The sequence below is a fragment of the Canis lupus genome, chromosome 15, assembly GCF_011100685.1.
Source record: "Canis lupus familiaris isolate Mischka breed German Shepherd chromosome 15, alternate assembly UU_Cfam_GSD_1.0, whole genome shotgun sequence".
NCBI classification, from domain to species: Eukaryota; Metazoa; Chordata; class Mammalia; order Carnivora; family Canidae; genus Canis; species Canis lupus.
In genome coordinates this window covers 34,125,867-34,388,322 of record NC_049236.1, presented here as the reverse complement: position 1 = coordinate 34,388,322, position 262,456 = coordinate 34,125,867, and the positions used below count along the sequence as shown (strand labels likewise).

Sequence of the window (262,456 nt, the reverse complement as noted above, 5' to 3'; positions counted from 1 at the left end):
CGCAATCTATCAACCATTTCAGGCCCTTCAGAAACATTCCCGGTTTTCTCTCTCAACACTTCCTATTTCTGTTTCACTTAGATCTTTTTCTCCCTCCCACTGTATATCTCCCTTTTCCCCCTGACCTTTCTCTCTCCTTCCTTCTTCTTTACTACCCTCCTCCTTCCCTTCCTGGTCTCTCAACCAGTATGGTTTTTCACACATGCCGAATGTTCCCTGTTATTAACCTAAGTATGTCAATGTATCCCCCAAACAGAATGGTCACGTTTAATAAATAAAAATACATGATGCCCAGGTAAATCTGAATTTCAGATAAACAGCAAATAATATTTGGGGCATATTTACACCAAAAAAAAAAATTGTTGTCTTCCTGTAAGTTAAATTTAACTAGGCATCTGATATCCTGTCTGGCAGCCCTATCCCCAACTAGCTGAAGCCCGGTGTGATCCTAAAATAACATGTGTCCTGTGAGCCAGTGGTTCTTGGAAATAGAAAGATGTTCCCTACCTGCTCCATGATAAGCTTTTTAAGTCTCTTGTAATTGAAAGAAAAAAAAAAGTGAGTAACCAGTACTGTCTGGACACCCCAGGCAGCAGAGAGGTTCTGTCTGGTGCTCACATCTCGGAGCTGCTTTCCTCGCAGGGCAGCTGCCCTTCCTGGGCCACCCAAGGGTTGGGGAAGGCTGGAGCGCAGAGGGCAGGGGAGGGGGCGGACTTCAGCAGGAAGGTCTGGTCTCTGCAAGGGAAAAGGTCAGGTCTGCGGTGGGGGAGGAGGAGGAGGAGGAGGAGGAGGCTGAGTTGCCAGGTTTTCCTTCCCATCTCCTAGATCTCCTATTGCCGTATCTTGAGGATGGCCGGGGCGCAGCGCCCGCTTCCCGCCGCTCCTTTGGCTCGGCGCGGGGTGAGGCTGCGCCCCCTCGCGGCCGCCTCCCCCGTCCCGGCCGCCTCCCGCCCGCGGCCGGCCGCCGTCCGGGCAGCAGGGCGGGCGTGCGAGGGCGTGCGAAGGGCGTGCAAAGGCCGCGGGGTCCCGCGGGGTCCCGCGGGCGGGCGACAGCGTGACCTCGGCCCCGGCTGCGCGCGCGGGCGGCTCGGGGCCCAGGGGCGGCGTCGGCCCCGCTGCGGGCCGGTCCCCGGCGCTCCGGGCCGGGCTTTCCGCGCCGCCGGCTGGAGGCCCGCCATCCTCCCCGAGTGAATTTCCAAGAAAGCAGTTGACGGGCTTGGCAGCGCCGTTCCTGGAAATGTTCAATCGGCCGTCCTCGGCGGGGCGGCCGGGTCGCGGGGCGCGCTCCGCGGCGTCTCCGGGCCGCGAGCCCCAGGCCCCGGGAGGGCGGGCGGGCGGGCGGGCGGGGGGGCCTCCGCGGAGCTGGGGCCGGGGCTCCGGGCCGGGGCGCCGCCCGCGGGCTCGCTGCTCACTGGAGACCGACGCCGGTGACTCGAAGTCAGAAACCCCATCAGCCCGGCGGGCGCCCCGCGGGCCCGAGCAGCCGGCGGGGACACTCGCAGCCGCGGCGCCCCCAGGCCGCCGGCAGGGCCCGCGCTCGGCCGCGATGCCCGGCCCGGCTTCACCGGAGCCTTGTGTTCTAGCCCCTTTGGCAACATGCTTGGCCTCCATCCACCGGACGCCAGTAGCGCCTGACCCGTGGCCGCCTCCCCCAGTTGTGACAACCCAAACTACCTGCGACCGGGTCACCCTGTGCGCACAGGAAAGGATATGCGGGCGCTCTGGGGTGATGCCAGTGAAGACAGAGACAGTCTCAGAATCTGGCCTCCAGCTGAGCTGTGTGATGCCTGGCCAGTCACAGAACCCTTGGGCCTCAGTTTCCTTGCCTCTAAAACGGGAAGAAAGAGAAGTGCAAATGCAGGGAGTGTGGAGAGGAGTCGAGTAATGCACCATCCCGCAGTCCGAGAGGTAGAAGGTGCCACGTAAAACAGCGTAGCAGCAGGATAGCTAATGCTTGAGCCCTTCCCTACCGCAAAGGGACTGGCTCCCTTCAAAAGGAGAAAAGGGTTGAATATTTATAAAATCCCCAAGACTCTTAAATTAAAACCAAGTGCTTTAGAAAGCTTTCCTCTTTATTTTTTTTTCCTTCTGAATTCAAATAAGATTAAGAATGCTATGGCTGCCTGAGGTTAATGAATGTAGATTTCCTTTTGCCTTCCTTGAAGGAAGATTTCTACTGTTTGTTTTAATCAACACCCTAGCATTTACATCCTCCTGTGACAGAGTAGAGTAAGGAAGTGGGAGTGTGTGATAGGGTCCCCTTCTATTTTTTTTTTCACAAAATTAGTACCTTTCTCTTAGTAACTAGTGAAAAATTTGAGAAATGAGATGCTACAGCCCTATAGAAAGACACTGTTGCTTTAAATGAGCTTTACTGTTATATAATTCTCTGGCTGACTTCATCCCACCAGCTTTCAAGGAACTATAAAGAAATCTTTAAAAGCTAATATTTCTCCTGTTCGCACTGGCAGAAAAACACGAAGGAAAAGGGTAACCTGACCTTCCTCAAAGAGCCAAGTCCTTGAGGACAGGGCCACACATGTACCCCCCTACCCTCCCTCCCCGGCTCCCCCAGTCTTGGGGTCCTTGTCAAACTCCAGGGAGCCACAGCCCTTCCTTTGTGGCTGTGTATATTGGAAGACCCAAGGCCACATTTGCTTTCAGAGACAAGACAATGAGATTAATCAAAGAAAACAGAAACAGCTCCGTTTTCCATAATGGGGCTATCAAAAGGCTTTTCTAGGAAAAACCCTGATGAGGCTGTTCCTTCTATTTCCCTAAAGGCTAACAGTTGCGAGTAGGAGTAGCAGGCACAGGAGGAGGTACCCACGGAAGTTTATTCCCAAATAGTCCCTTCCCAGAAAAAGACTTCATTATTCCATCTAGCTCAAAGCACTGGGCAACCACTGACATCAAGGGCCCTGTGCACGAAAGCAGGCCTTCTCTTTCTGGGGCCTTGCTGTCCCTGCAGCAAGGATGAAGGTACCCACTGGCTTCTACGGAATCACTCTGATCAGCCAGGATTCCCAGAAGGGAACTTGGGGAAGTGAGACTCTGAACCAAACTAATGGAGAAGGGTCAGAAAAGGTGGTCAGGTGGCACTGTTATAAAACCAACTGGCACATGCTGACCTCATTAAAACCAGACACAGTGCAGTTTGGGAACGAGGTAAAGACAGGGCTGGGGTGGGGGGGTGCGCAGAGGGAGGTATCACCTCTGGTGGAAAATTTAAGCGCAACGAACAACCCCAGCCATCACATAAATAATATAAATAATATCTTGATGCCCTATTTCAAAAAACTCAAAATTAATGCCCCCCCCCCCCCCCCCCGCAAATCCATGATGAACAAAATATCAGAATTTAAGGACAGGGTTTGGTTTCAGAAACATAGTGTGTCTCCAATAACCAGCACTTGACTTCAAGTGGTCTTGTGGCTTTAGAGGGTCTCAGCGCAGCAGGGTAACCAAAGGGACCCAGACTCAGAGTCAGGGACAGAACAGCAGCCACAGCTACATGGCCTTGATCATGGCCCCAGCCTCTGAGGTCTGGTTCTGGCTTATAAAGTGGTCTTCATATTGGTCACACCTTCCTCACAGGGGTGGGCGTGGGGGTTAGGACTAAGTAAAACCTTGTTCACAAGCACATTTGATAGACCCTAACCTAAGGTGTTCTTGAAATGACAACAGAAAGTAGAGCAATGATACTGGTGATTGCAGTGGTGGGCAATGGGGAACATTTTGGGTGAGGAAAGGAGAGAAAATGATGGATTCACCATAAAGTAATCTGTATGTGTGTACACACACACACACACACACATATCCCTGCATTCTCACACCCCTACCCCAGGCTTCTCCCATTAAGAGAAAAGGAAAGGAAAGGAAAGGAGAGAAATGGGAGAGGCAGGAAGACTATAACTCAAGATTGGAGGAGGCAAGAGAAGAGAATTGAGGGGGGTGGTAGAATATAGGAAAGGAAGGAGAAAGAAAAGGAAGAGAAGAAAGTGGGGACACTCAGGTCCTGTCCTGAGCTGAGAGCTCTCAGGGCAAGTCAGTTCCAGTTTCCCAGGAAACAACCATGGTAAGAATCAAGGGCAACAATATATTTAAGATTTGTCTGTGATGACACACATAGCTCTGATTCATTTGATTTACCTGCTGTGGACTATTCTAGAACATGCCTGTACATCCATTCTATCGAGGGTAGACATTTAAATTGTTTAAGGGGACTTTGATTCATATCGGTAATGTCTGATTTCTCAAGTTGGGTGGAAGGTACAAAGTTCAATCTCTTGGTCTCTTTTTCTCTGTTTCTGAAACAGTTGAACTCATCTAGAACTCCTACTGATTCCATCAAACTTCCAGGCCTTGTCCTTCAGGTAGGTCAAAGTCAGGTGGGATTTCCGAGAGTGGATGGAGGGTCCCTGCAGCTCCCCCGCCCCCCACAGAGGGGACAGTGTCCCTAGTGGCTCTGCCTGCCCCGAGCAAGCAGAGGTCCACTTGCACTACCACATGGTTCACGGGCCTGTGGCTTCCCAGACTGACCCGGCTCCCTGAGATCTTGTTCTGACCTAGAAGCCCCAAGGGCTGGGCTCCACAGGCAGTTCCAGACTCAGGGCTGGGATTTCATGGAAGCCTCAGAGGAGAGATGCTTCAGGGGAAATAGTTTTCTCCTTGAACAGCTGAACTCCTCTGAATGGAATCTCTGTACCTTTCATAATGGAACAAAGGGGAGGGCTGTTTGCAAGCTTGGGGAGGTGCAAGTCACAGTTGATCCCCTGGAAATCAGTCCATGCGTTTCCTTACTAAAGAATGGGAGAAAGAAGAAATGCCAAGAATCCAAAAGAATAAATCTTCTGGAAATAGTTCCTGTTTGCCTGTGGAATGTGTTGCTCCTCCCCTCCTCTTCTCCGGTAGCTTTGTTTCTTAGAGACTGTTTGCTTTGGCTACAATCAGAACCAGTCTGCATTCCCGAGAGTCCACCTGCTCCAAGCACTTGCCTCGGACAGACAGCCTGACACGGACAAACCCCTACACCACAGCTGGGCTGGGATTTAGGGTGGGGACTTAGGGTGAGGAGAGTGAGGTGCTAGCCTTGGGCACAAAGTTTGAGGGGACACCCAAAAACTCAGTAACTGGCATAAGTATATTTTAATGTAATAACTTTAAAAATTTAAAGTTAATGCAAAAAAAAATCCATGATAAACAAAACATCAATATTTCAAGTTAAGGCTGGGTCCGCATAAAAACTCCTCTGTGTGCAGTGCAACCAGGAAGAGCTGGGATCAGCCTTTCTTTTGTGAATCTTTGTACCACCATGGCAGGCCAGGGGAGAGAATGTTCCCGCCATACCCAGAAACATCCATCCACCCCACAGCCAGAGGACTGGGGCTAATCTGTACTAGCCACCACAACCTACAACCCCCTGCCCACAGATCCACGCACAGCTATGGGCCTCTCTCGCCCCCCAGGCCACTCAGCCTCAGCCTCCTGCTGGAGGACAATAAGGCCTCATCTATCTGAGGCCTCGTACACACCTAATCACACATAGAACCCACCATGTACAGCGGCGTATTGACTAGTCACTCCAGTGGCCCCAAACTGACTGCTGGACGACATCTTATTTAGCTCAGACCAATTTTTAAAAAATCAATTACTTGCCAACATTAAAAAAAGTTGGGAGAGTCTCACAAAAAAGCCCCACAAATTGCTAGCCTGTCTTTAAAAATCTAATTTCGTGGCACCTGGGTGGCCCAGTCGGTTAAGCTTTTGCCTTCAGCTCAGGGTTCCAGGATGGAGCCCCACCACAGGCTCCCTGCTCAGCAGGGAGACTGCTTCTGCGTCTCTCTCTGTTCCCTCTCCCCCTGCTTGTGCTCTCACTCACTCTCTCTCAAATAAACGAATTAAAAATATTTTTTAAAAAATCCAAATTTCCAGCTCGTCTTGAAAAATCCAAATGTTTGACAACTAACAATAACAATAATACCTGTTTGTTGAGAATATGCTAAATGCTGAGCACAGTACTCAGGGCTTGAGATGTTTTTTCTGTTTCAACCCTCACAGCCATTCTATACTTACTATCCCCCATTTTACAGATGATGAACAGGAGGCTTGGAAAATTGAAATAACTTATCCCAAATCACACAACTAATAGGCAGCGTGGCCAGACTCAGACCAGGGTAGTTTGACTAGAAAACCCAGGCTCTCATTCTTCTGTATCTTCCAGCATCCTGAGGGCGTGGACTGAATGACTTTTTCAAAAGTGTTCCAAGAAGCCTCAGAGCCACTGGGCGAAGGGCCTGGCTGAGTGCGTGTGGGGTGAGATGGCTGGCTTAGCCCCCAGGGTTCCTGCTTCTATTAGAGCAGCTCCTTTTTTTTTTTTTTTTTTTCTTTAAACCATTTTATAAATTGGGCTCCCATTCAAACATTCTTTGGGAAAAAGAATTCCACTGTTGAGAAACAAAAACAAAGCAAAGCCCCAAGCCCAAATGATTTCTTTTTTATCTCTTCTCCACTTACCATGTTCTCCTAGACCAGCAGGAAAGCTTTCTCTTCCCACCTTTGAGCGTGTGGGTGCTGGTCGGGCTGCCTCTTATAACCAGTGAATGGTCGGCCATGTGTCTAGAAACCAGGAGCCACGGAGCCAAGACCTGCTGAGGGTAGAGAGGGGCAGTCTGAAACTGCTGAAGCCAAACGCAGGATAGGGAGTGCTACAGTGAGGATAAGGGGGGTGGGGTAAGGACACAGGAGCCTGGGAGAGGCTGTCCCCGTGTTTCTCTTAGGGGAAGCCCTTCATGGGTTGTCATGAATTTCAGGCCATCATGGCTGTCTGGGAATTGAGTGTATTCTTTAGAGAGTTTCGGGAAGGGTGACCTGAAAGCAGTTGGGTGTAGTGGGAAGAGCACAGAGAGGAACCAGAGCTGAGCTCTGCCACAGTTTGGAGCTTCAGGACCTTGGACACATATAAAGTGTGCGTTGCATCTCTCTACATAACTTACCCAGTAGTCCTAGGGACACAGGGAGACTACTGTAAACACATAAAGTGACTTGAGAATGGACGTCTGTCTGAATTGCATGTATATGCTCTGATAAGGGCAAACCAAGAGAAGGTGGGAGTTTCTCGACCTTCTCTGAAGACAGGACTGCTGAAGCTGGACTTAACAATGTGATTGTAGCCTTGGCTTCGACTACCATTCATTTGCCAATGACTCAAAGAAATCCAGAAACTGTTCAGATTTCTCTCCTGAGATTCCAACCCATAGTTCTTACTCTATATAGAACAGCTCCACTTAGGCATCCCATACAGGCTTCCGGCAACTCCCCAAAGGAAGCTCCTCCACATCTCTCTGAAACCTGCTCCTTCAGCAGCATTCTAGCTCAGGAGCTGGCATCCCCATCCATACTTCCCAGAAATTTGGGAACCATCCTTGACTGCTTCCTACCTCATTCCTCATGGTCAATCAATGTAAGGAGCTCTTCAATCTACTTCTCTCTAGCTCTAATGGTGTGACCCTGAACTAGACCCTCCCATCTCTGACCTGGATGACTACAATTACCACCTATTGGTTACCCTGCTTCTGGTCTTGTCCCCCATCCTGTGTCTCATATTCCAAATCACCAAATAGATCTTTCCAAAATACATGCACACAGAATGATTATTATCCTAGAACATAGTATGATCATCTTATGTCATGCTTAAATCCCTTTGATGGTTTCCCATTTTTCTTAGGATAAAGTGCTAACTCTTGACCATGGTATGCAAGGTTAGCACCCGCTCATATCTCCAGCCACCTCTGGTCTCAGCACTACAGCCAAACTACATCTCTTTCAGTTCCCCAAACACAATCCACACTCCACCTCCACCCCTTTGCACATAGTTTCTCCATCTGCTAAATATATACCCCCCGTGATGGTCAATTTTATGTGTCACCTTTAAACATCCCTTCCGGCTAAGGGATGCCCAGATAACTGGTAAAACAGTACTTCTGGGTATACTTGTGAGAGTGTTTCTGGAAGAAATGATCTATTGAATCAGCAGAGTGAGTAAAGATCTCCCTTCTCCAATTCATTGAGTGTCCGAATAGAACAAAAAAGTGAAGGAAGGATGAATTTGCTGTCTGCTTGAGTTGGGACTATACCTTTGGCTCCCCTGGTTCTCAAGCCTTTGGACTCAGAATGAATTATACCACCAGCTTTCCTGGTTCTCCATAACTTTATTCTTGGCCTCCATAATTATGTGAGCCAATTCTTATTTTATATATAAATTATATATTTAAAAAATATATAATTCTTATAACAAATATACATATATTCTGTTTCTCTTGTGAGCCCTGACTAATCTATTCCCACTAACTCCTATTCATCCTTTGGACCTCAGCTTAGATGGCACTTTATCCAGGAAGGTTTCACTGACTTTCCAAGACTGAGTTAGATACCTCCCTATTCTCCCTATTGCATTTCCACAGCACCTTGTCCCACTTTCATATTAACTCCTATTCTAATGCACATGTTACAGTTCCTTGTTGTTGACTTAGCTGCTTTTCCCATCAGGCTGCAAACTTCATGAAAGTTAGCATGTATTCTATTCTGTTTACATTTTTATCCCTTGAACCTAGATCATAACCAGCCAGGCACACAGTATGTGCTCAATAAATTCTTATTTTTCTGACTGAAGTGAACAGACTACCAAAAGCATGAGTCACCTTTTAGCACAAACATTAAGAATACTACCACGAGGGAACCCTGGGTGGTGCAGCGGTTTAGCGCCTGCCTTTGGCCCAGGGCGCGATCCTGGAGACCCGGGATCGAATCCCACGTCGGGCTCCCGGTGCGTGGAGCCTGCTTCTCCCTCTGCCTGAGTCTCTGCCTCTCTCTCTCTCTCTCTCTCTGTGACTATCATAAATAAATAAAAATTAAAAAAAAAAAAGAATACTACCACGAAAGACTATGCTTGCTAAGGAAAATATTTCAGTCAGACATACAAGTCAGACTGTGCTCTCACAGTACCAAGAACTGACTATTAATGCCTTGGCAATTTGCTAACTTCCCTGCTTCCTAGAAGTCCACATAATTTGGATTTTTTTTTTTTAAAAGCTGTGAACCAAAATAAATCCCTGTATTTGAGAACTTCCTGAGTGGCTTCAAACCCTTGTTTTAAGTCCTCTGTGTTTTGTTGTTTCCATACCCTCCACTCATCAATGGCCCTGAAGTTGAAATCTCCCCCTGGTGACAATGTCAGAAAAAGAGCTGTCATTAGAAGTGTATCTGTGTTTGGTGTCAAGGGGCAGGAGAAGCGTGAAGCTTTTACTTTTAATTTTTAATCAGTGTTTTGACCTCCCTTTTACCTGACGTTTCCAAACTCTGGGCAATTGGTTAAGCTATCTCAGTTATTGTGTTCCTCCACTCATATCTTATTTCAAACATAGGTAAATAATAGATTCAAAATGCTTTGCATCCTCCCTGGTGTGAGACTATAGGAAGTGCAAAGACCTGGATTCAAGTCTTAACTCCACATTTATAAGCTTGTGACCTTGGACCAACTATCTAACCTCTCTGAACTTTATCTTTCTCCTCTGGAAAACAAGAATGATGCCAGTCTCGCTCCTTACTCTCTGCCTTGAGTGTGGGAAGCACTGCATAAACGCTAATGTCCTTCCCAAACAGTTCTGCTATTAATTATAACCATGACCATACACTGGTCCCTATGGAATCTCTGTGGACTGAAATAATTTTCTATGATAATAAATCTCTACTGTTAGCAGGAGCACTTGCCAGTCTGTCTCAATATCCATACTCACCCAAGAAGCTAAAGCTTTTAAGCCCCCTATTAAGTGATAAGATTTTTTGCTTTTTTCCTTCCGAAGTAGTACTCACATGCTCTACTCCTTCTTGTGGTTGTGGAGAGGGGAAAACCTCATCCCACATAGCAAACCGAATCACTGACTTCTCTCAGTATTTAAACACTGGGTCCAGAATTCAGCTGGACCACCATCAGTGGAGACAAAATCATGCAAGAAAGAGCGGATGCAACGCCTCAGGATGGAGAGTCAAAAAAAATTCTAGGGGCAGTGAAATGTAAGAAGCCTGGGGCATGGCCATTTTAGCTTAGCAGTTGGACACCTTATAGATTTAGATTCCCAAATACTGATTCCTAACCTTTGCCTAGCATCTATATGCTACAGAGATCTCTCATAAATCATATCTCCTTTCATCCCTACAACCATCCTAACAGGTTGGCAAATATTGCTCTACCTGTTTTTCAGAAGAAGAAACTAAGGAGAGTGTGCTTAGATCATGCATACTTAAAATGCAGCTGGTACTTAACCTGAGGATTCTGATTCCAAGATCAGAACTCTTTCTACCATACTCTGCTCCCCTCTTGCACAGCTGGAGATGAGGGACCAGTCTCAGAGGAAGCATATATTCAGGAACCTCTTCATAGTGCCATAGAGGAAAAGGCACCAGACTGGGAATGAAAAAGACCTAAGCCACATTCCCAACTATTAACTCTTGAGATGTCAATTTCCTTCCTTCTACAAAAAACAGGTAGCAATAAATGACATTCCAGGTTCCCTCCTATGTTTCTATTTCTTGAATGTGTATCTTTGGTTACTTTAAGGTATAACCCAAATACCTATGATACAGAAGAAATGCTTTTTAAAAAAATGGAGTACATCACAAGTTCAATATGGTATCTTGGACCCAATATGACCACTATGGCTGAATTTAAAAGTTGGGATCTTCTTTCACAACTTCTTGGAAATAGGCTGCATGAAATTTCAGTTAATCTTTCCACATTTCAATTTCCGCATATGAATGAGAGAACAACATTACCTTCAGTATAGGAAAAGGGAATTTTCAATTCCTTCCTTCTTGTCATCTTACCTCTTCTTAGCCTCCTGACCCCAACCCAAGGGAAGAGGACTTGCTAATTTGAGTGGTTGGAGTCTGGAACCAGGGCAGGGTTGTTCTCTTTCTTTGTTATTTTATGCAGCTGGGTAGGCATGTGGACTCAGCCCTCTTTCTTCCTCTTTGCCTCCTCTCTGTAAATGCCCAGAGAGATTAGTCAAATTACTAGTCATATTATTTTTCTCTGTCATTTTGTATCTTTACCCCAGACATCCTTCTAGAGGGTACTAAGATCCCAAAATTTAGATTCAGGAAGGAGTAAGAGGTTCTGTTAGGCTTCAAGGTCTAAGCCATGTGCTTCTATTCATTTTAAATCAATACCTGTAATGGGCATTATTGGTTGATGGCTTGATTAATAAAAAGCAATACTTTCTTATTTGATTCATGTTCTCTGCCTATCTCTTTCTAGAGAACTGTGGTAGCCAGTCTCCATGACAGTCCTCAGTGAGCTCCTACTTCTTTTATAGTTCCCTCTCACCTTGTACCAAGGTTGATCTATGTGACCAATAGAATATGGCATAAGTGATGGTATGTAACTTTTGAACTAGTTATAAAGAACCCCCTGGCTTCTGTCTTGGTTGCTCTCTCTCTCTCTCTCGGATCATTTGCTCTGTGGAAAGCCGCTACCATGTCTTGAGAAGCCCTATGAAGAGGCCTCTGTGATTCCTTCTTAGGACTTACTCCTCTTCTTTTTCTGCCCCCATGACCCATGGCAAGTAGCATCCATTATATTTCATTAGCTTTATTTGAATGCTTATCTGAATTTCCCTGGCTCCTTGAAGCCAGGGATGGACATTTCTTCCTTGTATCTGAATCCTTAGTGCCTAACACAGTACCGGGCATATGGTAGGCTCTCAATAAATGTTTTTTGAATAAAGAATGGAAGGAAATTTAGTTTATAGCAATACCTAATATTTTATTTATTTTTCCTTTTGTTCAAGTGTCCATTTTTTTAAAAAGATTTATTTATTTTCTTTAGAGAGAGAGAGAGAGCATGAGCAGGGGGTGGAGCAGAGGGAGAGGGAGAGAATCTCAAGCAGAATCCCCACTGAGTGCAGACCCTGACCCAGAGTCCTTGATTCCAGGACCGCAAGATCATGACCTGAGCTGAAACCAAGAGTCAGACACTAAACCAACTGAACCATCTAGAATGCCCCAAGTATCAATTTTTTTTAACAATTTTATTGATATATAATTTCTATATAAAGAAGTGCACATATTTAAGGTGTGCATTTTGGTGAGTTTGGACCTATGTAAACACACATGATACCATCATCACAGTCAAGGTCCTAGACACATCCAACACACCTCCCAAAGCCTTCTTCTGTCCCTTTGTGGTTGTTGTTGTTTTGTTTGTTTTTATGATAAGAACACTTATCATGATATCTACCCTCCTAACAGATTTTGAAGTGCATAATGCCATAAATACAGTAGATCCCTAGAATTGATTCATCTAGTATAACTGAGACTTTATACCCATTGAAAAACAACTCATTTCCCCCTCCCTCTGGCCCCTGCAAACCACTATTATATTCTCTGCTTCTATGAATTTGACTACTTTAGAGACATTATATAAGTGGAATCACACAGTATTTGTCCTTCTGTGATTGGCTTATTTTGCTTAGCATCAGGTCCTCCAGGTCCAACCATGTTGTCACAAAGGCCAGAATTTCCTTCTCCATTAGGCTGAATAACATTTTTATTTATCTCATCATATCACATTTTATTTTATTATTATTGTTTTTTGAGAGGGGAGGGCAGAGGTATCGGGAGAGTGAGAATCTCAAACAGGCTCCATGCTCAGCACAGAGCCCAACACGGGGCTCGATCTCACAACCCTGAGATCATAACCTGAACCAAAATCAAGAGTCAGACATTTAACCAACTAAGCCACCCAGATTCCCCTAACATTCATATTTTAATTCAAAAGTGTAAAGTTTGAATGTTTTTCAGTAAAAGTCAAATGTAGCAATCCATACTGGATTTTGTAGACATTAAAGATCACTGAAGAAGTCTGTGGGTGCAAGTAAAAGACAAGAAATCTCCTGAACTTAAATAAGGGTTTCCACTCTGTCTCCAAATTTGGCCTCATGCTTTTAGTTCTAGTCTGTATCCTAGAGTTAATCCCTTCTTCACAATAGAGAACTTTATTGTTTCCCTTCTTTATCCATAAGCCTAATTAAATTATATCCAATGTTAATCAAATTATACTTACTAAGCTAAATATTTTGGCTGCCAAGATGTATTAATTCCAAGTCCCTTGCTGTTGCCACTTGGGTCTGTTTTTACTTAATTATATAGTCTCCTGAGATTGACAGATGTTAATTCTAAAGACTGAGTAGACCTCTAAGAAGTGAGAAGATGGAGGGGAAACCACAGGGGCCAGTCCAACATTTTGTTTGTCTCCTAAATCTAGATTCTCAGAATTGAGCTAACATTGAGCCAAAGGCCCAAGAAATCTCCTCCTATATTTCTGTGTACTCCTTCCCCTTCCCCCAAAGACAAAGCAGTCTTCTCAAGTCAATCAGTTGATTTACATGTGGATACCATAAAGTTAAAAATCTTTAATTCAGAAAAGTGCCAAATTTATTTTAGAGATGGATTAAGAATAAAAACAGGAAGGAAGAGATATAAATAAACATTATATTCATGATGAATCTAAGAAAATTCTGAAAACAGTGAAACCTCTATATGAAAATTTAGGTATGTATGTGTACATATAATATACTATTTCTTTGGTATATGGTAAAGTGTTCTCTTATCTTCCTGGGAGATCTCCTAGAGAGCCATTTTGTCAGAGCATTTCCAGAGCACAGTTCCATTTATCCAGTTTTTGAGGATTAGTGTCAGGGGTAACTTTATGTAATACATATTGGCTACAATACAAGGCTTCTCTACATAAGTCAAATATCTAAATTATGATCCAGTAAGACAAATAGTACCTTCTGTTCCTTACATGCCAGCATCTGTATATGTGGAGTGCCATATTACTTTAGTAATGAGAGATTCAATCCTTTTCAAAGTCTTCACCTTCTTCCTCTTCCTAGATGATTCTGGGATTTAGATGTGCAACAAACAAAAAGAGGAGAAGAAAAACACTCCTTTTTGGGAGCCACAAAAGACCAGCTTCCCTTTTTTTGAGCACTGCAGAACACACATAAGATGGGACACTGTCTCTAAAGAGCTCTGACATATTTATCAGCCATGATGTTTTCTCTGTTTTTTTTTTTTTAAATTTATTTTTTTTTTAATTTTTATTTATTTATGATAGTCACAGAGAGAGAGAGAGGCAGAGACATAGGCAGAGGGAGAAGCAGGCTCCATGCAGGGAGCCCGACGTGGGATTCGATCCCGGGTCTCCAGGATCGCGCCCTGGGCCAAAGGCAGGCGCCAAACCGCTGCGCCACCCAGGGATCCCGATGTTTTCTCTGTTAAAAGAGAACAGCCACAGAGCCATTGTTGCTGCCAAAAAAGTGCTGTTTGAATCCTTTTTCACTTCCTCTTTGCAAGGATGACTTGGGCTTCCTTAAATCATCACCAGAAGACAAGATCTCTGTTGCTTTGGGGCAGACAGGCCAATGGATTGACTTTGTCACCTCCATGTGGTAAGAGGTATCTGATGTTGACCATGCAGCAATTGGTTAAAATGATAATCATCTAAGATAAAGTGCATGAATAATGTTTATACTTTCTTGGAACTGGGAGTTAGCTTCCTTGGGCCCTTTCCCCCTCCCCCCAGCTTCAAAACAGAAATTGCTAAATATTCAATTTGGTGTTTGCCTAAGAGTGGCTAAACAAGTCACCTAGTAAGGTTCTTGTCCTTATTTCCGGGAAAGTAGCCTATTATTCAGTTTGGTTCTAACAAAAACAAATCTACTGAAACCAGTAAGAGAGAGGGGACTTATCAACAGAGGTCAACTAGAATCAATACTGACTCTGAAAATAGAGTTTTCTATAAAAGCTACAGAGTAATTGAAAGGCATAAAGAGATCTGGGTCCCAAAGGAGACCTAAAGACTCCACATGCCTGGCTGGTCTCCAGATATCAGAGAATAAAACAAAATTTGTAGAGTATTGGGAAAAGCTTCTTCTTTCGAAGCATAGCTTGGGAGAAAGGTGGTCAGGGATATATAAGGGATCTTAGGGGGATCAGATGCTTTTCTGTTCTTGTGCTCTAAAAGTGGTGCATTCTCAACCATATTTTTAAAGTCACAGTTGTTAAGGTGATCATGAAGGATGTTAGACATCAAGTTGCACAGTTTCACCCCTAGGCTTGCTTCCTAACATTAGAATCTGATGAGAACTCTGTAACTTCTTCCTCCAATCTCCAGAGGCCCCAATGCCAGAGCCAGACACAGTGAAAAAATAACTCTATTCAAAGCCTTTCTATGGAACGTGGAAACTATCTACTTTGCTCCTTGGTCACAGAGTATCTCAACTCTACTAGCCATCCCTCCTCCACTTGTAGAAAGGTGACTAGTTTAGGATGGTGGACTGAGCCAAAATGACTACTTCTCCTTCCTCCCAAATCCCAGCAAACTAAGACACATAAAATAAGACTAAGTCCTAGGCATTCCCTAGAAAATGCTGGCTGAGTAGAAATGGAAGAGTTTCTGGGTGGTAGCAGACTAACAAAAATACCAGATTGCTCAGAAACATAACTGAAGAAGGGGGCTGCTGGATGGGAAATAGCCTATAAGCTTCCTCAGGACAAATGATCATCAGCCTTAGTCATGACTGTGTTGTCTCTCCTTTGTATAGCTCCTGGCACAGAGCAGGTATTCAACAGTGACTTAAATACGACTATATGGTTTTAAGATAATAGTAAGTTCAAGGTCAGCAGGCGAGGATAGAAGTCTATTGTGGGATGCTTAGCTGGAACTTGCCCCCCACCCCAAGGTGCACAGAGAAGAGCTAGTTATGGTGCATGCCCCAGGCCCTTGAGTAAAGGACCAGCCATAGGGACTCATAAGGGACTCCTTAGTTAAGGAAAGGCAACTTGGACCAGATGTGAAATCTCCTGATGTGTTCCAAGTGAGATGGGGGGGTAACTTTCCCTACTTGCTTATTTGAGAAGTGCCATCAACGTGCTGGCCTATCCCCCCTTCCCATTAACCTTAGAGCACAGCACATTGGCCACCATCAGTCGTCACATTTGGAGGGCAGGCCTAGCAAGGGATATTGGAAGGTAACCTCGACAATTGCCCAGAAAATGAAACTAGTTATCAATACTGATCAATTTGTATATGAAAATGAAAAACCCAGAATCACCAGATTTTTGGACCAAACCTGAGGCCTAAAAACTGAATCAGTGACAAACTAACCTCTGAGGAAAGAGCAAATGCAGGAAGCCTAAGACAACTGTGAAAATATTTTATTAAGTATCTGAGATACAATGGATACTGCAACGTAAAATAAGAGTAAGCTACCATAGGAAAAGTAGCCATCAGAGAAAAATAGAGACATCTAAACAATTAAAAATTTGATTAATAAATCATAAAACTGAATGCCAGGGATTAATTACAGAATGGTTACTGAAAAGAGAACTCATGATTTGGAAGATCAAATCAAGATATTTCCCCCAGAATATAAAGCAAAAAGTCAGAGAAAGAAATTATGAGGAAAACAAAATACAGAAAATCCCAAAGGGGGGGGAAATAAAACCTGTTTAATAGGAATTTAAGACATCATAGACAGGATGATAGGAAGCCATTAATAGAAAAATATTCACCCAGGCTAAATAAATACTCAAGTTCTTAAGGTTAAATTAAAAAAAAAAAAAAAAACACAACAACAACAATTCTGGTCCTGCTGTGTCAGCAAGAATACTGAAAGGAGAGGCACACAGCTATACTCCACCAATATTTCTGAATGCAAACATAAAAGAGAAAATCCTTAGCATTCAATGGTGGGAAAGGGTGGAAATACTTTCCTATAAGGACACAGGGTTAGATTGGTAATAAACATTCCATTTTTACTATTGAATACTGGACAACAATGGAATGCCTACACACTTTAAAGAAATAGGATTTTGAATCTACCAGCTATGTTGGCTTTTAAGTGAGTAGGCAAAGTAAAGACATTTCACATGTGCAAGGATTCAGAATACATACCAGAATGGAAGTAAAAAGCTTTCTGGAGCTTTTCAGTTACAACTAAATTAAAGTCATTTCTCCAGTTGAAACACCATTAGCTGCTAGATATATAGAATTACTTTCCCTCCACTCAGAAGGCTTTACAGTATATACATGATTGAAAGAACAAGAAAGGCTATAAGTGGTGTGATTTAAACTTAAATGAACTTTAACGGGCATATATTTCATGAACAAAAATGACTTCTAGATAGATAGATAGATGGATAAATGAATAAATAACTATTTCATATAAGAAGGCTTAAAAATAAATAGGAAGATTTGTATCAAGTTTGCTTGTATATAATAGGAAAACTCAAAGCAACAGTGGCTTGAACAAAAGGAGTTGTTTCTTACATAAAATAAGCCTAATAGATAGTTCAGGACTGGTATAAGAGGAACAGTGTTCTTCTGTTCTGTTGTCTCCTAACTTTCTGTTCTGTCATCTTGAGGCCTGAATGACCTTCTTCAAGTCATCAGATAGTGCAAAAGAGCTGCTAGAATTCCACCCATCATTTCCATATTCCAGAGAGTAGCAAGGGCAAGTGGACACTCACAACTGAGGTAACATCTTTTAAGGAGAACCCTCAGATCCCATTCAATACTTCACTTACATCTCATTAGCCAGATCTTTGTCCCATGCTCATACTTAGAGCAAGAGAAGCTGGAAATTTAGCCTTTTATTCTTTATGGCAATGTAGGTTGAGCTGAAAATCAGAGTTCTGTTTCAAAGGAGGAAGGAGAGAGAGGATGGATAATGGGAGGCCACTAGCAATACCTGCGTAGAATACCACTTTCTTGGCTAGGAAGATTCAGTACTGTAAAATGCAAATATCTTCAGGTAAATCAACAAATTCAGTGCGATACTAATGACTTTTTTTCCCTTCTAATTTAAAAAACTGATACAGCAATGCACAGATCTTAATTGTTACAGTTCAATGAATTCTGACAAATGCCTATGACAGTAAAAACAACAGGCCTGGGCTACTGGGTGGCTCAGTCGGTTAAGCACTATCAGTGGGGGTCTAGATGGAGGAAGCAAGACTTGGTTTTCTCTGCCATACCTGTCTGGAATAGAACTCTAGCAACATGGGGCTGAGGAGGATTTTTGAAAAGCTGGCAGTCTGCCGCCTTCCAAGGGTGAAGCCAGAGCCCCAGACTGGAAGCTCACGGAAGGGGGCCTCCCATCTTAGTGGCACATGTCCACCGTAAAGCTTCCATGAGCAGGTCTGGGGAGAGATGGGGTAATGAAGCTGTGGTGGCTCAAGTGCCACAGACTCTTGCTGTTCTTGCCAAGATTTAGTAGATTTTCTTGAATAAATATTTCTCTATTTGCTGTATGCTTTTTGCCCTTGGGACAATTCCCAGAGACTTGGAATGATGTATTTAAAAAGGTATTTTCTTAAGTTAAATTGTTTTCCTGGAGAGAAGGTCTAGGAATTCCTGCCTCCACCCCCACCCCATTCATCATTGCTGGTGAACAACCTTCCGTTATTCTTTCTACAGTCTCATACATATGATGGCTCTTTTGAAGATATTTTGCTTTATCCTCAGTTTTTAGCCATTTAACAATAATGTGCCTTGATAATGGATTTCTTTCTGTTTTTTTCTGCTTGGGGTTTACTGGGCTTCTTAGAAAAATTTCAGCCAAAATTTCCTTAAATATTCTTTGCCCCATTAATTCTCTCCTCTCTTTCTAAGGTTAGTGGGGTTTTTTATTCAATTTTTTCTCCTTCTGTTTGGTGATTTTTGTTGACTTTTCTCCAAGTTCCCTGATCTTTTCTTCTGTGATATTCACACTATTAATCCCATCCAATAATTTTTCAGTATTGTATTTTATTATTTCAGATATTGTACTTTTCAGTTTTATGATTTCCATACGGTTCCTCCCTTTTTAGCATTTCATATCTTTCTTAAATCTCCATGTGTTCACAAATTATATCCATTTTTTTTCCTGTAAATTCTTTAACATATTTATAATAGTAACTTTAAAATCTTTTTATGCTAATTCCAACAATTCTGTTGTCTGTGGGTCTCCTTTTGTTTTCTGGGGGTTTTGGAAATCTATTTATTATGGGGCATATTTTTCTGCTTCTTTGTATGTCTGGTAGTTTTTATTGTATACTGGACATTGTAAATGATACATTGTGGGAACTCTAAATTCTGTTATCTTCCTCTGGTGAATATTGGGTTTTGTTCCAGGAAGCAGCTAAATGTCCTGTGGGTAATCTTAATCCTTTGCAGGTTTGTTTCTAGGTTTTATTAAATGAATTATACTTTATTTTTTGCCCTTAGTCCTAGGATATAGCTCATAGTTCTAGGATGCGGTCTCGAAGCATGATGCTTCTGGCATATTCTAGGAATGCAAGAGACATTTCTCTAGCCCCTCTAATTTGGTAGGCTTTAACTTCAAACTTAGTCTCCCCAGCACCAGGCAGCTGATGATATCTCTGCTCAGTTCTTTCAACAGTCCAGCTCTTCTTTTCTACTATGCTCCTCGGAGTCTTGCCCTGAGGATTTGCAGTTGAAGAGTCAGCCAAGGTTCTGAGAAGATTTTGTACATAGATCTGGGGGCTCCCCCACTATTATTCCTAACCTTCTGGGATTTCCCTTCCCCCTTTAATTTACTATTGCTCTGGCATCCTTGTACTCAGTCCTCTAACTCTTTAGTCCAGTAAGTCTGTGTCCTACAGACTGCTCCATGTCTGTGGGGCAGGGAGGGGGGGAAGCCAGTTAAATGTGGACTGTATCTCCTCTACTTTATGTCTGTTTGCAGTCCTTCTCTAGTGCCTTGAAGTAGATTGATAAGCAGAGTTTATAATTATTATCAGTGAGAGGTTTGGTCTGATCCAAACCACTGTGCCAATACTTGAAACTGGAAACCTTTATAATCTTTCAAACATAAAATAGATCATGCCATATATTCTATAAGACTTTTAAAATAGAATAACATATTTCAGATATTGTTAGGTGCCAATATATATTAACTGACCTTATTTTGCGTGACATATGGTGCTCTAAGTATTCAACTATAAGGCCATATAACAAGAATAAACTTAAATGAAACTATGAGTTATGAGTTAGACCTCTTTCAATGTTCTTTGAAAGACACTAAATTACTTTCTTTTGAATGCTACTCTTTATGAAGAATGAACCACAAGAGCTCAATGCAGGTCTTCAACATTATGAATTTAAACAATCCTCTACTGATGTGCATTTTGGTCATTTTCTAGCTTTCTCTATTACAAGCAATGATGTAATAAACATCTTTATACATTAATTTTTTGGTCTTTCCTACAGAGTCACTATCTTAGGAGTGGAATTGATAAATCAAAGTAAATTCACATTTAAAATTTTAACATATAATTACCAATTGTTCTCTAATAAAGGCTATATCAATATATACTCTCCAACAGTATATGAGAATGCTTGTTTCTTTATGACTTTTTAAAAACATTGGACATTATTAATCTTTTAAATCTCTCCCATAATATTAACTATGCATATGGCACTTCACAAAAGGGGAAGTATCTAGCCCTCTTTTTCTGTTCTCAATCTTGATTCTGAGCTATTGCCTCATCCAATTTTCCAACATCAGTTCTCAGTCTTGCCTTTCCTTTGAATAGGACAATCAGTGCTAGCTTCTGGGCTACCCTCAAAAACAAATTGGATCTTCCAGACGTGCTTCCTCTGAATGCCTGTAAAACATCATTCCCAGTCCAACCTGGTCCAGAGCTTTATTCCCCAATGCTGCTCCACCATGAATATTCACAATTGACCTCATTCCCTTCACAGTCCCTCATTTACTTTCACAATTTACTTCATGCCTCAAAATTTAAAATAGCTTTGTCTTTGTGAACTAAGGTCACTGCGATTTCATTTTAACCCGCAACAGTTTTGCCAACTTTGTCAGTAAGAAATGCTTTAATATGCCTTCAAAATTACTGCTGTAGCTTCCTTGTCCTCCTTACCTTTAAAAATTAATCATTAAGAGAGCAAATTACATACTGGGGCATTTTCTCAGTAAAATACATGTAAAGGAAGAGTACAAAGCCCTTTAAAATTAGAAAACTAAACAATCACATTTTCCTGTACTTTCTCTGGATTCCCACTAACTGACATAAAGGTACATCTTAAAAAGATATAAACTCAAGAGAAACAGAGAATTGGAGGGGAAATGATAGCTAGAAAACATAAGTTAAAAAAACAGGAGGAAAGATAACCTACCTAACAGACCCAGGAAAGCTAATTCCTAAGTAAGCAAGCTAAAAAGTAGCCCATTTTCCTATATAGAAGCCAAAAGTATCAAGAATTACAAGCAATAGGAGTTTGTAATTTGCGGATAAAGGGGAGGACAGAAATTTAAGGGCTAGACACACCCCTCTCCCAAGCAAAAATTCTTTTCATTACTTTGTGCAGCCAGGTGACTCCCTCTCTTTCTACCTCAGCAAAAAATGGGGTTTATACCCTGGAGAGAGTAAAATAGGTCTCTGAGATGGGGGACACATGGCACAGTTGAGGAATGTAACAATTTTGAAAATAGAAGTGTTAAAAATACTAAATATTAAGACCCTCCCCTATAGCTCCTAGCCCTCTTCCATCACTTGGTTCCCATAATACTGTGCAGGATATAAGACAGTTCTCCAAAAAGCCATCTGACAAGCCAAAGGAAAGATCTAAAGATACTGACACTAGGGTTATCCATTTAAGCAGCCCAGTCTGATCTCTCAACATGTGATCTGTGGTCCGCTCACAATGTCATTAAGCTTTTTAGTGCCCCAATTTTAAATGTAAATGAATACCCAAGGATCACCACACATTTGAAGGAAGCCTCAAATGTGAAAAACAGAGATTTAAAACAAAAATACCAAATAAATTTGAAGAAAACAAATTAAATAATAAGATGGAAACTTATCAGAGAACTAAAAAGATATATTTAAAATATGAAGTAGTAGAATGATGTTTTAAAAGGTACACTCATAAAACAAAAGAAGTCTTAGAAATGTAAAAATATAGCATAAACTAAAAATCCAATTAAAAAGTTGTAAAAAAAATTTGAGTACCTGTGGCTCAGTTGGTTGAGCATCAGACTCTCGATTTCGGGTTTAGGTCATGATCTCAGGGCTGCAAGACAGAGTCCTGCCTCGAGATTCTCCCGCTCTTCCTTTACCCTCCCCCCAGCACTCTTTCACTCTCTCTCTAAAAAGTAAAAAAAAAAAAAAATTTAATTTAAAAAATAAAATAAAAATTTTGGAAGAAAAATTTGACAAAAATTTCTAAAGGATAACAAAATGACAGAAAATAGGAGGGAAGAAATCAGAACATTTAAGAACAAAATCAGGAAGTTCAATATCCAAATAATGTACATCATAGAAAGAGGAAAAAATACTAAGAAAATGGAGGAAATCAAATCACTAAAGAAATAGTTCAAGAAAAATTCTTAGAACTGAATGCTACTGTCAAATAAAAAGAGCCCATCAAGTGTCCAGCAAAATGAATAAGGTTTATTAGTCAAAATACATCATTTCCTTAAATTGAAGAATACTGGGTCAAAGAGAAAATTCTAAAAGCTTTTAGAGAGTAAAATACTGGTTAGATTCTGACAAAATAATCAGAATGGCTTTGATCATTCAATAGCAAACATGGAAACTAGAAAAGTTCTGCAGAAAAAAAGTGAATGTTATAGAATTATATCAATTGAAAGTAGCAAAAATTAAAATAAAAAAAATAGCAATAATTAAATAATATAAGGCCTTTTCAGATAGGCAAGTTCTGAAACAATATACTCACTATGTAATGTTCTCAGGATGCAACTGGAGGACCTATTCCACAAAAATACGGGAGTGAAACAAGAAAGAAAACGATAAACGATCTATGACAAAAGGAACCTAACACAAGAGAGACATGAAAGAAATCCCCTACATATTATTAAAGGGAAATGTCAGGATAACAGCCATGCTACAGGTCTAAAGAACAACTAATCTAGATTAGAGCAAGTCAGAAGACTCAGAGAAAGCTGGGATGATGAAATTGATAGAATGCCTAATGCATATGAATATCTGAGAAGAGCTGAAGCTCCTGAGGGTGAGTTTAAGGATGAATTGGTGATAAATACATAGAAAATAAGACAAATAACTCCAGGTAAAACCAAAAGTTCCCTAAGGAAAATGAAACATATTTTAACATTTATATTATCATGTTAATACTAATCCAATCAAAATTATGCTATAAACATTGGGAGACTGAAAGATAGGAAGTGTGTATATGGGAGAGAGGTAGTATTGGAAGGTAAGATGTCTTCACAGTGACTCCACAGTGAGAAGCCAGTAGATAATGCCCAAAGCTTGAAAAATCAGTGGCTGGCAATTCCACTCTTAGGTATGAACCTAACAGAAATAAAAACATGTCCACACAAAAACCTGTATACAGATGTTTGTAACAGCTTTTTTCACAATTGCCAAAAAATAGAAATAACCCAAACATCCATCAAATATTGAATGGATAAATAAAAAATGATATATCCTTACAATGGAATATCACTCAACTACAAAAAGGAATAAATATGCTACAACATGAATGACCTCTGAAAACATTACTCTAAGTGAAAGAAGCCAGACACAAAGACCACATATTGCATGATTCCATTATATGAAATGTGCACAATAGGCAAATCCATAGAGAAATGGATTAGTGGTTTTTGAGACTAGGGGCAGAGGGAATAGGGAGTGACTGTTAATGTGTTCAGTGCTTCTTTTCAGGTATTGAAAATGTTCTAAAATTACATAGTGATGATGGTGGCATAACTCTGTGAATATACTAAAAAATCAATGAATTGCATAATTATTTAAAAGGGTGAATTTCATGGTACATGAATTATATCTCAATATAATTGCCATAAAAAAAATCAAGGGGTAGCAGCTATTAGGAGATATGGTAAATCTATAATGAAATGCTAAATAAATTGAAGTAGTTATCCTGGTGGACTTTTAAATGAGGGAAGTGGATGGTCAAGAGATGTTCTTTGTACTCAGTTGCATAAGATTATTTGACTATTTATAGAATCACATTACTTCAATGAAAGTAAAAATGAAATAACAAGTGACTGAAAAGCAGGTGGAAAGTTCTGGAGTTCCTGCCAACACCCTATGCTGGCAGCATTGATTGTGGCTTTTGTAAAGTTTGGGCCATTGAATTGGCCTCAATATGACACCCCTTCAGTGTAGCAGCTCCTCCACTGATGTCCTGATATGTTCATTTAATTTGGTGACAATGGTGATGAGCTGCATTGAACAAGGTGCTATTCATGTCTTGTCACCATAACCCCCTCCAATGCACTTGCATAGCACCTGACACATTGGCTTAAATATTTATTTTGAATTAGTGAAAAAATAAAACAACACTCTTAGGCTAAGTCCTATACAAACTAAAGGCAAATGAAATAATATTATATGATATCACCTCTTAGAATATTGGGGACCTGGATGTAGAGCCTGGCACAGTATATCCTACCTGAGTATGGTGAAGGGCCAGGGCAGAGGAAATGGCACCTCATTACCAGTGCTGTAGAACTAGCACTTTGAATTTATAGTAATGTTTCCAGGCCACAAGCTGTTGTGTCTCATGTCAACTTCTTTCTCCTCATTTCTATAGTCACTGACCAGCATTTGTAAAAAAATCTTTGATAGCCTTTACCCTGTCATCTTTGGCTATTGTTCATAGAATAAAGGGGCATTACTGAGAGGTGGCATCTTGGAGAGAAAAACTTGAAAGCAAAATAAATGGTCCAACTGAGCCATCAAAATGGAAGGCTAACTTATGAGGGAACTCCAGGACCAGGCCTGAGGTAAGTGAGGCAGAGAGTAGGCAATCAGAGCATCCTCACAGGAACCTTCTGCCCTCCAGGTGAGAGTGGGCCTCCTTCCAGTATGCTCCCATAGCTCACTGATCTTTTCCTTCTTATCATTTGTTGTAACTTTTCACTAGATTGTAAGCTCCATGAGGAGAGGATGTATGCTTGTTTAGTTCACTATCCTATCCCTCCCCAGTGCTTGGCATGTCATAGGTACTACAAAACAGAGCTTGTTGAATGAATGAATGAGTGAATGAATGAAAGAACCAAGTAAGAGCAGGAAAGTTTGAGGTGGCATGTGAGATGTAGAGCCTGAAGAAGAGGAAACTGTGGTGCCTTGATGTGGGACGCCAACAGCCTGGACATGGGAGGGAAGAGGTTCTTAGAGATGCCAACTATGCCTGGAGACTGGAGAGGTAAAGACGCATACACATGGGTTTGTGCCTGAAGCACTCACCATGAGTCTTGAATACTGGGGCCATTACTGCCTGAGCAAGCCCTGCACTGCAAGGGAGGCCACCGTGCTTGGAGATCTGTTTAGTTCACGGTGAATGGGACCAGGAAGGGAATGCCTCAGATGGTTACATGGAGCCCAAACTTTAGATTGACCAATATCAAACTTCACATAACCTTTGCTGGAATTAACAAATTTAGATGATAGGTCATTTCTCAATCCTGTGGGGATTCAAGCAAATAAGCTGTTTGGAAGGCCCGATGCAGTCACAGCTATAAGGGTCAAGAGGATTAGTCCTCAGAAGGTAGAGTAGATGAATGACATTTCACTTTGGATGGAGTTTTGGAGTCTACCTCCTAGAGGCAGAAGGAAGGCTTTGGGGTGAGAACAGAGAGCAAAGAGGTTCTTTAGTGAAGTCAAGGAGGAACTCAGATTTCATTCAGCTAGATCAAGTCAGAATACTCCCCAGTACACTCAGTTACTAAGACAACTCCTTAGTACTGTCCCCATAATTGTGGGAGAAAGAAAATTTAAACCATTTATCTAAAAGCAGGGTTGCCAGGAATGTAATGTGGAATCCCCATGCTCAGAGAACGGGAACAGGCCCCTTCTTGCTGAGAAGCTGGCTTTTCCTACATTTTTTCATGCAAAAGGCTATCAGGAGAAGGTTATGAATAGAGTACTTTTCCTTCAGCCAATGACACAAATGCTCTATTCACACTCAAGCCGTGCCCTGCCTGCAGACTGTCTCAGCTAGGATTATCTTGGCTTTTGATGAAATCCCATGAGTGGTAACTGCAACCTCACTTTGCTGCTACATCACGTGATTTGATGGCTGTCGCAGCGGGAGCTGTTAAAGCACACCTATTTCATGAACATTGCTCACTTAATCTCTGTAATAAGGAGGGGAGAAGGGTGCTGACACTAAAGATTCAGCAGGTGGGCTGGAAACATTTTAGTATGAGGCTGACCTGGCCATTCTGAAGCCTCAGCTGTACCCCAGGGGTTTATTAAAAAAAATAACTCAGATGGGCCTGAGTTCAAAGTTTTGGTACTGCTATCTATTTTAGTGAATGACCTTGGCCGGGTTAGGTAATTGCTTGGAGCACCAGGTTTCTGACCTGTAAAATAAGGGAAGTAAGGCTAAAATCCTGGCTCTCAAGGTTGTCAGAGGATGAAGTGACACACAACACTTGGGACCACCTTCCCTGTGTCTAGTTCATCATAGAAGCTCTGTCAGCACACTGCTTCCTCTCCTTTGTCTCCCCTTCCACACTCTGGGCTCAATGTATGTGAATGTGGTGTTCCTGCAGAATGTGTCCATTGAGCCAGAGCAAGAATTTAGTTAATTGGATATGTTCTAGCATTGCCTTAAGCAAAGACCAGGACACAGCTTCTGTGCAACCTGTAATGAGGTAGGGATAAGGGGCACATCACCCTGGTCACCTGTTCCAGAGAGTTCTTTCTGTGCTCAGGACTGCAGCAGGACCCCTCACCAGGGCCTGGGATGCTCTGCTTCAGTATCTGTACTGCCCTTGGGAACTGCTCAGCATCCAGGATGTGAAGTGTAGAAACGTTGTGACCCCGCATTTGTTGATTTTATTTTTTAAGATTATTTATTCATGAGAGAGAGAGAGAGAGAGAGAGAGGCACAGGCACAGGCAGAGGGAGAAGCAGGCTCCATGCAGGGAGCCTGACATGGGACTCGATCCCGGATCGTCAGGATCACGCCCTGGGCTGAAGACGGCGCTAAACCACTGAGCCACCCAGGCCACCCTGATTCTTTATTTCCACAAATACTGGAAACCTAAGTAAGTACAAGATAGATACCATTTGTTGGCCATCGAATATTTCTATAACATTTATTCTATGCCTGACACTGCTCTAAGCACTTCACAAATCCGTTCTCAGTGACTCCTCATGTCAGTGCTGTGAGGTTGGTACTATATTATCCCTATTTCAGGGGTGATGAAACTAAAGCAGAGAAATCACAGAACTTGCCCAAGGAACATGTACACGGGACTTTTTTACTCAGTGACGGTAACATTTTCAGTGCCTCATTGTTTGTCTAGTGGTGACAGGTAAGCATACATTCATTTGTTCACATTTTCATTCATTCACTAAGACTCATGAATCATGAAGTTTGTGCCAGACTTTGCATTAGGATAGGTGGAGTCACAAGATGCAGGTCTGCCCTCAGGGAGCTGACAATCCAAGGAGGCAAATGCCAAGTAAGCCTCACTTTTATCCTAGGACTTTTCATCCAGCAAAGAGATAGCAGACGTAGGTCAAGAATGCTTGGGTTTATCTTGCCAGTGGAACAGACTTCTTCCTTATATAAAAGAAATGATCTATATGGAATGCTAAGCATGGGATGTGGCCCTTGCCCTTATAAGGTCCATACTAAGGAGTCCATCACTTGCACTTGTTTAAACCTTCATAGTTCAGAGGAGAGTAGGGCGTCCGGATAATGCTCCCGTCAAAAACCCAACAGGTGTAAAAAGGACCCAGTATTTCCCAAACTTCATATGCGTATCACCGACGAAGAATCTTTTGTATGAGGTGTTGGGTATTTATTTCTATGTGTACTGTAAAACATATAAACATCGACCCATTATTTCAAACATACTATTGCTGAAAGATTTTTTTTTTTAAGTAAGTTAAGTCAAAGAAAAAATATTAAACCAATAATGACGGGATGCCTGGGTGGCTCAGCCGTTGAGCATCTGCCTTCGACCCAGGGTGAGATCCTGGAGTCCCGGGATCAAGTCTCACATCTGGCTCCCTGCATGGAGCCTGCTTCTCCCTCTGTCTATGTCTCTGCCTCTCTATCTGGGTCTCTTGTGAATAAATAAATGAAATATTTTAAAAATAAAAAAATAAACTAATAATGGCACAGGTGGTAATTTGATACTAAAAATTATCAAAGTGGCCTCAAATGACCACAGTTTGGGAAACATACAGGGATTCTCATTGGGGACATCACTGGCAATTGGGGCAAGGCAGCTGTTCATTGTGTAGGGTGACCTCCCACACTGCTGAATGCTTACTATGTGCAGCCCCCACTCACAAAAAGGCAAGAGTACCCCCCAAACATGGGACGAGCCCCTCAAAATGCCCCCAAACACTTCCAAATGCCACATGGTAAAGGGCTGGTGTGTGTGTGTGTGTGTGTGTGTGTGTGTGTGGTACCACCCCCCAGTGGGAACTACTTCTAAAGACTTGCTGGAGGCTCCATTAGAAACAAAACAAGAGAGGGAAAAAAACAGCTATTTTCAGATATTTCTAAAATATAAGAGGAGGAGAAGAAAAAGTCAAGTTCAATTTCCAAGTGGCTTACAGTGAGAGGCACCAGAGTAAGCAAATGAGAACCTGAGCGGGAAGACAGCAAACACATGGGAAGCCCTGGCAAGAGTGGGGACAGACAATGAAGGCCTGGGGCTGTCGACAGAGCCTTCTGGCTTGGGGCTGCTGTTATGGGGCAAGGGCAGTTCCTTCCTGCTTGTCTGACAGGTACCACCTGGCATCTGACAATGACCAGAGAAAGTGCCCACTGCCTGCTGGAGAACAGGCAGTACAACCTATCGAGGAGGCAGCAAGCCAGGAAGGCATCTTGCAAGAACACTGGGATCATCCGATTACAAAATGTGACAGGCTTATCAATCAGCAAGGCAGGAAAAGAAGGTCCCAGAGAACCACAAATCTCTTTCCAAGTGACCATAAAGTGCTGTGAACAGTGAGGATGAATAGTAAGAGGGTGAGAATAAATTATTGTTGTTTGTACACCACCCAAGATACTGTCCCTGCCCTTTACAAATCTTGGTTATTTTTACTCTTGGCAGCTTTGAGCCAACGGTTTTCTCAGCACACTCCATGTTTGGGTGTTGTCTGCCTCAATGTACCTGGAGAATAAATCTTCCCAAAGATGGTAACAGGTGGTATTGTGGAAAAAAAGCTTCCAATGTCAAATAAGTTTGGGAAATACTGCCCATTTCCATCTTGGAGATTCACAATGTGTGTTGGCACCTTAACAGACGTTTTAAGAAAATTTCTTCCATTCCCTTGGTGACCAAAAAGGAGAAATCCAAACTCTTTGCCTGGTTTTAATAGTTCGCTGACTTGCCCCGCTTTACCCAATTGATGAAATCTTCCTGGGAGGCAGCCTTATCACAACTGCTCCTAGTCTCTGTCTTATCTAGCCTCACCTCTGGGCCTTCTCTCACATTCCTCCTTCCTCTAGAAAAACCCCTCCCTAGCCTTTCCAGCTCCTCCAGACTCTGTCAAGCCCTAGTTCAAGATTCATGTTCCATCTACTGTGCCCTACAGAAGACTTTCTTTTTACTAGAATTGTCCGAGAGTTGTATCTGTACAAGGTGGTGTCATGTCATTGTGATTACTACCATGTTGCTTTGGGATTATTGTCTGGGTGTGTGATATATACAGTGTGTAAGCAGTTTTACTTCTTTCCAACTTCTCATGGGAAGCCTGTTACTGTTTTATGAATTATAAGGGCCTTATAGAAAAAAAAAAAACAAGTCTTGATACATATCCTGGTGGATGTGCCAATAGCTGGCTTTGTTCCCTTCTAAAACTACTTAGACTTTCTCTGTCTCCATGAATTAGCAACCATTGTGTAATGGTTGAAAATATGTATTCACACTTTCTATATTTAATTGCTCTCACATTCCCCAAATTAAATGAAATGTCTACTACAGTAGAGGCTATCTAAAACTGTCTAATGTTGGGAGTATTCAAAGTCAGAGTTAAGAATGTCCTCCTGGAAATGGAATTTGACCGTTTACCTACATGAATCTTTTTATTTATTTATATTTCTATTATATTCCCTACCTTCCTCACCAGCCCCCCAAGCCCCTGTCTTTCCCATAGTCTTTCTCATATCAGTTAATAGTGATTATCACATATCTCATATCAGTTAATAGTGATTCCATCCTATTTTTTTTCTTTTAACATCACATCCAGTCCATCAGCAAATCCACTTGGCTCTACCTTCAAAATATACTCAGAACCTGACCACCACTACCCTTCTGCATGTCACAGGTTGTGTCCCTCTGGAGGCTGATTCTGAGATGGAGCTAAGTGGGCCGGAAGGTTACTAGGGAGTGTCCCTGGGATCAACAATGCCTGACGAAGGGAAGCAAACAGGCTTGGGTGGAAGGAAAAGTTAGGCTGTGACCTGGTCACAGCGAAGGCCTTCACTGATTCCACATGGAGTTCTGAGCTGGAACAACCCTTGGGGATTGTCTTGAACTGAGGTGAGGGGCCAGGCATTTCTACCCCTTACTGACAGGCCACTGGATGCAGGCTGCCCTGGGAAGGGGGAATGCCATTGGGCACCATGGCTGTCTTCAGAGCAGGCAATTCTAAGAGGGCTGACAGCCATAGGCCATGAGCTGGAGACCTCCCAGCTGCTGGAGGAATAGATCTTTCATTCCTGAAGGGGAGCCCAGCAGCATATCACACATTCACTACACTTCACCATGACCATCTTGATCTGAGCTCCCATCTTCTCAAGAATGCAGTTGTCAGTAACCCTGCAGTAACCCTCAGCCCTCTTAAAATGTTACCTAGAGTGATCCTTTGAAAAATAGACAATATTATGCCTCTACCAAAAGCCAACCGGTGGCTTCCCATGTCAACCTACGTGAAAGCCAATGTGATTACAATGGCCTATCAGACTGTCTATTCTCGGCTTCCCACGACTCTCTGGCCTCCGCCCCTACTATATGCCCTCTTGCCCACTGCACTCAAGCCACTCTGACCTCCTTGCTATTTCTTGAAAACATCTGGCAAGTGCCCATCTCAGGCCTTCACATTATGCTTTTCTCTCCACCTAAAAGGTTCCCTCAGGCCTCAGCATGGCTCCCTCCCTCACTTCCTCAGGCTTTTACTCCTGCCATCTTCTTATGGAAACCTCTGACCAACCTTTTTAAAAACCGTACTGCTCCTTCCTCTGGCTCTCACTGTACCTTTGTGCATTCTTTTTCTCCATAGTAAGGAGTTCCATGAGGGGGAAGTTTTGGACTGGTACATTAACTGCTGTATGCTCAGCATCTCTATACATGCCTGGCATATAGCAGGTGCTAAAAAAAATATATGTTGAATGAATTTTTGTTAAGTCACAGAGTTGCCATGATTGGTGCAATTGAAAATTGCTCCATGGGTTCTGTGTGTCTCTAGCAAAATCATAATAGCTTTGTTTCCTTTTTTTTTTTTTTTTTTGTTAAAAATTTTTTTTTGCTTTGGTCATGTAGGCCATTCATTTTCCTTTACCCAAATTAAATAAGGAGATAGCTTAAGTGTCTTTTATAGAACAGGCAGTCAAGATGCCAGAATTTTGATTTTACCTCATCCCCAAACCTTACAAAAACAATTTTTTCTTCCAAATTTGCTTTAGGCTCTTAAAAAGATATGACTTCTGACAACTTTGAACTTTGTCTGAACTTTGTGCTCTCTGAAAGCAGTGATGGTTGAGAAATCCCCCCACCCTTTTGGGTTCCAAAAAATAGCTAACCACCACAAAGGACAACTCAGCCTTCCCAAATTCTGAGATAAGATCCACCTCTACCCTTCCTCATGATTCCCATAAGACTTGTGGATGACCCCCTATTTACTTGCCTCTATAAAACTCAGGCCTCCTTCTTTTTCTTTGAGATATTTCTCCTTAATAAATGTTCACTCTATTGCAATAGCCAGAATAAAATTATACCCACAACTGACCGTCCTATTTTGCTTTCACACTATCATAAAGAGAGGACTTGTGTTGGGAGGGTTTATTTTTAGCTTCAAAGATAGTGTTTGTTGGAAAATCAGCAGCTGACAATAGTAAGTGACAAAAGAACTCTTGACAATAGAAAACAGACAACCAAAGGGTCCACTCCCTCAGCAGAAAGCCAGCATGGAGTTCAGTTTCAGAGCAGGGATAATTACTTCTTCCAGAGGCTGGCAGAAACTTGATTCAAGCAGATGGCTGGACAAAAAGATACTGTCGGAAATAATTTCCCAGTATATAAAGTAGATGAGACTCTATATAATTTCACACTGATATCAATTATTCCCAATATACTGGACACAAAAGTCTCAGTCCTCTTCTGTCTAGGATCCCTGGTTCTAAAGAGATGGGGTGGAGACAGAAAGCTCTTAGAACCTAGAGATTGTCATACATTGCATGTCTGCAAGCTCTCACCTTCCCAAGAGGTGGGTCCATGATAACCACCTGCCTGCCTTCCCATAGGGCAGAAGATCTGTGACCTGCTATATAAAGATCAGGGTTTAGACAAATGGTTTCACCTTTCTTCCAATAACATGGTTAGCCCTTCATACCAGGAATTACATGCTAGTGAAATCCACAGAAACATTTAGCTTCATTCTGTTAAACACAAGTCTTCTAAATACTCTACAAAACCAAAATGTGACTAATTAGGCCTAGATGCTGATGAAGTCTGATGCCAGGGACCCTACAGACTTCAGGTTCTTGGGGTGAGTGAACTCGATTCAGATGTAGTGGGACTCTCCTAAAAATTAAATGCCAAGTGTTGTGTGCGTGGGTGTATACATGTGCATTTTTTAAAAGAATGATGCCACAAAGAAGCCTTCATTCTTCCTGCAGATTCCACAGCCTTCTCACATTCTTAAAGGGATCTATACCCCCTAAATGAGTAAGAACCACCACCTATCACAGATACTCTGAGCCTTCAAAGAACTATTCCCTAGACAGCTGCCCCTCATTCTTGGCCATGACAGCCAGAGGCACTAAGTTCACAATGAGTCTATGAATGGACTTACTTACTTCATTTGTAGGCACTCAGTCTTTTCCTGGGATCAGCAATGAGCTGGTAAGTCATGCCAAAGACTGTGGTATCAGCAAAGTCCTGATGAAATAATCTCCTAGAAACTGACAAGGAGTCGGTCATGTGGCACCAAAAGAAAGAATAATTATTTGATCTAATCCATTTGATATTGTCTCAGTTTGTGCTGCTATAACAAAAAAGCACAGACTGGGTAGCTTATAAACAACAAAACCTTACTGCTCACAATTCTGGAAGCTGGGAAGTTCAAGAGCAAGGCACCAGCATGGTCATGTTCTAGAATCTCTTCTGATTCAAAGTTGGGGTATCCTCGCTTAGAGGAAAGAGCTGGGAATCTCTGTGGGGTCTCTTCATGAAGGCTCCACCTCGGCGACCCAAGCACCTCCGAAAGCTCCACCTCCTGAGACAATCAACTTTGGGTGTTAAAATTTCAATGTACAAATGGGGGCAAATATTTTCCACAAATATTCTCCATTAGGAATGTAACCTGACACTAAAAACAGCACTGGCCAGAGACAGAATGTGAAAATGAAATGAAGACATATAAATATTATCAAGACGTTGGGTCTATTTTTTTCTTCTTAAGTGCTCAAACCTGGATTTCATGGCCTATGTTTTGAATTAATACTAGCTTTCAGAATTATTGCCATATATTTTGCATAATTTTAACAAACAAGGCTTAACTGGCTCAATGAACTGTGTCTTTGTGATACTTTAATTTTCCTACAAAAACAGTAAATGCCAACAAGATAGACATCCCTGTTCTTCTAAGCTCTGTTTATGATTCTTAGAAGTAAACAGGCAGTTATTATATTAAAAACATTCCCTGTATGCCAGCAACATCTAATTTTAATCTGTGGGCCTTTCAGAGGAAGAACTAAGGGGTAGGAATGGTACAAAGAACCCCCAAATACACCTTCAGATCTCTAAAATCTGAAGCCCGATCCAATTCCACTGTGGATAAACCATATTTCTCAATGTCTTGTTGTCTCAATGTACAGAATTGGTTAATACTGGCCACTTAGTCTATAAATAAGATTCCCTTTGCTTCTAAATTGCTTTGAGACAGCACCATGGAAGCATCTTGTAGACTCATGGCAAGAAGTGCTATTTGTCAAACTGGATATCAAATAAAGTGGAATTCTGGTGTCCATAAGCATTAGTGTCCCACAAAGGGACCAACTTACTAAAACTTGGGAAGAAAAAATAAATAAATAAAAGTTGGGCAGAATGCACAAAAGCCCAGTTGAAGTGCCACCTCCTCTGTGGCCAACTTAATTGCTCCCTCTTCTGTGCTGGCCAAATGGTGTCATAATTGCTGGCTGTGATGTTGGTCTCCCCAACAGGCTGAGATCCTACAGGACATGATTTGGGTCTCATTTATCTTTAAAGCTCTGGTTAGCTTACACAAATTGGTAGCTCAATGTATGCAGGGATTCATTTAATGACAGTCATGTGTTAGATCAGAATCCCATCCCAATTCTGAATATCCTCTGAAGTGTGCCTACCAGTTCATAATCCTAATTTTTAGAGTCCTGGTAAAAGTACTGAAGGACTGTGCACTTTCTAATTCTATACTGTAAATCACAGCAGGAAAAGGTGATTTTGACCCTCACACTTCTTAGGGCCCTGGAAGGGTGAGGAGTATAAGAAAAACCCTGGTAGCTAAAATAATTCAGCTCAATTATTTAGCAAAATGTTTTTCCATACCTGACACTGTTAGAAGCTTTTATCTCATGGGATCCTTGCTGTAACTGTAGGTGGGTATGGTTATCTTACCTATTTTATATATGAGGAAAATGGCACAGAAATGTGTCCAAGTGAGGGAGCCTCATGCAAATATTCCCCATACCTCCCACCTCTGAATCAAGGCAGAATGAATTCTTTCTCCTCTGTGTTCCCATAGACTGGGCACATAGGCACTCTGGCACAGACCTTATCATGTCTTATTGTTATTGGAGATCCAATCCACGTTAGTCTCATCGGCCAAACAGTAAGTTCCTGGAGAACTGTGTATTTATCAGTCATCTTTTTGCAGTGACTGGCTTATAGTAGCTTCTCAATAAGTGTCTGCTGAAGAGCTGAATGAGAGGAGTCTGTTTCCAAAACTACCACTTCTGGGGAATTCTCCAGAGAAAGGGATGAAGAGAGACTCTTTTTACTGCCTCAGTTGTTTGTGTGTGTGTGGTGGTGGTGTGTGTGTTCATGTGTATGTACGTGTGCCCCAGCAAGAACTTCCCCAGGGACCACTGAAGTTTGGGGGAATTAACTGGCATTTAAAACCAACCCATTAAAAAATAAATAAATAAAACCAACCCATTGTGTTTTGCTCAAGCAAAAATTGTTTTCAAAATTTTTTAAAGTTTTAGAAAGTCATTGTAGTTTTTCAAAATATGCACAACTTTAAACTGGACAATACCTCTAGGAGCGTATCTTAAGAGTCTTCCTTGCTATATCCCTAGAGGCCATAAATATAAGTATCTGTGGGGGCTGAGTAGGTAAAGCAACAGGGAGAGGAGCTGGATGAGAAGGTAAGGATGGTGGACTCTGCAATGTGTCTGCCCATTATTGCCATGTGACAAGGGGGATCCAGAATAGCCAAACTTTGTTTTTCAATAGGACCCAGAAATCTCAATTTTAAAATATTGGCTGTAGTAGATGGCAAAAAAATGTACCTAAATTATTCCACTTCCTCTCCAATGCCCTTTGGTAGTGCCCTCCCACATTGACTCTGGGTGGGCTGGCTTTAGGACTCGCTTCAGCCAACCAAATATCAAGAAAAGGGATGCAAACAGAGGCCTGAAAAGTGCTTGCACACTGAGGTTTGCTCTTGCTGCCCATGGGACCGTGGCCACCACTGTCAAGTGAAGAAGGCAAGGCAAACTTTATGAGTAGAGATGTATAACTGAGACACCTCTGTTGCTGCAGGCAGCAACACGCCACTTACCAGGCATGTAGTGAGGCTCTCCTGATCATCTGGCCTCAGCCAGCCCACTAGCTGACCCCAGATGCATGGATGTCCAGCAGAGATTAGCTGAGTTGACCCAGATCGGGACAGTCCAGCTGGCTCCCAGAATTGTGAAGTAGGTTTTAAGCCAACACATGTTGGGGTGGTTTGTTATTTAATAAAACTAATTGATAATAAAATTTAAATATGTCTGGAGCTAAACAAAAGAGGGATCCATCTCATTGTAACTTCTGGTGAATGTAAATATTTAACAAGGAACTCCCCTGATCATATCACTGTTTGTAAAAGTGACAAAGCAATAAACCACTTAAAGATCCATCTCATGTAATAGGAAAGTGGTTAACAAATGATGACACGTGCGTACACTGGCACAGAATGCCACTGCTAAACATGATGGTGTAGGGCAATAGCCACACACACCAATTCCAGAGCAGCACAATATTGCTGCCCACCAGAACACACACGCTGGTAGAACTGGAACACTGAGCTGAGTGGGTCACACAGAACAGTGGAGGGCTTCCGGCTGTGAGGAATAAATATAAAGCTCAGATTAAGCCCAGAATGTTTATGGGAAAGTGCTCAACTTTGCTTTTTCGGGATATGAGTGTACAGTAGCAGGAGCAGCAAACAGCTCTACTCAAGCAATGACATGGTTCTAAAGGGGGGGGAGGCGTCAAGCAAATAGCAGGATAACGGCCAATGTTTTGACAGCAAAAGACATTCTTACAAATTCAGTAGCTAGAGTCTCTTAATTTCTTTAAACATGCTGCTGAAAATTACAGGACTTGAAAGTGTGCTCCAAACACAAAGGACAATGAAAATCACTGGTATGGAAAAAGCTTTAATGATATGGAAAGACAGCTATATGTTAAATAAAAGAAGCAAACTGTAAAACAGCACATATAATACAATCCCATATTTTTATTGAAGTATAATTGACATACAATATCCTATTAGTTTCAGGTGCACATCATAGTGATTTGATATTTTTACACATTATGAAGTCATCCCTATGATAAATCTAGTTTACATATGTCATCATACAAAGTTTTTACAATATTATTATGTTCCCTATGCTGTACATTGCATCCTCATGAGTTATGTATTTTATAACTAGAAATTGGCACTTCTTAATCCCTCTCATCTATTTCACTGGCCCTTCCAACCCATCCTGTCCCCACACTCCATAACCAACATTTTCTTTTCTGTATGTATCAGTCTGTTATTATTTTATTTTGTTTATTGTCTTATTTTTTAGATTCCACATATAAGTGAAATCATATGGTGCTTGTCTTTTTCTGTCGGATTTCTTTCACTTGGCATAATACCCTCAAATTTCATCTATGTTGTCACAAATGGCAAGATTTCATTCTTTTTTTTTTTTTTATTTTATTTACTTATGATAGTCACAGAGAGAGAGAGAGAGAGGCAGAGACACAGGTAGAGGGAGAAGCAGGCTCCATACACCGGGAGCCCGATGTGGGATTCGATCCCGGGTCTCCAGGATCATGCCCTGGGCCAAAGGCAGGCGCCAAACCGCTGCGCCACCCAGGGATCCCTCATTCTTTTTTAATAGCTGAGGAATATTCCATTGAGTACGTATGCCACCTCTTCTTTATCCATTCATCTATCGATGGACACTTAGGTTGCTTCCATATCTTGGCTACTGTAAATAATGCTGCAATAAACAGAGGGGTGCAGATAGCTTTTCAAATTAGGGTTTTCATTTTCTCTGGGTAAATTTCTGGAAGTGGAATTACTAGATTGTATGATACTTTTTTTTTTTTTTTTTTAGGAATCTCCATACTGTTTTCCACAGTGGCTGCACCAATTTTCATTCCCACCAACAGTGTACAAGGGTTTCCTTTTCTCCACAATCTCACCAGTACTTGTTATTTCTGGTCTTTTTTATACTAGCTAGTCTGACAGGTGTGAGGTGATAGCTCATTGTGGTTTGGATTTGCATTTCCCTGATGATGAGTGATGTTGAGCATCTTTTCATGTGTCTGTTGGCCATCTGGATGTCTTCTTTGGAAAAATGTCTGTTAAGGTCTTCTGTCCACTTTTAAATTGGATTATTTTTCTGGTGTTGAGTTATATGAGTTCTTTATATATTTAGGATATTAACCTCTTAGCAGATATATCTTTTGCAAATTTTTTCTCCCATTCAGTACGTTGCCTTTTTGTCTTGTTAATGGCTTCTTTTGCTGTGCAGAAGCTTTTTAGTTTGGTGTAGTCTCAATAGTTTATTTTTGCTTGTGCTTCCCTTGCCTGAGGAAACATATCCATAAATACATTGCTAAGATTAATGTCTAAGATATTACTGCCTGTGTCTTTTAGGAGTTTTATGGTTTTAGGTCTCATATTTAGGTCTTTAATCCATTTTGAGATTATTTTTGTGAATGGTGTGAGAGAATGTTCCATTTTAATTCTTTTGTATGTAACTATCCAGTTTTTCCCAGGATCATTTGTTGAAGAGACTGTCTTTTCCCCATTACATATTCTTGCCTCCTCTATTGCGGCTTGATTGACCATGTATGTTTAGGTTTGTTTCTGGGCTCTTGATTCTGTTCCATTGACCCATGTGTCTGTTTTTGTGTCAGAACCATACTTTTGATTACTACAGCTTTACAGTATGTTTTGTAAACTAGGATTGTGATACCTACATCTGTTGTGTATCCTTTAACTCTTATTATAGTTATAGTTGATTTGATACAATCCTATTTTCATCATAAAAAGAATATGTAGCCCTAGGAAAGTAACTAAGGGTAAAGATTAAAAGTGGGATGTCACAGTGGTTATCTTTGGAAAACAGAAGTAGGAGTAATTTTTAATTTTTTATTCTTGCTCATTAGTATTTTTTAAACTGCTATAATGAGCATGCACTATTTTTGTACTAAAAATCTCATAAAAGTTATAGTTTTTAAAAAGTAAGAGGGCATACTCATGAATGCATGTGCATGTGCATCCCAAACCAAAGTGGATTTTATATTTTCTTGGTCAGTGCTGGCAAGTGCTCTGCCATTGCACTGTACTCATCCAGAATTCTGTTGGGGGTAGGGAGCCTCTGGAACTGTAGAATCTTCTCCCATGCAAAAACACATAGACTCCTTCCTTGTAGGCACATCACCTACCTGATTCTCCTGGGAGGTGGGCAGATGCCATTCAGCATCACTTTCCACACCCAGAGGCAGAAACAAGGTAGTGACTAAGATGCTCTGTTCTTGCATTCTGCAAGTTTTCTGCCAGAATGTGAGCAGGCCCAGCAGGTGCAGCTGCCGTTTGATGGTGGAGACACGCTGCTCATTAAGGGCAGCAAGTCAGAGCTCTCTAATGACCCTGGCAGCCCCGGATGGGCCAGTCCATCACAAATTGTCCTTCGCTGCTCACAAAGCACTGAAGTGTCTTTGTACATGATAGATTCTGATTCCAAGCAAATGGTGGGAAATTGAACTAGCTAATCATCGGATCCACTTCTAAAATGCCATTTAGTCAGATGCAGCAAAGCCCAGCCTTACTCACGTGGCTATAAAAGTGGTGAGAACAAAAGTCCAAGCAACTCTCTATTAGCAAACTCAGGGGGGCAAATAGCAATGTACAAGTCCAAGGTTCAGAATGACAGGCAATTGGCTGAAGATGCCAGAGAAGTACAGGCTATCACTAGCTCAGTGATGGGGCCAGAAGTCTATACATTTTACAAGACAATGAATTAATGGCTGGGCTACAAAATGGAAAATTAGAACTTATGAGGCCAGAAGACCATCATTTTGAACTGTTTGTTGAACTGTAAAAAGTAATTGATCTTTTTTCAGTAAAGGGAATATGGTTGCCAGACATCTGAGAGAATGCAATCGACATGCCACTGTCACCTTTTTGAGCACCCACTTCATATTCAACTCTACCATTCTATATGCTTGTCCTGGAATAGAGAGAGGTAAAAAGTATAGTTTTTTTCCCTTTGAAAAGACCTGAGTTTGGTTAGGATTAGGAAAGAGACTCCCCAGTTATTCAGAAGAACAGATCACAGAGTGGGAATGTTTACTCTCCCTCTCTGTTGATTGGACCCATGGGAGAGTCAGTAAATTATATCACATGTTAAAGCTTAGCAGGAAACATGGTAACAGCACTTCCTCCTGCAGTCTCTTCAGCTTTAGCCACTATTCAGCTTTGCCTCTGAACTTTAGCCACATGAAGCCACAGCAGCAAATTAGCAGCTACCATTTCCTGGGAGCTAAAGACCAGGCACTAGATGAACCCTTGGCAGACATTCTTTTAATTATCACAAAAACCTTGGAGGAGGGGACGCTCATGTCCTCATTTGTAGAGGGTTAGAGAAGAGGAGCAACTTGTCCAAGGCAATGCTGCTAGCAGGAGGAGAGCAGGACTCAAGCTTCTTCAAGGAGCATGTGAGACAGAGGAGGAGAATCAGCATGGAGCAGTTGGAAAGGAGAAGTGCTCCAAAGACATTGGACATTCTAGACAATTCACCCCCAGAAAAATCACTTGATCTCACTACAGAAGGAGGCTCACCTCTCTTGCTCAACCACTTCACAGGAATTTTGTGAGGCTCAAATGAGACCACATATATGAAAAGCCTTGAAAACAGTAAAGCATTTGACAAATAGCAAGTGTCATTAATAAAAAGAAGACTAAATCATACTCCTTAGGAACATAACACTTCAATCATGACTACCCCAATGGAAAGACCACATCCTCCTTTGTTCCCCAAATAAATTCTTTAAATAAACGGCACAGGATTTTCTTAAGCAATCTTTTAAAGATGAAGGGCTCAGGTATGCATGCTGGTACTTGAACTGGTCTTGCAGGGAGCCTCACTGTCTTGAATTTAATGTAGACACCCTGCCTGAGCAATTTATCTTAACTAGAGAAAATAACCATTTTGTTATTACTAGTAATTCTGTTTCAAAAAAATAACTACGTTATTTGACACTACCATTTTGTTATTACTAGTAATTCTGTTTCAAAAAAATAACTACGTTATTTGACACTCTTAATCTATGCACTACAGGAATGAGAAAAAACAAACAATCCTATGTGACGAAAGGGCCATATTATATGTAGCAAATTAACTTTTTATGATCATCCCCATTAATAGCAAAATCCATAGGTCAGTTCCCAAGCAATATAGAAGTGCATGCTTTATATACAGGACACCTACATGTAATGTGATAACACAGTAATTTTTTTTGAGCCATTATGATTTACCAGTTTATTAAAAGGCACCCACACAATTAAAAACCTGCACAATTAAAACAATGCAATCTTTAAGCAGTTAAAAACAATGAATTGTCAAGTCAATGTGGGAGAGCTACTGAGTAATCTGACCTTTCAAGTAATGTATACCAGAAATCCTATTTTCTCCTTTCATCTAAAGTTCATTAAAAAGAAAAGACCCCCAAAACCCCCCCAAACCACCTGCCCTTGGAGAAAGTTAAGATTCTGCACACACAACTTGGGGACACACTCCCCCAACCACAGGATGACGTGGAGCATGCAGGGGTCATTCCAACATGTCCTGGAGCACCGAGGGGTCTACCTCCACAGCCTGGAGGCCTCTGTATAAGCTCCAGAAGGTGGCCTGCTTCCCATAGCGCTGCCTCCAGCGGATGAAGGCCTCCACCATCTGCGACTGCACGTTGTGGGGGTGGTTGGCCTTACAGCGGTAGATATCTGTCTGGGACAGTCCCAGAGCCAGCACCACAGGCTCCCACTCAGGGCCCAGCCTCTGGGCCAGCTGGTTAATCTGCCGGTCCGATGGTGAGCTGTTGAGGATGTGCGGGGGGAAACCAGTCATCCAGTCATCTGGGAAAAAGAAAGATACGAGGGTGAAAAGAGCAAACAAACACATCAGATGGGGGCAGAAATGGAAATTGTGGGGAGAAGAGCACAAAGCTTCATATGGTAGGGCCAACTTTTCCTAGTCTTCTTGGGGGCTGCTCAGTAAAAGGTCACATACAGGAGCTTACAAAATACCATTTAGCATCTTTGGAAATGTTTATTACAGAAAATGTGAAAACAAGAAAATAAAAATAACTGGGAACCCCACAAGAGAAACTTAGTGATAACAATTTGATTTTGTCTTTTATGTATAAAACATATGTTTGGCATTATATGGCACAGCTTTATAACATGCTTTTCTCACTATCATCTCTTTCAACAGAGAGGCCAGGCAGGGGGTTCCAAGAGAATGAAGAATGACAGCCTGGGCCCCAGTTCCCTCTGGCACTGGGGTGGCGCTCTCTCCTGCAGGAATGGCTAGTGCTGGAAGATAATGGGCTAACCAGGACAGCTACTCTCTGCTGATAAACTCGAACATTACCAAGAAATGCTGCAGTCTCTAACAGAAGCAGAACCAAAGAGGCCTGATGAGAAAAAATGAAACTCAGAGGCCATGAGGTAGCAGGATGAGAGTTACCACCCTGGGCCCAGCAAAGGGAGAGACAGCACATGCTGTAGAAGGGCAATGAGGGAACCTGACCTTGCACTTTCTAGATCCCAGTCTCCCCGAGGCCAGTCTGCTGAGGAACCATGACACTGAGTGACTGCCTACAGATGTGCCAGGCATATCCAGTAAGAAGTACCATCAGTTACAATGCAGACAGCCTTCTAGAGGAAGGAGGTTAAAGCTAAACCCTGAATGTGAGAAAGAATCCAATGAATGGAAAGGTAAGGAAGCATGCCCTCAGCAAAGGAAATTGCCTGTGCAAAGGCCTGGAAGCAGAAGATCACAGCAAATTCAAGAAAAGAAAGAAGTTCAGGGATCCCTGGGTGGCTCTGCAGTTTAGCGCCTGCCTTCAGCCCAGGGCGTGATCCTGGAGTCCCCGGATCGAGATCCACATCGGGCTCCCTGCACGGAGCCTGCTTCTCCCTCTGCCTGTGTCTCCGCCTCTCTCTCTCTGTCTGTCTCTCTCTCTCTCTCTTTCTCTCTCTCTCGTGAATAAATAAAATCTTTTTTTTTTTTTTTTTAAAGAAGTTCAGTGTAGCAAAAGTGCAGAGATTGAGAAGGACGCTAAACATTCAAAATTCTGGTGCTGCTTATTGGTTAGGCCAGAACTAGAAGTGAGGTTTTCATACTCCTGGTACAGTCATGTGTACAACAGCACTACACTTGTGCTACATTCTCTGTCACCAGCATCATGGGAATCCGCGTCAATCCCACTTCACACTCAGCAGCTCATTGTTTAGACTTATGAATTCAATAAGAAGGCAAAAAGCACCCGATCGGAATAGCTGTTTTCACTGTACGTGCCTTTTATCCCAAAGCAGTTGCAAATATCTTAGGCACAAGTTTAAAAAATACTGACAAGGGTTCTTTCTGGTGTTTGTCAAGACTGTAATTTTTAAAAAATGATTAGGAAACAACTGAAATAATGATGCTACTACTGACCAATATTTTATATTGACAGTAATGATTTTATGGCTTGTATAAAAATATGGGCACTTTTATGCAGGTTCATTAAAAAATTCAAGCAACATAAAAAAGTACAAAAGAAAAAACAAGTTATCCAATATGTACTTAGAGTCGGTGAATATCATTCTGGACATCTCTTCATGCACGTATTCTGTATTAATTGCTTTTTTTCTCATAAGGGTTATTTAATTTTGTTTGAATATAACAGGAAAAAAAAAAAAGAAACAGATGGGGTACTAAATGGCTTTCTGACCTATAGTTAAATATTCAAACACCACCACCAAAACACACGCACACACACACACGATTTAATGCCAATAAAAAATATATGAAAATTTAAGACATAAACCATGTATTTTCACATTAACACTCTATAATTAACACTTGACATTTCCTCTTCCTTTCCTCGTATCTCATGATTTTTCTTGCCTATATCATTTTTGTTTGTCTGTTTTTTTAGCAAGAAGAGAATGCATGCATGCGAGCAGGGGGCAGGAGGCAGAGAAGGGGAGAGAGAAAGCTTTAGATCAGGATAGGTCTTGGTCATTCTCTATCTGTTTTCAAGATGATCTTCTGACCAAAGACTTAGCTCTTCCTCTCTTTCAGAAAAATTTTCCTGGGTTGTATTTCTGCATTCTTTTTCTGTTCCAGATGCTGGATGCCTTTCCCCATCACCATGACTATCATTTTCTGCTTTATTACTTTACTCCTTTCCTGTGATCATCTCATGCCTTTTTCTATTCATTTGATGGTTATGCTTATGCTGTTTTTTTTTTTTTTTCCTGGTCAAATCTCATATTATAAGGGTTTTGTTTCCCTCAAATTCTTTTCTTGGCTCTTCAATCTTTTTTTTTAAGATTTATTCATTTATTTTTTTAGAGAGAGCAGGAGGGGCAGCGGGAGACGGAGAGAATCCCAAGCTGACTCCCTCTGAGCACAGAGCCCAATGTGGCTTGATCTCACAACCTTGAGATCATGACCTGAACCAAAATCAATAGTCAGATGCTTACCAACTGGGCCACGCTGGCACCCCTCTTCAGTCTATCTTTTAAAACTCCCATTCCAACTCAGATCTATTAGGATGGCTACTGTCAAAAAACTCCAGAAAATAACAGGTGTTGGTGAGGATATAAAATGGCATGGCTGCTACAGAAGAGTATGGTGACTCCTCAAACAACTAAAAATGGAATTATCATATGACCTAGCAATTCTACTTCTGGGCCATATACCCAAAAGGATTGAAGCAGTGATTCAAAGAGATATTTCTATACCCATCTTCATAGCAGCACTATTTCCAGTAGCCAAAAAGTGGAAGCAACCCAGGTGTCTATCAAGGGATGGAAGAGAAACAAAATGTGGTATACTATACATTAGAATATTATTCAGTCTTATACAAACCTGTGATCATAAAGACAGTATGGTACTGGCACAAAAAGAGACACATAGATCAATGGAACAGAATAGAGAACCCAGAAACGGACCCTCAACTCTATGGTCAACTAATATTCAACAAAGCAGGAAAGAATATCCTACTGGAAAAAGGACAGTCTTTTCAATAAATGGTGTTGGGAAAATTGGACAGCCACGTGCAGAAGAATGAAACTGGACCATCCTCTTACACCACACACAAAGATAAACTCAAAAATGGTCAAAAGATCTAAGTGTGAGACAAGAATCCATCAAAACCCTAGAGGAGAACACAGGCAACAACCTTTTTGAATTTGGCCACAGCAACTTCTTGCAAGATACATCTATGAAGGCAAGTGAAACAAAAGCAAAAATGAACTACTGGGACTTCACCAAGATAAATAGCTTCCACTCTTCAAAGTACACTGGCACAAAACTAAAAGGCAACCTAGAGGATGGGAGAAGATATTTACAAATGACATATCAGATAAAGGGCTAGTATCCAAAATCTATAAAGAACTTATCAAACTCAACACCCAAGAAACAAACAATTCAGTTATGAAATAGGCAGAAGACATGAACAAACATTTCTCCAAAGAAGACATACACATGGCAATAAGCACATGAGAAAAATGCTCCACATCACTTGCCATCAGGAAAATGCAAATCAAAACCACAATGAGATACCACCTCACACCAGTGAGTATGGCTAAAAATTAACAAGACAGGAAACAACAAATGTTGGAGAGGATGTGGAGAAGGGGGAACCTTCGTGCACTGTTGGTGGGAATGCAAACTGGTACAACCACTCTGGAAAACTGTGTGGAGGTTCTTCAAGAAGTTAAAAATAGAGCTACTCTAATGGCCCAGCAATTGCACTACTGGGTATTTACCCCAAAGATACTGTAGTGGAATGCCACTACAAGCAGTGTTCATAGCAGCAATGTCCACAATAATCAAACTGTCGAAAGAGTCATGATGTCCCTGGACAGATGAATGGATAAAGAAGATATGGCCTAAACGTACAATGGAATATTACTCAGCCATCAGAAAGGACGAATACCCACCACTTGCTTCGAAGTGGATGGAACTGGAGGGTATTATACTGAGTGAAATAAGTCAATTGGAGAAGGACAATCATCATATGGTTTCACTCATATGTGGAATATAAGAAATAGTGAAAGGTAAAGGAAGGGATCTGAGTGGGGAAAATTAGAGAGGGAGACAAATCATTTGAGACTCCTAACTCTGGGAAACAGACAAAAGGTTGCAGAAGGGGAGATGGGTGGGGGGATTGTGTGACTGGGTGACAGGCACTGAGGAGGGCACTTGATGGGATGAGCACTGGGTGTTATACTATATGTTGGTAAACTGAATTTAAATAAATAAGTTTAAAAACAGAATATTATTCAGTCTTAAAAAGGAAAACATTCTGACTCATGCTACAACACAGGTGAGACTTGAAGACATTATGCTAAGTGAAATAAGCCAGTTACAAAAAGACAAGACTTCTATGATCCTGCTCTTAAGAGGCACCTGTAGTAGTCAAATTCATTGAGATGGAAAGAATGGTGGTTACCAGGAGAGAGGATGGAGGGAATGGGGAATTGTTTTAATGGGTAGTCAGTTTTGCAAGATGAAAAAAGTTCTGGAGGTTGGCTGCGCAATGTGAATGTACTTAATACTCCTGAACTGTATACCTAAAAATGGAAAAGATGGTAAATTCTATATGTATTTTACCACAATTAAAAATAAAAAATAATTTAAAAAATTTAAAAAATTAAAATTAAAAGTCTCACTGTTGTTTTATCATAAACTACATTGAGTTTTTATTTCCACTGAATTGATCCTGAGGTCTCCTATAGCACGAAATACTTGTGAGGCTGAGTTTTCTTGCACTGGGTTTCTGTTCAGGCCCAATAGGTTGCATGTTTACTTTTTGCAAGCTATGTTCATTTTTTCTGCTATAGCATTTTCGCATAGTTGTCATGACACATCCTCATACTGCGCACATTTAACACGAGCATCTCTATTCAGGACTGTTTGCTGTCTTATAGTAAGCCAATGTATACTTGACACTTTCTTCCTCTGAGCTACAATTTGTGGTTGGTTGATGCTTGCTATGCGTTTTGCCACAGAAGAGAGCTAGAACACACCAGGCCTGCCCTTGCTGGGGGTCCAGGGTACAGCTCTCTTTTGGAAGCCAATGAAATGTCTTATACCAGAGCCTCCTCTCCCTAGCCAGGACACACTCACTCCTGTGGTCTAGTTTTTGTAGCTCAGCACAAAATGGCCTGCCCTGAGTTGCCTTTCTGCCTCTACTGAGGATGTCTCCTGACATTTACTGAGGCCATCTACTCATCTCCTCCACCAGCTTCTTTTCATACTGATTTGAATTAGCAGGGGTCCTTAGGATTTTGTATCCTTCTCTTCTTTTCCCAGGATTGCTTCTGCAGGGTCAGGGTGGGGTGTTTCCTTTTTTTGAAAAGTGCCTGCCACTTTTCAAAGCACATTGGCATAAAAGTTGTGACTGGCTTTGTTTTGTTTTGTTTTGTTTGGTTGCAGCTGGCATATGTTTTTGTTTTTAACTGCTTTTTGGTTCAGTTCATTGGGTGTTGGGGAGGGAGCCTCCGTGATTCTGCTACTCCGTCATCTTTCTGATTCCTGGCCAACTATTAATTCAACATAGGCTTTGGGCCAATTATTTGGGAGTGAGGGCAGTATTTGCTCTCATTGCTCCACACTTTCAGGGTCATATATCCCTTGGGAATACTGCCACATAACTGGGAGATGGCCAGCAGTCTGTGGACACAGGCTGGAGCAAAGATAACTGGCACAGAAGTGCTATTCAGCCAAGAGCACATCAAGCCCTTCCATGGAGACATTACACACATGAAGAGATAATAACAGCTGTTTGTGCTGTCTGACCTCTAGCAGGAAAAGTATCCTCATGAGGCCCTTCCAACTCATGAATTCTACTGAATATGACGTTACTTAAAAAATGAGAGTCCTAAGGCTTTAGTGTCAACATCTAAGGATATATACCACATAACATCAGGTCAGGCTATAAATTAATCCACTGTGACCATCTGGCCACTATTTCTCAGAGCTTGATGTGTATACCACTAGCAGTGTACAATATGAAATCAGGTGATATATGGGTGAACATTCTGTATTAGAATAGTCATGTATCTATTTTAATACAATTAAAAAGCATAAATAACATTTCAAACTTACGACTCCGAGAATTAAGATAAGTAAATAAATGTTAAAAAGCAGATATAGAATGACAAAGTAATAAAAAAGTAAATTTTTAAATAAAAAGTAAATTTAAATAAGAGCAATAAATTAGCAGTACAGGTGGTACAAAGATATAGCAAAAGCTATACAAATAGAACCCAAATGAAGTGTGGGAAGTCTGGTATTTCTCAACAAGGGCATCACAGGCATTTAGGGCAGAGCTGTCCAGTGTATGGCAGGGTCTTTAGCATCTGTGGCCTGCACTTCCTACGTGCTAGTAACACCCCAGCCTGAGCACGCAAGTCCACATACCCTGGGGTGAGGCACAATTGTGCCTGCTTAAGAACCACCAGATACTACGACATAAGTATCCACTAGTTTTAAATAGCTCCCTCTATACTTACAGAATTTCTCTCTTATACAGATCCTAAATTTTTTATGCAACTCTTTAATCCCATTCTAAGTTAAAACTCCCATGTTTCAAACAAAACAGCATTCTCTAACAAATCCATCTACCATAATGAAGCCATTCATTTGAAGGAATAAATGCCCCACTCCCCATTTCCCTTTGTACCCTCCCATCTCTGTGGTCATTACATCTCTAACCATCTCCTCCTCTCTCATTCATACTTAATTAATCTCCTTTTCCAATTCCTATTGCATATACGGTCAGGTTTAAGATTCATACTTAACTTTTTGTTTCTTGAAGGATGTTTCTGTCTCCCAAGCTCCTTATGAACAGAGATCATGTCTTCTACTTCTTGCCCTCTTTCTCCAATCTTTACCCCCTTGGTGAGCACAATATGGAACTCAATGTACAGTAACAATCATATCTTTCTTTAAATTTTTATTTTATTTAAATTCAATTGTCATATAGTATATTATTAGTTTTAGAGGTAGAGTTCAGTGATTATCAGTTGCATATAACACCCAGTGCTCATTACATCACATGCCCTCCTTCATGCCCATCACTCAGTTACTCCTGCCCTCCAGCAACCCTCAGTTTGTTTCCTAGATTTAAGAAAAGACAATTATCATATGATTTCACTCATATGTGGAATTTAAAAAACAAAACAGAGGATCATGGGGGAAGGGTGGGGAAAAAAACAGAATCATATTCTTAACACAAGAAGTTCCTCCAAGTCAAGTTTCCAGTTCACAATCTCCACTAGCTATATGCTTCTGACTTTATTTGTTCTAGAAAAAGAAGTCATTTCTTCCAACAAATCTTCATGCAGACAGCACTCTCTGGTCTATTTTGGCTGAGTGTACAATCTCCAAGTGAAGGAAAGTCCGCAAGTCCAGCTTCCTGTCTGGTCGACCGCCCCCTTTTGATCTATATTCTATAATATGTGGGAACCTTAATACTGACCTAAAAAAGAGAAACTATACAGGATTCAAAAGCACAATTCATAGACTGAAGATTATGGAGTAAAGGAAAGGCACAGCTGACCCATAAGCAGTTGCTAGGAGATTCAACTAAATCTATGCTCAGGAATCTACAATAACAGAAAGGATTTTAATTATAAAATTCTTTTAAAAAATATTTTACTTACTTACTTGAGAGAGAGAGAGAGAGAGAGAACATGAGTGAGAATACAAGTGGGGGAGAGGGGCAAAGGGAGAAGCAGGCTCCCCACTGAGCAGAGAGTCCTGCACAGGGATCAATCCCAGGACCCCAGGATCATGACCTGAGCTGAAGGCAGATGTTTAACCAACTGAGCCACCCAGTTACTGAGATGTAAGTACATATGTAAGTATAAGTACATATGTTACATATGTAAGTAACAGTGACTTGGTTGGACATGGGGTTGCACTTTTAAAAACTATATATGTTCCTTTGCAGAATTTGGTAATATAGCACCTTTCCCAACTCTCTACTGCTATTAACCACTATCACTGATAGAAGTATCATATGCTTTAGGTCTGCTGGACCAGAAAAAACTTGAGCTAAGAGACTGTCCCTTTCTAGTGTAGCCATGTTTTAGGAGCAAAAGGCTAACAACCCCTGCCTCAAGGACATGTAAGGCCTCTTACATGTAAGGCCTCTGCAGGTTGAGTTTTGGCCAAGCCCAAAACCAATAGGACAGGGTATTAAATCTTCTCACAGGGCCGCAGGAGTGAAAATTTGCTGAACAATAATCTATAAACATTCACAAGTATACTAATACATTTTTAAAATCTAGATGAATTGACACTGGGAGATAGATAGATATATCTATCTATCTCCGGAAGAAATCCGCAAATGTGGAATGAAAAACTTCCGTAACATCCAGGTTGATGAAGCTAATTTATTGACTTGGCAAGGGCTTATTGTTCCTGACAACCCTCCATATGATAAGGGGGCCTTCAGAATCAAAATCAACTTTCCAGCAAAGTACCCATTCAAACCACCGAAGATCACATTTAAAACAAAGATCTATCACCTAAACATCGATGAAAAGGGGCAGGTCTGTCTGCCAGCAATTAGTGCTGAAAACTGGAAGCCAACAACCAAAACCAACCAAGTAATCCCTCATAGCACTGGTGAAGGACCCTCAGCCCAAGCACCCACTTCGGGCTGACCTAGCTGAAAAATACTCTAAGGACCGTAAAAAATTCTGTAAGAACGCTGAAGAGTTTACAAAGAAATATGGGGAGAAGTGACCTGTGGACTAAACTCTGCCACCACTGATTCCAGCGAGCATGAGCGGAGACCCCGAGCAGCGTATTCAGACACCCCGCAAAGCAGGAAAATTGACACGTGCCACCGCCTGGTGTTTGCCTGTGGTAGCTACTAACTTTCTACACGGTTTTCTTAATCAAAAGTGGTCTAGGTAACCTGTAAAGAAAGGATTAAAAATTTAAGATGTTTAAAAAAATATATATATATATATAAAATGCCAAAATTAGTGCAGGAAAAAATAGAAAACTAAAATAGACCTAAGTATTAAATACATTAAAATGGCAATCAAAGCCTTCCCCGGCTAAAGAGCCCTAAGCCCAGACAGTTTTATAGGTGAGCTCTATCAAATGTTTATGAAACATTTAATTTCCTATCTTCTATAAACTGTTCTAGGAAATAGAAAAATAACAAAAGCTCTATAGCCTATTTTATTAGGCTGCTTTATTTTTTGTTCCAAACGGGATAAGGAGAATACAAGAAAAGAAAAATTACAGGTTCTTTTCAATTATTATTTTAGATGTAAAAATCCTAAATATTAACTGAGTAAAAAAAAATCTATTTAAAATAGATATTGTGAATGAGTAGAATTTATCCCAGGATTAAATAATTTTAATATCACAAGATCAATTTATTCAACATATCAATAGTCCAAAAGAGGTAAGTCACTATCATCTTAATAGATGCAAAAAAGTAGTTCATAAAATTTGACATGTATTCATGATTTCTTAAAAAGATTTCTTTAAAAATTAGGAATATGGGGAACCCACTTAACATGGTAAAGATTGTAAAAGCCTTCAATAGCATATGATTTAATAGGTAGCTTGTAAACATTTTCCTTTTAAGGACAGAAACAAAACAAGGATGCCCAATGTCACCATTACATTTAACCAGAGCTATAAAGAAAAAAAAGAAGTTAGGTATAAGCATTTGAAGGGAAGAGACAGAACTATCACTATTTTCAGATTATTCAATCTAATATGTAAAGAAAAGTCCAGGATCAATAGATCATCCATTAGAGGGGGCACCTGGGTAGTATATTTGGTTAAGCATCCAACTAGGTTTTGGCCTGAGTCATGGTCTCAGGGTTGTGAGATGGAGCCCCATGGTGGACTCCACACTGAGTAAGGAGTCTACTTGAGACTCTCTCTTGTTCTCCTTCTGCCCCTGCCCTCCCCTCCTCAAATAAACAGATAAATCTTTTTCAAAAAAGGTTAATCCATTAGAACAATTAAGAGGGTTGAGTAAAATTGCCAGATAACTTAAAACAAAAACCAACCAAACACAAAATATGATAAAAAATAAAAGAAACAATAAAAACTATAAAGTATCTAGAAATTAAATTAGCAAAGATCACACAAGACCTCAGTGGGAAAAATTTTAAGCATTAATTAAAAGACACAGCAAGATCTGTATAAATGGAGAGTCATTTGTGCTCTGGGTAGGATAACATTATTATAATACAAACATGACAATTCTTGTAATAACAATTAAAATTTTATAATAGGGAAAGGAGAGGCTTTTTCCAAACTGGGGAAAACTAGCTATACAAAGAAAAGTAAAACTGTACTTTTACATCATACCATAAAATGTGATGGAGTCTGTGTGGATAAAGGTACAAACATAAAAGGTAAAACTACGAAGTAAATAAAAATAGTGAAGAGTACCTTCATGACCTGTAGTGGGAAGTGTCTTTTTAAACGAATCCCCAAAAGATGAAATTTTTTTACCTCAAAATCAAAGATTTCTGCTCAGTGAAGATCATCATTCAAGATGACAGAGCAGAATGGACAAAGATACTTGTTAATATATAAGACCAGGAGGCAAGACTATCTGGACTTATATGGTACTCCTGAAACCAAGAGGAGAAAGATAACCTCCTCCACAGAAAAAATGGATGAAGGTATGACAAGGTAACTCAAATTAGAGGAAACTAAAAGAGAGAGAGAGAGAGAGAGAGAGAGATGCTCAAACACAGAAATTTAAGAAATAACAATGGAAATAATAATAATAATAAATCCCTTTATGTACCTAGAAATCTAGACCATACCGTTTTGGCAGAGTTGTGGAGATGTAGGAACTATGTTCAGGGCTGGTGGGAATGAAGACTGGCCAGCCATTCTATAAGCCAGTGGGCATGTGGGTCCATTGGAATGTGGTGTATGTATAATCTTGCTCCTATGTCCATGTATCTAAGAAAAACTCTGAAAAAAGTCCCATAAGGGACATGTAGAGGGTTGTTTATACAAAGTTGCATTATTTGTGCTAGGAAGTATACATATGCTTTATAACCCAGTTCTCCTGTTTGGGGGTTTCTAGATCCCAGAAAAATCCTCACACAGATTCGTGAACTGGAATCTCTAGGCTGTCTACATCAGGTAATGCTGTGGGAAGAAAGGAGCTAGAAGCAGTCTTGGAGCTCATTACTAGGGGAAGAGACAAACAAGAAGGAGTACAGAGGAAATGCTGGACAGTTAGGATAAAGCAAAAACATAAGAAAAAGGAGACTTATACCAATGCAAAATTAAAAATATGTATTTCAAGACAACACCAGGAGTGAAAACACCACAAATGACAGAATGTATTTGAGAGAGAAAGAACGGTTTGTTATGGGAGGGACAGGAACGGAGGGGTTGGGGATGCTGCAGACAGAAAGCCAACCTGACCGGCCACCTCCCAGGGACCCTAGTCCCGGAGTGCAGCGGCTCAGAAGAGAAATCCCTTTGGCTGAGGGACTGGCTGCCTGGAAATGAAAGAAAAGCACCTTGAAAAGAAAACTAATTAGAACTACTTGTTGTGAGTAGAACAATGTGGTCCTCACAGAAAGGTGGAGAACTAAGTCTTTCTAAAACCTGATTCCAGGATGATGAAGTGATTACCCACTCCAAATAACAAGGCTGTGTTGCAAAATACAAGTAAATCATACTTATTGTAATGGAAAACTTGATTTGACTATCAAGTCCATGGAAGGTCAACAACAAAACTATTAGCAATAATTGAGTTTTCACTGAAATAAAAGGCAGGATGTAGGGTGGCCACAGCTCTGGGCTAAGAATTAGCAGGCGTGGTTCTTATCTAAATTTGAATCTGCCATCAACTAGCCATATAACTTGGGGTAAGGCATTTAAATTTCCTCAGATCGTTTTCTCATTTGTAAAAAGTAAAACCAGATGATTGCCAAAGCCTCATTTAGATATAACATGTTATCATGTTATATTATCTTTTTTTTTTTTAACAAAGCAATTGTATTTTCTACAGATCTTTTTTGACTTCTCATTAGGGAACAATTATTCATTTATTGTTGCATTGCTTTTCCCTATATGTCTTCTAGACAGAACAAAGACTTCTGAGGTTTTAATCATAGTTTTTGCTAATCTGTTCTGCTAAAAAACGATCACTGATGGAAACTTATCCTCCCTACAGTAAACAAAAACAAAAACATCAAAACCTCAGTGAATATTGGTAAAATCAATTTTTTTCAAAATAGTACAAAAACTTCAAAAGTTTGTTACAATTTTCTGTACCATTAATTTTTCTCACATACTTGCACAGATCTGAGTCAACTCCATCCACCTGTCATTCATCCTGCTCCTTGAAACCACCAGCCAGCTTGGAACCTTAGGGTCTTGCACTAGCCGGTCCCTCAGTGGAACATTCTTCCACTGTCTTTCTCCATCAAATATGACTCCTATCAAACAGAGCCCCCCAATTGACCACCCTGTTCTTAATCACAACACCCATTCCACTCTGTGATCTCCCTTATTTACGTACTACTTTCTGATACATATATTTCACAGATGCACTGTATTTTTTGTTGCCATCCTCCTCACCCTACACACTCATCCCATCTCTTCTAGAATGTAAGCTTCTCACAGGCAGGAAAGCTTTGTTGCTTTTGTTCAATGATGTATCCCAGGCACCTAAAATTATACCTACCAGATAGTAAGCAGTCACTACATATAAATGAATGTTGTTGGACAAATAAAGCAATTAAAATCAATGATCCATTACAATTACGATATATTCACTTAGCTCTGCTTCCTACTCTATGGCTAGGGTGTTACCAAATGCTCCCACCTTTAGGTTCTTAGCACTCAAACCAAAGAAATTACGCTGCATAATCTGGGACTGAATAGAAAATGAAAAAGGAGTATGACTCCCTAATAGTAAAATATTGTCAAGGTTAAGTGTAGGCAGCTACCCACTCTCCATACTGAACTGGACCACACCCATGTTTAATTTGAAGAGAGTTAGACAGATTCCAAGATGTTTTCTGGATAAATACAGCAAACTGAGGCTGATTCCAGTCTTCATCCTCTCTAATACTTAAGGAAATGAACAAAAAAAAATAATAAAAAATAGGTCGACAAAAAAAAAGATGGCAGAACCACACTCTAATTCCTGATTCCCTGAGTCTGTACAGATTATCCAACAAACTTAACTGAGAGGTTCACTCTAATATTCCCAAATCTGGAGGGGAATGAATTAAGTGTTATTTTTTTCTCTTCTGACTTCAGTAGACTGAGGATGGTAACTCAGAAATGTGAACAAGACCTGGCTACCCTGAACAGAAGTCACAAGGCATTTCATGAGGGCCCACAAAGGACCGCTGGACACAGGTGTTAAACATTGCAACAAACAACTCAGCTGTGCTCACCCCTGCCCTGAGTCTTTTGCCCACATGTGTCCTTAAGTTCAAGGGAAGGAAACAGCCAGTCCACAAGGGGTCACAGAGGAGAAATCACCCCAGTAATATCAGAGCACCAAAGGCAGAACCCAGCTGCTCCATAATGAGCAAGATGGAATGATATGATGGCAAATGGGTAACACACTAGAGTGACAAGAGATTTACAAAGGGAACATTATGTAAAAAACAAACAAACAAAAAACCTGACATAAAAACCCAAAAATCCATAGTTCCCCAAAGTAAGAGAAAGTCTTCTGTCATAAAACAACTTAATAAGAGTATAATAGGAACATGAATACAGTAAAACAATAATAATAATAATAATCAGATAGTCCAATAACAAAATAAGATTTTAAAAGGAGCTTCTCGGGGATCCCTGGGTGGCTCAGTGGTTTCGTGTGTGCCTTTGGCCCAGGACGTGATCATGGGGTCCTGAGATCAAGTCCCACATTGGGCTTCGTGCATGGAGCCTGCTTCTCCCTCTGCCTGTGTCTCTGCCTCTCTCTCTCTCTGTGTCTCTCATGAGTAAATAAATAAAATATTTTTAAAAATAATAAAAGCAGCTTGTCACTCATGGGTGGAATTTAAGAGACAAAACAGAGGATCACAGGGGAAGAGAAGAAAAAATAAGACAAAATCAGAGAGGGAGACAAACCATAAGAGACTCTTAATCCTAGGAAACCAACTGAAGGTCCCTGACAAAAGGGGCAGGCAGGGCGAGGCTGAGAGATAGGGAGGAGGCCACAGAATCAGGCTCACAAAAATCCCCAAAGTCCTGAGATATAAGGACACCAGAGATTTCCTTAAACCAAAGCGAGGTGCAGTATAATACAGCAGTGAGAAGCTTCCGTGCTCAGGGCCCTGCCGTCCCCATGCTGGGCACAGACTGACCCGAGCACTGCCATGACACTCTGCAGGGCGCTAGCCCTTGGCCACCCCCCTCCTGCACTTGGAAGGGCCCGAGCCTGGCTTAGTGCTCTGCTGCCGTCACCTTGCAATTCTTCATCCTGCTCCAACAGGCTCTGCACCTGCATTTTGTGCAGGGCCCCACAAATGATGTAGCTAGTCCTGCTTAGAGAACTGGAGGGGTTGTGCCAAAAACATGTTCTGTCCCCAGAGCCTAACACGTCGTGTGCTCGTAAATATTTTCGAAATGAATGAACTTCACTTCCACAGTCATGTGGGTGACAAATGCTCATACTTCTGCTTTTACCTAAACTTCTACACTTGAAACTTACAGAGTTAGGATGTGCCTTAGACTTTGAATTTTTGAAATAGGACATATACAATTTTCTACAAAATCTCCACACAGAAGAAGCAAAGAGAGAAGCCAGCAGCTAGGCGACTTTTCTACCTCAGTTTCTAATACCTTGGCTCCATCTATACACATGGTTATGACCTCGATCCCCTCACACTCACTCACTCACACACACACGCGCGCACATATACACCTTTTCCTGAGGAGGTTTGGGATTTATTGGCACTCTGAAGAAAACAAATTTATAGCACATACGAAAAAAGCAATTCAAGGGTGTCTGGGTGGCTTGGTCAGTTAGCATCTGCCTTTGGCTCAGGTCACGATCCAGGGGTCCTGGGATCGAGTCCCGTGTCAGGCTCCCTCCTCGACAGGGAGCCTGCTTCTCCCTCTCTCTCTGGTGTTCCCCCCACTTGTGCTCTCTGCCTGTCAAATAAATACATAAAGTCATTTTTTTAAATAAAAAAAAGCAATTCGAGTACAATTCCTGAAATCTGTTGGAGTAACAGTAGACAAGTAAGAGACACATTTGAAAAAACATTCTGACATACATTTTTTTGTTGTGGTAAAATATACATAGTATAAACTTTACCATCTTAGCCACTTTAGACCTACAGCCTAGTAGCATGAGGTACATGCACGCTGTTATGCTGAACACATCATCCGTCTCCAGGCCTTGTCATCACCCCCGACTCAATACCCAACAATCGGCTCCCAGTCCCTGCTGACCCCCAGCCCCTGGTAACCACTGTCTACTCTCTGCTTCTATGAACTTGACCATTCTGAGCACCTCACATAAGGAGAATTATCAAATATGTTTTCTTTTGTATTGGTTTTGTTTTGCCTCATGTAATGTCTTCAAAGTTCACCCCTGTCATAGCCTGTGTCAAAACTTCGTTCTTCTAAGAGGCCAAGTAACATTTCACTAGGAGTACAAGCCACATCGTGTTTATCTATTACCTGTCAATGGCCATTTCGGTTATTTCAGATATATTTTTAAAACAAATATATAGGGTGTCTGGGTAGCTCAGTTGGTTAAGCGTCTGCCTCTGCTCAGGTGATGATCCCTGGGATCCTGGGATCGAGTCCCACACTGGGATCCCTCCCCCACAGGGAGCCTGCTCTTCCCTCTCCCTCTGCCTACTGCTGCTCCCTGCTTGTGCTGTCAAGTAAATACATAAAATCCTTTTAAAAAGTAAATTACACATATATATATATGTATATATATACATTATATATATATACACACACATAATTTTTTATACTTCCTTGAAAGCTTTTCCATTTTACAACATGCAGCCGAAACCTTGATGATGATGGGGCTGATTTCTCTCAGCACTCGTGAGCTAGCCAGCACTTCCTGCTCATATAGCCTAGGAGATCTTCTGTGATCGTGAAGAGAAAGGCACAAGAAAGAAGAAAGGTAACCTCTCTGGAGGTAAGCCTTTGGTCACACCTGGGTTTATCAGCAGTGTATCAGAAATGTCCACTGCACACCCACACAGCCAGCAGGAACGTGAACCTTAAAAAAGGTTGCATGGATGCACAGATGCATTCATCAAGAGTTTTACAGCCCTGGAGAAAACCCAAATCACAGTATTATTTTGCCTTGAAGCTGACTCAGGCAAGTGAGATACGGAGCCTCTCTCAAGGAAAGTTATTTTTTCACTCCCAGAGCTTGTGGTGTATGCGGGATGAGGTGTGGGGTGAAAGAGTTGATGTGAATGCTCGCATCTGTGGCCTATCTATTATGGAACATGCCAACCTTGTTACCATATTATATTTACTCAAGTCGGTAAAGGCCTCAATAAACCAAACAACAATCCAAATATTGAACAACAGTGTCTGGTGGGGTCTGGTGATAGTTTTCCTTCCTTCCTATTTCTGTTCATCTATCACATATTTGTAGAGCACCTACTACACATGTGGCAGCCATCCTTTTAGTCACGACAAAAGTGAGCAAGCCTGGGAAGGAGGCCATACACTTGCAAACAATAAACAGGCACATAAACAAGATGACTTCAGAGCGTGCCGGTCCTACCAGGGACATAATGGAGGAGATATGAGGGTGAAGGTGCACCACTTCCTTGTTTGGACTTCCTCCTCCCTATCTCACGTGTTTAGTAGTAGCTAGATATTCACATCCAACGCTCCGAAGAGAAATCTAATCTGGAAATAGAGATTTAGAACTCTGCGTGGCACGTGAAGTCATAAAGGGGGATGAAGAATCTTGGGGAATTATGTGTTATAACAAGACCAAACACTGATCTCTAGAGACATCAACATTCCAGGGTGAGCACGGTAGGAAGAAACAGAAAGGGAGAGCCAGGCATGTCCAAGGAGAGGGAGAGTCTTTGGAGAAAGGGTGTGGCCAACAGGGCCAACCAGAGATCCGCTACCAGAAGTCCCACTGCAGATGTGGCTGGTGATTCAACCACTGGCTGGCACTGGTTGTTACCCAGGCAACGGCATCCTGTTCTTTGAATAGGTCTGGCTTTGCTGTGTGGAGGTAAGGGGAGGGAGGGGGAACGAGGAGATGGCAGGGGTGTAGGACACAGAATCGGCAAAGGTTTCCCGATGAAGATTAGCCTCAGCAAAATTCTACAGAAGTTGGCCAGTTGCCAAGATTGGAGGAGAAAATATTCTAGACAGAGGAGTAGCAAGGGAACATCCTGGCAACTGCCTGCCCTCTACTGTGCCCGGACTGTGGGGGAAAGTCATGAGCACACAGAAGACTCCAGTGTGACGGACTTTCCGTCTTATTCCAGAGTTGATGTTTTCTTTCAAGGCAATAGGGATCCACCAGGACATTTCAAGCAGAGGGCTGATCTGCTTAAATTTGCATCTTGGGCTGATCACCCTGGCAACAGAGAGAGGCTGTTGCATTAATTCAAGGTGAGAAATTACTAAAGCCTGTGGCAGTGAGGGGGAATTTGTGATATACCGAGGAAAAACTTTCAGGGCGTTTTACATTTACCGGCAAAATTAGATGTTGACGCCCGAAGTCAGGCTCTACGGCCAGGACTGCTAGTAACAGAATTTCCGGTCATTAGCTGGGCACATGGCTCCCCAACATAAGAGCTGCGTGTCCCACCTTCCTTGCAAGGGCCACTAAGTTGTGTCCAATGACTTGGAGGTGCATGAGTCACAATCTGGGAGCCTTCTTTGTAAATCACCTACTCCCTACCCTTTGCCCCTCTTCGTTACCTTTTCCTCCTTCCTCATGGAACTGGGGCAACCATCTTGGACCCTGAGAGGACCATGACCTTAAGAATAGAGGTCAAACATAGCAGAGAAACAAGACAGAAGGAGTTTGGGTCCCTGAAGGCTTCTTGGAGCAGAGCATCCGTGTTGAGTAAGGGACAGGCAGGGCTGGGGAGGGAGGGTTAGGTAGGGGGCCATGGAATCAAGCTCACAAAAAATCGCAAAAATGTGGAGATGAAAGGAAATCAGAGATAAACAAACCAGACCATCTTGTCCCAGGTGTCAGAGGTGGGGTCTGGTTATAACAGCTACTCTACTCAGGACCAACAGAGAAATACTAGACCCTAAAAGGGAAATGGGCCATTAAAGATGTTATCTCTAGTTCTTACTCAATGGTGCTATCAATAAAGATGATAAAAGGATTTAGGTTCCTTGGTTAGCTTTCAATAAAAGATCCACCCTACAAGCCCCCAGTGGCAGCCCTGTGGGGACCCCTCTCACTCCTGAGAGCTTTCTCTGTTTCCTAGCTTAATAAAACTCTACAGCTTTACTCACTCCTTTGTCCATGAGATTCATTCTTTGACTTCATGAGACAAGAACCTGGCTCTCCTGCTTCAGCTGGAGAGGATGAGGGTGGGGGGATGAGGTAACTGGGTGATGGACATGAAGGAGGGCACATGACATAATGGGTGTTATATAAGTCTGCTGAATCACTGACCTCTACCTAGGAAATAAAAAATACATTGTATATTAATTGAATTTAAGTAAAATTTTTTAAAAATAAGCTTATATAAAAATGATAAACTGAGGACCAAAACAGCATCATGAAATTCATAAATAAATTGGAAACACCAAAGCATAGAATTAACATGATTTAAATTTATCTATATTCAGGAAAGACTTAAGGTAAACAGAGATAAAAGGCAGAATTTAAAGTATTTGGAGAGAAATGAGGACTATGAAGGACCTCATCTATCACAGTAGAGAGGAAATCAACACTTCTCTAAAATGGAGATGGCAGCAGTCAGGACAGACTGTTCTCTATGGTAGGAAAGAAGCCCTAAATCGCAGTGACTTAAGAGAACAAGATTTCATTTCTCTCTCACACGCCCACCACTGTAGGCCCGCCTAGCTCTTCAGGACAGTACATCCAGGAGCTGGTTCTGCATTCTCTGCTGCATTGATACCATACTTCTCCCATTCACTTGGGCATCCATGCTCAATAAGATGCAAAGAAAAGAGATAAGAGATCGGGCAATCAAACACAGCAATCCAAAAGTGACCTTCTGCTCACTTCCATTCCCATTTTGTGACTAAAGCAAGTCAGTCACAAGGTCCTACCTAACTTGAAGAGAGTGAGGAAATAGGATTCTCCTCCATCTCAGGATGCGGAGAGACCTGGGTGAAGAGCACTAATGTCTACCAAGAAACATTAATGGGGGAAAAGAAAAACAAAACAAGTTCTTTATCATCTCTTAACCACAGAAGAAAAAAACATTTCTAACCATGAAAAAAATCTCTTTATTCAATTTACAGTAATTTATTTGTATTCACTTACTTTCTTTTACTTTAGTTAAATTTAAATAAAATTAAATGTAAAAATCAGCATGTATCATATATTCCTACTTTTCTAAAAGCATTTTTTTCTTTTCTTTCTTCCTTTCTTCCTTTCATCCACCTATCCATACATTTTCCCATCCATGCTTAAAGAGATGTCCAACAGGATGCACACTTTTTTTTGAGGCTTATTTCTAAGTGATAGGATTTGTGATCTTTATACTTTTCTGCACTCCTTGGATTCTTTATAATGAACATGTATCATTTTTATAAACATAGCAGAATCATTATTAGAATATGAATGAATGATAAATAACACTTTACCTTCTATTGTTAAGTCTTAAAATCACTAGACAGTAAAAAAAGAGATAAACGAAGCTTTACATTGCTATAGGAAAGGAAGGGGAATTAAAGGAATAGAAAATGTGGTATTTCATGATCATTATATCCTGTTTGAAATTATAAAATGGGTAAATGCTGATAGCTTCAGGCCATGTAGCTGGTTTGATCGGTTAACATGTAAAGGACATACATTTCTGTCTTGCCAATTTCTTTAAAAGTCTTCTGTATCTCATTCAGGATAGCTGTTGATAAATGTCAGGGCTGATACAGGTCATTCCCACCAAATATACAGCTGTTTGTTGAGTTTAAAAGAGATGCTCTACAGAAATGAAGGTTTTTTTTTCCTATTTAAAAATATGGACACTAAACACAAAAAAGAACAATTAATAAACTGAAAAGGAAAAATGATAACTTCTAATCATCAGAGCCCATTTATCCATTAGGCACAGTGGGGACAGGGATGAGAGAGCCCATGAGAGCCCACAATACTTTTTGAAGCCCATGAAAATGTTTTATTTTAAAATGAGAAGAAAACATGAGCTTTAGGTCAAAGACAATGTTTGAATACATAATAATATATTCATCTTTATAGCAACAGTCATAAAACATCATTTTTAATATTTTCTTATGGAGGAAGGGGTCACAAAGGCAAGAGTGCCTCCAGCCCATGCAAGTCATAATGCAGCCCTGTTTCTAGTATTTCTAAGTTACAAATTTACTGGCAGGTGGCAAAAATTACTTGGCTTATCGAAACATGCTTAAAAACTACCTTTTGAAATTAAAAAGAGTGTTGTTGTTGAGAGACAAAATTCCAAAGTGCCTTGTAGAGTATCCAGAGTGCGTAAGTCACGAAGGCAAAGTCTCAACATTAATGACAGCGCTGCTTTTTCACAGGCGATAAGCAAATGACTTTAAAGATTCCTTTATATGAACGTTCCATTATACAGATATGAATTCTGAGTTTTCCCCTTTTCTAAATAGCCAAAATGCACCCATTAATCACATTATTTCCCACATATGACTGTTCTTAAAAATTTTCAAAATTGTTTAGAAATATCTGTAACTCAATTTTAGTCTTCAAGATCAAAACATCAACATTTAAACTGATACCCAACAAGCTGCCCCTAGGGTCCCTTGATATTATCTTTGCGGCTAGTGCCTGGCAGTAAAGAGTAAAGAGAGTTAATTTAAGAAGCTTTGATTGTATATTATAAATTATAAAATAACACCTCTGATAGATATGCTTTCCTTATCAGCACTAAACCTGCCTAGAAGAAGGATAAGATCACTAATGAGTGCTTACAGACAGCTGGCTCCAGACATCAAAAGTACATTTATTTGATGGAGTTCCACTGGGTTGAACCGCTTAGTGATAAGACCAAAGAAATAAAAGGAGGTGAAGATCATGTCAATTTGCCAAGCAAAATCTTTCAAAGCTATGACACAACAATAATCTTAAAAGTGAAACTTTCAGTCCTCTTACCAGCAACGGAGGCAGAGGGAGAGAAGGTAGGTTTTTTAAACTGCTGTCTTCCCACAGTCGGAAGAGACTATGAATGTGGTGATTAACATAATCAAGAATTAAAATAGTTTGGATTGATGGAATGATACTAACAAGATTTCTTTTGTGTTGGGATAAATGTGACATCCCCTCAAGCTCAGAAAATCAAGTATAAAGGTACAGAATGTTTTCAGCTTGTCTTAAAATGCAGTTCAGGAGGAGAGATTCAGATGTCTTAATTGCCTGCAAATGCAGTAGGAACCTAGCACACGCACAACACACACATACAAACAAACCAAAAAAATCACGTGAGTTTAGAGTCAGAAACAAGAAAGATGACAGTCTCACAGAACTAGCATTAGACCACTTCCCAATGAATGATCTAAGCACATTATATGGACAGAGATGCGGACCTCTGAGTCTCAGACATTATAGGGACCCTGATGCAGGGTCTACCCGAAGACATTCACGTGCAAGCACACATGACATCAGTGGAGGGCATCTGGCATCTGCCACAGTGAACTATGAGTTTTACTAAGACAGAAACTGTGTGTGTGTCTTATTCACTGTGAGGACCTAGTATGTGTCTCGTACTAACAGCTCCTAAGAAATATCCTTTAAGACCTTAGCTTTTAAAAATGTATGGAGGAGTTGTACATTATACAGGGGACACATTCCAAACAGCTCGCATAATGCCAGACTACCCTGGCAAAGCACAGGAGCACTGCCATGTACCAAGAGCTATGCACAAAGATCATTCCGCTTGGCTTCAGAACTTTGTGGTTTTTGACAAAATTCTAATTTTCTAGGAATTGCATGACTTCAAAGTTTGTGCCTAAAGTGAAACTTACTGTGAAATTTTTATCGATTAACTCAAAGATGCCTAACTTCACATAAAATGGAATGGTAGTCTGAAAACAGATATGTTGATTCAGCAAATATTAATTGAGGCCTACTATGCTGGTGGGTGCTTTTTAGTGCCTAATGATACAGCAGGGTGCAAATTTAGCTATTTATGCAAATTGTTTGCAGTATGCCAAAAGCACTTCCATGGAACTTTGGGCATGAAAACTACCCATCTAGACTATTTCATTTATTTCACCAGGAAAATAACTCAGGAAATAAAATCAGAGGAATTCAGGTCACTTGCTCATTCTCACAATTCCCTGGTGAAGAAGCACCAAAGAGTGATCTTTAGATGCCTATCCTAGTAGGTATTCAGTGTCTACTTATACTTGGAAGTCAGCAGCTGAAGTTAACAATTTATGAAAAGATCTCAGAAATAACATGGGGTCATCATTAAAGATTCTTTTAATCTCCTTGTTACTCTCAAAAACTGGAAAATCTTCCAGACTACATTTCTGTTTTTTAACCAAAAATTTATTTTACAAAAAATACATGTATCAGAAGCAGGTATGTGTGTGCAATACTGAATGAAAAGTTTAACAAAACAAAAAATACTTACCTTTAGTATATGATATCCTATTTTATTTTAATCCTGATTCAACCATTAAATTGATCTCACGTTCCACAAATAGGTAGCAAACAGAAATCTGATGAACATTGTTCTAGTGTACATTCAGCTGGCTAATTTCTAGTCTCTATTCAATAATTAACTCATATGTCACCTCCTCAGAGAAGCCTTTCAGAACTCTTCCAAGTATCATCAACCATGCCCTTCCAGGAAGCCTGAAATGAGGGACAGTGAGAATACAGCAGAGGAGCAGATGCAGGAGAGAATGGGAGGTGGCACTAGAATGTCTATGCTGCATCTAAGCCCCACACTAGATAGAGCAGGAGCCCCTTGACCACAGGGGCAGAAAGGATCCTTCCCACCACCAATCAATTTCCTGGGCACTGAGCACTTCCTAGCACAACATGAGTACTCAATAAGCAATTGTTGAAATAAATCCTTTAGGGACCTGATGATAGAGGTGACCCTGAAAGCAAATAAAAATGTCCATCCATCAGAAGCTGCGCACTGGTAGCCAATGGACTTAATTTGGCCCACAGATGTGTTCCATTTGGCCTACACTGTTCAAAAAACTACACAGACAGCATTTGAAAATTGGGAGCTTTCACAAAATTCCAGATTTGTGGCTTTGCTTGTCAGTTGAGCAGAGTCATCCTCATGCTGGTTACCCCCCAACATAAACTCTCTCCCACAATGCATGTGAAAGCCCAGTGGCTAGGCTGCTCTCCTTTGTCTGGGATGGCTCAGGCCCTACAGGTGTTTGATTTGTGACTCCAGTACCAAGCAACAGGCTACAATTGGTGAATGAGCCTGTAGCCATTGTGGGAAAGAAGAGAGCATAGCAAAAGGGAGCTTTCTCTCTCCAGAAAGCACAGATCCTCCCAATTATCTGTGATCTTTTCCCAGGGGTGAAAAACTGCCTGAGATAATTGTCTTATTCTCTGCCTCTGGGAGGAGATTTTTTTTTAAAGGGTAAATTTATAGGAAATAAAGACCAGAATTAGAACATTTTCTTTTTCTTTGTATCCTTTGGCACTGAATAACACCATTTTGCACAGGTGGGTTTTCAATAAACTTGGAAGTGAGACTGTGGAAAATTTTTTAAATTCTGTACTGGTCTCAACATTCAAGTTGTTCAGATATAAAAGTGATGTTTGAATACCTTCCTTCCATGGACACAGCCCCATGAGAGCCCAACAACTCTCAATCGAAATCACTTTCAATCAAAATCCCAGCATATTTTTAAATAGGAATTGACAAGCTAATTCTAAAACTTATACAGAGATGTGAAGGAACTACAATAGCTAAAATAATTTCAAAAAAGAACAAAGTTGGAGAATTACACTACTTGATTTCAAGACTCATTCTTAAAGAAATGAAGAAAGTGTGAAATTTGTGAAAAGACAGAGAAATAGATCAATGTGATGGCCTAAAGTCCAGAAACAGATCTACACCTATATGAACGATAAATTTTCAACACAGGTGCATAGGTAATCCAGCAGAGAAAGGAGAGTCTTTTCCACAAATGATGGGGAAACAATCAGCTATATAGATGCACAAGTGAAAAGGAAAAGAACTTCAATCTACACTTCGTGCCATATACTAATTTTAACTCAAAATGGGTCAGAGTCCCCAATGAAAAACCTGTAACTATATTATAACTTCCTGAAGAAAACATTAGCTGGAGAACATGTGCAACAATAGCTTAGGTAAAGATTTCTTAGAAATGACACCAAAAGCAAGACCCATAAGAAAACAAGATGTCATCAAAATGTAAAACTTCTGTTCTTTGGAAGGTACTACTAAGAAAATGAAATGACAAACTACAGATCGGAAGAAAACATTTGCAAGTTATACATCTTGCAAAGGACTTACATACAGTACAAAGAATTCTCTAAACTTAATAAGAAAACAACCCAATTTAAAAATGCCGAAGATCTGAGCAGACACTTTAGCTAAAAAGATATAGAGATGGCAAATAAATACATGAAAAGTGCCCGACATCGTTAGTCAATGACATGCAAATGAAAACCACAGTGAGATACCACTATATGCCTATTAAAATGCTGAAAATTAAGACATATACAATGTTGGAAAGGATGTGAAAGAATTCAAACTTTCAGGCCCTGCTGGTGGGAACATATAATGGGATAACCACTCCGGAAACCAGTATGGCAGTCTCTTAAAAAGTTAAATATACCTACCACAAAACCCAGCAATTCCACTCCTAGGTGTTTATCAAAGAGAAAGCAAAGCCTGTGTCCATACAAAGACCTGTACGTGAATGTTCACAGCAGACTTATTTGTAAGAGCTAACAATACAAGTGTCTATCAACAGTGGAAAAACACCAACAAGTGAAAAAACAAACTCTGGTATATCTGCACAATGAAATACTATTCTGTAACAAAAAGAGAGGAAATATTGATATACACTCAACATGAACGAATCTAAAAATAACTGTGCTGAGTGAAAGAAGCCAGGCAAGAAAGAGTATTGTATATGTTCATTTTTAGAACATTCTATAAAATGAAACTAATAACAGAGAGCGTGTTTGCCTGGGGATGGGGCAGAGGAAAATGAGGATATTTTGGGGGGTGATATGTTATTTGGTTGTAGTGATGATTTCGTGGGTATATATATGTGTCAGAACTCATCAAATTATACACTAAGAATATGTGCAGTTTACTGTACGCCAATTATACCTCAATAAAATGATTTGTCTAAAAAAACAAAACAAAACCGAAACAATGGAACAACACTCAGATATGCTGTCTCCTTCTTGTCCCCTAACCCCACATCACTGTATTAGGTCCTCTTTCCTAGACTTTCCCATAGCACTGCCCACTGACCCCACTGCAGCCTTTGTCACTGTGTATAGTTATCATCTAGCCATTAAGTTGAGCCATGTGAAACTGCCAATGTTCTACCATTTCTGACCTAAAAATGGCAATCTCACATGGCTCAACCTAAATGCTTTCTTATCAACCATTCCTGATGGCGAATTCTCTGAGGTTCAAGGACAGTCTGGCCCAAGGATGTTTCCTAAGTGAATGTGCTGCCACTCTGGAAATCCTTTTCTCTCCAGCTAGCCCCTCTCTCTATTGGGTCATCACAAGTAGCCAAGAAAAAAGGCTCTGGGGACCCTACCTTTACATACTCATCCCTTTTATCCACTTAAAATCACTCAAACACTCTGTACTGTAAAACCTCCTTTTTGCATAATTTGAAAACTTCCCATTTGAAAATGATCTTTCAAAGCAACAGAAATATACCCCTAGGTGCTGGAAGCAGAGGATGTAGCTTTGAAAATGTAAAAAGTGTTAAACATTTAAAGCAACCATAAATCAAAGGAAAACTCTGATTCCAGACATCTCTCTGAGGAAAAATTCCAGAGGCTGCAGCACTTTAAAATAATATCATGTGCTCTGGCCCCAGCCTTGGCTGCTTCTCCCTTGGAACAACAAAGAGAACGGTGCCAGCTATTACAGGCGGTCTTGTTATATAATGCAGTTAATCGCACATCCTCTTCCCTATGGGGTTTAACCCAAGTTTCACAGTGGTCCATTTTATTTAGCATTGATAGTTTTATTCATTTCATATTAAAGAGATCTTTCCACAAAATTGGCTGCTCTCTCAGCCTTGGCTTGAGAAGGAAAAATAGATCTGAATTAAAAATCTGTGCAACAGATGGACCTCAGTTACAAAAAATATCTCTGGCTTCAGAAGTTCCTCACAGAGGCAGGTGTGAAGCCTGTTAGTAAGTTCTTGGCTTTCAGATTTTCCTGAAGACAATGAACCCTTCCATTTATGCATTTAAGGCAGAACAGAACATAAAAACACAGAGCTCCATAAATACGTGTCAGATGCTGGGGATGCATTCGCCTCACTAATTTGGTCATTTCAAAGGAACTCTGCTTTTATCAATGGGAAAAACAATACCACGGGGCAGGATGGAGGAGGAGGGAGGCCACGGCTGGCTGCTGTCCTATGTGGCTGGGGCCCTGGGCAGGGAAGGGTCTGAGAGGTGGGGAGAAATGTACCTGACAACGTGCTTACTCTTCCTTGCTGTAACGGCTCTCTCTCTTCCAGGAAGGGGCTGAGAAAAAGCTGCACCAAAGAGGTTCTCCTGGCCTCCCTATTTCCCCTCCTAGCTACTGGGTGGATAACAGAGAAGCAAGATAAGTCATTTCACTTTCCACTATGACTACTGTGACAAATGCCCCACTCCAAGCTTATCAGTGGTTTCAAATACAGCCCTGGGTGGTTTCAGAAAGTTCTCATGTCAGTGCATTCCCTCCCTGGATCACTTTAAAACAGAAGAGGAAAGGTAATGAAAATACTATTAAAGCCATCATCATGGGACAGGTGTTATCATGGTTTTCTTTCTATAAAGAAGGTTAATATTAGGAGAAGCTGAATGACTTTCTCCTAATCACCCAGCCTAAGAAGCGACAGCCTAGTTTCAAACCCTGGTCTGTCTGGCTCTGGGATCTGCTCTCCCAATGAGTCTCTGTGCTCTGCTGTCTCATCTGATGAGAAGATGAGTGTCGACAAATCCTTTGAGAAAGAAAGACTGCTGGGCAGTAATTTTGTACTGGTTCAAATATAGTTCCCAAACTGTCCAGATACCCAGAGACACCTATTAAATGGTTGAGCCCAGAGCCAATGTGGAGATTGTTAGCAGAGAAGAAATTACTCATTTTATGGCCTTAGTGTCAGGGGAAGGTGTATTTTAATAAATAATGTAAATAATAGATATTTATTTAATATATAATACATGGTTGATGTAAAACAAGCCCCTGGTAATGTTTATCTGACTGAAAAGACAATGTGAGCATTTACGTGACAACAAGATGAGTGGGTCCAAAGGAACACTTCCTGTCAAGTGTCCCCACCAACATGTTCTATTTGTCTTAGTGGCAGCTGTCACCTCCTGCCAGTAAGTCACATTTCTTAGACAGAACGGCCTCCCCTCACCAACGCAGGAGATACAGACACCACAACCAGCATCTAAAATTTTGGCAAAGGAATACCGAGACTTCCCAAAGTGAGCACCTTCAGTAGAAGGCGAGGTTTTAACCTCAACTATGATATGACATTCTAAAGTATTCTTCAGTGTTGACACAATAGTTCCATAAGTAATCTGAGCTCTGGCAAACACACTCCAAGTAATTTTTTTGAATTTCTTTCTCCAGCAGCAAGGTACAGAAAGAAAGGAAGAAAGAAAGAAAGAAAGAAAGAAAGAAAGAAAGAAAGAAAGAAAGATAAAGAAGAAAAATAAAGAAAGAAAGAAAGAAAGAAAGAAAGAAAGAAAGAAAGAAAGAAAGAAGAAAGAAAGAAAGAAAGAAAGAAAGAAAGAAAGAAAGAAAGAAAGAAAGAAAGGAAGAGAAAAGAAAAAACTCAAACAACAACAGAAAACCGCATGTAATATTCTTTTAGCTTACTTACTGGCAGCATTTTGTGTGTGTGTGTTCCAAAGAGCATAGAAACAGCTTTTATGGTTAGAAAATTGAAGTGCTATCAAACCTAGGAGATTATAGGGATGAAAAACAAAACAGCTTATCTACATATGTCCCATCTGCTTTTGGTTTTGTGTTTTGCACAATCAATTACTGGAAGCATTGGAAAGTATGCTGAGACACTGAAAATGAGACCCAGGGTGTGTCACAACAGTGACCTGGAGGTAGGGTGATGCTGCCTGAGAACCTGCACCAGAAGTCAGAGACTCACATGAGAGTTTCCAGGAACCATCAGTGCAGGATAGCACAAACAAAAACACAACACTCACCCAACTGGAGCCAGTGTTTTGGAACATGGTAAAAAGCAAATTGCCAACCACTGGGGAATCGCCATCCATTTCATTATTTTTGTCAGTGTGGGTCACTGTGTTCTCCGCAACTCAGTATTTATACTGCACAAAGCAGTTGCTCCGAAGCTGCTTGGACAGCAGGCTCTCTGCTATTTGATAATTTCCCAGACTTGTGCAGCTGGGGTTTTGTGATGGCAGCCCTTTATAGCAGGGTCTCTTCGGGCCACTCCTTTCCAACAGCCCTGCTTCTTTCTCCTGGGGCAATCCACCCTTCCCAACCGCTCTCTCTCTCATTACCTACTTCTACGCCCCGCCCCCCCCCCCCCCCCCAGTCGCACTTTTAATGCAATCCTTCACCACCACTCCTGCCAGAAACCCCATGCAAAGAAAAAGGCCTCACTTCTAAAGAGACAAGTTAAGACAGAGGAGAATAGCAACAGATTCACACTTCAAATGAATAAAGCAAATGCCTGAACTGAGGAGGTATTGTAAAGAAGGAACATTCTTAAGCCGAAAAGAACTTGGTGGCAGAGGAATTCTTCATAGAAAAAGAAATGTATTTTTACTCTTGTTGATCCAACCAATGGAAATACGTCATTAGTGGAAGTAATTTAGACTGAATTTTGAAAACTACTTTTGCCTAAGAGAAGGGAGGGGACGGAGATGGTATTAGTTATTTTTTATTTTAATTCCAGCATAGTTTACAGTGATATATTAGTTTCAGGTGTACAATATAGTGATTTAGCAATTCTACGCATCACCCAGTCCTCATCAGGATACATACGTGTACTCTTAATATCTATCACTTTAATATCTATTCACTCATCTTCCCCACCTACCTCACCTGGTGTTAGTTATTGATCCATTACTCACTTTTTTAGTATAGTGTTTATGGAAACAGATAAAAGCCCCAGGGATTCCAGAAATGAAATCAACAATGTGAGCCTAGTCTTCAATGAGCACATTTCATTTGCATCAAAAGGAGATGACTATGAAATCATAAATCTGATTTCCTCGTTGAGCAATGGCTCAGAGATTTGAAAGAGAGGATTTGATTTCTACATCTATGTCTAGAGGATAATATTTCTCGTACTGATAAAATATTCTAATTGCCTTGGCTTAATCATAAGAGAGTGTTAATGTATGCAAAAATTCCCAGATACACTTGAATAAAGATAAAAGTATAATTAAGTACCATTAAACATTTTTAGACTTCAATGGGAAACAAAAAAGAGAATAATACAAGCGAGACAAAGCCCAGAAGGTGAAAGCATGTTACACCAACACTCCCCCACCAGCCCCTCTGTCCCAGCTTGCCTTTGGAGATACGTCCTGTCATTCCATTTACCTCCTTGTGCACAGCCTGCCTCTTTGTAGCTTAGGAAAAAGCAGCCCAGAGTTGCCATGAGGATGATGTGTTATGTCACTCGGGACTCAGAATAGCTTCATGGCAGCTTTATGGCAATAATTCACTGTGGGACAAAGAGTATCCAGCAGGATCTGCTGGCTGTCATGGCTAATTTCCCTATGTATGATGTGATCTCTTTCCCTAAAGAACACAAGAAGACTTTATCGGACTCAAGGCTCTGAGGCTAGGTTTCATCCAAGTTCCTCTTGATTGGCCAAAGCCATCATTTGCCAAGGTAAACTGCCAATTTCCCTTTTTGCAGCAATTGATCTGTCCGTGGTAATTTTCAGGGTGCGACAGCATGGTATGGGACACGGAGCCCAAAGATTTGCTCTCTGGTCCTTTTCCTGCCACTGACTGACTCATTGCTGTCTACATCTCGATTTCCACATTCTGGGAAAGGTGGCAACCCAGCTGGCTTTCTGCAACCCCACAAGGAAGAGGCTGTTCCCTTCTCAAAAACTCTCCAGATTTTATTTTCCCTGTTCTTTCCAATCCTCCCTATTTCTCTACTTTGCTTATTTGGGCTACAGTCTCATGCAGCGTAGGTGATATTCATAGAACACCATCCTGGTCCTCCAGACTGTCTGTGCTAATTTTCATGTTACTACAGATATAAGCAAAACAACTAAAGGACACATTGGCTAGCAAGCACAGCAGAAAGAATAATTAACCAAGTGGCATAGTATGTTTCTTTTCAGTCTTCAACTGAGAGGCAGTTGTGATTTAGTAGCGACAGCAGAAGCCACAAGATGGTTCAAGATCCAGTATAAGACTTGGGAGACTGGCACACGACCCTTCTAGCCTCAGCTTCCTTCCTGTCAAATGCAGGCACTGAATGAATTTAGGGGCTGTAAAGGCAAGTATCTGCCAGGGCCTCTAGGGGTCACAAATCAGTACAAAATATGGAGCAGTGGGAGCTACGTGTGGAGGCCGAGAAAATTAAGGCCATTCCACCTTAAGTTCAGCGTTAGCACAAGTACAGCCATCTCAGGCCCCTGTGAATAAGCGCTGAACTTTACCTTACTTCAGTTACAGGAAAAAAACAGCTTAACGCCCTAGAAAGCCCCATATTAGAATGAAAACAGAGCTCAAGCCCCATGGCAGAAAGTCCCCTATCAGAATGAGAACAGAGCTCAATGCCCTTGAAAGCCCCATATCAGAATGTAAACAGAACTTGAGAAATTCCTCCACTCCTTCTGGAGGTCCCCTAGACCAGCCCATAAAACTAAGCTGGAACCCACCTCAGCGTCCAAGTCCCTGCTCCGCTGTATCGGGTATACTTGGACCCAAGCTCGAGCTTGCTAATAAACCCTCGTGCGTTTGTATGTTTGCGTGTCGGCTCCTTGGTGGTTTCTTGGATTCGCAATCTTGGGCACAACACTAGGGTGCTCAGCATCATCTATCACCCTGGGACGGGGAGGACCCAATGTCTCCACATCTTCTAAACTTTAAGGAGAAGCCAAGAATCCCTATTTCAGATGAAATCTCAATTTTCAATTAGGGTCAACTAAATATTGTTTTTAAACAGCCTGTCTACAGGCTGGCTCCAGCCCTTACATGTTCAGTCTATGGCCTCTGTAGTAGGCAGAGGGCCTCTCATTTCTCTCTTAGAGCTAATAGTCCCTGATCTACCCCAGAGCTAGTTTTCACAGTAAAATCTCTTATCTGGTTAATGGCTATTAATACCAATTAAATATATTCAAATGATGGACATTACTATATCATTGCAGATGGAACCCAGATTTGATTTAGGGCAACACAAAGCCATGAAAGACTGGGGGTAGGGGTGATATTGGAAAGAAGTGTGGTGTGATCCAATTTACATTTTAAAAAATCACTCTGTTTGGAAGAAGGAACTGGAAAGAAGAGCCAGTGCACATGGTTGAGCAGGTGTTGAGGCACAAGGGCACCAGCCCAGGGAGCAAATGAGGGGTGAAATCCAGCCTCGGTCTGCTTATAAAGGCCTGGCCCCAGCTGCATCATGTTAGGTGGACAGTATGCTTTTTTCTACACCAAGCTGCTCTGTGGGCTCTCTGGCCTGGGGACAGAGGTAAAATCAGTAGGCCAGTGGGAGTGTTACTGCAGGGGAGAGAGAATGAATCGTTGAAGTAGAAACCAGTCACTAGGCAGTGACTATGGAGAAAAGTAGAGGGACTCTATTTTTTCTCCAAAGAGGTGGAATGGACATCTGTTGTTGACTGATTAAACATAAGGACCAAGACAGAGGCATCAAGGATAAGTGACTGTCCAGTTTCTATGTGGAAAGGCTGGGTAGCTGGTATTTGCCACAGCTGGTACTGAAATGGAGAAGAGCTGAAGGAGAAGCAGGTAAAAGCAGGATCCAGAGATGAAGTCTGAACATGTTAAAAAGAAGATGCCTGGGAGATATCTCAGTGGAAATGTGAAGCAGGTAACTAGACAGATACACAGACCTCAAATGAGCTTGGGTTAGAGAATAAACCCATTCAAACGCTAGAGTTTTCTTTGTTATTTCCCAAGGTCCCATGTGGGGTAACTCTAATTTAAAAGAAGGTAATGGGGGATCCCTGGGTGGCTCAGCGGTTTGGTGCCTGCCTTCGGCCCAGGGCATGATCCTGGAGACCCGGGATCGAGTCCCGCATTGGGCTCCCAGCATGGGGCCTGCTTCTCCCTCTGCCTGTGTCTTTGCCTCTCTCTCTCTCTCTCTCTCTGTGTGTGTGTGTGTCTTATGAATAAATAGATAAAATCTTTAAAAAAAAATAAAAGAAGGTAATGTATATATTCAGGCCGATTTTCCACCACTGATTCTGCTTTGGTTACCTGGTGCAATGCACCATCTGTTCCCTGCCTTCTTAGATGCAGCCTCAAACCCTTACAGACTGCTAACTATATAGCAACCTGCTCAGTTCTTGAATCAGCCAGATGAGGTAGGTACCATGACGTCCCCTCTTTCTTAAATGGAGAAAGAGAAGCACAGAGACGTGAAAACTTGCCCAAAGTCATGCAGGTGGTAAGTGCCTTCGTCAGAATTTGAGATTCAGGCAATTTGGCTTTCACCTACCACATGTTAAGTCTTACTGCCTCTCAAACCTCTGAGATAGTGTCCATGGCTTCTTTTATTCCACACTAAATACTCCTGGTTCCTCACTTGAACTGGTGCCTGGATCCCTTATTCACTTTATTTTTGTCACATGAACTGGTTTCTAGACACCCCCCATTAGTTTTATTTTCCTGCTCTTGAACCACTGAAGTTTGCTGGCATGGACCATGTATATGAATGAGTCTTCTCTTCTAGACGAAGGGCAGGAAGCAGGCCCTGTGTTTATTCTTTCCGAGTCCTTTACAAAGCTGCCAAGTGTGCGCACACAAGGTAAGCCCTCAAATAAGGACAGGGCCAAACCGAGTCAGGATAATAGGTCTGCCCCTGTGGATAAGAAGAGTTGGCTGGGAATATATTTCTATCTGTCACAGCCCTAATTAAGGGGAAAGACCTTATCGTGTGGCTAGAGATGTCAACATCATGAATTGGCTAATTGTTCCCTCTTGCTGCAGACCTTCTCCAGTGTTGTCTCCAGGTCAGGGCATGGAAGCTGGAGGGCACCTTGGCTGCACCACGGGACATGACTATGTGTACCGCACAGCTGTTCTGGGGCCGGACCACCTCTCACAAGGTGTTTGGTCCTGCCCTGTCCTCGTGGGGTGTTTTCCTGGGACAGGGTTGCTGCCCCCTTCAAGACAGTGGGGCAGAGCCCCCCCCTTCGCCTCTCTCACTCTATGGTTTCCTTTTCTGCCCTGTTCCCCAGACATGCGGACAGCGAGAGAATACCCACCGTCTGTCTGCTCCCTGCCAGGGGCCTGGGAATGCTCCTTTGTGCTGTCGCTAGGCAGCTCCTGGCTCACCCTTGCCCCCCAACCCCATCCCCCCTGAGAGTGCAGGTCTTGCTACTCAGCAAACCCTGTGTGTCCCTCCCCTCAAGGGGCCTCTAACATTTCTACTGCTTCTCACCTCCCACGCTCTGATAGGTCAAGAAAAAATTGATCCAGGAAGGGAGACTACCCAGAAGACAACACAGTGGCCCAGTGTCTATATCCAGACCCAGTGGCTTTGGTTATAGAAGTGAAGTGGACCAAATACGGGTCCTTACTGAACCTAAAGGCTAAAATTGTAAACGTAACTGCAAGTCTCATTTCATCCCCCTTTCCTGAGACTGACTCAGGAAATGAGAGGACGGTTCTTATTTCCACTGCGGTTACTTTTGTGGATGTGTCTGCACCTGCGAAGGCAGGCTTCAGAGCTCTGCCAACCATCAATGCCAGGCTGCCGTTTAATTTCTTCTTTCCATTTGTTTGACAATGCTCACATGAAAGGATGCACTGGTTCCTCATACATGCAAAATGTGGGAAGTACGTCTGATGAGATTTAATTTTATATACAACTAGAAAAAAAAATGCCTGGCCTGTGCATCAGGCATATCTCTATTTGGGAAATACAGGCCTCAGATGATCTAACCTATGAAAGAAACTGGGAATATGTGCTGCCTCTGAGGAAGTGGCTGAGGACAAGGGGCCAGGCCTAGGAAGAGAGGCTGACCTTTTTCACTAAATGCCATTTTGCATCACCTCCTCTTTAATAATAAATACTGAAACTTTTCAACAATAATCTAACTCTCCTAGTTCTGATTCCAAGTGTGTGAAACAACCTTCTGATAAAACCCTGGCTGCTCACACAAGGCTTTCTGTGGAAATAAAAATATGCTGACCTGCAAACATAAATATGAGTCCTTTTAGGAGAAATTTTTCTTCCAGCACACTAATGAACAGGTACTTTGATTTACACATTAGTCTCTCCTAAGACCGGGTGTTATGAGTCAGTTTCTCCCACACCCTCTCCTAGCCTGTTCCATTCCAACAAGGGTCCCACCCTTGATTTGCAAAGCTGAAGAACAGATCTGAAGAGGGGGGGATCCTGGCAAAGCTTTGCCATCTACAAGGCCCTACCTGAGTGGCCAGACAGCCCTCTCTTGGCCTTGGGGAGCAGCTTTTCTTCCTATAAACCCCTCAGGCTTTATAGTAACCGCAGCAGCTGTTCCTTGGTCTGGATTCCCAGGAGATGACAGGCAAATAGGCTGAACAATGTCCTGACAAAAGTTCAATGTCACACATTCCCAGCTTGAGCTTCTTAAAAAAGGAACCTGAGCCATCAAATGGAAAACCAGTTTAGAAGTCTGAGGGTCACATATGGTGAATTAGAAGCCCCTAACTTGTTTTATGAGGGGTTCCTCGCCTGAAGCACGTTTGGGGATAGCGGAGGGAATATGTCACGGAAAAGAAAGATGAGTAGGAAGGGGCAGGCAGCTTAATGCCAAGAAAAAAATTCTGGGGAGACAGAACATAAAGACTCCTAACTCTGGGAAACAAACTAGGGGTGGTGGAAGGGGAGGAGGGCGGGGGGTGGGGGTGAATAGGTGACGGGCACTGAGGGGAGCACTTGACGGGATGAGCACTGGGTGTTATTCTGTATGTTGGTAAATTGAACACCAATAAAAAATAAATTTATTATAAAAAAAAGAAAAAGAAAAAAAAAGAAAAAATTCTGCCTGGCAGCTTAAAAAATGTAATGAGGACAGTTCCTGCGTCCTGGGGCAAGTTAGTTAACCTCTTTTGCCCATACTTCCTTTTGTGAAAAATGAGGATAACTATAGCATGTACCTCAAACCGCTGTCCTACTGATTCAGTAGGCCAACATAAGTAAAGCACTTTGCCCAGCCAGGCTCCACATTCTCTGCCCCCCATACCTTCCACACCACCCTCTACACATACATCCCTGAACACAGCTCTTAGGCATTATGGAAACACATTTCAAATACCAGAGGGCCAGGAAGACCTGGTTGGGAGTTGGCAGTCCTTGGAGGGACCAGGTCAGAAGCTCTGATGGACCCCCTTCCAAATTAGGGGGCAGTACCATGGACAGGGAAGGGCCTCAGAAAATCACCTGGTCCGATTCCCTTTGTATGTGCATTCTGTAAGTGAGCCGAATGAGCAGATGAAGATGAAAAGAAAAGAAGAAATTACTCAAAAAATAATAAATCTGTGAAATTCTGTAGTAAAGTTCTATAGTTCTGAGCCCTTCAGTTCTTGCCACTCAACCACTTCTCTAAATCCAGACCTCTGCTTCCAGATCATTAGTCCTCCCTTCTGGGGCTGGTACCCTAGCACACTGAACAGTGTGAGCAAGACTCGGAGAAACCGTCCGTACATTCAGGGCCTTTGGCTCTAGCATAGAACGGGTGGAGGCTGGTAAATGCTGCGGCAGTGCCCCTGTGCCCCACCAAGGTCACGTCACAGGAGGGCATGGTCTAGGCGGAAATCATGGCATGGAATAATGCGAAGTCATGGATGGGAACACCTGGAAAGCTGAACTGCACAGAGGCTGGAAGAGCACTGAAAGCCATGTCACTAGACCTGCCTTGTCCAACACAGAAGCCACTAGCCATGTGTGGAAGGAGCCTCAAACAAACTGAAGTGTGCTATGTGAAGTACACATTGGATCTGGAAGTCCTAGTATGAAATAAAGAGTAAAATATGTCATTAGTAATTGCTTCTGGGCACCTGGGTGGCTCAGTGGTCATGCCTGCCTTTGACTCAGGTCATGATCCCGGGGTCCTGGGATCAAGTTCCACATTGGGCTCCCCATGGGGAGCCTGCTTCTCCCCCTACTTATGTCTCTGCCTCTGTTTCTCATGAATAAATGAAATCTTAAAAAAAAATTGTTTGCTATTCCTTTCACATTGAAATGATAATACTTTGGGCATATTTGGTAAACAAAGTATTGGACTATTTATACGTTCTCTTTACTTTTTTAAATGTAGCTATTAGAAAATCTAGAATTACATTTGTGGCTTACATTGTGGCTCGTAGTGCTGTATTTATCAATCTGATATAAAATAACCCACCAATACACATGTTTTTAAAAATAATATAGTTTGTAAATTATAATACAAAGGAGCAATGAAAAGGAAATAACTTCTATAAATAATAAGTATTTCAATATATAAATACCTTGCATGACTGCTCTAAAAAAGCAGTGAAGCCTCAGATACATCCACCTGTTAGAGTCACCATAATGTGACCTTTACAATACAGACTATTCCATTACATGCAATACAGTATGCTGTTCTGGTACTCAAAGATCATTAGTGTCTGTTACTGGTGACCTGATTTTTCTGAAACAAGTGATTCTTGGTTAAGTTTTGAAGACAACAAAGTACAATCTTACTTCTATTTATACATATTCCTAGAAAATTCAGTGTATATTTTCAAACATGAAAAATATTATATATCTGTGTGTAAAACAAAGTTACGTTCTCTTATTATCTGGCAGAATAGATGAGAGCATTGCAGGTTGTGGGATCATTCTTGACTTTGCAGGACTGTCCAGAGTATAATAATAATTCAATGGCTCTATTGCTGCCCATCAAATATCACAAGCACCTCACCCCCAATCACTGTGACCTCTAAGAGACAGACTGCTAAAAGCACCCAAGGGGGTGGTGATTCTAGTCTCTGTAGAGAAACACTGAGAGGCCAAACTTTTTAATCACTGGCATAATTTGAATAAAATGTGGTGGGGGGAGGCACAGAGAGTAGATGCAGTAATGGGAAATTCATTTTCTATCTTGAAGAAACTGTTGCACCAACACACTATCACAGAATGAACAGAACCACGAACTTAGGTTTCACAATTCATGCGGCTAAGTTCATGAATCCCTGTTGGTTGTGTCAGGCTACAAGACAGAAAAATGACTTGTCCCCTGAGATGCTTTGCCCCGTGTCCTCATTTGACAGAAGAGACCCAGAGGTTCAGACTAAGTTGGAGAGCCCAGGCCTCCTGGCTGCCAGTTCCATGGTTTTAGGCTTATTTCCTCTGGCGTACTCAAAAGTTTCTAGGACGTCACAGCAGTTGTACTAGTTGCAACATTTCTGACTCCAGTTGCAGTGTTTGCTTTCGGAGCCTTGGTCATTAGCACTTACACATGACTCTAGGATTCATGATGAGGGTAGGTTAAATATTTAGATCCATTAGACAAGTCAAGTGACAGTCAGACTAGATTTCTACTGGGTAAACCCACTTGAACTTTGTTTACTGTGGGAGAAGTGTGGGCTCAACTCACTTCATCCAAAACCTGCATAAACAGAAGGTGAAGTCAGCCCCTCTCCATCTCCCTCCTTATCTCAGAGTGAGAAATCCTTTTGGTTCCTCCGAGGATTTGCCTTGCCTTGCTCACAGCAGAGTGTGTGTACTCAGTGGGAACAATTTGCTCATGCCAGGAAACTAGATCCTGTTTGAATGACAGGAGTTAGGAGGAAACAGTATGTGTACAGCCAGCACCAAAGTATGGCTTGTACTGTGTGGCTGGCACTGACTCAGCAGAGAGTCAGCAGGCAGCTGAGAAACCAACAAGCCACCTGACTATTGCCCTTGCTTCCCCTACCTTTCCCACCCTCGACCTGCACATTTGGTCTGCAGGCCGTATTCTCTGGCTCCAAGCCCACTCCTTTTCTGTGACACCCTCAGGTGGGGTAGAGGGTGCTGCTAGTCTGCCCTGAACTACAATCTGCTCTCACAGTCCCCAGAAATACCTTTTGTTCAAGCATATATTCTTTCTCTTTCATGGGTAGTTCTGAACTTATCCTGCTTCCCGCCCTGGTTCAGCTCTATACCCTTCCATAGGCCAGTGGATCCCCAATATCCACATATCCCAAAGCAAGCCCAAATCATGCCAGCAAGTACCCTTGTTGCTGACACTTGGACCACCGAAGTCCCTTTGACTTTGGGATAATCTGTCATACAGACTCCAGTACATGAGCCAGAGACCTCACCTAAAATAAGTACAGAGGTAGGACAAAAGAAACCAACTAGACTGGTCATTAAGATTTTTCCAACAGGCATGGATAATGTATATGTGAGAGAAGGTATAAAGGCACACATGTGTAAAGGAGAAAGAAAAGGAAAGAAAAGAGACAAAGTGTCTGTCCCATCTTCCCCTGATTGCTTGCAATTCCATGTCTCTGAAATGAGCCAAGAAAAGCTGCCAAGAAAGAAAGAGGTAGAGGATAAGGACATAAATGTAACATTTAGTTTTAGCACTTTGTAAAAGCCCAAAGACTATTTATTGCATGTTCTTGACGACTTCTCTGCACTGTTGTGTTGGATTTAAGTTCTGTGATATTTGGCTACTTCAGACCTTTTTTGCATGGCTAGATTCTTAGCATCTAACGAAAAAAGGAAAGAGACTCTGACACACTCGAGTTCCAGTTACAGAACAGGCATTAGTTCTTATTTAATTATACAATCCCTTCTATTCTATCAGATGTTGGCAAAATTAAAATTAAAATTTTAATGCTTTGTCATATAGTTCTTTTATGATTAACATGTGTCACTTAAATTTATATTTCCTGTCTATTCTTCCCACACTAATTTGAACCATACAAAAAAAACTTATAAAGAGGAGAAACTTCATGCAAGACAAATAAGGATATTGTATCAGGGCAGTTCTTGATTAACGTTAGTATTTTACATAACAACACAGGATATGGTAAAATCAACTCAAGGCTCCTTCTACTGCAATTGCATTATAACTAAGTAAATCCAGACTCAAATTTTACACCAACTGTAATTCATGGACTGAAATAAAACTCAATGAAACTCATGCCTGAGCCACAGTTTGCTTTCCTTGGATTCGGCAACAAATCATTAACTTTGCATAGGATGAGTGACAGGGGAGAAAACATGACATTTCTTTGAACCAATTCATAATTATAAAACACAACTAATTCTCGTTTGGTAACCACCTAGATTTTTAAATATCACTTTTAGCTAAAATTGATACATCTAACCCAAACAGAAACTATGACTCAATGACATTATTAGAATTTAAAATAAGAATAAAAATAGCATCTACCATTAGAGCCTAGCATGTACTAGTTAGTAGTTGACATATATCCTCTTGTTTGATCTTTTTAGAGAAACTTTATTTGCTTATCGAAGTCCACAATTTATATTAGGGTTCAGTCTTTGCATTGTGCATTCTATGAGTTTTGATAAGAGCATAATGCCATTGATCCACCATTACAGTATCATACAAAATAGTTTTACTGCCCTAAAAATCCCCTGTCCTTCATCTACTCATCCCTCAGCCCTTTACCTCAAACCCTTACCACTGATCTTTTTATGCTGTCTCTATAGTTTTGCCTTTTCCAGTATGCCATACAGTTCGAATCATACACAGTATGTAGCCTTTTCAGACTGGCTTCCTTCACTCAGCTGCATGCATATATTTCTACCATGTCTTCTCATGACTTGATAGCTCATTTGTTTTTTATTGCTGAAAAATATTCCATCACATGCATATACCACAGTTTATCCATTCAATTATTGAAAGGCATCTTGGTCGCTTCCAGTTTTTTTTTTTTTTTTAAGATTTTATTTATTTATTCATGAGAGATACAGAGAGAGAGAGAGAGGCAGAGACACAGGCAGAGGGAGAAGCAGGCTCCATGCAGGAAGACTGATGTGGGACTCCATCCCAGGTCTCCAGGATCATGCCCTGGACTGAAGGCGGTGCTAAACCGTTGAGCCACCGGGGCTGCCTCGCTTCCAGTTCTTTGGTAAATTACAAATAAAGCTGCTATAAACACTAGTGTGCAAGGTTTTTGTGTGGACTTAAGTTTTCAACTCACTTGGGTAGATATCTAGGAGCAGGGCTTCTAGATCATGTGGTAAGACTATGTTTAGCTGCTTAGGAAACTGCCAAACTGTCTCCCAAAGTAGCTATAACTATTTTGTTTTCTTATTATTTAATCTTTTAGCAGTCCTTCAATGTATGTATTTTATGCTTGTTACTCAGAAGGGAAAACTGAGATTCCAAGAGGTTAAATAATTTGCCCAAAGTCAAACAGCAGAGTAAGGGCTAATGTTGGGGTTCAAATTTGAGTGGTTTGGCTTTAAAGCTGGTGATCTTTCTACTATACCATGCTACATCTCTGAGCAAACCAAACATTCAGCCAAAGCAGGGGTCCTTCAATGGTACATGTATGAGTATGTAGCCAGTTCCTACTACAAGTATTCACATCCCTGTCCTGAGTCGAAAGCCAAACATCAAGGAAATGTCTGATGACGCAAGTCTAATTTGCCTCCTCACAGCTCTAGGGATGGGCTTCAAGGCCTGTGAGCAGGGAGGAGGGCAGGGGGTCAGCGGCACCATACCTTAGTACACCTCCAGCTGTAGATAGAGTTTGCCATCATTAACCTTTGCATTATCACTCCATAAAAGCACTTTCAGTAATGCAAATACTAACCAAAAGCCCCAGCATCCAGTTTCTGAATTTAAAGTATTTTTCAAAGATCTAGAACACCAGCAGCTGGCTATTCTAGGATGCAAGATGGGGAGAAAATGTCACTGGCTGCCATTTGTAAGTTGTTTTGACAGAAAAAAACTTAAGACCCATAAGCTAAGGGATTTAGTAACTGTATTTTTAGCTCAAGACAAGGGAGTTTTACATTGCTTTTTTTTTTTTTTTTTTGGAAAGAGAGAGAGAAAGAATCCCAAGCAGATTCCATGCTCAGCATGGAGCCCAACACAGTGCTCAATCCCAAGACCCTGAATCATGACCTGAGCTGAGATCAAAATGCCATCCAGGTGTCCCTTACATTGCATGTTTGAACTGTGATATGAGATATTCCTAATTCTCAAGCAGAAATCCAGATACACCTGTATATTAGCTAATTGATCACCACAATATACAGTGTAGGTGTTAGGGAAGAGTGACAGGCAGGGATGGTTGGGCAAAGCAGGGGCTATGGCCAGCCTTAGGTTTGAGGCCTAGCTCTGTCACTTACTTAGTATGACTTTGAGGCAGAGCCCATGCCACTACATATAAGGTGGGGGATAATATTTCCACATTATCACCCATACTGTATTCTGCAAAGAGCCTAACGAAATTCCCTATTCTTAAAGCATTTCAGTTCCTTCTCTTTTTCTTTTTAGGAATTCCGGCTACATTAGTCACACCAGCTCTCAAATGGGCACAGTATGTCCCACTTTAAAAGGAAGCACAATTTGGTACAGCCTAGAGAAACAGCTAAGAAGCTTAAGAAGAAGAGTGAAGCTTGTTCTCATGGATAATATGATCTGGTTAATTTAGAGAGTGTGCTTTACACAGCAATTTGGACAATCCTAGAAGCACTGCCCTTTGCTGGCAATCATTTCTTTAAAAAGTTTATATAACTTTTGGACTTTTGGTAGAGGTTACAGGAGAATATTTCTTTGGCTGACAGTTAGATAGAAGTTAGACTTCTGTCAGGGAGGATACAGGTTGAAGGGAAGGGATGAAACTTGAATATGAAAGCATACTAAATTCATGAAAACTTTATGCTCATTTTAGTTGTCAAGGGAGGGCTATGGACTTAATTCATATTTCCAACCAGGTAGGAAAGGGAAAGATGAATGTATAAACTAACTATCCCAAGATGCCCACTCATTCGTTAAGCATTTGAGAATCAAAAGCCTTTCTTTTTTTTAAAGATTTATTTATTTATGATAGACATAGAGAGAGAGAGAGAGAGAGAGAGAGGCAGAGACAGGCTCCATGCCAGGAGCCCGATGTGGGACTCGATCCCGGGACTCCAGGATTGCGCCCCGGGCCAAAGGCAGGCGCCAAACCGCTGAGCCACCCAGGGATCCCCGAGAATCAAAAGTCTTTACTGTAGTCAGGAAGTAGTAAAGAGGAGAGGGGCAGCAAGTTACACAAACTGGATCTCATGGTTGATGATGTGTAACCGCTTAGGTCCTATGGGGATGGGTCTGTCATTCCAGATTCTTTGTTGTTACCGAATGACAGGAGGAAGGAACTTTGATTACACAATCTGATGGCTTACCTCTCCTTGTTAATATAGAGGAAAATGGAAACCCATAGCTTTAAATGATTTTCCCAAGGTCACACAGCTATTTTATGGGAAACACAGGGCTGCCCAAATACTTCCATCCCCAACCCAATGTTCTTTCAAGTACATCCAGTTCCTCAAACTGAGGCAGAACCACCCCCTAGAGTAAAACTAAAACCAGTGTGCAAGCAACAAGATAAATATGGTGCATTTTACTGGAGGATTGATTTTATTAAATGATAAACATTTTTATGTTAAAACAAATATGAATATATTTTGGAATAGAAGTGGGAAAAAAAGTATACTAAAAAAAGCACAGAGATTCTGTGCTTGAGATAAGCTACTACAGTCTACCTTCCCAGATCTTCCTGGGAACATGGTTAGTCTGAGGTAGGAGTTCTTCAGAGAAAACTTCGGAGAAGCATTAAGTATGGATTCATGGTGTTCAGCTCTTTAATAACATTAGTTCACTTACAGATGAGGGACTGGGAATGTCTTTAGTCTTTGGGACTAAAGTCACAAAGAGCTGAACTGAAAGGATACAATGGAGAGCAATCCAAAACACTGTCACTTGCCAGTACCTCCTAGTCTCACTGCCCTCCTTGAGAAACTGGGTAGGAACAGTGTTGGAAAGAAGGGGAGGTGAATAATTTCAAGATACAATAAAATCAAACAAATCTACAATGGCATATCATTTCCCCAAGGAACTGAATACTTAATTAAGGGCCAGGCAAAATGCCTTCCCCCTTCCCTTTGTGACTAAACTTGAATCATTTGTCTAAATCAGCTAGTCCCACCTTAACCATGGTTTTGCTTTCCATGGTTTCAGTTACCTATGGTTAACTGTGGTCTGGAAGCAGACGATCCTTCTCACATACTGTCAATAGTAGCCTAACACTAGGTCACAATGTCTGTGTCATTTATCTCCCTGCATCCCTCCTGTAGGCATTCCATCCTCTCACATCATCTCAAGAAGAAGGGTAGGGGTGCCTGGGTGGCTCACTCAGTTAAGTGTCTGCCTTTGGCTCAGGCCATGACCTTGGGGTCCTGGGATCAAGCCCCACATCAAGCCCCATATCGGGCTCCCTGCTCAGCAGAGAGCCTGCTTCTCCCTCTGCCCCTCCCCCTGCTCATGCTCTGTCTCTCTCAAATAAATAAATATAATCTTAAAAAAAAAGGAACTGAAATAAGGAATTTTGAGAGACAGACTACATTCACATAATTTTTATTACAGTATGTTGTTCTGTTCTATTAGTTGTTCTTAATCTCTGACTGTGCCAAATTTATAAATTTAACTTTATAGTATGTATAGGAAAAAACAGCATAGACAGGGTTCAAGACTATCTGTAGCCTCAGGCATCCGTTGGGGCCTGGGAATATATTCTCCATGGATAAGGAGGGACTGCTGTATTTCCTAGTTTTCCCACTCCTCCCCCAAAAACTTGTCACAGGAATGAATGAATGATTGATAAAAAATAGCAACTTTAATTAATAAATGTATAAATAAAATAACTTGTATTAGCTATAATATTAGATATATTCTTTTCTGAGTTTGGTGATCTACTTCCACGATGGAACTTGGAAACGAGCCAACTGTCATTGTTAACACTGAGCTTTTAAAAGTTTTTTAAAAACTTAGTTGCCAAATTATGGGGCTATGACATATTTAGAACTTAGATAATGAAGAGATGACATGTTCAGCCCTAGAGACTGTGCACTGCATTGTATCAAATTCAGAAAACATTTTTAGATAGCAAATATATACTTTCTTATTTCATCTTCATTTTCTTGAAAGACCACACGAGACTACAAAAGTTTCTGGGTCCTATTCTGTTATTAAAACTGATATTATCTAGGGGGACTGTTCTATTTACATAGAACAGAAGTAAACAGTTATATGTCTTAATTCTTCAGTTTTTACACAGCATACCTGTACTATTAAGCCCAGATAACTAACTCACACATCTGTGCCTGGAAATCACTAAAAGCAAAGGTCAGTCCGATTTTCACAGTCCTTTCTTTCCTTGGATCTGGATTTGTCTATTCCCATTCCAGTTTTATCCAGGTCCATGCTCTGTGTTTCTGCTTTCTATGCTTTTAAATGATCCCCATCTTGATGCCTGTGCCATCTAAAAGACTATGGCTGTGTTCAACCCTGTGCCCTGTGGCTCTCTGGGCTGCTTTGGGTGGGTTATCTAAGACCCAGCCAACTCTACTTGTATTCTAGCTTCTCTCAAAGTAGAATACAGGCCTCAGAAATCATATTTCTTCTATACCGACACAAATCAAAGAGCCTCATTAAATAATCTTATTGTCTTAATCAACAGCTAGCAATTATATTCTTTAAGATGATAGGAAGCATCAAGTTAATACCAAAAGGTCTAACAGTAAAAACCGAACAGTAAAAACCAAAGTTGTAAAACCCAACTTTAATGACCCCAACACAAATATTTCAGAGAAACATTAAAGTTTCCAAAATTCTAAACATTTAAGTCACTAAAATAAGTGGGCAAACAATGCTACTGTATTTAATTACTGGCTTCCTGGAATATATCAAGCGTGGGAAAAACAAGTTTGACCACTATAAGTTAGTTTAAATACCTACTTTCCCAAAAGCAAAAAACTTTTTCTAGGTCAGCCCACTTGTTATACCATGCCTTAATCTCACAGTTTCCTGTGTTTGTCAGGATTCTTTAGTATAGCTTGAGATTAAATTTTATTCTCGCTGACAGCGCTAAGAAAACAGAATTTTGCTGTATTTAATCTAATCTGGGAAATAAAGAGATACATCTCTTACCACTTCTTTCTGAGTTCTATAAACAAAATTACTATAAAATCTGAATCAAATTCTAAAATAGTATTTCTGCCACCTGCCTTTATATTTGGTCACTACAATGCAGTCTCCACACTTTACAAATGTATTGCTAAATAGCCTTGAAAGCAAACAAAAACCCTAAAAGATTTAATGTTCAGTATACCTGGTATCTCTCAGTTAAAACAAATATATAATATCAAAGAGACTCAAGAATATATCAGATTCATAAAAAAAAAAGATGAACTGACTATAAAACTTGAGAATAAAAAAATGTTTATTGAAATAAAACCAAGAGCAGAATAGACATAGTGGAAGCAAAAAATTTGAGAGCTGAAAGACTGACAAACGAGTCTTCTTCCACTCTGGAAGAATGTAGCTCAAAATGACAAAGATGGATGGTATGAAAGAAAAGTTGAGAGATATGGAGAAAAGATTTAGAAGTTCTAATATCCACCTAACAGAAGTTAGAAGAGGACAGCTAGAATGGAGGACAGGAAATAGCCAAAAGAATACTATTTTTAAAATTCTTGACTTGGAAGAAAGTTACAAATCTTCAGACTAAAGAGTCCCACCAAGTTCTGAGCCTTCTATTCCTGAATGTCTCAACACTTAGGGGATAAACAGGATGCCTTGAGATCTTTAATCATCACGAACCCCAGCCCCTACCCCCTTCTTCCCAAGAGCAAGACCAGCAGTATCAAGTTATCAAATTGCCAGGATTCCCAGTGCTGCAATACTTCCATCAGCATAGGAGATCTACTTCTCCAAAATTTTTATTCTTAAGTACTCCACAAATGGTAGCAGCCATCATCACCATCATTACCATCATCATCATCATCATTGCCCGTGGATGGATGGATGGACTCATTCATTTGCTAATGACTCTTAGATATAAACCTCTGGTGAAGATCTCTTATCTAAGTTTCAGACATGTATTTAAGTATTTGATGTGACTGGGATGTCAAATAGGAATCTTAAATTTAACATGACCAAATCAGATTTCTCTCTCTCTCTACACCAAATCAAGTTCTTAACACAAACTCCCCTGCCCAGCCTTCCTCATGTCAGTAAATGGTATTACCCCCTACCCATTTCTCAGACTGACTTCTTTGACTCATTGCATTCAGTTTTTACATACCATATTTTGTCATTTCTTTCTTTTTCCTTCCTGACTTTTAGTGAAATAATTTATCACTTTTCTCACCCCTTTTCTTAAAAGTATATATTCTATTTTTATCCTGATAAATTTTAAAAACACATTTAACTTAGAACTTTTAATACATAGCTAAGAGTATATTTATTTATTAAAGATTTATTTATTTATTTGAGAGGGAGAGAGAGAGTGCATGTGTGTGCATGTGCAGGAAGGAGGGACAGATGGAGAGGGAAGGAGGGAGAGAGAGAACCTCAAACAGACTCCCTGCTGAGCATGGAGCTCAATGCAGGGCTTTATCTCATGACCCTGGTATCATAACCTGAATTGAAATCAAGAGTTGGATGCTCAACTGTTTCAGGCACCTCGTTAGAGTATATTTATATACTAACCTAAGCAAAACAGTATCTGTATAATGCCTTTTCTCCCTTCTATTTCCTTTGCCTCTCTACCCCCATTTTTGCCACTTCTCCATTTTTAAAATCATAAACTACTTAAGCCCCAGATGAATTTTTCGATGTATAAAATTCAGGAACACTTTTTAACATATAAATAACAGAATAAAAAAATTTCCTTGTGCCTCTATGCTTACCCCTAATCTTCAATTCAAAACCTGCTCCACAACAGCCTTCCTATCTCCACTGATATGATTCCATTTTCCACTTACTGATGCCAAAACCTTGGAATTATACTTGTGTCTTCTCTTTATCCCACATCCTAGTCTAATGTGATGGGAGATCATACTGCCTCTACCTTCAATATACATCCAGAATCCAATCACATCTACCATTTCCACTCCAACATGCCTACTCCAAACCATCTTTACCTCCCACCTGGATTATTTGGCTTGCTAAATTTGGTCCTCTTCACTCTTAATCCTAAATATTTGTTCTTCACACAGCAGCCACAGTAACCCTGCTGAAATCAAAGTTGGCTCAAAATCCTGAAATGGATCTCCAATTTGCTCAGAGTGAAAACACAGACTCCTCCCAGGGACCTATAAGGCTTAGATGGCCTGCCTCTGGTGACATCTCTGATCCCCTAATACTAAGCCCCCCTTATTCACTCTGCTATAGCCATACTCTTGCTGTTTTTCACACATGTCAGCCATGATTGCGACCTAGGGCCTTTGCTCTAGCTCTCCTCTATATAGTCCCTTATATATACAGCTAATTCCTTCACCTCTTTCAGGTCTGCACTCACAGGTAACTGCTCAGTGATGCCTATCCCAAGCACTCAAATTACCCTTACATTCTGTTCCCATGTTACCTGTTTTCCCTAGACTGTTTTATATCTTTTGTTTGTGTATCTCACCACCTTCTGATATACCATATAATGTACTTATTTATAATACTTGTTATTTATTGTGTGTCCCCCTCCTACCTAGGGTAGAATATAAGATACCCAGGCAAAGATCTTTGCCTGTTTTTCAGTATAAACTGAGCACCTAATAAGGGTGTGGCATATACCAAGCACCCAATAAATATTTCTTGATTTTGGATGTACTGATTTTGATCTTTTTGTGGATGACTTTGGTTTTCTTTAAATATTTTATTTATTTATTCATGAGAGACACACAGAGAGAGGCAGAAACATAGGCAGAGGGAGAAGCAGGCTCCTCACAGGGAGCCTGATGTGGGACTTGATCCCGGACCCTGGGATCACACCCTGAGCCAAAGTCAGATGCTCAACCACAGAGCCACCCAGGTGCCCCTGTGGATGACTTCAGGTCTTAACTTAAACACCATTTCCTCTGAGAAGCTATTTTGGACCAACCAAGCTAAAGTCACTATTCCAGTCATATCACACAGGTGATTATTTTCATGGCATTATCTCTATCTCACACATTCTCATAGATGTATTTCTCGGTCTCTACATCTCACTCTCCTCACCTTCACAAATGTATAAAACATTATCTGCTTTCATCACCAGAGTATCTCTGGTACCTAAGACAATGCTTGGCATGCAGTAGACATGCAATAAATGCCTCAGATCATAAGCTGGAGGACTATTTACATCTAGCAGACTGAACAAACTTACAGGGCTGAGTCTGCTACTTTGGGGACTCTCCTCCACGTCTTCTGTCACCTTGTGTTGGAGGTAACTGCCTGCACCCAAAATGAGTTTAGCACACCTTCAAACAGACCTGACCCACAGCATCAAAACTGATCTAAAGGGAGCATCCCTATTCTTCCCCTCAGTCTGCCTTACTGCCCCTTCCATATCCCTCTTAGCACACATGGACTACATCAGGTACATGATGAATTCCAGCAGCCTCTATGCCAGTACTCTTCAAATGGACTTTCCAAAGGGATAGTTTTATGGAAATGAGTTCTTATATCATCTGCTTCCATATGTACTCTTTTCTAAAATCGTCTGACAGCTTCTCAGCACTGACAATATTTTTTTCTCCCACTTGACAAAAGAAAGTAATACTATTCATGGATCTCAAATCTCACTATGGTGAACCACCCTCTACGATTCCAAATATTGGTTTGGGGGAACTTTAGGTTTTTCTGTTTCACTCTGTCCTCTAAACAGGTCTGCAGGGGTGAACTTGGTCAGTGTTGGGAAGTTCTGAATCCAGAATAAAGTAATCACAGTAGTGATGTGGATTATTTTAAAGTAATTGAAATGTTTAAAAAAAAAATCTGGAACCACCAGATGTGCTGGGTATAGTCTACATATCTTTTTTACTGATTCCTTTCAGATTTAATATATTATTCAGTGAGGACATTAAAACCTATTTTATCAGATCATGTCATGAAATAATTTATTCCATGCATGGTCAATCTTCACCTTTGTCCAACTTAAACCACGTAATTGTTTTCTACCTTCTATTTTTAAAAAATGATGAATACGTTTAGATGTCAAGCTAAAAACCAAAGTACACCTTATAAAAATCCTTAAAGGGGCTATCCAGCAAAGAAGTTAGAAGATCAGTGACTTCTCTCAAGGCAATGCTTCTGTTTTGTGAAGTTGAGCTGGAAATGAATTCTCAGGAACCAGCTGCCCTACATCTATCAGAAACTCCTTCATGTTTCTGACACATGGACAGCATCCTTCTCGAACTTCCAGCACTCAACAAAATATTTCTTATTTTACATATCATTTAGGATAGGAAGGAGTCTCAGATGACTATCTTCAGGCACTAACCACTATTTAAAAATAATCTGGCCTGTATGGTGAAACTGTCAGCAATCCAAAAGTCTGACCTTGATCTTTTATAAACATTTATGTCATACCCCGGGATAAAGCAACTACTGTGCTTTGCATTCACAGCATTTCTCAGCAAAAACATGCAAGGGGTGGAGTGGGGGAGCAGAAGAGAAGCAGAAGTGCTCACCTAATGGATAGAAGGCACTTCGTTAGTGTTCAAACCACCAGAGGACAAAGAATGACAGTGTGTCAGTCCGCAGCTTTTGTTTCTTAAAATGGTCAGCTACACCTGTCTGATGGTAACTGACATTTTTGGCAGCTGAAAGAAAACAGAGGTGGACCTGGAAAATTTCCCAAGGCAAGAAAATATGTTGAAATAGCTAATCAGTTCATTACCAGGCATGCTGCCATTGCCAATGTCTAAGGAGACAGCAACTCACACACACAGTGTTCTTTCCTCTATCAGGCCAGAGAAACCACAGCATCCTTCAGGGGCTTACTGTACTTTGTCCGGCCAAGCAATTCTGGGTAATTTCAGAAGGAACTGAGTACTTCGCAGTGTTAATATGATCCATGTTCTCCTCTTTCCCTCTGGCAGACATATTATCATAAAGGCACTTGCTATACACTGTTCCTTGGCCAAGCAGCAGCCTGCTGCCCGGGGTACAAGGTATGGGCAGTGTGCAGGTAGATATGGTTTTAATGTCCTAATTTCACATAACAAATTAATACAGATTTCTAGGAGTCTTGCTAATATATCTTTCTTCAGGGAATTTGTGAGGCATCTTCCTACATTATTTAGCTTATATATATATATGACATATATATCATACACTGTGTTGTTCCTCTCCACTGAGTAACTCAATGTATTGGAGAGGAGAAGAGTGTGTTCTGCAAACAGGATCTGAAGACTAGCTCAAAAAAGCAAAAGGGGAAACGGACTATAAAGTAATGTAAAATCTTTTTAATAAATATAATTTATTAAAATTTTTATTTTATTATTATTTATTTATTTATTTATTTATTTATGATAATCACACACACAGAGAGAGAGAGAGGCAGAGACATAGGCAGAGGGAGAAGCAGGCTCCATGCACCGGGAGCCCGATGTGGGATTCGATCCCCGGTCTCCAGGATCGCACCCTGGGCCAAAGGCAGGCGTTAAACCGCTGCGCCACCCAGGGATCCCTATTAACATTTTTAATAAAAATAAAACAATGATTTAGAATATATATATATATACATATACATATATATATGCCCCTTTCAAAGCAATTTCTTTAGGGCAGCCCAGGTGGCTCAGCGGTTTAGTGCCACCTTCAGCCCAGGGCATGATCCTGGAGACCCCAGATCGAGTCCCACATCGGGCTCCCTACATGGAGCCTGCTTCTCCCTCTACCCGCGTCTCTGCCTCTCTCTCTTTCTCTCTCATGAGTAAATAAATAAAATCTTTTTTTAAAAAAAAGTAATTTCTTTAATAATTTCCCATTTCTTGTTACTTCAGTTACATCTCATATTTGTTAAGAAAAAAAACGACTTAGATCTTTTGGACCTCAAGTAACTTCAGTGTAAGGCTGATACCCATATCACAGGATTCCATGTAGGGTAAGGGAGACAAACCTCAAATTCCTATGCACAACGACGACACGATTTGATCTTCAGAACTGCTTTACAGCTCTGGCAAAGAAATTCCTGCAGCTTTAAGAATCTTTAGCACAAAAAGATAACTGGTACCCATGTCAGAGATGACTTATTGAACTCATCACAGTCCTTAAAACAAAAGCAACTTGAATATATTCTAAGAAATCTTAAAAGCAGTAGCTGTTATATGTGGCTTACTCATCATCCTTAACTACCATTTATTAGTTCTCCCCACCTCTGTGTGGCTGGTACTATTAATCACCTTTTAGAGTCTGGGAAATTAAGGATCAAGGAGGTTAAAGCAAGGTCGAAACTGAATCCCTGGCCGAAAGAAGACAAGATCCAAAACCTATGAGACTTTCATTCATTTCTTGGTTCCTAGCTGTGTGCTTGCTCCCTCTCCTCTCGTTCCCCCCTCCCCTCAGCCCAGCCATGAGGTTTTATTTTCCTACTGTTTGCCTGGTGTGACTTAGAAGGGTGACACCCTAATTGAGAGATGAACCAGGTAGCCACATTTCAACAATAAAGGAGGGTGGTGATTTAGAAGGAAAGAAAATCTCAATGGCATTAGTTGCCCAAGGGCCTGACCACAACATTCAGGGTTCATCCAGATAAAAGCCCCATGAGTTTAGCAGACATCCAGGGCCACATTTCATTGTTCTTCTGCCACAGGGGAACTCCATTAGTTCCAGCCAGATCTCACATAGTCTGGATGTGTCAGTGCTGGCCAGGTATCCAGATGAAAACTAAAAAGCTCCCCTCAGCTGTAGCTGGTCTACACCTAGCTATACAATCTCAACATCCAGATATCTGAGTCATACACAGGTCTGACTAAATGTTTGCATTTCCCCTTGAATGTCTGGCATCATTTTACCAGCCTGAATATATTTCAGCTGCTAAGGAATATCCTCATTGATGTCACTCTTGTCAAAATGCATTCATTAAGCACCCAAGTTTCTAGAGATAAATACTAGGCCTTAAGGATCATTAAGTGTATCTATTGTACAGAGATAGAGAGATGGATAGATTGATGGGTGGATGGATGGACAGAGGGACATACAAATAGATATGTTATAGATAGGGAGAAAAGCTCAAGTGCTTTTTGGTATGAGTTTTCTATTGCTCCCATAGTAAATGGCCACAGACTTCATGATTTAGAACAACATTTCTTTATCTTATGGTTTATTATCTTACAGTTATGTAGATCATAAGTCTCACTGAGCTAAAAAAAAAACAAGGCATCAGCTAGGCTGTGTTCTTCTTTGGAATCTCTGGGAGAAATTCCATTCCCTTGCCTCTTCCAGCTCCTAGAGACTGCCCACATTCCTGGGCTCATGGCCCCTTTCTCCACCTCCAAAGACTGCAATAGTAGATCAAATCCTCCCAGTCACATCTTTCCAAACCACTCTTCTGCCTCCCTTTGCCTTTTTTTTTTTCATGTGATTAGATTGGGTCCAACTAGATAATCCAGGATAATCCAGGATAATCCCTTCATCTCAAAATCAGTGCCCTTAATCAAAGTCCCTTTTGCCATATAAGGTACATAATCCCAGGTCCTCAGGTTAAGATGTGTACATTGGGGGGCCAGGGAGGGGGGGAACCTTATTCTGCCAACCACAGATGAGTTTTTGTTTTGTTTATCTTCCATTTCAGCTGGAAGTAATCTGAGACTTCTGCTTCTCAGAATGCCAGGGGAGACAGATCTCCTGAGTTAAGACTTGTTAACAGTCTATTGGCAAGGCAAGGCACTTACAATTCTTTCGATGGTTTTAGATACTTCGTGCCAAAAGGTGGATGTGAAAATGGCTTTAAGAGAGAAACTATATTTATTAAATTGGTTCAAATACAGTACATATTTCTTTTCTTTCTCACAAACAGTAGTGGGTGAGCAAACACGATGGAGAGGTGGCTTCCATACATTACAAATGGGACTGCCAACCTTTCAGCACCTCTTGATGTGATACACTTGAAAGCATACAGTATCACTTGAATATTTAGCCTAAATTTAATCAAGCCTCTAGATCCAACTACTCAGCTTATAGGAAATAGAAGGGAAGGAAAAACATACTAAACACCACCACAAGAATAAAATCACCCAAATCTAGAAGGTGTGAAATGGTACAAGTTAAATGATATACCCACTTTAACAGTGGTCCCAAAATAAATAAAACAAAGATTTTAAGTTTAATGAAAAAATAACTACTTGTTATATTTCCTGCTAATAAATTGTAAACTGCTAGATTCAAAGACAGGCTCATAAACAGGGCCCCAGATGCTGTGGTACAGGCTGTCTTGTAGCCGCTTATAGGCCGGTGGCACAACCTCTGTCCCTACAGCAGAGACTCTGATTTGGCCTTTTCTTGGGGTGTAATTCTGATCCACGATTAAATCACCTGTGTATTTTTCTCAGTAATCCAGAACAAAACAGTCATTATTTCATACCTTTGTTTTGTTTCCACGATCTCAAGTGAAAGACTCAATTTATTAATTAACTGAAAACACTGAAGATTTATACTGTAAAATGTCTCAGTGGAAACTTTCTACTGCAAAAGAACATAGCAGCCTAGATATGCTCACTGCTCAACACTGTGACCCCTCTAACTGAAGTCATGGTCATGACTAGCCGGGACGGTGGAGGAACAACAGGGTACTTCCTGGGTAGAAAGGGTATATGACATTTCAGGAAGCATTTGGCTGCTGTATATCACATGGCTGTGTGTGCCAAGCTATAACATGTATTTCAAAAAGGCTGATGCTATAGGTGACCGATACTTGCTCCTATCATAGGCACGGTGACCAACACAACTTCAGAAACCGAAATCAAGAGACAGGGGGTCCATTAGAAATGACCCTGAATAAGGCAGTATTAATTTTTTGGTTAATGTTCACATTAAAAATACCTACTTCTCATAGGACTGTTAGATCCCCTTGGTCTTTAGGCCCTGATTTGAGAAAGAATACTGTAGTTCAAGTCCCTCATATTAAGATAAGGATGCCAAACACAAACAGGTCAGAATACATGGCCCCTCTCCCTGACCCTCACTCTATTTGCTCAGAACTCTGTGTCTGGAATTCCTTTCTCTTCCACAGGCTGTAGGGGGGATGGGCCCCATGCCTAGAGAGCCAGGTTACCAGACAGGATGATCTGGAGGCTGACATGGACAAATTTTCCCAGGACCACAGAGAAAAATTCCTCAGTCTTCCTTGCCCTGCCTTTTGTAACTCACCTGTCCCAGCTGAGAGTCCAGCAGTCGTACATCTGTAGGGGATGGGTGGAGAAGGGACGCAGCCACATGGTCAGTGTAACTCTTTAGTAATATTATAGCAATAGTAAAATTACCATTATAGTCATAGTAATTACCTTAACACAGCAATAGTACAATAATAATACAGTACATCTGCGACTCGGCAGATTTCACATGTCTTGGATCTGGGCTCTCAGTGTCTCCCAACCTTAGAAAGGAAGAATAACCATTAAAAGCCCAGCCTGTGGAGTTCAGATCCCAACTGCCACCTACTCGCTGTGTGACTTTGGGCAAGTCACTTGAGCTCTCTGTGTCTCAGTTTCTTCCCCTATAGAATGAAGGGAGGGGCTGGTGATAACAATTGCTATCTTATAGGGTCATTACAAGGATTAAATGAGTTAATCCATGGAATGCTTAGAACAGTGACTGACAGATTTGTTAATATTAGCACCACTGCTCTTAATTTCTCGCTCTGCCTCTTCACTCACTCTCCATACCTGGGAAAAAATAAAAACACTTCTGCTTCTAGTATAAGTCTACTCATGTCCCCAACAACATTCACTAAGCAAATATTTGTGGGGAGCCACCACACACAGACAAGACACAGTTTCCTGCCTTCACATTTTTTTTTTTGGTATTAGAAATTGTTTACTGAGTTATAATATGATCTTATATTGTGCTAAAAATTAAGTACAGGTAAGTCAGCCCCAGGGTCTGATTTTAATACTACATATCTTGTAAAACATATGAAATAGCAAGATGAAAGAGGAGCAGTTAAAGCAGTATAAAGCTATAAATGTCGCATTTAGGGATCCAAAGCTCAATATGATAAATTTATTTAGCAAGCTAAAATATGCCTTCAATGAAGGCTGAAGGACTCATCTACAAATCACGTATAGTTTTTAGCCTATCAACTACCTATTCCACAATATAGGGTCAATGCCCTGTTTATAGAAATTTCTGCCTTTTTAAATTTCTTACATTTTTCCATAGTTTTCTGCTGTAATTGATGAAGATAGTTTGCAAATGATACCTTACCCTAAAGTATTTCAGCAATGTATCTTAACATGTATATTTGCATAGAAAGAAAGAAGCTAATCTTTAACGATTTTTTAAAAAATTTTAAGAATCTTTAGTAGCCAATTACCAGACAGGCAGAATATCAGGGAACCATATTCTTCCCAGGTATTTGGACACTTCCGTGTGAATTTTATCAAGGCTATCCTCATCATCAGGGATCAAAACCTCTTCCATTACAGAGAGCTGCATTAGTCTTTTCCCACAGTCTTACAAATTCAATGAATGCACTGCAGCTGACTTCACACTCACTGAGGCCCAAGGCTGTTAAATTTTTACAGTGTTCAGCAATACAAGTAAGTTCAGTATCAAGAGTCTGAAGACCATTATTAGCACGTACCACTAACTCAATTAGTCGTGGACAGTTAAGACCAATCCGTCCTAGAATCACTTTGCTCACTGAACGATCAAAATAAAAGTGAGTAACAAGGTGAGTAACTGCCTTCAGGGAAGTTATCATCTCCCGGGAAACAAAGAAAATACATATGACCAATTACAAATCATATGCCAGGTGTAAAAACTGAGGAATGCACAAAGTGCCGTAGGACCAGGGAGGAGAGAGTAAGTGCATGTACCAGGGAAGGGTGGGGGCGCTCGATGAAGCTTGGCGAGGGAGCTGAGGGAGTGATACTTTAACTGAGGCCTTATGGATGTGTTTCTGGTCTTGAGCAAAACTTTATTGGTTCCCCTTAATCAATTACCCAAAGCCTGAAAGATGCTACTGGACTGGAAAAACAAAACCAGCTGATTCACAGGGTGCAGAAACTGTGAGCTCAATTGTAAAAGCTGCTTAAAAACAGTGGTTGACTAGGGGATCCCTGGGTGGCTCAGGGGTTTAGTGCCTGCCTCTGGCCCAGGGTGTGATCTTAGAGTCCCGGGATCAAGTCCCACATCAGGCTCCCTGCATGGAGCCTGCTTCTCCCTCTGCCTGTGTCTCTCATAAATAAATAAAATCTCTTAAAAAAAAAAAACAGTGGTTGACTCCTACTGGACTTTTACTCACACAGCCCCATCCTGACCGCCTGTCTGCCACATATTCCATGCACATTTGGCTGACTGTGTTCCTTTGTCTTGGTTTTTTTTTTTTTTTTCTTTATTTATGATAGTCACACAGAGAGAGAGAGAGAGAGAGGCAGAGACACAGGCAGAGGGAGAAGCAGGCTCCATGCACCGGGAGCCCGACGTGGGATTCGATCCCGGGTCTACAGGATCGCGCCTGGGCCAAAGGCAGGCGCCAAACCGCTGCACCACTCAGGGATCCCTGTCTTGGTTTTTAATGTCGTTCTGGGTACACAGTTATACATTATAATATCCTTTGTGCAATGAAAAAATTTTTAACAGAATTACATATAAGGAAACATGTCGAGCACACATAAAATACAACATTAGCAGCTGAGCTACCTATTGCAGTGGTGTTAAAATTCTTCGGACAGATGGATGCCAGGTACCTTCCAGATGGAACTCAGGTGTTAGCTGGGGCTCTCGCTGCCCTTCAAGATGTAGGGAAAATTGGTTCAAACCTCCATCAATGCTAGCCTCTGGAAACCAAAGGCCTTTCTCAACATTTTGGTGAGATTATGTTCTCAGGGCCTCCCTTATTTCCTGTGCTCCCAACTGCATGGATGTGTCTCCTTACTGCCCTGCACCTAGATGTGGATGTCTGCATCTCCAGGTTCACCTCCTGAAAGACACCTCCATGCGGGACACATACAAACCCAGCAGACTTCACAGAGAAGTTGGGGGATCCCATGGAATGGTGCCATTAAGGTCCTCTCCACAATCTTCTGCACTTAGCTGGTACCCTGACCCTCCACCCTACCCTCTCTTCTCTTTTGTTCTTACACATAACCTTCTTGCTCTATAAACAATCAATAAATGCTTCCCCTTGACCTCATGCAGAGTAGTTCTGCCAACATCCAGTCCTTTGGGGCCTCATGTTCTTCCTCAAGCATTCATCAAGGTGTTTTCCCCAAGATTATTTCCTTCATAAGCAAATTCTGCTGCCAGCTGTTCAGGTAATAGTATTTCCCTTTTCCCCAGCTCCTAACATCTGTATGTAAGAGGAGGGGCTGATCTTAGCAGAAGCAGCAAGAGTGTCAAGCAGATCCAGCAGTGGCCAGTGCAAACCACAGAGGTGGTACCAGGACATGTCACACAACCTTAGGCCTAAGCTGCTTGTGAGCATGTGAGACATGCCAAAGGTGAGGGAGAGATTTGCAAGGGGCAAGAACCAGCAAAATGAAAATTATTAATGTCAAAGAGCCAGCCCTATTAACCCTAAGATCTTAGGAAACAGGGACTGTGAGTAAAAACCCCTTAGAAAAGTTATAAGCTTGACAAGGAAAGGTCCAGTCCCAGAAATGTTTTCACAGATCCACAAGTAAATACTTAATATTTAGAAGATATTATAAGTATTATTCAGATGTCTTACATGGTAGTTCATAAAGAATGATCTTGGCAAAAGAACAGACTTCTATTTACATGCAAAAGAATATCAGTAACAAAACTGTTAGCTATGGCAGAAAAGAAAATCCCAATAGCCTGGTTTTTCTCTCAAGCTTATCCTTAAGACAAAAATTCTTTGAGAAAGAACCCAAAAGTCCTTGAAAACAAGCTTACCCAAGCTCTCTATCAAGTAAACACACATAGCTATGATTATACCCATTAGATAAATAGATAAAATCTGTTGATTCCAATTTATCACCTGTGTAGATGATTCTCAAAGTACTAACCTATTCTGAGACATGACCAAGGATTTCACTGTGGTCAGAGATTTCCTTATGCTTTCCTCAGAGAAGATTCATACTTGTTCAAATCCCTGTGTCAGCCCTAGCCTATCCCAGTCTAACAGCCAAATTGATAACAATGCACTTGCCCTAATCATGTTCTAGAAGGTTGTTCAATTATCACATTAAAATTAAGACTTAAACAGAGTTTTTAATTATATAAATAAAACTGGGAAAGGGCCTTTCTAGCAGTTGATCTTACTAAACTAGAAATTATTAAGTTGTTTGCTACATGAAAGGAAAAATGGGGGAGAAGGAAAGAACAAACTGACAACTAAAGACAAGCAAAGAAAGATAAGAAGAAACAAGACTGTCACAGATCAAAGAGCAAATGGAGCTGGTGGACCTCAGTTGTTTGCTCAAACTGGGAAGGGTTCCAGCTCTGCAGATGAATGGTGAGAAGTTCAACTACTACTGGAGAAGAGGACATGTGAACAACTATGAAATATTACTGTCTTTCCAAGAAATTGGGACATTAGACAAGACCCTTGTGGATGGGGCCCCTAACAGAATCTGACTAATGGAGATGACAAAACCCCCACACAGTATGTCTTTAACTTGCTTAAAAATGTTGAAAAAGCATTTACACAGTACATAAGCACAGAGTCCAAATGAGCAGGGGACAGAGGATGGAGGAAGAAGTATGGGATAAGACTGTATAGATTAGTCCTTGGGAGCAAAGTTCTTTGATCCTGAATCAGAAACAAAAATCATTCATTTGTTCCTTCATGCAGTTAGGTATTAACCTCCTATGTGTTCCAGATATTGTTCTAGGTACTGGGGAGACTGTACACACAAGACAGATAAGGAATCTGCTCTTCTGGAGTTTACAGACCAGGGGCCAAAAAAAAAAAGCACAAGCACAAGCATGCTTTTCTAGGAATTCAAAGAAAACAGGCTATGGGCAGGAATATAAACCAGGACTCTGTGGGCACTTTGGTTAGGGTAGTTAGGGAAAATCCCTCTCAGCTCTTATTGAGCTGAGGCCTAACTAATGAGAAAAAGCCAGTTTTATAAAGTGATCTATATGCCAGCAAGAGAGAAGAGAACTGAAAAGACCTTGAGGTTCAACACCCACTTGGTATATCTGAAGAACAAAATAGGGACCAGTGTGACTGCAGTAGTGAACCATGGGAGAATGCAGGAGATAAGGGATAGATATAGGCAGGAGCTGTGTCATGGAGTTTGGGTTTTCTTCTAAGTGCAGTGGGAAGCCAATGGAGGATTTTAAGTAGGAGAATGACATTTAGGTTTTAAATAACTTCTCTGGCTGCTACCTCTGGCAGACTGCAGGGGTGAGCGTGGAAGCAGAGAGACGGGTCAGGAGGCAATATGGCAGTCCAGTGGAAGATGTTAGACCTTTGGACTAGAGTGGGAACAGAGAGATGAGACAAATAGATGGACTGCCACACAATTCCTACTACTGTTGCAGAACATATACATACGATTGGGATTTCTATAAATTGAAGGAATTATACTCTAATCACCCATGCATGTCTTGAGTTGTTTATGGTTTGCAATTCTTCTATTCTTGCTTTCTGATGACAAATTACTTACCTTCATCAGCAACACTTCAGTCTCTTGTGGGTTGTTTGGGTAAATCCTCAGTATATAGTGATGCATACTTGTATTATTGATATTAACTTGCCATTTGTTCTTTCACTGTGGTATCCAGTACAAAGATTTGAGACACAAAATTTAAAATCTAGAAAATTCTATATAGTGTTAACTTCCATGAACTGAAGGGGACTTTATAATTTTATTCCAGTTGTGGAAAACCTCAATCCTGTTGAAACAGCATAGCAGTTAAGATCACAAACTGGATCTCAATACTCAAGGTTCAAATCAAGACTTTGCTACTTCGTAGCTGTGTGACCTTGGGAAGCTCAGTTATACAACTTTTCTGTTCCTTAGTTTCATCATCTGTAAAATGGGGATAATAATAGTACAACACTTATAATGCTCAAACTGTGCAACTCACAAAAACAGTGACAACTTGTATCTTTAAATGAGGGAGCATCCATAACTGGGATAATACTTGGCACATACTAAGTTCTATTTTTAACACAGAAAATATTACTACTATTCCTGCTACAACAACTACTATCAGTGTTACTGTTTATGACACAGTAAACAGTAAAACATACCGGGTTCTATGAAGATCAGTAAAACATACCGCAAAATCTATATAAGTGACAGATATAATAGCATAAATGGTGGCAAGCTTTATTACCAAATCTATCTGAATTCCAGGTCTTGGAACTCTTTGATGTACAACGCAGAGAAAAGAGAAGGGTCCTTTCATAAAATCTGGGCCAGCCTTAGAGCACATTATAAAACAGGTAGGTGGACAAGGGCCTGCGTGTCCTCTCACTCATTCCTACAAGCCTCTCCTACTTCCTACCTATATGTTCTCCAAGCCCCCAAGTACCTTTGTTTTGTCCTAAGACCTTTACTGTAATATTCGCCAGGCCAATTCTTCAAAAGTGAATTCTTTCTCTAGGACCTTCTACCCCCAGCTAGGTGTAAGGAGAAAAAAGTGCTTTTAAAAAATTTACAATGACTTGTAAATATAGCTATTAACATCTTAAGAGTCTCAGAAGTATTTCTATTCTTAAAAGAAAGTTTTTATCAGAAGTTCTAATTACTGGAAATTTAGGCAGAGTAAGAAAGCTAAGTAAAAAAAATCAAGCAGTCTAGAACACCATCAAGCTTATTTTGGAAGCTGGTCTTGAAATTAAAAAAAAAAATCTATCAGCACAATTTTCGCAGTTGGTTCTATTTTGAAACATAGTTGTTTCATTTAACCTAAATTTTTTCTACAACAGCTCCTGTGGGTAGCAGAGACCCCAATGTTTGAGCAAAGAAAGGGAAGAAGAGGAGAAGGAGGGATTCACTTTGTGTGACCAGAAAGAGAGAGTGTGTGTGTAACATTTTACATCTTGGAGGAGATGCTAATACTCAATAATCACTGTTAATTAAATGATTTCTTTTTCTTGCTAGGGAGCTATAAAATATGATTATTATTCATAATGAATTCAAACCTAGTCAAAATTTGAGACCTAGGGAGGCCATTCCTAAGGTCAAGGGCAAACCTGAATGCCGAGCATGCTTAAACTTGAAGAACCATGTTAGTTTTTCAAAGTTACCATCATCTTTGGTTTTTCTAGCACAAATGTCCCTTGCCAAAGAAAAGTTAGTGGATTAAGCCACAGATTGCATTCCCTGAGTCACTACAAAAAGGATTTTGGGGGACTTCCATCAAGAACGTAAAGTTACCAATATTCAAAAACTATAGTCCAAGCCAGGAAAATGTAAATAAAATAGAGATTCAAGACCAATGAAAATATAAATACACTTATACAGACCACAGTTGTTATAGCTAAGCTTCAGGTTTACCTCTGAGTTTCTTGGGGGCCAATGAGAAGAAAGAAATAGCATCCATTACAGTCATCAGAAAGGATAATACCTACTATTTTCATCCAGAGAGGCAAAGCTCTTCCTGCAGCTGAGCTCCACAAGAAATTTTTCAAGTGGACTTTGTGACCTTGAGTAACAGAGCAGACAACATCCTTGACTCCAGGACCTCAGGCCAGGGCTCACATTGTTTAGGAGTTCCTGCAAAATTCCATTAGGTGACAAGGTCCCAAGGGCGAGGAGAGGGGCTGGTATTCAATTCACAAAAGCAACATATGCACACAATTTTCTAAAACCAGGTCTGCTACCTAGATCACAAATTCAAATGAACTTTAAAGAGTTCAGACTACTTTTCCAGTTGTGAGATATCCAATTAAAGCCTCCAAACCGAGAATTTATCAAAGAAGAAAAAAGAAAAACCGCACAAAGAATTTGAACTGTGTTTGTTTTTTCTTTCTAAAATGCTATTTTCTGTAACAAACACCTCTTTTCACATTATCCTCCTTCCAGATGATGAAGCTATACAGTTTTTAACAACTTTATTAATGTGTACTTGACATACAATAAACCACATATTAAGTGTGGAATTTGATAGGATCTGACATATGTATACATCTGTGAAACAATCACCACAACCAAGATAATACCTATCTATATCCACCATTGCCTAAAGTCTTTGCCTGCCCTCGTCATCCCTTCCTCCCACCATACCCATAGCCCTCATCCCTAGTAGCCACTGACCTGCTTTCAATTTTTAAACCTCCATGATTTTAAAAGAACTTTCTTTAACCAAAACCTAAAATGTGTACTTAACACTATTACTTTGCATGTGTTCCTTAGTCATCCCCTGGATCTCCTAAACCAATCTATCATCTTATGCCCTATCTCTAAAATCATAAATGACTGAAAGCCAAATACTATGACTTCTGGTTCATTCGTGTTCTCGCAGAGGTGACTATATCAAGGGGACATATGGCACTCCCTCAAGAAAGATGGAATGACTGCTCTGGAGGCTTCAGCTTCCCAAGTAATTTTCTGGAGATAAAGTAACCATACTCTGAAAAAAAGATGACTACACCAAATACTTCTGGGACTCTGCTTGGAGGACTCAGATTCTCAGACAAAAAGTGTGGCCACTCTGAGAAGTAAGATGTTTCTGTCAGCCTGCGAAGCAGGTCAGGGGTCGTGGGGGGAGGCATCCACCACCATAGTCTCCGACTTTGAAAACTTGGTTACTGAGGACAGAATACACAAGTGACCCATAGGAGGAAGAAGACAGAAGAGCTAAGAGCTGTGAGACAAAGCGTCGGGGACTCCAAGGGACAGAGCTGCTTCTCAGTGCAGCCGAGGCTTCATTATCCAGACAATGACAGTCAAAAGGACTAACATCCCACAATGCTTGCCCACACCCAGCCTCCTGCCCCACAACAATGCTGGGAATAAACAGGGTTACTGACCTCCTCTGGAAGGTTAGAAATTGAGGCTTAGGTAGATCAACTGACTGCTGAGGAGAGCAGAGCTGGGACTGGAAAGCATCGCCTTCTGATTCCAGCACCATTGCTACTTCTCCTTCCCCAGACAGCATTCTCAAGAGGTAACAGAACATGACAAACTCAGAGCCTCATAGGCTCCCCTAATAACCAACGACATCATTCTAAGAAGGGCTCTATGACACATTTGGCTAAGGGGTGCTCTGAGATCAGTCCTTGGGCCTGAGGGACCACACACATGGTGACCAGGTGCCACGGCAGCGGTGTATTTCCTCAAGAGTATATGCATATTCCAATGGTCCTAAGAGGAGCAATATTTCAAATGTACCAGAGAGGCTCAGCACTTCATGAAACACCAAATTATCCTTTAAGGAAAAAGTAGGATAATTGATAACACTATTAAGTTAGTTTTTTTTTTTTTATTAAGTTAGTTTTTGAAAAATTTTGTATTCTTGCATATCAGGCTTCCTTGAGGTAAAACGTATCTATCATCACCATCATCACTGTAAGTGCCTAATAATGCCTGGCATATATTCAGCCTCAAAAGATATCCATGGAATGAATGAATCAGGTCAACAGGCCACAACACAGAATTCTTTAATTCTACTGTTAAAACACTCTGACAGGAAATTTATTCATCCCCAAATCATGGCAGAATAATTATGGTCAACAATGAGGCAATCCTTTCTAGTTCAGAGAGTTTTAAAGAACTTAGTATAAGCATGTATTTCTGTTCACTAAAGTCTTCTGAGAAAGGATATAATTTGTTCATATTCTTAGGGGAAATCTATCCCGGAGCTTCACAGAATGCTATACTATTTTACAGGAAAAAAAACAAAACAAAACTCAGTTTGCTAAGAGGTAAGTAAGTACAAGGCTCTTTAAGCAGACATCCTATAACACATGGACAATGAGCACCATTCCTTTCCAAGCAATTCTGTTGGGAAGCTACAAATATATTCCAGTGATACTGCTTTTTGAGCCAAAAACCTGCAGAATGCCTCTCTTTCAACTGTCTTTACCTTTATGATCAGTTTATGTGACATACATTAACACTTACATTACTTTATGGTCCTGACTCATTTCTAACCAAAAATTACTCTAGCCAGTCTGACCACCACCTACGTAGCAGACTTAGTCATGAAGAGTTCTTGGCCCGCCTCCCAAATCAAATCTACCTTCTCTAAGAATGAATACCATCAGTGTAAAAATTTGTCAGCAAAATGCACCAAGGGCTGTAAAGGCAAATTCTAAAGGAAGACTTCAAGGATACCTTGAACAACAGCACATCACTGGAGGATCTGTGTAGCCTCTCAAGGTGAACACAGTTCTGTACACACTGTAATCTGCCACGATAGTCTTGTATATGACAAGTCCATTAGGTCTTGGTTATCTTTATATTATTCCCTTGGAATAGTGCCCTGCACATAGTAGGGCATGTAGCAGATTCTTTTCAAAATAGATTTTCCTTGGGAATAATCAAACTATGAAATTATCAGTCACAGCAGGATCTCCACGCTACTAGACTTTTTTCCTGAGGAGGAAATGCCATATTGTTTCCTCACTGTCAAAAGTGGTTTTTCAGAGTAACCATCTATTTGATTTTACTGCCTCCTATGTCCACTGACAAATAGAAAACATATCCTTCTAAATTAGGTCTTTTAAAGATGAAATCTCTATTTTTAAACAACTGAAATGTAGGTTGAAGAGATTTCAGAATCTATGAAAAAGCACTGGCATCTATCATTCCTTTCTAAATGTTGAACAACTGGCCATGAATGAGAAATGAGAAAATTATAGAAGATCTACCACCAGGGCAGTGGTAATGGAATTAACATTTAGAATGTGCCTACTATGTGTTAAGTATTGTGCTACATGTAATCTTTAGGAAATCCAACAAAAAAGGTACTGCCATTCTCATCTCTATAGATAAAGAAACCTGAAACTTTAAGAAGTTAAATACAGACATATGTACAAGTTAACATATTTATTAGAGGGCAGAGCCAAGGTTCAAACTCAGGTTTGTCAGAACCCAAAACCCTCCTTTACCTCTTAAATATGGAGTCTATCCCAGAAGTCTAAAAAGCAAAAGGCCCATTGTCCAGCCAGCTGTTGTTGTAACCAACAACAGTGATTTGATAAAAATGAGACTTGTCAGTGTTTGGGTGTGAGGATGGGTGAAATAGGTGATGGGGATTAAGGATGGCACTTGTTGTGATGAGTACCAGGTGCTGAATATAAGTGTTCAATCACTAAATTGTACACCTGAAACTAATACTGTGCTGTATGTTAAATGGAATTGAAATAAAAACTGACAAATTGACTAAATATATATATACATACATACATAAAATAGAACCACATGATCCAGCAATTCAACTTTTGGGTATTAAAAAAATAAGACTTGTCAATGTTTAAAAACATGGAGTCTTATATAAAATATGGATATGTACTTCCCCTATATCACATTCACTTCACTCATTTGCCTGCACAGCCTCTGAGTCTGTGACCCCTATTTCCTGTTGCCTTGCCAACATTTCCTTTTAAGGCAAAACCCAAAGCTAACATTCCACTGTCTCATTTTACCTGGATTCCCCGCAGGAACTTAAAATCACACCATTTGGATGAAACAGAATATAATCAGTGAGATCAAATATAAGCCTTTTATACAGAATCTAAGGCCAAAGAGTTAAGTGACTGGTTCATGGTCACAAGCAATAGGACTAGATCTCTAATGTTCTTAATCTTGTCTGCCCAGCTACCCAGCTTCTCTTTGGTAGCCAAGCATATATCTGAGTTAATGACCTGTGAAGTGGGGTTTCACTATTCTTCCAAAATTGTTTGATATTATCATGAGCTTGCATTTTTAATGCTGGTACTGCCAAGACTTCAAATCTATTTTCTTTCATTCACCAAAGGGCTCCTATGAACAAATCACTGCTTTTATAGATCCACTCCTTGGCATTCTTTCCTGTTCTGCCAGGAGCTGCCAACAGCAGTTGTGGCTGAATACTGAAGGGTAAAAGAAGGTATAAAGGAAGCTCCAGAGAAGCATCCTTGCCTTCTAACTCATAGGTCAAGGACTAGAAGATGAGGAAGAGGATACCAGTCAGTGACTCAAGCGTACTACCCTCTGGAGGAGACACAATTTTAATTTTTAAATTTTTTACTTCTGATGTTAGCCAGAGAAAATCAGTTTGAGTCATTCTCAATTATTACATAAATACTAAAGCATATTCCAATCATATAAGCTGGCAAAGTTTCTTTTCCTTACTCTCAAAGGTACTAAGTTGATCAAATTTGAATTTTTAAAGCTTCCTCTTCTGGGCCAGGAAAAAAATACTAAAGAAACAGCTTGCCAACTGCAAATTATTTTTAGAAGTGTTTGTAGCATATGCATTATCAAATACAGTTTCTATTTTTTTTAAAAAAAGCAAAACACCATATTGGACTCATTCCAATGTTTCTATATGTGACTGAAGCCAGAAATAGCAGTTGTAAAAATATCACTCTTTTGAGGAAAGTATACCACATTAATAATGAGTTGGGCCTAAAGAGATTTTAGGATTTCAAAGTAAGCTGGTTCCATGCTTCTCTAATGAATCAGGAAAGAATAGGCACACTCCTTTTACTAAGCAGGAGAAATTGTTTTATTTATACCAAAATGATATTTCTTTGCCATTTGTTTTCATTTCATTTCTGACCTAATTTCTTTCTAATAATCATGAATGAATATCCATTCTTATGTTCCTTAACTGCCTTGGCAAAGTAGCCAGGCCAATTGGCTTTCCCGCTGGACAGTAAATCACTCTGGAACCCTGTTTTCTAATATCAACTATCAACTTTGTCTATCTAATATCAAATACCAAAGATTTGCCACATGTGCTTTATCAATTTCTTCATCTCTTTTCTGCTTAGCTTCAGATATCTGTAAAACCATAAAGTGAAGCTCTGGCGCATAACCCAAGTTTTTAATGTGCCCTAATGTCTGTAAAGGGGCAAGTCATGGCAGTGGGGATCTGGGTGGGATTACTTTCTGCCAGTGCCCTGAGACTGCACAGTAGTTAGACAGCAAAGGCTGAGGACTCAGAATGACTGAGTTGAGAGCACAGCTCTGCCATTTACTAGGTGTGCAACCTTGGGCAAATCATTTAACCTCTCTGTGCTTCAGCTATTCACCTCAGCTTTAAAACAGGATCACTGAGAGGGTTAAACATTAATAGGTATTTAAAGGACCTTGTGCAGCTTCTGGCATACAGTGAGAGTCAATATTTATTATTTATTATTTATGCATTTTTGATGTGTTCACTGGCATGCCCCAGGTAGGAGTAAAATGTTGTCATTTAGCTTGACTGTATTTATGCTTTGATTACTGAAGGAAACAACAATGTCAAACTCATTAACACAATTTCCTAAGATTCCAGTCAGACATCTCTAAGGGCATAAATAATGTGGGACTGGCCATGAAGTACCACACTGCAGGTGTTTGGAAAAGTCACACTAAATCTTATAGAGCAGGAGGTATGATTCATGCATGCCCTGCAGCAGGAGTTCAGTGATGTGGCTTTGCTATCATTCCCTGACTGATGACTGCTACTTCTTACATCTACAGTATCACACATGACAGATGACAATGACATGGCTGCACATGCCCGTGGGCACACCTGGGTCTTACAAAGGCCAAAATAATTTTGCAAGAGAGTAAAGTAAATCATGGCTCAGGGGGAAGTTCAGGATTTATTTGTTTGCTTTAGAGAGTTTCTTTATTGGGATAATCCTAAAAGTATTTTTGCAAACACAAGAGAAATGAAATCAGCCATTTTTCTCTGGCCTCCATTTCTAGTAAAAAGATATCAAATATTGCTGTTGAAGAACAGAAGAACAAGCATTAAAATACCTTATTTTGTGGCTTTAAGTTACAATTTATAGAGGTTTATTTCTTTACAGGTATGAAGAAAGTTGCTACATATTACAATCCCATCACTGCTTTGCCTTTAATTAGGTCTTTGTAATTATTACAATCAGAAAGATACCTTGCATCTTTCTCATACACAAGGAATACACAGATGCTACTGTATTTGATTTATCCTTACTTACTCAGTGTTTAAAATTTATCCATAAACAAAATTAAAAATAGAAATAGAAAGACTATAAAATCAAAGGACTATTTCTGGGAAGCAACTTGAAATAATGCATAAAAACTAAGATTTGGGTGACAGACATATGTGGGTTTGTGGACAAGAAATGTCAGCTCCCCACATTTCAGTTTCCTCATCTGAATAGTTAGAAGGCTTGGTAGCACCACAGTGGTGCCTGGGACAAAATGTGGCTGAGTAAACAACAGTCGAAGCAGAAGGAATGAAAGAAATGCTAAAAGGCAGGGAGACAGGAGAAAAGGGAGTGAGTAGCCATGATCCTGCTTGGGTTATACAAATAGTAGCTATAATCCAGCCCATTTGCCAGGATTTGGCCTCTAAAAAATAGTACAACTTGATCTTCCTTATTATGCAGATTTTCCATATACAACAAAGTAGAGAGAAAATTGTAAAGAACCACCATGACACATCAACAAACCATTACACCCACCATTCTGATTTCACCTACTTCCCTAAACACTTCTTTTTCTTTTGCTGGAGTATATTTAAAGAAAATCTTGGGGATCCCTGGGTGGCTCAGCAGTACAGCACCTGCCTTTAGCCCAGGGTGTGATCCTGGAGTCCCAGGATCGAGTCCCCACATCAGGCTCCCTGCGTGGAGCCTGCTTCTCCCTCTGCCTGTGTCTCTGCCCCCCCCATCTCTGTTTGTCATGAACAAATAAATAAAATCTTAAAAAAAGAAAGAAAGAAAGAAAATCTTAGGCATCATATCAATTCAATAGTAAGTGCTTCTGTAGGTAAAGACTTAATCACAATACCATTAGATCAATAAAGTTATCAATAACTTCTTAATAACACTTAAGAGCTGTGTTTCATTCTCTCCTATCGTTTAAAAAAATAGAAAGGGGGACGCCTGGGTGGCTCAGCGATTGAGCATCTGCCTTTGGTTCAGGGTGTGATCCCGGGGTCCTGGGATCAAGTCCCACATCAGGCTCCCTGCATGGAGACTGCTTCTCCCTCTGTGTCTCTGCCTCTCTCTCTGTGTCTTTTGTGAATAAATAAAATTTTTAAAAAAGGGTACTTTTATATTATTTTTGTTCAAATTAAGTTCCAAACAAGATCTAATACATGGAATAAAGTTATCAGTAATTTCTTAATAACATATAATAGGCTTGTGTTTCATTTTCTCCTATTGTTTAAAACAAGAAAGGTAATTTGACATTATTTTTGTTCAAATCAAGTTCCAAACAAGATTTATACATGGCATTTGGTTTACAGGTCTCTTAAGTTTTTTAACTTAAAACTATTCCCCCTCCCTACTTTTTTCCATATATGTATTTGCTTGAAGAAATCGGGTCATTTGTTTTGTAGAACTCCCCACACTCAGGACTTGGCTGATTGGTACCCTAGTAGTGGTATTTAGCATGTTCCTCCAACCCTTGTATTTCCTGTAAACTAGTAGGTAGATACTGAACCTTGATGAGATTCTGGTTCAAACTCATGCAGAAGGGACGTGGGCAGAATACTGCATAAGTGGTGCTGTTCTCTTCAGTCAGATCACATCAGGAGTAATATGTCTGACTATTCTACTTTTAGTGACCAGTGGGTTCAAATGTTGTCAAGCTGATTCTCAATTACAAAGCTCCAATTTCACTTCAGATTTCACCATCCATTAACGATTGTTGCCTGGCTCCATTATTTCATTAAACATTGCAAAATAGTAGTTATCTATTTCTAGCACCCTTCTGCACTTATTAGCTGGAATCTCTATAAAGAACCTATTTTGGCACTTCCTTTCGGGTGGCAGCAAGAGCGAGAGAACAAGGTGGAGAACAAGGTGGGGCGCTGCCTGCCCACCCCCAAATGCCACACTCTGTCCATGCACCACCCACGCATCCTTGCTCCTTATCATGTTATTGCTAAGTTCCACTTCTGGTACTTTGTGTCTCAGCTGAAGAAGATGAAGCCTTCAGGGGAAATTGTCTACTATACACAGGTGTTGGAGAAAGTCCCCTCCATAGGTGAAGAATGTGGGTACCCGGCTGCAGCAGCACCCACGGCATGCACAAGGAGTATGGGGACCTGACCACTGCAGGCGCTGTCACCCAGCGCCACCAAGCCATGGGCACCCGGCACCATGCCTGGGCCCAATCAATCCAGATAATGAAGGTAGAGGAGACTGCAGGCAGCAAGTGCCACCATCTGGCAGTCAAGCAGTTCCATGACTGGGAGATGGAGTTCCTGCTGCCCCTATCACGTCTTACCTCCCAGCAAAAACCCCACTTCCCCACCATGAGGCCCAATGTTTTCTTTCAGATGTGGAGCCTCCTTGTCATCAAGTATGCTCAAATACCCTCCATGGGAAAATTAAAAAAAAAAAAAATTTACCCTAAAGTACAGGCTGTGCATGTGTGTGTTTATAGATGTATATACATAAATATTATTTTACTATATTAATATTTCTATATTATTATTTATTATAAATATGTTTTACTTCCCTTTCTTCTTGCGCTGCAAGTAGCATACTCCACAAATATTTTTTCCATTTTATTTGTATCACTTAACGGTAGATCCTAAAGATTACTTCATGGCAAGATGTAGAGGTTTTCCTTGTTCCTTCTTATAATGGACATTATTCCTCTTTATGAACATACCATTTGGCTATTCAACCATTTCCCTATCGATAGATAGTTGGAAGGTTTCTAGTCTTCAGCTATTACGAACAATCTGTGTCTGTATCACTGTGGATTTCTGACACAACATTTAAATGAACTTTTCAAACCTAAGTTAAACATGCCATCTTAAAAATGGTATTTTCAATGCAATTACACTTACCAAGATACAATATGGCATAGAGTAGAGTTCTTTAAAGTGTGGTCCACCACACACCTGCATCACCTTGTCTCCTGGGGTATGTGGCAAAAAATACGAATTTCTCAGCCTAACCCCAGTCCTTCTGAATAATCAAGTGTGAGACTCCCTGATCTAGTGGGGAAACCACTGTACTTAGAATGGAAAGACTGTCATCTGGGTTCAGTCAGGAGATCAGAGCTGACATGATCAGCCCTGGTTTCTTTGGGAATGATTCCTTGTATGTTAGAGATAATAAATACCTTCGCTACCAACTTCACAGGATTGCTAGGTAGTTCAAATACAATTACGTTTGAGAGATCAGTTTGAAAACTAAGGTAAAATTAAAATGTTAACATCCAGTAAGAGGAAGGGCATCTGCTCAAGCAATGTTCCCATCTTCTCCATTAGCAAACATCCTTACTTACAAAATTAATCTTAAAGACACACAATTTTCCCTAAATGCCCGCATTCCTTCATTGATTCATTCATCAAGGTTCATGTAAAAGAAGTTGGCCAGTTGAATGCAGCCAAAATGCATTCTTTATAGAATACACACTGCTCTTCAGGAATACCCACCTCACCTCTGTCCAGGACACCATAAGGCAGTCACGACAAGGATCTGATCCAACAGACAGAAAAAAATAATTCAAGGCCACTAAGAGTCTGCCTTTGATTAATTTTATACAAAGGTGGAAAATGCTTGATGCCTCAGAAATCATTGCCAGTATTGAGACACACAAAGAAGGAAAGAAAAGCCCAACTACCATAATGCCCTACAGAAGAATTCGTTCTGCCATAATTTAGTGCATGGTGTACTTTCAGTCTGGTTCTATAAAGCCAATAATTACAGACAGGTTCAGAGTCTGTTTATTTTTTAATAACAGGCAGAACCACTACAATTTTCATCATCTTTCCAAAGGAGAAGACTATGACCTATTCAGTAGCAGTTTTTTTCTTAAGGATCCAGAACAGTTCCTACCATGTGACTATGAAAGTCATTCCTGCAATACAGGGCTTGAAGTGCAAGGTATGGTCAAACAATACACAGGGGCATATATGAAAGCTTTCAAAGGAAGAGAGGGATGACTGGGAAGAAGCACTGGGTATTTTCTATATCTACCCTGAGGGAAAAAAATCTTTAGTTAACACCTACTGATGATTCAAAGAAACTTAAATATCCCTGATGCAAGATGAGAAAGCTTTAGATGACCTTTCAACTGCTGAATCTGAGTAAAGCATTAAACATCCATTTTCAGAATGCATGTTAGGAGTTAGGTTCTTGGTGGATAATTGATTTTAAATGGCCTCTTCTCCAAATCAGGAATTTATTCTTCATAGACGGAGATGCCACTGAGCAGCCTATGAAGTCAGAGCCCCTATTTCTCTGTGAGCTGTGGGCTCAGAACAGACACAAACAGAAACAAGTACCTCTTCCTAAATGAATGCTGATCTTCCAAGCACACACTCAGGTACAGAGCAAAGAGTGAAATAAAATGATTTGAATTTCACAAACACACTTCACAGTGGTACTGTGTTTTGGTGAGGTGAGGTGGTATGTTCAGAAAAGGTACAAGCAAGGGGATTATTTACTTTTCTCCCTCTTAGTAAGAAAGGTTTCACAAAGGGAAAGGGACTTTTGAAGGCTCTTAAAGCTCTGTAAGGGAGGCCAGCTGACAGAAGTAGACAAGGAAGATGAACCCAGACCAGACAGTGGGTGCTGGTGGAAGTGAGGTGCAGGCTTAGGAGTGGACAAAGACAATGTCACAGACTGACACAGACTGGAGGAACAGGCAGGGCACAGGAGGGCAGAGGGAAAGGAGGAATAAACAGAAATCGAAAGTTCAGGGGGAGCTGGGTGGTTCAGTTGGTTAAGTATGTGACTTTAGCTGGAGTCATGACCTCAGGGTGCTGGGATTGGGCCTCATGGAACTCCTCTCTCAGCAGGAAGTCTGCTTGACCTTCTCCTTCGGACCCACCCCTTGCTCATATGCTCTCTTTCTTTTGCAAATAAATAAAATCTTTTTTAAAAAGAAAAAAGAAAAATCAAAAGATCAGGAAAACCCAAGCACTTTGGGAATGAGCCTTAAAGTATGAGTGAGGCTCTTGGCCTTTCTTCAAAATATCACTTGACATGTATTGAGTATTTGACTATGGGTTTTTTACTTTAAGGATTTTTTGTGGATTAAATCCACAATCAACAATTCTGTGATGGTGGTACTTTTTCATATTCCCTTTCCAAGTGAGAAAGCTGAGACACTGGGGTAATTTATCCAATTTATCATATAGCCAGGGAGAAGCAAAAGTCAGCATCTGAACCCTGGCATTCTGACTCTAGAGCCCATGATCTCAACCACCACTTAATGCTGCCTCTCTGGCAGAAAACAGGGAGAGTTACCCTGTTTTCAAGTTATATTGAAGGAGAACAGCACAGTTGGCCTGGTAGAAAGAATTCTTCCATAGTGCTCAGACCTGTTCTAAAGTAACAGGAGACACAAAGACTAAGTAGGTCTGATAAGCGAAATGGGAAATGGTCTGATGTTGACCAAAGAGTTAAACAGGAGTGAACACTGGGGATATCATATAGGATGAGCACAGTTTCAGTATCCTTTGAAAAGTGGTATGCCAAGGAGCCACCTCGTCTGTGTTTTGGGTGAGGGAATAGCAGGTGAGGGAGACAGGGATGTCAGAGAGAAATAAAAGAGCAAAGATGGGGCACAATCAAGGGATGCTGCATAGTGTAACAGAAGGAATGTGAGATTTAGAACCGGGGATGACTGGGTTGAAACCTGGCACTTTCTCTTCATTTCCATGTGAACATGTGTAACATAGTTCTCTGTGTCTTTGTTTCTATACCAGTACAGTGGTTTTTTTTTTTTTTTTAACTGAGAGCATTATACATGATTAGATATATACTATATATATTATATGCTTGGCATGTGTGAGATATTCCAAAAATACTGACAATACTCATACTATGAAGTACTTAGGAACATGGTGGCAACGGTGACGAAAATCCTATAAAAGATTTTGTAACGATCAATACCTATCATAATCAGTGTCGCATAAGTTTGTCAAGCAAGACCATATAATGGTTACCCCAACATTATTCGTTGTGCATGTTATTCAACAGGCAAAATTTAGCAGTCCCTTGTTCATTTCATATTGTTAAGCCCCAAGCATGCACTAAACATCATAAAACTATTCCCTGTCACATTCTTTTCGGGGTTGGGGATAGAAAATATTTTATATGCACTTGATTAAGAAAACAAGGGTTTTTCTGTTTGCTTGTTTGTCTGGGGGGCAATCTGTTAAACATTCTTAAAAGGCTGATATTGCCACTAAATTCACTCCATCTGGTCCTGAATACCAGCTAGCTATAACTTCTGACAATGCTTTATTTCAACAATAAAATACAATCCTGTTAATCCCGTTACTAATTTATTCATTATTGTGCAAAATGAACTATCTGCAAAGAACCACTGCTTGTTTTGAAAAAGTGAACACCGCAGCTCTTTGTCCTGGCAAAAATTTCACAAGCATTGCTTCTAATCTACCGATAGGGCAAGATTAATTTCATTTTATTTCAAGCTTCTGCAGAGTTTTAATACAGCACAATCGGGTTACATGCAATTTCCTAACCAAAATCTGACTACTCTTCTTTGAAGATTAATTTAAAAACACTTAAAATAGTGCTATTCAAAGAGCAGGCAGTGGTGATAACCAATCATTTTACTGGAATAAACTGGAAGGCCTGTAAAATAGATCCACTGTCCAATCATCCATCCCCTTTGAATAACCAAGGCAGTAATTTCTCTTCAAAAAAGGAAACTGCACATGCTTTCCTTGGATAATAATGGTACAACAAAATAGTCTGATTTCCAAGATTTTGACAGTACCCAAGAGCTATCCTATTTTTGACTACGTATAAAACACGTGTCTGTAATCGTAGAATCTTAGAGTCAGAAGGTCATCTTCTCTAACATCCATCCAGTGTATGAATCTCCTTTTTATATCTCTAACAAATATAATATAATATCTGCTTGAACCTTCCAAATTATTAGACTGCACTTCCTTATATTGATGTGAAATCTCTCTATATGTAACTTCAAATTACTGCCCCTACCTCAAGCTATTGGACACTATACATACTATGTCTAATTCCTCCTCAAATCTCAAAAAGTAAAGTATAAATAGAGATTAAAGCCCAAAACAAGAAAGAATATGCCTAACTCCTTTAAAGAAGTTCAAGTTACTAAGCCAAGATAAATCCTATTTGGGATGCTAAATTTACTGTCAGATATGTGTAAAGATGTGGAATACTCTGAAAAATTAAAGAGAGAGCAAACAATCCATATTTTGAAAAGAATGGATGAGTCTGATTCCCTAAATCATAGCTCAATGAACTTAATGCCTACCCCTAGCAAAATTTAACAACAAATTATTACACAGATCAGCATTTCCCAAACTGTGCTCTCAGGAGATGACACCTATTAACTTTTCCAGCATCTTTAGAGTTCTTCAGATAACAGCTTGAGGAATTCTGACATAGATAATTCATAATCACTTAGAAGGCAATAAATACCAGGAACTACCAGGGGTTTACCATGAACAAGTCAGGCCAAAAAATTCCATTTCCTTTTCCGGTATAGCTATATGGATATCCAGAGGGAATGCCATTAACATGGTATTTTGATTCCAATAAAGCCTATCTAAATTCAATAATCTGCATAAAGTAGTTCAATGAAATATGAATCTACCCAACTGAGCCTAGATTAATTCAACTTGCTTATAAGCTATATGGAATCCTCTTTCAGATGATAGGGTTATCAGTTAAATAACAAGGAAGAGGGGCACCTCAGTGGCTCAGCTGGGCATCCCACTCTTCATTTCAGCTCAGGTCATGATCTCAAAGCTGTAAGATCGAGCCCCAAGTGGGGCTTTGTGCTCAGCAGGTAGTCAGCTTGAGATTCTCTCTCCCTCTCCCTCTACCCCTTCCTCACTATCTCTCTCGCTCTCTCAAATAAGTAAAAAAAAAAAAAATCTTAAAGAAAAAATAACAAGGAACAAAGGAAGGGAAGAAGAGAAGAGTCTAATTTGGCCTGCTTTGTGAACCTATGCCACCTCCTGAGGATCCTTACTTTTATTTACAACTATTTGCTTACATAGCACAATCTCAAGGATCAATAACAAGCAATTGGTTAGAGATTGCCCAAAATAAATCTTTAAAAAAGAAATCAAGACAGTCTTTTTCTGTTTTTTATCATTTTGATATTCCATTTTCCTTGTTTCCCTGCAATTATACATTATGGCTTTAACTAACATCTACCGGGTATTCTTTGTTTATGTGTCTTATGATACTACGAAGCTGAAGACACAATTCTTATGTTTAAGACAGTTTGGTGCTGATAGGCACAGGAGTTAAAGACTCCAATCAAAAGAGCCAGACTTTAAAAAAAAAAAAAAAAAAAAAAGAGCCAGACTTTGAAGCTAGTCAGGTGTGGGACTGAATCTAAGCTAGTGGCTATGGCGCTTCAGGCTTGTTATTAAAATCTGCCTGAGCCTCAGCGTTCTTGCCTATAAAATAGGGTTGACAACAATACCTACCGTGCACAGCTGCTATAAGTACTAGGGGGAAAAGTAACTAAGTTCTCCTTCCTAGTACTCAGTCATGAATAGAAACTCAACAAACTATAGTCATAACTGTCATTATCATCCCCAATCTTGTGTGCTTCAATTTATTCTGAACTATGTTTATATTACACATTCCAGCTTGAAGATCACTCTTTGATAGAGAAAGAGAAGCCAAATAGTTGAGTAGGTCTGCTTTTCGTCATGTTAACATTATTCCATCTGCCTCGAGCAACGAGCTTAGCCTTTACTTGTTCTTCTTGTTTTGAACACAGCTTTTTTAAAGAGCCCTTTTCTGTTGTATTTGGCATTCTCTCCAGCCTCAACTGTCTGAATTTGAGCACTGCAGATAGTTTCTTACTAGTTTTATGCCACTCTTCTGAATTTGTACTTGAGCATGTGCTTGTCTTTGGGTACATGTTCTCTTAGAATCCAAGCTCACTAAAAACTTCCTTGTTCTTAGAGTGGGCCCCTCCCTTTTTCTTCTTCATCCAAAAAAAAAAAAAAAAAAAGTGTGATTCTACCCTCAATGATGTTCCTTTCTTTCTATGTCTCTTTCTTTCTCCCTTTTTCTCTTTTTGTAGTGCCCTCTTTTCAAGGCTCTGGACATTGAAAAATACCTACCCTTTCTCAATATTTTCCTGAAATCACCATTAACTATTTGGCTATAACCAACTCTCCTTTCTTTTGCAGTTACAAAACAATACAATCATGGTCACTCCCTCCCGAGGTTTTAATCAATTCTACTCCAGTCACAGTTGGTTAGAACGAAGTTCACAGTAATATTTCTATACCCTCACTTCCTCCATCTGTGGTTTAAAAAAAGAAAATGACAGAAAGACCCCGAGAAAGTTTAAGCCCTCATCAATGACTGTATCTTGGCTTGTGGCAATTTTGACATTTCATTAAATCTAAGTTTGTGCAGTATCACCAACTAGAAAAGTTAGGCTCTTATTCGCTTGTCTATACTCAACTATGATGGCTGTTCAGGCAGAATGAAAATGTTTTGGTGCCACTGCCAAGACAGCAAGCTGTGCTTTGAAGTTAAGTCATGACAGTTCACACTCACAATTTTTAGGGGACTAGCAACAGATGAAAGTTTATATCCCCAACTCAGTAAATGGTAGAAACCTTGCTTTTATATTCTTTTTGTTTTGTGTTTTTTTGTTATTTTTTAAAATTGAGTTATAATTGACATCTAATTTCTTACATTCTTGAATTTTCCTGTAAATCCACTGCAACTCCCAGAATCCTACCACAAGCATACAAGGAAGAATTCTAATATGTGCCATAACTGATTACCTTTAAAATGTATTTAAGAGAAACAACCCAAAAAGTAAAACACACCAAAACCAAGCAAAAACTCTGTGTGGCTATGTGTAGTAGCTAAGATTTAGCTAACAGAAATAAAGAGCAATTTTAATTATCTCGCAGTTTAATCTGTCAAAATTTTATTCTTTGTTTACTGAATGAGCAGGAATTCCCTAAGAAGAGGGTTTGCTTTTCAATAATCAGCTAAACATACTTAGGTTCCTCCAGAGGTCTGGATATTGATATATTAAGATCTCCAAGTCTGATAAGTATCACTGAGGTTAGTTACTCCCTAGTTAACTACAGGCCACAGACTAAGAATAGAAATACATATAAAAATATCTACCAGTTATTCAACTAGGGTGCATGTGCCAAAATCACTCTCTTCCTTTCCCTTATGCTCTGAACCACCAAGCAAAGTTTCTCTCAATGCTAAGGGTTCTTTAGCAAGTCAACATAAAATCGAAGAAAAGTGATTTCTTGTAAAGGCGGAAAAGTGGGTAAGATTCCTGTTTATCCTAATCAAGCACAAAGGCTAATAGTTTCACGTTTATGGTATCTTCTCAAATGAAGTTTTGGAGAATAAAGCATGCTCCAAATAGTGAAGGGCCTTCTTGCAGAGGCTCTTTTAAGCAACCAGCTTGAACAACAGAAGTTGTTCCTGAGTACTGAAGAAGGGCCCACAGTGACCCAACCCCGTGGGGCTAAATACAGGTGACCTACCTCCAAAATCCATAAGCCCTAACTGACCAGTGGGTTATGTACACCTGGACACAGGTACCAAAAAAGGGGAATTCCATATGTTCCCACACCTCCTCACCTTCCTCCTTTAAATACAAGTTCCCCACCACTGTATCAGGGCAGTCTCTGTTTTGCTGTCCTGCCCACAGCTCCCTTGTGGGATATTCAAGAAATTTCCATCTCCTTTGTTCTGCCTTGAGTGAATTCTTTCACCACCAGCACCACCTGCCTTCCCCAGATGGGGAGGCTCCACACTTCTGCCTGTTAAAAAATAATTTTGCCACTAAGTCAATCCTGATGGCATGTGCTGTCCTGGGCTTCTAAAGCAAACTGTTGGTAAAACAGTAGCAGCCACCCAAAAAGATTAACCTCCAAAATGGAACCATCAGTTCTTTCTGATGCTAACTTTAGACTTGAAACTAAAATGGTTCTGGATGTTACAGTTTAATCTAGTCTGTACTACAGAGCCACAATGATGGGGAACTAGGAGAAGTAAAGAGCAGATTAAAAAAAAAAAAAAAAAAAAGCCCCGATGACAAGGAAAACTGGGCTTTCACAGAAAAGTATGTTGATTTGCCTTTAACTTTCAGTGTTTACTGTACGTTTAACCCTCTTTCCCTTAAGCTTAAATTTTATCAATCAGTACAACTCAGAGGCCACTTAAAATCACAATTTCCTTTTAAACATTCTTATGATATTTGCTAGCGAACACATTCCAAAAGAACAGTTACTTCTACTATGTAGAAAAGGCTTAACTGCTGAATTTAAAATGGACTAGTTGCTCTTACTCACAAAGGAAGGCCTCATAGTCCTTTGTGACCCTGGGCCTTCCTCCCCTTCTCCTTGACTCAGCAGATGAGCTCAGCTTCCTCTCTCTGACCTTCCTTTTCCAAATGCTGGAGCACAGCAGGCATTTCTAGGTCAGCAAAGGAAACTATTACTACCTTCCAGGAGAACAGTATCTTCTGTGTATTCGAAGGAGTGAATAAGGACAAGGAGTCAGTAATTCACTGTACTACTCCCCATTCTCACCCTGACGAGGGCATGGCATTCATTGCCCCTTGTCTCCATTCTGCTCGTGGAGAAACCCCACCTCTACCTCTGTTAGGCTATCATCAGCCACCTGAACACAACTCAGGATGGTCCAGAGAAATTGCTTCCCCATGCCAACTCCCTGCCACATGGCTACAGCACTGTCTTCCTGCCTGTCCCATAAGCCCATGATAAAGCCACATCATCATCCTTTCCAGCCCTTTCCACAAATTCTGCCACCACTCATTTTTTCAACAGCTTTACTGATAAATAATTCACATACCATAAAATGCACCCATTTAAAATATGCGAGTCAGTGGTTTCTGGTATACTCACAGAGTTGTGCAGCCATCAGTAAAATCTACTTGTAGACTATTTCATCACCCCAAAAAGAGACCTTGTACTTCCCAAATCTTCCCTGCCCCCACCTCCCCACCCTAAGTACCAGTAATATACCCTCTGCCTCTATCGATTTGCCTATTCAGGACATTTTATATAAATATGTATGGTGTTTGTGACTGGCTTCCTTCACTTAGCAAAATGCTTTCAAGGTTCACCTACATTATAGAATATATTAGTACCGGGATCCCTGGGTGGCGCAGCGGTTTGGCGCCTGCCTTTGGCCTAGGGCATGATCCTGGAGACCCAGGATCGATTCCCACGTCGGGCTCCCGGTACATGGAGCCTGCTTCTCTCTGCCTGTGTCTCTGCCTCTCTTTCTCTCTCTGTGACTATCATAAATAAATAAAAATTAAAAAAAAAAAATTTAAAAAAAAGAATATATTAGTACCTTATTCCTTTTATTGATGAATAATATTCCATTGTGTGTGTATATGACTTTTTGCTGATCTATTCAGCAGTCAATGGACATTTGGGTTGTTTCCACTTCTTGACTGTTATGAATAATGCTGCTACATACAAATCTTCATGTGAACGTGTTTTCATTTCTCTTGGCCACCACTTATTTTTAGTAGACTCTCTCCTCTTTGCCTCTTCTTCTCTGACCCAAAGTCCAGGATCCTCTTTAAAAAGAAAAATATTTGGGAAAAATTCACATACACCATGGATAGAATGAAAGCAAGTATAGCCTTTTTGGAGGACAATTCACCAATATCTGTCAAACTTTTAAAGACATGTACTCTTTGATCTAGGAACTCCACTGCAAATACCTACCAAAAAATCCCTCTACAAGAAGTCCACGGGTGGCTACAAAGATGTTCCCTGAGGGTTAAGGAAAAAAAAAAAAAACCTTAAAGATTGTTCAATAACAATCATGAAAAAGCAGTACACTGGATGACTATGCCACTGATTAATAATAATAAGGTAGAACTACACAGTAGTATGAAAAGCTGTCCTACATCGAGAGTTACAGAAAAATGCATGTATTAAATGAGTCCACTCACATAAAAGAGGATATAACTGTGCGTGCTTCTTTGTCCACATAAAACGTCTAGAAAGATACATCTATTTTCATGAGAATCAAAGGTTTGGGGAAGAGGGACAATTACCTTAGTATTTTATATCCTTTTTGTACAACTTGAATTCTTTCTATAAGAGTAAATGTTCAAAAAAAAAAAGTAAATGTTCAAAAACCAACTCCCAAATCCAAACCTATATACACATTTGCACAGTCCCTGAAGTGTGTGTGTGTCCCCTCCTCACACTGATTCAGTTTTCTGGTATTTCATGCATCTTACCCTTGCCTCTACAAACTCTGTTAAGGGTCTTTACCGAACCAAAAATTGTGCATTGGGCCTAGAAGGATGGTATCAAGAACTTGCTAGCTCACAATAAAATATTTGTTGACAGTGATTGACCATATCCAAAAGTTAATGTGATTATTTACTTGTAAAAACTTGACAAGATGATAAATAAATGGTAAATATAAGTGCTAAATGCTCATTTTATACAAGAGATTTGATCAGGATTTTTATCTATTTGGGATTTTCTCCTCATTTTTTCCAGTGTATAATCACCACCAGCCAAAGTTACCTACACAGATTACAGAAATACAAATGTGAATGTTTCAGAGCAGATCAAACTCCCAATAAATGAACCCATTCTTTAAGATTCAATTCAAATACCTGCTTCCTCCATGAAACATGTCCCTTATTCCCTCTCCCTCCCACCCCATCAGCTGGTCACTTCTACCTTATTGCTTCCACTGCACTCTCATTTTATATAGTAATTATTGTTTAAATATTTGACACCTTCCTTAGGCTGTGAATATTTCTGTCTTAATCACTGCTCCATCTGTACTGCCTTGCATAATTTGATACACATAGGAGGCGGCTAAAGAAAGATTGTTCAAACACACACGTGGGTGAGTGAAGATTAATTCTCACTCTCAGTACAAAATACTGACAAGGTTATGGAGGCTCTAACCTCTATAGCATATATCCCACTACCCTAAAGTACCAAATTTCTCCTTCCAAAGAAAACTGAAGTCTACCAATAATGACCAGAATAAAATATTTTTTAAATCTCCATCTTCATATGCCAAAAGGCAAGGGAAATCCTATGGCAGAAAATAAAGAATGATGTTTCAAATAATTAAGTGCAGAACAAATAGCAGGATTTCAGAGAAATAGGTTCTAGTCCTGTCATTAATAGCTAGATAGGCCCTTAAATTCCCCAGGTCTTCAGACTCCTCATCTAAAGAAATAGAGAGTAAAACTTTATCACTGCTAAGGCTCTCTATCAGCTCTAATACTTTAGGAGTCTATGGAAAAGAAAATAAACAGAATTCATTCTTTCTTCCATTTACTCAACAAATGTTACTGTGTACTTGTAGTGGAGGACTATGTGTTCACCAAACAAACCCATTTTGTTTTCTTCCTGATACACACATTTCATGGGCTAACTTGAAAGTAGGTGTGTCTTTGGAATAGAGTTCTGGCCAGTGAGAAATGAGTGCAAGTGAGATGCACCAACCCTAACCTGGCCCATAGAGCCTTCTGCTCAATCCTCAGGCTCATGACCTGCCCTCGCCTGCCAGCCAGAGACAGATGATCCAATAAAGGGTTCCAAGGCCATAGGGAATGTCAGGGTAACTGGATGAAAGAAGTCTGGGTCACTGAATGTCTGCATGGAGCAATGCACTCCCTCCCAAGCAGGAAATAAGCGAAGTTAAACCACTGAGATTTGGGGGTTCTTTGTTACAGCAGATGGTCTACTCTCCCTATGAAATACCTTATATACATGATCACCTTTAACCCTCCCAACAATCTGAGCAGTAGATAATACTATTTACATTTTACTGATGAAGAAATTGAATCTCAGAGAATGGAAGCAATATGTCAAGGTCGCATAGCTTCAAAGTGACACAGGCAAGATTTGAACCTATTTGGATCTCTAACTCCAAAGTCCACCCTCTTTATTCTTGATCACACATTTGCTACCAAAGCTCCCCTACACCCCTGCTTGCTCCTGGGTACCTTGGACTTGATGCTAACAGTTCCTGCAGGTGCTACTCCAACACAAATAAACATGTTACTGAGTAGCAGTGCAGGATATGGCAAGTAGGCCTATCTAGAAACCATAGGAAATAGAAGGCCATAGCTTGGTTTTGCTGCAGTCAAGTATGGTCTTGTATCTGACTCAATTTGGCCTATGAACAATAGAAGATTAAAGTTCCCAATAAGACCAAATAACCAGAAATACCAAATCAAGAGATAACTATATCACTTTAATTCTCCCTTAAAAGAGTCAATTTGACATCATTAAGAATGACATTTAAATGCTAATTGAAAAGCAGTGTTTCCACATTTCTAGACAAGTATTTGCATGTTAATTAATTCTGAGGATAAGAAGAGCAGCTTCCAATATGAGGTGTCAGAGGAGACAGAGTTCCTTTGCAGAGGAAGATAAAAGGCTATGGCAGAGACATAATTAAATTACCTGGTTTCAAGAGTTTTAAAAAGAAATGTTATCCTTCACATTGCAAATTCATATTGCTTTTTTGTGAAGAATGCATTTTAATGAATGGACCAAAGTGTAGATTTTCAACATCAATGCCCTTTTAATGTAGTACCCTCATCACAGATCAAAATGGCTTTTACCAGAACAGTGGCTAATGAGCTCACAAAGACTGTCAATACTGGAGACAGAAGCTTAGTGCCCTAGAAGCCAATATACCATAAACACACTCTGAATTGTCACAAAGAACATCAGCTTCAATTTTTTAACATTTCTTTTTAAAGGAGTAATGCAAATAAGTACAAACCCACAAACCACAGACTCAGAACTATGTGAAGCTGTATATTTTATAAATTACTTCAAAAGATGATCATTTTCTCTCCCAGATTAAGAAAACTTAAGATATCTATGACTTACAGAAATGTGGTAAACTATTCATTTGTAAACCAATTATAACATTAACTTTTCTCTCTACTTGAACCCTCTAAAATTCAAAAGGTCTCCGTAAGTATTCTTTCTCCATGGCAGTCATAGTCATTTGCATAAGTTCAATAAGAATCTGTTCTTATAACAGGACATCATTGGAAATATTGGTTATTTTACCAAGGCTTTGACTGGAATGTCATATTTGAGACACACGCATAGACTCAGGTATGACCAAACAGCTTTAAGAAACTAAGGTTGAGTTTATGAAATCTGGAGCCATAAAGCCACTTGGAAATTTTGGCCTGATACCTCGCTCACAGAGTTACCAGCAGCCTTACCAGGTGAGTAAAGAATGTCACTTTCTGGCAGGTGCAGGAAACTCAGGATACTTTGAAGACCTCAAGAAGAGGAATCTGCCCAAATCTATAGGTATTATAGGCATGATGGCAAATACTTGGCTTGGCTTCTGGCCTGGAAAGGCTACTAAAAGCTCAACCTAAAGATTCCTTATTAAAAATTCCAGCAAAGCAGATTCTAAAAGATCTATATTAGCAATCATTATTCTTACTGAGCTTATGTAAATAATGAGGCCAAGTTTGTTAAAAGTGGACCTTTTGCAGACAGGTCATCCTGATTTGGCTACCTCTGATTTAAAAATAAGGGTTATCATAGAGAAAAACTATGTTTCAATAACACATCTTTGTGGATGTTCAATTATAGCTTTGATCCTCTTTATATGAATGTTGTTTGCCAAACTTAGACTACTTGAGGTAAAATTCAGAGAAATAGCCTTTCTATCTCTACACAATGGCTCATGTACAAGATAATCTTTATGCTTTTTATTCTATGGAAATAATAACAGGACTCCATGGGTATATGATTATTTAAACAACAAATATGGAATTCCCCAGCAAGTTGTATAACTCAACTAGCACGCTGACCAATTCCATATGGCTTAGGATGACAAAATTGCTCCTTTAACACCAGAGCATATCCCCCTGCATGGGTTAACTATGGACGTGAAGATAATGGATGACCCCACTTAATGATTGGATTGAATGATGTACTTGGGGATATACTTATCTCTTGAGACAAGTTTTCTTCCACTTGCAAATGATTCCTTGTAATTATAATACTGTCCAGGCTAGCCCTCAAACAAAGAGGGCTTCTTGATGGTTTTTCCCTTAGTCATATTTATCCTAAAAGTCACCTCTAAGGTACAATTGCAAACAAAGGCTACAGCCAAGCATACAATTGCCTTCATGGTTACAAGAGCCTCAAAGCTCACTATGGGACTTGCAGGACTTTAGACAGGACAGTGATATAAAATAGGCAAAATAGTATGCTTGCTCCAAGACTCTAATAATACTTCCCAAGCAACTGGATACACTCAACGAAGAATTAAGTCAAGTCAGAGAGGGACTTCTGAAGAACCGTACCACTATTGACTGTCTATTATTGCTACACCATTTGGGGTGTGAAGAGTTTCTTCATATGTTGTTTCAGCATTACAGATAATTCTCGCAAAGTGTCCCAAGTAATAGGTGACATTTGTGATCAATTAAAAAAGATAAAGATATCCAATGATCTATTTGACAAAACAGGTAACTGGAGATATTATTTAAGAAATGTAATCAAAATTTGGGGTCTAATACTTATTTTATGTTTATCCTTTTGCATGTGCTGATGAATGTACCTTTTGCTGCCCATCATGATCCCAGGGAGCATACTGTGGACCTCTTGACTGACCCCTGAAAATACTCTGATTGCTGTCCCCTCATACCATCTCTTTTTTAGCCTGAAGAAGCCAGAGCGGTCATTGTTCCATTCCCTAACAGCAGTTAGGGTTACTATTCCAGGGGGAGGTGTGAGTTAGGGACAAACAGAGCTAGGCAGGGCTAGGTAGGGGGCCACAGAATCAGACTCATAGAAATCCCAAAAATGCTGAGGTGTAAGGAAACCAGAGAGAGGGAGCAAGCCAGACCACCCTGCCCTAGGCATGTGTGTGTGTGTGGGGTGGGGGGAGCAGTTATGACAGTCATCTGTGACCAAAAGAATAACCAGACCCCAAAAAAGAAGTAAGCCATTAAAGATGTTATCATCAGTCCTAATTCAAACCAAGATGACACAAGAATCTCAAGGCCACAAGTTTCCCAGTCAATTCTCAATAAAAGATTGCCACTACAAGCCCTCAGTGGCAACCCTATCGGGACCCATCTCACTTCTGAAAGCTTTCTCTGTATCCTCACTTAAAAAACTTCTAACATTTTACTCTCCTTTGTCCACCAGATTCATTCTTCGACTCTGTGAAACAAGAACCAAGCTCTCCCATTATCACTACTACACACATTATTGCTAAGATATTACTAAGTATGTAAAGGACACAGAGATTTGGAGAATAATCACAAAGTGAAATAGGGTTTTCTTTTTGCTCTTCAGCAAAGGCCCATTCAAGTAACAAAAGGATGCTGGTTAACTCATTTGTTGTACAGACTCATATTTTGTGAATATATGGGACAAAGGGTTTTACCTAAAGATTAAAAAAAAAAAAAAAAAGACAGAAAATATGCAAAAGCTAAGAAGAAGCCACTCACAAAGACCTACAAATGGCTTACTCAATCCCACTAGCGATAAAAAATGCAAATTTAAGGAACAACGAGTTATTATTTTTTCTCATCAAACTGAAAAATATTTTTAAAAATCACTAATTCCCTAGGTTGACAAGTTTAGAAACTATTATAACAGCGGGTGAGAGCTTAAAATGGTACAATTTGCAGGGGAAGCTAAATCTCAGTGTTCCAGTTTCATAGTTTGAGAAGTTAATTATAAGGAAATAAAAAGGTATTAAAATATATATACACATGAATGTTTATAGTCATACCATTTATAACGGTGAGAAAAATAGAGATAATCTAAGTTTACAACATAAAGTTATTTATTAAATAAATTTTGACGTTACCCACAAGATCCTATAGCCATTGAAAAGAATTATAAAGCCAAATAATTAAAATATGAAACACTGAGTGAAGTAAAGACCAAATGGGAAGATCTTCCATGCATATGAACTGTAAGGCTCAATATTACAAAGAAGTCAATTCTATAGATTTGACTTTCAAAGCAATTGATCTATAAATCCAAAGAAATCTTTTTTCTTATATTACCTTTCTTAATTCAAAGCAACCTTGATCAAAATCCCTGAAGTGTTAGTAGACTCTGTGTATGTTTGTAGAAATCAATAAACTGGATCTAAGCTTTATTTGGAAATGTAAAGAACTAAAGAATATCATCAGCAGTTGGTACAAAGGGGACTTAAACTCCCCTTTATTAAGCTACAGTAATCAAAACTTATATTAGCACAAAAGAAATACACCAATAGAAGAGAAGACAAATTCCAGAACTGGATCTGTGCATATACAGATATTTAATTCATGAAAATGATAACACTGCCAAGCAATGGAGAATGGATGATCTTTTTGGTAAATGCTACTTGATCAACTGGATACCAACATGCTACGAAATTAAACAAATCTAACTTCCCACCATAGACATAAATTAAATCTAAGTGAACTGTAGATCTAACTATGAAAAGTAAAACAATAAAGCTGATGTAAGATAACACAGGAGGATATATATCTTCAGGGCTCTGGGCTCGAGACAAAGCAAAGATTTCTTAAGTAGGACTCAAAAATCACTAATATTAAAGAGGAATTGGTAAATTAAATTAGAAACTTCCACTAACCTCTATTAAAAAAGAAAGAAAAGGAAACCAAGAGTAGGAGAAGATTTTTCTTGTGGGGTGGGAGTATATTTTTAACACATGTAATGAACAAAGAAACTTATATCTAGAATATATGAAGTACAAATAAGTAAGAAAAAGTCTGGCAATCCTATAGAAAAAAAGGGCAAGAAACCTAAAGAAGCACTTTAAACCTCCTCCATCCCTGCCAAAGATACCCAAATGGCCAATAAATACATGAAAAAGTGTTCAACCTTATTAGTTATCAGGAAAATGCAAATTAAAATCACAAGATACTACCATACACCTATCAGATTAATCAATATAACTGACAATACCAAGTGTTGCCAAAGATATGGAGCAAGAGAAACTCACCTATGTGGGGTGTAGATAGGTGCAAGCACTTTGGCAGTATACCTTAAAGTTGAACACAAATACATCCTGGGACCCACTAACTCCATTCCTAGGCATACAAACAAACAAACAACAAGAATTAAAACCTTCTCATGTATACCAAAAGCCATGTCCAAGAATGTTCATAGCAACATTTTTCATAGTACTCCAAAACTAGAAACAACCCCAAAGGCTATCAACAACTGAGTAAGTAAATATTTTAGTATTTCATTTCAATGAAAAAATATTCAACAGCCACAGTGAATGAACAAATAATAATACTGCTTAAAAACATGGATGAAACTCACAAACAAAAGTAGAGAAAAAAGTCAAAATCAAAAAACTACATATGCTTCTTTTACATAGTTTAAAAACAGTCACTACAGTGTTAGAAGTCACAATGGCAGTTATGTCTGGTGGGGAAGAGGAGGCTGTGGAGGGCTCCTGGGGTACTACAAATGTTTCTTGACCTACGTGGGGGTTATAAAATGTGTTTGCTCTGCAATCATTTAGGATCTGTGCACTTTCCTGAACATTTGTTATACTGCCATTAAATATTTTAATCTGTATTTACTGTCTTGGAAATATGCCCATAATATATAAAATGGAAAAAAGTAGCTTAGTAAATTATATCTAATTCACCTTTTGAGACATATAGAAGCATTCTTATCTAACATATCTAGGAGTAGAAGTTAATTGCTTGATTTCAAAAGCTAGTGAAAATGAAGATTCATTAAAAAAAAACAAAAACAAAACACCACCTGCTGCCTAAAACATCTCATTTTTTCACTTAAAGCTAAGGACTTGAGTATTGCTTGCTAGAATTCCACATCATCTTTCCTGCATAAATCATATCCATAATCCATCTTCTCTATTTTCATTTTCAGTTTTGTTAACATGGAACAAAAATGTAAATACACTTGTGAAGTATTATGAATATGGAATCCTTCATGGCTTTTAACATTTCTTCTCAAATCTTTTACAGTTATTCCACCCGCTATGAATTCCAGAGCAACTATTTCAGGATCGGTCTTGATCACAATTTGCTAAAGCATTCAACCTAATTTTAGTGGAGAAAACTGCTCTATTTTTATACCCATATTTCATTGGTTTATGTAATATTTAGATTACATAATTGCAATAGTAAATGCAACTGGTATGAACAGAACTAAGAAAAAACACAAAAGACTTTTAGTAAGCATACAATTTTGGGTACACTAAAGAGACATTTGTTAGTAGAGTGCTTTTAGCCTTAAGAGCGCTTCTATATTTAAGTCTTTGTCTAAGAAATACAGACTATCTATTCCAAAATGTTAATACTGGTTTATCTGGATTAAAATAATGTTTAATTTAATTTGCTTGTGTATTTCTTCAAGAGACTTGTATTCATACATTTTTTTCAAGTCATAAAAAGCTTGTTATGAGACCACTTTAAGAAAACTGGTGGGATTTGGAGAAAATAGATGACCTGAAGTCTGCTCTCCTCTAAGTGAGTGTGAAATGTGATGATTTGAGCTATTACATCAAACAGATCAATTGAAACTCCAGCTCTGTCATTTGCTAACTGTACATCCTTGGCCATGCCTCCCCTCTAAAACTTTGGTTTCTTTTCTGTAAAATAGGGATCATATCACCTACTGCAAGCAGCTACTGCTATGGGAATTAATGTAATAATATAGGATCTAAAGCTGAAGCATAATGCCTCACACACAGTAAGTCTTCATAAATATTATCTTAAAAAACAGAAACAAGAGGGAGGGACCAAGATGGCAACATAGAAGGCTCCTGAACTTCCCTCCTCCCACAGACACACCAAAAATTCAGCTGCACATAATGATGCCCTCTGAGAAAAATCCAGAAATTAGCTGAGTGACACCTACAGATCAGGCAAGTGAGAAAATTCCCACATTAAAATAAGCACAAAAAGGGACACCTGGGTGGCTCAGCCTTTGAGCGCCTGCCTTCTGCTCAGGACATGATCCTGGAGTCCCGGGATTGAATCCCACATCGAGCTTCCTGCTTGGAGCCTGCTTCTCCCTCTGCCTATGTCTCCGCATCTCTCTCTCTCTCTGTGTCTCTCATGAATAAATAAATAAATAAATAAAATCTTTTTAAAAAAAAATAATAAAATAAAACAGGCACAAAAGGCTGAGACACATCTTGCCATAATCCCACCCCCAACATTGTGCCATGTAATCAGGAAGGGAACTTCCAACTCCCAGCTTCTCCCTGAGGAATGAAGGGTTTGGACCACACATCTAGTGCCCCAACTTTTAAGACTCTCACCCAAGGGACAGTCTCCCAAATGCCTTGCTCTGAAAGCCAAAAGGTCTTGCATCTATGAGACTCATAAGATTATAGAAAACAAAGAAGTAGTTCTTATTGGGCACGTAAGCACTCACCCAGGCTATCCCCCAAGGGTTCATTGCAGAGAAATTAGACAAAAACATCCATCACTCAGTCTTTACCTAGTAGAGATTTGTGTGCATACTTTACAAGCTGCTGCCTGAGGGTCTGACTTCCATTTGGCATGCATCTAGGGGCTGGCTGCAATCCACTTTAGAGCCTGGGGGAGCTGGCGGGAACCCTTCCCTACCTTCACTCTCTGGCCCAGTCCAATGATAAAACCAAGTCACCTGCACCTCTCCAGAGAAAGCTTGAACACTTGTCTGGCACCCCAGCTTTTGGGACTGCCACCTGAGACAGGCCCCCAGACTACCTAATCTCTGATAGCCAACAGAGCTTACATTCCTGAGTGCCACAGGACTGTAGCAAACAAAGCAGCAGTTTTTAATAGGCATCCCTGAGCACTCACTATGGCTATACCCCTAGGGCTCAACACAGACAGAACAGGCAAAAATGCCCTCTCCTAGTTTTCACTGGAAGGACTATGGCTAACATTCCAGGAGCTGCTGCTGCCTGAGGATCAGCTTCTAATTAGCATGCTTATAGGGGCTAACTGCAATCCTTCCTGGAGTCCAAAAGTGTCAGTGGGCACTTCCTCCTCCTCCCTCAGGCTCTTCCCAACAATAAAACCGAGTCACTAGTATTTCCCTGGAAGGAGCTTCTCTACTCATTGAGTGCCCCAACTTTTATGGCTGACTCAAGGAACAAGCCCCCATTTGATAGTCAAGGTGGCTTGCATTCATGAGTCCTATAGGAAAATGTAAATAGAGAAGAAGTTTTAAATTGAAGCAGGAGTACTTACCCACTGCACAGGGCTATATACCCAGGATCAATGCAGAGGCACCAGACAAAAAATGCCTATCTCCCAATTTCTACCAGGAAGTATGTATATACTTTATACACATACTTAAAGTATATATACTTTCCCAGCTATATAATAATAATTCTTTTTGTTTCCATTCATATGTATGCTTGGAACTGTGTTTTTTATATCACAAATTTCTAAGGCAATCAGTGAAAGCACCCCCAGGAAACCATTCATTCCCTCACCCTCCATAATAGGCTCCCCTTCACCACACGGCCACACTGCGAATACCACTGTAAGGCACAGGGAATATTGGTGTTTACTGGAAAAAGTACTGCTCTAGGAATCAAATGACCTGAGGTAAACCATGGGTCTCAGCTTCCTTGTCTCTAAAATGGAGATATTTTCCCTACCTACTTCACAGAAGGTGAAACAAATCACACATTTTAAAGAGCAGTGTAAACTGGAAAGTGCTATAGAAATATAAGACATTATTATTACTATTATTACTGATTTAAACCTTCATTAAAAACAACAACAACAAAAAAAAAACACAGCAATTCCCTCTTGACCTCTCCCCAAATAACTGTTCAAAAAGCTCTTTACTTCCTGAGAAGCAGGCAGTTAGCACTAAAATGATGTTTATCTTCAAGTATATCAAGCTGACGATCTAATCATTAATAATTTCAAAAATATTGAGCCTTTTTCATTCTCTAGATTGGACCTAGACTAAATCTTATATTTCCAATTTATAACCATCTCAAAATTTAAGATGTCCATTCAGCTATATCTTAATTTCTGAATCAGAAACATTTGTTGATCCCTTACATTCATTGTCCATGGGGATTTCTTTCCCAAATAATGCAAAATTGGAAGGATGCCTTTCATTTATATGTGGTATTTATCCTTTTCACCATATTCATAGAAAGAATTGCACATAAAATCACAACAAAAGATTAAGAAAGATAAAAGTTTTTATATACTAATGACCTCCATTCCATTCCCTATAGTCAAAAAATAATACTACTGCTTACAAAATATCACAAATAATTCTACAATTAGGAAGAAAATTCCTCCAAGCCTGCCACAGACACTTTCCTAGCATGAAGGTGAATTTCTTGAGCAACTGAGACTCAAACCCTCCTTCCATGAAAAACTAATAAGAAAGAAAAAAAAGGGATGGGGACACAAGAAGGAGCAGGAAGAAATGTGATATTTGAAACTCCAAGATGACTTTATTAAACCCATTGATAAAAAAGACTAAGAAGCACCATCTCTTATGTCATTTGTCATTGAAGAACACCACCATCCAACCCGTCACACAAACCAGAAATTCCCAAGTTACTCCAGGCTTTCTTCTCCCTCTTTTTTATCCCTAAACATTTCTAGGACTCTGTCATTTCCCTCCATCCCTACTGCCTTAATCACCACTCACTGGAATTACTGTAATAGCCTTCAAACAGGTCTCCCTGCTTCCAATCTTCTCATTTCTAATTCACTGTTCACAGAGTGGCCAGAGTGATTTTTCTTAAGCCAAAATCCTGATCATGTCTGATCCCCCGATTAAAATAACTCAGCAGGAATAAAATCCTAAATCCATAATGTGGTTTATAAAACCCTTCAAAATCTAAGCCATGCAAATGGCTCCAGTGTCATCTCACACTCTGCCCCTCACACTCTGCCTGCTAACCATACCGAACTTCTCAAAACACCCTGCACAGGTCATATTTTCTCTCTCCTTCTGTGCTGTAGAAATAATGGAGCAACCAAAAGAAATAAGGCACATTTCTTTCATTTAACAAGACCACAAGTAAGCAAGAGACACTGGGGTGAACGTCTCGACACTTTGAGAAGCAGTGAATCTAATGTTCTTTAGACCTCTCCCTCAAGGTCCCATATGGAAGCTATGGATGTTGCATTCATATTCCAGACATGAGAAAAGGTGGACGAGAGACTAGAAAATGGGGTGGGACTAACAAAACAGTGACAGTAGCCAAGGGTATGCTTACTTTAGTTGAGTTAAACACTGTTCTAAGTGTTTTATTTATATTCATTTACTCACTTAAAGCTGTGAGGGAGCCATTCCAGTCTATTCTCCATTGCGTGGGTATAATTTGCCCAAGATTCCATGATTAGTTAAGTGGAAGATCTAGGATTCAAACTCAGAGTCCATGTTCTTTAACTAGACTTACTCAGCCTCCCCTAAACAAATAAAAATAGCCTGTCAAATATCTGCCACCTGGAGCTCTCTTTCCAGCCTCAGGCTGTAAAATCCACCAGATGGAACAAGCCACTAACTCACACATCACTGCTGAAATGCTGCAGTCAGTGGAGCCTGGCATCACCTTCTGCCACAGTATTAGCTTTGTGCGTGCAGCTTGGGACCACAGTTACACAAAAGCACACTATTAAAAATTTCCCAATGCAGAACAAAACCAAAACAAACAGTAGAAGAGGATTGTCCTCCCAATTTTTTTATTTATTTATTTTTTTTTTGCCTTTTAAAGTGGCTAAAAGGGGTACCTGGGTGGCTCAGTCAGTTTAGCACCTGCCTTTGGCTCAGGTCATGGTCCTGGAGTTCTGGGATCCAGCTCCACATGGGTCTCCCTGCTCAGCAGGTAGTCTACTTCTCCCTCTGCCCCTCCCCCTTTTTGTGCAGGCTCTCTCTCTCTCTCTCTCTCTCTCTCTCTCTTAAACAAATGAAATCTAATAAAATAAAATAAAAATAAAAGTGGGTAACAATCTTTTGTCAAGGGAGATGTTGGACAAAAAGTAAAATATAGAAAGACTTTCTAAACTTGAATCCAAAATGCTAATTAGAATTAGAAGTATTTATTTATCATCCATAAGACTCTCCATAATCTAAGGTTCAAATACTCAAAGTGAGAGAGGTGGTTTATCTACATTAAAAATATATATATGTAGATAGATAGATAGACAGACAGATACACTGCCTTGACTTATACCCCCTATACCAGAGCTGTGAATCTGCCCTTTTCCTGTTAGCAGATTTTTTTTAATAGAGAAGAGCAAAGCTTGCACTCATTTTTTTTTCCTCTTGGGTCACCACAAGTTCACATCAATGTCTCAGAACTTAAAGCCACAGAATAAAGTAAGACAGCAGTGACTCCAGCTCAAGTCAGTTCAGACCTTAACTGTACCTCCTATTTATTGCTGGGTGGCCTGGGTCTCAGCTTTCTCATCTGCAAAAGAAGGAAAAGGCCCACTTGGTGGAGTTGTAGTGCAGATTAGAGAAAATCATCATGACTTTCAAGCACAGCATGACATTCAAGACAATATTATCGTCATTCTCCAAGCAGTGCAGGGTTCACAGTTGCTAACTTTGCAGCTACCAACATTCCAGCAAATATCATGCATGTGTTGCTCACCACCAATAAATCAGACCAGCACAGCAGGGGGCCTCCCAACAGGAAAATAATTTGTTGGGTTTCTTTTGTTTTGTTTTGTTTTGTTTAGCTCACATGTTCTTTACTATTTTAGCACTTGGGAAGGGATACATTTAAAAAATATAACTATTTCAATTCAAATAAGAAATGCTACCTATGTGTGAGAAAGTATTACATGATCTCTGAAAGAGCCTGTTGAGAAAGGACTCAGAGCACTGCCTCTGGATAGGGGACAAGGGACTAGGAACAGGAGTAGGAAGGAGACCTTCGGCATGTATGACTTGTGTGCCTGCTGGCAGTTCAAAATAAGTGAAATGTTAACTATTAACACAAAATTAAATAAAGTTCTCTGTATCATTTAAGGTCCATCTTAACTTCCACCTTGATTGAAGCAAACATTTGAGAGCCAAGCCCTATGGCCTATAAGGCTTTCACTGACCTCATGGCTCTTTCTGGCTGGCCTCCCCTTTCTGTAAATGTCCACTATTCTCATCTCCATAATTTAGCTCCCAATTACACCTCAAATAGTTACCTCATTCAAGAAAGTCAAGCATAACCATCATACTCAGTAGTAAAAAACTGAGAGCTTTTCCCCTAAGGTCAGGAACAAGGCAAGGATGTCCACTCCCGCTTTTATTCAACATAGTACTGGAAGTCCAAGCCATAACAATTTGATAACATAAAGAAATAAAAAGCATTCAAATTGGCAAGAAAGAAGTAAAACTCTCACTATTTGCAGATGATATGATGCCATATATATATAAAAAAAAAAAAACCCTGAAGACTCCACCAAAAAAAACTGATGGAACTGATAAATGAATTCAATAAAGTTGCAGGATACAAAATCAATGTACAGAAATCTGTTGCATTCCTATTCCCTAACAATGAAACAGCAGAAAGTGAAATGAAGAAAACAATCCCACTTACAATTACACCAAAAACAATAAAATATCTAGGAATAAACTTACCCAAATAGGTAAAATACCTGTAGTCTGAGAACTATAAAACGCTGAGGAAAGAAATTGACGATGATGCAAAGAAATGGAAAGACATTCCATGCTGATTAGTTAGAACAAATATTGTTAAAATGTCTATACTACCCAAAGCAATCTAGAGATTTTTTTAAAGATTTTTATTTATTTATTTATGAGATACACAGAGAGAGGCAGAGAGAGAGGCAGAGACATAGGCAGAGGGAGAAGCAGGCTCCATGCAGGGAGCCCGATGTGGGACTCGATCCCAGGACTCCGGGACTATGCCCTGGGCCGAAGGCAGGCACTAAACCTCTGAGCCATCAGGGATCCCCCCAGTCTAGAGATTTAACGTAATCCCTATCAAAATACCAACAGCAACTAGAACTAACAATTCTAAAACTTATGTGGAACCACAAAAGGCCTCCAGTAGCCAAACCAATCTTGAAAAAGAAAACTAAAACTGGAGATATCACAGTTCCAAATTCCAAGTTATATTACAAGGTGGTGATAATTAAAACAGTATGGTACTGGCATAAAAATAAACACATAGATCAATATAATACCCACAATTATGTGGTCAATTAATCTTCAACGAAGGAGGAATGAACATACAATGGGAAAAAAGACAGTCTCTTCAATAATAGCATTGGGAAAACTGGACAGCCACATGCAAAAGAATGAAACTGGACCACTTTCTTTCACCATACACAAAAAAATAAACTTAAAATGGATTAAGACCTCAATGTGAGACCTGAAACCACAAAAATCCTTCAAGGCAGACAGGCAGTAATCTCTCTGACATTGGACATAACATTTTTCTAGATATGCCTCATGAGGCAAGGGAAGTAAATGCAAAAATGACGTATTGGGACTACAACAACATAAAAAGCTTCCACACAGCAAAGGAAACACCACACAGCAAAGGAAACAATCAACAAAACTACAAGGCAACCCACTGAATAGGAAAAGATATTTGCAAATGACATACCTAGTAAAGGGTTAGTATCCAAAACATATAAAGAACTGATTCAACTCAACACCTACAGAACAAATAATCCAGTTTAAAAATAGGCAGAAGACATGAACAGACATTGTTCCAAAGAAGATACATAGATGGCAAATAGATGTGTGAAAAGATGTTCAATATCACTCATCATCAGAGAAATACAAATCAAAATTACACTGATATACCACTTCACACCTTTCGGAATAGCTAAAATCAGCAACACAAGAAACAACAGGCATTAGAGAGAATGTGGAGAAAAAGGAACCCTCTAACCCTGTTGGTGGGAATATAAACTCTTGCAGCCACTATGGAAAACAGTACAGAAGTTCCTCAAAAAATTAAAAATAGAACTACCCAACAATCCAATAATCATACTACTGAGTATATACCCCCCAAAAATACAAAAACACTAATTCAAAGGGATACATGCACCCATATGTTTATTGCAGCATTATTCACAATACCCAAATGATAGAAGTAGCCCATGTGTCCATAAACAGATGAATGGATAAAGATGTGGTATATATATATTCAATGGAATATTATTCAGCCATAAGACTGACTGAAATCTTGCCATTTGCAACACCATAGATAGAGCTAGATGGTATAATGCTAAGGGAAATAAGTCAGAGAAAGACAAATACCATATGATCTCACTCACATGTGGAATCTAACAAAACAAATTAGCAAAGGAAAAAAAAGAGAATAAATCAAGAAACAGACTCTTAGCTATAGAAAACAAACTGATGGTTACCAGAGGGGAAGGAGAGAGGTGATGGGTGAAATAGGTGATGGGGATTAAAGAGTATACTTATCATGATTAAAATAAAAATAAAATAAATAAAATAAATAAAATAAAATAAAATATAAAATAAAATAAAATAAAATAAGTAAAATAAATAAAATAAAATACCCCAAAAAAAAGATAACTGTCTAGAAATCTGCATTGGTCTTGACCCATGCCCAGATACATCATTCTGGAATCACTGAGTGCTAACTCCAAAACAGAAGAGTCACAGATTCTCACCTCATTGGCTACTCTTGGGGAGGGAAGGAAGATAGGAAGGGAGGGAGGGAACAAGGAAGGGGAGGACGAAGGAAAAACCAGTAAGTCAGTCAGGCATATTTCTCCAATAGACTGCAAATCCCGTAAAAGCAAAGAACAAGCCTTCTGCTTCTTTATTGCTCTCAGCCTCACCTCAGAAATAATAGCAATAAATATTTACTGATTAATCACTTGCCTGACATAATGAGAGTAGTAGTTACAATTGATCACACCATTTTCAGGTTATCTTTATTCAGAATGTATCATGATGGAACCTGGTTGAGGCAGGCTATCACTTCAAAGACAATAAATCCAGGGGTGCGTGAGTGGTACAGTCAGTCAAGCATCCAACTCTTGGTTTCGGCTTAGGTCACAATTTCAAGGTCATGTGATCGAGGCCCACAATTGGGCTCCACACCCAGCGAAGAGTCTGCTTGAGATTCTATCTCCCTCTGCCTGTCCTCCCATTCACTGACACTCTCTCTCTCTCCCTCTAAATAAATAAATCTTTAAAAAAGAAAAAAAAAAAGACAATGGACAATGAATTCTTTCTTGAGCTTAAAAAAAGCTTTCAAATTATTAATCTTTTCAAATTTATTTTAAGTAATATTATTGGGCTTTTACTTCCTGCTGAGTTGGGTCTTTGTTTTAGGTTTCTATTGCAGTAGGGTAGTACTTGCTTTCATGTTATTAAGAAACAAAAACACAGAAGATGGCAGGAAAGCAAAATTCATCCTCCAAAAAACACTGCAATTTTTTGATTTCACAGTATTCATCTGCCCCTCCTTTATATGAAAGCATGACAGAATTTTTCTGAAAATCAGCAAGAAATACATCAGGGTCCAAAGCATACTGAGCAATAGAGAATTAAAATTGGGGAAATTTCTAAGAATCTTCCTTCTTCTTATTTGTGACAAAGTGGAACTGGTGCTCTTAAGACCAATTTGGTCACATAGAGAATTTTGCTGAAAATCTGAGAGTCCATATCAGGCAATCAACCTAACGGTGCTATACTGGGAATATGAACTTAAAGTGTTGTAAAAAGTGACATGAGGACAAAGAGAAGGGGATGAAAGTCCAGGTCAACTGATCCCTCTACCCTCTCCCTGTCCCACCAAAGCTGTCTTCCCTTCACTGCCCCTAATCCATTAACAGCCACTCTACCAATCCAACTGCTCAGGCCCCAAAACTAGGAGTCATCCTTGACTTCTCTCTTAGCCCCACTTCCCACTTCCTCAAAGTAACCAATGCTCACCGTGGCCTCCAACGCCACCTTAGTACAAGCCAGCATCATCTCTTGCCTAGAACATGACTAGAACCTCCTAGCTCATCTTCCCGATGATACCCTTTACCTTTTTCCTCTCTTCACACTATACACAGCCTCAAAGTGATCTTTTAAAGAATGACAATCTGACACTATCACTCTTCACCAAATGCTTCCCAGTACAATCAGGAAAAAACCAAATTCACGTTAGAGTTGCCTAGGGACCTTTTTTAAAATGTTGATGCCTGAATCCCACCACAAAGATCCTAGGGTGTGGCCTGAGCCAGCTGGGGCACTACAAATGTGCAGGCAGGGCTAAGACCCTGCTGACCTGTCCAGTCTCTTCTCCCAGCACTTCTCACCTCGTTCCCTGAATCCCAAACACAGCAAGCAGCCTCCTCTCCTCCCTCTCTCATGCACCCAGCTCAGCCTTACAGCCTGTGTGCCACCGGATCACCTATTGGGCAAATCTTCCCCTTAATCATCACAGCTTTCAGCTCAAATGTCACTGCCTCAGGGAGGCCTTCCCAACCTTGGTGAATGCTGCCTATCACAGTGCATGGTATCCCTGAATCATCACTAAGGAAACTAGTAGAAAACAGAAAGTAATATGGAAAGCAGGGAGCCCGTCACACTTGCCTAAGAGAAACAGGACCTACAGCCATGCTAGTGCTCAATGGGTGCCTGCTGAATTAATGAAATAAACAAACCACCAGAGATATGGACCCTCCAATGTAAGTTTCTACTGAGAAGCCAGCATCCTATATCTGGGCTCTGTTGTGATACACTGTGAGTGGTGAGCTACTCAGGGCCAGTGACTACAGGGTAGGGCAGAGAATATAAAGAGCCTAACAACTCAGACATCTTAGGTTCTAAAGACAGATAATAAGAACTGCTAATCTGGTTAATTTTTCTACAAAACAAAAGCAAGAGCTAGGAAGACTTCTCACAGCAAATGAAAAATGCCTAAATAAAATAAACAACTGGTCTTCGGGCAGCCCCAGTGGTGCAGCAGTTTGGCGCCGCCTGCGGCCCGGGGTGTGATCCTGGAGACCCAGGATTGAGTCCTGCATCGGGCTCCCTGCATGGAGCCTGCTTCTCCCTCTGCCTGTGTCTCTGCCTCTCTCTCGCTCTCTGAATAAATAAATTTTAAAAATATTTAAAAAAAAAAACTGGTCTTCTAAGTATATTAGCCAAACTCCTAAAACTGAGGCCTGGAATTCAAGACCTTCTATTATAAGGCAGAAGGTCCATTTTCCTTCCCTTATATACACTCCCCGCTCCAGTCATACTAAGTAGCTTGGCCCTCTTCCAGACTTGCTTCATGTCTCTCATCCTCCATACCTTCATCATCCTTCCTCTGGCTCTAGAAATTCCCTTCTCTCCAAATCTCTGTCAAAACTCCAACCATTCTTAAAAGTCCAGATAAAGTATTATCGTATTCATAATACACTTCTTAATCACTGAACTTTCATAACCTATTTTTTCCCCTTTAGTATAGATTGTATTGTAATTTCCATGCTTTCACTCTGGTCCCCTAAAATGTATTCTCCACACAGCAAACAGATGGAACTTTAAAACGTAAAATCCCACTCCCTTCCAAAGGTTTCCCACTGTGCCTACAACCTCAAGTCCCTATGGCTCCAGGCCTACCTCCCTCTTGGATCTCATCCTGGACACTCCTACCTTGCTCACCCCAGCCATCCTGACTCCTGCCAGTTCGGCAGAGTGGCTCACTCTTCCCCTCAGGGCACTGACCCCTTTGTATTTACTTCTCCTTCTGACTAGGACACTCCTCTCTTGGCACTCCAAGGCTGGCTTCCTCTCATCCTTCAGATGTTTCCTGAAATAGTCCCCTCCACCAGGAGCCTTCCCAGCCTACCCTAGAAGGCAGCTTTCTCCTTTGCTGCCACTGCAAAGAGTATTTATTCTCTTCACAGCCCATTTCACAACCTGTATTTACTTTTTTTTTTTTTAAGATTTTATTTATTTATTCATGAGAGATATACACAGAGAGAGACAGAGAGAGAGAGAGAGACACAGGCAGAGGGAGAAGCAGGCTCCATGCAGGGAGCCCGATGTGGGACTCAATCCTGGGTCCCAAGGATCACACCCCGGGCTGAAGGCGGCGCCAAACCACTGAGCCACCTGGGCTGCCCTGTATTTACTCTTTATAGGCTTATCTGCTGTCTCTTTATTACACATTCATTAGCATATAAGCTTCTAGGATGCAGTAACCATACCTGCCTTGTCACCACTATTACACTGTCCCCTCAGTTCCTGGTAGAATACTTGTATATGGGGCAGGAGGAAGGTGTCAGTGAGTGAGTGAGTGAATGAATGAATGAATGAAAGAAAGAAAAAAAATCATGTCTAGGGACACCTGGGTAGCTCAGTAGTTGAACGTCTGCCATCGGCTCAGGCCATGATCCTGGGGTCCTGGGATCGAGTCCCACATCGGGCTCCCTGCATGGAGCCTGCCTCTCTGTGTCTCATGAACAAATAAATTAAATCTTAAAAAAAAAAAAAAAAATCACGTCTAAGTATTAGTCTCCACAAGTTGATGAAGTCATTTTTCTTAGATCCACCATGGAACTTTGTCTTCTATCTCTCTAGTAGTATATTCTCCTTGGAGTACCTGGTATTAGTCATTTGTGTGTGAATTTGTCATCAACCAAGCTAGATTTGTTCTTAAGCATCTTTGTTTCCACCACGGCACCATATTAAAAGCTCAAAAAAGAAGGATCAAAGAGGGCAGCCTGGGTGGCTCAGCGGTTTAGTGCTGCCTTCAACCCAGGGCCTGATCCTGGAGACCAGGGATGGAGTCCCGCATCGAGCTCCCTGCATGGAGCCTGCTTCTCCCTCTGCCTGTGTCTCTGCCTCCCTCTCTCTCTCATGAATAAATAAATAAATAAATAAATAAATAAATAAATAAATAAATAAAATCTTAAAAAAAAAAAGGATAAAAGAAAGGATTAGGAGAGAGGATGGGAAGAAGGAAGAGAGAGAGAAAAAAAGGAGAGAACAAAAGGGAAGGAAATCAGGAAATCATAAGAAAAAGATAAGAACAGAAGGAATTATAGGGAACATGAATATAACACACAGATTAGTAAGGTAACAGTTTTCTTCTAACTGCAATATTTTTGGCCAACATTTCTGTATTTTTTCCCCCTAACCTCTTTTCTACCTTCTTTTCATTTCAAATGAAAATCCTCCCTACACCCTTGTGCTGCTTTTACCTTGGGGCCCAAATGGACAAATGACTACTGTTGTCCACTTCTCTCGGGGGTGGGCTAGCCTGTAATATCTACAATTAACAGACTTGGCCTTGAAAGCCCAAAAAGGGTAGCTGCCCCTCCTTAGCATCCAGGGGAGTAACTAACCAGGCAGTCAGCTCTAAATCAAAGTTTACTTTGAAAAGAGTAGACAACCAATGCTTTCCATTCCTGGAAATCAAATGAACAGTCTTTGTTGTTCTCACATTTTCCTTTGGCCACTTTTTTCTATCTGTGTTGAGTTGAGCTGCGTGTTTTCCTCTACTTCCTGTTGCTTGTTTTTTCTGGGATCAGAGGGAGCGTGCCTGTGAATATATTGTACCAAAGGGATTTTTTTAAGTCCGTTCATAAAAGAGAAAATCATGCTTAACAAGGTCCTTTCTTGGCTATAGGAAAAGAGATGGTAATAAAGCGAGCAGTGGGGCAAAGGAAAAGGAAGAAGAGATGAAGAAAGGCTTTCAGTGGGCAAAGTGCAAGCTAAGTTGGAAACAGAAATGATTTCAAAATAGCCAAATAGTATTCTCTGGTGACTAACATGGAAGATGAAGAGCTTCAGAGAACAAAATAATGGAATCAGTTTTTCAGCCAAAGAACTCAAGAGGAATGTTTTCCCCCTTTATCAAGTACCTAAGCAAAAAAATACAGAGGAAGTCTATAAATGTTTGGAGAAGCTAAATAAATGTTTTACTATTCATTCATCTATGCAACTTTTTAACTGTAAAAGATTTCTTCTCTTCTTGTGCAATTCTCCCCATTCCCTGTGCCCTCCCCCCACCTCCTAGGCAAGATTATATCAACAGTTATTATTTCTTTGGTTTTTTTCCAGTCCAGTTACATCAAGTGCAATAAAAGTAAACATACTTATCATATTGCATGTTGTGTAACACAATACAGTTCTCCATTCTGCTGGTCCTCGAAACTTAAGAAGTAATAAACACTGTACACTCCCACAAAATTAAATGCTTTGGTATTTCAAATTCTTAGTAGAATGTTTCTTAGCCCTTGAATTCCCAGAAACCTGTAAAGATAGCTCAGAAGAAACAAGGTGCTATAAAAGCACAACAAATCAATAGTTACAAAATGATTAGAAGAACTTATCTGATTTCTGAGCTGTGAACAGTCCCAGCCTAAAGGTTCCATATTTTCTTTCTTGTAATAAAATAATAAAACTGGATACTTGGGAGTTAAACTAAAACAGGATCTTTTTTTTTTAAGGATTTTATTTATTTATTCATGAAAGACACAGAAAGAGAGAGAGGCAGAGACACAGGCAGAGGGAGAAGCAGCCTCCATGCAGGGAGCCTGATGTGGGACTCAATCCTCGGACTCCAGGATCACGCCCTGGGCCAAAGGCAGGTGCTAAACCGCTGAGCCATCCAGGGATCCCCATACTCCCAGGATCTTAATGAAGCTCTTGAATATAAATTGATATAAAGTGGTATCACATCAAAATCTACAAAATCCAAAAATAATGATAAAATCATGTAAATCAAATTAACAACAAATCAAATAATTTGAACAATGCCAAATGTAAAAAAGTTCAACTGCATCTCAAACACCGAAACATTGAGATGATCTTATTCTATTTAAAGCTGCCATTGGGGCACCTGGGTGGCTCAGTTGATTGAGTGTTTAACTCTTGACTTTCTTGATTTCAACTCAGGTCATGATCTCAGTGTCCTCAGATGCAGCCCTGAGTGGGGCTCTACACACAGCAGAGAGTCTGCTTCTCTCTCTCTCTCTCTCTCTCTCTCTCTCTCAATCTGTCCCTGCTTCCACTTGTGTGTGCTCGCTATCTCTCTAAAATAAATACTTTAAAATAAATAAATAAATAAAGCTGCCATGAACTACAAAAGATCCACAAAAGATTTAACTAAAAGAAATGAGTTAAACTATAAATTATGTTTCTTAGTATCCTATGAGAAATATTTAAGTTGTTGATTTGGAGATTTGTGTTTCCTTCCTTAAAAATTGTAGTTTCTAGACAAGCCCCCAAATTATCTTTGTTTGATAAATTATAAAATAAGAATTACAAGGAGCAAAAAAATCTCAAGTTCATTTCTAAACATATGTTCTGATAAATCTTCAGAACCAAATTCTAGATTCTAATCTCAAACATCTGGATGCCTGTCCACAGGCTAGTGACTGGTCTTCATTCTTTATTTGGTAATAAAACTTTTGGAGCAAATCAACTATGGTAATAATAGTAGCAATGAGGATTAACTGATAACACTAACTCCTTAGCAAACACGAATGTATGGTATGAACACACATTACTAAACTCTAATAAAAGAAGTAGTGTACCATATTATCTGCTCTACCTCAATTACATACTAAATCCAACCACCCTTTGCTACTGCACCACTTCCACACCTGTCTAGTCACCATGATCCCTCACTTGGACAACTGCCATGGACTCTTGACTGGCCTCCCTGATCCTCAACAATCTATTTTTCCACTCCAAAGCCAGACAAATCTTTCAATACTATCCACTAGAACATGACACTCCCTTGCACATTTTCTCATCCCTTCCTCCTCCTCCTTATCCTTTTTCTCCTGTAGGAATAGACTGGATGCACATCATCCTATGGTTGTTTTCTCTTTCTCAAGCTCTGATGAAAATTGGCTAAGAAAATTGGTCCCCCAAATTAGCACATTCTTGGTAGTGATACCTTACTACTTTCAAACTTTGGAGCAAAAAAATTACAAGAGTCATTAATACCTCACTTATCCAGAAGCCACATGTCTAAGGAGCCCAACTTTCTAAAATACTAACTAAAAAGAACCAGAGGTTACAGAAATAGAAAAGGAGACTCATAGATACCACAAAGTCCCCATGTTAAAGTACCCTCATATTTTACACAAAAGTAGTAACTCCAGTCATCTACTTTCCTACATATAACAAGAGAGGATATATTGTTGGCGACTGGAGCTCTTGAGGTAGGCATGTGGCAGTATCAGAAAGTGAACACTAATAGCCTGTCAGAGAGGAGGAGATAGCAAAACTATGAAAAATGGTCATGAGAATTAAAAACAACGACAACAGTAATATATATGGTAATTGGTGTCATGGAATAAGTCCACCTGGAGTAGACCTTAATATATCACTTTATTACAGCACCATATTTCCAAACTGATCATCAAATAACAGGAAAACATTAGATGGTATTCCAAATACTTCATTAAGAGGATGGGGAGGGTACCTGAGTGGCTCAGTTGGTTAAGCAGCTACCTTCAACTCATGAAGATCATGATCCCAAGGTTCTGGGATTGAGTCCTACATCAGACTCCTGCTCAACGGGGAGTTTGCTTCTCCCTCTCCCTCTGCCACTCCCCTTGCTTATGCTCATGCTCTCTCTCTAATAAACAAATAAAATCCTTAAAAATAACAAAAAAAATGATGAGGAAATCTACCATGTTTTAGTAATTTAGTAAATTCTCCAACAAAACAATTGCAATAGTTTTAAGTGATGGTGCTTAAAAAGTTACAATTCATTTACCCCCAGATGAAAAAGTCATTCCTCCATGATGGTGGTAATAAAGTAAACAAAATTGATGATTGGCAAAGAAACTAATCTTGTTTAAGTTGAGGTTTTTTTGGTCAGTGGTGTGCTCATCTCAAGAGGGTGCACAAGCTTCCCACCTACAGGTGTGCTGGAGGAGTGAGGGATCCCAGGATGGATGAAGGCAGGGAGGCCATGTGTTATCTCTACTTGGAAGTTCCCTGGATACCTGACAAGCTAAGAGGTTGTGATTATATGCCTGTCTGGCATGTTTTCATCAGCTTTTTCCCACTGGACCCATTTCCTCTTTAGACTACTCTTCCCTCTTCTACTCCTATGTACGAAGTCTGCCTACTACTTAGGAAGACTTTGCCTTTCTTCATTCAAAAAATATTTATCAACCATCTGTCATAGATCAGGCCTTGTTTTAGATGCTGGGGATACAGCAGTAAACCAGAAAGGTCTTGAAATAAACACCTTATGTCAGCTCTGCCCTAGGCCTTCATTGTCATGTAGGGTACAGAATGAAATTAGGACACAGATGGAGGCCCTTCCAAATCAAGAGGAGATAAACACCTGCACAGAGGAAATGCTGGACTCCTCTGAGATATGGCCTCATAAGCCCACCACTCGTTTGTGAGGGATAAAGCCAATTCAGGAGCTACATACTTTTCACCAACAGATATAGCCTTTGTCCTAACTGGTTAGAGCATATCTTTGTCCGAACATATGTAAAAGCTACAGCCCTTAGTACAAGTCTATGTCCAAATGTCTCATGTCTGCTAACCCACTAATCCACAGGGAACTCTGCCTCTCATTGTCTAAACACACAGAGTTAATCTGACCAGTCTATTTCTCCTTAAAACTTAACAGGAGATAGGGTGTCAGTAGTTAGCAAAACAAGATATCAAAATTCCTCAGTGACCACTATCACAACCTAAAATCCCTGCCTTTAATATTAACATGGCTGATATCCTTAACAAGCCTAAAATAGAAAGAAAGGCCTTAGAGGTGAACGCAAAGGATCTCTATATTATGAGTTAACTAGATAGTCACCATCCTCAGTCCTTAATGCTAACTATACTTTGGAATGCCACCTAAAAACCTTCAGCAAAGCCCTGCTTCACCCTCCCCTGTCATTCACCCCAATCCATTGGAATTGTGTAACCAATAAGATATTCCCAAAATGACAGAAGAGCGTGACTTCCAAGACTAAGTCATAAGAGACATTCTTGGCTTCCACCCTACTCTGTAGGACTGCTTGCTCTAGGGGAAGTTGGCCTCCATGTTCTGAGGACACTCAAGCAGCTTATGAAGGAGCTCAAATGGAAAGGAAGTGAGATCTGCCAACACCCAGCCCCATGTGAGTTGCTGTGTCAGTCTCAGCCTATTGACAGTGACAGTATGGATGAAGAAGGCATCCCCTGGGCCCAATTACTTGGGCCCCAACACTTCCCTGATTGAGGGAAATGTCTTTCTAAAAGGGGAACTTCATGGTTGGGGACAGCTGGTTCCTTACATAGTTGTTTTGCTAGTAGCTGTGTTATACAGCTGGAAATACGTTGATTCAAGATGCAAGTCATTGAGGTAGATGCTCAACAATCAAAAATTTAATGCCAGGCACTTACATTACAATCAAAAAGTCTAATGTGGGGCACCTGGGTGACTCAGTTAGTTAAGTATCTGCCTTCAGCTCAGGTCATGATCTCAGGGTCCTGGAATCAAGCCTGTCTGCTTGATGGAGAACCTGCTTCTCCTTCTCCCTTCTTCCTCTACCATTCCCTCCATTTGTGCTCTCTGGTGGTGCTCTCGCTCTCTCTCAAATAAATAAAATCTTAAAAAAAAAAAAGTGCTAGGCACTTACATACACCATCTTTGAAATGTATTCTCCAGCTCCATGCTACATGCTAGCCTTGAAATCACTCCAATCCCAGATGACATCTTGAGATGTCATGAGAGATCCCAAGCTTGAGCTATTCAGCTACGGCACTTCCAAATCCCTGACCAAAAGAAAATTTGTGAAATAATAGATGCTTACCGTTTTAAGCTGCTGGATTTGGGGGTAATTTGTTATATAGAAATAGATAACTAATATACAACTTTATAATGTTAAGTTGCTAGCTGACAAATGAACCCATTCAATATCCACTATCAATTCATCCTAGATCCAGCTATTACCTATATTTGAATAAACAATACACATATATTCATAGTCAACAGCACGAACTCAAAACTAACTGGTTTCAAAGGTATGCTCCCCATTGTGTGATTAAAGACAAGTTATTCATCTGTCCAGTCCTGTAAAATGAGGATAAAAACATACAGTACCTGTCTCGTAAGATTGTTGTGAGAACTGAGTCATCCTAGGAAAGAACAATGTTGGGAACATAGTACTCAATAAGTCTACTTACTATGAGGTATGAATAAATAAATGAGAGTAGAATGATTTGGGAAAACACATTCATTTGGTTGTTGACTCTTTGTAGCTTCTGCAACATGAAGGGAAAAAAAAAAAAAGAAGAAGCCAAGAGTCTAAAGCAAGCAAACAAGATCTGGGTTAATAAGCCTTAACCACATCTAACCAGGGTAAAGTAGGGTGACCATATAGTTTACCATAAAAACAGGGATACCTCTGAGAGTGCAAAGGAGCCCTACTGAGAATGATGTTGAGTAAACAGGCATAAAATAGCATGGTCCCTAGCAAAGCAGGTATATAAACATCCTCAAGTGAATCAGTGTAGAAAAAAGAAACAAAAACTGTTGAAGATGAGAATAAAGCTCTGGAAAGGAGATTCAAATTCCAGAGCTATCCTGAGAGGAGCAGTCAAAGGTAAGAATTTCAAATCAATTATATAAAGCATTATTCTAGAACCCTGAGATCAGTTCTAGGATTCCCTTGTGAAGTGATGGAGAAGTTAACATTACCAAAAGGTACCAAATGAACATTTTATTTCCTTAGTTTTTCTCTTCCTGTGTCATCTGTTCAAACAAACTTCCTTAAGTTTTTTTTTTTTTTTTAAGATTTTATTTATTTATTCATGAGAATACACAGAGAGGAGAGAGAGAGGTAGAGACACAGGCAGAGGGAGAAGCAGGCTCCATGCAGGGAGCCTGACGTGGGACTCGATCCTGGGTCTCCAGGATCACACCCCGGGCTGCAGGCGGCGCTAAACCGCTGAGCCACCGGGGCTGCCCCCTTCCTTAGGTTTTTAACAAGGCAGACCACATACATAGGTTGCAGTTAACAGTGACTTCAACTGAACTTTCAGGTTAGACAGAGAGGCTATGAAAACAGCACCAGTTGGTGACAGCACCCCCTCACTGTAGGCAAAGAACCTTTAAGGAGATAAACACTAAGCAGTGCTGAACTTCAAAATGCAACTGGGGAGATTTTAGTGACTTCCTATACTTTTGATCTAGAAACTATGGTAAACAACTCAGAATCCACTTTTTCCTATAATTATGTTGAAACAACAACAACAAAAAGCAAGACTGTATATGTGCAAGGACTCTCAAGTTTGCTTAGTTATTTCCTTTGCTATCATATAAGATACAGTACAGTAAATACAGGCCCATTCCCAGGTCAGTTCAATGAGCACTTTCCCTGAAACTGGCCACAATTCATGAAGATTATTTACACTGAACTTGTACAGGGGCAGATACCCTCAAAGAACCTCTCAACATACAGCTCTACTATAAGCAAAATTTTTGCCTATATATCACACTATAATTCCCCTTATTGTGACATCTATGATGTTCCCAATCAGAAGCTACATGGTGGCATATAATGAGGAAATATGGAGAGTGACGTGTACATTGAGGTCTACAGACAGCACCGAATACAAACGTCAAAATATGATTTTTAAAAGGCTAAAAATATACTTCACGTACAAATATATACACATGTCAGAGATTTAATGTAACTCATTAATGAGGAAAACAGCAAGATGGCAAAGAAACTGTTATAGTGAATTTAAAAAAAAAAAAGAATACTGGGGCAGCTCTGGTGGCTCAGTGGTTTAGCACCGCCTTCAGTCCAGTGCATGATCCTGGAGACCCAGGATCGAGTCCCATGTAGGGCTCCCTGCGTGAAGCCTGCTTCTCCCTCTGCCTGTTTCTCCCTCTGCCTCTCTCTCTCTGTCTCATGAATAAATAAACAAAATCTTTAAAAAAAAAAAAAATTTAAAAAAAGAATACTGGATCAAGATGGCTAAATTAAATACAAAACCAGTTAAGGTTCTACTGAGCAATAAAACATAACTCCTAGGATCATCTCTTTTACCTGAGAGAAATCATTTGTATCATAACAATTTTCTATAAATTGACTTTTAACGTTAACAGAGTGTCAGTACTAATTAAGAGTAGATAGGGGATCCCTGGGTGGCTCAGTGGTTAAGCACCTGCCTTTGGCCCAGGGTGTGATTCTGGAGTCCCGGAATCAAATACCACGTCAGTCTCCCTGCATGGAGCCTGCTTCTCCCTCTGCCTGTGTCTCTGCCCCTCTCTCTCTCTCTCTCTCTCTCTCTCTCTCTCTCTGTGTGTGTGTCTCTATGAATAAATAAATAAAATCTTTATTTTTTTAAAAAAGGTTATACTTTTATTATTTTATTACCAAGCTTCAGAGAACATTTTCCTTCACCTGAACAAAATCCTGATTGTCCATACTTTTCTCCCTGAAAAACCCACCTAATTAAAAAGCCAGAACAGAGGCTAGATCTGAGGTTCAGCTGTCACATTTATACCCCAAAGTTCCTATCCACATTGTATTTACCTCCCATTATTAGGGTCCTATGCCAAACAATGATGTTTGGTCCTGAAGTGGCCCTGCTTAGACAACAGTCTGCTTAAGGACATAAACATGACATATTCTTCTTCATGTTCATCACAAAAGCCCAGTAGATCCAGCTGTTTATTCATTCACCTAACAAAACCTTAGTGAGTACCTATCATGCACAAGGACCTATATTAATTAGGTCTGTTATGCTGAACCAAATTCTATACTTGAATTAGCGTAGCCAAGAGAGAAGGCCCCAAAGGTCCTGAGAGAAATGACAAACACAAAAAAATTATCACACCTGTAAAACCACGGGAGGAAAAGAGAAAGGATGGGTGTGGTGGACAATAAACAGACAGAATCCATGGTAGGAAGAAAAGAAAAACAGGTAATAGGAGAATTGCTCAATATTACAGAAGCGACTGCTCATGCATTCTTTTACCAAAAAGCAATTTAATGACAACCGTTAATTGGATCTGAATAGAAAAATCTAAAAAATAAAGAGGGACAAATAGCTTCAAATTATTTATATTTGAGGGATCCCCAGGTGGCTCAGTGGTTTGGCACCTGCCTTTGGCCCGGGGCGTGGTCCTGGAGTCCTGGGATCGAGTCCTGCGTCAGGCTCCCTGCATGGAGCCTGCTTCTCCCTCTGCCTGTGTCACTGCCTCTCTAATTCTCTCTCTATTAATAATAAAATATTTTTAAAAAGTATTTATATTTGAGTTAAAGATGAGGGAAATACTGGAATATTAGCAAAAGAGGCTAACACCATGCCAGCTTTTAATATGTTCACTTGAGAGGCAAAGTGGACTCATACAAACCACGTCCTTTCCCAGTGTCAAAACCTTCTGGAGTTTCCTGTTCTTCTGAAATCCATACTTCTGTTCAGAGCTTACAAGGCTTAGCAAGGTCTGGCCCCAGCCTGTCTTTCTCTCCATCCCTGATCCTCTCTCCTCTTTGGTCATGAAACTCCAATATGGCTCCTGAAGATCTAGGAAACAGCAGGTTCCTCCCCATCTTAGGTCCTTCAAACTTGCTGGCCCTTTATCTAGGATTTTCCTGGCATAGCTAACACTGCCCATCCTTCAGAACCCAACTTCAATATCACCTTCTCAGAGAAACCTTCCCTCCTTCTCAAGGAGCCCTCACCCACCCACCTACCCACCTACATCTCATTATCTTCTAACCTAGTACCCTCATTTGTTTCCATGACAGCAGGGATTTTGTTTACATCATTACCCATTATATGCCCAGAACAGTACCTAACATATACTAAGCACTTAATATTGCAAGAATGCATATAGTCAATATGAAGAACTAGAATACCACCAAACAGGGCCCATGTCAAAGCCCTAGAATAGTGGTGCAACTTCTTGTGGCTTCTTGGAAGGTCCTACTGCTACTCCTACTAGGCCCTGACCCATGAGGCAGTATCAACCCTCATAGCTGCAAATAGCTTCAGGTAAGCCCCAGAGACATCTGGTTCCAACCTCAGAAGAGCCTACAGATTGTTCTCTTTCCAGAAGTTTCCAAGTCTGAAGGTTTACCAAGATCAGGCTCTAAAGAGGGACTGGATATCCTGGTCAGGTGAGATACAGATGCCTATACTTTGGGGCCTTCATGCCTTTGCAGATCACAGCTGCCATACTCCTCACCTGAGAAGCTTCTCCCCCTCCCCTGTTTCTAGATGCCCAGCATCTCCACCTGGGTGCTGGCTCCCTGCACCTCAGCCAGGGTTGGAGGCGGGGGTGGGGTGGGTGGGTGTGGATTACTGGAAGGTATGAGAGGGGACAACAATGCTGATTGATACTACTATTAACTGAACGCCCATCCTTTGTGAGGCATTTTCACGTAATAACATCACATTGACCTTAGAATCTAAAATCTTTTCAACCACCCTAGGAAAGCAGATTGGATATTTTTTTTCTATTTTACAAGTTGCATAAACCACTTAAAGTCATACGGCTATAGGGTAGCAGAGTCAAGATCTAAACCTAAGTTTAACTACCTGTAAAAGTTATATATTTCTGGCATCATCTGGTGTCTTTACTGGCAGTCCTGGGGGAAAGGATAGTAGAGAGGAGGGGAAAGGCCATCCTGACATCACTGCCTTGCTCCCTGATCTAACATTAAGAGGAAAGGAAAAGTTGGGGAGGAGAGTAGAGAAATGAATAAGGGAAGAGAAAGAAAATCCCCCACCTCTGCTCTCCCCACTGTCCCCTGATGCTTCTTACCAGTGCCACCCCCCACATCACCCTTGGCCTTGCACCTTCACCTGCCTTACATGAGCTTCCCCTGTGATACGTGAGAGAGCATTTCTGCTCTAACTCCAGCATGATGGCAACACTTCACTTCTTGCTGCAAGGCCACAACAGAGTAATGGCTTACTGGCTTCCTTAATTGGAATTCAACACATTTTTCCATAAAATTACATTACCTTGTGTTTAGGGTTTATAATACCAATGGCCTTTTTATTAAAAAGAAGAAGGATAATAGAGATCCACTAATCTGAAATCCAAAACACTCTGAAAACCTTAAGTTTTTTCATAACTCATTTGGCAGCAAAACCTGACCTGACCTGAACTCATTTGGCCTGAATTCATTTGGCGACAAATCCTGACCTGAAATGACACGAGGTTATTTATAGTTCTTATTTATCCCACTAAGTGTGAATATTCATCAGTTACAGTGCAAAAGTATTAATGTGTTTGATTATAAGATCCTACTCCAGGCCACACTATAGTGCTATGTAATAACTGGTATATGCACAATATTATCCTTTAAAAAAAAAATCCAGAGTCCGCAAAATCCAGCCTCAAAGGTTTTGAATACAGAACTGTAGACCTATATTTACTCAGATTTAACCTCTTTGAATTTTGGGTTCATCGTAAGTCTGAAATTAGGTCACAGACAACATCATTTCTTAAGGAAAATATATTAATTTCAAACAAGCAATTTGAAAATGAATTTTTGGGAAACTACTAATTAATGGGTTGGAAACTATATAGAAGTATACAATAAAGAAAAATTTGTCAGGATAAAAGGTTTCCATCCTGCAAAAAAAAAAAAAAAAAAATCAGATTCTGCTTTCCATTCCCACACAATCTTCAAGAAGTCTTCAGCTTCCAAAAAATATGGCCAATCTTCTTGAACCTCTCTATCCACTGAGGAGAGTGTTGGAATATTAGAACATAGACCAAAGAAAAAAGAGGTAATACGAGAAACCTGTTGTGTCCATTCTATCATTCTGTTCATTTATATTTCTGCCAAAATTATGTTTTTATGACTTTTATTGACAGTCAAAGTTTACCTTTCTAGCAGAAGGAAAGCAATAAATGCCCTTTTCAACTCAAAATATGTTCAAAGCAAAATTCCAATCTTCTTATAATCATCTTATGAATGTGAAAATCATCTGATTATTTTTCTCCCATTTTGTTTGGTAGAAAAACCAGAGCAAAATTTATAGCCTAGTTCCAGCACCTGTATAGAATTTTATACTGTATGTTCTTTGTATTAACCCTACCCATACTGGCCTTGTTATTTTTCTCCTATTTTCCTTTAGCTCAATTTCTTCATATCTTTATTTAATGTAGTATGGTGGTAGTGGTATTAGTGGAGGTAGTGGGTGTGTTTGTATGTGTAAATTTCCTCAAAATCTTCTCTTAATAAGGTGGAGTTTGGGTAAATAAGGAAGTAAGTAATTGTATACTTAATAACGTACTGGCATGGATCCATTTACTCCCAGCTATAAAGACTTCAGTAATAACAGAATTCTAAATCATTCTACTTAATTAATTGCATGAATACTGAGCCATAATTAAAACCTTCTCTACCAGGATGCCTGGGTGGCTCAGCGGTTGGGCACCTGCCTTTGGCTCAGGCAATGATCCCGGGATCCAGGATCTAGTCCTGCATCAGGCTCCCTGCAGGGAGCCTGTTTCTCCCTCTGCCTATGTCTTTGTCTCTCTCTCTATCTCTCTCAGTCTGTGTCCCTCATGAATAAATAAATAAATCTTTAAAAAAAAAAAACCTTCTCTATCAAAATGCCATGGCCATCATTCATTATATGCAAATAACCATAAATTAGGGAAAGCAAAAAAGAGCATCTAAGCAATGTTGCATGTTTCAAAAATATATATAGTCACCCAAGATATGTGGTTAAGACTTGACCATCATTTTACCCCAAAAACTGGGGAGGCAAGAGTTTCAAGTCTCAGCATTCATACTCTCTCACTATTCTGTATTCCCAGACCACAGTTCCTTCCCACAGCACCACATCTGAGCCTGAGATTATGAAATACCCTCTCCTTGCACCAGGCCCCCTACTTGCTGGAATTACTGGAAGACAATGGAGCTACTAAAAGATGGGGATGTCCCAAAGAGTATTCATAAAACCCCTAAGAGCTGGACACTTTCTGTTCTAGGGCTGCCTCTGGTGATTAACCTTTTATTTTCTTTTCACTCATTCCAAAGCATTTGAATTTTTCCCTGTATCATCCATACTTCTGAAGAGTTGTCTAGTTAAATTTTTTCTAGAGGGGAAAATTAGAATTTAACTAACAAATGGTAATAAGCATTCATAAATAGTAAATTAGGGTACATAATGTAGGCCTGCCCTCCCCCAGCCCAAGTTGTAAGAACCATGAAGTTCTATAAGAAGTAAAAAAGGTAAACTCCTTTTTTAGGAGGCCATATGCGCCCTACGAACAGAAGTCATAGCACATAGTCCAGCACATCTTAGGCATGAGTAAGTGGCAGCCAGGTCAGGGAACCTGGTTCCTTATCCAAAATTGGATTCTGACAACACAGATCCAAGAATTCTTTTTGGATTGCAACACAAAAATCTGAGTTTAAAAAACAAAACAAAACAAAACAAAAAAACTGACAGGGGAATGTTGCATTAAACCTCTAAAAATTCTTAAGCACTATTTCATATTACTGGCCTTTTTAAATTTTAATTTTACCTTGCAAAATTCTGAGACTTAAGATGCTTAAAATTTCTTTAAAATGATTAAAATGATGTATTATGACTATTACCATCACAGGTATGCTGTACCTAGAAGGGTGTGCTAAACAGAATTCTAAAGATGTCTCCCAAGATTTCCATTCCCTAATGATTCAATCAAGCACTAGATGAGGTACTGTTGTGAAGGGACTTTGCTGTGTAATTAAGGTTACTAATCAGTTGATTTTAGAGACATATCCTGACTTATTTTAATTATACAGGGGATTCAATTTAATATAAGGAATAATATTCTAATTATCAGAGCTCTGTAGCCACGAATGGACTGCCTCAAAAAGCAGTCAGAAATGTTATAAGATTAGTACAATTCCATAGAAAAATTATTGGCCTGAATGACCTCTATGCTCCAAATGCAAAATTCTGTGATTCCATCCACTTAGTAACATAGTTCTATGGGCTGCTACAAGAATATGGCATTATAAGGGTACTGGTTAAGGTGCTAGTCTTGTACAGAACAGGCACATGAACACATTAAACTTTACCACTGAGGTGGACAGGGCCATTCTCCCAGCAACATAAATTATTGGCATTCTAAGTTTCTAAATCGGAGCAACATACACAAGTATACAAAAACGAAACTATTTTAAATGACAGCCTTTTATTTTTGATTCTGTGGAATTCTTTTTCAAAAGTGAAGTCTGGCTGCATCCCTCTGGTTCCGAGGGTGGAAGGTGAGAATGGGAGACGCGGCGAAGCTTCCCTGATGAGAAGCGACCCAGAACACAACGTGTTAATGTTCCTGAGTGCCCGAACACCTGACTTTACTAGCACAGGCTGCCCCTTCAAAACGAAATCTGCAGGACCTGCTCATCACACAACAGCAAGAAGTTCCCTGGCAACCTGTGATTGCTAATTTACTGAAGATGGGCAGCCGGCTATTGGAAGGAATGCCAATTTTCCCTGTATTCTCCTTCATCACAGATGCAAGGGTTTATGCAAGGTTCACATTTCACTCAGGTTCGTGTTAAGTTTGGTTTGTTTCCTTGAGATTGGCTGAGTTGCCCTGGTTTTGGCAGAATGGGGGCGAGCCAATCATTCCATATTTACCTTTCACCAAGGCCAAAAGGGACAAATGCAAATAAACATGTCTTTCAAGTATACCTCTGTTACCCCAGGCGCTGCCTCAGCGTAATATGCCGAGAACGGGGAGAACTGCCCAGTCACCCCCGATCACACCCAGGGCGCCCTTGGGCCTGCGGGGTGACTAGCTGCCTCCCAAACGAGGCTGCACTGGACTGCCGGGAGCCCTGAGCCAAGCTCTCGGCTTATCTGCTGTTTGCGCAGCGCCACCGCGCTCACCAGTTCCTAGAGAAGGCGTTCTGAGAAAAAAGAAAGAGCCCGGTTCCCTAGAAACATTAAATTAACACAAGGGATCTGGAAACAAAACAGCAGATGCCTGAAAGCCTTCCCCTGGACTGTTTCCTGCCTTCTTGGAAAATCTTTGTGTTAAAATAGATTGGATTACCCGGCAGAGCCAGACACTGCTTGAGAACTTGGTTTGGGTTAACATGAAAGCAAAGTTTGCCATCTTTTTAAACGATTTTTCTTTCCAAGGGGGTCATTGATATCAGCTAGGACCTGAAGCTGCGATTTTTTTGCATTACAATAGAGAACTTTCCATAACATTGACTTGCAAATCAGATAACAAAAATCAGGGCTTTCAGAGTAAAAAAGTGGAGCACAGAACTGAGTAATAAGAGTTCAGAATCGGAGACTCGTGTCTCTGGAAACTGCCTAGAAAGGGCACAGTTCAGCCCCTTATTTTACAAAGAAGTAATATGTTTGATTTCTAAGCTTGTTTACTTCAACCACAGCTAGAGGCACAAGAAAGAGTAGAAGTATCTAATAGCATTTTCAGAGTCAAAAACAGAAGCAGAAAGTTTTATGAGTAACGTTTCATCAGCCTCCTTCATTTGAAACCCCAAGCACTAAACTCCATCAACCTAATCTGCAAATTAATCTCATCCTATAGAATTTGTCAATTCAAACCAAGATTAATAACCACATACCTTAAGAACGGTGGGCCCACTTCCGACCTCCACATCACCTTTACTTTCATATTTAAACATTTTTGATAGCTGAGAATAAGATCTTAGGCCTCCTGTGAGATACCAGGGTTTACAGAAGAAATAAAGTTTTTATTGTCACAGCATCATCTTTGACATTTTAACTTTTTTTCTTGATAACCTTTAAGGGAGGACTCATAATCCTTGGCCACTATTTTACATGGGTCTTGCTTTCTAATAAAAACAGTTACTTGTGTAGTCCTAAAAGGTTTCTATGCTTATCCCAAACTTGGAAGCATGAGATGGGGGAGAACCACATTACAAGGTACTCTCAACAAATAGAAAATTAAACATCTTTCCCTAAGCGTGGAAGCATCAAAACTCATTTATTTGAAAGCAAGGCAGTCAGACAAAATCATTTCATCTGTAGCAAGGCAAGTATACCACTCCATGAGAACAGCAGCCCCAAGTATTTCTGTTTTAACAGCTCACAGGGGATATACAAAATATATCATTCCTCCCTGATGTATGAAAAAAATAAAGGGCAATTTTATAGTAACTTCAGTGCTTTCTAACTTAGTAGTTGGACTTACGGAAAAGCAAGTAAAATTTTTAAATGTTTATAAAAAAAGAAAAGGAAAATACTGCAAAAATTATTTAGCTGGCAGGTCACGGAGAAATCCAGAATCTTTGCAGGAGTCACCAAACTACAGAGAAGTTTTAAAACCGAAAGTCAACTCAGACAGCTTTTAACAGGTATTAAGTATTTCACACAACAAAATTATCATCCGTACATACTTTTTTTTTAATAACACAAATAGATTTATTTCTAACTATTAGGAAATAGCTATAGGTATGCAAAAATAACTAAACAGGCCATGACAAGAATAAATAACTTGCTACACAATGCTATTAGCCAACACTGGCTTTAAAAAAGAAGACCAGGAATTTCAAACTGATTATAACTGATCCGGTGTGACTCCCACATTTTCTAGGTAGGTACTGTTGTTAAGACTATCGCTTTCACAGAAATATATTCCAATCTATCTAATTTTTATGTATCAATCACAGCAACACTAAAACAAAAATGACTGCAAACAAACATGGATTGACTTAGCTCCTTTTAAAAAAGTGTTGTTATTACACTAAAACCTTTGTTAAATGCATTATGGAAGAAGATTAGCAAATTTTAACTACCCCCCTCCAAAATTATTTTTTGAAAAAGCAGAACAATCTTCATGCCATAGAAAACTATATAGATAGCTCATAACCCTCAGAATTCCTTTCGCACAGCTAATGGGTCTTTCATTTCTGGGGTTTCTTTACATTTAAGTGAAATGTTAAAAGAAGAAATATATAGATGTTGATTTTAAAAAAGCTATCCTAATTATCCTGTTTTGCTATCTAATTTCAGCTCAACCAAGTTTAAAAGCTTTGGTTGGCTTTGGTAGATTTTTTTCCCCCTATTTTAAAAATCATTACTAAACAGATGAGGTTATTATAGTTAAAACTCTAAATCCAAATGTCATATGCTCTGTTGTAAAAATGTGCACAGTATTAATTAAATATACTTTTCCTTCTATATATTTTTGTATCTTTGGCCAAACTTCCAAGTATAGTTTTAGTTTATGATTTGTACCCTTAAATTAAAATGTTCCTATTTTATGCTATAACAATCAGTAAACGTTTTCTAAAGTCAGATGCTTCAAAATAAATGATTCAAGTGTTTTAATGAAAGCCCTCTTGTAATTAAAGAAGGTGACTAGTAATGAGAAAGAAAATTAAAGGCATATTTACAACAAATCAAAAACAGAAAAAAAAAAAAAAAAAAAAAAAAAAAAAAAAAAACAGAGTTGCAATTAGTAGCCTCCACAATGATTATTAATGTTCATCTATAAAATACGGGTCTTTGCATTTAATTCAAAAGTACAACTGCATTTTTTTCTTAAGATATAAAAAATAAATTTCCAATTTTTTCTATTTTTAAGATGAGAATGACTAATTTAAAAACAGATGAGAAGTTTCAGGATCTTTCCCTTTCCCCATGTCAAAACTCCAAGTTTTATTTTTATTTATCTTTCTGAATTCTTGAAATTCATGGACATTGTCACAGCTCTGAGAATCAAGATAATAGAAATTACCAACAGTAGGAGACAGCCTTGATTTTGATTCTCAAAAGACAGCTTTTCATTCTCTTTTCCTAGGAAGATTTATATGATATTGATATTTAATCTTAACAGTTCTTATTTATTTATTTATTTATATTTAAGATTTTATTTATTTATTCATGAGAAACACAGAGAGAGAGAGAGAGAGGCAGAGGGAGAAGCAGGGGCTCCATGCAGGGAGCCCGATGCAGGGCTGGATCCTGGGTCTCCAGGATCACATCCCGGGCTGAAGATGGCGCTAAACCGCTGAGCCACCCAGGCTGCCCCCAGCTCTTATTTTTTAAAGAAATCTTATAATGCCAATAAAAGTTAGATAATCTAAAATCTCAGTAGGTTAGGCCAATTTAGCCCACCACATACCCTAAAAACAGAGTACTTTAATAAAACCTAAGTGATACATTGTATTTGATTTTAAATGATATGTTATATACTTTCAACATTTATGTTCTATTAAGATAAGTGGGTACCAACATCAAAACTGTTGGAAATAGGGATCCCTGGGTGGCGCAGCGGTTTGGCGCCTGCCTTTGGCCCAGGGCGCGATCCTGGAGACCCGGGATCGAATCCCATGTTGGGCTCCTGGTGCATGGAGCCTGCTTCTCCCTCTGCCTGTGTCTCTGCCTCCCTCTCTCACACTGCGTGCCTATCATTACTACTCAATTTAAAAAAAAATAAAATTATTAAAAAAAAAAACTGTTGGAAATAGGCAGAGTAAAAAATTTTTTTAAGAAGAGGCTACATTAACTACTGCTCAAAGCCTTCACATTTGAGTATAGGAGAAAGATGGAAAGAAAGTACAGCCAGCCTGGTTCTTCATTAGGGCAGCTATTCACCCCATGACACCACACTCCCCACTATGTCCTGACCATTGTCAAAATCAATCAGAATACTCAGTTCAAGTGTCTCTACAGTTAGGTATCTGTTTTGCTATGAGAAGAAGGAAAAAAAAAAGAATATAAAAGTCGCTATTCCCAAGCTCCCTGTAGCCTTTCAAAATCAAACTTTTCTACTGTATGATCAAAAAAAGAAAAAAAAAGGAAAAGAAGAAAGAAAGAAAGAAAGAAAGAAAGAAAGAAAGAAAGAAAGAAAAAGAAACCACCCATAACCTAAATGAGTTCCCCTTAAGATACATTTTAAGGCCAAGGAGAGCACATTCTCTTTTTTCTTTTCTTCCCCCCCCCCCCCCTTTTTTTAAGCCAAACTCCCTGACTAATGACTTTGATTCTGTTTGAGAATTTGGTCCTTCCTATCTCATGTAATTTTCTGGAAAGAAAAATTTCTCTTGTTTATGAAGATAAAACAGGAGACTGACACTTTATGCACAAAAGAGAATAGCCAAAGGGTACCCTGACGACTTTGGTTTTTGCTGAGGGCTAGTGGGGTTTTGGTGGGATTTTTTTTTTTTTTTTTTTTTTTTTTTTTTTTTTTTTTTTTTTTTTTTTTTTTTTTGGCAGGGGGTTGCGGGGGCAGGTGTGAAGTACTAAGCATGTCTCCTTAGTAGAGAGAGGACTTTCACTTCATATGGGCGCTAGCTATCCTGGTTCTAAGGAGGGGGCCAGCTTTGCCAGCTCTTTCAGGCAGACCTCAGAACAAAGTTAAGCAGGCTCTATTCTCGAGGAAGGCTGAAGTTGGCAACTACATCTCGTGGAAGATTCCACAAAATGCTACATTAAGATGAGATCGTCAGCAGGCTTCAAAAAGGCAGAGTTCCAGGTTCCATCTCTGAGGCCACCAGGCCTTCTTCAGGTCCTTGTCCCCACAGCCTGACACTTCTGGCCTCTCCTCTCTTCAGCTTCCCACCCCATTCTTCTGCCAGCCCTTCCTTTTTCCTCTAACCCTGCAAAAAATGAGCAGTACTCTTGTTTTGATCCAACTGACAAAACAGCTAAGAAACACCAGAAGAACATGACTGCCCTTTTCAAAGTGGGCCACGTGATCACCCTATTTAAACCCAGCTCTTACAGTAAAAGTGAATAGAGAGGGAGCTGTTTACGAAACACTCCTGCCTGCCTTCTTAATACTGTCATCCCCTCCTCTCTCGGCCTCCTAAATACCCAGTGAAATTATATAATGAGCTTTATTTTCTCACTCTGAAACTCTTCCTTGGTCCAAATTGCTAATGCGGCAGGTTCCAGCTGCCTAAATTCCCTAAACAACATTCCCTGTTCCATAAAAAGCATGCAACTGCAAGCACAGCAAGCAGTCCTGCTCCAGGGCTTGGAACTATGGAATGACAACCCAGTTCCTGAGCCTGGGAAGGCTGTGAGAGGCAGCATGGCTGATGTTCCTTTTCCCTCCTATGCCGCCAAGGATAGATAAGGAGAAGCCACCCTCCATTTTTCTTCTAACTCTTAACACTGATTCCATGGGGAACTACCTCTGCTCCAAAGAAACCACCCTTCCAATGGAGGAAGGTTGACACTAAATTTGTACTGCTTTTTACAAATGCATTTGTCTCACCAAAAGGGAGCAGAGTTCCATACAACAGACTGCCTTAGTTATTAGGTGCCTTGAAAACTGCACACACGAGAACAGCAGAGTAAAGTGCAAAGTTTGAGTCCTTTCTTTAAATTAATACGACTTCAATGTTTATGTAATAGTCACTGAACTTATGTCTGACACATATGGTACAGCCTCTACCTCTGGCAAAAATTACTACTTGAACCATCCCAAGCAGATGCGAATGCTTTGATTTTTTTAAGACTCCAAAAAAAAGGAAACTCTATAACCTAGCTTGTATTGCCAGACTGCACAACAGCCTTTATACTTAACAATCTAGCGATATCTAATTACTTGGAGTTCCCTATACACACACCATACTAGCCTACATCTGTCTCTCCACCTGCTATTTCCTCTACTTAAAATACCCTCTTCCACCTTGTCCACATAGCAAACTCTAGTTCATTCTTCAACAGCTAGCCTATGCCCCCATCCCTCACCTGTCCCAGTCATAAGTCATCACTGCCTCCTTTGTTGCTGGAACATCTGTACTACCCATCTCAGACAGTACCATGTGTGTTCATGTGTCCATCTTCCTTGCTGCACTCACAATCCTTAAGAAACTGATTATATCTCTGGTGCCTTGCATATTTTGCACCAAATAAACAAAATTAAGTTAAATTAAAATTAAATGTAAATTAAATTTTTTAAAAAGAGAACTAAATTGATGTGGCTGTAAAATGACTTCCAGTTTTCAACCATAATGACCCTAGAACAAGGTTCACATAGACTCTGTTGTTGATCCCATGTCTATCATGTTATTGTCTGAAGCCACTTGTTCTTGCTCTATCTTAGAGGAAAAAAACAAAAAACTCTCACCACACTTCACACTTCCTTGTCCTCTGTATAATAATTAGATGAGGGAAAAAAATAATTAGATAAGGGGCATGAGGAGCTGGGTTACTGGAGAATAACTGGCTTACCAATTATTCCTTTAGTCACATCCTAAAGGAAATCAGTGTAGAACTGAAGGAAATCAGTGGATCCATCAACATTTAACACACCCTCCATCCAACCCATTAACTATTTGAATTGGCATTGATGAAAATAAAAGAATTGACTGTCAAGAACAGAATAAAACTACTATTAAAAACAGGAAGGGCACCTGGGTAGTTCAGTCAGTTGAGCATGTGCCTTTGGCTCGGGTCATGATCCCAGAGTTCTGGGATGGAACCCCACATTGGGCTCCCTGCTCCATGCGAAGCCTGCTTCTCTCTCTCCCTCTCCCTGCGTCTCCCCCTGCTTGTGCTCTCCCGCTGTCAAATAAATAAATAGAATCTTTACAAAAAAAGAAAAGAAAACAGAAGAAATAATCTGAGGAAGAACCGGGTTGAGGTGATATTTGTAAGAAAAGATGGGAATAACAGAAAAGATGGGGGTCAAAACAAAGTTTTGAACTGAAGGACTTTATAAATCAGTTGGTCTCTCTTTTCTAGTAATAGGCTGACCATGGACAAGAATAATAGGAACATTATTCCCCAATTCCGACACAATGTGCTGCCCTGCTGTTTAAGCCTCTCAGGGTCATGCTTGCTTTGACAAACACAAGTGCTGTGTACTGATCCACATCATAGCTCTGTTGCTATGATTCTGCCTTGAGATTCTCTTTCTCTCTTTTAACAATTATATACCATATTCTTCAAAAGCCTTTCTGAGAGTAGACCAAAGGGAGAAGCAGAACAGGGGAGCTAAAAATCTCTTGAGGACCTACTATATATAGTATATAGTATATATGCCTGGCACTTGCTAAGCATTTTATACATCATCTATCTACCAACCTCCCAACAAGCCCACTTGGTAGGCATACTTATTCTCATTTTCAAAGCAGTTTTCAACCGAGGTCTCTCTGGTTCTAAATCCAGTATTCTTTCCATAAACCATACTATTCCTATTTCTAATATCAGCAGTAAGAACATGAGAAGTCAGCTTCAAAAGGTAAGAGGTATATCACCCTTTCTTTTTTTCTTTTTTTCATGCATTCATTTAACATTTATTCCACAGCTACTCTGAGCCAAACACTTCATTTTCTGTGAGGACATAAACACAAACAAGTTCTGGTACTTGACTCCGAACTGCTCACAGTTTAGTGGGAAACAGACACAAAAACAAATAACTTGATTTATTCTCTTTTCCCCCAGACTCTGGATTGGGTTTTGTTTTCCCCCTTTGTCACTTTTTACCACCACTCTACTAACTTTCCAAATCTTCATAGTTTCTCTCCCATTCTTTATTTTAAACATGAGTAAAACATGAGAAACCTCCACCATTTTATAAGCTGCCTTCATTGCTACAATCATATTTTGGAGGGAAGCGAAACTGAACAAACCATAATTTCAATTTCAATTTGCTTGTGCTGCTCTCAGTCCCATGCTGCTAGAGTAATCACTCATCTGTTTGCTCACATATTTTTGGAGCATCTGCTATAAGGCCCAGTGCTAGCTGAGGAGACAGTAGTGGGAATTAGACAACCAGGATTCCTGTCCTCATGAAACCTATCTTCTAGTCATTCCAAGAGGGGAGGAAGTCAGTAAATAAACCCATGGTTTGGGATTAGCATGTGATGAAGGAAAACCAGCATGCTGTGAGAAAGAATATATGGCAAGGACTGGACCTGGGCCGGGGGATGGGGAGGACCTCCCCTTAGAAGAGGCACTAAAGCTGAAATCTATGAATAGAATGAAGCTTGATGAAGATGAAGACAGGAAGGGGAATAGAGAAGAGTGTTCTAAGCAGAGGGAACAGCATGTGCAAAGGCCTGAATCTGGAAAGAACACAATGCTTCTGAAGTGAGGAAGGAAGGCTAATGTGTCTAGAAGACAGGTAATAAGAGGGAAAGCATCCCAGGTTAAAGCTGTGAAGTTGGCACAGCCAGCCGATGCAGGGCACGGCAGGCTACCTTTTTTTTTTGGGGTGGGGGTGGGGGGGTGGATTTCAAGTTTCACCCAAATAGCAACAGGAACAAAGATTAAAGCAAGTCCACTGAACTCATTTAATGTTCTTTCAAATTCCCTTGGCTACCTGTGATTGATGTATTAGAAAAAAGCAAATGGTGTGAAAAAGTATTTTGATGATAGAAAACATATTTAGAATAGAAAGTAGAGTGTCATAGAATAAAGGGGGCTAAACTAAGAACAAAAAATAATGGGTTCTAATCATAGCACTATTACCCTGGGTAGGTTATTTATTGTCAAAATAAAATTCCAAAATCCAAATTCACATACTTATTATAAAAAGCAAATGCATTATTTACAATAAACAGTTATGGAAGCAACCCAAGTTTCCATGGATAGATGAATAAAGAAGATGTGAGAGAGACAGAGATATATAATTGAATATTAACTCAGTCATAAAAAAAAGAATGAGATTTGCCATTTGCAACAACATGTACAGACCTAGAGGGTATTCTGCTAAGTGAAATAAGTCAGAGAAAGACAGATATTATATGACTACACTTTAAGTGAGATCTAAAAAAACAAAACAAACAAACAAGCAAAAAAAAAAAAAAAACAGTAAGAGATCATAAATACAGAGAACTGATGGTTGCCAGAGTGAAGAGGACTGGGGGTATAGGCAAAATAGGCAAAGAGGATTAAGAGGTACAAACTTCCAGTTACAAAATGAAGACGTCATGGAGATGAAAAGTACTAGGGAATATGGTCAATAATATTGTAATAACATTGTATAATATGGTGATGACATTTATTGTGGTGAACACTGAATAATATATAGAATTGTCAAATCACTATGTTGTACACCTGAAACTAATAATAACATTGTGTGTCAACTATGCTTCAATAATTATGAATAAATAAAGCAACCACATGAGATCATACATTTAAGAATGCTTGAAATCTCTAAAATGTCAGCTCCTTAAGGTGAGGATTTTATGTTTTGTTCACTGCTATTATTAGCACCCAAAGGGTAGATGGGAGGAAGGACAAGCAGACAAATGGATCAACTGAGCACCATACTGTGCAAATATGAAGCAAGAGGTACCATGTGTAAATGAAGCCCACATGGTGTGGATGAAGCCCATAGGGGAACTAAATGGCACAACATCACAAATGCCTGCCAACCAGCCAGGCCCTCCCTCAGTGTCTGCATACCTCCAGCAACTATCCTAGAGAACTGACCAGCGGGCCAGCCAGCACAGGACTAGGAACCTGTGACATCCACTTCTGCAGTGTAGTAAGAGAGGATGACTGAGAGAAATGAAACCTCTGCCCTCCCTGCTTCTTCCTCCTGAGAGACTGGCTCCTGAGAAGGACCCCAAAGCCAGGCCCTGTGTATACATCCTCCTCTACTAATACAACCATCACTTCAGTTTCTTACTCTATTTACCAAATGTACTACTACAATAAATTTTTATATAACTTCTTAAACTTTTCCTGTATTGCATAGTCTTGGCCATGTGCATCCAATTTCTTAAAGAATTACAATAAAAAGGTAAAAAACAAAGACGAGAGGGATAATATAAAAAGCCTTGACATGTTCTTTTGATATTTATTAGCTTTATAACAATGGTAATAGTAATCATTCATTGAATACCTACTTTACTGCAAACATAGTTTGATACTTAGCCTATAGTCCCCACAAGGTAAGCATTCTAGTCTGACAAGGTAAGCACTACTGACCCCATTTCACAGGGTAGAAAATTAGGGCTCAGAGCATAAGTGACTTGCCCAAGATTACAGGGTTATTAAGAGGCATAGCCAGGGTTCAAATCTGCGTCTTTTATATAATACAGTACACATTCTTTCCATTATATCACTCATTATAAAACTGCTGTAAAAAAAGAATGAACTATATATGAGCAACCTGAGCATTTACTATGTACCAGATGCTACTTAACTATTCACAAAAATTCTCTCCTTTAATGGCCTCAACAACCCTGTAATGTTGGTACTTTTGAGATGAAGAAACTGAAGCCTGAGAGACTAAGTAACTTTCTAAAAGTAAAACCACTGCTACATAGTAGAGACTGGATTTTTAACTCAGGTCTGCCTGACTCCAAAATGCACCCTCTTAACTGCTACATAAGAGTTCCACTTTCAAATGTGATCAGTGTGACACGCACTCCTTTGAAAGAGAATGTCAAATAGAAGAACAAAGTCAATAAGCCATTTTAAAGATTATTCAAGATAACTACTGCATTAAGACACTGTCTCTAAGAGCCCATTATTAACCACGTTCTTGGTGACTGTCACCTTGTTCTGTTGCCCCAGTTGGCCTTTGGAACTATCTACAACCAGCATTTCCATTACAAGTGTTTTCCTTTTTCATTGATAAACAAGTTAAAAATCTATATCTTAAACTACCAGATTAACTCCTATCTCCACATCCAAATCTTCAAGGATACCAGCTAAATGTACACTAGTTATTTAGTCTACAATTCTCATCATTAAACAATATGGAGTGGTTAGGAAGATGTTCATAGTCACTGTGTAAATTGCCCACATACCACACAAAATATCAGCTTTCAGAATTGCATAATACATTCTAGGTTATGTATCAAGCCTCTTAATGATATTCCCAACATGACTATCTCCCTATCAGAAACAGGACTTTTCTAAACCAGGAGACTCCTTGGTCAGGACTCTTTCAGCTATATTTAAGACTATTCTTTAAAATTCCATTTGTTATTAAGATGTCAACCCGGGACACCTGGCTGGTTCAGTCGGTGGAGCATGTGACTCGATCTCAGGGTTAGGAGTTGAGCCCTATGTTGTGTGTACAGATTACTTAATAAAAAAAAAAAAAAATGTTTTTAAGTTTAAAAAAAATGTGTCAGCCAATAGAGAAACCTGACCTTGCTGATCTACTGACTGGTCAAGCATGAATAGGACTCCCCTATATCTACTGAGTTTACTCACATCAATTTCACACCGACTGGATTTGTAAATCAAATAGCCGGCATACCATTACTTTAAACCCAATCAGTGATAAAGAAGTCTGGCAATTCTTGGAAAAACATGTGGGAAATCATGTGTATATGTAAACTTTCACCTATGCCAACTCTCAAAGAGTAAAATATAAGTACAGGAAGTATACTCCATAACAAAAGCAAAGTAAATATACATATCTGGATGATATCCCCAAATTTTGTATTTAATCTTCAAGCTGGAATGTTCCATGAGTATGGGAAAATTATAATAAGTATTTTTATATACTTTTTAAAAACCAGAGTATATATTTGTATAGCAAAAAGAAATCAATAAAAACTGCAGAAAAATATAAAGAAGAAAATAAATCACTTATAATTACACCACTGTCAACACCATGTCCCAGACTTTTTTCTTGGCATGTATGGGTATATAAACACTGAGTTTCTCAAATATAGGGTTTCGCCACATGGTCTATTTTGCAACAGGCTTTGTTTTATTTTCCATCCAGTAGTAAATCAGGGACAATATTCAAAAATTAATAAATACAGCTCTACATGTTCAATTCTCCCATAACTGATTTAATTAACCAGTGTTCCACTGATGGACAAGTAAGTTTCTTTCAACCTTGGGTTTTAATAAACAATACAAATCAGTCCCTTCCAACAAATTTCCTAGAAATAGAAATACTATGTCAAAGGATGTGGCTCTTGATACCATATTGCCAAATTGCCTTCCAGAAAGATCAATCATGTCAATTAACACTCCCACCAACTACAGAAGAGAGTACAGATTTCTCTGTATCCTGACCTTTCCTAGCAATAAGTTTTCTTTTTAACCCATTGCCAATCTGATAGACAAAACAAATGGTAACTTTAGGTTGCTTTCATTTGCATTTTCTTTTCATAAGTGTATTGATAAAAAGGCAGTAAGTCAGTGTTTACTGAAGAGTGAGAGCTTTGGAGGCAAACAGTCCTAGGTTACAGAAGCCCTGCTAAATGTGTGACCTAGGACAAGCTGCCTGAACTCTCTAAATTGGACTCTCTCTCCTTTGCAAATTGTGAGTAACTCTCAGTATTGTCTGAAGCATTATGTAAAGCCCAGTGCCTAACACACAATAAACACTCGGTAAATGGTGGCTGCTAGTTGTAGTCATCATAATTGTCAACAGAGTAGTAGTAGTGTATTAGCAGCCATTTATATTTCTTCTCCTGCTAACTGCCTTTTCATATCCCTGATCCATTTTTGTGCTAGAGGATTCATTTGTTGTTTATTAATCTTTAAGAGCTCATTATAAATTATGAGCAATAATAACTCTTTGGCTGCCACATATGTTGCCAACATTTTTCCCATGTTGGCATTAGTTATAAACTTTATTTATGGGGTTCTCTGTTATATAGAAGTTAACCTTCACATAGTTAAATCTAATCTTTTTCTTTTTTTAATTCTTTAGTTTCTGCCATTGGTGTCATACTTCCAAAGAGCTCCACTATCACAAGACCATAAATAAAGATTAGGTATATATTTTATTCTACTTCTTTTATAGACTTCAATTTTTTAACAGTAAAATATTTAATCATAAGTAGTTAATTTTGCTACAAAGTAGGGATTTAACTTTATCTTTTTTCCCTCAAATGACTACTATGTAATACTACCACCTTTCAAAAATCCTTTCATTACCAATTTGAAATGCCATCTTAATGTCAAAAAGTTGATTATTCCTTACCTGAGATCCAGAAATCATACAGCTCTGAAAACAAAGAACTTTTTATCTGTTTTTTAAAAAACTGATGCCAGCAAAATCTATAAAGAACTTACAAACTCAACACCCAAAGGACAAATAATCCAATCAAGAAATGAGTATTAGATACAAACAGACATTTCTGCAAAGACATACAAATGGCCAACAGACACATGAAAAGACACTCAACATCACTTGGCATCAGGGAAGTACAAATCAAAACCACAATGAGATACTACCTCACACCAGTCAGACTGGCTAAAATTAACAAGTCAGGAAATGACAGATGTTGGCGAGGATGCGGAGAAAGGGGAACCCTCTTACACTGTTGGTGGGAATTCAAGCTGGTGCAGCCATTCTCCAAACAGTTTGGAGGTTCCTCAGAAAGTTAAAAATAGAGCTACCCTATGACCCAACAATTGCACTACTAGGTATCTAAATGTAGTGATCCAACATTTATAGCAGTAATGTCCACAATAGCCAAACTATGGAAAGAGCCCAGATGTCCATCAACAGATGAATGAAGAAGATGTGGTGTGTATGTGTGTATATATATATATACACACACACACACACACACACATAGACAATGGAATACTACTCAGCCATCAAAAAATAAAATCTTGCCACTCGCAACAACGTGGACGAAACCAGAGGGTATTATGCCAAGCAAAATAAGTCAGTCAGAGAAAGACAATTATACAATCTCACTCATCAGTGGAATTTAAGAAACAAAACACAGGATCACAGGGGAAGAGAGGAAAAAATAAAACAAGATAAAATCAGAGAGGGAGACAAATCATAAGAGACTCTTAGCCATAGGAAACAAACTAAGGGTTGCTGGAGGGGAGGGGAGTGGGGGATGGGGTATCTGGGTGATGAACATTAAGGAAGGCACGTGATGTAATGAGCACTGGATGTTATATAAGTCTGATGAATCACTGACCTCTACTTCTTGAAACTAATAATATATTATATGTTAATTTAAATTAAAAAAATAATAAAGATTGGTGCCAAAACTCATTTGGTAGCAAAGCCTGATCTAAGCCAATGTTGAGGCTATTTCTAGTCTTTATTCTTTTTTAGTGCACTATTAATCAATTTGGCTATGGACATAAACAGGTACAAGACAATGAGATATTGCTAAAAACCCTGAATTCTGGGGGTGCCTGGGTGGTCCAGTTGGTTAAGCATTTAACTCTTGGCTTCAGCTCAGGTCATGATCTCCGGATTGTGAGATCAAGCCCTGTATTGGGCTCCATGCTCAGAGAGGAGTTGGCTTGAGATTTTCTTCTCCCTCTGCCCCTCCCCTGGCTTGCACCCTCCTCCCCGCATCCCCGCATCCCCCCTCGCCCCGCTCTCTCAAACAAACAAACAAATAAATAAATAACATCTTAAAAAAAAAAAAAAAAAACCCTGAATTCTGAAACATGGCTGGCCCCAAACATTTCAAATAAAAAATTGTGGGCCTGTACTAGGTTTCTATATACACCCAAGCCTGCTTTAGACTTCCTATTGTAGCTATGCCATTCTAAATTCTCTTTTATTCTGTTACTATGATAAAGTACACTGACTTTCAAATATTAAGCCAATTTTGAATTTCTGGGATAAACCCCAATTAGTAATGATTCATTAGCATTTTTCTGTTTGTTCAACTTGTTAATATTTTGTTAAGGATTTTTGCATCTATGTTAGTGAAGCCTGATTTTTTTCTTACAATGTCTTTGTCACATTTTGGTATCCAGGTTATACTGACCTCTAGTCCCTGAGTTTAAATGCTATTTTATTTTTTATTTACTATCTTTTATAGTATTTTAAAATCTGATGAGATATAATCGCCCATTTATCATTCTTCCCTAGTCTCAAACAATATTTTTCTGAATTTTAAAATTATTCTATCAAATTCCACAGAACAATAATCCTACTGTAATTTTTGTTGGAATTGCTTCAAATTTTAGATTAATGTGGACAAGAAAAATACTGATATATTTACTATATTAACACTTCTCACCAAAGAACATGATGTTTCTCCATTTATTCAAGTGTTCCTTTATATGGCTCAGTCAAGTTTGGAAATAATCTTCATCATCTAGGCTCTGTGCAATTACTACGTATTTGTGATCACCTTTATTTTTCAACTGTTCATGTCCATACTACTATGTTTCATTAGTTCTGATACTAGTCGTGCATAACTGGTAGAATTTCTGATATACTTCTTTTCCTTGGAATGGATGGAGGACCATGTGGAAGAAAGCAGCTGAATATCATCATTTCATTATTATAACATTTATTGAACATATAACATGTACTAGGCACTAAGTATGCAAACTATACCTGTCCTCAAGGGTTCATACTCTAGAGAGTGAAGTAAACAAGGACACAGAGAAGTTATACTATAGCAGCATAAGCTCTATGTTAGAGGAGAGCCCAAGAGAACAACACAAAGTCCTCTTCCATGAACAGAGGGTATTGCTGGGAAAAACTTCCCAAAGATCTGACCCCTGATCCCTCAGGTGGGCCCCAATTTCCCCCTTGAATAGGCCTCGCAAATGAATAGGCACATCTAGAAGCTGCACTAAACCCTCCAGAACTAATAAATGCCATTAATACAGAGCTGAGTATGCCCCATCTTCCATGTCTAAACGTGGCAGCAAATCCCTTCAACTTGCTGGCTTCACCTGCTGGCTCAGCAACCCTGGCTGCCTATCACTAAGCTGGACACTGAACACTGTGGATCAAGGAGCCACACTTCCCATACCCCCCTCCTCGACCTCAGGAAAAGGCCATCAGTGTCAAATTGAGTCATTACAGTTTCAGTTACTAATGGGTCCAGCTCTCAACTACTTACAACCTATATTTATTTCTACACAAGGATATTATGTTCTAGAGAAAATGGTTCCATTTCATGTCTAACATGGTAACAAAGCAAATGAAAGCAAAATTGCTGTGTGTCTGCTAGACAGTGACAGGTTTGGGTACCAAATAAGCAGACCTAGCCAAGCTCAGGGATTGATTGCTTGGATGAACTATTTACCTCTCCTCCTTGGTTCAGTATGAACTGTGGAATCATCCCATAGCTACAGAACCCTTAGCAGAGTGACCACAGGAAGCTGTGTATGGAGGAAGAGTGAGAGAATACACAGTCACTTGTATTATTCCTGAAGAGACCCCAGGGATCTGTCCAGTTACTCAAAAGCACATCTGGAAGGAATTCACCTGTCTTGAACTCTGCTTGCTCAACAGCAAAACAAGCAAAAGAACCACAAAATGCTCATAGTTGTGATCTTTTCAATTGCTGAAGCTGAAAGTTTTCCCACCTGAGCATCATAAATGAGACAAATTGCATAATAGGATAATAAGAGCTGTTGCTAAAAGATGCAATCACAAAATAAAAGGACCTTTCAAAATCTTAGTATAGTTGGTAATTATCCAGGAATGGAATACAAAGAAAAACAATTCCAAGGTTCCTGCTTTTCTCCGTGTTATCGTGAAACTGAGATGGCCGAATGCCAAAGATCACTCTCATTTACAACAGACCTTCCTACCTCTTCAGCAACAGCTCTATTCCTTTCTACTAACTTGTATGCTAGAGTACTCCTGTTTCAAATGCCTCATTTCACAAAGTTGCCCCATTTGTTCTTTCCTGCAATGAAAACCAAATTTTAACCTGGTAAGATTCACAGGAGGAAAGAATAAGGAAAAACAGCTTGTAGTTCTTCGTGCTTTAGCTGTCGTAACATGTATTTTTCTGAGTAAGATTTGTGCCTGATAAGAGAGGCACCCCTCCAAAAAGAGTACGAGTAAATTTTGGTTCCCTACTACAAAAAGCAAGGCTGGTTGAAAAAAATCAAATGTGTAGTTAAATGTAAAAAAATACATTTATTGGGCAGCCCCGGTGGCTTAGCGGTTTAGCGCCGCCTTCAGCCCAGGGTGTGATCCTGGAGACCTGGGATCGAGTCCCACGTCGGGCTCCCTGCATGGAGCCTGCTTCTTCCTCTGCCTGTGTCTCTGTCTCTGTCTCTGTCTCTGTCTCTCTCTCATTCTCTGTATCTCTAATAAATAAATAAAATCTTAAAAAAAATAATACATTAATTGACCCAAGTACATGGCCTCAAATAAATAAGTCCAATCAATTTGAGAGATTATTAAATAAACTATTTACTTGTTACCAGTTCAAGAACATTAACTACAAAAACAATTTCAGCTGCAGACTTTGCAAACATTCAGACCAACTCAGTAGGAGAATCACAGGTCTTAAAGTCAGCTCTGTGTTTCAATAACAGCATCATAATATGTGCTTTGAGCCCTTGGAAAAGTTCATCTCGCTGAGCTTCCTTCTCTGCAAAGTGGGAAAAATACCTACCTCAGAGGGAGAGGTTTTGAGGATTGACAGAGAGGCATATACTATAAAGCCCAATGATGAATACACTAAGAGAGCATTCCACAACCCCCACTAGTTTCCTTTTCAAATTCTCTGACCGCTAAATGGTCAAAATAGATGTCCCTAGCTTTTCAACCCACAATGGACACCTACTATCTAAAATACAGATTTTGGGGATCCCTGGGTGGCTCAGTGGTTTAGTGCCTGCCTTCCACCCAGGGTGTGATCCTGGAGTCCAAGGATTGAGTCCTGCATCAGGCTCCCTGCATGGGGCCTGCTTCTCCCTCTGCCTGTGTCTCTGCCTCTCTCTGTGTCTCTCATGAATAAATAAAATCTTTTAAAAATAAAATAATAAAATAAATAAATAAATAAAATAAAATAAAATAAAATAAAATACAGATCTTCCTCAACTTACAATGAGGTTACTTCCTGAAAAACTCATCATAAGGTGAAAATAACATAAATCAAAAATGCATTCAATACATCCACCCTGCTGAACATCACAGCTTAGCCTCACCTACCTCAACTGCCCGGAGCACTTACGTTTGCCTACAGCTGGGCAAGGTCATCTCACACAAGGCCTACTTTATAAGAAATTGTTGAATAGCTCACATAATTTATTGAATACTGGACTGAAAGTGAGAAATAGAATAGGTGTATAGGTGCAGAGAGTTGTGAGGACTGGGAGCTGTGGCTCATTGCTGCTGCCCAGAGTCACTAGAGAGGGTTGAGCTGTGTACTGCTAGCCTGGGAAGAGCTCACAACTTATAATCTGAAGTACAGTTTCTGCTGAATGTGTGCAGGCTTCACACCATCATAAAGTTGAAAAATTCTGTCAGAGACCATCTGTTTTGAATTCTTTCCATGAAAACACACCAAACCCATTCTGTACTACATTACTCCACAAATCAATTCTCTTTGGCAAAACTTGAATTTCTTATATTTTCCAACCTCTCATTTTCATGCTCCTATAAATACCATCGCAAACTGCCACCATTTCCCAAAGTTATTCCCAAGGGAATCTGTTGGGAGGAGTGGGGCAGGGTATGTTGGGGTGAGGGCCTGGAATCTTTAAAGGCAGTACTGGCATCCGGTTTGATTTGTATTTTTTTTAGTCAATCAACATTTATTTTTCTTCAAAGCAGAATGGTTTGAGAACATGCATATGCATATCTAAGGAGCATGTACAGCAGGTGGTGACAATTAGAAACTCGGATGAACACTGCCAGTAATCACAGTGGTTTCAAATTGTTTTACTCTTAGACATACATTGTTCATACATTAGAATACCCATAATGGGCCACTGGTTAAAAAAGCACATAGAACACTCATAGGGAATTACAACAAGTTAATAAGGAGATTAACATAAAAATTATAAGTCTGTTCCTCATCAGATAAGATGACTGAAAATTCCTTTGTAGTAACATAAAACGTCCAAACCAAAGGTTAAAAAATGCAAAATTGACAATCATACCAACATGCCCTATCATTTTTCAGGAATACACTCTTCTTGCTAATGAAGTGAGAAAGGTAGAAGGAGGTAAAGAGAAGTCTCACTCTTACCCTACAAGTAATTTATATAAGAATCAAAGGCCAGAATGTCTCTGGTCCTCAGTTAGTCCATCTCTAAATAGGAGTTGTTTTATAAAACTCAACTTAAGCAGGGCACCCCCTATTCTTTGGGCTAACACAACTATCATTGCTAGACTCTTCCTCTTGTACTGTCTCCATTCTAGAGGCTAGAAGAACATTCACTGTGCAGCTTCTCCTGCAGCAAGGAGTGGCCATGTGACACTTTCAGCCAATAAAACAAAGAAGAAATGTGCTAGGGATTTCTGGGAAGACTACTGCTTTTCCTGATGAAAGTGACAAATCCATCAGCAGCTGCCACTTCCCACTAACCTCCAGCCTTACAGATGCAGCTATCTTGCTTCCACAAGGAAAACCAATTCCTTCAACCCTTCCTTCTGAGAGAGACAACAAGTTCTAATGGCTCACCATCCAATAATGCAAGCCACCACATAACAATTTTAAATTCTCTAGAATTTAAAGAAAGACAAGATGAAATTAAATTAAATTTTTTAAAGATTTTATTTAGTTAGTTATTTGAGAGAGAGAGTACAAGTGGGGGGGGCAGAGCAGAGGGAGAAGGGAAAAGCAGACTCCTCGCTGAGTAAGGAGCCCAACACAGGGCTTGATCCCAGGACCCAGAGATCATGACTCAAGCCAAAGGTAGATGCCTAACTGACTGAGCCACCCAGGTGCCCCCAGGATGAAATTAATTTTTGTAATGAATTTTATGTAACCCAATATATCAAAAATATCATTTCAACAGATACTCAAAATAAAATAATGATTAGATATTTTTACATCACTTTTTTGCACTAAAATTCAGTAAGCATTTGAATCCAGTATGCATTTTTCAATTTTCAGGACATATCAATTTGGAGTTATCATGTTTTCACAGGTCTAGTGGAAAAACATACTATTTTCTGTAGATGAACAATAGGCAGTGTTCAGTTAATCAAATAAATTGGCAAAATATAGTATCAAGTTCCTCAGCCTGGAGTACTGCACAAACTTCTTTTAAAGGAGAAGAAAAGGGAATTAAATCTCATGGACCTCTGAGAACATGTCCTTGAACTACCTGGGGTCAGTGTTCCCCAACTGAGCCTTCAAAAAGCCTTCAAAAGTGGCTTTTTTTTTTTCTTTTTTAGCTTATCCTCAAAATAACAACATAGAAAATATTTTGTTTTGTTTAAAATTTGAGGAGCTCTATGATCCTCGTTTGAAAGTACTACTAGAAAAGAATCAGGAGGGATCCCTGGGTGGCGCAGCAGTTTGGCGCCTGCCTTTGGCCCAGGGCGCGATCCTGGAGACCCGGGATCGAATCCCATGTCGGGCTCCCGGTGCATGGAGCCTGCTTCTCCCTCTGCCTGTGTCTCTGCCTCTCTCTCTCCCTCTCTCTGTGACTATCACAAATAAATTAATTAAAAAAAAAAAAAAAGGAAAAGAATCAGGAGTTCTTTATTTTTATCTTGAGTCTGCCACCAAACTAAGTGGTGACTTGGAAAACTAAACAAAACTATTTTTCTAGGCCTCTTTTCTCTAAGGATGCCCCACTTTCCCACAAAACAATGCTGTTCTAAGCATTCACAAACCATCCTTTACATAATCCATTCTAGAACCCTGCCCACAAGGAGCATAACACTCCTGTACTGTCTCTGGTTTTTGAACCATATTCCTCACTACTGAAAATCAGGACTACATTTACCTATCTTCATAATTCTAACATTTTTCCATTCTTCAAAATTCTATGAAATAATATTTAATAATAAATTATCCCCAAGTTCTTTCAGTATCCTGGAATAGAATTCTTCTAGATCAAAAATCTTAAACTTGTTTTGAGCAATTAAACCAACTTGTCCTATCCATTCAAGTTTCTCAAGCTTTAATTTCATGTTATCAAGGATTTTTCTGGCTTGTTCAGGATGACCATTCCTGCCTTTCATTTATCCATTTTATAAGTATTTATGGAAGATCTACTGTGTATGTCGATACAATGGGAATAGAAATGGGGCATGAATAAAACAGACAAAGGCAGTACCAACTGGCAAAGAGTTGATACTTTAGTAAAGGGTAAAAGTCAATAAACAAGCAAATAAATAAGTAGGGCAATTTCAGGTGGTAAAGAATGACATAATAACACAGCTAACATTTGAGAGCATATCATGTGCCCAACAGCCTTCTAAATACTAATTTAATCCTCATAACTCTATGAAGTATGTACTGTTATTATCAATCCCATTTTATAAAGGAGAAAACTGAGAAACAGAGGTTCAGTGCCAGAAAGAACAGAACAAAGGAACTGAGGGAGAGTGCCAGGTGCACCACTACAGTCTGGGAGATCAGGACTGGTCTCTCCAAGGTCATCCAGGCTGGGCCTGGAATGAAGCACCAGCCACACAAAGATCTAGAGGCAGAGTGTTCCAGAGAGAAAGGAACAAGTAAAAGGCCCTAAGACAGGATGAACCTGGCAGGATAAACCTAAGAGGCTCTAGGAATAGGAAGAACAAAAAAGTGACCTGAAGTATAAAGACGGAGGGGAGAGTTGGAGGAGGTGAAGTGTAAACAGTGGGAGCAAGAGTCAATTTATGATAAGGAGTCTGTATTTTATTATAAGTACAACAGAAACTCACTGGTATATTTTAAGCTGAAGAAGGACAGGATCTGATTGACATTTTTAAAAGATCACTCTGGTTGCTCTGTAGGAAATGAGCTGTAGGTGGCAAGAATGGAATCAGAGAAACCAGTTAGTACAGAGAAGGTAGAAGCCAAACAGCAGTTGAGTAGTTCAAGTTTTCCTTTGCCATCTGTTAAGAGTATAGTATCAGCCTAGAGCAACAGGCATGTTGCTTTTTGCTTCTTGGCCTGTGCTTTTCTGCCCTGCAGATGGGAGTCACTTGCTCTAGGTTACACTGAGAACTAGAGAAGAGTCTAGGACCACCTGTCAGAGGTTTGGCTTCTGATTCCAACCTCTCCGCCCAGACCAAGGAAACATGCACAACACAATATAAATGGCAAGTAATGCAGGAAACAAGGGCAACACAGTCAATGATCTCCAGCTGCTACTCAAGTAAGCCCAAAATGTTCACAACACTTCTTTCTATAAACAATTCATAATTCAAAAACAAGGGGGTTCGGGATCCCTGGGTGGCGCAGCAGTTTAGTGCCTGCCTTTGGCCCAGAGCGTGATCCTGGAAACCCGGGATCGAGTCCCATGTCAGGCTCCCGGTGCATGGAGCCTGCTTCTCCCTCTGCCTATGTCTCTGCCTCTCTCTCTGTGACTATCATAAATAATAAATAAATAAATAAACAAACAAACAAACAAGGGGGTTCAAATAATACTCAAAGACCTGTGACTTCACTAGTGTTACTCTACTTTGCACTGAAACGATAATACTATTAAATATCTAAGCATGCTGATATGTACTGTCTGCAAATATCACCACTCATAATTCCTCACATCCCTGTTACATGCAGTGTGACCCAACCCCTCTTGGTGGGCTGGTCTTGTGACTCACTTTGAACAATAAAATGTGTTGGAAGGGATGCTGTGCCAATTCCAAATCTAGATCTCAAGAGAAGCAGCAGCTGCCATATTCACACACTCGGAATCCAGAGACCATGCTATAAAGAGACTGGTCTAGATGCCAGAGGAAATGAGCCTTAATGGAGAAGAGCAAAGATGTTCCTGTCTATAGCCAACATGAGACATGTGAATGAAGCTTTCTTAGACATTCCAGGCCCAGCCAGGCTCTGCAACTGCAATCACCTGCTGCATTAGTGACACTAACTGGCCCATGTGGAGCAAAAGAACCACTCAGCTGAGCCCAGCCAACTTACAAAACTGTGAAAAATAATAAACTGTTATTGTTTTAAGCCACTAAATTTTGGGGTAGTATGTTACACAGCAATAGTCACCTGATATAAAAATGTGTAAGTCATTGATTCTACAGGCCCTTTGCAAATCATGCATGTCATCTGAGAAAGGTAAACAGATCAAACCAACCAGAGAAGCCCACCAATGTAGATACTTTATTACTGTTTCATTTCTGGGAATTTAGCAGTGCCTCTCCCAATTTCTAGGCATATGTAGTCATTTTACCTTAGGGGCTGAAGTATTCTCATTTCTCATATTCAAGTAAATTTAACACATTAAAAATCTCTTTATGTATCTGCCAAGAGTTAAAGTGAAAGAACTATATGTACATACATATTTCCAGGTGATGCAGAATATGCTTATTTGATAATCAAATAACATAACTATTAAGTACAATGGAGGAAAGAGATCATTCATGTGGAATTTCAATAGGTCAAGACCAAAAGCAGGATATTCCAGATAGAAATATGAACAGGAGCAAAGACAAAGACACACTATAGTACACAGTATTTTTCAGGAATGGTGAGTTCTCTGACAACTGAGACCCTGGAATGACACAGCTATTCTAGTCCGGGTGAAACACTCCCCGTGCAAACCCTATTGTAGAGCTCACCACATGAAGAAGCTATGAAGAAGGAGGTTTGCAGGATCCAAAGTTGTAAAATGAGGACCCCTGAGGTCAGGTTGTTAAAAACAAGTGATCTAAGAATCTGTCATATATGCTTTCGCTTCTCTTTCACTCTACCTTTCAGGCATTCAGCAATATCATCTGTCCTCCATTTTGCTAAATCCTTTGCCTAATTCAAATTCAACATTTGCTTACTTATTTATTCATTCAACCATTTTTATTGGGCACCAACTATTTGCCGGCACTGTTCTAGGTACTGAGGATACAATAAAGAACAATGCAGACAATGGCCCTACCTTCATGAAGATAAACAGTGATGAAGGATAGGAAGCAGGTGGGTAAGTGGTCAGAGAAGGCTTGAAGAGGGCATATTTGACCTGAAATCTGATTGAAGTCAGGAAGCAAACCTGGGACCATCTGGGGAAAGAGCATTCCAGGCAGAGGAATGAGCAAGTGCAAAAGTCCTGAAATGCCTGCACATTCAAGGAAGGAGGCCAGTGAGTAAGGAAAAGAGAGGTAGAAAAGGAGATCAGAGAAGAAGCAGGAATCAAGTCTACATAGGGACTCAGAGCTAATGACCAACAACTCTGGATTTTGTTTTCAGTGTAATGGGAAGCCTCTCTTCTTATGCCCTTTCCCAGCCCCCAACTGAGCCCCAAGAGTCTCTACTGATCACTTCTTCCTGTTCACATATCACCTGTCCTTTTATTTGCCACTCAGTCTATATTCCATGGATTTCTATTCATCTTCTTATGCATCAGTCCTATTTCCTCAACTATGTTTTAAAGGCAAGAATTGTGTCATATTCTTCTCTGCATTTCCAGGGCCTGGCACCTACATGGTGCTCAATAAATCTTTTTTGGAAGGTGATAATGATGATGTAATCCCCCGGAGTACTTTCCAGCTCTAAGATCTATGATTCCTTTGAACTCTTTCAACAAATCAGTTTGTACTATGACTCAGAGGACTGACATCTTTCTAGATATTTTGAGATACAGTCATCCATTAAATGACTGGGATGAATCACATCAGAGTTTTTATTTAAATGAAGGCTGTACCATTTGGGATGGGGTCCCCTTAAAAGCAACTACATATTAGTACTTGCACTTTAAGCCATTTGAACCTCAGGATGGCAAAATTTGCTATTAAGTAAATTCAATCCTGATGTGATCCTATCACCAGCCATTAAGGATAGCCTCGAATTCTTTGCTGTTCCTTCTAATGAAAGGTGGAGGATAATTCCCCTCACCTTGAGTCTAGATTGGTGTTAGTGACTTATTTGACCAATAAAATGTGGGAGAAGTAGTGTTCTGGAACTTATGCGTTTAGGTCATAAGAAGCCTTGAGCCTTAAAGTTTCTATCTACACCTTTTGGGAACACTCCCTCTGGAAACCCAGTTGCCATGCTGTGAGTAACGCAAGCACATTGGAGAGACTATGTGTCAGTGCTCAAACCTACAGCCCCAGCTGAGTCTCCTGCCAAGAACCAGCATCAAGAGTCAGCCACCCCAGCCCAGGCAACAGATGTAGGAGTGAAGAAGCCGTCTTAGAAGTGAAGCCTCCAGCCCCAGGCACCACAACTGACATCACATGGATCAAAGACAAACCACACAACTGAATCCTTCCTGAATTCTTAACCTACACAATAAAATGGTTGTTTGAATCTGCCAAATTTGAGGGCACTTTGTTATCCAAAAATAGATTTTTTTTATTAAAAAAAAATAATCATAGACCATCACCACTCACAAAGGTACCTTTCCCTCAATTATTTATAAAAATGATATTCACAGTCTAAGATTTGTCCTATGTCCAAAGAACTACTCTTCCTAGAGATTTGACTCATAAACATGAGGAAGATAAAGTAGGTGACTTTGAATGAGTACCCTGAATCAATCTTACTACTAAAATTGCAGGCCAAGAAAAGTTACCTAAAATGCATCCAACACAAAAGCCACAGCATCCATTTGGATTATACAGGTCACAGAATTATGCTATTAGGCAAATTCTATATATTTTACTTAGTCACCCAACAGGTAAGGAAACAATTTACAGTAGTTGACCCTTGAACAACATATTTTTTAACTACATGGATCTACTTACACAATTTTTTTCTCAGTTAACACAGTACAGTACTAAAAATGTGTTTTCTCTGCCTTATGGTTTTCTCTTTTTTGTTTTTTCTCCATCATGTTATTATGAAAACTTTCAAACATATAAGAAAGTTAAAAGAACTGTAGAACTGTAGGGCAAACAAACACCAAACAGCCACCAACTAGATTCTACAGTGGTTAACATTTTGCTATGTTTGCTTTATCACATATCTGTCCAACCTTCCGCCCACCAATTATAAGTTGCAGACATCAGTACACTTCACCCCTACATGCTTCAGCATGCATATTAATAACTAGAATTCAATGCTTATTTACGGTACTTTTTGTTCTTGAAGTAAACCTTACATACAGTAACATGCACAAATCTCAAATATACTATTAAATGAGTTGCAGCAAATGTATACATTGATGTAACCCAAACCCCTATCAAAATATAGAACATTTCCTTCACCCCCCAGAGTGCCCTAATGCTTCTTTCCAGCCAATCCCTGCTCTACCCACCCTATATTAGTTTCCTAAGGCTACCATAACAAATTATTAGAAACTGGATTGCTTAAAACAACAGAAACTTATCCTGTCACAGTTCTGGAGGCTAGAAGTCCAAAATCAAGGTGTTAGCACTGCCATGCACTCTTCAAAGGCTCTAGGGAAGAATCTGTTCCATTTCTTTCTTTTAGCTTCGAGTGTTGCTGGCAATCTTTGGTGTTCCTTACGATTTTCTTAGTAACACTTTCTTTAACTTACCTTACTATAAGAATACAATATACAGCATATAGTATATAAAACATATAAAATAGGGACGCCTGGGTGGCTCGGTGGTTGGGCGCCTGCCTTTGGCTCAGGGCGTGATCTTGGAGTCCTGGGATCGAGTTCCACATCGGGCTCCCTGCATGGAGCCTGCTTCTCCCTCTGCCTATGTCTGCCTCTGTGTCTCTCATGAATAAATAAATAAAATTAAAAAAAAAACATATAAAATATGTATTAATTGACTATGTGATTGGTAAGGCTTTCAGTCAACAGCAGACTAATAGTAGGTAAGTTCTGGGGGAGTCAAGCTATTTGCAGACTTCTGACTATGCACAGGATCTGCACCACTAACCCCAATCTTGTTGAACAGTATTAATACTACTTAAAAACATGGGTAGGACTTAAAACAGAAATTAAATGCACAATTCTACCATAAAAATAAAAAGATCCAACTGCTAAGCAATGATTACATGCAAAATTAGGAATCTCTGAAAATTATTCTCAGACACTACCAGAATGGAAAACACTCAATGCAAACGGTCCTTCTCCTTTAGAACATCCTTTTGTTTGTGCAGAGAAGTTATATTATGAAAACAAAAGCTCCTCAAAATGGGCAGGTATTTTCACCCCCATCAGTATGAGTATCACTCTTCCCCTACAGTAGTCATTTCAGACTCTAGAAGTGAGAGGCTTCTGGGAAAACAGCCTGCTCATTTTATACGCTCCCACTCCTACTTCTCCCCCACTATCTTCTTCAAGCAAGTTTGGCTCTTCAAAAAAAAAAATACAGAACCATAGGTGATCCCAAGGACAGGGAGAAGGGGTAACACAAAGAGAACAAATTTTGGTAGTAAATGCTCTAGAGTATCAATTTCTCACATAAACCACTACCCTGTTGTATGTCTAATCATATTCCACCACTCACATTTTTCATAATACGAATTCATAATCACCACTGGCATGCCATTTTTTAAAATCAACAAAAGAAAATAAGTTCTAAAAAAACACCCTACAAGCTAGATGTGAAATGTGAAAAAGGCAAAATGCTTTTTTAACAGAAAATATCACCTTCCAGATTTATAAACATGTAATTGCTTAAAGAATAATTATTAACAAGAACAGTAAAATCATAACAAAAGGAACCAAAGGTCAACATTCACATCACTAGAAGCTATATGGGTACACGCATTTTTCAAAAGAGAATTCCAGATTTTAATTAGAGAAAATGTATTAACCTTGGATAGAAATACTTAATGTAAGACCAATGATTTTCTTCACACACAAACCACTCCTTCAGCAGCAGTAAATCATTAAGTCAGCATCGCACATGCCTAAAAACACATGCATCTATATTCCTACACAGCATGACATTTCTGAAACTGCTTAAAAGGCACAAGTAGCTGGTAATGCCATCTAAAGTAAACACGGTGCCATTTTGGTTATCAATAAAATGAAAGTTAAACAGGAATTTAAGAAATGTAGCAGAGGCCATAAAACATGCTCTTTTCACTTCAGTGAGAACATTAGCAGCTCCGTGTCTTCCAGCCTTGGGAGCCCTTAATTACATGTGAAAGAAAAGGAATGTGTTTGGGTTAATAATGAAAATAAGTTTGGCTAAATGTCAAGCCACATGATACTAAGTTTTTTGCACCTTCTGTATTACCAAGAAAGTTAAAATCTGGTCTGTGGTCTTCTTCAGCCAAAGTACCACTGATGGGGGAAATGAATATACTTCAAATTTACTTCTTCAAATAACTAACTTGGCCTGACATATTCAGACAGACAGCAGCCTGTCAGCAGGGTACTGAGGACCTACCTTTCCCACCTCAAATGGCCCTGGCTCAGTAAAAGGCCTGTTGTTAATACTCAGGTACATAAAAGGGGATCTACAGCATATAGGAATTTAATCATGTTTTCCTCAGAGTCCCAAATATGGAAAAAATTTAATGATTTTAAACATCGAATTATTTCATTTGATCAAGTAATTTTTTGTTTCAAGAACCTCTGTGATTACCAGCATCACTGCACCCATTGATGCAGCTACTCAAAAAAATAATTACTGATGCCTCCCATGAGGCAGGTACCAGGCACAAAGGGTGGAGCAGCCAGTACGGCCACTCTCACTTCTCAGTGAGCTCACAGTCTAAGGATGGCTAACGGACTGGTCAAGTAAAAAAGAGATCCAATCAAGCACAGGGGACAAATTCAGATAGTTGTGAACAGCTATGGAGGAGAGAAAACAGAAAGGACATGAACGTGATGAAAAGGGACTTGGGAGGGGTCTAATTTGGACTGACCGGGTGGGCCTTGCTGAAGAGGCCTGTTACCTAAATTACCAGAAGGATCTAATTATTACAACAAAGCCAGGAGCTGGGCACATGAGACAAGGGAAGAGCTGAACAAAGGGCTTAGCAGGAAGGAGCCTGGCCAGCAGAAGGCTGGCACAGCTGGAGCACACCGGTGAGGACAGAAAACTGTACCAGAGTCCATGTGACTACAGCAGCAGGAGTTTGCAATCACAAGGGCCTTATGCACGGACTTCATCTCAGTGCAACAGGAAGCCACAGGAGAAGGGTTTACGAAGAGGAATACTATTTTTTTATTTTTATTTTTTTATTTTTTTGAATACTGTGTTTTTAAAAGATGGTTCTCACTGCTGTGTGGACAGTGGGCTGTATAGGGAGTGCATGTGGGTGCCACTGCAATACTCCTGGTAAGGGAAGGAAATAAGTAGACAGATCTAAGGAATATTTTAGAAGGTTAGCTAATGGGTCAGATGTTGGAGACAAGGGTTGATATGGCAAAAGATAAAAGCAAGCCAGATTCCCAGGTTTTCAGCTGGAGCCATGGGTTGGTGCCCCCATTTCCTCTCCAATTGGGACAACTGGAATTAGAAACTGACCTTCTACATCCTAATCCAGAAGTCTTTTAATCAAGAATATTACCTTGAGGGGCAGCCCTGGTGGCTCAGTGGTTTAGCATCGCCTTCACCCCAGGGCCTGATCCTGGAAATCCAGGATCAAGTCCCACATCAGGCTTCCTGCACGGAGCCTGCTTCTCCCTCTGCCTGTGTCTCTGTCTCTGTCTCTCTCTCTCTCTCCCTCTCTGTCTCTCATGAATAAATAAATAAATAAACCTTAAAAAAAAAAAAGAATATTACCTAATTATTCACACAACTCAAAATAATTCTGTGTGCATTAAAAATCAAAAGCATACATGAACCTACATGTGATAGAATTTCATAGAACACACACACACTTTAAAAACATGTTAAAACTATCCCAGTAAGGTCATTTTCAAGTTAATAGTATCAATGTGAGTGTGCTGGTTGACAATGTATTATTATGGTTATATGGGGGGCGGCTGAGTGAAAGGTACCTGAGAACTCTCTGTACTACTTCTGCAACTTCTTGTCTTAAATTACTTCAAAGTAAAAATTTATTTAAAAAAATATCTTGTCCAAGGACACAGAACCAGTGAGAAACAGCCAATATCTGAGCCTAGATCAACTGATTTCTCATTTTTTTTTTGAGTATATGACAATTTTTACTCAAATCTCTAAATTAAAAGGAATTTAAGAAAGGGGGAAAAAAAAAAGGAATACCTGATTGGTACCTGTTTTCTTTATGGCACCTGTTTTTTTGTTTTTGTTTTGTTTGGGTCTTTTACTTTGTAAAGAGAAATTGCTTTTTTGCCCCTTTTGAAGGTGGTAAGCATCCGTGGATGTGTTCACTTCTGTCCTTGAGAACACAGCATGTAATCAGCAACCTTGGAGCCAGAATCTGCATTTGGCTGGTTCTGGGAATCTATAGTAGGTGTGAAACACTGTTCTAAAAACAATTAAAATATCTATTTTATGTGTTTTCATTTCCCAAGTGAATTGAACAAAATAACAAATAATTTAAACCATTTGTGAAATGAATCAGAATGGAGCTTCTCATTTTATCTCATTTATCCAGAGCCACCACTCCCTCAAGAACTATTGGCAATGCCAAACAACCAACAGCCATGTCCCCATCCACAGGCTCACCACAGCACCTATAAAGTGCACTGCTTTTGCATGGAAAGAGTTACAGGGCTTCTGTTCGCTTGTTTGTTTTGTAGGGAGTAGTGGAAGGACAAAAGACATGAAGATAACAGATTAGGGGTGGTGGCACAGTGTGTACAAGGCTCTCAGGAGCCCTGAGGCAAGAAGACCCTGAAAGAGCACAGAGCTTCACAGAGCAGTTGAGCTATTTCCCTCTCACAAGAGAAACTGCAGGGTTGAGCATCATGCCATGCAGAGTCATAGTCACATACCACCTGGACATGGGATTCTCAGTTTCCCCCCAAAGTCTATCACTATTGAGCCTAACAGCACCAACCTGAAGACAACTTTAAGTTAAAATGAGAAGCAGAATGAAAGTCTCTAACTCAGCTAAAATCTGGAGAAATCTGGAAAGTATGGGGCAGCTGAAGTCACCCCCAGAAGATAGCAGATGGGAGTGATGCTCTCTCTCCCTAGGCCAGTTTCCTCACATTTAAGGCTTGCTCCCCTACCTTTTCGAGCCCAAACCAATGCCTAGACATAGATCATCCATCAGTTCATCTCTCTTACCTCTCTCACTCTCTCCTTTTCTAAACACATCAATTCTCCATTTGAGCCAAACAATTTACTGTCCTTCCCCTCACAGAACCCATTTAAGGACCTACATTGTAAAGGGCAGGTACATAATTCAGAAAACAAAATGACACTGATGACACATTACTAAAGGCAGGACAAGCTGGATTTATTGGGCAAAAAGTCATTCCACTTGCAACATGATGGGTTTAATGTTCCAGCAAAGCATCCTGGGAAGGTATCTAGGAAGAAGTACTCAGCATCTACTTTGTATGGACTGGCTTCTTTCCTAGTAATCATGACTACCTTCCCTACAACACAGAGTCACCCTACAATCATTCCCTACTTTTCCCCTCCTCCCCACTGAGATCATTCCTTCATGCTGCATGCTCTGGTAACGCTCCATTCACTGGTATTTCTCTGCAGGCCTCTGTTAAATGTTCAAAAATCCACAGGCATGTCACCCCTCTCTTGCCATAAAGACTACTAACTCCTTGAAGGACAAGGGCTTTACTTTCTATTTCTGATGTAATCACTTTGATGCCTTTCACAGCTCATAGCACTCTGTGAACACTCAAAATGTATTGTTAACAAATGCCTCAAAAAAAAAAAAAAAAAAAAAAAACAAATGCCTCAGATTGAGAAACCTCATACAGCCACATTTCTGAATAGCAAAATGGCTATCTCAGGAATGGGAAGAAATTTCTTACCCTTACTTGGCATTACCTGTCAGGAGGTTTGAGTTTCAATGGTAAATGATTTCCTTTAATGGAGGTGAAAAAAAAGACAAGATAGGGGGTTATACAAAATACACAAAATACCTAATGGATGAGAACAAAAGCCAATGCTCATGACTTTGGCAAACCTTGCTTAACTCTTTTTGTGGTTAGTACTTAAATGCTAACATTATCTCATCACCCCAATATTTAAATGTTTTGAGACTAAACCATGAGTAAGTATATGGGATAAGCTGATATTAAATCCTCGTGTGAATGTGCAAAGTACAAAGGAGTTTTATCTGTTTGGTTGGACATAATTCTTTTTCCCTTATGGACAACTTTAGAAATGAAAGAAAAGGTTGAATGGCCCTAGGATGACAAATCTCTTGTGGCAAAATTTAATTCAAAAGAAATGGCAGAGATAATAACATACTTTCACAGGAAAAGTTTGCCCTGAAGAAAAGGCCTCACCGCTTTTGACTCTCAAAACAATTTTAGAACTAACCATTAGCTTTAAGCCAGCACTCTGGTAAGTACCAAGAAAAGAAAGGTAAACAAAGCTGATTCCTGTCATGGAAAGCTGTTCTCCAGCCTTTCTAACTCTTTATCCGAAGTGTGGGGCCCAGATTATAAATATTTTTCAGACTTTGTGAGCCATAGTCTCTACTGCAACTATTGAACTCTGCTGGTATAGTGTGAGAGCAGACACAGACAACACAGAAACAAATAAGCATGGCTGTGTTCCAATAAAACTTTACTTATAGACAAGAAAATTCGAATCTTGGGGCATCCCTGGGTGGCTCAGCGGTTTGGCACCTGCCTTTGGCCCAGGGCGTGATCCTGGAGTCCCAGGATCAAGTCCTGCATCAGGCTCCTAGCATGGAGCCTGCTTCTCCCTCTGCCTGTGTCTCTCCCTCTCTCTCTCTCTCTCTCTCTCTCTCTCTCTCTCTCTCTCTCTGCCTTTCATGAATAAATAAAATCTTAAAAAAAAAAAAAAGAAAGAAAGAAAATTCGAATCTCATTTATATAATTTCCACATGTCATGAAATAGTCTTCTTTGGCCTTGTTTTTGTCCCAACCCTTTAAAAAGGTAAATTCTGGGGATCCCTGGGTGGCTCAGCGGTAGCCCCTGCCTTTGGCCCCGGGCGTGATCCTAGAGTCCGGGGCCGAGTCCCAAGTCAGGCTCCCTGCATGGAGCCTGCTTCTCCCTCTGCCTGTGTGTCTGCCTCTCAATCTCTCTCTCTCTCTCTCTCTGTGTGTGTGTGTGTGTGTCTCATGAATGAATAAATAAAAAATCTTTAAAAAAAATAAAAAATAAAAAATAAATAAATAAAAAGGTAAATTCTTAGCTCACAGGCCACATAAAAACGGATAGTAGACCCACTATGGACCACAGGGACTTGACCACAGTTTGCCAATCCTTGCTTTATACCAAAGGCAAGGTGGCAGAGAAAAGTCAAAATTAGCTTAGAAACTTCAACTTGCTTCTAAAAGGAGAAAATTGTGGAGGAAGGAAAGGGGAAAGTAACAGAAGATGAACAGAGGAGGAAGAAGGGATACCCATGAGAAATCAGGGGCCTGTAGATGGAGGGAAGAGAAACCCAAGCAAAGGCAGTGAAAGCTTGAGAGGTAAGGGAGAGGGATGAAAAAAGAAGCAGGAAGCCAAGTTTCTAGGTCATCTGTGGGAAATGAAGGGGCAAAAGGGAAGTCAGCTAGCGAGTAGCCCAGCGGAGGGGCTATAGACTAAACTATAAGAAAGCTGAACATCATAAAAATGCAGATTAATGGAGGACCCTAGAATTTAAGAACCCAGTCTACTGTATATATAAAATTATTCTGTTAGCAGGTAAGAGCAAATCTGTCGTTACAAGTCTGTTGGGGTATGTGCCTTTTGGAGAGGATGATTTTCATTTTGTTTTATTTTTATGCAGCATTCCTAAAAATATCAATTCAAAGGGGCCAATCGTGAAGACCTCAAATCTTCAGTCTTAGAATTTCCCTCATCTTTCAAAAGATTAGGCCCTGGACAGAGATGGACTTCAAGGGTTCTGACTGCTGTACCCACTCCTATACCTTACATGTACCTCCACAAGCAGAATTTTCACCAGTGAGGAGGTAAAGAACACCTCCCATATGAGATGTCGTTATTACAACAGTTAATGATAATGCTGATAAAATGGTCTGATGACCAGACAGGTTAAAAACTGCATTGCACAGAAACCAGAACAAACTCTGTTTTAAGTTTGGTGAAATGAATGGCCAAAGGCTGGCACCCAGCAAACATTAAATAGCAACCCCTAAGAAATGCCAAAGAATCACTTTCTTAGAGGATCAAGAACCAAAGAGTTCTGCTTACTATCCAGGAAAGCTGACAAAGTTAAAAAAGAAACTATCATAATAATGTATGACTGAACTGTGCCTCCAAAAGTCCTATCTGGAAGCCCTAATCCCTAATACCTAGGTATGCAACTATATTTGGAGTTTAGTAAGTTAAAATGAAGCCATTAGGCTGCCCCTAATCCAATATAACTGGTATCCTTCTAAGAGGAGGCTGTTAGGACACATGGAGAGACACCAGTAATGCATGCCCACAGAGGGAAGACAGGTGAAGAGGCAGCAGGAGGGCCACCATCTGCAACCAATGGGGCCTCAGAAGAAACCAAACCTGTTGACACCTTGATGTCAGACTTCCAGCCTCTGGGACTATGAGAAAATACATTTCGGTTGTTTAAGTCACCTGGTCTGGATGGATATTCTGGATTTTTTATTACAACAATCCAAGCAGACTACTATGAACAGTTATGGTGCTTGGACACTAAGAGAAAGGTGGTGGGGAGCAAATAAGGCCACCACGGATTCATACACTCAACCAGTATTTATTGGCCAGTAGATGTTTGGCAATTGCTAGGTTCTGAGTCTATAAGGATGGAAAGCTATGTTCTTGCCTTCAATGAACTCATAGTCTACTTGAGGACAAAACTCTAACGTGGTATGGATATGCCATAAGAGAAATATTCCCCTGGTGCTCTGGAAACACAGAAAGGGGGTTTCTCAGCCAGCCATGAAAGGGGTACACAAAGCTTCAAGAAAGATGTGATGTGATGATATGTGAGGTAAGTGCTTTCAAAGAAAAAAAAAAAAAAAAAACTAAACCAAACAAAAAAACACCGCTTTCTTTTGGTTATTTGAATAGGAATATATTTTTGAACTGGAGAAAATAAATATCATTGAGGAAAAGGATGTTTGCTGTGAACAATCAGAAATTTTCTTCTGGCCCTGTTGAGTTAAGGTAAAAGCCTGAAGGGCAGCTATCTCTGGGCATGAGAGAGCGATCTAGAAGCAGCTCTCACTGAGGTGGTCATCAGACCAGGCATGCAGATGGGACTCTGTCCTAGAAGAACAGCGCCAGTGAAAACAACTCCAGAGAAGACAAACACTGAAGAGGCAAGCAGAATAAGAAGCTGAGAAATAGGGGATGAGGGACAGGAGGAAAAACAGGACCAGTGACCTTTACCTTTGGTTAAGTCCAGTGGCATTTTTCGGTTTGCCACTTGCCGTCTTGGCAGCATCGGGCATGGGGGGCTACTCTCTTTCATTTTTGATGTTGCCCCCTCCCCTGGTCCCCTAGGCTTTGTTACCTCTGCCTAGAATGCCCTTCCCCTCTGTCTTCCTAATGAACTCCCTTCTTCACTCAACATAAGGCATGTGCCTTCTCTACAGCCCTCCCCAGTTCCATCTTACCACAGGCTAGGTGGAGCCGCCCTGTCCCTGCACATACCTCTCTGTCACAACTCTTCAGTTACCTCTAAGGATAATAATGACAACAACTCACATTCACTGAACGTTTAATAGATGCCAGGCTCTGTCCTAAGCACTTTGCATGTATCATCTCATTTATTTGGAACAACCTGAGGGCCAAGATTATACTTTATTAATTTCCATACCTAACTCACAGCAAACAGTAGAAAGTTGAGAAACGCCTGCTAAAATAATGCAGGAAAAAAACTTTCAGAACTTCTCATATCCACTCTTTCCTCTGATTTATACAGTCCCTCCTACACTGTGCTTACTCTGGTAATAAGTAGAGGGACGAGATGCCCACAGAGGGAAGACAATGCAACCAATGGGGCCTCAGAAGAAATCAAACCTGAGTGCTTATTCTGGTTCATAAGGAGAGTTATGAGATATGATTATTCCACCAAAGGTTTTAACAGTTTCTTTGAAATATACTCCACAATTTAGTGAAAAAAGTTATGAAGAATGTCTTTCCAAGTGCAAGAGGGAAAACATCTAATCTACTATCCAGAACACTCACATATTTACAAATCTCATCAACTTGAGGGTATATAAAAAGATCTTAAAATGCCACAGGCAAAGGCTTCATCACCTATAGTAGAACGGCTCCGGAAAAACTAAAGTTTTAGAAACCTAATATTTAAAAGCATACAAGCAGGAGACTTAGGAAAGAAATCAGGTTATATAATATCCTAGTGAAACACTTTGAAATAGAATACTAATAGAAAGATAAACAGAAAAATACTTTAAACAGAATGAAAAATATTCCTCATAGTTCTTAAAGAGTAATTGGAGAAGGTCATTTAAGTCCAGTGCACCCCGCCCCCACCTCCTGCTAACTGAAATGAGACAACCAGTGGCTAGCCTTAGTAATTTGAAAAGACTACTTCAAGTTGATTCAGAAAGTTTTACTCTCTAAAGAAAAGTGTGTGTGTGTATACATGTATTTTTTTTCACACACACATACAGCCTTCTGAATTTTATTCTTTATTTGGCATCATGTGAGAAATTCCAGATTTAAGTGTTGGTATCAAGTAAATAATAACTTTCTGGAAATGACTGGAGTTCAGGAAAGAGAGAGCTTCTAAATGTCCTAGAGTAAAAACCCAAATACTGCATTTCACTACTTATTTGTTATAAACTATGGTTATCTCTGGGCAATAAGATTATGTATGGGTGACTTCCATTTTCTTGGTATCTTTCTAGAGTCTTTCCTTTTCAAACAATACATATGTCTTGCATTTATATTTGGGAGAAAAAAAAGAGCTATCTTCACTTTTTAAAACATATGTTTTGTTAAAATGGTAAGAACATTTGTTATTAATTTATAAGTCATTTTCATGTATAGCAGCTAAGTTTCCATTTATGATAACAAATATATATACTTTAAGTCACTACATCTGATAAGTGCTATAAGGCCCCTATATGATTGACATACTTCACAAGAAAATGTGAGGTTTCTGTGATGCCTTGAATCTGGGCTCTGGGACAGCTTAACCAAAGAATATAGTGCGAAGTTAATGCTATGTCAGTGTCTGGGCCCAGGCCTTAAGAAACCCGCACCTTCTACTTCCTGCATCTTGAAACTCAACCACCATACTGTAAGGAACCCCCAGGCACCTGCAGAAAGGCCTACGTGGAGAGGAACCAAAAATTTACCAGAAATATGAGTGACACATCTGGGAAATGGCTCCTCCACCCCCAGTTAAGCCACCCCACCTGACACCAGGTGGAGCAGAAATGAGGTGCCCTCTTCTGAGCCCTGCCCAAACTGCACATTCATGTAAAAATAAATGACTGTTACTGTAAGCCACAAAAGATAGCTAGAATACCACATTATATTTTGTTTGCCTCTACCTTTCCCCAACTATAATTTAAACTCCTTGATGGTATGATTCCATCTTTACGTTCACCTTCATAGTCCTGGTTTCCATTCATTCAATAAGCATGTGAGGACTAATGAGTATCTAGCACTATGCTAGCTAGGTTCTGCAGGCACAGAAGTAGAAACAGTCTTTGCCTTAGAGATGATCACAGGCTATTTTCAGAGACAAACAAACAAACAAACATAGACAATGACAACCATAATCTCACAGCTTTAGCAGGACAGCCAGCAATGGTACACGCTCAATAAATGTTGGCTAAATAAATGAATGGATAAATCAGGTTCTCAGAACTACTCTGGGAATTATGTACTATCATCATTTTACAGATGAGGTGCACCAAGTAGCAATGCATAAATTCTGAGCTCTAAATTCACCCTCTTTGCCCTGCTTTGTGACCCCAGGTTCGGACCCTGGGATCCGAACATTTCTCCTTTGCCAGATGGTGCAGTGTTGGTTTTCATCAAAAGAGGGCACTGGAGGGTCACTGAAAGGCTACACCAGAGGAAGGGGCTTTTCACTAGGCTTGGGATGCTTTATCCTTTGTAAAGTATACTGCCAGTGGCATTTGGGAAACTCAAAGGTGCTTCCTCTCCATGGAAGTTCCCTGCCACTCAGTAGACTTCTAAGGATCAGCTCAGGTTCACCCATGTACTCTACCAAAATTCTCAACCCAGTGGGCTGCTCTTATACACCAGCTCGAGCAGGTACCCTCGGGCAAGTTCACTGGCCGCCAGCAAGCCACATATTCATGTGGCAGTCACATCATCTTCAAAGAGGACTGAAACTCAGTCTTGAGGATGGGGAAGAGCCTCTTGCAAATCAATCTGGACACTCCTTCAGCCCTAGAGAAAGTAGCTTCTTCCATCTGCTATTCCTGTATTCCTTAGAGACCTCTTCACCCCTTCAGCAGTTAACCATAATTAACCTTTCACTAGTTAATAATTCTTTATATGAAATTTTCTTTGTTCACATTACTGGGTGGGTTTTGTCTCCTAAATGGATTCTGACTGGCACACAAAAGAATAAAAGAGCTCAAATACGAGAGGCCCAACCCGATAAAGGACAATTGTCCATAACACCATCAAAGGGCTGATTCAGAATAAAAAGAAACTGAAAGGGAAGAGAAAAAATGACTCCACAAACAAAAACTGCCATGTCAACCTCATTCAGAATCTTTATTTTGTCTAATCACATTTCTTAGAAAATATTTTTTATCTTCTTTGGTATTTTGGTTAACCTCCCATTTGGTAAACTATTTTTAAAAACACAATGAAAATACTGGCTACATGTGAGGGACCCAAGGGAAGAAAGGTAAAAGGTAAAGAAGCTGTTCTTTAAGAACCAAGAACCGGTTTTAGGGACGGAAGAGCCTAGCAATTAAGCATAGGCTAGAGGACCAGACTGTCAATGTTCAAATCTCAGCTCTTCTACTCTCAAGTTATGTGACCTTGGGCAATTCATCTAATATCTTCATGTATAAAATGCAAATGATAGTAATAGTACTGACCTCAAAGGTCTATGAGGATAAAGTGAGTTTATGTATGTATGTAAAGCCTTGAGGCTTGAACCCAATCCAAACTCTACCTCTTGACTTCAACATTCTCAATCTGTTTTTTCCTCCAATATCTTCTCATTTTGGAAAGGTTTCAGAAGACCTATTCTGCTATAAAAACTGCTCTCCTCTATTTTTCCTACCGCCTCTGGCCTTCAACCTGGGCCTTGCTGTACTAAAATGTGAAATATTCTCCTTCTAAAAGGGCTATTGTTTTTTTGTTTGTTTGTTTGTTTTTCCAGGCTCACAAGTGTGGAACTTACTTGTTCAATATAAAAACAAGGGGAGTGCTATGGTATAGTGGACATCTCTTAATTGGCTTTCACCTCTTCCTTTTAGATCTGTCCCTTCCCCACTCCAGGTAACTCTGGTGTCCTAAAGGAAGGGCTCATGACTCAACCTAGGCCATCAGACCCTGAATCTTGAGAGAAGTTTCAGTGAAGGAACTCAGCTGGAGATGGTCACCAATGGCCAGAGATCCCCAGAGTTGCCTCATTCCTGGCTTACTGAGCCCTGACATTTTAGCAATTCCTTCAAGGTTGTGAACAGCCCAGTATATGTTAAGAGAAATTCCCATTTTTGCCTATGTTAGCAAGAGGTCTATTGCTTGAACTAAAGAGCCCACATACATGCTATTAGACTTACTTACATCCTTGAGTTTCCTCACCTGTACAGTGGGGGTCTCTGAGGTCCCTTCCAGCTCTACCCTTCTACAGTTCTTCCAACAGGGCAGGTCCCAGCAGATGCCATAACAATGCGGTCATTACCACTCGGCACCCATACACCTTATACACAAATGGTGGAACTGAGAGATGCTTTAAAAGTCTTATATTTAGGTTATGAAACCACAAAGCTCTCCTTTACCACTTACTACATCTCAGCAGTATTATTTTGGTAGCAGCGTCACCACCCTCTCTGCTATGGTGCTGAGCATAAATAGAACATGAACATTTCCAGGAATTGTCAACTTGGCACTTCTTACAAGGAGTTAAGATTTCTTTTATAACATTAACAAAAATAAAGCCTAGGACTAAACTTCTTTTAGAGGTCACATTTCCTTCTCAATTAAAATTTACTGTTTGGAAAAGCACAATGTACCCTTTTTTTCCTCTGGGGAAAAAGTCCTCCAAAGAATCATATACATCTACTCCTCACTGTTCAAACTGAGGAACAAGTATAAACACAGCTGCCTATTAAAATTAAGCAAAGGCAAACATTCCTGCAGCTAGCTCCAACAACAGCCTACAAGTTTGAACTACACCCGTAAAGAGAAAGCCACCTTGCTAAGTGTATGGTTAAACTCTGAAGTTGTGCCACCAGAAGAGCTGGTTATTAAAACTGATGGCTTTTGACTTTCGACAGCAAAATTTAAGAGCTGCCAAAGTGGAACCTGATTCTGGTACCAGGAGAGCCAACACACTATCTCCTAATCACAGCCAAGAAGATTTAGTTTTCTTCTACTCTCAAGGTAGCAAGTTGGGATAGCAGCAACCCAGGAGCTCTGTTCCTTGACCCCATATGGTCTCCTATTAGACCTTGCCCTCCAAAAAAGAATAAAAAAAAGAGATGGGGGAGAGAGAGATGCCAACCAGAATTTAGTCTTCTGACAACAGGCAAGAAAGAGAAAGACATTAAAGCCTCTTGGGCTGTATGTCTGGGAGTGACTGGAATAGGAGAGGGAAGACTACCAGGGGCTGGTAAATGATGGGTTCTGGAGCAGCCACGGGTTGTGAGGAGTAGCAGAAAGAAAAGCACATCTTGAAAATGTTTTCATAGGCTATGATTAGCAGGCTTTGAAGTACCTGGATTCCAAATTTGTCTCTACTAGGTTGTATGACCTTGAACAAGTGATCGGAACATCTGATTTCTCATCTGTGCAGCAGCAGTAATGATACCACCTGCCTCACCAAGTTATTGCCAGGATTAAGTGAATTAAGGACCTAGAGCAGCACCTGGCACAAAGTAAAGCCACCAATAAATATTATGATAGTTATTTTATTGGCTAAGCCATTCCCAACTTTGTCTCTCTTCTCCTTTCATCCATCCTCAAGCCATCTTAGCTCACTCTGTATCTGAGGGCAGCATCCAACTCATTCTCCACTGGCAGGTTCTGTCTCCATTTGGACAGCTTGATCTATAAAGCACAAAGTATTCCAGATGGTTTGTAATTACCTAACAATGTGAATATGCAATGAAAATAATTCCCCCAAATCCAAATTTATCTGCTAATTCAAAACACCACAGTCAATGTTGTTCTGTGTACATCAAGCCCATGTATCCCCACAGAGCTCTAGTGGATTTTAGCGTTGGTAGTAGAATCACATCTCTGTGGGGTCTGAGATTCTGAAACATTCTTGAGCAATACGTTCAAGAAATTCAAAGACTTGGGGGACGGCAATAAAGAGGGCACTTGATGGGATGAGCACTGGGTGTTACACTACATGTTGGCAAATTGAATTTAAATTTTAAAAAATGTAAAAAAAAAAAAAAGAAATTCAAAGAATTAAAAACACTTGTGATCACAGAATCAAAACAAGACTACATATCCTTCTGTAGCTCCATTCCCACACCTTTCCAATTCACCTCACCAAAAAAACAAGAACAACTCTTCAATCAAGTACACAACTTTGGGAAGCTCATACTTGGGGAGCAACAAGTGACAAAAAAGCCATGTGCCTAACCAGCTGGTCAGATTTAACAGTTCTCAACCCTGGCTGCACCTTAAAATAACTTCATGAGCTGTTGCTGCATGGGCCTGTGTTTGCACCCACACACGGGTACACATACATATGTGTACGTGTGTTTGTTCATGTCTGCATGTGTCTTAATATCACTGGATCACACACCTCCACAGATTTTGGCATGAATTGGCCTGGGTCAAAGTTTAGGGATCAGCAGTTTTTTTAAAGCCAGGGTTGAGAAACACTAAGCAAAATCAACCACAAGAGTCAATAGGGTGATTGATGGAGCTAAGTGGCCCATACAACCACAGGAGGGAGAAAAAAGTCACAGTGAGAATTTCTAAGAGAAAAGAATATTAAATCCATTTTTTTCTTTTTTTAAATCTATTTTTTAAAGTGAAATGGAGGCATCCCTGCTGGGGAGAGGCCTGTCACATGATTTGCTATTCCTAGAAAGAACTACAATTAGCTGCCAACAGATGCATTATTTCATCAGTCCCATAAGTACTCGATAAAAGTATTCTGCTCTTCCTTTATGTCAGCCTTGTAGAAGGGGGGAGGAGTGGAATCTTCTGATAAAATGCAGTACTGAACTATCAAAATTTCCTCTTAAAAGATTAAAATTAGCATTAATAAAAATAAAATATTTTAGCAAAATCTTATCTCAGTATACCTCTAAAAGCCCTTGAAAATTTTCCTCTTAAAACAAAAAAAGCATTAGTACAATGTTCTAAAAGCTCATTTCAATTATTAACACTACAGCATAATACGATTCCATTTTAAACCCAGTGGGAAGCCAAGATTGCATAGCAGAAAAAATCCTAAATCAAGAGCTAGGAGGCCTGGATTCTAGTTCAGCAATAAATTACATTAACTAGTTATGTAATCATGGGCAACTTGACTAAATCTCCATAGGCCTTAGCTTTCTCGGAGAAAAATTAGATGATCTGTGAATCCCTCATGGCTAAAATTCTGGAATACTGGAATATGTCTCCATCTTGCTAACTCTGGTATATTAGCAAATGAACATATTTATAATTTAGAAAACATAAAGTTAAGTCATTCTGGCACTCTACTAATAAATTTAACCAATTCCCAGCCACTATGCATAATCTGAATGAGTAAAACAATGAAGTACCTTTAATTTGGCACCATTTTCTATCTGAACTAGAGCTGGAGACTTCCTTCCCCAACTATGCAACCAGGGGATTGCTCCTGCCCCAACTCCTGTCTTTTCAAATGAGAAAATGCATGAAAAGCATCTTGACAATTTTTGCCACATCTTCTTACCATTATTTTCATAGTATTTTTCTTTATGTGACTCATTTTTACTTAAATAAAAGCAACATATTTTCAAAAAGTAACTTCATAAATAGAAAACAGTTTCACTTGCCATAAATGGAAGGAAACCATTAGATTAATACAAGGGAAAGAAGGCAACACAACTCAATTCCAGCTAAATACTGTTGTCTGCAGAAAGCTTTAGGCATAAGGAACTTTTTCTCTCTGTTAAAAAGAAAAACTGGCAAGTGTCAAGAGAGATGCTATGGCAAACGGAGACTTTCACCTGGATGTCATCAGGATTGAAACAGAAAGAAAACGGAAATGACTCCTACCATGTGATTCACTTCCACAGTCACATTTCATCTAAAATCATTTTGAGAACCACCCAAGATCATGGCTGTGCACACATCTCACATTTTGTGAAGCACAGCAACAAACGGGCCTTTGCTGCGTGCAGTGTGAGTCATCTCTCCGTGAGGATGGTTATTAGCCACAGCACCTGGGCTCCAGCCAAACTATCACGGAGGGCTCCTACTGGAGCTCCTGTGCATCTGCAGTCCCCTCTATCAGAAACGTTCTTCCTCCAAGTACCCACTCTGTTGCAGAATTCGGGTCTCTGCTCCACATCCTCACAGCAGAGAGGCTTTCTCTGACTGCCCTGCACAACATGCGGAGCCCTTCCTCACCACTACTGTTTTTCTTCGTAGCACTGTAAGTCACTCGCTTGCTTCCTGTCTATCTCCATCAGACTATAGTACATCAGTGAGCTCTAGAAGGGCAGGGCTTTGTTTCCCAAAATACCCTAGCACGTAATGTCAATATTCAACATTTCTTCAATGAATGAATGAATCCCCTCGGTTGATCTTTATTACCAAGTCATATAGATAGCCTGCTATCTATCTAGTTGGCCCTCAGGCACTACACGATAGTTCTGCTGGGGCTCTCTGTGGCCTTGGCCCTCACCGCAGGAAAGGGTCTGGTCTTACCATGGATGCTGACCCACCATAGCCTCTTGAGGATACAGGATGCCACAAAGTGAAATCCACTCAGCCACAGTGCAAGTGCCTGAGCAGACCATAAGCTAGATAAGCTGAGATCAACACCGAATCTACTGTATGCAGAATAGGGCCAATTCATGGTATGACTGGAGAATCCTCGGCTAGAAATCTCTCCAGTAAACCTATTACAATCCCTGAGATTTTTGCCATTATTGCTTCAGTAACTTCAGACGCATCCAAATATACATCTGAGTACCAGAGTAGATCTTGAGTGAGTAGGTGATGCACCTCCGCACAGTCATACAAGGCCAGCTCCAAAAGGGATAGGCTGAGCCTGGAGCCCTTGGATAGAGGGAATACAGACCAGCCCTGCATCCTGCACCAGTGAGGGCAGCTAGAGCCAGGGCATTGGGTCCACAGTGAGGACCCACTCAACAGGCAAAGCCAAAGCAAATAGCCTCAGGAGGCTAAAGAGTTGAGGCATCTGATGCTAACATATGAGGCACTGAGCTGTGTTCCAAGACATCTGTCCTTCATCCTTCCCAGTGGCTAGGGGGATGTAAAGCCAGAATCTAGCCTGGGCCGGGGGGGGCAGGAGGGGGATACAAAAACCTCCTAAACCTAATGTAAGACTGGAGTTAAAGGAAACATTGCCAGGCTGGCTGGTAAGTGAGAAACATAACAGAACCCCAGTCCCCCAAACAGGGCTGGGAGTCCTGGGGCCCAGGAGTCACTCCCACCATGCCTTAGGCTAAGTCCCACCAGCTGGTAAGACTGGGGCTGCCACCAACCTCCTTTCCAGACCCAGATTAGCTCAGGCCCTAGAGAGAGCAAGTCAGCAGACAGGGCCATGAGCAGTAGAAAGCCAGGCAGGCAGGCACAGGCTGCCTACACCCACACTCAGCACTGTTCTCATCTCCTAAAAGACCAGACAGGAGCCCAGAGAGGACAGCCAGCTGATCTGCTGTCTGCTCTGCAGTCTTAGCCAGCAAGGGACACACTATGAAGTATCCCTTCCATGGTGCCAAGCTGGATTAAATAATTTTATTGCCAGAATTTCTCCTCTAAAATATGGGTCCTCATACTGTGAGAAAAACACAAAATCAAATATTCATTAACATCTTAGACATTTTTTTTAAACAGAAATAGGAAGACCCATCAGCTAGGTAGACTAAGAAAGAATCAAAGGTTTAAAGTGTTTTTTTATGTTTTGGGATATGCTGAGGATAGGCTTTAAGAGATCAGAGAGGATTAAGATACAACTAAATTCTTCCCTAAAATTTACATCTAGAATATAAATTTGAAGCAACTAACTAGGATCAATCACCAAATATGGCCTTTTGAGACAACTCAAAATTTACAAGCATAACACAGAAATTAAGCAAAAGGGAAACCAGGATTCTCTGAGAAGCCCAAGACAAGAACGGTTCTTAAGAAAATGAAATCAGTTAATCCTTGGAGAAGTTTCAGCCTCTTGGCCAAAGAGAAAGCCATTCCTGCCCATTTGTTCTCAAGCCTCCCAGGAGGAGACCACCAAATCTATACAAATTAATTAATAATGACAATCAAAGTGAGTAAAAGATCAGACAATGTTAATATATACACATAATATATAAGCATCACATTTTCCTACAGTTTAGTTCCTCAAAACTCAAAATTGCCTTTACAAAAATTTAAATGGACTTTTTAAAAGCTTATTAAAACTACTTTCTCACAACTGGAGAAGCACAGGGTCCTGAGAAATAGACCTCTGGTTCTATCTGCATTTTTTACAGGAACATTAAGTTGAAGGCATCTCAACTCTGATACACTTTCCAGGATTTAAAAAAAAAAAAAAAATTAAGTTTTCAATTAATTAAGTCCCAATGAATTTTAGAATTTAAATATCACCATCCACTTAATTAATTTAAACACTGAAAGTTTAAGGTCCCAAATAAGAGAAGGCTGTTAACTAACTCCTTTAAAATATATCATTTCCAAAAAGATTAATAAATGAATCGTTTCCTCCATCCCTTATTCTCCCCCACACATTATATATTTTTTAATTATATCTTTATATACCTTGCTAAAATTTAAGGTATTGCAGATTTTCCATAACATATGTGGATTTTAAAAGTGATTTTTATGAGAGAGGAAACTACAACATGAAGAAGGGAATGATAAACTTCAAATTCAGGATTTACCAGTAAGTGGGTGTTGAAGCTGAGCTCGGACTGAGGAGGAACACCCAAGGTTCTCAAAGGCAATGGTAATATTTCTTTTTTAATTTGAGTGATGGGGAGACAGGTGTTTGCTACACCATTATTCACCATACCTTACTTATATTTTATGATCTTACATAAAATACTCAATAATTAAGTTATTTTAAAAGTAAGATTTTGTGATTATCATTGCTGATACATGTCAAACTCTCTCTTCAAACATTTTTCAATAGCTGTGTTACTCGACAAAATGTAAAGTAAAACAATTAAGAGTACATAATTTGTACAGTAGCCAACCTATCGTTCCATTTGAACACTTCCACAGAACAAATTAATATTTTTCACACAGACACACTCAATTTTTTCTCACGTTATACTGTTTCATTCTGCTTACCTAAAAAAAAATTATTTTTCCCTCAACTTCTGTATAACTTTCACCATTTGGTAAAAAAAAAAAAAAAAAAAAAATCACAATTTCTTCTTGTTCTCTAAATAAATCTTGAAGAAATGAAAATGGAGTCACACCTTTATGAACAACATAGAACAGAACTGGTTACATCACCCAAAATGATTGTAAAATTAAATGAAATATTTTGGTAGTAACGGGGTTTCGTTTCGCTTGTTTTGTTGTTTCCAACTATCTGGTGCCAAGAGGCATCTCTAAGTTAAACACCAGGAAAAGACACTGGATACCCTAATACTTCTCTTAACATGTCCCCAGTTCCACAATATTTATTCTGTTTTCAGTAAACTGGTAGAAACGTCTTAGATACTTTCGTTTGGATTTGTTCACATACCTGGAGTATTTAATTTTGTAAGGACACTTGAATTCCTGTGGCCCTGAAAGGACAGCTATTTTCAGTATTTCAAAAAGCCTAACACATACATTTACCTGAAATTCAGCCATGCTAGGAAATGAAAATATGTTTGTTTTTTCCACTGGGGTTTAACCAAGCCCTCCTAAGTTAAGTGGTTATCTCATGCAGAGCAGATATTCAGACATATGTCATTAATAAAAATAGAAGAATTCATCATGATTAGTTAGTACCTGCAGTCTGAAAAATCATTCAAAATAAAACAAAATATGAGGTCCATGGGGCAAAAATAATAAAATTGGTCTTTTATTACTGGTAGTTGTTTTTTAACCAGTTATGTTGGTATTTTTATTTATTTTTTTTTTTTTTAATTTTTATTTATTTATGATAGTCACAGAGAGAGAGAGAGAGGCAGAGACACAGGCAGAGGGAGAAGCAGGCTCCATGCACCGGGAGCCCGACATGGGATTCGATCCCGGGTCTCCAGGATCGCGCCCTGGGCCAAAGGCAGGCGCCAAACCGCTGCGCCACCCAGGGATCCCTATGTTGGTATTTTTAAAACTGCAACAACAAAGTCTGAGAACCACTGTCCCGGAGGAGTTCTAACTATCACTACTTTCAAAAACTCCGGAAAATGTTTATTTCCTAACTATTAAAAATTTGCAAGTTAACTTTCAATTTTTTATTTTTTTATTTTACTTATTTCTTTTTAAACTAATTTATGTTATTTATACTTTGGAGGTTTGGGGGTTGGTTTTTTTTTGTTGTTTTTTTGTTTTGTTTTGTTTTGGGGGTGGGTTTTTGTTTTGGTTTGGTTTGGGTTTTTTTGGCAATTCAGTTCTCTGCTCCTCAAGCTTTGGAAAACAGTAAGTCATGGAAGTGTTAAGAGGGAAAGCATCTCACATCATATCTTCTTCCTGCTACAAGTCAGGCCAGTAGCATCAGGATTGTTTCTCTTTTCCATTGCTTTCAACTTTCTTTAAAATCAAAACAGACCCTCTCCAAACTACTATTCTTATAATATTAAATACTCTGGGTGTCTGAACAAAGCCAAACTAAAAAGAATGACTTTCAATCAATAACCTTTAAAAACTTAACCAGCTCTCTAAATAATCCCCTTTGGCCTAGGGAACAGGTGCAAGGCATGCCTTCCTAGAGACTGTCTCCTCCTTCATGAAGCTGACCTTTCCCAGCCGGCAGCTCTGGCACCCCACAAATCCGTTATCGGTAGCCTGATGCCTGCTTTCCCATCTGTACTTTCCAAATGGCTCCCGATGCCAAGAGCTGAGATATGACCTGGCTCTCAGATGAGAACATGCCTCCCAAGTGACTTGCCAAGTTTCCCTGGAAGCATTTCTAAATGTATTCTGTGACCTCCCTCCTCACCCTCTGCATCATGGCTCTACACTTCCTTTTTTTTTTTTTTTTTTTTTTATATTTTATTTATTTATTCATGATAGACGTAGAGAGAGAGAGAACGGCAGAGGGAGAAGCAGGCCGACGCGGGACTTGATCCCGGGACTCCAGGATCGCGCCCTGGGCCCAAGGCAGGCGCTAAATCACTGAGCCACCCAGGGATCCCCGGCTCTACCATTCCTAATTCCACCTCCTCCTCCTCAGCCTCCAACACCATGTGCCTTCACGCCAAACTCCTTACCCACTGCTCACCTAAAACCCCAACTTCACATCCAAAGGACATAGTTTCCACAATTCTGCAGCTGGTCAGAAGTGATCTTTTCAGGCCTACCTGCAGGGAGCTCAGTTATGGCTTCTTCCCTTGCCTTCTCCAGCTTCTCCCTAACCCAGGGAAATTCCTGCAGGGAATCTAGGAATGCATCAAATGCTTTAGGACCTCTAGAAGGTAGGATATCCAGCAGCAGCATTGTTTTCCGAAGGCCTGTGGCTTGAGCTTTGATTTCTTGAAGGTGGTTTTCTGTCAAGACCCCTTCCTGGTAAAGATATTGAAGAACCAGTCCCTCCACCAGTACTTCTGCACCCAGCTCCAGGCGAAGGGAGCGAAGCACTTGCTTGTCTCTAGCTTCCATTTCTCCCTGGGAAGACATGAAATAGTAGCTCAGATTCCAGGAAGCTGACCAACCCTCCTAAAGGCAAACTCCTTAAGGTCAGGTACGTCTAGGAATCTTGGCGGAGTGCCAGGCCGTGGTGTTTAGCATATGGCCGTTAAGCCAAATCAAAGTAATCTTGAATATTTCTGAGCATAATGACCAACCCTGAATATGAATCATCTTTTCTAATTTTGCTTTCCACACAATGGGGTCCTCGCTGGATTCCTTGCTTGATAAGGACGTTTGGAAAAAACTGGGCCACGGACCCTGCTTAAAAGCAATTTTGATCTGAGAATTACAGAGCAGCGTTTCATTTTAACATACTAACAAGAACCAGCGGCTTTCCTTTAACGTCGACTTCATCAGATATACCGCAGGCGGCCTTCGGACCGGCTTCTGCTCAGCCCGCAGCGCAGTGGGCGTGGGCGCGAGGCCCGCAGGTACCGAGCCCTGTAAGGTCCTCCGCCCCTGGGAGCAAAGCCCCCGCCCCGTCACCTCTAGGTGTGCTCTGCGGGGCGCCTCCCGGGTGGTCGCGGCACCCCTCCCCCTAGGCGTTCCGCATCTCTATGGCACCACCGCCAGGACCGCACGTGGGAGGGACGCTTATTGGGGATTTCCCCCCACTGCAGCCGTGGTCAGTAGCCAGGCCCGCCGCCGGGTCTCGGGGCGCCGGTGCCCAGGCTTCGAAGGCGAAGCAGCGGGGGAGGGGGGAGGGGTCGGGGGGCGGCACAGGGGGGGCTCCGTGGGGGTGGGGGTAGGGGGAGGTGGCGACGGGGGAGGGGACGGCGTGCGCTGGCGGCCGCCCACGCCCGTCTAGAGCCCTCAGTTCCCTCCTTGCCACCTCAAGTCCTGCTGTATTACCAACAGGAAGAACTAGGAGGGATTTTCGGGGCAACCTGAGCAGGGAATGATCTTCAGAACGGATGGAAGGGGGCGCTGGCCCCCCCAGCACCGCCACCGCCTCCCCAACCCGGGCCCGGCTCGCAAACGCCGCAAGTTAGGTGGGCGGGGAAGCCACGCGGGGCCGAGGCCGCAGAGGCCACGGTGCGGGGCCTTCGAGAAAAAAATGGATACGGGGTTTCTGGTTTCCTGTTACTTACGTCTGCAAACACATGTATTTAAAGGAAAAAAAAAAAAAAAAAAAAAACCGCAACCGGAATCCAGGCTGTTAAGGAACCTGTACCATAAGTACCATCTTTGTTGAAGGCGAAGCCCCTCAACAGGAAGTGCTGTCGCCATCTTTGTTGAGGGCAAACACAGGAAGTGCTGTCGCCATCTCTGTTGAGGGCAAACACAGGAAGTGCTGTCGCCATCTTTGTTGAGGGCAAACACAGGAAGTGCTGTCTCCATGTTTGCTGAGCGGGCCCAAGTGTGGGGGACTGAAGCTTTTTTCCGCCATATTTATTGCGGGTAAACAATATCGCCTCCTGGAAATGGAAAACAGTTAAGTAAGTCACGTAGGGTTTTTTTTTTTTTTTAATTTTTTATTTATTTATGATAGTCACAGAGAGAGAGAGAAAGAAAGAGAGGCAGAGAGAGAAGCAGGCTCCATGCACCGGGAGCCCGACGTGGGATTCGATCCCGGGTCTCCAGGATCGCGCCCTGGGCCAAAGGCAGGCGCCAAACCGCTGCGCCACGTCCCCGTAGGGGTTTATCTAAGGGAGTATTTTAAGACAGGATCTCCAGCAGGGCGTTGCACACAACTGACCTGATAGATAAGTCTCAAAAGTCGCCTCATCTACGAAACCTTTCCTGACCAATCTATTTAAAATTGCAACATTAATCTCCTGCATTCCCCATCCCTTTTCAAACTTTGTTTTTATCTGTGGTACGTTATCAACCTCTTATTAAAACTTTTACTCAAGTATTGATCTGTCACCTGTCATCTGTTTCCCTCCACTAAAATGCAGGGTCGTTTATATCATTTTATATCACAGAGTTCCCGTTGCAGCAACCAGCTAGCTACTCTAGAAAGAAAGGGATTTGTCATGGTAAATTGGGGACATTCACAGTCATTAGAAAGGCTGGAAGAGGCCTAAACAGCACTGCCTGACTGACTCACGGCCACAATCAGGAAGGAGGAGCGGAAGCCACCACTCCACAGTCCCAACCTCTTGTCAACACCAACAGAGTAAGTGACTGGTCATTGAAACACTGCTGCAGAAAAGCCAAGGTCTCCAGACCTGTATTTTCCAGCAGCATCAAAAAAGCACCTGCAAAGCTTACTTTGATGCATGCAATTGGTGACAGCTATTTCACATGGAGAACATTTGCAGCAACGCTGTCTGGAGCATGTGGTTTGGAGAGTTCTGGCTTCTAAAGCACAGAAAGACATTCTAAAAAGAGAGCAGCTGATGCTGGCTGGTGACCTGCTGATTTCACCACATTTTTCATTCAGAAGACAAGAAAAATGCATGATCCAAATATAGAGAGATACCAGAATATCAAAAGGAGGGTCATTCCTGAATTCCTTTATGAAATAAGGCATATAAACACATTCATTGATTCACTTTAAATCAGTTTGGTGCTATATGCAGAAAGTCATAGACCTGCTAAGAATTGGTTTATGGTAACAGGAAAAAAAAAAACTCAAATATCGCTATTTCTAGATGTTAGGTTTCCCGATGATCAGCGGAGAAATTAAAGATGGCAGAGCCCGGCAGTGGGTTCGAGCCTGCTTTAATAGGAAGTGCTGCCGGGCGAGGTTGGGTGATTCAGAGTCAGGGAAGTTGCGCCCAAAGGGGGAAGTGTGCAGGCTTATAAGATGGGGTAGGGCGGGGTTGTTGGGAGGTTGCTAGCCTCAAGTCGGCTATTTTGAGGTCCCCAGTCTCGCCAGGCCAACATTCCGATCCTTTTTTGTTGTTGTTGTTATATGGGGCGACTCAGATCTGGCTGCTTCCTGCTGACATAAGGGTGTCGTAGGGCTTGTCGGAGGTGGGCAGGCGAGTGTAGGGGTGTAAAAGGAGTTGGTTGACTGACACCCGGGCGATTTCTTGGAGCTTTCCCTGCAAAAATCGGATGACACAAAAATCGGATGACACAAATCGGATGACGCAAAGGAAATTAGGATGATTATGGCACATAGGGGGCCAGCCAAGGGAAAAAGCCAAGTCATCCATGTATTAGGGAAGAGGTCCCAAGCAGTGGCACCCTGCTGTCATGACTGGATGCGGTCCTGGAGTTCCTGGATTTTGGTGGTGACAATACCCGATTGATTGATATAGTAGCAGCACTCTTCATTGAGGAATAGACATGTTCCTCCTTTTTCAGCTGTGAGGAGGTCTAAAGTCCACCTGTTTTGGAGGGCCACTGCTGCCAGGCTAGAGAGTTGGGTCTGTAGGGCTGTTAAGAGAGTCGGTGATCCATTCCATGTCATCGTTAAGTTCCTGGGAAAGCTTATAATAGAAGTTGACTGAGGCCCCGATACCTCCAGCCCCAGGCGCCACCCAGGTCAACACTCCTGGTCCTGAACGAGGCGATAAGCCCCAGTGGGCTTCCTTAAGGGGAGGATAGGGGTATTACAGGGCGAGCTGATGAGGTATGAGGAGCCCCTGTTGTTTGAGGCGGTCTATGATGAACTTAAATCCTTATAGGTGTGTCAGGGAGATGGGGAACTGAGGACGGGCTGGATAGGTAGATTGGTCTTTGAGTCTGATTTTTATAGGTTGATGGTGTGACACCACAACTGGCTTGGAGGTATCCCAGACCAGGGGGACACCAGAAGGGGAAGAGTAAGGTGGCTAGAGGTGGTGGGAGAGGGGGAGAGTCGTATAGTGGCCCTGAGTTTATGGAGAATGTCCCTTCCAAGAAGGGACACCGGGCAAGAGGGAATGATAAGGGAAGAGTGAGCAAAAGGGAACCCGTCCAAGCTACAAGTGAGGGGCGGGGTTGACCTAGGACTGGAGGAGGTGCCATCAGTTCCCATCACCATCACTGGGGAGGGGTGACTAGGTCCCGAATAGGAGGGCAGGACAGAATAGGTCACCCCCGTGTCCAGCAAGAAGGATATGGACTTACCCGCTACCTGGAGCGTAACCCTGGGCTTGGCATGGGTGAGTAGGGTGTCCGAGTCTGGGCGCTGTCAGTCGTCCTCCACACCCAGTAGTCGGAAAGCCGGATTCACCGATTCAGGGTCTCCTCCACGTGGAGGCGGATCTAATTGGGTTATTGGGTTAAGGCTTCCCTAAGTCTATTTAGAAACACGGGAGGGTTCTCATCGGGGTTCTCAACGATTTCTCGCAGTTTGTCATAATTGACCACCTTGTTTGAGGCCGCCCTCATGCCCGCCAGGAGGCATTGCCCCATGCGGTCCCGGCGTCCGCGGCCCTCCTGGCCGGCCTGGTAATCCCATCCGGGATCCGCCGCTGGGATCCACTGCCAGGATCTGCCTCCGGGATCCGCCGGGGCGCCCACGGGCATCGTGAGGCCGGGAGCCGGGCCTGGTCGGCGTGTTCCCGCGCCGCTGCCGACTGCGCTCTCTCTTCAGGAGTGAGAGTCGTGGTCTGCACCACAGGTAGGTGGTGCCATGTAAGGTCACAGGCCTGAGCTAAACACTGAAATTCTTTGATGTAGTTACCTGGGCTGGCAGAGAAAGAGCCCAGCCGTTTTTCAGCTCCTCCCGCAAGGGGCAGACAAGGCCCGACGGTGTCTGGTGAGATCTGGGCCGGCGGCGACCGGAGGGGAGGTCGAGGAGGTGGGGGAGCCGGAGGGGAAGGAGTAGGAGGGACAGCGTTGGGTTCAGGGTAAGGGGGAGGTGGAGGAGCCGCTGGCCCCAAGCGGTGGGAGGATGTGAGGTTCTCCGGGCTTTCGGAAAGGGGAGAAGGGGAGTAAGAGTCGAGGTCCTTGGGGTTGGTAGGAGGTATGTCGGGAGGTGGGGTACGGGCAAGTAGGACTTGGGTAGGCGAACATCGAAGGCGGAGGGAGGGCCAGGAGCGCAGATCCCAGGAAGCTTGTATGTAAGGAACCTCGGACCATTTGCCTTGGTGTCTGCAAAGGTTATCAAGATCCATAAGAATTTGGTAATCGAAAGTTCCCTCTGGAGGCCTTCGGGACCGGTTGTCTAATTGGTATTGAGGCCAGGCTCCCGTACAACAATGGGTAAGGCGACGCCTCCTCAGGTCATGGGAGAACCCCAAGACGTCAAGGTTAGGCAGCCCAATGGAGTTTTCAGACCAATCCTGGACTGGGTGTTTCCCATAGTCCTGGTTGGGCAATTCCAAGGTCAAAACCCGGGGTCCCGGTTCGTCCTTGGAATTAGGTAAGAGAATCAGAGGCCGCCGCGGGGAAGAGGACGGCTCCAGATCGCCTGGGAGCCGGCCCGGGTGGGGGCCACCGGGGCGGAGGCCGTGGCCGTCGGTGTCGCGACGGCCGGGTGGGGGCCACGGGGGCGCAGGCCGTGTCGCGACGGCCGGGGCTCTGACGCAGCGGCTCTGACGCAGCTGCCGTTTCCTTCCGCAGAGCGAGGACGACCGCGGACGGCGAGCTCCCCCACACCCCGCGGGGCAGGAGGCCGCTGGTGGTCCTGGCCGGGAGAGGAGTCAGCCGTCCGTCACCCAGGTGAGGTCTCCATCTCCCCCCGGGTTTCGGCACCAGATTGTGAGCTTTCCCGACGATCGATCGACGGAGAAATCAAAGATGGCAGAGCGGGCGGAAGGTGGGAGGTTGGGAGCGCGCGGCCGAGGGCGAGGCGTGCAGGCTTCCGCGGCGCTGCGGGCTGCGGGCTGCGGGCCTCGGCCGCCATCTTGAGGCCCGTCCCGCGGCCCGACACTAGACACTACCCGGGTTTCCTCAACGAACCCCTCTGGTGGAAGATGAGAAGATCTTTGTAAGCAGATCAGTGGAAAACCGTTCTAAACCTCCCTCCTCAAAGCCTTCTCATTTTTGTGACCAGTCTGAAGTGTTGCTATACAATATACTATTTTATTATACCAGTAGTGACCATTTCTTTACATGGGTGGCAAGTATTATTATCAGCATTTTACAGATGTGAAGACTTGTGGAATCAAAGTGGTCAAATATCCCAGCCAAACTTTCACAGCTAATATATAGCAAAACCTGAATTCTAACCAGGTCCTTCTAATTTCATGCCCTTTCCAGTACACAGTATCTACCCCACAGTCGCATATGGTGAAGCATTGGTTGCTCTAACGACAGCCGGAATATTGGCAGATCATTCAGGTGCCACTTCTCACTTGATACTCTGAGCTCCTAGTACTCTCTTCACAATCTTTCTCCCTTTTTTTTTTCTTTTTTTTTTCTTTTTTTTTTTTCTTTTTTCTCCTCTGGAACTGCTGTTCCTTTCCTGGGCAAGATTTAGCTTTTGTACGTGGACAGGCAGGCATTAGCAACATTCTCTGCCTTCATCCAGATGAAGTGCAGACCTTTTGCAACACTGGCAATAGCTGAGGTTACAGCAGACTTTTGGGTGTAATTTTTCCAACTATAAACTTTGGTAATTTTCAAACAAAAACCAAAGTTGAAACAAATGGCACAAAGCACACCCATATAAAACTACCTAGTTTAAAACACTTCCTAATGTCTTGTTCTATTTGGAAAGGCTTGAGATCTTCTGGGAACTGGAAGGAGATATTAATGATGACGTGCAGCAGAGGTAGTGAGCAAACAGTGAGTTCCACAAGAGTTCACAGAGAAGAGAGTCAAAGGCAGCAAGAGACCATTCGTGCAGGAGCTGAGGGGCATGGAATCCAGATATTGAGCAACCTAAGAGGTTAGCTGTTAAGGATCTGACTTAAATTCATAGAGAGAAGCCCTTGATTATTAAATTCCTCTTCATGTGGCAAAGTTAGATGAGCATTCATGCTACCCTCTAAGCAACTAGGCTGGCTTTGTAATTGAACTAGTCAACTGACCTCAGTCAGCTGACTGCAGGATTGCCACCCCACATTAGCATACAATGATACTTCTCTGAGCAGCAGACCAAAGGTTCAGCTTCACTCAAATGAATATCTAAGGCAAGCGGACTGAAAAGTCAAACACAGATCAGAAACACTATCACAGATGATTACTCTTCCACTCTGTTTATTCCTTCTCTGTAGGCTGGAAATGTGCCCCCGCAGAGGATTAAGCACCTGTTACCCAGTGGTAACAAATCTATTTTCAGGAAGGACAGATATTTCCCTTTTTCTCTTTCCCCTACCATGTTTACTTGTGTCAAGACATACCCATTGTTAACATGCAGAACAAAGAGTCAAATGTATTTTTCTGTCTTCTTCTTTGGTCTTTAGTCCTGCAACCTTCAAAGCAAAAATCAAAGGAGTCAGACATTTTTGGTTCTTCCTGTTTCATGAATGTGGAAATTAAGCTATGGGGAAAAACAGATTCTTTTCAAGCACACTTGAAACAGTTACAGAAATAGATCACAAATTAAGTTATGGAGAAACCTTGATAAATTAAAAAAAAATCAATATCATACAAACTATGTACTCCACCATCTCACAATAAAATTAGAAAATTTAAGGGTCGCCTGGGTGGCTCAGCAGTTAAGCACATCTGGCCTTTGGCTCAAGGCATGATCCTGGAGTCCCGGGATTGAGTCCCGCATCGGGCTGCCTGCATGGAGCCTGCTTCTCCCTCTGTCTGTGTGTGTGTGTGTGTGTGTGTGTGTGTGTATCATGAATAAATTTTAAAAAACCTTTTTTAAAAAATTAGAAAATTTAACAAAAAGATAGTTTCAATAAATCCCATTAACTAAGTAAAATAACTCTCAAACTCGATTTAAAAAAAGTCACACACTTCTATTGGTACAGTCATATCGAAAACAGCATGAAGATTCCTAAAAAAATTAAAAGTAGAACTGTCATGATCCAGCAATCCCATTTCTGAGTATAGATTCAAAGGAAATGAAATCAGTATCTGACACAGATACCTTCATTTCCTAGTTCATTGCAGCATTATACACAATAGCCAAGATAAGGAATCTACCTAAATGTCCATTGGTAAATGAATAAAGAAAATGTGAGATTATATGTATATGTGCGTGCATAACTACATATATTACAAATATACATATATTTGGCCCTTAAAGAAGAAAATTTTTGTGCCCAAGATTGCGAATCCGAGAAACCACCGAGGAGGCGACACCAATGCAAGCACGAGGGTTTATTAACAAGCTCGAGCTTGGGTCCAAGTGTACCAAACACAGCGGAGCAGGGACTTGGACTCCAAGGTTAAGAGGCGAAGCAGTTTTATAGGGGCCAGTGCCCAATGAGATTATAACACACACATGGTCATGTCGATCCACACGCAGGTGGCCAGCTGAGTTACAATTTACCCTATAGTGACCGTTTGAACTAGCCTATCACTGGTCAGAATTGGCTCGCAGGTTTGGCGGGCAAAAGGCGGGGTTTACATTCTTTGGCGGTTAGGGGTTCCGCATTCCTATATGAGCTGGTTTCCGGTAAGGGTGTGCCCAGCGGTTGACTAGGGTGGGGCAGCGCCTTAAGCAATAAGCAGGTCCTGTGGGGGTTATACAGGAGATGGCGGGTGTAGCACAAAATGGAGTTAGTCCTGCTCTGCTTGTCCAGGGGTAGGGGATTTTTGTTACATTCCTTGGGTCCCACAAAAATCACACCTATTAGAATGACCAAAACCCAGAACTCTGACAACACTGAATGCTGGTAAAGATGTTGAGCAACAGGAACTCTCCTTCATTGCTAGTGAAAATGCACAACAGAAGAGCTACTTTGGGAGACAGTTTGGCAGTTTTTTACAAAACTAAATATACTCTTATCATATGATCCAGCAATGTCCTCCTTGGAATTTACTCAAAGGAGTTGAAAACATATTCACACAAAAACCTGACACAAATATTCTTAGCAGCTTTATTCATAATTGGCAAATTTGGAAGCAACCAAGATGTCCTTCAGTAGGTGAATGGACATTTTTACTGTCACACATCCAGAGAGTAGAATATGATTCATCCCCCCACCAAAAATAAATGAGGGCAGCCCGGGGTGGCTCAGCAGTTTAGTGCTGCCTTCAGCCCAGGGCGTGGCCTAGAAACCGGGGATCAAGTCCCACGTCAAGCTCCCTGCATGGAGCCTGCTTCTCCGTCTGCCTGTGTCTCTGCCTCTCTGTCTCTCATGAATAAATAAAATCTTTAAAAAAAAAAATGAGTTATCAAGAATGAGAAGATATGAGGGAACCTTAAATGCATATTACTAAGTGAAAGAAGCCAATCAAAAAAGGCTGCATACTGTATGTCCTGACTATATGACATTCTAGGAAAGACAAAAACTATAGAGACAGTAAAAAGATCAGTGCTTGCCATCAGATTGGGGGGGCAAGTATCACTAGGGGAGTCACAGAGGATTTTTAGGGCAGAAAAAATACTCTGTATGACACCATAATGATGGATACATGTCATTATACATTTGTCCAAACCCAAGGAATGTAGAACACCAAGAGTGAACCCAAAGGTAAGTTATAAACGTTGGGCGATTATGATGTGCCAATGTAGGGTCATCAATTATATCACTCTGCTAGAGGATGATGAAAATGGGGAATTCTATACATGTGTGGGGCAAAGAGTACACGGTAAATCTCTATACCTTTCCTTCAATTTTGCTGTAAACCTTGAACTGCTCTAAAAAATAATCTTAACAAAAAAAGGTGGGGGGGAGAGATAGAAAGAAATCTTGTCATGGATGAATATGGAGGATATTATGCTAAGTGAAATAAGCCAGAATAAGCCAGATACAGAAAGACAAATACTGCATGATCTCACTTATATGTGAAATCTGAAAAACTCAAACTCATAAAAGCAGAAAGTGTAAGGGTGGTTGCCAGGAGCTGCGGGTGGGGAAAGTAAGGAGATGTTGGTCAAAGGCTACTAAGTTTGAGTTGTACAGAATGAATAAGTTTTGGAGATCTAATGTAGAGTGTGTGGCTATCATTAATAGTATATTGCATACTTGAAATTTGCTAAGAGAGTAGATCTTAAATGTTCTGACCACACATAAAATGATAGCTATGTGACATGATAGATATGTTAACAAGGTTGATTGTGGTAATCAATTTACAATGTATAGATATATCAAAATATCACATAAATGTAAGCAAATTTTATTTGTCAATTATATCTCAGTAAAGCTGAGTACAAAAAGTCACACAGTTCTGACCAATAGAGTATAGAAAGGGAGAAAAAAACCTTTATAGCAGAGAAACATAGCAGACACTACCTGGACCAAATGATCAAGCTTAACATCACCAGAAGTAAATCGTATTGACATCATGTGCCCCAATATGATGTGACAAAAAAGGCATATCACCTCTGGGTTATCCTTCCCCAAAATTCATAATCTCAGTGTTTTCATGAGGAAACATCGTATTATCGCTTCTCGGCCTTTTGGCTAAGATCCACTGAAACATCATATGAACCCAAATTGGGACACCTTCCACAAAATATCTGACAATTACTATTAAAAAGTCATGAAACTCTCACAGATTGGAGAAGACTAAGGATTTGACAACTAAAGGAAGAAAAGAATAAAGGGATAGGAGAGAAAAGGAGGAAAGAAGTAGAAAAGGAAGATGGTGAAGGATGTGCCCATCGTCAGGTAGGTATGAAGACTTCTGGACCTGAATTCTTATTCCCTGTTTCACATTTGCTATTTTCTGAACATGCAGTAGGAATCTCATATAGCTTCTCTTCCCCATTACTCTCCCGGCCACCCAAAAAGATTTAAAAACAGTATTTGTCAAAGGAAATACAGGCATCTATCTCTGTAACTGTAAATCCTAAAACTATACTTGGAATATTCAGCCATGCTAGCCCCTCTTTCTGTATAACTCTTGATAAAGGTATTATGCTGTAAGTAATATTACCTGAATCATATGTACTAATTAATTATTCTTTTACTAAGTTATGAACTCTGATGATTCCTCAAGTTCTCTAATATTTTGTTTTGATTTTAGGTTAATTATGGCTTATTGCAAAAATTCTGAGACAGTTTATAAAAACCTAAATTATAAAATCTTTTAAAAGAGTCAAATAACGGTACTTGGGTGGCTCAGTCAGTTAAGCATCTGACTCTTGGTTTCAGTTCAGGTTATAATCTCAGGTTCATGAGATTGAGTCCTGCATCAGGCTCCCCACTCAGCAAGGAGTCAGCTTCTCTCCCCTCTTCTCCTATTGCCCCTCTCCCTGCTCCTATGTGCTCGCTCTCTCTCTCTCTCTCTCTCTTTCAAACAAATAATCTTTAAAGGAGCCAAATACATTATTATGCAAATTATTGTGTACTGATATAATATCCCAACAACATTTCCAGATGTTTGAAGTAGTATAAGACTTTAGTGATTGATAGTACTAGGATTGCTACAATTTATTCAGAATTTGACAAGTTTTTATTGAACCCACTTACTGTGTGCTAGGACTGGCTAGGGCTAACATACTGAAAGAGATATGATCTCTGTCTTAATGAACCTTAGAGTCTAGAGGAAACAAACAAACAAAAATAATCATTGTATTTATTGTATTATACAATAATACAACATAATTATAATTATACAATAATGCAATATGATAATACAATTGTACAACAGTATATTGTACATTACAATTACAATGGTGAAGAGTGCTTTGATAAGAAAAACTGGTCAGGGAGCTAGAGGAGGAGAGTTGATTTCAACTGATTCTCCAGAGAAAGCCTCTTAAAGGAGGTGAACTCTCTTAGTTTTCTTCAAAAACTTAAAGTAGTTATAAAACTGTACTGTACACATTTAAAATATGGATAAGAAGCCAGTAAGACTTTAAGGTAATAGGATACCTAAAGATATTAGGGCATGCTAAAATAAGTTCTGAGTTTCATAATATTCATGATAAAAAGAAAAAACCATTTGTAGTGTGCAGTTCCCATCTCAGAAAATACACTGTAATCTAAAAAGACTAACATTTCTCCAATGCTGGTTGCAAGCAGGAATTTATCATCTGATTCTTTATATAAGGAACATTAGATCAATTAATACCATGATTTCCCTGTGTTATTTTGTACAAGATACCAAAATGTTGTTCAAATGTACCTTCCTGGTATTACCCAACATAAAGCAGAAGATAATACATCTAGGTCTGCCTTTCTGGTGATATAACTAAATGCAATGACTTAAAGAAACTAGTACATGAATAATGAATGCCATTTAGACTGTCAAGTACTAGCTAACAACCAAATCTAAGTCTTCTGAATGGCAAAACTTAATAGCTACGTTCTCTGCTGAGTATCTACTGGGCTCACATCATGTACCATTGATGGAAGAGAAATCCATACACTTTGGATAGCAGACATAAGTGATTAACTTATGTTAATGTTAAGTTAAATGTTAAGTTAAACATTCCATGATGAACAATTTAGTAACCAACCTTCTATTCTTGTTCAAGGAAAATGACATAGAAGCAAACTATGCTGGCCTCAAGGAAAAGGGTCAAGGTGTTTCTCAAGGAACAATACCACCACACATTTTAAACTGTTTAAGCATATAGCCAAGTGTTTGGCTGAGACAACAGAATTTGACATCATAAAGCACCAAGAAATTATTTGACCCCGCTTCCCCCTCAAAACCCTAAGTATTTCCATTACCAATTGGCCACACTGACCACCAAAAAAAAAAAAAAAAAAGAAAAAAGAAAAGAAAACCTTCACATGGATCTTACAGAGTGTTTCTTTCCAAGCAGAACTTCAATCATCATCTGCCAGGATGATTTATCAGTAAAGGTACCAAGTATTTGAATGAACTAAGCTTTTAACTGGGTTTACCTCATAAAGTCCATTTAAAAATTAGACAATGACTACTAGATATAATGATTTTCATTTCCACATAATTGATGTCAGGCTGTTCTTTCTGACAACAATCTGCCAAAACATTCAGTTGCATCTTAAGGCAAATTTAACCATTAGCCCAGAAGAGGTACTTCTCTTCCTTCCCATTTGCACTGATAAGTGGGCATACTTCCAACTCATCCACTAACTATACAGGAAGTATAGAATTTTGAACAAATAGTGGATATTAATATTGAAGCATTAGAGCTGTTCTTCAAGGAGACTGTGTTTAATTTAACAGGGGAAAGAAATCCGCCATTAGATGGATTCTTTATGTCTCTTCTCCCTGGATAATGAGGATTTGAATGCTGGGGATGCTTGGAGTACCAGTCAACTACAAGTATGAAATGGACTGAAATGAGCTTCTGTCTGCCCATGGAAGTTCTCCCAATGACAAAATGAGTTTTAGACAATAGCCTACTTCACCAAATTCATTTGGCCCACATAGATCTCCCAATAGACAATGGCCTAAGAACATCAGATAGGCAGAAGGAAAAGGAAACACACTTTCCTCATGACTTTTGAGAGGTTCTCCTCTTGAGTGGCAGCTTTAGACTGTCTTCTCTTGGGAACAGAGAACTGATTTTCCATTTTTGTGGTCTCTATCAAATCATCTAGTACTATGAACACAGCATGTGTTCAGTAAATATGTTTGGCCAACAACATAACTAGTTCTTTTGATTTCATTTTATACATAGTACATAAAATGGTGCCTGCAATAGGCACTCAAAAATATGGGTCAAATGAATACTTATAAGACCAGTGTATTACAATCAGACTTCTTTTTGGTCCCCATTTATATATATTAAAGAATGTAAGAAAGTCAAAAAGTCCTTTCAGTTCATTTTTATGTGGATAATTCTACAAGAGTTATATATTATTATTCTAAAGTTTTGTTATGAGTCATAAGTACCTGACATTTTAAGAATACTCCTACAACCTCTTCTCTTTTCTAACTCTATTCATTTCCCTAAGTACACTCCTCCAGCTCACTCCATTAAATATTATCTAAGGAAAAAAACCCTAAATGTTTAACTCTGGTTTCCTGTACTCGGTTGTTTGCTTGAAAACTCCATTCAGAGTTCAACAGGCAACTCAATTTGTTCAAATCCAGACTTCTGATTCTTCTTAAACATCATCCTCAGCCACATCATCTCCAACCTGCTCGATTTCTGTAGATGGCACCACTACCCCATTTAGCCAAGGCCATAGGAGTCATGTTTGATTCCTCTCTTTTCCTCATACCTCCCATCCAACCCATCAATGAATCCTGTTGATTCTCTCGCCACATCTCCAAACCCAATCACATCCCTCTCCATCTTCCTCATCATCTAGAACTTTGCTCCATCTTGTTATTCAGATGACACCTTAAATGCCACTTCTCTAGGGAGGCCTCTCCTGAACACCTGATCTAGAACTGCTCCCTCAGACTCTATCACATCACCTTGTTTCATCTTTTCCTTAGCATTTATCACTATCAGTAAATTTTCTTGTTTGTTATTAATTGCTTCCTACTTGTTTCTTTCACTTTCGGTCTCTCCTCATTAACATGCATATCCATAAGAGCAAGGACATTTGCATCTTGTTTGCTGCTGTGTTTCCAACATCTACAAAGAAATCTGACACATAATAGATGCTCAATAAATAGTTCTTTTACTTTATTATTTTTTAGTTCTCCATGCCCAATGTGGGGGTCAAACTATGACCCTGAAATCAAGAGTCGTACGGTCTACCCACTGAGCTCACCAGATGCCCCTAAATAGTTCCTGAATTAAGAAGTCAGTGAATCAAATAGCCAATAAGACACAACTTTACAGTAAGAATAAACAGAATGCAAAACAACACATGTTTTTATGTAAAATAACATATTCACCAAGACCCAGTTTGATTGATCCAATTTCCCTCAACAAGGACTAATTTTAATTTTTTAAGCTAATAATTATTGAACATTTACTTCCAGGAATTGGGGCCATTCTTTATACATATCATCTTATTTAGCTTTTTTCAATTCTTGCACAATCTTATGAAGTAGGTATAACTAGCTAAGTGGCAAAGCTAGGATTCAAATATAAGTCAGTCTTATCCCAAAGTCCTAAGACCTAATTACTGCTCTATTGATACTTTGCTCCCTTCAGCTTGGCCAGGTTCCCTGGAAATATTCACCCAACAGTGGCAGCTTAGCTTCAATTTAGAGCCCATGGATCTCTCCCGGAAGGTTGCAGTTCATCTTGACAGCACATGGAGAGCAAGGGTTGCCTTCCCTCAAAACATTCTTCCTAGGAGGCACATCCTGCAAGCACAGGAAGACATTATCCAAAACAGCATTTACCAGAGTCAGCTCATTATTTAACGTATGAACCTTCTGCAAACCTACAACAATTATTATGTGCTTTCTAAGACTCAGTAGTCTGAAGATAGATGTTCTTTTGCTATACAAAAGGATTGTGTTCTCATAGAAGTCAAGTGAGCTAGGGCATATTCTGAGGAAAAATATGAGCTATTTCACAGAATGTGCAGTCTCATTCAATTGCAGATTTCTGGACCTGGAAAGGAACTAAGAAATGGCCCTTATTTCACAAAACTAGAATGGGAGGCACAGGAGAAGTAAAGTGACTCCTGATTGCAGGGCTGGTAACTGATAGAATGAAATTACATCATTTACCAAATTTAATTTGCAATATGTAGCTGAGCAATGGGCTTGTCAGTCATTTTGCCTAAATTAATGCCCATTATTTCAAACTTCCTTTTTTAAAAAAAATTATTTATTTGGGGGGAGGAGGCAGAAGGAGAGGGAGAAGCAGATTCCCCACTGAGCAGGTTGCTCAACACAGGGCTTGATCCCAGGATCCTGAGATCAAGACCTAAGCTGAAGGCAGACACTCATTAACTGAGCCACCCAGAAGCCCCTATTTCAAACTTTCAAAATGTTGCCAAGTTTATGATATGGATATGCACATATTTTTTTTCTAGACTTCATATTTTGATTTACTTAAAACTTTTCAGGTTACCAGTCTCCGTTGTCATAAGCAATGGACATCATTTCACCTTAATGTCTCTAGTGGGAGAAAACCAAAGAAATTACTATATATTCTCAATAAATGATCTCTTTGAAAACTGATTGTCCATAGATGCAACAGGTGAAGTTGTTTATAAATGGCTCCAATTTCATCAGGAAGTTAAGTGCTGGCTTCCTAGAAAAATCTCTTCCATGACACACACTTTTTTTCCCCTCTATGATAACTTTCTGAATTAATTTCTTCCACAGTTCAAAGTGGCTCGATAGTTCAACAGTTGTTGGAGATGGTCTACTTGTACCAAACTGAACTTAGCCCTTTACTATCTACTTCGATGTGTCTCACACGGTAATCCTTTTTTTTTTTTTTTTTTAATTTTTTTTTTAATTTTTATTTATTTATGATAGTCACACACAGAGAGAGAGAGAGAGAGAGAGGCAGAGACACAGGCAGAGGGAGAAGCAGGCTCCATGCACCGAGAGCCCGATGTGGGATTCGATCCCGGGTCTCCAGGATCGCGCCCTGGGCCAAAGGCAGGCGCCAAACCGCTGCGCCACCCAGGGATCCCTCACATGGTAATCCTAACCCTCTAGGTCTGTGGTTATCAAATTTTAATGGGCATCAGAATCACCAGGTGTGCTACTAACTGCAGAGTGCTGGGCCCTGCTGCCTGGGTTTCTTATTCAGAGGGTGGGGATGGGGCTCAGGAATTTGCATTTCTAACAAGTTCCCAGGTGATGCTGTCTAGAAACCCTTGTTAGATTACACCAACAAGTATTTCTGCATCAAGATTCACTGGAATTGAATTTACTTGAGTTGGATTTTTTTTAAGATTTTAATTTATATATTCATGAGAGACACACAGAGGCAGAGACGTAGGCAGGGGGAGAAGCAGGCTCCCCAGAGGGAGCCTGACACGGGACATGATCCCAGGATCCCTGGATCACAACCTGATGCAGATGCTCTGAGGCAGACGCTCAACCACTGAGCCATCCGGGTGTTGAGATGGATTTTTACAGTCCTGGATTATACCTAAAACACACAAGCACACACATACACACAAACAAAAAACAACAACAAAAAAAACCCCTAAAACACAGATCTATACCTTCCACAAAAATGAATATCCAAAACCTTGCTGAACTCCTTCATTTAGGGAACAGAAAATGCAAGCTTTTGTCAGAGCCTCCTGTGAAAATTAGTTATCAACTGCTGATTAGTGCTCTGAAAAATAATGAGTGTTATTGTTGCAAGTAAGATTTTATTTTATTTTATTTTATTTTTTTTTTTTTTTGTTTTTTTTTTTTTTTTTTTTTTTTTTCAACTTCTTATTTTTATTTTTTTTTTATTTATTTATTTTTATTGGTGTTCAATTTACTAACATACAGAATAACACCCAGTGCCCGTCACCCATTCACTCCCACCCCCCGCCCTCCTCCCCTTCTACCACCCCTAGTTCGTTTCCCAGAGTTAGCAGTCTTTACGTTCTGTCTCCCTTTCTGATATTTCCCACACATTTCTTCTCCCTTCCCTTATTTTCCCTTTCACTATTATTTATATTCCCCAAATGAATGAGAACATATAATGTTTGTCCTTCTCCGACTGACTTACTTCACTCAGCATAATACCCTCCAGTTCCATCCACGTTGAAGCAAATGGTGGGTATTTGTCATTTCTAATAGCTGAGTAATATTCCATTGTATACATAAACCACATCTTCTTGATCCATTCATCTTTCGTTGGACACCGAGGCTCCTTCCACAGTTTGGCTATCGTGGCCATTGCTGCTAGAAACATCGGGGTGCAGGTGTCCCGGCGATTCATTGCATTTGTATCTTTGGGGTAAATCCCCAACAGTGCAATTGCTGGGTCGTAGGGCAGGTCTATTTTTAACTGTTTGAGGAACCTCCACACAGTTTTCCAGAGTGGCTGCACCAGTTCACAGTCCCACCAACAGTGTAAGAGGGTTCCCTTTTCTCCGCATCCTCTCCAACATTTGTTGTTTCCTGCCTTGTTAATTTTCCCCATTCTCACAGGTGTGAGGTGGTATCTCATTGTAGTTTTGATTTGTATTTCCCTGATGGCAAGTGATGCAGAGCATTTTCTCATATGCATGTTGGCCATGTCTATGTCTTCCTCTGTGAGATTTCTCTTCATGTCTTTTGCCCATTTCATGATTGGATTGTTTGTTTCTTTGGTGTTGAGTTTAAGAAGTTCTTTATAGATCTTGGAAACTAGCCCTTTATCTGATATGTCATTTGCAAATATCTTCTCCCATTCTGTAGGTTGTCTTTGAGTTTTGTTGACTGTATCCTTTGCTGTGCAAAAGCTTCTTATCTTGATGAAGTCCCAATAGTTCATTTTTGCTTTTGTTTCTTTTGCCTTCGTGGATGTATCTTGCAAGAAGTTACTATGGCCGAGTTCAAAAAGGGTGTTGCCTGTGTTCTTCTCTAGGATTTTGATGGAATCTTGTCTCACATTTAGATCTTTCATCCATTTTGAGTTTATCTTTGTGTATGGTGAAAGAGAGTGGTCTAGTTTCATTCTTCTGCATGTGGATGTCCAATTTTCCCAGCACCATTTATTGAAGAGACTGTCTTTCTTCCAATGGATAGTCTTTCCTCCTTTATCGAATATTAGTTGCCCATAAAGTTCAGGGTCCACTTCTGGATTCTCTATTCTGTTCCACTGATCTATGTGTCTGTTTTTGTGCCAGTACCACGCTGTCTTGATGACCACAGCTTTGTAGTACAACCTGAAATCTGGCATTGTGATGCCCCCAGATATGGTTTTCTTTTTTAAAATTCCCCTGGCTATTCGGGGTCTTTTCTGATTCCACACAAATCTTAAAATAATTTGTTCTAACTCTCTGAAGAAAGTCCATGGTATTTTGATAGGGATTGCATTAAACGTGTATATTGCCCTGGGTAGCATTGACATTTTCACAATATTAATTCTGCCAATCCATGAGCATGGAATATTTTTCCATCTCTTTGTGTCTTCCTCAATTTCTTTCAGAAGTGTTCTATAGTTTTGAGGGTATAGATCCTTTACATCTTTGGTGAGGTTTATTCCTAGGTATCTTATGTTTTTGGGTGCAATTGTAAATGGGATTGACTCCTTAATTTCTCTTTCTTCAGTCTCATTGTTAGTGTATAGAAATGCCACTGACTTCTGGGCATTGATTTTGTATCCTGCCACGCTACCGAATTGCTGTATGAGTTCTAGCAATCTTGGGGTGGAGACTTTTGGGTTTTCTATGTAGAGTATCATGTCATCGGCGAAGAGGGAGAGTTTGACTTCTTCTTTGCCAATTTGAATGCCTTTAATGTCTTTTTGTTGTCTGATTGCTGAGGCTAGGACTTCCAGTACTATGTTGAACAGCAGTGGTGAGAGTGGACATCCCTGTCTTGTTCCTGATCTTAGGGGAAAGGCTCCTAGTGCTTCCCCATTGAGAATGATATTTGCTGTGGGCTTTTCATAGATGGCTTTTAAGATGTCGAGGAATGTTCCCTCTATCCCTACACTCTGAAGAGTTTTGATCAGGAATGGATGCTGTATTTTGTCAAATGCTTTCTCTGCATCCAATGAGAGGATCATATGGTTCTTGGTTTTTCTCTTGCTGATATGATGAATCACATTGATTGTTTTACGGGTGTTGAACCAGCCTTGTGTCCCAGGGATAAATCCTACTTGGTCATGGTGAATAATTTTCTTAATGTACTGTTGGATCCTATTGGCCAGTATCTTGTTGAGAATTTTTGCATCCATGTTCATCAGGGATATTGGTCTGTAATTCTCCTTTTTGGCGGGGTCTTTGTCTGGCTTTGGAATTAAGGTGATGCTGGCTTCATAGAACGAATTTGGAAGTACTCCATCTCTTTCTATCTTTCCAAACAGCTTTAGGAGAATAGGTATGGTTTCTTCTTTAAACGTTTGATAAAATTCCCCTGGGAAGCCATCTGGCCCTGGACTCTTGTGTCTTGGGAGGTTTTTGATGACTGCTTCAATTTCCTCCCTGGTTATTGGTCTGTTCAGGTTTTCTATTTCTTCCTGTTCCAGTTTTGGTAGTTTGTGGCTTTCCAGGAATGCGTCCATTTCTTCCAGATTGCCTAATTTATTGGCGTATAGCTGTTCATAATATGTTTTTAAAATCGTTTGTATTTCCTTGGTGTTGGTAGTGATCTCTCCTTTCTCATTCATGATTTTATTAATTTGAGTCTTCTCTCTCTTCTTTTTAATAAGGCTGGCTAATGGTTTATCTATCTTGTTAATTCTTTCAAAGAACCAACTCCTGGTTTTGTTGATCTGTTCCACAGTTCTTCTGGTCTCGATTTCGTTGAGTTCTGCTCGAATCTTTATTAACTCCCTTCTTCTCTTGGGTGTAGGATCTATTTGCTGTTTTTTCTCTAGCTCCTTTATGTGTAAGGTGAGCTTTTGTATTTGAGTTCTTTCCAGTTTTTGAATGGATGCTTGTATTGCGATGTATTTCCCCCTTAGGACTGCTTTTGCTGCATCCCAAAGATTTTGAACGGTTGTATCTTCATTCTCATTAGTTTCCATGAATCTTTTTAATTCTTCCTTAATTTCCTGGTTGACCCTTTTATCTTTTAGCAGGATGGTCCTTAACCTCCACGTGTTTGAGGTCCTTCCAAACTTCTTGTTGTGATTTAGTTCTAATTTCAAGGCATTATGGTCTGAGAATATGCAGGGGACAATCCCAATCTTTTGGTATCGGTTCAGACCCGATTTGTGACCCAATATGTGGTCTATTCTGGAGAAAGTTCCATGTGCGCTTGAGAAGAATGTGTATTCAGTTGAGTTTGGATGTAAAGTTCTGTAGATATCTGTGAAATCCATCTGGTCCAGTGTATCATTTAAAGCTCTCGTTTCTTTGGAGATGTTTTGCTTAGAAGACCTATCGAGTATAGAAAGAGCTAGATTGAAGTCACCAAGTATAAGTGTATTATTATCTAAGTATTTCTTCACTTTGGTTAATAATTGATTTATATATTTGGCAGCTCCCACATTCGGAGCATATATATTGAGGATTGTTAAGTCCTCTTGTTGAATAGATCCTTTAAGTATGATATAGTGTCCCTCTTCATCTCTCACTACAGTCTTTGGGGTAAATTTTAGTTTATCTGATATAAGGATGGCTACCCCTGCTTTCTTTTGAGGACCATTCGAATGGTAAATGGTTCTCCAACCTTTTATTTTCAGGCTGTAGGTGTCCTTCTGTCTAAAATGAGTCTCTTGTAGACAGCAAATAGATGGGTCCTGCTTTTTTATCCAGTCTGAAACCCTGCGCCTTTTGATGGGGTCATTAAGCCCGTTCACATTCAGAGTTACTATTGAGAGATATGAGTTTAGTGTCATCATGATATCTATTCAGTCTTTGTTTTTGTGGACTATTCCACTGAACTTCTTCTTAAAGGGGAATTTTAAGAGTCCCCCTTAAAATTTCTTGCAGAGCTGGTTTGGAGGTCACATATTCTTTTAGTTGCTGCCTGTCTTGGAAGCTCTTTATCTCTCCTTCCATTTTGAATGAGAGCCTTGCTGGATAAAGTATTCTTGGTTGCATGTTCTTCTCCTTTAGGACCCTGAATATATCCTGCCAGCCCTTTCTGGCCTGCCAGGTCTCTGTGGAGAGGTCTGCTGTTACCCTAATACTCCTCCCCATAAAAGTCAGGGATTTCTTGTCTCTTGCTGCTTTAAGGATCTTCTCCTTATCTTTGGAATTTGCAAGCTTCACAATTAAATGTCGAGGTGTTGAACGGTTTTTATTGATTTTAGGGGGGGATCTCTCTATTTCCTGGATCTGAATGCCTGTTTCCCTTCCCAGATTAGGAAAGTTTTCAGCTAGAATTTGTTCAAATACATATTCTGGCCCTCTGTCCCTTTCGGCGCCCTCGGGAACCCCAATTAAACGTAGGTTTTTCTTCCTCAGGCTGTCGTTTATTTCCCTTAATCTATCTTCATGGTCTTTTAATTGTTTGTCTCTTTTTTCCTCAGTTTCCCTCTTTGCTATCAACTTGTCTTCTATGTCACTCACTCGTTCTTCCACCTCGTTAACCCTCGTCGTTAGGACTTCTAGTTTGGATTGCATCTCATTCAATTGATTTTTAATTTCTGCCTGATTAGCTCTAAATTCTGCAGTCATGAAGTCTCTTGAGTCCTTTATACTTTTTTCTAGAGCCACCAGTAGCTGAATAATAGTGCTTCTGAATTGGCTTTCTGACATTGAATTGTAATCCAGATTTTGTAACTCTGTGGGAGAGAGGACTGTTTCTGATTCTTTCTTTTGAGGTGAGGTTTTCCTTCTAGTCATTTTGCTCAGTGCAGAGTGGCCAAAAGCAAATTGTATTGGGAAAAAGAGAAAAAGAGAGGAGAGAAAGAAGGAAAGAAAAGAGAAAGAGAAGAAAAAAAAAAAAGGGAAGAAAAAGAGAAAAAAAAACGGAAAAAAAAAAGAAGAAAAAGAGAAAGAAAAAGAAAGGAGAAAAAAGGGGGTGGGGGAAGGAAACAAATCAAAAAGCAAAACAAAACAAAAACAAAACAAAACACAACAAAACAAAAACAAAAAAAAAAAAAAAAGAACCACCGGGGAGTATCTTCTGATTCTGTGTTCTTTAAGACCCTTGGCTTCTCCTGGAAGTTGTCAGTCTAGCTGATCTTCTGGGGGAGGGGCCTGCTGTGCTGATTTTCAGGTGTTAGCAGTTGGGGGAGTTGCTGTGCCCCCTCCTGGTGCAGGGCTCGGTGGGGGTTGTTTACCCCGTGAGGCCGCAGGAGGAACAGCCCCAGTGGCGGGGCAGCTCTGGAAACCTGGATTCAGCTCCGGCAGGAACTCCGTCTGCAGGGCCTGGAGGCTCCGGGGCGGGGCCGCTGATGTGCTCAGCTGGGGCAGGAGCGTCCTCGCTGTCCTGGGCCCTCCCGGCCTCTGCCTGTCCCGGGGGAGGCGGGATCCTGGGCTGTGTCCCGGCTCCCTGTGCTCCGGAGCCTGCCTTGTTGGATTCGCGCTCCCGGGCCCCGCAGCCCCCTCCGCGGAGCCGCCGCCCGAGCCCCTCCGAGCTGCTCCGGGTCCCGCCGGGTCCCGCCGTGCGCGCTGCAGCCCTTAGGGAGCTCGGCGCACTCTCCTGGGCGCGCAGTTGCTGTTACTGTCCCGGGGAGCCCGAGGAGATCCTCGCCCTCCTGGGTCCTGCTCCACCTCCCCGCGAGCCCCTTTCCGCCCGGGAAGGTCGGTGCAGCTCCTGCTCCTCCGGGACGGGGCTCTCCTGTCCTGGGGACACTCGCCCCGGCCTCAGCCCGGCTCCTCGCGGGGCCCCTCCCCCTTGGAGGCCTTTGTTCCTTTACTTCTTTTTCCCCGTCTTCCTACCTTGATAGATGCGCGAACTCTTCTCACTGTTGCATTCCAGCTGGTCTCTCTTTAAATCTCAGGCCGAATTCATAGATTTTCAGGATAATTTGAAGGTTTTCTAGGTAGTTTGGTGGAGACAGGTGATTTGGAGACCCTACTCTTCCGCCATCTTGCTCCTCCCCTCCGCAAGTAAGATTTTATTAAGCACTTTCCATTTAATAATTCTTCATCAGGCAGAACAAAGGATTTTCACTCCAGAGCAGGCCAGACCTGGTTCCGTTGCTTAGCAATGGGCTTCATGTACCATTACAGCATTGTGTTTTCCTCTTCAAACAGGGACAGTGTGCCATAGGTACTTTTTAACTTTATACCAGAGTGCTCCCATGAAAAAGGATTAATAGTCATTTTGTATTTAATCTAACAGACCAAAAATTCTCAAGTTGAGAAGCTCTCTTTTAAGATGTTTAAGTGCTCTTTACTCTTTCTTCAAAGTGAAGCTTTATAATTCACAATCCCTGAAGTAACCTCTGGAGGGATTCATCTTTCTGACAAAGAGCCATCAATCAGTTAATACATGTTGTAGACCGCCTTGTCCATGTTCAGCTGGAGCTGAACAAGTAGGAAATTCAAAAGATGCATAAAAGAATATCTGTGGACACATTCTGTAAAAGGAGCAGATCTAGATATTATGAAGACAGCGTCTCCATGAAATTTATGTTGCATAAGAAAGATGATTAACTTGGAAGAAACAGTAGCAAACTATATAAGACAGTATGCAATTAGCTACTAAATTATGAGGCACTCCACTGAAAGCCTTTTAGGCATTCAGAAAGGGTAGAAACTAATAGGAGCTGGCTTTTATCAAGTGCTTCCTACATGCTGGGCACTTCAAATGCATTATCTCTTTTAATGGTCACAACAGTCCCGTGAAGTCGGGATGATTATTATCCTCATTTTCAGATGAGGACACTAAGGTTAATTAGTTTGTGAGTAAACAAACCCAGGTCTAGGTTAAGTAAAGGAAAGCTTGGTGGAGTGTGGTTAGATAGAGACTCACCCATCATGCTGCCCTTTCTCCTGGCATCCCTCTGCATTACTCATAAATGCAGGGCCTAATTCCTACTTCCTCAGGGAAAAGACCTGAGCTCTAATTCATGCTTATAAACCATTGGGAATACCTATCTTTTCAGCCCTTTCAGCCAAATGAAAGTCTCCTGAGACAAAAGTAATGGAAGAAGGATCTCTTTGTATATTATCTTTGAACCATGAGTTCTGTAGAGTGATGCCTGATTTGCACAAAAGTGAGTAGTATGTTGACCTACAAATGCACACCCCATGTTTTTGTAACAGCAGAATCACATCGGCCTTCCGGATTTGAATTGTTCAGTATTTCTGTCCAAACAACCTTTCTCTTTGATTGCATCAACCACACTGTGGACCTATCCTGATGAACTTTTTCATCTTAATTATTCCTTGAATTTTATCTCCAGCTGTGTCTGAAAGTGCTCCAACTCTCTAAATAATGGTGTATCATTCTACCCCCAACACTTTGCCCCTATTTCCCATATAAATGTAGACAAACATAAGAAGATAAGTAGTTATGTTTTGCAGAAAGCTTTTGAAATAGAAGGTAAGAATGGCTACATCACCTCCCGCCAGACAGATTAAGGGGGCTTACCAGGGCAAACCCAAATGCTAGGCCTACAATTTTGTCAATTATCTTAAAATATCTGAAAAATTTGTAGGAAGTAGAGATAAAAAAGCATAAATGGTTAATATTTAAACGACTACTGAGCCTTGGGTTAGGAACAAGGAATCCTGAATTCCAGAACTGTTTCTGTCCAAGTTCTGAGGCTTTCAGGGTCTATAAAGTACAAGGGACAAGAATGAAAAAATCTGACATTATCCAGCACTGTCTGGGATACACTGAAATAAGAACTCTCATAGGCACCCAGTGGGTTTCTTCTACAAGCAAGGAAATCATCAAGAGAGTGAAAAGGCAGCCTATGGAATGGGAGGAAATATTTGTAAACCATATAATTTACAAACAGTTAATACCCAGGATATATAAGGAACTCCTAAAACTCAACAACAAAATAAACAAATAATTCCATTTAAAATGATCAAAAAACTTTAACAGATGTTTCTCCAAAGACGATACACAAATAGCCAACAAGCATATAAAAAAAGTGCCCAGGGATCCCTGGGTGGCTCAGCGGTTTAGCGCCTGCCTTTGGCCCAGGGCGCGATCCTGGAGTACCGGGATTGAGTCCCAAGTCAGGCTCCCAGCATGGAGCCTGCTTCTCCCTCCTCCTGTGTCTCTGCCTCTCTCTCTCTCTCTCTCTCTATGTCTATCATAAATAAATAAATAAATCTTTTTTAAAAAAGTGCCCAAAGTCAGTAATGATGAACAAAATGTAAACCAAAACCAAATGAGATATCATACCTCATACCCATTAGGATGGCAAAACATCAAAAAAAAAAACAGAAATAACAAGTGTTGGTGAGGATGTAGAGAAATTGGCACCCTCATGCACTGTTGGTGAGAATGTAAAATGGTTCAGCTGCTACAGAAAACAGTATGGAGGTTCTTCAAAAATTAAAAATAAAATTACCAAATGATCCAGCAGTCCTACTTCTGGGTATATATCCGAAGGAACTGAAAACAGGATCTTGAAGAGATATGTTTACATCCATGTTCATGACAGCTTTATTCACAATAGAAAAGAGGAGGAAGCAACCCAAATGTCCAACACTGAATGAACGGATAAACAAAAGGTGGTATTTACATACAATGTCATATTATTCAGCCTTTAAAAAGAAGGAAACCCTGTCATATACTACAACATGATGAACTATGAGGACATTATGCTAAGTAAAATGTGTCAGTCACAGAAAGACAAATCTGTATGACCCCACTTACATGAGGTATCAAGTAGTCAAATACATAGAAACAGAAAGTAGAATGTGGTCACCAGGAGAGGAAAATGGGGAGTTGTTCATTGTATGTAGAATTTTAGTTTTGCAAGATGAAAAGATTCTAGTGGTGCCTGGGTGGCTCAGTTGATTAAGCATCTGCCTTCATCTCAGGTCGTGATCCTGGGGTCCTGGGATCCAGCGCTGCATGGGGCTCCCTGCTCAGCCGGGAGTCTGCTTCTCCCTCTCCCTCTGCCCCTCCTCCCACTTGTGCTCCCTCTCTCTCTCTCTCTCTCAAATAAATAAATAAAATATTTTTTTAAAAAAGATTCTAGAGATTTGTTGTACCACATTGTGCATATAGTTAACATTACTGAGCTGTACATTTAAAGATGGTTATAATAGTTCTATGTTATACATTTTTTACAAGTCATTTTTAAAAACATGATCCATGTAAGCAAAATAGATGTTAGACTTCATTAAAAATCCTCGGGGATCCTTGGGTGGCTCAGCGGTTTGGCGCCTGCCTTTGGTCCAGGGCATGATCCTGGAGTCCCGGGATCGAGTCCCACGTCGGACTCCCTGCATGGAGCCTGCTTCTCTCTCTGCCTGTCTCTGCCTCTCTCTCTCTCTCTCTGTCTATCATGAATAAATAAATAAAACCTTTAAAAAAATTAAAAATCCCCTAGCGACAAATTTTTGTTACACAAATAACATTGAAATTTAAAAAAAAAAAAAGAAAGAATGGTGAAACTATGGTAAAAGAAGTAATTCATATAAACCACACACAACAGTGCCTGGAACACAGCAAGTCCCAGTAAATAATGACTGTATTATATTATGCTGTTACTGGCAAGGTTTATACAGCAGTTTGTGTTCAAGTAATGAACCAACTTCCTAGGTTAGAACAACTTTCTTGAAACGACTAAACTTTCTTTAAATTCTGAGGGGCACCTGGGTGGTTCAGTCAGGTAAGCATCTACCTTTGGCTCAGGTCATGCTCCCAGGGTCCTGGGATCCAGCCCCACATTGGGTTCCCTGCTCAGCAGGGAGTCTGCTTCTTCCTCTCCCCCTGTCCCTCCCTGCCCCGCTCATGCTCTGTCATGCTTTCTCTCTCTCATAAATAAATAAATAAATAAATACATAAATACATAAATACATAAATAAATACATAAATAAATAAGATTTATAAAATGCTGTTTGAAAGCCCCAATTCTAAGCATCTAAACTACAGAATGCTTTTCAAGTGCACATGAGATATGTTTCTTAAAGTTTTTTACATGGATACTGCCCCTCCCAAAAAAGTGGGAAATCAACCTATCTAAATGTGCATAAATCTCAAATACTTATGCTTACCAGAAGATGGCAAATTTGATGTGCATTTTGAAAATACATTCTATATGTATATATTTACTCACTTGGGTTGTGGATACACAGAGTCTGTTATAGTATTTTCTGTGTTTTGTGTATGTTTAAAATGTTTCATAGTTTATAGTCTAAATATTAGAGTGTTAATATTAATTTCCACATGCATTTTTATTACTCAGTGAGACTCATAAGTCACCCCTCTTGAAAGCCTTCTCAGAGGCTTCCGGAAGTTTGTCTTCCTTGGGTTCCCTAGGCACTTGTTTTAGTCCCCCATTGTCAGTTATTCTTATTTTTATGACTCAGGTGTGAGCTGTTAGATTCCCAATCGTAGTGACTGGCACTTATTCACCTTTGTATCCTATCCAAAGCTTAAGGCCAGAGTGGCTATATTAGTATATGCTTAATAAACATGCAATAAAATAATGAGGCTAAATTTCATATTCCATAATTGCTGATGAATTGTGATACGGCTCCTCATAAAGATGAGGAAAGAAATTGATACCAAATAAGGTATAGTCATGAGACAATACACCTGAGAAATCCAATTTATTTATCAAATCCGCTAAAGCCTAGATCTCAATCTGTCTTAACTTGGGCTACCATAAGAAAGGACCATATACTGGGTGCCTTGAACAACAGACATTAATTTCTCACCTATCTGGAGGTTGAGAAGTCCAAGGTCAAGGTTCTGGCCAACTTGATACCTAGTAAGATCCCTCTTCCTGGCCACCTCTTTACTGTGTCCTCACATGACAAAGACTGAGTTCTGATGTCTCTTCTTGTAAGGACCCTAATCCCATCATGAAGGCCAACATTCAAGACCTAAGTAAATTCCAATTACTTCCTAAAGGTCCCGCCTCCAAATACCACCACCATGGATGTGAGGGCTTCCACATACAAATTTGGGATTGGAAGGGGGGTAGACACAAATATACAGTCCATAATATCAGTCCTCACTTCATACTCCACCTGTGAACATTATCGCAAAATGAGCAGACTGAGTATAGGCTCTGGGGCTACTACCCAGCCCAGGGTCTCACCTCTGGGCGAGGCAGGGAGAGGACAATGGTTGCAGAACTGTATGGCTTTTTTCCTGGCGATGTGTTTCTAAAATCTCTTCCACATCTGAGTGCCAATGGATTTTAACACTTAACACTTGGTAATTCACTTCATAATTCTCATCAGCTTGTCATCGATTGCTCTCATGTCTAGATAATGGAGAATTATAGAATTTTGCATTCAATTACAGAATTTCATAATCAATTACACAGCCCTTGAGTGGTCCACATCTCCTTCATGCAAAAGTCATTTCAATGTTTTAATTATTGAAAAATCTCAGTAAGGCAAAGAAAAAGTGATTTGATATGTTCATTTCCTATGGTTTAAAAAAAAATCCTACCGTAAGTGTAAATTGTTAGCGTTAGATCTAGATAAATTGTTGTAAAAATCAATTTAATAGAATTAGCAATAATTACAAATCTAAATAACTGTTTCCACATAAAGGTTGGTTATGTTAACATAACCAGGTAGTTGTTTATTGCACCAAGGGGTGCATAATTATTCATTATCTGGGAGATGATGCTGTTCAACATTGTGTTGATGGGCATCATAAACCACATTATAAAAGGAGACATGGTTCATTTATTTAAGGCTCCGTGAAAGGCAATTCTGAATTTTTGTCCTGAAACGAAGAGGATTCTTTTTTTATTTTAAATCATGAAATAAAAAACTGTACACTTTCCTCATTCAGAATTTGAAGCTCCTGTTTGAAAGATAAACTTCCAAGCCTCCCATTGCCAAAACAAGCTTTCAGAAGGCCCCCACCACCACCACACACACACATACATACATGTTTACTCAGTTCCCATAAACCTAGGATTCAAACCAATGACTCACCATATTAGTTCTTCAGCAATAGACTGATACTTCTTGCTATTGCTGTCCAGAGTTCTGTAAGTCCAGTCTTAAGAGACCATGAGAATTTCTCCCAACTGCAAATTCAATCTCATAAAACTGGATGAGAATTATACAAGGACTCATTAACATAAGGCTCACTGTCAAGATGAACAAATCTGTAATTAGTCGGTTGCTTTTTTTCCTCCAGATGAGGAGTTTTTTCCTCCATAGCCCCTCAAAGCATCTTCTGCTTAAATAATGATGACATTGTAATGGTCACTGTAAAACTGACTCAAAAGCTAGCCAATGGAAAGTATATTGAACTAATAGAAAGTAAGCTGAGCTTTGGACTTGACTGCCTGACTTATTCTGGAGAAATCTCTTATTCCATTCCCAAGCTGCCTGAATTCTCTAACCCATAACTTTCCAGTCTTTATTTTTTTTTTTTTTATTTTTTTTTTTTTTTACTTTCCAGTCTTTAGAGGTCGTGTGCACTGTGACCCACTCTTCCCCCTAATCTTACTTATTACTGCAATACACACAGCCACACTGTATGCAGACACACAGCCTTGGGCTCTTCAGGGTTCAGAAAATAAAAGTCACTTTTAAAAGGACATGTATCTAGGTGTAGTTTATGAAATAATGTGATTGAGCAAATCACAGTAGAAATACAATGACAATAAATACTTGAAAAATGTTCATTCCCATTAGTAATCAAAGACATAAAATGACAATAGGGAACTATCTGTCACCATCAAATTAGAAAAGCCTTTTAAGGGGGCTCTTAGGTGGCTTGGTTGATTAGGCATCTGACTCTTGATTTTGGCTCAGGTCATGATCTCAGGGTCTTAAGATCAAGCCCCACGACAGGCCCCAGCAGGCTCTGTGCTGGGAGTGGAGCCTGCTTAAGATTCTCTCTCTCCCTCTGCCCCCCCCCAACCCTGCTCATACACTCTCTCTTCCATTCTCTCTCTCTCTCTCAAAACAAAATGAAAAGACTTTTAAACATGTGAATATCCTATTCCAAGTAAGGAGGTAACTTGGCTCCTATAAGACAACTACTCTCAAATTTTCCTTAATAACAAAAAGCAAGGGGCACCTGGGTGGCTAAGTGACTGACTTGATTTCAGCTCGGGTCATGATCTCAGGGTTGTGAGATCAGGTTTGGCTCTGCGCTAAGCATGGAGCCTGCTTAAGATTCTCTCTCTCTCTCTCAAAATAAAAATTTTTTAAAAGGCCTTTTTTCTGAGGTATTGGATGTGATAGGATACATCTGGATGGTCTAAGCCAATCACATGATCTTGCTACCCTTGCCAGCACCTGGTTTCTACATATGCATGTGATACAATTTTGTCTGTCAGACATAGGGAGAAATCTTCTGGGAAGGGGAAGGGAGGGTTCCTAGGAATATTTTCCACTTTCTGAGAAGGCTACCCAAGACAGTAACTATCATTGATTTCTTGCCTTTGGATCCTGTTTGCATACCCCTGGACCTAGCAACTATATTTCTAGGTCTTTATCCTAAAGAAATCATCAGAGGTATGCAATGGTTTACATCCAGGGCTGCTCATGGTAGAATTATTTACTGTAATGAAAATTAGAAATAGTCATAAACATCTAACAATAAGTTTTGTTAAATCAAGTATAGGACATCCACCCATACGGTATGACATATTCATTCAAAATTATATTGCAGATGAATAAGAAATTCCTTATGCTGTGTTGTCAAGAAAGACAAGTACAAAATCAAAAAGTTTTGGAAATTATGTATATGTATGTGACGTGTGTGTGTGTGTATTATACATACATACCTCCTGGAGGGTGAGATGATGGGAGATTTTTCTTTTCTTTTTCTTTTTTGGTGTTTATTTTCCAAAGTTCGCAATGTTAGGGTTTTTTTGATTATTGCAATTAGAGGGAAAAAGATATTAAAAAAAAAAAAAAGCATCGGTAGGTGTTGTAACAGAGCACAAAGAAGACACAGCCTAACTGTAATTCTAAGTGTGCTAGTCCTGAAAGGTGTGCTGGAGCTGAGTTCTGATATCAGCCAGGATTCTTTGCTCATAAGGGAGAAAGGATATTTCAAGCAGAGGGAGAAGCGGAGCAGAGCCTGAAAACTGAGCCTTTGGGGAACATGGCCTTTTCAGGGAAATACTCATAGTTTAACCCGCTTAGAGGCTGTGGATGGAGCATGTGATAGGACCCAGTGGGAGATCACACTGGGGAGAGCCTCTCCCAAAGGGCCTTGCAAAGCAAGCTTTGAATCTTGACTTTTATCTTTTAGGCAGTGGGATCTGACAATGATATAGAAAATTATTTCCATGGAAAAGCAGACATTTCTGTGCTACTTTTTTGTTTTGTGATATTTGTTGTATGCTTTTGGGAGAATCAAACTTCTATTTTTTCTACTATACATTGCAGCACCATCCTGAGATCACTTTGTGGACTTCCTGCGTCACGCTTGAAGTCCAATGCACAAGAAAATGATTCCCACCCTTCACCTACTGCAGATGTTCTCATGGCCTGCATGTCTGGTGTAGCCCACAGGCCAGAACACTGCAGCCTCACCACTCTGGAAGGGCGATATTGTCACATTGCATAGTTTGAGGGCAGCTCGGAAAGGCTACCCAGCCCCAATAAGTAAATTAGTTACCTGATGACTGAGAAGCCAAACAAATCCTTAGAGATTCATTCTTTGGAAGTATATAAGAAAAAGAGTTTGTCTCTGCTCTGCCCATGTTGCTTTTCAAAAAGGTTAACAGTGGGGCACCTGGGTGGCTCAGTTTCAGCTCAGGTCATGATCTCAAGGTTCTGGGATCGAGCCCTGTCAGGCTCTGTGCTCAGCGCAGAGTCTGTTGGATATTATCTCCTGCTTACTAAAATAAATAAATAAATAAATAAATAAATAAATAAATAAATAAATAAAAATCTTTTTTAAAAAACCACCAAACACATTAACAGCAAGTATGGGGCACTGGGTAAACATGATTTGAGTGGCTGCCAAGCACCACTTTTCTGGAAATTACCCCTCCTTATCCCACAGATATCCTAGATTGATGGTTCAGAGATTGACACCTGTTTTGAGCTGGACTTAACCCAGTTCTCTCAAAGGAATTTGAAACATGAAATAAATGTTTTTAGTTGCCAACAAGCTGTTCTCTTGAATGGAAGAGAGGTCACCTTGGTTGCTATTGCTGGTGGCCAATTTCCCTCATGAATAAGAAAGCAGAGAAAGCTGGTACACAACAAGAGAGACAGATGATGGGGGGTGGGGGGGTGATAGGGGGAAGCAAGCTCAAGGTATGGTGTAGTAGGGAAGACTACTATAAGAAACTGTCCCAAATCTCTGTGGCTAAATAAACACAATGAAAGTTTATTTCTTGCTCACACAAAGTCCACTGTTAGTGCTGTTGGTTTGCAGCTCTCTGGCACAGCTCTCTCCAGGTGGTGATTCCAGGACCCAGGCTCTTTCATTCCATGTAGTGTCTCCACAATCTGGTAGTTTCAAGATCCCCCTGGCATCATCCCATCCCATCCCAGTCATGAAGAGAGAGAACAGAAGAATCACACGGGACATTTTGTAACCAGGTCTACAAGAGGGGTATATCGCTTCTCTCCATGATCCATTGGGCAGAACTCAGGTAGTTCAATCGAGATGCCAGGAGGGCTAGGAAACAGAACTTCACTTCCTGTCTCTGAAGGAGAGCAGAACCAGATATTGGTCAGCACTGGAAGGATCTGTTAAAAGGGAGAGAGAGACTCTCTTCATTTCCCACAACCCCTCAATCTTGCCTTATCTGAGGCCTCATTAGTCAAACCCAATATCCCTTCCTCAGGCTTGCTCAGTTGGTCTTTATTTACAACCCAAGGAAAAGACTAATAAATAATCACAACACTTTTCAGATCACAAAGCATTATGACCACTCTCAGTCTCATTCAATTTTTACATCAAGCCTGGAGGATAACAATTATTACCGTTCTCATTTTGTTGATGAAGAAACAGAGTCTCAAGAAAATTATATCAATTGCCTGTGGCAACCTGGACAGTCAGGACCTTCCAACTCCAAAGCTGAGCTCTCTCTCCTCTCCACTGTGTGTAAGAACCTCCAGGAGGAAGGAAATCACACTCCTAACTTCTTAGGATAAGGGGTTTTTATGAGCTTCCTCAGGATCCTTGCATTGTGGAGTAAGGGCCTCCAGATGTCAGCGGGAGGAAGGGTGGCTGTGAACGAAATGAAGGGTGCAGAGAGGAGAGTCCAAAAACAGCGGACTTCCTTAGCTCCTTCCCAGTTTTACAGAGGCTGTGCTGGGAATTCAGAAAGAAAATTTGATCCAAGGACCCCTGGGTGGCTCAGTTGTTGAGCGTGTACCTTCCGCTCAGGGCGTGACCACGGGGTCCCGGGGTCGAGTCCCGCGTGGGGCTCCCTGCATGGAGCCTGCTTCTCCCTCTGCCTGTGTCTCTGCTTCTCTCTGTATCTCTCATGAATACATAAAAGAAATCTAAAAAAAGAAAAAGAATTGTAAATGGAATATGCAGACATTCACATTCCCTGAAAGTTAGAGCCTCTGTTCTCTTGCCCCATGTTTTTAATTTCCAGTGGAAGCAGAAATGACCAAGAAGTATTTTGGGGAAGGAACTAACATTTATTAAACACCAATTATAGACCGAGCATGGTGCTTGAAACTCTGTTTATATACATCATCTCATAAACTTTTTTTTTTAAGATTTTATTTATTTATTCATGACAGACACAGAGAGAGAGAGAGAGAGGCAGAGACACAGGCAGAGGGAGAAGCAGTCTCCATGCAGGGAGCCAGACATGGGACTCGATCCTGGGTCTCCAGGATCACACCCTGGGCTGAAGGCGGCGCTAAACCACCAGGCCACCAGGGCTGCCCATCTCATAAACTTCTAACTACAACATTCTGAGGTATTATGGCCCCATTTTCCAGATGAGGACACTGAGGCTCAATGACAATAAGATGCTTGCCCAGAGGTCAATAGCTAAGTGTCAGAGTCCAGCAGAGCATGTATTTTCACCATTACTCACCGGGTTCCTCTCTCTGCCTGGAGGCAGAACGAATGGCTGTAGAAACTGAAATGCGGACAACCCCTCCTCTCAGAATCCCTCCTCCCACTGTTGCCACATTCATCACCTGTAGTGTCACCTTCGTGCTCCAGGGTCTGTCCCACCTAATCCTGAACTCTCTTAACAGCTCACATCAAAATTATTATACGTGTCCTTTCCAGGAAGCCCAGAAAGTCACTTCGATGTGCCAAGTTAGAAGAGAATTTATCTGATCAAATAATACATAGTTATCAGCGAACAGATGAGGACAAAAGAACAAATCCCCTGCAGGATACCGATGATGGCCCTGTGTTTATTAACAACCCGTTACAGATTCTCCTGGTAGGAATTTCAAGTCTGCTAACAGGATTGCTCAGCAGAAATCTGGTGGGGTCTCCCACTTCCACTATCCGTAAAGCATTCCTTTTGTAGTAATTACCAGTTCAAGACTATGATGGTTAAAAAAATATATGTATGTATCTGGTTCCCAACAGCCACAAAGACATGAAAAAGACAAAGACTCTCTGTACCGGGTTGAACAGTGCCCCTCGTGTTCCCACTCTCAAATTCATGTTCACCAGAAATCTGTAAATGTTACCAGATTTGAAGATAAATCTTTCCTAAACGTGAAATCCTACTGACTATGTGGGCCCTCATCCAGTGCCTGGTATCGTTATAAGCAGGAAATCAGGACACAGACATACACACAGTGGGGAAGGCGGCCTCATGAGAAGGGAGGCAGGGTTTGGAATGGAGCAGCTATGAGCCAAGGAGCACCAAGGATTACAGGCTACCACCAGAAGCTAGAAAGAGGCGATCTTCCCTTCAGAGAGAGCATGGCCCTGCTGGCACTGATTTCAGACGTCTGGCCTCCAGAACTGTGAGAGAACAAATTTCTGTTGTTTTAAGCCACCTTATCTGTGGTTCTTGGGAGCGGCAGCTCTGGGAAATGAACACACCTATCACATTCCTTCAGTGAGACAGTCCTTCTCATGTAAAATGGCTGTCCAAAGTCATGCTCAATGCAACCTCTCATCAAATACCTAAGACTCTCCATCCTAAGAGAAATCTCAATGGGATTGGTGGTGGAAGGGGCAGTTGAACAGTTCGACACTGTGTTATCTGGAGCATGTTGGGCCTCAGCAAGATGGCAAGCCACCAGGCCTGTGGGGGGCGGGGGGCATGCCCAGGGAAGCCTGCATTGAGCAGAAATTGAAGGAGGCAAGGAAGTCATCCCGGCAGGCAGAAGACTCCTCCAGACAGAGGAGTAAAATGCAGACGTGCAAGGACTTTGGGAGGGAGCGTATCTGGTGCCTTGAAGAACAAGAAGTCCTGGGGCCTGGATCAGGCGAGCAGTGGGGCATGAGTGTGGAGCCACCAGACCCCGAGAGGCCTGTGTGGTCTGTGGAACTCATGTAAACACTGTGAGAAACTCTTGGCAGAATGAGGCCAGTCAGAAGAAGAGAGGATTTTTTGAGGAGTTGGCTTCTTCTCACAATACCCTGGGTGGATTTTTGCCTGCCTGATGCCACTAGAAACAGAGAAAAGCAGCAGCACCAGCTCTGCAGTGCCAGCTGGTGGGCAGGGTAACACATTGGCAGGTGGCCTTGGAGCTGGCTGTGTGAGGAGAAGCAAACAACAGGTGCAGGTGGACCGGCCAGCACTAGGTAGGCCCTCCTGCTCTCCTGCCTGCTTCCCCTCCCCTGGGAGAGAAAAGCTCTTGGAAAAAGGCTTGAATGTAGGGCAGAAGGGATGAGGTTCCCCAGGAGACAGGTGACCTGCCCCCTGTGCCATAAGCAGGAGACAGCCAACATTGCTCAAGCTTGTACTAGGGGACTGAGAGTGGGAGGCAAGGAAGTCTCCGACCTGGGGAAGGAGATCTGCCCCCTCCCAGGACCTGACCCCACCGCACCCCAAGACCTGACAGCTCCCCAGTGCAAGTACATATTGCCAAATATGATGAAAGTGAAAAATGTAAATTAAGAGATGAGTCTCACGTGTATGAATGGAGACAGAGTTCTCTAATATCAGATATAATGAGCAAAGAAAGAGCCATTTAAGAACTTGTGTGAGGATAGTTTGGAGGGAAAATAATAAAATCCAATCCTTCTTCACTCCCTACAATAATTTTTTCAGGTGGATTAAAAAGATTAATGTTAAATGAAACCAAATAGCTAAATAAAGTATGATCATTTCTTGTATCTTAATTTGGGGAAGGACTTTGTAAGCATAAATCCAGTAAAAGAAATATCATAAGGGGAAAAAATGGATGCATTGACTTCATGAAAATAAAATCTTTGAAAACTCATTTTATCCAACAAGGAGATATTAGAAAAATCAGACACCAAAAATAAATAGGAAAGAATATTTGCAACAAAAACTACAAAAGAAGAATATCTACAGTATATTAAATAGTTATGAAATAGGAAAATAAGCCTTTCTAAGAGTTGGGCAAAAAAATTCTTTCACAAAGAATATACAATTGGCTAATAAACGTGAAAAAACATTCTTAGTAGCAATATAAAAATGCAAATTAAAACTGAAATTTTCCATCTACTAAATAAGCAAGCTAGCACACTCATACACTCCTCTTGGGAATATAAATTGGTCCTATTTACTGGAAAACAATTTCAAACTCCATGTCAAGAGACTTTTAAATTTTCATAAGTTGTGACTAAGTAATTCCTTTCCTAAGCACCTGTCTTTAGGAAAGAAATCTACACATTCATCAAAACAGGAATACTAAATTTGGTACATCCATACTGGGAACAGTAAAGCTCCATGAGAACATAGTCTCAGCATCCCCAGGGCCTGCCACACAGCAGGGACTCAACAAATGTTGGTTAAATGACTCTGAAATTCTACGTGGCTGTTAAAAAAATAAATTCAAATTATTAAACAGAAAGATCCCCCAGACATATGTTAAGTGACAAAGAAAACAAGACAAACAACAGGACATAGAGAATGCTCCCATGATGTAAAACTAAAACCATCACCCAAACAAAAAACATATTCTCTCTGTCTCTGTGTCTCTATCCCTGTGTGTGCGTGTCTGAGCATGTATTTATAAATACATAGACAAATACATGAAAAGGTATATACACCAAGCCAATAAAAAGGATTATGTCTAGAAGGAGATGCAGATGCTCTATAAAGGGGACTTTGTGTTGTCTGAATCGTTTTGGATATAAATATATTCTCAGATGAATTGTATATTTTAAAAAACAATGTTTCCTAAAGGATGTGTATATAAAGACATTTTAAAAAAATTTACATTTTTCACTTTCATCATATTTGGCAATATGTACTTGCACTGGGGAGCTGTCAGGTCTTGGGGTGCGGTGATGATGATAGCATCATTCATTACAATGATAAGTTGAAAATAATCCCTTAGGAGAATGGTGAGATGTGTGTTAGCCATGGAATATCATGTAGGCATAATAAGTTATGCTTTCTGAGGAAGAGTTGACAGGAAATAACATGGGACATTATCAAGTGAAAACAGCAGCAGCAACAACAAAGATTCAATGCAAAAAATATAGGCTCCCTTTACCAGGAACACCAAAGGAAATTATTTAAGCTGAAAGCAAGTAACCTTACAGAATAATTTGATTCCATGCACAAAACACTAAGAGAAGCAGAGAAGGCAATTAACGCAGGTAATTGTAAGGAGGATAAATGTATATTTCTTCTCTTATTATTTATTTATTTAATTTTTTTTTTTTTAAGTAGGCTCCAGGCCGAACATGGGGCTTGAACTTAAGACCATGAGATCAAGAGTCATATGCTTTTCTGATTGAGCCAGCCAGGTGACCTTCTCTTAACTTATTTTAAAAGAAATTGTATAAAACTATATGTACATATACATTCTATATATATATATATATATATATATATATATATATATATAGAAAGAGAGAAACCATTGGACAGCAACAGAGGAGATAAGTGGGAAAAACTTTGTACTAGAGTAAAGAAACGACATCAGATGGTACCTCACATCCACAAAGAGATGAAGAGAACCAGAAAGGATAAATAAGATGGTTAATATAATAAACTCTATAAATATATTCTTGTAGTATAAACATATTCTTTATAATGCATATATGTATATATTACATATGTACATATAAATAATATTTATATATGCTACAAACTCAACAATACATTATAATTATTATTTTATAAACTCATATCTTTTATAGAAGTTGAGAGACAAAAGGATATACATATACACATATATAAAATGTATAAAATATATACATACACATATATTAGATGCATGTAAATATGTAACACAATAATAGCACAAGAAAGGGGAAAAGGGTAATAGAGATACGTAGGAATAAATTTTCTATTTGTCATTATAATTGTTTGTATAAATCTTAAGTCTATTCTGATAAGCTAAAGTATATATGCTAAGACTGAGGGTAACAACTAAGAAGATAAATCGAAAAATGTGGTGAGGAAAATCATTAGAGGAATTAAAAAGTTAAACTAGAAAATAAACATTTAATGCAAAAGAAAGCAATAAAGGAGACTAAAGGAACAAAGAAGACATGAGTCAGGAAAGAAAGGAAAATGTCAGACATGAATCCAACAATTTCAATAATAACAGTAAACGTGAATAGATCAAACAATCCAATCAAAAGGAAGAGATTGTCAGAAAGAATTAAAAGAACAAGATCCAAATACCTGCTGTCTGCAAGAGACACACATAAGATTCAAAGATACAAATAGAATGAAAGTAAAAGGATAGAAAAATAAATACCATGTGAATGACAACCATAAGAAAGCTGGAATGGCTAATATCAGACAAAATAGATTTTAAAACCAAAAACAATGTTAATAGAGATACAGACGGGTGTAGTATAATGATTACAGAATCAATTCACCAGGAAGATATAATAATAAAATTATAAATATAAATATAAAAAATAAAAATATAAACATATTTTTGCACTTAACACAGCCTCCAAAAAACACAAAGCAAAAATTGACAGAATTGAACAAGGAAATAGATAATTCAACACTAATGGTTGGAGACTTCAATACCCTTCTTTCAATAATTGATAGAACTAGACAGAAGATCAACAAGGAAATGGGACTCTTGAACAGCTCTATAAATCATCTATGCCTAACATCTATAGAAAACTTCAACAATAGTAGACTACATTCTTCTCATGTGCATCATGGAACATTCTCCAGGATATATATTAGTCTTTTTTTTTTAATTTTTATTTATTTATGATAGTCACACACACAGAGAGAGAGAGGCAGAGACACAGGCAGAGGGAGAAGCAGGCTCCATGCACCGGGAGCCCCATGTGGGATTCGATCCCGGGTCTCCAGGATCACGCCCTGGGCCAAAGGCAGGCGTCAAACCGCTGCGCCCCCAGGGATCCCTATATTAGTCTTAATAAATGTAAAAAAGATTGAAATCATACAAAATATGTTCTCTGACCATAAATGGAATAAAAATAGAAACCCATACTAGAAAGAGTAACAGAATTTTAGTAAAATTGACAAATATATGGAAATGGAACAACATGTTTTAAATAAGTCAAAGAAGAAATCACAAGGGAAAACCATTATTTTCAGAAGAATGAAAATGAAAGCCTAACATTTATGGGTGGCAGCTAAAGCAGTGCTTTACAGAGGGATTTATAGCTATAATCACCCATATTGGAAAGGGGGGAAACCACATCTCAAAGCTGTACCCCAAACTTATATCTTAAGACACTGGAAAAAGCAAAACAAACTAAATCCAAACCAAGTAGAAGGAGAGAAATAACTAAGATTACAGTGGAAATTAATAGAGATAGAGAATACAAAAACAATAGAGAAAATCAACAAAACCAGGAGTTGGTTCTTTAAGAAGATCAACCACATTGGCCAATAATTAGCTAGACTAACCAATAAAAAAAGAGAGAAGGCTTAAATTACTAAAATTAGGAGTGAAAAGGGGGACATTGCTACCAGCATTAGAAAAATAAAAAAGTACTATAAGAAAATACTACCAACTACTGAATGTAGATGAAATGGATACATTTCACAAACACAAATTACAAAATTGATTCAAGAGGAAATAGAAAATCCAAATAGTCCTATAATAAAGAGATTGAATTTGTGTATTAATCATGTATTTTTTAAAGAAAGGTTTTATTGTTTGAGAAAGAGAGAGTACTCACAAGCAGGGGGAGCAGCAGAGAGAGGGAGAAGCAGGCTCCCCACTGAGCAGGGAGCCCAACGTGGGGCTCGATCCCAGGACTCCAGGATCAGGACCTGAGCCAAAGGTAAACGCTTAACTGACTGAGCCACCCAGGCACCCCTTAACCATGCATTTTTATTTTCTGTATTTCTGATGCTTTGATAATCTGGAGCCCTGTGGTACCTAGAGAGAATGCCCCTTCCAAATTAGCCAGTCCTTACAGATAATAACTTACTCACCTGTGAGTGCACCTTTCATATGCAAACTAACAAATCCAAAGTCCGTGCCTCTACCATCTCTGCTATTGGGCTCTTATACTCTGGGCCACTATTTCCCTGCCCTAATCACCCCAGGTCCAGTTACCAGGCAACTAGGAACAACCCCTATGCCCCAGAGCCTTCTAAAATTATTCAAATTAGCCAATCCTAAACCTCCTTACACTGCCTTCCATGGAAACCATTAAAAAAGTTCCTGCCAATGTGTTTACCTTGATCTCTTTGTCTCCTGATTGACCCTGTTGTTTTCCCTTGTGTGTAAGACCTTGTGAACTGTGAGTAACAAACTATCTTTTCAATGGCAATTACCTCTTTTTTTTTTTTTAATTTTTATTTATTTATGATAGTCACAGAGAGAGAGAGAGGCAGAGACACAGGCAGAGGGAGAAGCAGGCTCCATGCACCGGGAGCCCGACGTGGGATTCGATCCCGGGTCTCCAGGATCGCGCCCTGGGCCAAAGGCAGGCGCCAAACCGCTGCACCACCCAGGGATCCCTGGCAATTACCTCTTGATCTAAGAGCCTTACCATGCTTGAATGATAATAAAACACATGTTTTAAAACATTTAGTAATTTTAAAACTACCCACAGAAAACCCCACATACAGATGGCTTCACTGGTGAATTCTACAAATATATTTTTTTTTAATTTAAAAAAAATTTTTTTTTAATTTATTTATGATAGTCACACAGAGAGAGAGAGAGAGAGACAGAGACACAGGCAGAGGGAGAAGCAGGCTCCATGCACCGGGAGCCCGACGTGGGACTCGATCCCGGGTCTCTGGGATCGCGCCCTGGGCCAAAGGCAGGCGCCAAAGCGCTGCGCCACCCAGGGATCCCTACAAATATATTTTTTAAAGATTGTATTTGTTTCTTTGAGAGAGAGTGTGTGCACAAGCAGGGGGGAGCGGCAGAGGGAGGGAGAAGCAGACTCCCTGCTGATCAGAGAGCCAAGTGACAAGGGGCTGGATCCCAGGTCCCTGTGATCATGACCTGAGCCAAAGGCAGACACTTAATCAACTGAACCACCCAGGTGTCCCTCCCTGAATTCTACAAATATTTAAAGAATCAATACCAATTCTTCACAAAGTCTTCCACAAAATAGAAAAGGAGGAAATAGTTCCCAACTCATTCTATGAGGCCAGTATGACCTGGAAACCAGACAAAGATATAACACAAAAGAAAACTATAGACTAATATATCCTTTATGAATATAGATGCAAAAATACAGACAAACATTTGACAAAATCCAACACCCTTTCATTAGTTGAAAAAATACTCCATAAACTAAGAATAGAAACTCTCTAGCTAACAAAAGGCATCTATGAAAAACCTACAGCTAACATGATATTTAATGGTGAAAGACTGAATGTTTTCTCCCTAAGACCAGGAACAAGACAAGGATGTCCATTCTCACTTGTATTGAACATTCTACTGCAATGAATCAGGCAATTAGGCAAGGGGAAAAAAATAAAAGCAATCATATGGGAAAGGAAGAAGTAAAACTATATTTGCAAATGACATAATCATATGTAGAAAATCCTAAGGAATCCACTAAAAATTATTAGAACTAAAAATTGAGTTCAGCAAAGTTGTAAGATAGAGTATCAGATATAAAAGTCAATTGTATTTCTGTATTCTTGAAATGAGCAATTTGAAAATGAAATCAAGAAAATGGGGATCCCTGGTGGCTCAGAGGTTTAGTGCCTGCCTTCAGCCCAGGGCACGATCCTGGAGTCCTGAAATGGAGTCCCATGTCGAGCTCCCTGCATGGAGCCTGCTTCTCCCTCTGCCTGTGTCTCTGCCTTTCTCTCTCTCTCTCTCTCTGTCTCATTAATAAATAAATTCTTTAAAAAAAAAAGAAATCAAGAAAATGATTCCATTTATAATAGCATCAAAAGGAACAAAATACTCAGGAATAAATTTAACAAAGGAAGTACAAAGTAGATAGCCTGAAATTTATAAAATACTGCTGAAAGAAATTAAAGAAGATCTAAATAAATGGAAAGACATCCCATGCTCATTGATCAAAGGACAATACTGTTGGATATGGCAATTTTAATCCAATTGATCCACAGATTAAGTGCAATCCCTTTTGAGATTCTAGCTCACCTCTGCAAAACTTGATAAGCTGGTTCTAAAATTCATATAGAAGTTCAAGGGGACCAGAAAAACCAAAACAACCCTGAAATAGAATGAAGTTGGAAAATTCACACTTCTCAATTATAAGACCATGCAAACTACAGTAAGCAAGGTAGTGTGATTATTGGTACAAGAACAGATATACAGACCAACAGAATAGAATTGAGAATCTGAAATCCTTACAATTATAGTCAATTTAATTTCAACGAGGTGCCCAAACAATTGGATGGAGGAAGAATAATTCCTTCAACAGACGGTACTGGAACAACTAGATATTCACATGAAGGAAAGAGGACCTTTATCTTACACCATTTACAAAAACTAACTGAAATGGATCAAAAACCTCTAAAATATAAGAACCCAGGATGCCTGAGTGGCTCAGTCAGGTAAGCATCTGACTCTTGATTTCAGCTCAGGTCGTGTTCTCAGGGTTGTAAGATCCAGCCCCACATCAGGCCCCATGCCCAATAGGGAGTCTGCTTGAGATTCTCTCTGTCCTTTTCCCTCTACCCCCTCCCCCTCCTCACCCCCACTCTCTCTTTCTTCCTAAAATAAATAGATAAATCTTTAAAAAAAGAGAGAGAGATAAAACCCTTGGAAGACACTGTAGGTGGAAATCATCATTATCTTGGATTAGGCAGTGATTTCTTAGATATAACACCAAAAGCATAGCCACAAAAGAAAATATAGATAAATTGGACTTCACCAAAATTTGAAACTTTCATGCTTCAAAGGCCACTATCAGGAAAGTGGAAAGACAACTCATAGAATGGGAGGAAACATTTGGAATTCATATATCTAATAAATAAATTGTATTTGAAATATATAAAGAACTTTGACAATGCAATAACAAAAAGACAGATAAACCAGTTATAAATAGGCCAAGGATCTGAATGGGCATTTCTCCAAAGCAGATATGTAAATGGTCAATAAATAGATGAAAAGATGTTCAACTTTATTAACCATCAAGGAAATACAAATCAAAACTACAATGAGATACCACTTCAAACCTGCAAAGACAGCTATAATCAAAAAGGCAGATAATAATAATTGTGTGTGAGGATGTGGAGAATTTGGAGATCTAATACATTGCTGGTGGGGATATAAACTGATGTAGGCCCCTTGGAAAAAAGTCTAAAAGTTCCTAAAGAGTTTAAACACAGAGTTACCACACGACCCAGGAATTTTACACCTAGGTATACTAGCAAGAGAAATGAAATGCATTCTCATGCATGAGAATGTCCGCATGAAGAAGTATACAAATGTTTGCATCAGTATTATTCATGACAGCCAAAAAGTGGAAACAACCCTAATGTCCATCAACCGGTGATAAATTAAATGCAGTATATTCATGCAATGGAATATTTCAGCCATAAAAAGGGATGAAGTACTGATATAGTATAATGTGGATAAATCTTGACAATATTCTAAGTGAAAGAAGCCAGACGCAAAGGGCTGCAGAATGATATATCATATGATTCCATTTATATGAAATGCCCAGAATAGCCAAATCTCTAGAGGCGAAGTATAGATAAGTGATTGCCTCTGGATACAAGGGAGACTGACATTGAGATCGAGAGAGCAATTGCTGTACCAGAGGTGCATACAAGGTACAGTGCTGGATCCAAAGCTCTGGTGCAATTTGGAGAGGTGGAGAGGCCAGAGAAATTTTTTTTTTAAATGCTTGATGTTGGATGTTGAAAGACAAATAGGTGTTCTCCAAGCAGAGGAAGTAGAGAAGGGCATTCTAGGAAGGGGTAGCATGTTCAAAACTCTGATGTGTAAGGCATTGGGCCCACTTGGTAATTGTGTGATGTGCTGGGTACACCGGGATCACAGAGTGTGTCGGGAGGTTTCAGTGGGGGTGGAGGCAAGTCAGCAAGATTAGGCTGGAGAGGGGTACCACACTAAGGAGTTAGGACGGAGCATAGTCTGCAAAGATGTATCTGCATTAGAGCCCGACATTGCCTTAAGAAGGCCTCAAGGAATATGCTGTTAAGGCAAAATGGCAGCTGTGGGATAAGCAAAAAGAGGCTCACTTTACTTTAAATGCTCCCTACAAAGACTTAAGCAATGATCTCAAGCTGTAAAGAGCCAAGTCCCACAGAACAGTTTAACAGCAGGGCTAAGTATTTGCAGCAGTGTCCACCCTGGGTGCCTCTCATGTCTCTTATCGCTTTCATCAGGCCTTTTCCTTTTAGTTACTGAGCATCTTATATTTTCAGGGATTTTTTAAATAATAAAAAAGGATTGCACCGCTGACTCTGTTAGTCTCATTACCAAATGATTTCACACACAGGGTTTTGATGCCAGAAGAGCTGAAGGTAGCAAAGCAACTGATCCGATGGGCAAAAGAATAATGATATGCCCTTCTTTTTCATCAAGGAATTCTTAACCTTTGTGAAGCTGAATCCTGAATTTAATACTCTTGGTTAAACCTGGGACTTGGTTAAAGATTAATAATCCAAGGTTTACGCCAATTATACGAACTAGGAAGCTACAAGTGAAGACACGCACGGAGAAAGCAGAGATTTGCTACTCTATGACTGAGTAAACAGAACTCTATTTTTTAGAGTCTTATTTTGTATGTGTGTGTGACACATCCACAAAAAAATTAAATAAATAAAAGAACTAGTAAGGCTACATGAGTCACTGAGGATGTTTTAAACTATTTGGCTCCCCCAGGAGATGGCCAGAGAGCCGGTGAATGATTCAGCATGGGAAATAACCAGTAAGAGCAAATGCCAACAGTGAAGGGATCTGAAAACAACATCAGAGGTGGGGAAGAGTGGGACCTTCACTTGCTACTGAGAATTTTAAAAGGTTGATCTCAGGGGATTAGTGAAGGACTGGGCTCTGGCCTGCTTGTTGTAAAGGTAGTTGGAAAAGAATGATACAATTGGAAAAGAACGATAAGAAGCATCTGTCACTGTCATTGCAAACTCAAGAAGGTTCTAATCACCAAGAAACCTCCTGTTGGGTCTTGTTTTGGGGTTCCGTCTTTAGCATGGAATCAGGAACAATTTTACCTATAAAGCTTCTACTTACTACAGCTTTTCCCCCTTGGTTTATGAAATGGCATGCAAGCCCTGCTAAGAAATTCTAACAATCTCTGATGTCTGCAGCTATTCATGCCCTGCTCTGTTATTCTCATACAAAACAAGGCCCTCCAGACTTGTTTGGGTGATGACTACCTGGAAGGTTATGCCCATGACCCTGGATAGTATCTTAAATGGCATCTTAGGTGTGTACCTAGAGACACAATAAAGATGGCTTGGTGCTGTTGATTATTCAGGTAGGAGTAAATATCTTAATTGAGTTTCAAACTCTAAACAGCAAAGTCATCATGCCACTTTCAACCTCTGTAGGGCTCCTTTCTAAAGAACTCAAAGTGATTTAAAACAATAACAACGTCAACAATAAAACCTTTCCTAAATTAATCAGGCCTCCACCCTCCCACAAGACAGAAAATTTAGTAGCTGTCATTTGTTGGATGCTCATTATGTGGCAAGCAGTATTCCAACCCTGTATTAGTTGTATCACTTTGGGTGAATTATATATTCTTTATGAGCTTCAGTTTACCGGTAAAATGGGGGGAAAAATCTTCCTTAAGAATCACAAATTCGAGGCAGCCTGGGTGGCTCAGTGGTTTGGTGCCACCTTCTGCCCAGGGCGTGATCCTGGAGACTGGGGATTGAATCCCATATCCGGCTCCCCACATCCGGCTCCCTGCATGGAGCCTGCTTCTCCCTCTGCCTGTGTCTCTGCCTCTCTCTCTCTCTCTCTCTGTGTCTCTCATGAATAAATAAATAAAATCTTAAAAAAAAAAAAAAAAAGGAATCACAAATTCGGTTGCCCACAGGTAGCTTAGTAAGTGGTGGGAGCTGGGTGTAGGCACTTGAGTAATTACTAGGTGAGCTGTACCTGGCATTCTTGGTAGCCTTCTCGCCAATGTTGTCTCTTCTTTCCTGCAGGCAGATCCTGCCTTCCCACTTAGAACAGCAGGAAGTGCGAGCCGTGCTCCCTGGCCACAAGGGTATTGGTAATATGATCCATCCTGAACACTTGTGAGCTGGGGGGTGGGGATGTTGGGGGTGGAGGGGAGTTAGCTGGGTTTTTTTTTTTTTTTTTTCTTTAAAGATTTTCCTTTATAAGATAAAGAAACCAATGTAAAGGTATCCTCTCCTCTTCTGGACGTTTGTGTGCTTCCATGTGACATATAAGCCTTTGGGATATTGGTAGAAATGAGGAGGAACACCATGGCTGACGTGCTTGAAGATCCCAGAGTGGAGAGGCAGGGAGCATCAGCGTTGGGTGAGCAGCATGGTGGGGGGTGCCCAAATTTTGGACTTCCTCTACATTTTTATGCCACAGTATCAACGCTGGAACTACCTTACCTGGGACTTGACTGAGGTTACAAGCTCTGCTTGAAGTGACTGTTAGCTGGGTATCCGTTTCATCCCACTGTATCGTGCTGCAGAGTGCATTCCTCCCCTGAAGAAGTGGGCAGCATGCAGCTCCTGCCGGTTGCTGCCAGACCAGGAGTCCTCAGGAGCAGCCAGGACTTCAGATTTTTATATAAAACTCCAGATTTAAAAAAAAAAAAAAAAAAACCTCCAGATTTTTTAATGTTGGCTCAAATTAAAGAAATATGTGCAAGCCAAACAAAACACATTTGGAAGTTAAGGTCGGCCCATAGGTGGACAATTTTCAACCCCTGATCTACCTCAGAGAGTTGTAGGAACTAAATTAAGTGAGTTTAAAATCAGATCAGTAATAATAATAGCAGACACTCATATGGCACTTCGTATGTCCTGGGCAGCATTCCGCTTGCTTTACCAATCTAGTCCTCATGTGTAACCAAGTCTTACAAGCACGTCACAGAGAGACAGAGCTATGATTTCCACTTCACAGATAAAGTAGGGAACAGAGAGCCCTCTCGTCTTACCCCATCAGGCCTAGGGGCCGGGATGGCTTTCCCTGGGAGCCTCCCTGTGCCTCACTGGTCCCCTTAGCCCTGCCCACATTTCTGTACATGGTCCTTTTGTTAAATTATTTTTGGTTATATGCTTTTTTGAGTTTGCCATCCACTGCTTACTGGGACACTCACTGGTGGAAAGGGTGAAGAAGGCAGATGAATCCTTGCCCTCTTGGGGTGTTCATTCTGGGAAACAACTATACAAACAAGATAGCCACGGGTACCGTGAAGAAAACTAAGTAAGGTAACATGATTGCAGAATGGTTGAGAGAGGCTACTTGAGGGGGTGACATCTGTGCTGAGAGAGACATAAAGGCTGAGGGAGAGCCAGCAATCCCAAAGTCTGGGAGACCCCTCTTCAGGCAGATGTACATATATAAAGGCTTTAGGGTAAGGACAAGCACGGAGTGCTGGGAGAATGAACAGAGACCAGGAAGGCTGGAAATTGGTGAGATGGGAGAGAGTGCGGGGAGGATGGTCATGGATGCAGAAGGGACCAGTCAATGGTGGGCATGCTGGGATTTGGGCTTTAAGACTATTAGGAATTCTTGGAGGGCCTTCACATAGGGGAGTTATTTGAGTTGGTTTTTTTTTTTTTTTAAGATTTTATTTATTTACTCATAGAAACACACACAGAGAGAGAGAGAGAGAGAGAGAGGCAGAGACACAGGCAGAGGGAGAAGTAGGCTCCATGCAGGGAGCCCGACATGGGACTCCATCCCGAGTCCCCAGGATCACACCCTGGACCGAAGACGGTGCTAAACCTCTGCGACACCGGGGCTGCCCTTGTTTCTTTTATGGCTATAGTCTTTTCCTGTGTGGACTGTGGATTATTTATCAGTGAGAGTGGGAGGTTATTGCCACAGTCCAGCCTACAGTTCCCGGTGGCTGGAACGAGAGTGGTGGCAGTCCAAGTGGAGAGACATGAAGGGTTTTGAGGTCCATTTACGATTCTGAGGTATCATAACACTCTGGTTTTTCCCTCCTGGGTCCCTGGAGGATGGTGAGCACTCTACTATACTTTTTTTGATTTGTATATTCATTTTTGTCATATACTTTAAAATTAATATGAACATACTCTGGATCATGTGTATGCCCACCTTACAAGAGAATGGAATCACCACATAACTTCAGTGGCCTCATGCCATTTCATTTCGGAGACCCCCGCAGTAAATGCCTGCCTACAATGACCGGCATTTAACACAGTGTAATGTCTTTATTGAAATACAACACCACACACACAGAAAAGTACACCACCCATGAGAACACAGCTCAATCGATTTTCACCAACTGAACATCTCCATGTAACCATTTTAACCGGTTTAACAGGTTTAAGACCACAACACTCCGGGAACCTCTCTCATGTCCTCTCCAAGCCCCTCCCGGCCCACCCCCCAAAGGCAGCCATACCAAGAAATCGTCCCGCTTTCTAACACCATAGTTCACTTTTGCTTTTTATATGAATGCAGAGAAGAGAGTTCCATTAGCAGGATGAAGCTGACCTCGAAAAATCCCAATCCTGGTGTGTGGCCACTATGCTGTCCCCACCAGGGACAGACTCTCAATTTTAATTCATGCTTCTTGGGCCTTGTGATGAAGATCTGACCTCAGAGACTAGAAACCAAATTACCCCAAAGTGTGAAGCAATTTCATTAGCATGTCACAGTGGCGTAGCTGCTTGCCTGGATTCCCCTCAACAGACACGGCCTGGCACAGTCACATCAGTAGTGCTGGGTGTAGAGAATGTTAATTTGTTGTGACCGTGGCTGTTCTGCAGCTCAGTATTCCCAAACCTTAGGGCATTCATGACATGTTAAGAGTAAAATGGTAATATCTTGACTTCTGTCCTTGCCTTTCCAGTCTGCACCCCCAGCAGCACCCCCCAGGCCCAGACCAAAAGGCGTTCTCATTACTCTAGAAGAAAAGCCCAGGTGAATCTGCTTCTAGTCCCTTTGACATCCCCAACCCCACTCCCCCAACCCCAGCGTCTAAATAGGGAAGCAGGCAAAATTTGTTTTGAAAATGAACGTGAACAAGGTACAGCCCCTGTCCCCTAGGACTACAGTCTTGAAGTAGGCACACAGAGACAGAGACACAGAACCCACTGTTAGCAATTTAGAATGTCAAGGGCTGTGGCAGGATCATAAGACTCAGATAAGGGGCACCCAACCTGTAGAGACAAGGTTAAGGGCATGAAGAGATGAGGGGCTAGTCAGAGACTTGGACCCGAAGGTGAGGATCCTGAACAGGGTCTGGAAAGAGAGAAGTTAGCATGATGAGAAGAGCAGAGAGAGAGCATCTACAAATGTACCCAAGTAGGCATGCGCTACGGTCGCTCTGCGCAGCTGCTGCGTGGAGCTTCTCCAGGCAATGGCAAGAGGGGAGGCCAGGCCTGACCATGAGGGAACTGAAGGACCAAACCAAGAAGACTGGATGTTCTGGTGGAGGCCCTGGGAGCTATTGCAAGATGTCAGCAGGAGAGTAACACCTCATATTTACAGAGAACCTACTAGTATCATGTGGATCCGAGAGACCCAAGACCAGGTTGCTGTCTGCAAGAAGTCTACAATCAGGCCATCTTAATGGCCAAGGGACGTCGTGTGCAGTATCTGTCCACTTGCTTTTGTCATTTTTGTGTTGTGCATGTTTGTTTAGTCACGCTTCACCCTTTTCCACGTGTAATATAAAGCTCACTCATCAGAAAAATGCCAGCACCTGAAACAAAAACTTAAAAAGCCCATTCCTGTCCCCAACATGGTTATGAATGATCCATAAATCTCAGCTGAACATTTGACCACACTCCACTCCCGAGATCCCACATCTGACTGGAAGACAACTTGAGATCTCTGCAGACCCCAGATAGTATAAGGATTTTATAATCTACCAGTTTTAAAGGGGCAGACCTGGGACCCTCTGCCGACTGCTCAAAGAACCTCATCGGTCTTCCTTCTGTAGGATGGAGAAAGTCCAATTTTCTGCAGAAAATTGCCCTACACAAAGGGAATCATGGATTCCCTGCACGCCTAGGCTCGCGGGGAGATGATTCCTTATGGCATAAGTCCTCGGAGCGTCGTGTATCTGGAGGAAAAGCAGATGTGCACCTGAGCACCAGGGTTACCTTGGACAGGAGAGAACCAGGGAAAAGTATTAACTGATCTGTGAAAATAATCAGGTGAATCTGATCAACCCAAAACCCTGGTCTCAAGACCAGGTGGCTTCCCGACTCTGTCATGAAATAGTGAATACAGGAAAAGTGGCTGTTTACACAGGAGCCTGACACCTTCGGTGCACTCTAAGGACAGTCAATTTGTCATTGTGTGGGCTAATAACCACGAGGACTTTTGCTAAACATCACGCAAAGTGAGAAAAATGTATCCTAAAAACTTTTATATTTGGCTTTGAAGTGCATTTGGGGGAAGGGGGTACCAGCTTCGACTTTCAAGCTCTGGTTCACTGAAGATTATATGACAGTGACAATGACAATTGCTCCTTAGAGTCATGCTATTTTCAAATCCTGTTCATATCCATCGTCTCACCTGAGCTTCTCAGCCTCCAGTCCTGTGAGCTGCCCACCAAACGTGCACCTGCAGACCAGGGACGAAGGTGGGAGCCGCTGCCCTGTGGCTAAAGCAGCAGAGCCAGGTCTCGAACCCAGTCTTCTAACTTGAATCCAGGGCTCTCTCTAGGAGGAATGGAAAAAAGCCCCAAACAAAACAAAACTAAAAAGCTGGTGGGGAGCAGAACATAAAATATCGCTGCCTAGGCTTTCCACGAGGATGAGAAATGAGTAACAAAGAGGCCATTTTTCACGTGGACTCAAATGCAAGTTCTCAGTTTTTTTCTACTTGTACAAGAGCTTTGTTGTCTTAAAAGGCCCTTTCTTTTCATTCAAAATGAGAAAATACCTTCTGACAGCCATGCAATTAGCAGAGCCTTCGGATATTGATTTGCTCTGTTTCTTGGCATGAGCCTCTTTCACAGGGCTCCACACTGGCTCCTGATAGAAAAGCTGGAGTTACTAAACTGGCCTCTAAACTAATTTAGCTGCTTCCCATCACCCTCTCTCAGCTGCTTTCCCAAGGCTTCCTCTTCCCTCCTCAGTGACAACCGGGTATCACTAGGCAGGGATTTTAGAAAGGGGGTGGGTCAGAGGAAAAGAAACCCAAAGTGGAAGGAGAGGGAAGAAGAAGAGAAGGGGGAACAAGTCAATAGAGCCCCTAGGTAGAAAGTCAAGAAATTTCCAGATAAAAGTCATATTCCCTTTGAAGAAAGGAGAGGGAGTGAAACATAAAACAAATTACTAGCGATGCTATTATCATTCATTTATTCATTCATTCACCCCACAAACATTTACTGAAATCCTACTGGTACCAGGGACTACCATAGGCTCTGAGAACACACAGAATTGGCAACAACAATGTACTTCTTCCATTTGCAGAGGGGACAGCAGTGCAAGTTGTGCCATCCAGGAGTGCCAGGATGCCATAAAAATATGAAACTGTCTCAAGAGAAGCTTGGGCCAGCCCCGCGAGGGGTTCTAAAGATGGGACAGCCTTCCAGAGCTGGCCCCAGATGCATGAGAAGGCCAAGCCTACGTACCCCCATGTAGACCAGTCATTGGAAGGGGCAGCTCTCTTCAGCTGGGGCCAGGCCACTGGGGCTGGCAGCTGAGGGCCACACTTCTAGCAGCAGAAATACGAACAGCCTTTCACGCTAGAGGCAGATCTGCGAGGCCCACCAGAGCTAAGGCCGTGAAGGCTGGTGGGGAGGGAGCCCACCATAACATCATCACAGGGAGAAAATATAATGGTGCGGTGATTGGTGCTACAAAGAGAGGTACATAGTACCCTGAAAAACTGCAACCTAGATTTGGGGAAGCAGACCTACAGAGCCTGGGGTTGGGAGGGAGAGAGAAGGGAACCAAGACAGGGAGCTTCTCTGAATGTAAAATGGGACCATTTGTGGTTGAGCACTCACCCATGCCAGGTACCATGTTCCACATTTTAGGTGCTTCTTCTCTTTTAACTTCATGACAACCCCATGAGGTAGATTTTGCTTCCAGCGTCCTTCTAGTGTCTCTTAAGATTAAAAAAAAAAAAAAACACATCATTTCCTGGAGCCATATGAAGCCAGGAATGACAGGCCTGACTGGGTACTGAGTCAAAGCCGCAGCCAAGCGGTGGGGCAGAGAACAAACTAGCAAATTCTCCAAGCCCAGAGAGGAATTGTAAGGACACGGAGAAGAAAGCTCAACTAGGCTCCTTTGTGGGAACCAAGAAGGAACACAATCTATATAAACGGAACACCAAAGCATGTTTTACCGAATTTATACATAATAGCACTGACCATTGCAACAGAATTCAACAAAACATTAATTTGGTTCATTCCTGTGTTCATTTAGCCACGCTGCATCTTGAGGACTGCAGAAACCAAGTAAACTTTGCTGAAACATAGACTCAATCAAATAGGACTCTTGAGACAGCCCATAATACAGCATAATGAAAGGATTCTTAGAAATATTTTTTGGCGGGTAAGTAATAATGTAGCTCTGGTTTCTACATCTGATGGTCCGACATTTGTTGAAATAATAGACTCTGCAAGGCAAAAATCACTTCCTGATTATTTTTTTCTTAATTGGAAAGGATCCATGTGATTATACGTGTGTGTGTGCATAAAACATTTGAGAATGGAGGCCATGGAGGCAGTGAGCTGAAATGCACCAGCTCCCCAGGTTCGGCCACCTGCTCCCGCCTTTGTTTGGTGAACC

At 40.5% G+C, this 262,456-nt stretch overlaps 2 protein-coding genes, 5 long non-coding RNA genes and 1 pseudogene across 23 annotated transcripts; 5 read left to right on the top strand and 3 right to left on the bottom strand.

The window, feature by feature from the left end:
• Nucleotides 1–6,569: 6,569 nt before the first annotated feature.
• LOC111098902 lies at nt 6,570–34,428 on the bottom strand. The gene is made up of 5 exons (XR_005369970.1): nt 34,352–34,428; nt 33,391–33,564; nt 33,146–33,243; nt 10,882–11,039; nt 6,570–6,650 (listed from the first exon to the last, which is right to left on the bottom strand). It is a non-coding gene; the product is annotated as an uncharacterized LOC111098902 (long non-coding RNA).
• Nucleotides 34,429–41,347: 6,919 nt separating this feature from the next.
• Nucleotides 41,348–214,020, bottom strand: CRADD (CASP2 and RIPK1 domain containing adaptor with death domain). 7 transcript variants are annotated; one of them, XM_038558652.1, is made up of 5 exons: nt 213,215–214,020; nt 212,656–212,793; nt 209,822–210,065; nt 208,320–208,623; nt 41,348–41,955 (listed from the first exon to the last, which is right to left on the bottom strand). In XM_038558652.1, exons 3-5 carry the CDS (start codon nt 209,831–209,833, stop codon nt 41,654–41,656), a joined length of 618 nt encoding a protein of 205 aa, XP_038414580.1. In that variant the 5' UTR covers nt 209,834–210,065; nt 212,656–212,793; nt 213,215–214,020; the 3' UTR covers nt 41,348–41,653. The 7 variants fall into 7 exon arrangements, with proteins under 7 accessions (XP_038414580.1, XP_038414581.1, XP_038414583.1 ...); XM_038558653.1 differs by having other exon boundaries at nt 213,603–214,020; XM_038558655.1 differs by having other exon boundaries at nt 209,739–210,065; nt 212,656–214,020.
• On the top strand, nt 50,435–50,869 carry LOC102154336 (annotated as a pseudogene).
• LOC102155700 lies at nt 59,114–70,135 on the top strand. Of its 2 annotated transcripts, XR_005370529.1 has the most exons (5): nt 59,114–59,324; nt 59,604–59,710; nt 63,175–63,427; nt 68,984–69,221; nt 70,090–70,135. It is a non-coding gene; the product is annotated as an uncharacterized LOC102155700 (long non-coding RNA). The 2 variants fall into 2 exon arrangements; XR_005370528.1 differs by lacking the exon at nt 70,090–70,135 and having other exon boundaries at nt 68,984–70,083.
• LOC111090038 lies at nt 70,294–76,708 on the top strand. Of its 3 annotated transcripts, none has more exons than XR_005370533.1 (4): nt 70,294–70,318; nt 72,259–72,346; nt 74,288–75,764; nt 76,117–76,708. It is a non-coding gene; the product is annotated as an uncharacterized LOC111090038 (long non-coding RNA). The 3 variants fall into 3 exon arrangements; XR_005370534.1 differs by lacking the exon at nt 70,294–70,318 and having other exon boundaries at nt 70,653–72,346; nt 74,288–75,463; nt 75,646–75,764; XR_005370532.1 differs by lacking the exon at nt 70,294–70,318 and having other exon boundaries at nt 70,653–72,346.
• LOC102154256 (60S ribosomal protein L18a-like) lies at nt 99,560–114,572 on the top strand. Its single transcript, XM_038557618.1, is given in 4 exon segments — nt 99,560–99,625; nt 112,723–112,957; nt 112,960–113,254; nt 114,458–114,572. Coding segments are annotated over 4 exon segments (711 nt in total).
• On the top strand, nt 212,121–256,341 carry LOC102155648. 7 transcript variants are annotated; one of them, XR_005370526.1, is made up of 5 exons: nt 212,121–213,895; nt 214,096–214,194; nt 215,195–215,365; nt 255,686–255,753; nt 256,086–256,341. It is a non-coding gene; the product is annotated as an uncharacterized LOC102155648 (long non-coding RNA). The 7 variants fall into 7 exon arrangements; XR_005370527.1 differs by having other exon boundaries at nt 255,852–256,341; XR_005370524.1 differs by lacking the exons at nt 215,195–215,365; nt 255,686–255,753; nt 256,086–256,341 and adding exons at nt 219,103–219,215; nt 221,030–221,363; nt 221,710–223,079 and having other exon boundaries at nt 213,484–213,895.
• On the bottom strand, nt 219,974–242,452 carry LOC106559768. Of its 2 annotated transcripts, none has more exons than XR_005370530.1 (4): nt 239,828–242,452; nt 238,017–238,133; nt 237,161–237,328; nt 219,974–223,758 (listed from the first exon to the last, which is right to left on the bottom strand). It is a non-coding gene; the product is annotated as an uncharacterized LOC106559768 (long non-coding RNA). The 2 variants fall into 2 exon arrangements; XR_005370531.1 differs by lacking the exon at nt 219,974–223,758 and adding an exon at nt 234,516–235,391.
• Nucleotides 256,342–262,456: the final 6,115 nt, after the last annotated feature.

Excerpts from the sequence above, each read along its gene's own strand:
- CRADD (XM_038558650.1), bottom strand. The coding sequence starts at position 209,001 with ATGAAGTCGACGTTAAAGGAAAGCCGCTGGTTCTTGTTA. Across the intron at positions 208,624-208,962 it reads AAAGCCGCTGGTTCTTGTTA|GGAGAAATGGAAGCTAGAGA; the intron begins GTATGTTAAAAT and ends ATGTCTTCCCAG. Across the intron at positions 41,956-208,319 it reads CATAACTGAGCTCCCTGCAG|ATGACTGGATGACTGGTTTC; the intron begins GTAGGCCTGAAA and ends TCTTTTTCCCAG.